The following is a 252,246-nucleotide window of genomic DNA, read 5'->3' on the forward strand; positions in this document are numbered from 1 at the left end:
GACGGCCAAGTGCTGGGTCCCTGCACCCACGTGGGAGACCTGAATGGAGTTCCCGGCTCCTGGCTTGGGCCTGGCCCAGTGCTGGCCACTGTGCTCATTTGGGGAGTGACCCAGCAGACAGAAGTCCGCTGTCCCCCCACCCGGCCCCAACATTCTGCCTTTCAAAGAAATAAATAATCTTTTTTTAAAAAAAGGTTTATTTATTTGAAAGGCAGACTTACAAGTTACAGAGAGAGGGAGAGGGAGAGGGAGAGAGGGAGAAGAAGAGAGGGAGACAGGGAAAGGGAGAGGGGGAGAGGGAGGGGGAGAGGGGGAGGAGGGAGGGAGAGGGAGAGAGGGCTTCTATCCACTGGTTCACTCCCCAAATGGCCACAATGGCTGGAGCTGAGCTGATCCGAAGCCAGGAACCAGGAGCTTCTCCCGGTTCTCCCACGTGGGTGCAGGGCCCAGGACTTGGGCCATCTTCTACTGCTTTCCCAGGCCACAGCAGAGAGCTGGATCAGAAGTGGAGCAGCCGGGACTCGAACCGGCGCCCACATGGGATGTCAGCACTGTAGGCAACGGCTTTACCCGCTACACCACAGCGCCAGCCCCGCTCTTTACCTGCTACGCCACAGTGCTGGCCCCAACAAATAATCTTTAAAAAAAAATGAAGTGCTCAGCTGTGTCCAAGAACAAGGCACAAAGACACACTCTGCTCTCCACAGCACCCAGCCTCAGCACGGGTGGGAAGGTGCTCGGAGTGCCCCCACCCGGGAGCTGCAGCCGCCGATGGAGCCAACTGCTGGGCATAGCTGCCCCCGTGTGTGCCGGGAAGGGGGGCTGGGTAGCGCCTCCAGCCTGGACGCGCTGTGCCCGCCGACTGCCGCAGCTCCTCTCCGAGCGCGGGCTTCTCTTCTGATGGGACACAGGTGCATGCGAGGAGCAAGAACGCAAGCTGGGGGACAACTGACGCTTCGCTGAAGACAGGCAGCACCGCATCCCACGGGGGCACCGGTCACACCCCGGCTGCTCCACTTCCGATCCAGCTCTCTGCTGAGCCTGGGAAAGCAGTGGAGGATGGCCCACGTCCTGGGGCCCCTGCGCCCGCGTGGGAGACCCGGAGGAAGCTCCTGGCTCCTGGCTTCAGATTGGCTCAGCTCTGGCTGTTGAAGCCACCTCTCTGTCTTTCTCTTTCTGCCTCTGTAATTCTGCCTTTCTTCTTTTTCTTTTTTTAATATTTATTTATTTGAAAGGCAGAGTTAGAGAGAGAGAGAGAGGTCTTCCATCCGCTGGTTCACTCCCCAGATGGCCACAACAGCTGGAGCTGCACTGATCCGGAGCCTGGAGCCAGGAGCTTCCTCCAGGTCTCCCACGCGGGTGCAGGGGCCCCAGCACTTGGGCCATCCTCTACTGCCTTCCCAGGCCACAGCAGAGAGCTGGATCAGAAGAGGAGCAGCCGGGACTCAAACTGGCGCCCCTATGGGATGCCAGCACTGCAGGCAGCAGCTTTGCCCACTACACCATAGAGCCGGCCCCTGTAACTCTGCCTTTCAAATAAATAAATCTTTAAAAAAATGTGAATTCCTGGGTCACCATAATTTAGCCAAGGAAGGGCACCCCTTTCCCACTTCCTCCACTCCTGCAGACTCCACCTGCCCAAAGGACCCAGGCTGCCCAGTGCCCAGACCTGCCCCCTTCTCTGCAGGCCGCCACCCCTGCCCACAGCAAACTTGACGCAGGTCTGCAGTGCGGGTCCCATGAGTGCCAGGCGCAGCCACACACACCCCCCCCCAGCAACACCGCTCAGCGCTCCCTAGGGCTCCCCCGGCGAGGCAGAGCCTGGCCACCGGCCTTCTGCGTTCTTCCCTCAAGCCCGTCTCTCCCCTGCCCTCCCCTCTCTCCCCCCTCGCCCCTCCCACCTTTTCTAAGTTCTTTCCACCACAGTAAATTTTTAAAAATTCTTTTAAAGAATGGCAGCTTTATTGAGAGTGATTCACGAAGACCTGAATTCCTGCACTCACGGTGCAGTCCTGTGGCTTCCAGCGCATCCACCGCTGTGCAACCCTCTGGGCTTCAGAATGTCCCCCAGGCCCCGAACGGTAACCCATGTCCGTCAGTTAGCACCTTCCTGGGCCTGGCCATGAAGCCACGGGCCCGTGCTCGGCGCGACTGGCACACAATCCTCCAGGCTCCTCCGAGTCACAGCGGCGCCCATCACTGCCTCCTGCCTCCCGCGTGTGGACGGGCCACAGGCAGTGCACCACAGCGGCTGGCGCCTGAGGGATGGGACCATCCGCACGGGACCTGGCGTGGACGGGCGGCTCTGGGGTCCAGCCTGGGAGTGGCCCTGTCAGTCACGCGCTCACGGTGCTGATGCAGCCCCTAGTGATGGCCAGCAAGCACGGGGAAAGGTGGTCAGGTCATCAGCCGAAGGGAAATTCAAACCCAGGCCAGCTGAGGCACGCACACCAGGGTGGCCATCTTCAAAAAGGCAGTCAGGGGGCCTGAGCTGCGGGCGGTGGTTCTGTCACTACCAGAGCGCCAGCACCCGGATCAGTGCTGGTTTGAGCCCCAGCTACTCCACTTCCAGTCCAGCTCCCAGCCGACGCGCCCGGGGAGCAGGAATGACAGCCCAGGTACCCGAGGTCCTGCCACCACGCACGGGACCTGGAGTCCCTGGCCTGGCCCCGGCTGCTACTGGTATTTGTGGAGTGAATCAGAAGATAGAAGACTGATCCCTCTCTCTGCCTTTCAAATAAAAAATAATATATATATTTGCAAACGGCACACCAGACCAAGGGCCAGCGTCGGTGCACCCAGGTACTTCCTTCGGCCCACGCAGGGCCTAAGTCACACCCACAGGTCCACAGTCCAACATGACTGACGGGGGTGGGGGCGGACTCCTGATGCCACGGCAAGGAATGTCGGACACACAGCCCCCCCGCCCCCTCCCGCCCCGGGAACAAACAACCGGAGTTCCCTCTGCGTGGCCCAGACGTGAGGCACTCGGAGCGCAACACCCGCCCGCCCCGAGCGCTCTGCCCGGGTCCGGCTCCGACACTCAGTGACGGGCGCGCGCAGCCACAGGCGTGCCAGCCCTGTTCTATTTTAATTTACGAACACTTCCTCAAGGACTGCAGGGCCCCCACCTGCGGTTAGCAGGCCTGTCGCCGGGGCTTGTGTGGCAGACACCACGCCTGAGTCCAATCCAGACGGGTGTCCCGTAGAGGGGGCGGCAGCCTGACTCACTGCTGCCACGAATCCCATCTCATTTTTACGGCCATCGGTCACCGTGACGGCCAGCACCCGGCCTCAGGATGCCCAGGGCCTGAAGCCCTCCGCTCGGCTGCTTAGAAGCCCGGGGTCCCTTGCTCCCTGGCAGTCAACAGAAGGCGCAGTTCCCCCACTGGGTGCTACAAGGAACCAGGCACACAACCTCCGGCCACCAGACCAAACGACCCAGAAGCTGGGCCAGTGGCCTCGGGCCCCGCCTCCGTCCCCACAGCCACAAGCGTTCCTCCAACAAGGACGCAGCCGGGAGAGAAAAGACACGTCACCACAGTTAACGTAACACCATCAATATTCTAGGGACACCCTGCGGCTTTAACACGGGGGACCGAGTTCTAGTTTTGTGTGGGGGTCTCTGACAGTGACGCGTAAGCAGCTCCCTGAGGTCGGCCACGTGGCCACACCCGACCCTGCTCCCCAGACTCCCTGCACAGCCCTTCCTCGCTGCCTCCTCCTTGCAGAACACCAGGCACTTCACTGGGGACAGAAGCTCCTCGCTCTCAGGACCCGAGGCTGTGGCACGGCAGGTTGGGCCGCTGTCTGCGCACCAGCCGCCCACAGCAGACTGCTCTGTCTTTACATTTTTCAAAGATTTATTTACTTATTTGAAAGGCAGAGTTAGGGGGAGGGAGGGAGAGGGAGGGGGAGGGGGAGAGGGAGAGAGAGAGAGAGAGAGAGAGAGCAAGAGAGAGTGAGAGAGAGCGAGAGAGAGCGAGAGAGAGCGAGAGAGAGAGAGACTTCCACCTCCCCAAATGGCTGCAATGGCTGAAGCTCGGCCGGAACTTGAACCGGCGCCCACGTGGGACGCCAGTGTCGCAGGCAGCAGCTTGACCACTAGCCCACGGCACGGCGCCAGTGCCCTTTCAGGCGCCGCTGCCCACTTCCAATCCAGCTCCCTGCCAACGCACCTGGAACAGCAGCAGACGATGGCCCGAGTGCTTGGACCCCTGTAACCCATATCCACATGGGAGACCCAGGTGGGACCCCCATCACCCGTACCCATGTGGGAGACCCATCACCTGTACCCATGTGGGAGACCCAGGTGGGACCCCCATCACCTGTACCATGTGGGAGACCCATCACCTGTACCCATGTGGGAGACCCAGGTGGGACCCCCATCACCTGTACCATGTGGGAGACCCAGGTGGGACCCCCCATCACCTGTACCCATGTGGGAGACCCAGGTGGGACCCCCCATCACCTGTACCATGTGGGAGACCCAGGTGGGACCCCCATCACCTGTACCATGTGGGAGACCCAGGTGGGACCCCCCATCACCTGTACCATGTGGGAGACCCAGGTGGGACCCCCCATCACCTGTACCATGTGGGAGACCCAGGTGGGACCCCCATCACCTGTACCATGTGGGAGACCCAGGTGGGACCCCCCATCACCTGTACCATGTGGGAGACCCATCACCTGTACCCATGTGGGAGACCCAGGTGGGACCCCCATCACCCGTACCCATGTGGGAGACCCAGGTGGGACCCCCATCACCTGTACCATGTGGGAGACCCAGGTGGGACCCCCCATCACCTGTACCATGTGGGAGACCCAGGTGGGACCCCCATCTCACCCGTACCCATGTGGGAGACCCAGGTGGGACCCCCATCACCTGTACCATGTGGGAGACCCAGGTGGGACCCCCCATCACCTGTACCCAGGTGGGACCCCCATCACCTGTACCCATGTGGCTCCCAGCTTCACCCACTCGCATCATTTTGAGGGGCTAACCAGCAGATGGAAGATCTCTGTATCACTTTGCCTTTCAAATAAATCTTTAAAAAAATAGATACATAGGGACCGGTGCTGTGGCATAGCGGGTAAAGCCACCGCCTACGGTGCCGGCATCTCATATGGACACCAGTTCGAGTCCTGGCTGCTCCACTTCTGATCCAGCTCTCTGCTGTGGCCTGGGAAAGCAGTGGGGGATGGCCCGAGTCCTTGGGCCCCTGCATCCGCGTGGGAGACCTGGAGGAAGCTCCTGGCTCCTGACTTCAGATTGTGCAGCTCCAGCCATTGCGGCCATCTGGGGAGTGAACCAGCGGATAGAAGACCTCTCTCTCTCTCTCTCTCTGTGTCTTTCAAACAAATAAATAAATCTTTTTTAAAAAAATTAAATAAACAAAACGGCTGGTCAGAGCTATCCCTTCAGCCCAAGGGTCCTCTCCTGTGCTAGTCTTCTGGGTGTTGGCATCTCCTACAATCCCTAAACAGCAGCAGGCTGTCCAGCAGCTAAACCCGAGGAGCCACGTGCCCACGCTGTCACGGCCTGGACACGGGAGCAGAACCTTACAAGCCGCAGCCTTGGCGTGGGCCTCACCCATCGGCGGCAGAACTGCGAGAACACAGCCACCTCGCCGCACCCTGGCGCCGGCGCCTCCTGCACCTGCTCCGCTCTCCCTCCTCCGTCTTCCGGAGGGTCGTGGGAGCCACACAGATGTCTGGAGCCAGGGGTGGCCTGTCCACACCTGGTGAGGACTGGCAGGGCACTAGCGTTGCCGCCACAGCGGGGCCAGGTCCAGGGCAGGCTGCAGTATCTGGGAGTGGTCCAGGTGGCTAATCCTCCCCTGTGCACTTACGGGCAACGCACACGCCTCCCCGCAGCCGTTGGGGGGCGTCCCCCCCTCACGCAGCCTTCCAGTGTGGAGGCCAGCCCGCGCCACGCCTTCAGTCTGGCCTCCTGCCGTGCCCAGCGGTGGGGCACAGCCCGTAACGCCTGTCTCCTCTGCTCCCCGACCTGAGCAAACGTGAAGAAGGGAGCTCCACACAAGACCTGGGATGGGGCGGCGGGTCAGGCAGCTTCTTGCGATGCCAGTAGCCCCCGTCGGAGCGCCACTTCAAGACCCTGCTGCTCCTTTCTGGATCCAGCCCCACGCCAATGCACCTGGGCAGGCAGCGGAGCGGCCCACGAGGGAGGCTGGGAGGCAGCTCCTGGCTCCGGCCTGGCCCACACCTGCCAGCCGCAGTCACTTGGGAGTGAACCAGCAGATGGAAGATCTCCCCCTCTCTGCTGCTGTCTTGCAAATAAATATTTCCAGAAAAAAATAAATAAAAGAGCTGGAAGAGGCGTGCGGTGTGGTCGTTGGGTCCCTACAGCCGCATCAGTGCCTGGGTTCAACCCTGGCTCCCCCGCTGCCGATCCAGCTCCCTGCTAACGCACACACTGGGAGGCAGCAGATGACGGCTCCCACGTGTGACCTGGATGGCGTTCCCGGCTCCCGGCTCCAGCCTGGCCCAGCCCCAGCTGTTGCAGGCATTTGCAGGAGGAACCAGCAGATGGGAGACGTGTTTCTCTCTGTTCTCTACAGGACAGTGGAAGAGGCGGGGTTAGCCTTGTCCAAGCTACGAGGGAGCTGGGGCTGGGACCCGGCTTACAACATCCAGTACAGCGCTCCAGGGGCAGCCCCGCGGGCCTGGCGCTGGGCTGTCCCACGCGGCAGGAAGCCCAGGGGCAGCCCCGTGGGCCTGGCGCTGGGCTGTCCCACGCGGCATGAAGTCCAGAGGCAGCCCCGCGGGCCTGGTGCTGGGCTGTCCCACGCGGCAGGAAGTCCAGGGGCAGCCCCGCGGGCCTGGCGCTGGGCTGTCCCACATGGCACTGTCTCCTGACAGCATTTGCACTTGGTGTCCTGGGTCTCCAGATGATGTCGCTGTTGCTTAGCCTTCGCCGTCTGCCTCCCTCGTGGTCATCCTTGACCTCTCTCTGCCTCGCCCACTGCAGCCCAGGTCCCAGCCACACCCGTCCCTTCTGTGGGTGATTCCAACAGCTGCTTCCACTCAGCCATCAGGGACGCGGAGACGCCGAGCAAGCCCTGACCCGACACACACACCCAGCTCCAAACCCGCCGCGGCTCCCGACTCCCTCGGCGTCCTACCTGTAGCCCAGAAGGCCCAGAAGACCCCTTCTCCCACCCTGTTGCAGTCGCACACGCCACCAGCTCACACCTCAGCCCAGCTGTCCTGAGACCACTCCGCCCTTCTGATAAGCACAGCTGACCCCCTGCGAGCCGGAGCTGACACCAGTGCCCGGGAGGCCTCCCTGACCACACGCCCTGCCCCCGCCCCTGCCGTCCACCGCACGGATGGACTACTTCCTGACACACTGCTCCTGTCTGCCCCACCACAGCCAGCCCTGCGGCGTCCATGTGCTGTCTGGCGTACCCCAAGCACCAGGTCACCGCCCGGCACGGCGTCACCGCCGGTGCTAAGGGCCTGCTGAAAGAACACCTCCATCTGCTGGATCCTGAGGGCTGCGACACCTGCCCTCCGCCCCCATCTTCTAGGCAGGGAGGCAAAGGTCAAAGAACAGAACGTGGGAAAGGAGGCGAGGGGAATGGCTTTGTCGGGAGGGACCTCGGAGGAGGACGAGGGCGGAACACAGCCAGGCCCAGGGACCCCACGCTCCACGTCGTCAGGCGAGGGACAGGCTGAGACCAGCAGCACGGGGACGGGTGCCCAGGGCACACCCAAGAGATGATCCAAGGCTTCCAGGCCTTGGGGATTTGGGACTCATTTTCAAAAATGCAGTGGGGAGGAGCCAGCGCTGTGGTACAGCCGGTAAAGCTGCCGCCTGCAGTGCAGGCATCCCACATGGACACCAGTTCAGGTCCCGGCTGCTCCACTTCGATCCAGCTCTCTGCTATGCCCTGGGAAGGCAGTGGAGGATGGCCCAAGACTGGGCCCTGCACCCGCGAGGGAGACCTGGAAGAAGCTCCTGGCTCCTGGCTTCGGATTGGCCATTGCGGCCAATTGGGGAGTGAGCCAGCAGATGGAAGACCTCTCTCTCTGCCTCTCTGTAACTCTGCCTTTCAAATAATTAAATCTTAAAAAAATAAAAAAGCAGTGGGGGCGTAGGGCTCGTGAAGGGATCTGAGCGGGTGGGGCCTGTGAGATTTGTCCTTCAAAGCAGGGAGCCTCCTCGGAAGCTGCAGCAGAGCTGACTGCGCGGGCGGGCAGAGGCGGGCAGAGGCGGGGATGCAGAGTCGGAGACCGCGGGGGCGGGAGCGGAAGTGCACAGCCCGGATTCAGGGTGCGAGTGACCCCTCCCTCCCCAGGCCCAACCTACACCTGCTCCTGCGCCCTCACCCGCACTGCCGCTGAAGTAGGCTGGAATACAGATAAGATCGATTAGGTTTGTGGGCTGGAAGACCACGCCTTCACCACGCCCCTGTGTGACCTCACGCCCCTACCTGGCCACACCTGGTGCCCATAGCCCATCAGGTGAATTAACCACTCCCCTTTGGAAGTGGGTTAAAAGCCCGGGACATGGTGTGTCCTGCTCTTCTCTTCTGCCCTGGCCTCTGGCCAGGAGGGCGCTGGCTGCAGCCCTGCGTGTCCAGGGTGCGTGGCCTTCGGCCGCCCGGCCTAGGCTTGCTGGCCTAGGTGCTCCTCCACGTGGACGGCTCCTGGTGCTCGTATGAACCCAGATTTGCCCCTCTCTCTCAGATAACGCTCTCTCTCCTATGCATCTTTCTCACTAAATAAAAGCCTGAGATGTGCCGTGCTGCCTCGTTTACCCGTGCCGGTACTTAGGACTCCTTTCTAAATACTAGGCAGGAACCCTCTCGGGCTTATTAATATTGGGGATTTATTAATAAGCATGTGGTGATATCCTATGGCACCCCAAATTCCGGTAACATGTGACATCCCAGATGGCATTCTGGGGAACTCTAAGGGGCCCCACTTTGGTATAGATTTTAGGGGCTCATCTCCCATACCACCAGGCCTGCTTCACCCACAGAACACACCGCTCACCACATCCAGGGGCCCCGCCACGACCCCAGACCCCAGCCTCCTCAGGGTTCCGGGGTGGCCCTGGGACCCCCTCCCCCGGTCTTTCCCAAAATGCTTTTCCCGCGGCTCCTTAGAGGCCAGGGCACGCCGGCGACCCCTCCCCACTCCCACCGGGGCGAGGGTGTGAGCGCCCGCAGAGCGTGGTCATCCCCGCGGAACGCCCGCAGCACGGTGCGTGCACATGGCAGGTGCAGCAGGTGTCCGCCGGCCCACCGGGCGCTCCCGCCCCGGCCCGCTGTGCTCCGGTGGGTTCCTGAGGGGGTCCAGTTTAACGGCCAGCTCCGCCTCTCCGGGCCGGACCTCCGGCTTCCTCGCCTGTCAGACGGGCTAACCCGACAGCCGGGCCCCGCCAACCTCGACCCGCTGCCCCCACGAGCGCACGGGGCCACGCGGGGCCTCAAGGCCGCCCCCTCGCCTGGCGTCTCCGGCCACGGACACCCGCGTCCGCACACGACGCCCTTCCCAGACTCCTGACCGGGAAGGGGCGTCCCGGAAGAGGCCGGGAGCCGCCTGTCCGTCACAGGTAGAGCCACGCCCCGCGCCTCCCTTCCTTCCCGGGCATCCCCAGGGCTCCCCGGCCGCACGCGCAAGCAGGCCCCGCGTCCTCGCCGAGGCCAGGCGAGGGTCAGGGGCCACACCCCAGAGGGCCGGCCGGCGAAGCACGTCTTCCACGCCACGCCGGCGAGGCTCTGAGCCTCGGGGACCTGGGCATGTCCGGCACAAAATGGCGCCTCCGAGAAAAACGAAGCGGGATTTCCCGCGCCCGCCCCCGGCCCAGGGAGAGGGGGCTCGGCGGGCACTGCACGCCTCATTTGCATATACAAAAAATCAAGACATTTCGTTGGCTGGAAGCACTTTGGCCCGCGCTCTTCTGGGTAGTCATTGGTCGCGCTCCTTTCTTGCCCGCCCCCCAGCCTCGGCACCGCCTTCTCCGTCAGGGATTGGTCCGCGCGAGCCTCGTGACTCCCCCATCGCTAGTGCGCGTCCGTTCGGCCCGAGCGCCTTCCGTCACCCGTTTAAAACCCACGAGTCCCGCCCCCTCTCGCCCCTCCCCGCGCCTCAGGGCGACCGTTAGTCGCGTGCGCGTCGTTCTCGGCGTCGGGGCACGCGCGCGTAACTCGGGCGTCCGATTCAAACGGCCCAATCAACGGCCGCAGCATCTCCCGCGCCCCCTTCCTCGCTGCTCCGCGCCCTCAACCGCCGCCCTCTCCCGGCGCGCTTCCCGGCTCCTGCGCGCCCCCGCGGGCCGGCCCGCCGCTCAGCCCCCGTCCCAGCCTCTCTCGCTTCTACCTGAGCTGCGCGGAGGGGGCGCCAGCGCGTGAGCGCGGAGGCGCGTGCGTGCTGACGTCACGAGCCGGGCGCGGCGCGGCGCGGCCTGCGGGGGGCGTGGCCTGCGGGGGGCTACAAAAGGGCGGCGGGGCGCGCACGGCGAGTTCAGTCCGGCTCGGCTCCCGCGGCGGGCGGAGCGGCGTGCGGTGTGCGCGGCGGCGGCGGCGGCGGCGGCGGCGGCGGAGGGGCGCGGAGTGGAGCTGCGGGTCCGCGCCAGGACCGCGGCGGCGGCTGTTGACCCCTTCCCCGCGCCCCGGTTGGCTTCCCCGGAGATCGCAAGAAGGGGGCCGGGGGGACCCGCCCCCGGCCGGCCGCAGTCATGGTGAGCGCGGGGGTCGGGCCGGGCAGGGCCGCCGAGGGGCTGTCCTGGAAGAGCGGGCGGGCGGGCGGGCGGGCGGCCTCCGGGGTGGGCGCAGGCCGGGGCGGGGACTCCGGGCCTCCCGCAGGCGGGGCCGGAGCCTGGTTGTGCGGCAGGTGTCCCGGCGCGGGAGGCCCGGCGGGGCCGCGGGGAGGGCTCCGGGCGCCTGGTGGTCCGCCCGCGGCTGTCAGCGGGAGCGAGGACGTCCCGCCGCCATTTCCAGGCCTCGGCCGAGATCGGTGGGGTAGGGATGGCAGGCCCCGGGCGCGGCTGGCAGGCGGCCTGGGCTGCAGGGTCGAGCGCAGGGCGGCCCCCAGCTGTGGGCGGCTCACGCTGCCTCCCGTCCGTGCCCAGAATTCCAATGTGGAGAACCTGCCTCCGCACATCGTCCGCCTGGTGTACAAGGAGGTGGCGATGCTCACGGCCGACCCGCCCGACGGCATCAAGGTCTTCCCCAACGAGGAGGACCTCACCGACCTGCAGGTCACCATCGAGGGCCCGGGTGAGTGCGGGGCCGCGCGGGGCAGCGACGGGCGGGCCCTGTTCCGGAAGTGTTGGGAGCCCGCGCGCCCGGGCTCAGGACGGGGCTGTGAGCGAGGGGACCCGCGGAGGGGGCGGGAGCCTGCCGGCCGCAGGTGCGCCAGAGGGTCCCGCACTCCATCCTGCAGCCAGCGGCCGGGGCCGCCTGGCGGGAGCCGGGGCCGGGCACACCGTCCCTGCTCGCCCCTGGGTTCCCACAAAGCCAGCGAGGTGCGAACAGGAGCTCCTGAAGGGGCACTAGCCCTGGTGGCCAGCTGGAACGGGGCTCTGTGGGACAGAGAGGAAAGTCGGTGGGGAGGCACCGGCTCTTAGGTCTGCTAGGCCTCTGGTCTGGGAGGAGAGCTGGAGTCGGTACTGTGGTTAGCCCGCACAGGGCCCCCAGACCCACAGGCCAGGCTGTGATACCCGCACAGGGCCCCCAGACCCGCAGGGCAGGCTGTGATGGCTACACAGTGCCCCCAGACCCGCAGGCCAGGCTGTGATACCTGCACAGGACCCCCAGACCCGCAGGCCGAGCTGTGATGGCCGCACAGGGCCCCCAGACCCACAGGGCAGGCTGTGATGGCCACACAGGATCCCCCAGACCCGCAGGCCAGGCTGTGATACCTGCACAGGACCCCCAGACCCGCAGGCCGAGCTGTGATGGCCGCACAGGGCCCCCAGACCCGCAGGCCGGGCTGTGATGGCCTACACAGGGTCCCCCAGACCCACAGGCCAGGCTGTGATGGTCACACAGGGTCCCCAGACCCACAGGCCAGGCTGTGATACCCACACAGGGCCCCCAGACCCGCAGGCCGGGCTGTGATACCCACACAGGGCCCCCAGACCCACAGGCCAGGCTGTGATACCTGCACAGGGTCCCCAGACCCACAGGCCAGGCTGTGATACCCGCACAGGGTCCCCCAGACCCACAGGCCAGGCTGTGATGGCCGCACAGGGCCCCCAGACCCACAGGCCAGGCTGTGATACCTGCACAGGGTCCCCAGACCCACAGGCCAGGCTGTGATACCCGCACAGGGTCCCCCAGACCCACAGGCCAGGCTGTGATGGCCACACAGGATCCCCCAGACCCGCAGGCCAGGCTGTGATACCTGCACAGGACCCCCAGACCCGCAGGCCGAGCTGTGATGGCCGCACAGGGCCCCCAGACCCGCAGGCCGGGCTGTGATGGCCTACACAGGGTCCCCCAGACCCACAGGCCAGGCTGTGATGGTCACACAGGGTCCCCAGACCCACAGGCCAGGCTGTGATACCCACACAGGGCCCCCAGACCCGCAGGCCGGGCTGTGATACCCACACAGGGCCCCCAGACCCGCAGGCCGGGCTGTGATGGCCCACACAGGGCCCCCAGACCCGCAGGCCAGGCTGTGATGGCCGCACAGGGCCCCCAGACCCACAGGCCAGGCTGTGATACCCACACAGGGCCCCCAGACCCACAGGCCAGGCTGTGATACCTGCACAGGGTCCCCAGACCCACAGGCCAGGCTGTGATACCCGCACAGGGTCCCCCAGACCCACAGGCCAGGCTGTGATGGCCGCACAGGGCCCCCAGACCCACAGGCCAGGCTGTGATACCCACACAGGGCCCCCAGACCCGCAGGCCGGGCTGTGATACCCACACAGGGCCCCCAGACCCGCAGGCCGGGCTGTGATGGCCCACACAGGGCCCCCAGACCCGCAGGCCAGGCTGTGATACCCACACAGGGCCCCCAGACCCGCAGGCCGGGCTGTGATACCCACACAGGGCCCCCAGACCCGCAGGCCGGGCTGTGATGGCCCACACAGGGCCCCCAGACCCGCAGGCCAGGCTGTGATGGCCGCACAGGACCCCCAGACCCGCAGGCCGAGCTGTGATGGCCGCACAGGGCCCCCAGACCCGCAGGCCGGGCTGTGATGGCCTACACAGGGTCCCCCAGACCCACAGGCCAGGCTGTGATGGTCACACAGGGTCCCCAGACCCACAGGCCAGGCTGTGATACCCACACAGGGCCCCCAGACCCGCAGGCCGGGCTGTGATACCCACACAGGGCCCCCAGACCCGCAGGCCGGGCTGTGATGGCCCACACAGGGCCCCCAGACCCGCAGGCCAGGCTGTGATGGCCGCACAGGGCCCCCAGACCCACAGGCCAGGCTGTGATACCCACACAGGGCCCCCAGACCCACAGGCCAGGCTGTGATACCTGCACAGGGTCCCCAGACCCACAGGCCAGGCTGTGATACCCGCACAGGGTCCCCCAGACCCACAGGCCAGGCTGTGATGGCCGCACAGGGCCCCCAGACCCACAGGCCAGGCTGTGATACCCACACAGGGCCCCCAGACCCGCAGGCCAGGCTGTGATGGCCATACAGGGTCCCCAGACCCACAGGCCAGGCTGTGATACCCGCACAGGGTCCCCAGACCTGCAGGCCAGGCTGTGATGGCTCACACAGGGCCCCCAGACCCGCAGGCCAGGCAGGAAGCCCGCGGCGTGTGGCCGCGGGGGCAGGAGGACAGCACAGTTCCCACGGTGGCCGTGGCCCGTGGGCACATGCAAGGTCTGCCCTGGATCTCTGGGCCCCCTGCCCGGGAGGCTGCACGGAGGAGCTCTGCCCAGGAAGCCAAGAGGGTGCTGGGGTCTCGGGGGACAAGAAAGCCCATCCCCCAGGTCTCGCCCGGGCCCTGGGGAGTGGGCTCGGAGCTGGGCGTCCCGAGCCTCTGCCGCTGACCGCCCCGCGCCCGCCCGCAGAGGGGACGCCCTACGCTGGCGGCGTGTTCCGCATGAAGCTCCTGCTGGGGAAGGACTTCCCCGCCGCCCCCCCCAAGGGCTACTTCCTGACCAAGATCTTCCACCCCAACGTGGGCGCCAACGGCGAGATCTGCGTCAACGTGCTCAAGAGGGACTGGACGGCCGAGCTGGGCATCCGGCACGTGCTGCTGGTGAGTGGCCGGCGCCCGCGGCGTGCGCGCTTCCCACGGAGCTGCGGAGGCCGGCCCAGGCTCCGTGCTCGCAGTGGTGCCGCCGTCGGCCGGCTGTAACTCGCCAAGGACCCTCTGCAGTGTCGCCGCAGCCTGGGGCGCAGCTGCTGCCGCGTAGCGCATTCGGGTCACCTGGGGCCACCCTAGGAGGACAGGGAATTGGGGCTTCCCCGGGCACGGGGAGGGGTTGTGCTTCCCGCCTGCCGCCTCGGCGCAGCTGCAGGGCTGGGCCCACTGGCTGGGCCGCTGGGGGCTGGGGGCTGGCGGCCCTGCCTCCCGTGTGCAGGTGCAGGGAGAATTCGGTGGTCGGAGCAGCACTGGGCAGCGCCTATCACGGAAGGCAGCGCCCCGTCTGCCGTTCAGTGCCCACACGGCCCCCAGCAGGGGCCACAGCCAGCACGGGAACTCAGTCCAGGTCTCCCACGTGTGTGGCCGGAGCCGGAGCCGGAGCCGGCTGCTGACCCCCGCCTGCTCACAAGGAGCACAGGCGGCTTCCCGGCGGGGCTCCGTCCTGGAACTGGCGGTGGGGGAGGCCCCGCCAGCCGGCCCCACCTCATCACGCTACCCCGTTTGGGTGGCTGATGGGCTGTTGAGTTCCCACCCCTTCCCGGACCGCCCTCAGGACCCCTCCTGGGCACGTGAGACCCCACACTGGAGTGCCTGTTCCAGCCCCGGCTGCTCCACGTCCCACAATGGCCCGAGCTCTTGGGTCCCCGTCACCCATGTGGGAGACCTGGATTGACATTCTGGGCTCCTGGCTTTGACCTGGCCCAGCCCTTGCTGCAGAGTGAGCCAGTGAGCTCTCTGTGGAAGGCCCAGCCCCCCTCAGCAGCCACTGGGCCTCTGAGCCACACGGGGGCAAGGTCACAGCCACAGGTGGTCTCGCGGGCCCGGCTCCCTGGGGTGGCCCTGCCTGTGAGTTAGGGGAGGGTCCCGCGAGGCCTCCCTGACCAGGCCCTCTCCCCACAGACCATCAAGTGCCTGCTGATCCACCCCAACCCCGAGTCTGCGCTCAACGAGGAGGCGGGCCGCCTGCTGCTGGAGAACTATGAGGAGTACGCGGCGCGGGCCCGGCTGCTCACCGAGATCCACGGCGGCGCCCGGGCCCCGGCCACCGGGGCCGCCGCCTCCCAGGACCCCGGGGCCCCGGGAGGGGCCGAGGGCCCCACGGCCAAGAAGCACGCGGGCGAGCGCGACAAGAAGCTGGCGGCCAAGAGAAAGACGGACAAGAAGCGGGCGCTGCGGCGGCTGTAGTGGGCCCCCTCCCCTCCCTCCTACTCTGTCTCTAAGTTATTTAAGTTATGGCTGGGTGGGGGAGGGTGGGGGGGCACTGGGACCTGGATTTGTTTTTCTAAATAAAGTTGGAAAAGCAATGTGGTGGATGAGCCAGGCTGGGGACGGGCCGCGGGCGTCCATGGAGGGCTCTCACGGCCGCACGGGGGCCTCGTGTGTGTCGCCTTTGTGACAGTGGGTGCTCAGGTGACAGTGGGTGGCCCAGGACGGCTGGGTGAGGGGGGCGCCCTCTGCCCCCAGCTCTGCCTGTTGGCGGCCGTGTGCCCCCACTGGAGTGTTGCCGTCTGCCCGGGGTTCCAGGCTCCCGTGGCGGGTGGTTTTGGGGCTGCGAGGCCAGGATAGGCTGGGTGCCCGCTGTGGGTGCCACCTGCGCACAGCAGTGCCGCCCTGTGGCTCTCGGCCTTGTCCAACAGAAGGCCCAGCGCTTAAGCTGCCGACAAACCATACAAAGGGCTTTCTGCCCTGTGGGAGGAGTTGGGACTGGGCCCCTCCCCCCTGCTCCAGGTGTCCCAGGACAGAAACAAGCTCGCTTTATTTTGAAGGCAAAGCATCGGAGAGAGCTCTTCCATCTGCAGGTTCACTCCCCACGTGGCCACAACAGCCAGGGCTGGGCCAGGAGCCTGGAGCTCCATCCTGCATCTGGGCGCCTGCCTGTGGCGCCGGGGGCCCAGGCACATTAGCAGGAGGCTGGACTGGAAGCCGAGCACTGCAGGCTGCCGCGTCATCTGCCGCACAACAGGAGCCCCCACCCCCACCCCTAGTTAGCAAGGACAGAAAGCTGCAGGAAACACCCAAACCTGGCCTCGGCCCCTGGGTCCCGGGGGCTTCCTGGGCAGGGGGCAGCCTGCGACCCAGCTCGTCCTTGCTGGGCCCGGGCAGCATCAGGAAGGGGGCCGCGAAGTGAGGCCCCCAGCACCCCAGACGCAGCCCTGCCGGTGCTGTCTCCAGGGCTCCTTCGCAGCAGAGGAAAGCGGCCTGCTGAGTTCTGTGAACCTGCCGCGGGGGCAGTCCTGGGGGAGCCAGCCCGCGCCCCTTACAGCTGTGCCAACTCTGGCCGGTGAAGTGCCGGACTCAGCTGGCGGGTCCAGAGATGGGCGTCACAGGCATCAGCGCTGCGGCCGCTGCTCCCACGACCACCTCCCATTCCAGAGTGCCGGTTCCGGTTCCGGTTCCAGTCCCGGCTAGCGCGCCGGGGAAGGCAGTGGGAGGTGGCCCGGGTGCACAGGCCCCTGCCCCCGGCCTGGCCTCCGGGCCTTGCGGCCACCTAGGGAATGAAGCGGAGGACCGAGGACTCGCTCCCTCTGCTACTCTGCCTGTCAGATAAATACACAGATCTTTAAAGACCGACTGCCAACAGTTGACGTCTGTGGCAGTGGGGACCTAGAACGGCGCCCACACTTTGGAAAAGAGTTGGGTCATTTCTCATCAGACACACACTGCCCGTGTGACCCAGCGTTCCATTCCCCGTTAGCCGAGAGGGAAACGTGTCTACACAGTGGCTTACAGTTTTCATGGCGCCTTTAAGATTTGCTTATCCACCTGCTGGTTCACTCCCCACATGGCAACAATGGCCGGGGCCCTGCCGAGCAAAGCCAGGAGCAGGCGCTCCACCCAGGTCTCCACGCGGGCGGCAGGGCCCTCACTTGCTGCTTCCCGGGCGCGTTGTGAGAGCTGGCTGGGCAGTGGAGCAGCCGGCCTCCCCAGCACCTCGACATCCAGCAAGGTCACGGGCCGCGGCTTAACAACCCCTCGTGCCACAATGCCAGCCGCTATTTTTGTTTTTTAAGTTTTCTTTTTACTTATTTGAAGGCAGAGATGGACACCATCTGCCTACTGTTCACTCCCCAAACACCCGCAACACTGGGCCAGGCCAAGGGCAGGCGCTTGGAACCCAGGCCAGATCCCCCCACAGGAGCACGGAGCCTCAGCCGCTGCCCCCAGGGTTCACGTCAGCAAGAAGGTGGGACGGCGGCGCCGCGGCTCACTAGGCTAATCCTCCACCTTGCGGCGCCGGCACACCGGGGTCTAGTCCCAGTCGGGGCACCAGATTCTGTCCCGGTTGCCCCTCTTCCAGGCCAGCTCTCTGCTGTGGCCCGGGAGGGCAGTGGAGGATGGCCCAAGTGCTTGGGCCCTGCACCCCATGGGAGACCAGAAGCACCTGGCTCCTGCCTTCGGATCAGTGCGACACACCGGCCGCAGCGCGCTGGCTGCGGCGGCCATTGGAGGGTGAACCAACGGCAAAGGAAGACCTTTCTCTCTGTCTCTCTCACTGTCCACTCTGCCTGTCAAAAAAAAAAAAAAAAAAAAAAAAAAAAAAAAAGTGGGACCAGAAGTAAGGTCAGGGCCAGTGCCGGGCGGAGCGGACGATGCCACCACCTGTCACACAGCATCCCATGGGGTGCCGGCTCCAGCCCCGGCTGCCCCACTTCCGATCCAGCTCCCTGCTTCATGGCCTGGGAAAGCAGTGGAGGATGGTGCAAGTGCTTGGGCCCCTGCACCCGTGTGGGGAACCTGGAGGAGGCTCCCAGATTCAGCCCGGCCCTGCCCCGGCCGCTGCTGCCACCTGGGGAGTGAACCAGCAGATGGAAGATCTCTCTGTATATGTCTGTCTGTTAACTCTGACTTTCAGATAATTTTTTTTTTTTTTTTTGACAGGCAGAGTGGACAGTGAGAGAGAGAGACAGAGAGAAGAGAGAAAGGTCTTCCTTTGCCGTTGGTTCACCCTCCAATGGCCACCGCGGCCTGCGCACTGCGGCCGGCGCACTGCGCTGATCCGATGGCAGGAGCCAGGTACTTATCCCGGTCTCCCATGGGGTGCAGGGCCCAAGCACTTGGACCATCCTCCACTGCACTCCCTGGCCACAGCAGAGAGCTGGCCTGGAAGAGGTGCAACCGGGACATGATCCGGCGCCCCGACCGGGACTAGAACCCGGTGTGCCAGCGCCGCAAGGTGGAGGATTAGCGGCGCCGGCCCAGAAAAATTTTTAAAACTAAAGGACTGACTCAGGCACTCTGATATGGGATGTGGGAACAGATCAAACTGTGGCTATTGACAGTTAATCAGGAAGAATTTTCCTGAAGTCATACGATGGAATACTACTTGGCAAAATATTGACACAACATGAATGCATCCCAAAAAATTTTTTAGAGATTTATTTGAAAGGCAAATATAGAGAGGTAGAGACAGAAAGAAGTCTTCCATCCGCTGGTTCACTCCCCAAGTGGCCGCAACAGCCAGGGTTCGGCCAAGCCAAAGAGAGGAGCCAGGAGCTTCCTCCGGGTCTCCCACCCAGGTGCAGGGGCCCAAGGACTTGGGCCATCTTCCGCTGCTTTCCCAGGCCATAGCAAAGAGCTGGATTGGAAGTGGAGCAGCAGGGACTCGAACCAGTGCCATATGGGATACCACTACACCATGGTGCTGGCCCCTGCCCCAAATATTCTTAAACTTTTCGTTTATGGCTTTGCTTAGGATATAAATGCTCTGCGGCATAGAGGGCTAAATCTCCACCTGCACTGCCGGCATCCCATATGGCGCTGGTTCGAGTCCCAGCTGCTCCACTTCTGATCCAGCTCTCTGCTATGGCCTGAGAAAGCAGTGGAAGATGGCCCAAGTGCTTGGTTATTGTACCCACATAGGAAAAAGAAGCTCCTGGCTCCTGGCTTCAGATCAGCCCAGCTCTGCCCTTTATGGCAATTTGGGGAGTGAACCAGCAGATGGGGGACCTCTCTGCCTCTGTAGCTCTACCTCTCAAATCTTTTATAAAAAAATGTTGGATGCCCTTACTTGGATTCTGCAGGTGAGAGGGAGTGGCCCCAAATAAAGACCCTGGACAGAGCCCCCCGCCACCGCCAGGAGACTCTGGTCTGAAACCATGGCCTAACTCAGACACAGCAGCCCCTCATCACAGCTGGCAAAGCAAGGACCCCTAGCAGGATCGCCCAAGCCTGAAGGCAGGCTGCACCTGGGTTAATGATAAGCCTGCAATTTGTCTCTGTCCCGCATGACTGAGGCCAGTGCCTGGAAAATGTCCATTATAACCGAGATTGTTAAGACTGTAACTGGCATTGTTAGGATCATACTTGGTATCAGTTTCACATAGGCTTTAGGTCAGCTTGACCCCAGTAACCATGCATCCCCCCGATCCTAGCACAATACTTTTTTTTGACAGGCAGAGTGGACAGTGAGAGAGAGAGAAAGGTCTTCCTTTTGCCGTTGGTTCACCCTCCAATGGCCGGCGCACTGCGCCGATCCGATGGCAGGAGCCAGGAGCCAGGTGCTTTTCCTGGTCTCCCATGGGGTGCAGGGCCCAAGCACCTGGGCCATCCTCCACTGCACTCCCTGGCCACAGCAGAGAGCTGGCCTGGAAGAGGGGCAACCGGGACAGAATCCGGCGCCCCGACCGGGACTAGAACTTGGTGTGCCGGCGCCGCTAGGCGGAGGATTAGCCTAGTGAGCCGCAGCGCTGGCCTATTTTTTTTTTTAAATTTATTTGAAAGTCAGCATTACACAGAGAGGAGAGGCAGAGAGAGGTCTTCCATCTGCTGGTTCACTCCCCAAGTGGCCACAACGGCCAGAATGTGCCAATCCGAAGCCAGGAGCTTCTTCCGGGTCTCCCACGCAGGTTCAGGGCCCCAGGACTTGGGCCATCTACCACTTTCCCAGGCCACAGCAGAGAGCTGGATCAGAAGAGGAGCAGCTGGGTCTTGAAACGGCGCCCATATGGGATGCCGGCACTTCAGGCCAGGGCACTAACCCACTATACCACATTTTTATTTACTTACTTGAGAGGTAGAGTTACAGAGAGGGAAAGACAGAAAGGCCCTCCATCCAATGGTTCACTCCCAGGATGGCTGCAAGGGCTGGAGCTGAGCCAATCTGAAGCCAGGAGCCAGGAGCTTCCTCCAGGTCTCCCACGCGGGTGCAGGGGCCCAAGCACTTGGGCCATCTTCACTGCTTTCCCAGGCCATAGCAGAGAGCTGGATGGGAAGTGGCATAGCTGGGACTAGAACCAGTGCCCATATGGGATGCCAGCACTGCTTCAACCTACTATGCCACAGCACCCGTCAAAAGATCATTTTTAAAACTTTGTATGTAATCAGATTTACTGATCTTGTCTTCACTATTTGCTGGGTTTCAGGCCCTACTTAGCACGCCCACCCCTGCGCCTGGGAGGGCCCACGTGGGAGACCTGGATGGAGTTTCTGCCTGCTGGCTCCAGCCGGGCCCAGCCCGGGTGAGGCATTTGGGGAGTGACCCAGTAATGGAAGACCTCTTCCTGCTTCTCCTTCTCCATCACTCTCCTTCCAAATAAATGACATTAAAAAAATGAGCCCTGGGTGCGGTGTGATGTGCTCCTACCTTGTGTAAGGAAACGTCTACAACTGGACAAGAAGAGATTTTTCCACCTCTCAGCTCAACAAAGGTCTAAAAACTTAAAAATGCGGGACTGGTATTGCGGTGCAAGGGGCTAAGCCACTACCTCCAACACTAGCATCCCATATGGGCCTGTATCCCAGCTGCCCCACTTCTGATCCAGCTCCCTGCTGTGGCCTGGGCCCTGCACCCGCGTGGGAGACCTGGAAGAAGCTCCTGGCTCCTGGCTGCGGCCCGGCCCAGGCCAGGCTGTTGTCACCGTCTGGGGAGTGAACCAGCGGATGAAGACCCACCTGAAACACAGGTCCCGCCAGCTCTTCACACGGCCACACTGGGGACCACGCTCCCAGCGCAGGGACCCACGGGGACAAGGCACGGCCAAACCAGAGCAGCTGGTGGGAATGCAGAGCCATGCTCCTCTGGTCACACTTGCAGCTCCTCGGCTGAGGCCTACCCTGCCGTGGTGTGTGAGCCACACACAGGGACTGTCCACGCATCCCCGGGCACCTGTGCTGAGCTCTGGGTGCAGGAAAACGAGAAGGTTCCTGCTGGCCAGGTGAGCTGAGTGAGGCAGGCACTGAACAAGGCAGCCGCTAGTCCCCAAGGTGAGCCCGAGGCCTCTGCGCCCCGATGGAGCAGGGTCACCCCGCGAGCATTCCTGAGCCAGGAGGCAGGACAGGGCTGAGGCGGGAGCAGCAGCCACAGCAGGTCACGCCCACAGCCCCAGGGACGTGGCACCTCCAGACCACAGAGTGGACTACTGGCCACAGGGCTGGGGGCAGGGCACAGCGCTCCCTCCCTGGATGATAGAAACGCTGGAACTTTGGGGCAGACTGAAAGTTACTGGATTTTTCGATTAAACGGTGCCATCGTGTGGCACAGTGACTAGGACGCTGCCCAGGGTCCCTGGGTCTAAGTCCTGGCTCTGCTGGGACTCCAGCCTCCTGCCGAGGCACACCCTGGGAGGAGGAGTGGGCTGCTACCACTCTCAGCTTTGGCCAGCTGCTGAGGGCACCTGGGGAGTGAACCAGCAGATGGGAGACCTGTCTGTGAGAAGGGGTGGGCGTTTGTGTCTAGATTCAGACACCGCAGTCCCCTAGGGGGTACCTGGAGGTACCTGTGCCGGCTGCCTGGCTCCAGCTCCTGCCAGAACAGACATGGGGGCAGCGCTGGCGGCTCAAGGGGCTGCGTTCCCACCACCCATCAACCTGGGAAGGAACCAGGCCCTGGCCGGCCACCGAGGCATCTGGGGAGTGACCCAGCGCTGCAGCTCTGCCACCCTGGGCTCGCGGGCGGCTGCCGGGCCCCAGCTCCCAGGAGGCGGCTGTCGCTCACACGGGGCAGCAGGAGCAGGTACTTGGGAAGGCCCTGAAGCACGGCGAGGGGCCGGGCCAGCTCACCTCACTGCCGGATGCTGGTCCCGTTGGCCCCGCTGTGCAGGAGCAGGAACACAGCAGGGAGACCAGCAGCCCAGTCCTACACAGGGCTCCTGGCCCCACGCCCCACAGGGAGCCCAGGCCCAGGAGTCCCCTTGCTCTTGAGCACTCGGCTGGACTTGGCCCCTGGCAGTGTCTGGCACGCAGACCTGTCACAGTGACCCTTCCCCCTCCAACCCTGTTCTGACACCCGTGACAGGGAGCACACGCCTGCCCGTGTGGCTGTGGGGGGACTTGCACGCAGAGGCCACCCCACAACCTGACGCGCACGAGAAACGGGACTGCAAGACCAGCTAGGACGGCACCCAGGGCACGAGCTAACAGCTCCCACTCACGCCCACCCTGGGCCAGGCACCCTGCTCATCCGGATGCCACGGCAGCCAGCGCGCCCGCTGACTGACGTGCACAGACCTGGGAGCCTCGTGGGCAGGTTCCATGGCTGTGCCCAAACTCCAGGAGCAGCGGTCAGAGCCCAGTGTTCTACAGGAGGGGCCTCCACAGGACCCAACCCACTGCAGGGCCGAGGGGCAAGCGCCCACGGCTGACTGCTGGCCGCCACAGACAGAGCCCCTCGGGGTCCCAGCAGCCCACCTGAGGCTCTGGCCGGTCCTGGGACCTGGCTGTCTGCTCCGGCTCAGCCTTGGCTCCTCCTCACACAGCACCCACAGCTGGGACGGACGGGCATCTTCTACCCAGCTGTGGCCCTCACGTCCCGCTTGTTCAGTGGGACCAGTGCTGTCCCCGGGGCCAGCGTCCTGGCTGTCTGCTTCCTACCCAGCTCCCTCCTGCACCTGGGAGGCAGCCGATGGCCAAGTACGATTCCTGGGTGTGGCCGGGCCCAGCCCACTGCCCAGGGCACCTGAGGAGCGGAGCCAACCAGCAGGTGAGGGATCGACCACCTCCTTCCCAGACGCCTTTTAAGGTTTGACAGCGAGAGAGAGGGAGAGGCACCTGGTGGTCCACTCCCCACCTGGCTGCAACACCTGTGACCGGGCAGGCCGCCAGCAGCTTCCTCCAGTCTCCTACCACGGGGTGCAGTGCCCACACCCCAGCCCACCTGCTCTTTAGTAGCCGCGATTCAAACCAGCACGCACATGGGCTGCGGCACCGCAGAGGTGTGTGACCCACTGTGCCCAACACCAGCACCTAAGTAAGCCTGCACGGGAGTGCCCGCACGCAGGGCCGGCGCCCGGAGCCACACCAGAGGCCGGTGCGACAGGTCTGACTGTTTATTGTGGGCAGGGGCTCAGGAGCTCTTGGTGGGGCGGGTGCGCTTCCTCTTCACCATCACGGGCTTCTGGCTGCGCAGGATGGCGCTGGCTCTGCGGATGGCGGCCTGAGGGCGGGCAGGGCAGGGTCAGCTCAGCGCAACCCAGCAAGGACCCCAGTCCTGGCCAGAACCCCGCCCCCGCAAGCTGTCTCCCCTGGTCCTGGATCAGCGCACCCCGCCCCCACAAGCTGTCTGCCCCCCAGTCCTGGCGAGGACCCCACCCCCCAGCTGCCCCCAGTCCTGGCGAGGACCCCGCCCCCGAATGCCCCCAGTCTGGCCGGCCCCCGCGCCCGCTCACCATGCGCAGGTCAGGACGGTACTTGTTCTTGCGAATCATGTGCCGGATGCTGCTGAGCGTGGCCCGGGCGTTCTTGTTGATGGTGGTGCGCACGTACGAGGTGGCCGGCTTCCGCTGGCCTGGTTGGGCAGAGTCCAGGGCTCAGCCCTCCCAGCCGCATCTCAGTGCCCTGGACCAGGTCAGGCTCCTCCCAGGGCCCCCGACGCCGGGCTCCCCACACACAGGCCTGGGAGCGGAGGCGACCGGCCGAGGACATCTCCCACCCCCTGAACGACACAGGGCCAGAGCTGGCCAGGGGAGGCTAAAGGCCCAGCTGCAGCCCTGCCCCTGACGTGCAGGCACCAGGGGGACCATGAGGGCCCCGCCGCCCAGGGTCGCAGACAACGTCCAGCTAGCAAGGCCTGGGGGGAGGGGGCCTCCTGGGGCCCCAGGCGGAAGGCGGGGCCCAGCCCTGAGCCCCCAGCCGGCCTCCTTCCCGCACCTGGGAGAGGAGACGGCACCCACCGCAGGTGCAGAAGTACTTAATCCGGAAAAGCAGCGCGCTGGGGTGGTGCAGTCCTGGCGCGGCCCCCACGCCGGCAGCGCGCCCCCGGCCCCGCCCGCACCCCGCTCACCGGATCTGCGCTTCATGACCACCACGACGCCCTTGCCGTCGGCCGCCGGCTCCACGCCCACGGTCTTGCGGTGGATAAGCCCGTTGTAGCGGAACGAGTTGCGGGCCTTCAGGTTGTTGGGCTCCTGGCGCGGGGGCGGCGCGGGGCGAGGTGAGGGGCGAGGCCCGCGCGGGGGTGCCCCGGCCCCCGCCCCGGCCCCGCGGCCCGGCCCCGCTCGCTCACCGTGCTGTACGTCTGCTTGTTCCTCTTGATCAGGAAGCTGGAGCAGTTGCGCACGACCATCCACTGCAGGTGCGCGGACATGGCGGCGGCTGCGGAGAAACGGGGCGCGCACAGCTGTCAGCGACCGGGCCTACGGCGGCAGCGCCCGACGCGACGGGACCCGAAAGGGAGGACGCGGGCGCTCTCGCGTGCCCGGAGAGGGCAGAGAACGCGGGAGCCGGCCGCCATGCTGGCCAGGCGGAGGGACCACGCTCACCTCCTCGCGCCGAGGCTGCCGGAGACGGAAAGAGGCACGCCGGGGGCGGGGCGACGCCTTTAATACCGCGCACGCACTTCCGCTTCCGCCCTGGGCCCGCCTCGGAAGCCGGCGGGTGGGCTCGGCTATTTCCGTCGGCCCGTCACGCACCCCTCGGGAGCCTTCGGAGCTCTTCGGCTGGAGAGGCGGAGGCGCGTTGTGTGGTGGCGAACTCCCGCCGCCGGGCTCCCACGGAGGACTTGTCACTCAGAGCTCGGCGTGGGGCTTCATACGCGATGGGCGCTCATAAACATCTGTCTTATGAATGGACGTGTGAATGTGGGAACTACTTCAGCCCAGACTTAACGGCGGCTTCTGGTGTTTCCGGTCCCTGCTAGCCCTCGGCTGTCTCCGCCCCCCGTTCGGCCATTTTCGGAGCCTCCGGAAACTCCCGAGGGGCGGCTCCTCCCCCCTCTTTGCCCCGCCCCATGCCCACCAGCCCACTTCGGGCCTGCTCGGAGACACTCGGAAGGAGTTCGGCCGCGTTCGGAACCCTTCGGCTCATGCCGGCAGTCTCCCCGGGGTCTGACCGTTTTAGGAGTCCGAGGAGAGCCGGGAATGGAAGCGCCTGGCGGCTCTCTCCTCCCCGGGGGCGTGGGTTTCTCCTGAGGGAAAGTCGCCGTAGGAAGAGAGGTTTGCGCGCGGCCGTCCTGGTTCTCTTTAGGGGTTCCACTCGGCTCTGCCCAGCCTCTCCCCCGGGGCCTCGCTGCCCCCTTCTTTTTATAACATTTTTATTTCATTTTATTTGAAAGACAGAGATCTCCCGCCCACACAAAAAAATGTTCACAAACAGGCGCCGGAACTCCAGCGGGGTAGCCCACTTTGGGGAGCAGGGTCCCCCGCACCTGCTTTCCAGGGCGTGCACTGGCTGGACGCTGGGCCAGAGCTGGCGCTGGCCCCGGACACTCCCCTGCAAGGTGCCCACCCCCCTACCTGCACCTCCTCTGCCTGTCCATTGTGCAACGCCCACCGCCCTGGCTTCTGCACCCAGGGTCCTGACGTCCCCTGCCGTCGGTTGGGGGAGCAGAAGTCACGCGCGCAGGCTGGAGCTGGGGCGGCCTAAAGGGGGGACAGTGCCGGTGTCCCGTCCACTTGTGCACCTTGCCTCGCAGCTGCTCCCCGCACTCCCTGAGGGCAGGGCCTGTGTCGGGTCCCTGCCTGTGCCCTTGGGCTGGCCCCGCGGTGGGCACGCTGCCGGTGCGCTGGGGGCCTCTGTGCCCTGCGGCTCACTGGATGGAGCCCCCACTCTGGGGACGGGGCTCCCACAGTGCCCGCTGGTTCCTCCCTCAGCAGCCAGACACTTCGTTCTCTGCTCTCCACGAGGCCTCGTCCGTCCGGTATTGCTTCTGAGCCCCCCTGTTCGCGCTAAGCGGCCTGTTGCGCACGCCGGAGCGCCAGGCGCCTCCATTACGCACCGGGAAGTTTTGGCCACGTGTTCCCCCACTCCCCGGCTCCTTGAAGGGTAGGGGTCCCGGGCCACCCCCACCTGTGCGGCACAGGCCTCTCAGCGACCGCCTCTGTCCTAGACGCCACCCCCGGGGGCTCCCCCCACCGAGCCTGGGCAGCCCGCTCCCAGCTCGGCTCAGGTAACCAGGCGGGCGCTGGGCACACCTGGCGCCGTCCCCAGACCCCGCCCCGCCCGGGCCGGGCCGGGCCGCACCCCGGAACGCTCTCTGCCAGCGCAGGGGCAGGGGCAGGGGCAGGGCCATGGCGGCGGTGGCGGCGGTGTGCGCCTCGCAGGGGCTCCCGCCGGGAGCACCGTCCGCACCGGCGCCCGCGCCCGCGCCCGCGCCCGCGGCCGGCCTGGGCCGCTGCCGGATGGCGCTGCTGCTGGCCGTGGCGCTGGACGTGGCGGGCATGGCGGCGCTGCTGACCGGCGTGTTCGCGCAGCTGCAGGTGCGCGGCCGCGACTTCGGCGACTTGCTCATCTACTCGGGCGCGCTGCTCGTCTTCCTGAGCCTGCTCGGCTGGATCCTCTGGTACACGGGCAACATCGAGATCTCGCGCCAGGAGCTGGAGCGCGACTACGGCCTGCGGCCCACGGCGCTCGCCCGCCTCGCGCGCAAGCTCTCCCGCCGCTGGTCGGCGCCCGCCGCCGGCCCGCGCGCCGCGCCCGGCTCCCGGGGGGCGCGCCGAGCCGCCCGCGCGCCCCCGCCGCCCGCCGCCGCCGCCCGCCGCGTGCGCCTGCAGCTCGCCACGCTCGAGGCCGGCCCCGGGGCGGCGGGCGCGGGCAGCGAGTGAGCCCCCAGGTGAGCTGGCGAACCCCGGAGAGACCAGCAGAGACCGAGTTGGAGAGGCCGGGGAAGGGGCGGGGCGAGGTGGAGACCGCAGGCCCACGGAGGCAGAGAGTGGAGGCCGTGGCTCGGGGGGCGCAGGCTTAGAGGGAAGCCCTGGCCGCAGGTAGGAAGAGTCGGGGTTGCCCACATCTGGAGGCTCCCCTCTCCCTCCAGGCGCGAGGCGCCCAAGGCCTGTTGGAATCTTCCGGTGTGACTGGGTCCCCGTCCCGCGGCGCGGCGCGGGAGACAGGCCCGGAGAGGCGCCACCCTTGCCCGGGTTCTCTGAGAAGGGCAGAGCGGGAGGAGACAGGACTGCTGGGTCCCTCGCCCCTCTCGTAGCCCTCCTGCTCTCCACCTGGCCTGGTGTTGCCTTCTGGTCCACACCACGCCGCTCACTGCTGCGTGAGTACCTAGTGCGTCCCTGCGTCACAGATGGGTAGGGGTCCCTACCCATCAGATGGCCTGAATCCTTTAGAAAAAAAAAAAATTACTTACTTGAAAGGCAGTTAGAGAGGGAGAGGGGGAGAGGGGCCGGCGCTGTGGTGTGGCAGGTAAAGCCTCCAGCTGCAGTGCCGGCATCCCATATGGGCGCCGATTTGAGTCCCCGATGCTCCACTTCTGACCCAGCTCCCTGCCAATGGCCTGGGAAGGCAGTGGGAAATGGCCTAAATGCTCAGACCCCTGCACCCACGTGGGAGACCCAGAGGAAGCTCCTGGTTCCTGGCTTCGGATCGGCCCAGCTCTGGCCGTTGCGGCCATTTGGGGAGTGAACCGGTGGATGAAGACCTCTCTCTCTCTCTCTCTTTCTCTCTCTCTATAACTCTGCCTCTCAAATAAATAAATAAATCTTTAAAAACAAGAGATGGGGCATGGGGGGGGTGGATCTTACATCTGCTGCTCATTCCCTAAATGGCCACAACATCCAGGCTGGGGCTGGGCCAGACCAAAGCCAGGAGCCTGGAGCTCCATCCGGGTCTCCCTCATGGGTGCAGGGGCCCAAGCACTCGGGCCATGTTCTGCGGCCTCCCCAGGCCATCAGCAGGGAGCTGGATGGGACATGGAGCAGCCAGGACCCCTAAACATTTTATTTATTTATTTATTATTTATTTATTTATTTTGACAGGCAGAGTGGACAGTGAGAGAGAGAGACAGAGAGAAAGGTCTTCCTTTGCCGCTGGTTCAGCCTCCAATGGCCGCCACGGCTGGCGCGCTGCAGCCGGCACACCACGCTGATCCGAAGGCAGGAGCCAGGTGCTTCTCCTGGTCTCCCATGCGGGTGCAGGGCCCAAGCACTTGGGCCATCCTCCACTGCACTCCCTGGCCACAGCAGAGGGCTGGCCTGGAAGAGGGGCAACCGGGACAGAATCCGGCGCCCCGACCGGGACTAGAACCCGGTGTGCCGGCACCGCAAGGTGGAGGATTAGCCTAGTGAGCCGCGGCGCCGGCCAGGACCCCTAAACATTAGCCTGCTGCGGACGCATTGCGCTCCGAGTCCTGCCCGTGGTTTCTTGGCCTGACTCTCACCATGGGCCCCTGCCTGTGCCGCGCTCCACACCAAGAGCGCCCGCCCTTGCTGTCTCCACAGCACCCGGAAACTTCTCCCGAGTGTCCTTTAAGAACCAACTCGGGGCCAGCGCTGTGGCACAGTGGGTGCAGCCGCCGCCTGCAACGCTGACATCCCGTAGGAGGGGTGGGTGGAGGAGTCCCGGCTGCTCCACTTCCCATCCAGCTCCCTGCCAGTGCGCCCAGGAGGGCAGCAGAGGGTGGTTCCCGCCGCCCACGTGGTGCAGGGGTCTCCCACACTGGTGCAGGGGCCCAAGCACTTGGGCCATCTTCCACTGCTTTTCCAGGCCACTGCAGAGAGCTGGATCGAAAGAGGAGCAGCTGGGACTAGAACCGGTGCCCGTATAGGATGCCGGGGCTTCAAGCCAGGGCGTTAACCTGCTGCACCACAGCGCCGGCACCTGTAACATGTATTTTAAAAAGAACAAACGAACTCGACTTCTCTGCTCTTCCGTGAGCGGAAGGCTGCGGCTGCTTGGATGACCCAGTGCTGTGCGTGTGTGTGCGTGTGCGTGCGTGTGTGTGCCCACGTGTGGTTGTTGCTGCTGCCGTCTCTCCCACCACACAGGAAGTGCCCTGGTTTGGTGTCTGCTCCTGGCATTTTTCCAGGGAAGTGGGAACCCAGGCAAAGCTGATGCCTGCATAGGTCAGTGTGTGTGTGCGGGGTGGGGGTGAGCTGGTGGATGGATGGACTGGTGATGGATTGCTGAGTGGGTGGGTGAGTTGGTTGATAGTAGATGTGGTGGGCGGTGGATTGGTCAGCACATCAGCTGATGGATGGCTGCGGTTGCATTGGTTGTTCAGGTGGCTGAAATGATGGTGTGCACTGATGGACAGGTGGACAGGTGCATGGGTGGGTGGCTGGGCTGAGGGGCTGAGGGGGGACAGCGGCCAGACCACTGAATCCATTCCCAGAGGGCTCGGTGGTGCCCGTGAGGGAACTGAACTCCCCGGGGCTGGCACGCGTGCCGTCGGAGGGGTGTCGTGCTGTCCCGGTGAGGCCGGCGCGGAGCGCTCGGAGTGGCCACACGTCCTGTAGTGCAGACGAGGACACTGATCTCACGGAGGACGAGCGCTCTGCCCAGAGGCGAAGCGCGGGCCGAGGCCGCCTTTGCCGTCGAAGGCGAGCGCCATCTCCTGGGGCCAAAGTCACCCTGGAGGACCCTTCAGAGTGCCCAGACCCTGCACGTCCTAGAGCGAGGCTCAGGCCGAGCTGACTAGCGCGACGGCCCCTCTCAGAGGACGCCGGGTCCTGTCCGACACAGGGCCTGTCCCGTGTGCAGGCGAGGTGCCGCCAGCATACCAAGCACACGGGACTTGGGTGAACAGAGACCCACACGTTCCAGCTCTGCGGTCTCCCGCTCCCTGCGAAGCAAAGCTAGCTGAGAAGAGGGGCAGAGCCTCCCTCACCCACTTCTCTTCCTCCATCTCTGCCTGGGTCCCCGTCTCCCCGGGTCTCGTCTCTGCCCGGGTCCCCGTCTCTCCGGGTCTCGTCTCTGCCCGGGTCCCCGTCTCTCCGGGTCTCGTCTCTGCCCGGGTCCCCGTCTCTCCGGGTCTCGTCTCTGCCCGGGTCCCCGTCTCTCCGGGTCTCGTCTCTGCCCGGGTCCCCGTCTCTCCGGGTCTCGTCTCTGCCCGGGTCCCCGTCTCTCCGGGTCTCGTCTCTGCCCGGGTCCCCGTCTCTCCGGGTCTCGTCTCTGCCCGGGTCCCCGTCTCTCCGGGTCTCGTCTCTGCCCGGGTCCCCGTCTCTCCGGGTCTCGTCTCTGCCCGGGTCCCCGTCTCTCCGGGTCTCGTCTCTGCCGGCGTCCCCGTCTCTCCGGGTCTCGTCTCTGCCTGCGTCCCCGTCTCTCCGGGTCTCGTCTCTGCCTGGGTCCCCGTCTCTCCGGGTCTCGTCTCTGCCTGGGTCTCCGTCTCTCCGGGTCTCGCTCCCTCCCTCTGCCTTTCCCCGCTTCTCTGCCTCTCTTCCTGTCTTGCTGCAGTGGATCCCACTGAGTTAAAGGCACTCCCACATGTGGCGGGGGGGTTGGCATCAAACGGGGCAGCAGGAATGCAGGGGCCACAAGCAAGCCTGAGTCCAGGCAGGGGGCTGGGAAGACAGGCACGGGGGAGGGGGTCCTGCAGGAGCGGTCACTGACGCCACCCTCTCTCCTGCAGACCACCCCACGCCCCATCCATGAGGAGCGGACTGAGCTGTGCACCTGCCCTCACCCAGCCGGCTGCTGGGACGCCCGCCTGCCCGGCATATCCACGCTCGGATAAAGGCCTCTGCCTCCAGCCTGCTTGTCTGTCTGGGAGAGGGACTGCGCTGGTGTTGGGCCAGGGCAGGGGCCCGCGGGAATGTGGCCACCCCTTGGGGGACCCACAGCCCCTGGGGACACGGGAGCCAGCATCATGCTAGCCTTTCGGAGGGGACCTGGAAGCCGGAGCCGCCCACTCAGCCTGTGTTGATTTGGGTCTTCAGAAAAGCAGACGCAGGGACAAACCAGACTGGCGAGATATTTATTTGGGGGCGCATTTCCTGGGGGTGGGGAGGGGGGAGGCGGTCAGCCGGGATGAGTCTTGGGGTGGAAGCAGTCTTCCAAGATTCCGGCCGGGCAGCGGGCAGTCTGGGAGCCGAGTCCGTGGCTAGGGGAGGCCCAGGCGTCCAGGACGGGGACCTGTGGGTCGGCGGAGGAGCTTCCGGCAGACAGGTGCAGCAAGTCCCGGTTTGACGCGCTGGGCGTAGCCTGGCCCCTCCCCAGTGCTCGGCCCCCACCCCACCTAGCCCCAGCTCGCTTGTCGGAGGCTCAGCTCCCCCGGGACCACAGCCGGAGTCCTCTTCAGCCCAGGTCCTACTCAGCTCGCACCACACAGGACCACTGCCCAGCCCAGGTCCCCCTCCACTCTGACCCCGCACACACCAAAGCCACGCACACGTCCCCTGCCCGGGCTGCCCCTGTGGCTCTCAGAGAAGAAAACGTCTGACTACACATTCTATCTTTATTGAGGGGTCCCCCAGGGACGCCCCTAATCCTCTTCCTCGCCCCCCTCTGTTTCCTCGCCTCCTTCCGTGCCTTCCCCCTCCGTGCCCCCGGTTTCCGCCGCCTCGGTGGGCAGGGAGGCCGGCACGCTGCCGACGGACGGCGTCTTTTTCTCGCTGGCCCGGTCCTTGGACAGCAGCGAGACCGTCCTGGACAAGTCACATTTGCCCTGCAGGAACACCGGCAGGTGCAGCATGTCCTGGCGCTTGGCCCACCTGTTGGGGGTGGGGCACACGCTCAGCCTGGGGCCCGTCTGCCGGCCCCTGGGGGCCCTGCCCCCCCCCCAGGCCGCCCCGCTCACCAAAACAGGCAGATGCTGGAGATCAGGAAGAGGAGGCCTCCGCACGTCCAGCCCAGGGCCCACATGTGCTTCCTACGCATGTTCTCTGCGCAAAGTGGGCGGCTTGAGGACCCGAGCCGCCCCGCTGCCAGCCCCGGCCCCGGCCCCGGCCCCGGCCCCGGCTCTCACCGTCCGGCCGTTGGTGGTAGCAGACCCCGTCGCGGTAGCAGCAGCGCAGGCGCAGGCACAGGTTGGGGTTCTCAATGGCCGCCTGGCCCCCGCAGCTCTCCCGGTCCCACACGTCCCCCTCGCAGCCTGGGGGCCAGGCACCGTGGGCAGCCTCAGGCACCGGGGCCCCAAAGCCAGGCTGGCCTGCCTGCTTACTCTTTTTTTTTTTTTTTTTTTTTTTTTTTTTTGACAGGCAGAGTGGACAGTGAGAGAGAGAGAAACAGAGAGAAAGGCCTTCCTTTGCCGTTGGTTCACCCTCCAATGGCCGCCACGGCTGGCGCGCTGCGGCCGGCGCACCGCGCTGATCCGATGGCAGGAGCCAGGAGCCAGGTGCTTTTCCTGGTCTCCCATGGGGTGCAGGGCCCAAGCACCTGGGCCATCCTCCACTGCACTCCCGGGCCACAGCAGAGAGCTGGCCTGGAAGAGGGGCAACCGGGACAGAATCCGGCGCCCCGACCGGGACTAGAACCCGGTGTGCCGGCGCCGCTAGGCGGAGGATTAGCCTAGTGAGCCACGGCGCCGGCCTTGCCTGCTTACTCTTGATCCCTCCGGGCTCCCAGCCCCTCCTCCCCCAGACCCAGGGCCTCCTCCCTCAGACCCAAAGAGTTCAAGTCCCAGCCCCTCCTCCCTCAGACCCAGGGCCTCTTCCCTCAGACCCAAAGAGTTCAAGTCCCAGCCCCTCCTCCCTCAGACCCAGGCCCTCCTCCCTCAGACCCAGGCCCCAGAGCCCTCCTCCCTCAGACCCAAAGAGTTCAAGTCCCAGGCCCTCCTCCCTCAGACCCAAGAGTTTAGGCCCCAGCCCCTCCTCCCTCAGACCCAGGCCCTCCTCCCTCAGTCCCAGGAGTTCAAATCCCAGCCCCTCCTCCCTCAGACCCAAGAGTTCAAGTCCCAGCCCCTCCTCCCTCAGACCCAAGAGTTTAGGCCCCAGCCCCTCCTCCCCCAGACCCAGGGCCTCCTCCCTCAGACCCAAAGAGTTTAAGTCCCAGCCCCTCCTCCCTCAGACCCAGGGCCTCTTCCCTCAGACCCAAAGAGTTCAAGTCCCAGCCCCTCCTCCCTCAGACCCAGGCCCTCCTCCCTCAGACCCAGGCCCCAGAGCCCTCCTCCCTCAGACCCAAAGAGTTCAAGTCCCAGGCCCTCCTCCCTCAGACCCAAGAGTTTAGGCCCCAGCCCCTCCTCCCTCAGACCCAGGCCCTCCTCCCTCAGACCCAGGAGTTCAAGTCCCAGCCCCTCCTCCCTCAGACCCAAGAGTTCAAGTCCCAGCCCCTCCTCCCTCAGACCCAAGAGTTTAGGCCCCAGCCTCTCCTCCCTCAGACCCAGGGCCTCCTCCCTCAGACCCAAGAGTTCAAGTCCCAGGCCCTCCTCCCTCAGACCCAGGAGTTCAAGTCCCAGCCCCTCCCTCAGACCCAGGAGTCAGCCCCGGGCTCCCCTCCCTGGGGCCCCAGGATCGCGGCCTCTGCTCACTCCACGGATAGAAGAATCCCTGGATTCCATTCCCATCTGTCAGAGAAAAGCCGTGGTGTTGCGGAGCTGTGGCTGGGCTGGGCCCCTCCGCAGCTCCCCGGCCCTCTCCCGGCCCCTCACCTACGGAGCCCTGCACCAGCAGGAGAAGCCCTAGCACCGGGATCCCAGAGCCCACCATGTCGCCTCCCCAGACCCCTGGGGCCTCTGTGGGGAGAGCCCTGGAGGACATCGCCCCAGCAACAGCCCGGCCCCGCCCGCCTGCCCTGCCCCAGGATTCCAAGTTCCGTTGCTAAGGGTCCCCTTGTGGGGAGGCTGCAGGGGCAGGCGGGGCTCCCACCGGCCTGAGCTAGCCAGGGTTGGGGCGCGGGGCTCCCACCGGCCTGAGCTAGCCAGGGTTGGGGCACGGGGCTCCGGTGGGGGTCTCGGGCGCGGGGAGAGTCTGTCCAGCAGCCTGGGCAGCAGGAGGTGCCCAGCAAGGGGCTGGGGCCGGGCAGCTCGCCCTCGTTCACCGGGACACCGGGGAGGTGGGAGGCTCTGGGAGCACTCCGGCCCGGGCGCCCCTTCCCTGGGGGATCTGATGGCGGCGGCAGGTGGCCGCCACCTTCTCAGGAAACTCCGTTGCTAGGGAGTGTTTCCCCTTGGCAACCAGGGGAGGGGGCTGCAGAGCGAAGCCTCACTGAGCCCCATTGTTAGGGAAGGGTCCCCCCAGCAACCAGGGGGCCTGGGGAGGGGAGACAATGGGCACTGGAGCCCCAGGCCCGCACCTGGCCGGGAGTCCCCTGGTGCCACCAAGCCGCCTTCTAGGGACCTGATGGCACAGGGACGGGGCTGGCCAGTGGGGGCAACTGCTGGGCACGACCCCCATTTCTCACCTCCAACTGTTTCCCCAGCTATGAGCTGGTGGGGGAGGGGCCAATCCTCCCATGAGGGAGCTCCGTTAGGACCATGAGCCCGTCTGCCGGCCTGACATCCACTCAGCATTAGGGTGCAACACAGACGGCTCTCAGATCCCCCGCTTGGGCCGGGGCCCCTGAGTCTGGCAGGAGAGAGGGCTGGAGGCCTGGACCCCTGGGTCTGAGGGAGGAGGACCTGAGACCTGGACTCCTGGGTCTGAGGGAGGAGACCTGGGACCTGGACTCCTGGGTCTGAGGGAGGAGGGCTGGGACCTGGACTCCTGGGTCTGAGGGAGGAGGGCCTGAGACCTGGACTCCTGTGTCTGAGGGAGGAGGGCCTGGTCCCTGAGACTCCTGGGTCTGAGGGAGGAGGGCCTGGGCCCTGAGACCCCTGGGTCTGAGGGAGGAGGACCTGGGACCTGGACTCCTGGGTCTGAGGGAGGAGGACCTGAGACCTGGACCCCTGGGTCTGAGGGAGGAGGACCTGAGACCTGGACTCCTGGGTCTGAGGGAGGAGGGCCTGAGACCTGGACTCCTGTGTCTGAGGGAGGAGGGACTGGGGACCTGGGACCCCTGGGTCTGAGGGAGGAGGGCCTGGGCCCTGAGACCCCTGGGTCTGAGGGAGGAGGACCTGGGACCTGGACTCCTGGGTCTGAGGGAAGAGGGCCTGGTCCCTGAGACTCCTGGGTCTGAGGGAGGAGACCTGGACCTGGGACCCCTGGGTCTGAGGGAGGAGGACCTGGGACCTGGACTCCTGGGTCTGAGGGAGGAGGGCCTGAGACCTGGACTCCTGGGTCTGAGGGAGGAGGGCCTGGTCCCTGAGACTCCTGGGTCTGAGGGAGGAGGGCCTGGGCCCTGAGACCCCTGGGTCTGAGGGAGGAGGACCTGGGACCTGGACTCCTGGGTCTGAGGGAAGAGGGCCTGGTCCCTGAGACTCCTGGGTCTGAGGGAGGAGGGGCTGGGGGGGACCTGGACTCCTGGGTCTGAGGGAGGAGGACCTGGGACCTGGGACCCCTGGGTCTGAGAGAGGAAGGCTGGAGGCCTGGACCCCTGGGTCTGAGGGAGGAGGGCTGGAGGCCTGGACCCCTGGGTCTGAGGGAGGAGGGCCTGGGCCCTGAGACTCCTGGGTCTGAGGGAGGAGGGCCTGGGCCCTGAGACTCCTGGGTCTGAGGGAGGAGGGGCTGGGCCCTGAGACTCCTGGGTCTGAGGGAGGAGACCTGGGCCCTGGGACCCCTGGGTCTGAGGGAAGAGGACCTGAGACCTGGACTCCTGGGTCTGAGGGAGGAGGGCCTGGGCCGAGACTCCTGTGTCTGAGGGAGAAGGACTTGGGACCCGGGACCCCTGGGTCTGAGGGAGGAGGGCCTGGCCCTGGGACCCCTGGTCTGAGGGAGGAGGACCTGGGCCCTGGGACCCCTGGTCTGAGGGAGGAGGGGCTGGCTGGGGCCTGGACCCCTGGGTCTGAGGGAGAAGGACTTGGGACCTGGGACCCCTGGGTCTGAGGGAGGAGGGCCTGGCCCTGGGACCCCTGGTCTGAGGGAGGAGGGACTGGGGACCTGGGACCCCTGGGTCTGAGGGAGGAGGGGCTGGCTGGGGCCTGGACCCCTGGGTCTGAGGGAGCCCCAGTCTCCGGGAACCATGAGTCTGACCCCCGTCATTGCACCCCCTCCCGTAAACATCCTGGAGGGTGCTGAGTGGGCCCGGGCTGCCTCCGTCAGAGATGACACAGGTCCGAGGGGGCTCGGCAGGGGGCCGGGGGTGGGGGTCAGGGGGCTACAGGGCTGAGGCTGGGCAGCTGCTGACTGTTTCCTGTGTCAACATCATCTGGACCCACTTCCCAATTCCCGGGATTCCTCAGGGATCAAGGAGGGGGTGGGGGGGCGGGGCTGCCGGGCCCTGGACCGCGGCTCGGACCGGGGAGGCCCCCCGCCGCACGGCTCCCACCGCTAATGACAGGTTTGAGCTGCCTCTGTGGCCAGCCTGCCCCGTCACCCCCCAGAGGCCAGACGGGACCCCCCAGGGACAGACAGACGGACACACACAGCCTCCCCGGACCTGCTGACCTCACACCCAGCCAGCCCCTCCTGGCCCGGGGGCCGGCACATCAGCGAGGACCCCCCTGGGAAAGCCCCCCAGGTCCCAGGGACCTCTCCCGCAGCGGCTGTGACGGGTCTCCCAGCCTGCCCCCACCCCCACCCCCCCTGTTTGTTTCCAAGGCTCCGCGCCGGTCTCTGGCCCCGGCTTTATTTGCGGCTCTGTCTTCTCATTCTGGGTCTTTGTGGTCCTGTCCCTATTTCGGTTTCTCCTCTGTCATCTGTCTTTCTCGGGATTCCCCAGCCCCGTCCCTGGCTGGCTGGCTTGCTCGCTCTCTTGTCCTGGCTGCCATGGAAGTGGCCCAAAGCATCCTCACCCAGCCCAGGGGAGACCCAGGAGCCCAGATCAGTGCCCCCCGCCTTCTGCAGCCCCCACCCCCACCCCCGGGAGGGGGAAGTCTGTCCCCACGCCACCCAGTGGAGGACCCAGACAAGAAACCAACCCCTGATTTGTCCCAGACTCAGACTGTCCACACACAACACTCCTTCCACCACTCTCCCATAAGGAAGGCTCAGGCCCCCGAGGCTGGGGCAGGAGGGGCCGGGGGCCTGGACCCCAGGGTCTCAGGGAAGAGGGGCCGGGGGCCTGGACCCCTGTGTCTGAGATGAGGGAAAGGGGGCTAGGGGCTGGCCCCCCATCTCTGTAGGTGGCGGCGGCTGGCATTCCGGATCCCTGCTTTTGCCCCCAAGCTGGCCCCAGGCCCAGTGCCCCATCCCCTCGGGCCGGTCCATCCCCCGGGCCAGTGGCCTGAGTCACCTTGGCTGGCCCCGCCGGTCTGGGGTGGGGGTACGTCAGCTCTCCTTTCACTGACGCAGCCTTGGGCCCCCCACGCTGACTCAGCCGGAAACAGGCCCCCTGAGGGGCGGAGACCCAGTGGTCAGAGGCCTGGGTCCCTGCGGGAGCCAGCCGGGCTGCGGAGGGCCCCTGGGGGGCCCTAGAGGGGGCAGCCGTGAGAGATGCAGCAGAGCAAGCTCTCACCTGAGGCAGTGAGGTCATGTCCCACCCTGGGGGGGCTGTGACCTCACCTCCTCGGGGACCTCAGCCGTCGCTCCCCCAGCAGTGGCAGATGGGGAGGGGAGGCCTGCTGCTGTCCTGCACCCCCAGAGCCACCTGGCCAGCCCAGCACAGTCCTAGGGGGCCTCGCAGGGGTCCCACTCAGTCCAGCCCCATCTTCCTCTGATGGGGGAGGCCCTGGGCGACCTGGGGTGGCGTCCCTGTCCCTCTCCTGCCGGGCTGTGGATACCGGCCACCTGCACCCCTACATGCCTGTGTGGGCATTGCTGCCTCCCCCTCCCCCTCTGGGTCCCCTCCTACCTACCTGGCGGCTCCCCTGTCTCCATCCCCCCCTGCCTGGCCTGGTCCAGGTCTCTGGCTCCTGCTGCCAGCCCTGGGCCCTGGGCGGCTGCCCCGGTGCCCGCACCCCGCTCACCACCCTTGCCCGTCCATCACTCCCACCCCCTTCCAGTCTCTCCCAGGGGCTACATCTTTCTCTGTCTCCTTGGACGTGGTGGTAATAAAATTTAATGGTGAAACTAGCAATGGTTAACATTTATTGAGTGCTGACTTGATGCTTCACATGAGTGAGCTCAGTGCATCCTCGCCCCGGCGTTAGGGGGTGGGGGCTGCCCTCTCTGTCCCCACTTCACAGATGAGGAAGCTGAGGCTCCAGGCGGAGACCGCACCCCCCTCCCCGAGCATCTCTCCTCGCCGCCGTCCCTGGGTCCCTGGCATCTGGATCCGGTCCTCTCCCACCTTCACCTCTGCCTCTCCTGCGCCCACTGCCAAGTCCCGACATCCTGGTGTCTCCACGGCTCAGGGCCTCGTCACTGGCCTGGTGTCTGCTCTGGGCATTCTTCTGTCACCTGTCCACCCCCCACCCCGCCCCGTCTGAGCCTGGACGCCTCCATCCCTTCCCGCCAGAGCCTCTCTGTCGGCTCCCACCCCCAGGACCACTCCCCAAGCCTGCCCAGCGAACTCCGTGCCCCGCTTCTCCCCTGCGTCTCCCCGGCTGCCCCCACCCAACTCTCTGGGTCTCTGTTCCTCTCGCTGAACCACTCTCTTCACCGATGTCTCAGTCTCTCCATCTCTCCCTCGCGCCTCTGCCTCCCCCCCCCCCCGCCCCGCATGCCTCTCTTCTGCCTCCCCATCTCCCTCTCCGCCCGTCCTGGTCCAGCCAGACCCCCCACCCACAGCGAGGCCCCAGCTCCAGAGCCATGTGTGTGTCTGCCCCGACCGTGGAGGTGGAGGGAGGGGACGCCAATGACCTCACCAGCCTCTCTCCGACCACCCCCCCTCCCTTTTCAACTTTTCCAACTTTTTCTTCCGTGCCCTCCTCCGAGCGGCGGCGTGAGCCCTGCGAGAGCCGGCTGGGTCTGAATGGAAAAGGCAGGCAGGGAGGGTGAGTCAGGATGTGTCAGGCCGCCCTCCCCTGCCGCCTGCCCCCCGCCCGCCGCCCCGGCCCCCTATATAACCCCCCAGGCACACACACTCCCTCACTGCCGCGGCCCTCCTGCCGCAGCTCATGCCTCCCCTCCCCAGGCCGCGGACAGGGAAGGGTTAAAGGCCCCCAGCTCCCTGCCCCTGCCCTAGGAACCCCTGGCCCTGTGGGGACATGAACTGTAAGTTGGTTCAAGTTCATGGGGTGGGAGGAGGAGGAGGAGGAAGGCGGGGAGCAGACACCGCGGGGGGGATCCAGGAGAGCCAGGCACAGGCAAGGGGAGAAGCCGGCAAGGTGGGGGCCGAGAGGAGAGGGGCGAGGGGACAGGGCCCGCCGGGGGACGGGCAGAGGCTGGCGGCGAACCCCAGAGGGCGCCGGGCGAAGCAGACCCCCGGGACGGGGAAACTGAGGCACAGAGCCCAGAGGCGCTGCGAGCAAGCCCGGGAGCGAGCGCGGCCCGCCGCCAGCGAGGGCTGAGAGACAGGGACGCGGACCCGGCGCTCCCGAGAACCGGACGGCTGCGGCAGGCGGACGGACGGACGGACGGCGGCGGACCAGGGGGCGGGCTGGGGGTGTGATAAGAGCGGGGCGGCCCGGGGGGCGCTGATTGGCTGGCGGCCGCCGGGGTGGGCGGGGCAGCGGGGGATGGGCGGCCGGGCAGGGGGCGGGCCGCAGCCCCCGCGCCCCGAGCTCGCGTCCCGGCTCGGCGGCTCCGGCTGTGCGCGGGGCCCCGGCCTCCCCGCCCAGGTGCGCCCGGCCGCCTTCGCCGGGAGGGGCCGGCTCGGGGGCTCGGCCCCGCGGAGGCGGGCCGCAGTCTCCGGGCCGCGGCCCCCGGCCCCTGGCTCCTTCCCCGCGCCCAGCCCGGCTCCGGCTCCGGGGCCCGGGGAGGGGGCAGGTTCTGGCCTGTGCCTCCCCCCTCGTGCCCCGCCCCGGGGCCCAGATTCCGGCGTCCGGGGGCGGACGGGAGACGCCCGGCCCGTCTACCCGCCCCGGGCCGCGTCTGCTCCGACGGGCGGGGCGGCCAGAGCCTGGGAGGGAGAGGGCAGCCCGCCTGGCCCTCGACCTGCCCGGGGGAGCTCCACCCTGGGACTCAGGACCTCCAGCCACTCCTGTCTCAGGCTCCCCCTGGCTCAGACCGGGGAGTCTGGGCCCCCAGCCCTGCTGCCCGGACCCGGGAGTCAGTCCTGACAGCTCCCTGCTCCTCCTGCCCCAGGTGTTGGCCGCCTGGTCCTGGTCGTGCTGAGCCTGTGGCCACACAGAGCTGTTGCCCCGGGCCCACCTCCTGGCCCTCCCCGAGCATCCCCAGACCCTCGGGCGGAGCTGGACAGCACGGTGCTCCTGACCCGCTCGCTCCTGGCGGATACCCGGCAGCTCACGGCGCAGCTGGTAGGAGACTGGAGGCGTGGGCCTGGGGCAGAGCCGGAATGACTGCGCGGGGGGGGGGTGGGGGGTGGGGGGTGTGGGGGGGTGGGTTCTGGCAGGTTCTGGGCTCCGGGAGTGGCAGGGGATGGAGGGAGCCTGAGGGCGGGCACGGTCCCCTCACCGCTTCTCCCCCCCCCCCCCCCGCCCTGCAGAAAGACAAGTTCCCCGCCGAAGGGGACCACAACCTGGATTCCCTGCCCACCCTGGCCATGAGCGCAGGGGCACTGGGAGCCTTGCAGGTAAGGGCAGGGGTGGAGGTGGGGGGCAGGCGGTGGAGGGGTGAGGTCACCGGGGAGGAGGGGGAACAAGCAGGCCTCCAGCAGGCACCCTGACACCGCCGCGTCCCGGTCCCCAGCTCCCAGGGGTGCTGACCAGGCTGCGAGCCGATCTGCTTTCCTACTTGCGGCACGTGCAGTGGCTGCGCAGGGCAGGGGGCACCTCCCTGAAGACCCTGGAGCCGGAGCTGGGCGCCCTGCAGGCCCGGCTGGACCGGCTGCTGCGCCGGCTGCAGCTGCTGGTAGGTCCCGACCCCAACCCTCACCCCAGGCCTAGAAACCCCAGGCCCCCCACCTCGACACCTGAGACCCAGACCCTAGACCCAGCTGGACCACCCCATGTCACCAAGATCCTGTGGCCCCGAGGCCCCAGGCCCTAACCTCCCAGCCTCCACCGGAGACCTGAGACCCCACAGTCCGTCCTCTCGTGGTCCCCAAATCCCAGCTCCGGAGACTCTGAGGCCAAAGCTGCCCATCCTGAAGCCACAGGCTTGCACCCCAGCTCCCTGGAGGCCCTAAGTCCCAGCAATCCAAACCCTTGCCCCCAGACTTGGCCCTGAGACATCGAAACCCTTGGTGCTGACCCCAGCCCTGGGATCCTGACGCCTCAAGGGCCCAGACTCAGACGGCGAGGGCCTGGCCCCGCTCCACAGACCCCGGGCCCTCAGAGCCAAGACTCCCAGGCCCCGAGCCCCTGTCTTGCTCCCAACATCTGAAACCCTGAGGCCCCAGATCCCAAACTGTGAGTCTGTAAGACCCCACACCCTTCGGAGACGGAAAATCCGTAGATTCCCAGCGCCTGGGCCTGACCCCAGGGGCCCTGGGCCTCAGATGCCAGCTCCGGCTCTGAGGCCTTGGCCGTGAGTCCAGTGCCTGCTCCTCGAGACGCCAGCCCTGAGATCCAGGGCCTGACCCCAGGCACTCCCTGAAATCCAGCACCAGGGCCCAGTGACTCTGCAGCCCCAGCCCCAGCCCCGGATGTCCACCTGCAATACCGCACCCCCACGCCAGACACGGGCCCCTTGTCCTTGGCTGACCTCCTGTCCCCTCCTCCTGACAGATGTCCCGCCTGGCCCTGCCCCAGGCACCGCCAGACCCGCCGGCGCCCCCCCTGGCTCCGCCCGCCTCGGCCTGGGGCGGCATCAGGGCGGCCCATGCCATCCTCGGAGGGCTGCACCTGACCCTGGACTGGGCCGTGCGAGGGCTGCTGCTGCTGAAGACCCGGCTGTGACTGGGCCCGGGGCCGCATCGTGCTTCGAAGCCAGATCTTATTTATTTATTTATTTTGGCACTGGGCGGGGGGGTGATGGCTGGGGTCGCCCCTCCCCCATTACCTCTCCCCAGTTAGAGTCCCTGCGGGAGACCTGGGCAAGGGGACATCTGTGCCTTATTTATACTTATTTATTGAAGGGGAATGGGGTGGGAGGAGGAGGCCCCGGGATCCTAGGATCTTGGGTCTCCGATAGTTTGTCCACAGTTATCTTCCTGGCCCCCACCCCTCTGGGCCTGGGGGTGGGGCGTGGGGAAGCATATTTTATTTATTAAACAATTACTTTTCCATGTTGGGGTGGGGAGGGAAGGGCAAAGCAAGCCTGGGTGTTGTACGTGTGTGGGAGGGAATTAAATTTGTCTGACACGTCGTCCACCTGCAGGCGGCTTCTCCAAGGCAGAGGAGACTGGCTGGGGGCCAGCGAGCTCTGCGTGGCTGTCAGAGTCGCCGGTCAGCGCTTAGAGGTCCCAGGTGGTCACCGCTGACCAAAGCTCCTCTGTGGGGCAGAGCTGCCGGCTCACGCTCGCGATGACCGCGCACGGGAAGCAGCCTCCGGCCAGCCAGAGGGGAGGCCGCTGGGGACGCACAGGTGTCCGCTGAGAGCCGCCCCTGGGCTCCTGCTCCTGCGACGCGGGCCGGGAGGAGGCGCCCTCGGGGAGCGGGGTCGGGGCTGACTGCTGTCGCGTGTGCTTGTCTGTATTTCCCAGCATTCCCACCACTGTGTACTTTGCATGACACTTACCAAAAAAAATAAATAAATAAACACTATTTTTAGAACGATGATACCGGCCTCCCTCAACAACCCCCCCCAGAAACCCTCAGAAGGGCCGAGGGCCCCCCCACCCCATCTGGGGATGGACAGAACCGACCCTGTACTGGCGCCTGGCTGCCCCCGCCCGGGCCCCGCTCCCATCAGACCCGGGGTCTCGGCATCTTGGGGAAGGTTTGGGTCTCAGGCAGGGTTGAGACTGCCCTGCAGACCCGGCTGGCTAGTCACAGCAGCCCAGACTCTGCCAGGACCCTGCGCTGTCATGAGTTGAGGCCTGGGGGCGGGGGTGCCCAGCCGGGCGCCCGGTTCTGATTCACCCACTCCAGCCCTCAAGACTCCAGGCCAAGCCCCGGGGGGAGGGAGGAGGGAGCCCCCGGCCCCCCAGAGAGTCCCCAGGAACTGTCCCCTGTGTGTCCGATGAGGTCACAAAGCCCCCTACCAGGGGCTCCTCCCCCAGGCCAGTGCTGTCCACCCCCGCAGGGCCATGGCTTCGTCCCGAGTCTCCCAGCCCTGGGGAAGTCCCACTGTCTGTGTCCGCAGAGCTCCTGACACCCCTGAAACCCAGGCTTGTGGGCTGGGGTAGGGCCGGGAGAAGGGTGGGAGCACCCCGGGATCCCAGGTCCGGAAATCTGGGCCCCCACGCTCCCCCCACCAGCATGAAGCGGCTGCGGAACATCCAGCGCCTTGAGCTGCCCCAGGGCCCCCCGAAGTGGGTCCCCATTCTGGGCGAGCTGCAGAAGACCCTCCAGAGGGGCGAGTACCTGCCCCTGCGCCCGCTGCCCATGTTCGAGAGTAACTTTGTGCAGGTCCCCAGCTCCCTGTGCCCCGGGGGCTGAGGGGGCAGGGGCGGGGCAGCGAGAAGCCCGCCATGGGGGTGGCCGTTGGGGGCGGAGGCTTTAAGAAGGCCTGGGAGGGGTCTTGGCAGCAGGGGGCACAGCGGGGAGCAGTGGAGGGGTGCTGGAGAAATGCGTGGTCCCAGCCACTCTCCCCCGCCTCCCCAGGTGACCAACCGCGGGGGTCCCGTGTTCCTGCATCACAGAACCAACAGGCTGACCATGGGCGTGGCCGCCTCGCTGCCCGGCCTGGTGCTGCCGGACATCCTGCTGATCGCTCAGCCCTCCCAGGGCAGGGACAGCTCCAACCTCGTGCTGACCAGGTGCCAGGCGGCCCCCGCGCCCCGCCCGCCCCCTCCCCTGCCGGCTGCTCTAGCCACCCGTCTCCCGCCTCCCCCAGGATGATCCCACTCGACCTGGTGCACCTCTACGTCCACGACCTGTCCACCTGGCGCCTGAAGCTGCGGCTGGTCACTGGCCGCTACTACTACCTGGAGCTGGACGCCCCTGGCCACGAGGTGGGCTTCCTGTTTGACCGCTGGATCCGCCTGATCAACCTGCTTCGGGAGCCTGCCACCACCTGGGCCCCCAGGACCCTGCACACGCCCCCCCTGGACCTGTCCCTGGCCTCAGCGCCTGCCTCCACCTGGCACCTCCAGGTGGGGCACCCCCTCCACAGAGCCCAGAGGCGGCAGGGCCTGGAGACCCCCAGATTAGGTTGCACGGGGAAGGGGGAGCAGGAGTGTCCCCAGGAACGGGGCGGGGGTCTGAGGGAGGAGGGGCTGGGGTCTGAAGGAGTCAGGGGAGGGGCTGGGTCTGCAGACTGATGGCTGGGTAGGTAATGGCGAGGGCAGACCCCTCCTGACCTCCCGCCTGCTTCTCCACAGAACCAGTGCTACAGCGGACACACAGGTGAGCCCCCCGGGGGCTGTCCCAGAGCCCCGCCCACCCCACCCCTCCAGGGCCCTGACCTGCCGCCTCGCTCTCCCTTCCCAGAAACAGTCACCGGGCCCACCTTCCCTTACAAGACGGTGACATCTCAGAAACAGAAGAAGGCCAAGGTGGGCTGCCCCTCCTCGCTGGTCCCGGGGGGGGGGGAGCAGGAGGGGTCCAGGCCACCTTCTCTGACGCCCTCTTGCTGCGCCCGCTGCCAGGCGCTGAAGCGCAGGTTCAAGTCGCAGGCCGTGGGCGACTCTGTGCCCCTCATCTGGTCGCAGCTGGAGCACGCCGACTTTCAGAAAAAATCCGTGGAGAAGAGGTGGGCTGCCACGCGGGGGCGGGGCTGGGGAGGGGGCTGGGGCCGCTGGCCCACACTGCTGTCCCCACAGGTCCCTCCCGGACGCCCGGGAAGACAGGTCTCAGACCCAGATCCACGTGTCCGGTGAGACCAACCCCCTTCCCCCGCCATGTGGCTCGGGCCGTGGGGTCCCGGGGCGAAGGGCTCAGACGGCGCCCCCTCCCCGCCCCCCAGAAAAGGCCAGCATCACCATCCGCACCATCTTCAGCATCATCTCCAACACCGTGAACCCGGCTCAGTCCTCGCAGAAGGCCAGCTGCAGATGGGGGCTGGGGGCCCGGGGAGGAGGGGCTGGGGCTGGGGGCCGCCCGCGCTGACCCTGGGTCCCTGGCAGGCTGGCAGTCCTGACTCCCAGAGAGCGTCCAAGCAGCAGCGGCTCCTGGACACGCCTTCGCGTTGCGTCCTGGGGGACAGCACCGTCTTCCCCTTCCCGGGCTCCTACGACCACCTGGACATGCTGCTGTGGCAGCAGGACATCGGGGAGCTCATGGACCCCGAGTCCAGCACGCTGTCCTCTTCCTCCCTGGGCACGGCTCCCGGCCCCCCTGCCACGCACCTCTGTCCGTCCTACTCCCCGTTCCCCAGGCCCAGCGGCAAGGCCAGGCCGGCCAGCTCCCGGAAGGCCCCCTCTGCCCCTGTCACGCCTTGGAAGACGCCGTTCATCGTGGACCAGTCCCAGAGGGTCCCGGTCCTGCCCGCTGCACCCCGGAAGGCCCCCGCCCCGCATGCTCCATTCCGGAAGGTCTCAGCGGCGCCCGCTCTGTCCCAGAAGGCCTCCATGGCACCAACTGTCTCCCAGAGAGCGGCTGCTGTCCCTGCGCCACGCCGGAAGACCCCCCTTGGGTGTCTTCCCCACAGAGCCCCAGCCATCCGCCGCGGCATGTCGCCCAAGAAGGCCCTGGCCGTGCCTGCCCCACCTGCGCAGCAGGCCCCGTCGTCGTCGTTGGCACCTGCCGTCCCCCAGAGGGCCGGCACCCCCCCTCCCCCAGCAAGAGAAGCGTCACCCCAGAAGGCTGTGTCCGCACCTCCCCAGGACCAGGGCGCTCCCGACGCCCACGCGGCGTGGGGGGCGCCCCCCGAGGATGCTGCCCTGCTGCCCACGGGGGTCCCCGGGCAGGCGCTGCAGGAGGGAGCGCAGCCGGCGGTGCTGGTCGGGGCCCAGGTGACCGACGTGGTGGAGATGAGGGCCCAGGCGACCACCCTGGAGCTGCCCTTCACCACCACCAAGAAGCAGTCCAAGGAGTTCCTGGTCACCAAAACCCGGGAGGTCGCCCTGGAGGGCTTGCGGGGCCGGGGCAAGTTCGAGGACAGGGCCCACCAGGCGAAGGAAGAGACCGTCGTGGAGCTGCCCGGCCTGAAGTCCAAGGAGGTGGAGCAGCACAAGAAGTGGGTCAAGACCAGGGAGCTGGCCGTCGAGGGGCCCCGCCAGGAGCACAACCGCCCCTTCTCCGTGGAGGGGCTCGCCCTGGCCAAGCTGATGATCATGGCCAGCTCCAAGGAGCAGCACCTGCGGCCCGCCGTGGCCTCCATGCCCTCCTGGCTCTCCGTGACCTCCCAGGCGTCCGCCCTGCCCTTCAGCTCCAGCCAGCTGTCCTTGCTGGAGAGGACGCCCGTGGTGGTCAGGGAGCAGGTGGAGGTGCACGCCTGGGGGAGGGAGTGCATGCCGCGGGGGGCCGACAGGGCCGAGCCCTCCAAGGGCCCCCCCCAGCCCGCCTCCACCCCCAACAGCCCCAGGATGACCGCCTCCTCCCAGATTCCAATCCCTCTGCCCGCCACGCGCTGGGAGGACTTGCCGCAGCCGCCCCTCCTCGCGCCGCCCCCCACCAGGGCGGACACCATGTCCGAGGCGCCCCAGCATCGCCCGCGGAAACCCCATGATCCCAGGAGGGCGCCGAAGCCACCCCCGCTGGCCAAGATGGGGTCGTCCTCCAAAATCCTCCTGCCTGTGCTCTTGGAGATGGAGAGGATGAGGGAGAAGGAGGCCAAAAAAGGGGCGGTACCCAAGGAAGATCTCCGCCCTTCAGCCAGGTACTGCACGCTCCGTCGTCTGGGCGAGGCGGAGGGGCTGGGCCCCTCCGGCCCCTCTGCTGTATGCCATGGGCCAGAGGGTAGCACCGGGCAGCAGGGGTGTGGCTGCGACCGTGGAGGCAGGGGCGGTGGGGGACAGAGACATCCTGCCTTGCACAGGGGGTCTAGGAACACCTGACAGAGGGGAGGGGGAAACCAGGAGATCATCCGGACAGGGGAGGGGGAGCAGCCCTGCAGGACACGGGGGCTAGGGGTGAGCGCCTGGGGTCCTGGTGCAGTCACAGGAGCCGCCAGGTGGCTCCGTCGTGTGGGACGCGGTAGGACGGCCTCCGACTGAGCAAGCTGGGGGGTGCAGGGCAGAATGGGGGGACTTAGTTTATGTGGCGGACAGGAAGGGGGAGGCTGTTGCCACACCCTGGGTGGGAGATGACGGTGGCTTGGGCATAGGGAGGTGGTGGAGGCATCGGGACGCTGAGGGTGGCCGGAGCCCCGGGGGATGCGGCCACCACTGGCAGCAGTGGGGGACACACACAGGTCACTGCCCAGCTGGCCATAACAGCCAGGTTTGGGCCAGGTGGAAGCCGGAGTCAGGAACTCCTTCAGGGTCTCCCAGGTGCGTGGTAGTAAGCCAGGTCCTCGGGCCATCTGCTGCTGCCCTTTCCCAGGTAGACGCATTAGTAGGGAACTGGAGAGGAAACAGTGCACCTGGGACTGGAAGCCACACGCTGGGGGGGAGGGGGGGTTAACCACTGCGCCTCAACGCTGCCCCCTAGGGGAGCAGTTCCCGAAGGATCCGGACCTCTGCGCAGGCTGTTTGCCCCTGGGAGTTCCGGGCAGGGATCTGGGATGCCCTCGGTCTCTGCTTGGGTCCCCTGCAGGCCGGTGGAGGCAAAGACAGACAGGGGTCAAGGTGTCCAGGGAAAGAGGGCCAGAGTGGGAGGCGCGGCAGGACGGCAGGCAGCAGGGAGCCCGGTGCTCCCCGAGGAAGGCGGTGAGGACGAGGAGGGGCCTGTGGATGTATCGGCACGGAGGTGGTGTGGTAAGGATGGAGAGGCCAGTGCCCTGTGCCAGCGTTAGGATCCAGATGGGGCAGGCGTTACCCCCCAGGGGCTAAGGTGCCCCTGGGGACCTCTGCGCCCCATATCCGGCCTCTGCTTCCAGTTCCCACGTCCTGCTAAAGCACACCCTGGGAGGCAGCGGGTGATGGCGTCAGGGACTTGGGTGCCACCCACCCCAGGAGGTGGGGGGACGCGGATCGGGTTCTGGCTCCTGGCTTCAGCGCTGGCCCAGCCCTGGCTGTTGCTGATGTCTCTCTCTGTCTCCTTTGAAATAAAAATAAAGAACATTTAAAAAGAAAAGGAACGGAGCCAGGCAGAGATGTCCAGGCAGGGCAGGGCGGGGGGTGGAGGAGGAGTTGGGGGAGCGGCTGCGAGCGGGTTGGGGCGTTCTTAGGGCGATGAGACCCTCCTGGAGGCAGCGCGAGCCGGCTGCCACTCAGCCTTGGGAATGCACTCGGGGCCCCCGTGAGAGCAGTGACGGCGCCCGGGCGACAGGGGGCGGCCCCGCTCCTCCCAAGCCCTCAGCTGTGCAGGGAGGACAGGCCGGGGGCCCAGAGCCACGCGCCCAGGTTCCAGCCCTTGCTTGCTCTTGTCCAGAGCCCGCCCTCGTTCATGGCGCTCGGGGCTCTGCACCCAGCAAACGCACACGCACACGCACGCAGCCGGCCGGCCCGCAGCTGCGGCCCCCTCTGGCTTCTCTCTCCCGCAGCACCAAGCGGTCTCTGCGCTTTGAGTAGCAGGATGCAGGGGCTCAACCTCAGCCGGCAAACTGACCAGCAGAGCTCAGCTTGGTCAGGTACCCCTCCCCCGCCCCGAGACCCTGGAGGCCGGGCGATGTAGGGCTGGGGGTGTCCTAGGAGCCCCGATGCACCCCCTCCCCACTCTCTCCTCCTCCCCACAGGTCCCCAGGGGGCTGTGCACCCCGGCTGGAAGCCGAGCGCTGCGAGCGCCGGGCGGGGGCGCTGTCCACCCGGCAGAGGCCAGAGCTGTCAGTGCGCACATTTGTACATTGGGGGGCGGGGGCGGGGCGGGAGAGCCGGCGGGGCCGCCAGCTTCGCGCAGATTAAAAGCCCGAATCTGAGACTCGGCCGAAGCCCCGCCTCCGTGCCTGTGTGTGGGCGCGCGCGGGGCCCCGAGGGGGCGTCACCACGCGCGGCGGGGGGCGCGAGGGGGCGCGTTCCAGCCGTTCCAGCGAGGGTCGCGGTCCACGGCCTCCCCTGCGCCGCCACTCGCGTCCCGGGAGCCAGAAGCTCCGCCGCCCTGCTGTCAGTCTGGTGAGGGGAGGGCAGCACGCCGGGGGCCGGGGCCAGGGCGAGAGGGGCGGTCCGGAGCCGGGCGGGTGGGTGGTCGGAGCGGGGCGGGCGCCCCCTAGGCCCCACGGAGCCCCCTCCCGCCCCGCAGGAGCTGCCGCCTCCGTGGATGGTGAACGAGAGCGCCCCGAAGGTGCCCAGGGGGAAATGGACAACGCCGCCCTTCGACCCGCGCTTCCCCAACCAGAACCAGACCCGTAACTGCTACCAGAACTTTCTGGGTGAGGCCTGGCGCGCTGGGCTGGGGGGAGCCCCACCTGGAGGCCCGGGGAGACGGTTGGGGCGCGCGGCCCGGGGGCGTGTCCACCCGGAGTGGGCGTGGCTGGCTGTGACCGCGGCCCCCGCAGACTTCCACCGCTGTGTCAAGAACGCGCACCGCCGCGGCAAGAGCCCGCAGCCCTGCGAGTACTACTACCGCGTGTACCATTCGCTGTGCCCCATGAGCTGGGTGAGCGGGCGCGGGCAGCGCCGGGCCGGGGGCGGGCGCGGGAGGGGGCTCGGGCCCAGGCTGAGCCCGCGCCCCCCCGCTCGCCGCCTCGGCAGGTGCAGCGCTGGAACGAGCAGCTCAGAAACGGGACGTTCGCCGGCAAAATCTGACTGCGGAGCGCGGCTTCCTCCGGGGCACCGGCCCCGGAGACACCCCCCCCCGCCCCCGGCCGCGGTGACCTACCTCACCCCGCTCCCCAACCTCCAAACCGCAAATAAAGTTACGTTGCTGCTGATGGCTCTTAATGCGTGCCCTGGCTGCCCCTGCTGTCGTCCGTTATGGGGCGCCGGGCATGCGGCAGGCGCGTGCAGACCCAGCAGGTGGGGGCCCCAACACTGGCCCACCCACTGGCACCCAGTGTCCCCAGTAGGCCCGCCACTCAGCCCCTCCCCGCAGCCAGCCCAGCCCTCCCAGGGTCCAGGGCCGGGGAGGGTCTTCTTTGACCACTGCTGCCTCCCTAGCTGTGCGTCCTGCCCGCTGCCCGTTGGGCTCCGTGGCCCCCTCACCTGCCGCCCCTGCGCCCCAGTGCCCCCCCAACGCAGGTCCCTTGGGTTCTGCGGCTGAGTGGCTGCAGGATGACCCGAGGCCTGGCCCTTCATCCCGGCAGGCACAGCAGGGCCAGGTCCTGCCGCAGGCGCCCCTTGCAACGCTGCCTCTCCCGGTCCAGGAGTGGACCCTGGCCTGGTCCTGCCTCCCACCTGGGGCGGGGGAGGGGCTCCTGGAAGATGCTCTTCAACCCCAGGGTTCAGCCGTGACCATGACTAACCCTGTTTCCCCAGCTGTAACCTGAGTCCGCTTATCAGGAGACTGGGGCAGAGGGCGGGAGCTCAGATGACAGGCTTCGCCCCTGCCCCCCACCTGCCCGCTGCCCACCCCCACAGGCCGTGCTGGGGTCAGGGCCTGTGTGACACAGGGCTGCTCTAGGCTGTGGCTATCCACAGAGGGAGCGGCAAGGGCTGAGTCACACGGGGAGGCTGATGGCCCAGGGCTGGGACGGGCACCCAGGCACTGTCCAGCCAGGGCCACACACCTGGGCAGGGCCCGGGCCCACTTCCTCCCCACGGGGGCCAGCCTCCTCCTTTCCCTCCCGGGCCCACTAGCCCCTCCTCCACCACCACCAGGTCTCCTCCCAGCACCTGCTGCTCCTGAACACCCCCCCACACACATACATACACACATACACATTTGCGCACACACACACACACACACACACACAGCCAAGGGCTGGGCCCCAGCCACCTCACTTCCTGCTCCGTGGTTGTCACCACCTCTCCCATATCACCTCCCCCCACCTGCATTGCAGTGGCCACCTCCTGAGACCCCAGTGTCGCTCAGAGCAGCTGCCGGGTCAGCAGCTGGGGCTCCCCCTACTCCCACTCCCCTACCCAGCCCCTCGGGCAGAGCCACACGGGCTGCACCGCCATTCACCCTGTGCTCAAACCCCAGGCCGGGCTTCCGCTCCTCCCCCTCCCCACGCAGCCCCCGCTGTCCCGTCCCGCAGCTCCCAGGCGCTGCAGCCGCGGCCTCCTGGATCCCATGAGTCTGGGCCACTTCTGAGAAGGGTTCACGTCTGTTCGCAGAGCCGCGTGGCTGGGACGAGTTCTCTAACCGCTGCACGGGGCTGTGTCCAGAGAGACAATTGCAGTCCTGAAGTCAGCGTGTTGGACACCCGGAGGCCCTGGACGGGCAGCCCCGGGATGACCTCATCTACCAGTCCGGGAGCGCTCCGCCCCTGTCCAAGTCTGAGAGCATGCCACACCCCCGCGGGCTCAGCCGCCTTTCTCGCCTGACTTCCGGTTTCTTTTCCACTCCCTTTGCCTGTGGCCACCGCCCTCTCCCCCCCCCCCCCGCCCCCAGGCAGGATAGGTGCCTGAGCCCCATGCACTGCCCCTCTCTGAGCCGCTGTGGTGAGTCCATGACGCCGAGCCCAGTTGCACAGACATCCTCTGGGCACCACTACCTGGTGGGTGCCGCCCTGAGCTCCTGCACTTCCTGTGGTACCCAGGGGTCAAGGTGGGCTCTGCAGATGCAGCGGAGGCCTGGGGCAGGTGCACCCGCCCCTCCTGGACTGTCCTCGATCTACGCACCGTGTGGCTCCCTCCCTATAACCCTGAATCATTCTAGCCAGTGGCTCCCCCCCCCCCCCCCTCGCTAAGGGCAGCTCTGGCCCCAAGCGGGACTTCAGGCAGTATCTATTATTATTATTATTTCAAGTCATAAAGAGAGAAACGGATAGGTCATCTATCCGCTGCCTCACTCTACAAATGTCTCTGACAGCTGGAACTGGGCCAGGCTGAAGCCAGGAGCCAGGAGCTGCAGTCTCCCACGTGGGTGGCAGGGGCCCAAGCACTTGGGCCATCACTGGCTGCTTTCCCAGGAGCATTGGCAGGCAGCTGGACAGAAAGCAGAGGAGCCGGGACGCACAGCGGCACTGCCACCTGGGATGCTGGCATCACAGCGGTGACTCCACCTCTGCCACACAGCCCAGCCCCATGTAAATGAACTTAATGGAAAAAAGTTCCTATGCTCAACTGTGGCCCAACTCCCCGTTCCCATGAGCACTGCCATGTCTCGCCTCCACCAGCTCCAGGAAGGGGTCCCAACACAGGGCCCGGGGGAAGAGGGGAAACCCCATAGGCTGCGTGAGCTGCTCAGGTCCAGGCGGCCTCAGTGAACAGTCTGCGAGATACCCAGGGGCGGAGAAGGCGGCCGCAGGACCCAGAACACGCCCACTGACCGTCCACAGAGCGAGCGGCTTCATCAAACACAGCTTCGAGTCAGGAGACACTGCGCCAGAGCCGGACAGCGGTGAGGGTTCACGGCCTCCATCGGCTGGCACAGGGCACAGGCCTGCACCTGTGCAGGCCGGGGCCCCCCTACCTGTCCCCACTGGGCCCTGTGGGGGTGGGGCCTTTGTCTCCACGAGGCCTTGGGCAAGTCTGTGCTTCTGCGTCACCTCACCTGGAAAACAGGGGATCCTCTCCACCACAATCTACTGCCCCGGCACCCTCCCTAGACCCCGCACCTCCCCGTCCCCTCGAGCCCAGCACCCTCCCAAGACCCTGCACCTCTCCTTCCCAAGACCCCGGCACCCTCCCTAGACCCTGCACCTCCCCGTCCCTCAAGCCCAGCACCCTCCCAAGACCCCGCACCTCCCCGACCCCTCGAGCCTTGGCACCCTCCCAAGACCCCGGCACCCTCCTAAGACCCTGCACCTCCCTGTGTCTCGAGCCCCAGCACCCTCCCAAGACCCCGCACCTCCGGGTCCCCCATCCCACCGCAACATAAGACCAGAGACCTCCGAGGGGGTTGCTTATAACAAGGCTTTAATAAAATAAAAAGTTCAAGTGCTTCCAATCCCCCAACATACCCCGTTCTGGTGTGGGGGAGGGGAGGCAGCCCCCACACCCCAGTAGCACCAGGGATAGCACCATGAGAAAGATGAGGTCGCACCCGGCCTCCCTGAGACCCACGGGGGGCAGCGAGGAAGACGTGCCCCCCCAGACACCCCTCCCCACACCGTCCCCCCAACCTCAGACAGCTGCAGAGCAAACCCACTCCCCGTGGGGGCACCCAAAAAATCAGTCCCACCTCCCCTCGGGGCCTGGGCCAGGAGACGCCACGGGTGGCCCCCACCCCTTATGGCTTTGCTCCCCGGGGAAGAAGGGGCTCAAGGGGGGGGTGGCTCCTGCAGTCCTGAGGTGGGGGCGGGGGAGGGAGGGCAGCAAGCGGCCAGGGCTCCCCGCAGGGTGGGGGCGGCTCAGGGGTCAGCAGTGACAAAGGGTCAGGGACCAGATCCCTGGGTGGGAGGGCGTCCAGAGGAGCCCCCTCCAGGCCGGAGCTCTGCCGGGCCCAGGGGGGTCAGCTCCTTCACAGAGGCTCAGGGCTCCTGCTGGAGGACCCCGGGAGACCCCTCCCTCCGCCTGTCTCGGGCCTCTTGCTCCGCCCATCAGGACGCGTCTCCGTTGACGTCCAAGTTGATGGAGCCATGGCTGACCACCAGCCGCAGGCGCTTGGGTGGGGAGAAGCGGGCAAAGGCCAGGGCCTGCTTGGGGATGGGGGTGGGGCCCGGCGTCTCCGCGGGGACACGGGTGGCCGGCGCGGCCGGGGCCAGGCGGCTGAGATCCACGCGCACCACGGAGGGCAGCCCGTAGCGCCGGGCCCAGTGCCAGTCCTGCCGGGGGCCCCAGCAGGCTCGGGCAGGGGGCCCCAGAGCCACCAGGGCTTCGGCTCGCAGGCGGCAGCGAGGGCCACAGCCCCCCCAGCGGTGCAGGGAGACGCAGGCGGCAGGGAGCGGGGGCGCCACGGGGGGCCGCCGGGGCCGCGGCCGGCGGCGCTTCCGCGGGCGGGCCCGGGGCTGGAGCTGCGGCAGCCAGTGCAGCCAGAGGGGCGAGGCGTCCCGGCGCGGGCTGTGCAGACGCAGGGGCTGGCAGGCGGCTGCAGGGACAGGGACAGGCGCATCAGCAGGGCCCGGCGGGCTGCCGCGGGGGCGGGGCGGGGCGGGGGCGGGGCCGCTCACCGCAGAGGGGGTCCCGGCGGCGGCGCAGCGGGGCCGCGTGCGCGCAGGCCCCGGGGCCGCTCTCCAGGCCTCGCTGCAGCTGCAGCCGCCGCTTGGTCTCCCGGAGCTCGTACTTGTCCGGGGGGTGTGGGGGCGGCTCCGGCTCCCTGGGCCGCAGCCGGAAGGCTCCTTCGCCTCTCCTGGGGGGCGGGAAGCGGGCGGAGAGGACCACGGGAGCGGCTGGGGCGGGGCCCCAGCAGGCTCGGCCTGGCCCGTCCGCAGCTCCGGGACCCCAGCCCCCACCCCGCGCACCTCTCGCAGGTGTAGCATTCACAGTGCTCATTCTTCTCGCCGAAGAAGCCGTCGCCGTAGAAGCAGGTCACCTCGTCCCCCGGCTCGATGTCCCTCAGCACCTTCACGCAGGCCGCGTTCCCGTCTGCAGGCACAAACTGGGGGGCCGCCCCTCGGCGCTGAGCTGCCCTGAACTCCTGGCGGCCGGCGGAGTGACCGCTCCCTGGGCCAGGCTCCGCCCCCTCGTCCACCCAGTCTCCGCCCCTTCCCTGAGGCCGGGGCCTTTGGGAACCACTCTCCCCACTTGGAAGGGGTCGGGGCCGTTCACACCCCCGTCCTCTTGTTGCCGGGGCCCTGCCTGGGGTCAGACCCTCCCCCCCCTCGCGCCCGGCCACGCCGTGGCCTCCTGCCCTGCACCGAGCGCTTCCCAGGAACCTGCTGGGCCCAGCAGCCCGCAGCGCCTGTCCGCTGCTGCCTTCGGCCACTCGAGACCCTCGGACACCCGGCCCCAGGCTGCCACGCTGGTCCGCTGCACTTAGTGCTCCCGGGCGTGGACCCCTTTCTGTCTGCGGCTCGGCCGGCCCTGACCCTCCCGCAGCCCAGCGAAGCCCCCGCCGCCTCGGACGGCCTCGGGACAGCCTCAGACGGCTCCGGCAGGCCACGGCGCTCACCTTGCAGTTGGGTTTGCAGTCTGCAGCCAGGCGGGGGCGGAGGAAGAGAAAAGAGAGGCCGGTGAGCGAGGGGAGGGCAGGGCCGCGGCCGGGACGCCGGCCCCGCAGGCCCGCCTCACCACCTCACCGTGGTTGATGAAGGCGGCCGGGCCCAGCCACAGCTGCGTGCTGCGCTTGCGGGTGGAGTACATGATGCTGAAGTCGTTCTCGCCGGCGCGCAGCAGCCCCTCGTCGGCCTCCCGCAGCTCGGCCACGCAGCCCACCAGCAGCTCCAGCTTCTCGTTCTTCTTCCTGCGGGGCCGGGGCCGGGCCGTGAGCCGGGGCTGGGGCCAGGGGCTGGCCGTGAGCGGGGGCCGTGAGCAGGGTCTGGGGCCGGGGCCAGGGGCCGGGCCGTGAGCCGAGGCTGGGGCTGGGCCGTGAGCCGGGGCCGTGAGCAGGGTCTGGGGCCGGGGCCAGGGGCCGGGCCGTGAGCCGAGGCTGGGGCTGGGCCGTGAGCCGGGGCCGTGAGCCGGGGGCCGGGGCTGTGAGCGGGGGCCGGGGGCCGGGGGCCGGGGGCCGGGAGCCGGGAGCCGGGGGCCGGGGCTGGGGTGGGCCGCAGGCGGAGTCCGCTGCCCGGCCCCGCGGGCTGTGCACTCACCAGGCCCGAGTGGACACGATCTTGGCCCCGTTGGTCTCCATGGAGTAGCGCGAGCAGGGCAGGATGGTGAAGCCGCTCTCGGGCAGGAAGGCGCGCAGGTACCGGTACACCTGGGGGGTGAGGGGCAGGGGCTGACGGGCCGCCCCGGCTCTGCTTCAGCTGTCAAGGGAACAGGCCCCCCACTCCTTCCCAGGATGCTCCAGGCTCGCCTCGGGCGGTCCCAAGGGGCTAGGGAGTCAGGGCCCCCCCGGGGGGGGGGTGGACACGGGGTGGGGGTGGGGAGGGCTCCCTCACGTGGGTCTTGAGGGCAGCCTCCTGCCGCGGGCCCCGGCTCTGGAAGTAGTGGGCCATCCAGCCTCCCACCGTTAGGGCCCGGTACGCAGCCTCCAGGTCGCGCTGCCTCAGGAAGGCCTCCAGCGCCGAGCGCAGGTAGTGCTGTCGCCGCAGGGGGGGCACAGGGCTGGGGGAGAGGGCACGCCTGGGTCCCAGGGCCTTCCGGGCCCGGGGCGAGGGGCGGGGCGCCCGCCCGGCCGCCGGCCTCACCTGACGTTCATCTTGTGGGTGCGGAAGCCGAGGTAGGGGTCGAGAACGAGGCTGGTGGCCAGGTCGTCATTCTCGCACAGTTCCCGGGCTGTCACTCTGTCGGGCCCCATGGTGCCCAGGGACCATGCTGTCCCAGGCGGAGAGCAGGGACCCCGGGGGCCGGGCCTGCCGCCGCTCGGGGCCGCTCAGGAGCCGGGCGCCACTCTGGCGGGCCCTGGGTCTCCTCATCTGCACACGGGGAGAAAAGCGAGGCTGAGCGCGGGCTCCCCCGGCTCCCGGCGGGGAGAAGCAACAAGTGCAGAGGCGGGCGGGCCCGGGGGAGGCGGGCGCCGCGAGCGCCTCCGGCCCCCCAGCTCGGCGGCCGGCGCGCGCGCACACGCACGCACACGCAGCAGCCAGTCCCCGCGGGCCAGGGGCAGTCGGGAGGACTCTAAAGGCTGGGCCGGCAGCAGGTCCGAGTCAGCGGGAGTCCAGCTTCCGGCCTGTCGCGCCCCCACCCCACTCTCCCGGTCCCGGTCCCGCCCCCTCCCCGCAGGAGCCCTTGGGGAGTGGTCGCCGAGGGTCCCGGTGAAGCCCCAGGCGGCCAGGAGCCGGGGGAGGAGGGAAGGATTCCAGCACCTGCTCCGGCTGCAAGGATGGGGGGGGGGGGCTCACAGGACAAAAGCGGCCGGGCCGGGGGTGGGTGGGGGACGGAACAGGTCAAAAAAACAAAACAGCGAGCAGAGACAAATGGAGTTGAAACAAACAACCAGCCCCACACGGCCTCCGGCTGTGCACCCACGCCGGGGCCTCGGGCCCCCTGGGCCCTGCCGTCCGGGTGGACCGGAACAAGGGGGGAGCGGCCAGAAATGGCGGGGAGAGAGCCCGGGGGCCACAGGCGGAGTCGGGGTGAACCTGCGGCGAGGCGGGAGCCGGAGGGAGGCAGTGGGTCCAGACAAGAACTAGACAGGCGCGGGGGCCGGGGCAGGCGGCGAGGGGCCAGGCAGAGGCCCGGGGTGCAGGAGAGGCGGGCGAGCGGGCTCAGGGTGTGCAGAGGGCCCCGAGGGAGCGGGGAGGCCTGCTCTGTCCGCAAGGCCAGGGCCTGCGTGCGGGCAGCCGTGTGAGGGGTCGGCTCGGGCGCTGGGGCTGCAGGTGGGACTCGGGGGGCGCACGGGGAGCAGCGGGGGGTGAGCGCGGTGTCCGGGAGAGGCCTCCGTGGGAGACCACAGGGCAAAGCCCTCCGGGGGGACAGGAGACGTGGGCGCCTGGACACGAGGAGGGGCCGGGCGGGACGGGGGGCAGTCGGGGTGGGGGCGACTGGGAGCCAGGCGGCGCGGGGCGGGGGCCGTGAGGGGGCTCGGAGGTCGGGCCCCGCGCCGCCCCTCACCCGCTTCTCCTCCTCCTCCTCCTCCTCAGGCGCCCGCGCTGCAGCCGCCACCACCTCCCACTGCCTCCTCCAAGCTCTCGTCAGACACGGTCACCGCGCCTCCAGTCGGCCCCGCCGGGACCGCCCCGCACAGCCACTGCGGCCTCACACTGGCCGAGCTCACCGTCACTCCTGCGTTGCTATGGAGCTTGCGCCGCTTCCATTGGCCGAGTCTCACTTCGCCCCACCCCGCGCGGCCCCCTTCAGTGCCCCGACAAAACCCCACCACACCCGCGCTCCGGACGGGCGCCGCCAACTGCTGCCAGTGGCTCACGCTGCTGTCCTTCAGCCGCTGCCGTGGAGACCTGAGTCTCCGCCCCCTCCTCGACTGCCAGAAGCCGATGCCCTCATTGGCCGAAAGTGCCGTCGCTCTGGGCGGAACTCACACGGGGTCGGGTTATTCAGGTTCAAGAGGAAAGAGGGCGGGCTCTGCCCGCTCCAGAAGTCGCGTCGGATTGGCTGGTCCTGGGACACCGCATCCTTCCATTGGCTAAGCTCTCCGCTCGTCACCACAGAGTCGCGGCCCCCTCCCCCCCCACCCCGGTCCCGTCCTCTGTCTCCGGTGAAACCTTCAGCCACCGGAGCAAGAAAGCCGGGACGGCTTGGCGAAGGGGCGGGAAGGCAGCGAATGCGCGCGCACTTCCATAGGCCCCGCCCCGCGAGGCCTGCGGTTGCCAGGGCGACAAAACTTTATTGACAGTTCTGCGAATTACAAAGAACTCCCTCGCCGTCTTGCCGCTGGTCACCCCTCTGGGCTCCGAGAGCCCGGCTAGCGCTCCCTGGGGCTTTCCCGCGCCCGGAGACGGGGGCGGGGGGCGCTCCCGCGGGGATCACCGCCCGGCCTGCACCCCGGGGGCGCCGAGGTTATCGATCGGTCCCTTTGTTTCCACTCCAGCCTCCTCGGTCGTGCGCCCGGAACAATGCGGGGCGCAGAGCACGCGCTTGGGGGTGCGTCGGGGGCTGCGCGCGCGACCACCCTGGGGAGGGGCCGCGGCTTCCGGGCGCTCCGCTGGGTGGGCCTCAGAGAACCCGCGAGCTCGGCGCCCAGCTGCCCTCCCTTTTGTCCCCACCCCCCCCCCCCCGCTTCGCCTCCCAAATCGAACCCGAGCCCCGACCTAGGCCCCTCCGGCTGAGGGCGGCCACACCTCCCACCCTGGCCAGGGCCTGCGCTGGCAGCCGGCAAGGGACCTGGCCACCTGACTTCTTGCAGCCCTGGGTCCGAAGAGCAGACAGACGGAGCAGGGTGGTCGCGGCTGCACCTCACTGGGCCATCAGCTGGGGGGCGGGGGGAGAGGCAGCCTTCCGCGGGAAGGGCAGGGGGCCTCCCAGAGGGTGGCACTGTCCAGGAGAGTCCCCCCCCCCGTCGGTAGGACAGCCCCTCGGGCCACCTGCATCCCCCCATCAGGCTGCCAAGGTGGGGCACCCACTCCGCTCCCCCGGAGGCTCCCTGCTAATGCACACCCCAGGGGCAGCAGGGAGGGCGCCTACCACCCGAGCGGAGCCCTGGAGGGAGGCCCCGGATCTTGGCCTGGCCTGGCCCAGCCCTGGCCGTTGCAGCCATTTGGCGGGTGAGCCAGTGGAGGAGTCTCTCTCTGTCTCTCTCTCTGTCTGTCTCTCTCTCCCTCTCTCTCTCTCCCTCTCTCTGTCTCTCTCTCTCTCCTCTCTCCCTCTCTCTCTCCTCTCTCCCTCTCTCTGTCTCTCTCTGTCTCTCTCCCCCCTCCTCTGTCTCTGTCTCAATCTCTCTCTGTCTCAATCTCTCTCTGTGTCTCTCTCCCTCTCTCTCTCTCTCCTCTCTCTCTCTGTCTCAATCTCTCTCTGTGTCTCTCTCCCTCTCTGTCTCTCTCCTCTCTGTCTCTGCCTCGATCTCTCGTTCTCTCTCTCCCTCTCTCTCTCTTTCTCTGTCTCTCTCCCTCTCTGTCTCTCTCTCTCCCTCTCTGTCTCTCTCTGTCTCTCCCTCTCTCTCTCTCTCTGTCTCAATCTCTCTCTCTGTCTCTCTCCCTCTCTCTCTGTCTCTGTCTCAATCTCTCTCTGTGTCTCTTTCTCTGTCTCTCTCTCCTCTCTGTCTCTGCCTCGATCTCTCTCTGTCTCTCTCTCCCTCTCTGTCTCTCTCTGTCTCCCCCCGTCTCGATCTCTCTCTCTGTCTCTGTCTCAATCTCTGTGTCTCTCCCCCCCGTCTCTCTCCTCTCTGTCTCTGTCTCAATCTCTCTCTGTGTGTCTCTCTCCCTCTCTCTCTCTCTTTCTCTGTCTCTGTCTCTCCCTCTCTCTCTCTCTCTCTCCCCCCCCCGTCTCTGCCCCGATCTCTCTGTGTCTCTTTCTCTGTCTCAATCTCTCTCCCTCTCTGTCTCTGTGTCTCCCTCTCTCTCCCTCTCTGTCTCTCCCCCCCCTCCTCTCTCTCTGTCTCTGTCTCTCCCTCTCTGTCTCTCTCTCCCTCTCTGTCTCTCTCCCCCCTCCTCTCTCTCTGTCTCGATCTCTCTGTCTCTGTCTCAATCTCTCTCTGTGTCTCTCTCCCCCCCCCTCTGTGTCTCTCTCTCCTTCTCTCTCTGTCTCTCTCTCCCTCTCTGTCTTGATCTGTCTCTCTCTGTCCCTCTCTGTCTCTATCTCTGGACACGAGACACAAGCCATGCTGGAAATCGGCACACTGACTCACTCGCTCAGGGCCTGATCCTTGTCTGAAATCCTCCCTTGCAGAGGCTGGGATTCCTTCCTGGTCGCTCACGGAGCCTGAGGAGGCCTGACACCCACCCTCACTGTGCAGGTCCTGCTGTGGGGGAGGGGCGGGCGCTGGGCCCCCTCTGCAGAGGAGCTAAGTGAGGCTCACAGAGGCCACAGAACCGGCCCAGAGTCCACACCGCGCCGTGGGACTGCAAGCCTGCACTCCAAATCTCCGCACTGCGCAGCTGGAAGCCAGCGACGGGCACCCCCACCTCCCCAAGCACTGAGTGACCTGGAGACCATGCAGCCGGCGCAGGCCAGAGGCGCGGGCAGCGACCGCTCCCTTTCAGGGGCGTGAACCGCCGGACTGCACACTTCAGAGGCATCCAGTGTCGTGTGTGTTTTGCCACGAGGGAAAAGCGGAGGAAAAAGAAAGGGATCTCAGGAATATAATTAAAATCCAGATTCAGGGCCGGGCACTGTGGCGCAGTAGGCTAAGCCTCTGCCTGCAGTGCCGGCATCCAAATGGTTGCTGGTTCGAGTCCCAGCTGCTCCACTTCCAATCCGGCTCTCTGCTGTGGCCTGGGAAAGCAGTGGAAGATGGCCCAAGTGCTTGGGACCCTGCACCCACGTGGGAGACCTGGAGGAAGCTCCTGGCTCCTGGCTTCAGATCAGCTCAGCTCTGGCCATTATAGTCATTTGGGGAGTGAACCAGCAGTTGAAAGACCTCTCGCTCTCGCTCTCTCTGCCTCTGTCTCTCTGTAACTCTGCCTTTCAAGCAAATAAATAAATCTTTAAATAAAGACATAAATGGTAAGCCACTGCTTGTGATGACGGCAGCCCACATCAGGTGCTGGTTCAAGCCCCAGCGGCTCTGCTTCTGACCCAGCTTCCTGTCGACGTGACCAGGAAGGCAGCAGATGGCTCAAGTACTTGGGCCCGCCACTCGCGTGGTAGATCTGGAGGGAGCTCTTGGCTCCTGGCTTGAGCCTGGCCCAGCCATTTGGGGAGTGCACCAGCAGATGGAAGATTCTCTCTCTCTCTCTCTCTCTCTCTCTCCCTCTCTCGTCTTTTATTTTGCAAGGTCACATACGGCAATTGATCAGCTTCTTTCAGTTATTTATTTATTTATTTATTTATTTTTGACAGGTAGAGTAGACAGTGAGAGAGAGAGACAGAGAGAAAGGTCTTCCTTTTGCCGTTGGTTCACCCTCCAATGGCCGCCGCGGCCGGCGCGCTGCAGCCGGCGCACTGCGCTGATCCAAAGCCAGGAACCAGGTGCTTCTCCTGGTCTCCCATGGGGTGCAGGACCCAAGCACTTTGGCCATCCTCCACTGCCCTCCCGGGCCACAGCAGAGAGCTGGCCTGGAAGAGGGACAACCGGGACAGAATCTGGCGCCCCGACCGGGACTAGAACCTGGTGTGCTGGCGCCGCTAGGTGGAGGATTAGCCTAGTGAGCCGCGGCGCTGGCCTTCTTTCAGTTCTACGTGACAGAAAGGAGACACTATTGGCTTCTGTAATCTCAAAGTCCCACAGTAGATCTTGGGGTGGGGTTTCAGGTGTGGCTTGGTGCAGGGGTCAAACGACCCTCAAATGACTCCCTGCCCTGTGCGCATCCCAACAGCAACCTAACAGCCAACAACCAACAGCCGTCCAACGAGCAACCCTGTAGGTGACCGCCCCTCACTGCTGCCTGCTGTTGCGACGGTTAATTAGCACACAGCTGGATTAACACCTGTCTTCCAGTGGCCTGCTGGGCCCTGAGCTGTTCCCTAAGCGTTCTCCCCAGGCTCAGCCCCTGCCCAAAGCCCTGCCTTCCACACTTCCGGAGCTCTGGGCAGCTCCTTGAGGCCTCGCCCACCCTGCCCTGGCCAACACAGACGTCCTTGTTTAAAGAAATCGCAGAGAGCTTTGAGAAGGCGACAGGTCCTTCCAAGCTGGGCCCCGGGCACTCATGGCTGTCTCAGCGTCCACACAGCTACAGCATTTCTTTTTATCTGTGGGTTGGGGGTCCCAAGCCCGCCTCAGTATCTGGAAACGCGCTAGGACCCAGCACAGACTCTGTTCCCAGGCCCGCAAAGGACCCAGCGCAGGCAGCGACTCTCGGCCTCCTAGGGGGAGGGGTCTCACCCAGCCCACGGCCCCCCAGGAACAAGGGTGCAGCCAACAGGTGTGTGCGCTTCTGCCCTGGGGGCCCGTTAGATACCCAGCAGTCCAGGCATTTGTTGGGGGCTCCTCAGGCAGGCACTCTGGGCCCCTTCCACAGTTCCAGACTCCCAGACATGAATGCCGCATACACCATGTCCCCACGACCGCGCGAGCAACCCAGCACAGCAAACCACCTCACCAGCCAGAGAGCAGCTGAAGGCCGACTCGGCAGGCGGCAGCACAGCTTTGGTCTGCTGTACTTTGTTTTGTTTTTTAAGAGATTCATTTATTTATTTGAAAGTCAGAGTTGCAGAGAGAGAGAGAGAGAGAGAGAGAGAGAGAGAGTCAGTCTATCTGCTGCTTCACTCCCCAGATAGCCACAATGGCTAGGGCTGGGCTGGGCAGAAGCCAGGAGTCAGGGGCTTCACCTGGATCTCCCACGTGGGTGCAGGGCCCCAAGCACTTAGGCCATCTACTGCTGCTTTCCCAGGCCACAGCAGGGAGCTGGATTGGAAGAGGAGCAGCCGGGACTTGAACCAGTGCCCATATGGGATGCTGGTGCTGCAGGCACTGGCTTTACCCGCTACGCCACAGTGCTGTCCCTTCAGGTCTCTGTGTTAACTGTTTTCTGTGCAATCACACAACTGAAAATGGAAAAAAAAAGTATAAAATAAAAATGCAATCAAATAGAATATTGACAAATGTCCAGCCCTAAGGAATAAATGTAACAAAGATCAGCAAGATCTCTTTAAGAAAATCTGGGTCTCTCTGTCTCTCCCTCTCTCTGTAACTCTGTCTTGCAAATAAATAAAAATAAATCTAAAAAAAAAAAAGAGAGAGAGAGAGAGAGAGAAAGAGAAAAGAAAAGAAAAAAGGTAAAATCTGGAAGACCTCAAGATTCTTTTTTTTTTATTATTTTTATTTTTTTTGACAGGCAGTGTGGCAGAAAAGAGGGCCTGGGGCCGGCCCTGTGAGTAGTGGGTTAAGCCAATGCCTGGGATTCCAGAATCCATTATGGGCACCTGTTTTGAAGTAGGCAGGAATACAGATAAAATCGATTAGGTTTGTGGGCTGGAAGACCACGCCTTCACCACGCCCCTGTGTGACCTCACACCCCTACCTGGCCACACCTGGTGCCCACCAGCCCATCAGGTGAATTAACCACTCCCCTTTGGAAGTGGGTTAAAAGCCTGGGACACCGTGTAGCCCGGCCCCCTCGCTCTTCTCTTCCGCCCTGGCCTCTTGCCAGGAGGGCGCTGGCTGCAGCCCTGCGCGTCCAGGGTGCGTGGCCTTCGGCCGCCCGGCCTAGGCTTGCTGGCCTAGATGCTCCTCCACGTGGACGGCTCCTGGTGCTCGTATGAACCCAGATTTGCCCCTCTCTCTCACATAACGCTCTCTCTCCTATGCATCTTTCTCACTAAATAAAAGCCTGAGATGTGCCATGCTGCCTCGTTTACCCGTGCCGGTACTTAGGACTCCTTTCTAAATACTAGGCAGGAACCCTCTCGGGCTTATTAATATTGGGGATCTATTAATAAGCATATGGTGATATCCTATGGCACCCCAAATTCCGGTAACATGTGACATCCCAGATGGCATTCTGGGGAACTCTAAGGGGCCCCATTTTGGTATAGATTTTAGGGGGTCATCTCCAATATCAGTTTGAGTCCCGGCTGCTCCACATCTGATCCAGCTCCCTGCTAATGCGCCTGGAGATGGCCAAGTCCTTGGGCCCCTGCACCCAGGAGAGACCTAGAAGGAGCTCCTGGCTCCTGGCTTCAGATCAGCCCAGCTCCGGCCAGCGCACACTGACAGAGCCTGCGGACTGTAGGAAGAGGAAATGGGTAGGACAGATTATAGAAAGAAAATGCATACACAGTGGGCAGGCAGGCAGCTCGGTGGTGGGGGGATTTCTGGAGATGAGAAGGGTAGAGGGCCCAAGAACACGGGTGGTCCTGTTACTGCAGGGAAGGCTGTGGGAGCCGTGGGGTTCTTGTCTCACACAAAGAACTCAGGCGTGAGACAGTGGAGTGATGAGGCTTTACTGGGGACAGGGCATCGGTCAGGACAGAAGGGACAGAGAGAATCACTCCCACGGGGGGAGAGCGAGGTTCCATGGTTGAGTGGAGAGAACACACCTGGGCAGGCCAGCGGGTGGCTCAGCTGAGGGGCAGAGGGCTGGACTCCCTGGGTTTTTAAGGGAGTCTGCTTACCCACCTCCCCCCTCCTCCAGGACAAAGGATGGGGAGCCAGGGGAAGGGTTTGTTGGGTGAAAGTTAGCAAATTCCTCCCCAGGGTTGCTGGGGGGGCGAGTAGGGGGCCTTCCCCTAGGGCGTCTGTTATCGGGTAACCTTGTTATCAGGTAACCCATTTGGTCCTGAGGAGAGAGAATTCTCCCGGGAGCTTTCCCCGGGCCACCTGGGGTTCTCAGGGTCTGGGCAGGACTTTGAAGTGCAGATGCTGGGCTTCTGGGGCTTGCGCAGCAGGTGCTGGTCCTCAGGCCCTTCTCACACACACGTGGGCTCAATTTCTGACTTCCCACCTAACAGCTGGATGGGGCGGGCATGGGCTTGCAGGCTAGACGTCAGGATGCCCCTTGGCTGTTGTGGGCATCTGGGGGAGTGAACTTCCAGCCAAACCATGGCTTGGCTTGGTGCCCACACCCACGCGGGCTATGGGCGTGTCTGGGTTGGATTCCAGCTGCACTCCCACTTCTAGCTTCCTGCTGAGGTATATCCCGGGAGACAGCAGGCCCACGCAGCTGGGGCACCTTGGGAAGAACCCGATTTCAGAATCAGACTGTCGCCTGCTCGGCAGCTGAGGAGGGGCAGGCGTGGCAGCCTTGGAGGGTCTCCCTTGGTGGAGATGTCTGCCCCAGGAGTCAGGGGGCTCCAGCCCCAGCTCACAGAGTTTTGGTGGGAGCACATTCTCTAAAGGCAGTGCCACACAGTGACTGGGATCCAGCTATCAGAGGGAGAGGGAGGGGGGAGGGGAGGGAGAGGGAGAGGGAGGAGAGGGAGAGGGAGGGAAAGGGAGGAGAGGGAGGAGAGGGAGGGAAAGGGAGGAGAGGGGAGAGGGAGAGGGAGAGGGAGGGAGAGGGGAGAGGGGAGAGGGAGAGGGAGGGAGAGGGGAGAGGGAGGAGAGGGAGAGGGAGGAGAGGGAGAGGGAGGAGAGGGAGAGGGAGAGGGAGGAGAGGGGAGAGGGAGAGGGAGGGAGAGGGGAGAGGGAGGAGAGGGAGAGGGAGGAGAGGGAGAGGGAGAGGGAGGAGAGGGAGAGGGAGAGGGAGGAGAGGGAGAGGGAGAGGGAGGAGAGGGGAGAGGGAGAGGGAGGAGAGGGGAGAGGGAGAGGGAGAGAGGGAGAGGGAGGGAAAGGGAGGAGAGGGAGAGGGAGAGGGAGGAGAGGGGAGAGGGAGAGGGAGGAGAGGGGAGGGGGAGAGGGAGGAGAGGGAGAGGGAGAGGGAGAGGGAGGAGAGGGAGAGGGAGGGAAAGGGAGGAGAGGGAGAGGGAGGAGAGGGAGGGAAAGGGAGGAGAGGGAGAGGGAGGGAAAGGGAGGAGAGGGAGAGGGAGAGGGAGAGGGAGAGGGAGAGGGAGAGGGAGAGGGAGAGGGAGAGGGAGAGGGAGAGGGAGAGGGAGAGGGAGAGGGAGAGGGAGGGAGAGGGAGGAGAGGGGAGAGGGAGAGGCCCGTTCCCAAAAGCCCAGGAGTCAGGATCTCAGTCCAGACTTCCCAGGTCTCCCATGTGCATGGCAGAGATCCAAGTCCTAGTCACCAGCCAGTGCCTCCAGGGTACACATTAGCAGGAACCTGGAACCTGGAGACTCACCAGACGCATTCCCACAGCGGGTGTGGCCATCCCCAGCGGGGGTTTAACCGGAAGTTCACGCCCCCAAGTGCCCACCACAGCCAGCGCTGGGCCTGGCTGAACTCAGGCGCTAGGGACTCCCCCGGGTCTCCCACGTGGGTGGCAGAGGCCCAGGTACCTGGCCATCTTCTGCTGTCTTCCTAGGCGCCTTAGCAGGGAGCTGGATCAGAGGCTGGGACTAAAACTCAGCAAGTGGACATGAGCGGCGGCTCAACACCAGCCCTCCTGGAGGGAGGCACGGGTCCATTCCCAGCCATCACCTCCATCCAGCTCCCCATTCCCTCCTCCTGCCACGCCCTTCCCCCACCACCTAGCCTCCAGCCTATGGATTCCTCTTAGGGAAATCCGCGGTTGCCGAATAGCCCAGGGCGCCGGCCGTGGTGTCCGCCGAGAGCCCGGCCCTTCCCAGGCCCCTCCCGGGGGTGTTGGGCCCGCCCACCGCCACCGCGCGGCGGGCGGCTCTGCCAGGGTCTGGCCTCGCCCACAATAAATCCCCGGGATTTCTAACCCTGCCTTCCTGGGTCTCCTCCGTCGCGGGGAGCCGCGGCCGGCCCCGCGTCCCTGCGCGCTCGCTCTTGGCGTCCCGCGCGGAGACGCACAGGGCACCCGGGACCCCCGGCGTGCAGAGCTCCGTCCCCCGCCTGCGGAAGGCGCCCCGTTAGCGAACCCAGCTCGCTTTCCTTCCGAACAGTGCTGTGCATTCAGCCGAGGTGTTTTGGGGGCTCCTGGCGTCTCCCGCACACTTCTCGGGAACAAGACGTCGGGCCCCGGAGCACCCGCCCTGGCTGGCGCGTGCAACCGCAGGGCCTGCGAGACGCGGCGCTCAGCTGGAGCTCCCACAGCCAGACACCCCGAACCCAGAAGCGCGTGCTGCTCCCACTAAGCCGCTCCCCTCTCCCCAGCCCCTCCTCCCCTGCCCTCGCCAGCCTGGGTCGGGGCTCCGACAGCAGCCACCGGCGAGGAATCCGTACAGGGCCCGCCGGAGCCCTGGCAGGGGTGAGGTTCAAACCGGAGCCTCGAGTCGCTCTCGCGGGAGTGACACCCGGGATGTGTCCAAGAGCTGGGAGCGTGAGGTGTAACGGGGTGGGTCCACAAACCGGGAATGCTGTTTCCATAAAGGCCGCCGATGACACCTCAGGCTGCGAGCCCACCCCACCAGCCCACCGGAGAGTCCATGAGGGAACCCATGGGGAACACGGGGACCCACGCCGGGCACTATGGAGGCGTCCTGGGCATCGTCATCACATCTCTTTCCTGCTGTGTCATCTCTCACTCTTCCGTGCCAGGGTCGGCACTGTGGTGTAGCGGGTAAAGCCTCTGCCTGCAACACCCGCATCTCATATGGGTGCTGGTTCAAGTCCCGGCTGCTCCTCTTCTGATCCAGCTCCCTACTGCTGGCCTGGGAAAAGCCTTCTGATCCAGCTCCCTACTGCTGGCCTGGGAAAAGCAGCGACGATGGCCCAGGTGCTTGGGCCCCTGCAGCCACGTGGGAGACCGGAAGAGGCTCCTGGCTCCAGCCTGGCCCAGCCCCGTTTGCAGCCATCTTGGAGTGAACCAGCGGATGCAAGACCTCCCTGTCTCTCCCTCCCTCTTCCTGTGTAACTCTGCTTTTCAGACATCAGTCGGGAAGGGAAAGGAGGGGTTTTCCAGCCGCAGTACCTTCAGGGCAACGGCCACGTCCGCTATGGCGTTTGAGAGCTTTGGATCCTGACTCACCTCTCGGAGCGGGCGCCGTACTCCACACTCGGGCGTACAGAGGCGCTCGGATTCCCGTGAGCCGGGTTTCAGGGACACCCTGGGCTCTCGGAGTCTGTCCTTCTGCGGGTTCTGGAAGATGTTCCCGCCGGACGCGCACTGGACACCCTGCCCGCCTTGTGCACCGGCAGTGCCGTGGCCAGTGAGACCCAGCCGCGGTGGGACTGCTGCTCGCTGGACCCACTGCTGGTCTGCAGCTTCCTCCTCGGGGCCACTGCCCGCGGGGTGCCCGGCCCTCGTGGGGAGCAGGGGAGTGCTTACTCTTGCTCGCTGGCGGGGTCCCGGGTCTCGGTGTCTGTGGTGTCTACTCTGCCTCTCTCCCTTTCTCCTCTTCCTACTCCAGGAATTGAGGAGCCTGAGGTCTAATTGCCGGGGCACTGGAAACCCCACAGCCCATAGAACCCCCAGAGAGTGGGGGCAGTGGAATACTATTCAGCCACGAAAAAGAACCAAAGCACTGACATCCATCACACGTGTCTTGATCCGTTTTCTGTTCCTCGTAACACCACACCGCAGGCCGGGTGCGTTATAAGGAAACAGGTTTACTTTGGCTCATGGTTCCGGTCCAGATCCAGGAGCGGCGCTGGACAATGGCCTTTTTGCTGGCAGAATCCCAGGCCGGTGGAGGCCGGTGCATGGGGGAGAGGCAGCTCCCTGGGACCCAGGAGTTAGGCCCCAGTCTCTCCTCCTCAGATCTCAACACATCACGAAGGGGACAAAGCACCTTCAAACCAGGGCGCATGGGTGCACCTGGGGACATCGCCAGCAGCCCGCAGGCTTCCCTTGGAGGCAGGCCCAGAGACAGCCATTTAGTGGTTGCAAGGAGACGGGGCGGGGGGGGGGATGTGGAGTGACTGCCTAATGGGCTGGGGGTCTCCTGGGGTTGATGGAAATCTCAGAACAACACTAGGCTAATCCTCCGCCTAGCGGCGCCAGCACACCGGGTTCTAGTCCCAGTCAGGGCGCCGGATTCTGTCCCGGTTGCCCCTCTTCCAGGCCAGCTCTCTGCTGTGGCCAGGGAGTGCAGTGGAGGATGGCCCAGGTGCTTGGGCCCTGCACCCCATGGGAGACCAGGATAAGTACCTGGCTCCTGCCATCGGATCAGTGCGGTGCGCCGGCCGCAGCGCGCCGGCCACGGCAGCCATTGGAGGGTGAACCAATAGCAAAGGAAGACCTTTCTCTCTCTCTCTCTCACTATCCACTCTGCCTGTCAAAAAAAAAAAAAAATCTCAGAACAAAATGGGTGATGGCAGCACATTCTGAATGGAGTAAACCTCACTGGGGCGTGGGTGCCGTGGTGCAGCAGGTAAAGCCACCACCCGTGACGCCGGCCTCCCCTGTGGGAGCTGGTTCAGTCCCGGCTGTTCTACTTCCAATCCAGCTCCCTGGGAAAGCAGCACACGATGGCCCAAGTGCTAGGGCCCCTGCCACCCACCTGGGGGGCCTGGGCGGAGCTCCAGGCTCCTGGCTCAGCCCCACCATTGTGGCCATTTAGGGAATGAACCAGCGGATGGAAGACCTCTTTTTCCCTGTCACTTTGCCTTTCAAATGAATAAAATAAATCTTAAGAATATCACTGAACTGTGTAATTTAAAATGGTGAATTTTACCATAATTTAGATACAACCAGTGTGCAGTGGGTTGCTGAGGCAAGTCTGGGCCCCCGGGTCTGAGGGCGGAAGGCCTGGGGCCTGGCTCCCTCCTCTGCCTAGGAAGCAGGGGTGGTGACCCTAAGGCCCAGGTACCGAGTGGGGGGAGCCGAACAGTGGAGAAGGAAGTGACCGGGGAGAGGACCAAGGGTTTCGGGTGGCGATTTCTTCACCAAGGTCTCTGCTGTGGCAGAGGGAGGAGGCCGGGCCCCCAGGGCCCCACACAGCCCCCCAAGGCCAGAGATCGCACAGGGGAGGCCGCAGCCTGGGCTCTGGGTAGGGGAGAGCGAGCCAGGAGCTTCAAGCCCAGGAGCCACGCGCCTGTGTCGGGGCCCCAGGGGCCCCGAGGGAGATGAGCTCAGGGCCCCAGAGTTCTGAGCCCCAGGCCGGGAGTGTGGACGTTTGACCTACAGACTGTGGGTGCCGAGTTCTGTTATGAAGTTACAGGAAGTGGCGGTTGAGGGGTGAGGTCCCCAGTGAAGTGAGCATCAGACCCAAAGCCACTCCCAGCCATCGGTGCGTCACAGCCTGGACTTTGTTTCTGCGAGGCATGGCTGCCGGCACCGCCGGGCCCCTTCCCGGCCCCAGCCTTTCGTCCCCAAACCCGTCTCCCGTGCTATGCAGAGGCAGCAGGGTTTGGAGGTGAGGGCCCTGGCGCGCTGGGAAGGGGAAGCCAATCTGGGAGATTGGAAGAGCCGGATGAGAGCCCTGGGCAAGGGCGGCTGATCCTATCACACTCTGCCCTTTGCTTGTGCCTGGGAGCCAATGGGGCCGGGGAGGTAGCGCTGATCTGATACAGCTGGACCCACCCTCAGGGCTGGTCCTGCACCTGAGACAGGGAGCTGAAGTGGGAGAGGACCAGACGGAGGAGCTGGAGAGAGCGAGCGAGCACGCGTCTGCACCTCCTGCCCCGGCCCAGCCCAGCATGTGGAGCTCCCTGTCCGTGCTGCCTGTCTTCCTGGCCCTGTGGGGTACCCTCGGCATCTGGATCGTGTGAGTGTCCCAGGCTAGACCACCGCTTGTGCTTGGGTCGGGGGAGCGGGCTGTGGTTAGGAGGAGGGAAAGGTGTCGGGAATTCCTGCTCACCACGCGTCTGTCTGGCCTGTGCCCCCCACCCCACCCCGGCCCCCAGGTTTGCGATCGCCGTGAACAACCACACCGTGGACCTCGCCCAGGGCTTCCCCTACATCAGGTAGCTCGCGGCGCGGCTGCTGTCTCGGGCGGGCGGAGGGCCCGGCTGGCTGGGAGGCTGCCCCTGACTCTCTGGTCTTTCCCAGCCTCTGCGGATCCTTCCCGCCTCAGAGCTGCATCTTCAGCCAGTTCCTCAACATGGGCGCCGCCATGGGTAAAGCTCCTCTCCCAGCCCAGCCCAGCCCAGCCCCAGCGCTCGGCTTCCCGCCTCGGCGCCGGGGCTGGGCCTGGGTCTCCAGCGCACTGCTCTCTCCCCCAGCCGCCTGCATCTGCGTCCTGCGTCACCACCAGCTCCGGGACTGGGGAGCGCGGACGTGGCTCAACCGCCTCATCCTGTGGACCGGCCTCCTCTGTGCCCTGGGCACCTCCATGGTCGCCAACTTCCAGGTGAGCGGCGGTCGGCGCCCTGCAGCCCCCGGGCCCGGCGCGGAGGCGTCGGCGCGGCCTGCTGGGAAGCGCGGTCTCCCGCCCTCGTGGTGGGGCGCGAGGCGCGAGGCGCGGGCGCGGGTGCGGGCGCGAGGCGCGGGGCGCGGGGCGCGGGGCGCGGGGTTGGCTGTGTGGCGGCTCCTGGGCCGCCTGGTTGGACGCCGGGGTGACGGAGATGCAGCCATTCGCGGGGGGCGCAGAGCGGTTCCGTGAGCCGAGGTCCCGCCAGGGGACCCGAGAGGCCGCCCCTCCGTTCCCGCGTCCCCACCTTGTGCTAACGGTGCCCCCTCCCCTGCCCGCAGAGGTCGCCGATCGATTTTCTTACGGTCCCTGTATTTTTATTCAATATAGAGCCATTTAGGGATTCAGGCCATGGATAGCCAGCGTCATTGATCCCTGAATTTTAGTTACTGTTATTTTTTAAGAGCAGAAAATTGACAGACATCTGTAAACAACAGAAGCCACTGTGATACCGGAGACTCGTTCTCCCCTACACGGGCAGGGGTTCAGGAATGCGCCGAGCCCTTCCCGGGAGCCCAGCGTGGCCAGGGGGCCTGATGCCTGGCGCTCAGCATCCCAAGGCCCCAGCCACGCGGGGTAAGGGCGTGACCCCCGCCCCTGCAGGGCATGACACTTGCCCATCCAGGGGGTGACACTCGCCCATCTAGGGCGTGACACTCTCCCATCCAGGGTGTGACCCCCAACCATCCAGGGCGTGACACTCGCCCATCCAGGGCATGACCCCCGCCCATCCAGGGTGTGACACTCGCCCATCCAGGGCGTGACCCCCAACCATCCAGGGCATGACCCCCGCCCATCCAGGGTGTGACCCCCAACCATCCAGGATGTGACCCTCAACCATCCAGGGCATGACACTCGCCCATCCAGGGCGTGACACTCGCCCATCCAGGGGGTGACACTTGCCCATCCAGGGCGTGACCCCCGCCCATCCAGGGCGTGACACTCGCCCATCCAGGGCGTGACACTCGCCCATCCAGGGGGTGACACTTGCCCATCCAGGGCGTGACCCCCGCCCATCTAGGGCGTGACACTCGCCCATCCAGGGCGTGACCCCCGCCCATCCAGGGCGTGACCCCCGCCCATCCAGGCGTGACACTTCTCAGGCCCTCTCCTGTAGCTCCTCACTCAACTCTCCTCCGTTCTCCTCCCAGGAAAAGAACCAGCGGCCCACCCATCTGGTGGGGGCCTTCCTGGCCTTCATCGGGGGCAACCTCTACTTCTGGCTGCAGCTGTACCTGTCCTGCTCCACGAAGGGCCTGCCCCGGCCTGGGGCCCCCTGGCTGCAGCCGCTGCGCCTGGGCCTCTGCAGCCTCTGCACCTCGCTCATCGTGGCCAGTATCCTTGGCAGGTGGGTCCCTCAGCCCTACTAGGGGCCCAGTATCCTTGGCAGGTGGGTCCCTCAGCCCTGCTAGGGCCCCAGTATCCTTGTCAGGTGGGTCCCTCAGCCCCGGCTAGGGGCCCAGTATCCTTGGCAGGTGGGTCCCTCAGCCCCGGCTAGGGGCCCAGTATCCTTGGCAGGTGGGTCCCTCGGCCCCGGCTAGGGGCCAGTATCCTTGGCAGGTGGGTCCCTCGGCCCCGGCTAGGGGCCCAGTATCCTTGGCAGGTGGGTCCCTCGGCCCCGGCTAGGGGCCCAGTATCCTTGGCAGGTGGGTCCCTCAGCCCTACTAGGGGCCCAGTATCCTTGGCAGGTGGGTCCCTCAGCCCTGCTAGGGCCCCAGTATCCTTGGCAGGTGGGTCCCTCAGCCCCGGCTAGGGGCCAGTATCCTTGGCAGGTGGGTCCCTCAGCCCCGGCTAGGGGCCCAGTATCCTTGGCAGGTGGGTCCCTCAGCCCCGGCTAGGGGGCCCAGTATCCTTGGCAGGTGGGTCCCTCAGCCCCGGCTAGGGGCCAGTATCCTTGGCAGGTGGGTCCCTCAGCCCCGGCTAGGGGCCCAGTATCCTTGGCAGGTGGGTCCCTCAGCCCCGGCTAGGGGGCCAGTGTCCTTGGCAGGTGGGTCCCTCGGCCCCGGCTAGGGGGGGCCCTGTGCTCCCCAGTTCATCTCCACACAGGCCTCTTGCCATCCCAGGCAGGAGTCTCCTTGGCGCCTTAAGTTCCCAGGTGTCTGAGGGCGCCCCCTGGGGTTGTGCGGAGAGAAGTGAACAGGACAATGCGGCGTGCCAAGGCGTGTAGCACGTGAGCGGTGAATATGGCAGGGTGGTCTGTGGGTATCAGCAGTCAGTTTGGGGTATCACCCAAGGCCGGGTGTCAGATGCTGTGGGGACGGCTTCAGGCAGGGCGAGACTTGACAAGAGGCCCATGGTGCCCTTGGTTCTGTTCCTACTCAGAAGCTCGAAATGGTCCCCAGGGGAGGATTTAACCCCAACTTCCCTGGCAAGCCACCAAAGCCCGCGGTTAAACATTCACCAGCAGCATTGGGTGGAGATGCGGCCGCGTCAGGATGAACGGTTGTGACAGGTGCTCAGAGGCAGGAGGGGCTGCGGCCTGCGCCTGTCTCATTTGTGGGGAGGCCAAGAGGGCGCCAGCGTTCAGAGGAGCGTGTCTGCCTGCAATAGTGGGCCAGTTTGCTTGGAATTCCTCCCCCAACATGGAGTCGCCTCTCTGATGGCCCACAGACTGGGAGGCGCAGAGTAGGGGGAAGGGCCGGCCCCTGGGCCAGGGCCTCCAGCACCTCTGGCCTGTGGCACCTGGCCGTGTCCCTGGGGGCCTGCAAAGACTCCTGGCCTTGCTGGGAGGTCAGCAGGATGGGGGGCACCGAGGGTACCCCCTCCAGGGAGCAAGTGAGGCTGGGCACTGCGGAGGGGCCGACAGCTCAGACGCCCGCATGCAGGCGACAGGGAGCCGGAGGGAGGGCGGCACCCCATCCTGGCACCCAAGGAGCGGGTGAAGGATGTCTGAGAGGACCTGGGAGGGCCCGGATGCAGCCCAAGAGGGGCAGGGAGGAGGCAGAGGCGCAGAGGAGGGGCGGAGGGAGACGTCTCTGTCAGGGCTGCAGGCGACAGGCCGGCCGGCGGAGGGACTGCAGACGGGGCCAGATTTAGGGGAAAGGTTCCGTCTGTGAGTGTGGGGGGGCGCCCCACGCTGTGTGGGTGTGGAGGCATGGGGGGGCACCCCAGGGCACTGTGTTGGTGGGAGGCGGTGCTGGCTGGGCGTCCCCTGCGGGCAGGCAGGGGAACCCAGCGCCTTCTCAGTGAGCAGCAGGCAAGGCAGCAAGGCCATTCTGGGATGTCAGGGAGTGGTCCCCTAACGGAGGGGCCAGCGGTCCCCGCAGCCTCCCCCCGGAGCCCCCCACCCCTTCCTGGCTGTGACCCTTGACCCTGCGTGCAGTGATCGTCCTCTACACCTGGCCGCTGCGCTCGGCCTCTGCCGCCTGCGAGTGGGCGGCCGCCATGCTGCTGTTCCTGCTTTTCGGCCTCTTCGCCGTGGACTTCTCGGGCCTGGAGCGCTGCCGCCTGTGCCTCCAGCCGGGGCCCAGCCTCGGGCCCCCGCCGCCCTCCCCCGCCTCCTTGCAGGCCCACGCGCTGCCACAGGCGCTCTGACGACGGAGGCTGCGGCCCTGAGATGAACCCTGGGGCTCTCCGGGCCGGCTGGAGGGGGCGCACCGCTGACCATTGCACTCTGGGGCCCGGTACCCTGTGTGTGGGGCGGCCTGGGACAACTGGCCAGAGCCGGCACCGTGGTGTCGCCGGCCCCGCCATCTGGCCCTGCCCCTGTGGTCAGAGGCGCCCGGCGAGCACGAGGCCAAGGCCAGCTGTCCCTGGTGGAGCTATTTATTATTGTGGCGGAATCAGAGACACGGACGCAGGCAGGATCACGCGAAACCAGAATTCCTTCCAGGAGAGCAAATCCGTACAGAAGGTCGTGGGGGAGGGGCGGGGAGGACAGGGGGCGGGCCCGGGAAGGGGGAGTTGGGGATGACAGGGACAGAGGGCCCTGTCCGGATCTGCTAAGCCACCCCAACCAGCTCCCGTCCCTCCCCCACCCCACCCCACCCCGTAGAGAGATCAATAAATAAAATAATAAATTAATCAATAAATAAAATAGAAACGACTCCCCCGCCCCTGTTCCCCCAGAACCTCCCCCCACTGGGCACGGCCCCTGGAGCCCCATCCCTGCAGGGCAAGGCCGGTGTGTGTCCCCCCTCCCGTCATACTCCTTGGGCCTTATTTACAGATTCACAGTTGGGGGGCAGGGAAGGGGGAGGAGGGGCCCCCTCCCTCCCCGGCCCCCTGGGGTCAGGGCAGAGGGGTCCCGTTGGTGGCCAGGAGCTTCTTGTCCTTAGGTGGGCCTCGGCGGGGAGAGCTGCTCAGCTCGGGGTCTGGGCGGCCGGGCGGGGGCTGCAGGCTTCGGGGTGGGGTGCCGGCAGGCCGGGTCTGAGCCCCGTTCTTCTCGTCTGCAGGGAGAGGGAGGTATCCTCGCCCTGGCCGGGAGTCAGTAGCCCCGGGATGGCGGCCGTCCCCTTCTCCTTATCCCAGCTCCTTATCGCTGGCTCCCGGAGTCCCACAAGTCCGGGGACACACCCTGGCTCCCGGAGTCCCACAGTCCCGGGGACACACCCTGGCTCCTTATCATGGGCTCCAGAGTCCATCCAGGCACAGGCTAGGTGTCCCCAGCTGGGGGGCAGAGGGGCCTCGCTGCCATAGCAACGTCTGTTTTCAGCACACTCTGAGGCCGGCCCCCAGGCCTCTGCAGACTGAACTGGGGGACGCAAGATCACCTCCATCGTTAGCTCCCTTGCTGTTAACTCTGACTTTCAAATAAGTAAATAAATCTTAAAATAAATAAAGACTGGTGCGTAATGGTGCGGCCCGTTGGGGGGCCCTGGTTGCTAAGGTCAGCTTTCCTTGGTAACAGGGTCCAGTGGGCCTAATTTGCTGTCTGGTTGCCCCTAGCAACCAGAACAGAACGCGGGTTTCTCCCACCTGGGCACTGTGGATAACCCCGTCGGGGCGCCCTGAGCACTGCACAGCAGCCCTCGCCCCTCGCCCTCCCCAGCCTGGGCGGGCCAGGTGGCCCCAGGGCCCTGACCCTGGAGGCGCTGAGGTCTGCAGCCGGGGTAGGGTCAGAGGGGGCGTGGCCTTGCTGGCACCAATGGGGGAGGAGCCCTGGGGCACAGCAGCCTGGAGCCAGGAAAGACCAGACACAGCATAGCCCTGGGGACACCTGACGTCAGGCCAGTGGGAGCTGTGGCCTGCTGGTCATAGAGCTGCATTGTTCCGGCCACCAGAAACCAACACGGGGCGGTACCGTGGCTCACTAGGCTAATCCTCCGCCTGTGGCGCCAGCACCCCGGGTTCTAGTCCTGGTCGGGGCGCCGGATTCTGTCCTGGTTGCCCCTCTTCCAGGCCAGCTCTCTGCTGTGGCCTGGGAAGGCAGTGGAGGATGGCCCAAGTGCTTGGGCCCCGCACCCCATGGGAGACCAGGAGAAGCACCTGGCTCCTGCCATCGGATCAGCGCAGCGCTGGCCATGACAGCCATTTGGGGGGTGAACCAACAGAAGGAATACCTTTCTCTCTGTCTCTCTCTCTCACTGTCCACTCTGCCTGTCAAAAAAAACTCTGCCAGTTAAAAAAACCAACACGGCCAAGACTGGCCCTGTCAGGGGTCACCGCGCCCAAGCACAGGACCTGACTCCGGGGCTCCGTTCTCCGGCTGCTGGTCAGAGGGGACCGGCCCTGGGAGGCTGTGGCGCCCTCCGCCCCTCCCCTCGCTGTTGCCGGTTGCTGGGGCAGCACCTGCTGTTTTCAGTGTCCCTGTTTCCGGCCCGGAAATCACGGGGCCGCGCCGCGAGGGGGCAGCCCTCCTGGATGTCACTGGTGCCCTTTCAGAGGCCCCAGGGAGCTCCCTCACCTCTGCCACCACGGGAGGGTGAGAGGGCGCCATCCACCAATGGGAAAGTAGGGCCGGGCCAGGCACGGGTGGCGGCCCCTCCCTCGCATCCAGGGCTCCAGGCCCAACCCTGCCTGTCAGTCATCTCCAACCACCTGGCCCGTGGTATTTTCTTCTCACAGCCGAACAGGCCAAGACGCTTTAGCCACAAACCCCAGCTGGAGCTCGGCCTCTCCCCGGCCCCCGGTTGCTAGGGAATTCCACTCCTTGGCAACTAGGGCTTAGCCCCCCCAACCGAGCTTCCCACTGCCCTGGTTGCTAAGGACCACTGGGCCCGGGTGACCCGGCCAGTGCACAGGACTCCTGCAGATGGCGCCACCTGCTGATCCCCACCGCAGACGGAAGGCGGCACGCAGAACCCCGGGGGTGGCTGGGGTCCTGAGCCCTCGGGCCTAGACGCCCCCTTCCCCCCCAGCACGGGCTCCCGTCCTGGCGAAGCTGCTCACAGCTCTGCAGGTCGAGGCCTCAGCAAGACAGCCGCCCCTCCCCGACGCCCACCTGCCAGGGCCTGCACGGAGGGCTGGTCGTGCGTGCTGAGCAGCTGAGCCTGGATGGTCTCCACCACGCGTTTGAAGCGGCGGCTGGGGCCTGCGGGACAGAGGGGTGGGACACGCACAGGGCTGGGGCAGGGACGGACCCCCAGCCGCAGATCCAGCCCCTCCTCCCGGCCGCCACTTCCCACCCGGTCCTGCAAGTGGGTCTGTGCAGCTTCGTAAGGAACAATGTCGACCCCGGGCAACTGATCTCTGAAGCCTATTTCAGGGCGCGTTCCCGTGCACGGGCCCACTCCCTGAACGTGCACAGCGGCCGGGGACCAAGGCTGGAGCCGGAACTCAATGGAGGTCTGGCACGCGGGTGCTGGGGCCCAGCTTCGTGAGCCATGCCTGCTGCCCCCAGGGTGCGCATCTGCAGGGAGTGGGAGTGGGAGGGGACCCGGGCTCAGTGGGCCACGTGGAGGTGAGACCGGTGCCCCGAAGCCGCGCCTCAACCCTTCACAAATGCCTACCCCTGGGTTCTATTTAAATAGGTGCTGGCGCTTGTTAGTGTCTCATCCAGGCCCTGGAGATCCAGAAATGTAGGAAACGTAAATGAGAGAGGGGAAAAAACCCTTAAAATTCAGAAATGTCTGCTTATTAGCAGAAGCGGGGGATGAAAGCCACCACTTGTTCTGGGGATGGACCCCGGGCATGACGCGAAGGCTGGGGACAAGGAGAGGACAAGGCTGGGGACAAGTCATTCAAGCTCACTGTCAGACTCGGGACTGCGCCGAAACGGAGGCGAGGCATTTCTGCGGTCTCATCTCTTGTGGCAACTTTTTTTTTTAAGCCATTTTTTGCTTTCCAATTTGAGAGACAGAGCGACAGGCAGATCTTCCCTCTGCCGGTCCACTCCCCCAAATGCCCACACACGGCCACGACTGGGCTGGGTTGATGCCAAGAGCAGGGAACTCAACCCAGGTCTCTGATGTGGGTGGCAGGAGCCCAGGCACTGGAGCCATCAGCACCGTCCAGGTCTCTGCCGGCAGGAGGCTGGACAGGGGGCTGAAGCCAGGCCCAGACTGGCACTCTGGAGTTAAAGTTCCGGAGGCTAAAGCTGAACTCCAGGAGGAAGTGCTGAGATTGATTGGTGATGTCTACCCCGGGGGCAGGACTGGTGTCTCGAGCAGCATGCCACGACTCTGCCCTTCTGATTTACAAGCTTAAAGTAGTGGCAAGAGGGCCGGCACTGTGGCACAGCGGGTTAACACCTTGGCCTTAAGCACTGGCATCCCATATGGGCGCCGGCTCAAGACCCGGCTGCTCCTCTTCTGATCCAGCTCTCTGCTATGGCCTGGGAAAGCAGTAGCAGATGGCCCAAGTGCTGGGGCCCCTGCACCCACGTGGGAGACCCAGAAGAAGCTCCTGGCTCCTGGCTTCGGATTGGTGCAGCTCCGGCCGTTGCAGCCATCTGAGGAGTGAACCAGCAGATGGAAGACCTCTCCCTCTCTCTGTCCCTCCTCTCTCTGTGTAACTCTGACTTTCAAATACAATAAAAATAAATAAATCTTAAAAAAAAAAAAAAGTAGTGGCAAGAGGTCTGCTCTCTTGCGCGATCAGGAGTGCGGTTATGTCTCCAGGACTCGATTCCGGCTCCGTAACCTGGGCGCTCACTGACACGGCTGAGGCTGCTTGGCAGTTTCCGTGGAAACAGGCGTTCATCACTTACCGCCTAAACACCCATTAAATGTTGCCGGAACGGCCAAGGGACGGGTGTGGGGGTCTGCGGGAGGTGGGCACTCATGGAGTCAACAGCCAAGCCCTCACTGCTCCCCTGCCCTGGGCCACGCTCCTCGCTCAGGGTCGGAGACGGGGACTCACCAGAGATGAGAGTGAAAGTGACCGAGTAGATGCCGCCGCCGCCGCCGTCCCGTCGGGGGGAGGGCTCCGGGCCCTCGGAGGAGCTGATGTCCACCTGGAAGCGGACGGGCTTCTGGAAGACGGAGGGGCCGCCGCTGGCCTTGTACTCGGCCCTGAAGCTGGTCTGGGACAGCACACTGTGACTCAGGCTGGGGATCTGCGGAAGGTTGGGACACGGGGCAGGCTGAGCCCAAGCAGGCCAGACCATCCTGCAGCCGGCTCTGCCCCAGGAACTACAAGTCCCAGCAGCCACGTCGCGGGAAGAGTGACAGAAAAGGCCTTGGGGGGCCCCACTGCCTGCTGGGACTTGTAGTATTCTCGATGCTGGTATCTCAGGGAGGACAAGCCCTCTTGCCCCCCAGCTCTGGCTGGAAAGCTGCAGTCCCACCAGCCCGGGGAAGCCAGGCCGTGTTGAGGCTGTGAGCCCCGGGGCCGCCGGGCGGCGGCGGCCAGGGACGCAGGCCCTCACCGACAGGAAGGCGTGGACGATGTCCGCTTTGATGCTGCTGAGAGGTTTGTCCTTCAGCACGAGGAAGATCTGCTCTTCTTTGTCCAGGGAGATGAAGTTCCCGAACCAGGACCGCTTGGCCAGCCTGGCGGGAGGAGAGGGTCAGCGGGGCTCTGGGGTCAGCCTCCCCGGCCCTGGCCGCCCCTCGCGCCACACTCACTCCGGAGAGGACTCTGGCGTCAAGCTGGACATCTCCTCCGCGGTAGGGACTGGATGGGGCGGGGGAAACGTGGTCAACGCCTGCCCCGCCTCCGGAGCCAGCCCTCACCTCCTCCTGGCTCCCAGACCCCCGAGCCTGTTCACCTGAACCCCACCTGGCTCGGAGCCTGTTCACCTGAACCCCACCTGGCTCTGTGCTTGTTCATTTCCGGGTGGCCGAACCCCCCCCCCCCCCGCCGCCTCCTGTTTCTCCTAGGGAGGGCCAACTGGTTAGGCCACGCCCCTTGAGGCGGGGCTCGTGAAGCCATGGACCAATGGGAAGGTGATGCAGCCCACAGCAGGGCACGCCCGGAAGCGGCCCCTCCTCTCTCCCCAGCATGGATTTCTGCTCTGACACTTCTTTCCACACCCTCCTCTCCAGGAACGCGAGGCCCCAGCGCGGTCGTCCCCAGAAGCCCCTGCGTCCTGCAGAGACCCCGTACCCTGCATCTTGCGCCGATGGAAACGCGGGGAGCCCAGGAAGCTGTTCCGGATGGAGTTGAGACGACTCCTCCAGGCGGCTCCCCCGACGCCGCCGCCTGGGCTGGGGGGCGGTGTTGTCCCGGGGGTCCCGGTTGGACTGGCTCGGGGCGTGTGCAGAGGCGAGTGCAAGGGGGTGCCCCCCGAGGAGCGCGGGGAGCCTGGAGGGCCGGGCAGGGGTGTGGAGCGGGCGCTTGGGGGCGGGGGCTGCTCCCCGGCGCCCCCACCCCTGGGGCCCCGAGAAGGCAGCGTCTGCGTTTTGGAAGTCGGAGAGCCCCCGCCTCGGGCCTCGTCTCCAGCCCCGGGTTCCGGCGAGAAGGAAAAGACAGGACTCTGTGGAGAGGCGCGGACAGGTGAGGACTACAATGCCCAGGAGACTCTGGGAGCCCCACTCGCCCGCCTTCGCAGAGCCTGGCCCCGAGGCTTGCTGGAACTTGTAGTACAAGTAGGCCCCACGGCCAGCCCCACGGCTAACAGGGCTGGGCCTCTTCCCGGGATGCTCAGCGCCCAGCAGAGGGACCGGTACACAGCAGGTGCTCAATTAAATGAATGGGCCACCTGAGGGTGTGGTTCCTCGGGCTCACTTCTGGGGCAGCGATAGGGCACCCCGTACCCCTCCAGCTCGCAGGGTCCCGCCCTTACCCTTGGGCTGCTCAGAGGGCTGGAGGACAGGCCGGTGGACGCCCCACTGACGCTGCGGGACCTGCTCGCAGGACGGAGGGAGAGACAGGCGTCAGGGGTGCGGGTCCGAGCCGCAGCCCCCTCGGTCCCGCAGGCCGTGCAGGCGGAGGCGGGGCGGGGCCGGAACCTCAACTGTGGCCCGCCCGGGCCGGGCTCCCACCTCTGGCTGTGCTGAGCCATCTCCAGGGCCCGGCGCGTGGGCACCGGGGAGCCGCCACCGCCCGCGTCCGTGACGCTCAGGACCTCCATGGACTTGCGTTCTGGCCGCCGCTTCCCGTGCCGGCTGAGCATGGGGGAGTCCACGCGCTTCCGGGGCGGGTCTGAGGACGACAGTGTCCACGCTGGGCCCCCCGGACGCCGCTGTGCGACCGCACACAGGCGGGGAGACGGGGCCCGAGCGTGCAGGGGTCGCCCTGGACGCCGGCGCTCGCGGCCCCTCCTCCCTCGGGAGCCCCAGGGGTCGACCCCCAGCCTCGCCTGCGCACCAATATCGTTCCGGGGAGGCAGATCCTGGTCCTCGCAGCTGGGATACCGCTCCTTCCGGTCCAAAAGCAGGTAATAGATCATCTTCTCTTGGTTTTCCCTAAGTGCGGGTTTGGGGAGGCAGGAGGGGGCTGCCGTCAGCACCCGCAGGAGACACGAGTCCGGCCCCGCGGCTGCGGCTGGCTGCCCGGCTGTCGGCGTGGCCGGGCACCCAGCCGCTTTCACTCGGTAACACCCATGCCACCCGGGCGCCCTGCTTGGCGGTGCTACCAAGGTGGTCTGTCAGCCTCTCTCAGCGCGGGCGGAAGCCACGCCCCCTCGGGCTGCGCCGGCGCGCCCCCTGCCGGCTGCCGGGGGAGCTGCGGGGCCCGCTCCCGGGGCCGCGGGGATGGGGGGGCGGGGGGCTTACTCCTCGCTGCGCAGCTCGCGGTGCAGCCGCTCGCGGTCCCGGAAGCAGCCCAGCGACGCCATGCTCTCCAGCACGTCCGGGTCCAGCTCCCCGTTGGACGGCAGACTCCGCATGGCCACCCGGCGGCCGGGGGCTGGCTCCAGGCACGGGTCCGGCTCGTGTTTCCCGCCCCTGCGGACCGGGAGAAGGACTTCGGAACCGGGCCTCCTCCTCCCTCAGACCAGGGGTCCCGCCCGGCCCTGACTCCTCCCTCAGACCCAGGGGTCCCGGCCCCACCTCCTCTCTCAGACCCAGGGGTCCAGGTCCCAGCCCCTCCTCCCTCAGACCCAGGGGTCCAGGCCCAGCCCTCCTCCCTCAGACCCAGGGGTCCCGGCCCCACCTCCTCCCTCAGACCCAGGGGTCCAGGCCCCACCTCCTCCCTCAGACCCAGCGGTCCCGGCCCCGGCCTCCTCCCTCAGACCAGGGGCCCCGGCCCCAGCCTTCTTCAGACCCGGGGTCCCGGTCCTGGTCTCCTCCCTCAGACCCAGCGGTCCGGGCCCCGGCCTCCTCCCTCAGACCCGGGGTCCCGGCCCCGTCCTCCTCCCTCAGACCAGGGCCCCTCGTCATTCAGAGCCCCGGCCTCCTCCCTCAGACCAGGGCCCCGGCCATTCAGAGCCCCGGCGTCCCGCCCAGCCTCCTCTCCTGCCCCTCCTCCCCAGGGTGCAGTCCCCATACTCACAGGTACCACGGATGTTTCTGAATTTGCTCCAGCTGTGAGGGGCGGGTTGTAGAGAGGCACAAGTGAGGCCGAACGCAGTATGCACCAGTGGACGCGCGATTCAAGTCCAGGGGGCTGCTGCTGCTGGGGTCCCTAAAGTCCCCCCACAGCCACCGCAGGGGCAGGCTGTCGGGTCATGGCTCCCCCTAGCGGCGGCCAAGCGCGTGGCCCCGCTCATGCGCAGTCCAACAACTTGGCACCGGGCGCCCCGGCTTCCCGCATGCGCACTGTCTCCCTGCTCCCTTCGCGCGCGCCGCGGAGTCGGCGTGCGCATGCGCCCTCCCGGCTCGGGGCCGCGCCGCGCGGGTGGACGGCAGGGGCGGTGGCGCCTGCCCAGCCCCCGACTCACGCTGAGCCTCTTCTCGGGCTCCACCTCGATCATGCCGCGCAGCAGGCTCTGGCAGTCGGGCGGGATGAAGTGCGGCATGTGGAACACGCCGCGCTTCACCTTCTCCAGCAGCTGCCGCAGGTTGTCGTCGTCGAAGGGCAGCGCCCCCTGCAGGCGGGAGAAACCAGGACGCCTCAGGCGGCGCCGGCGCCGGAGAGGGAGTGCGAGCCCGAGCTGAAGCCTGGACCCGAACCCGCACCCGAGCCGGAGCGGGAGCCCGAGCCTGAGCCTGGCCCTGACGGTGCGCCCTGCCCCCGGAGCGGGAGATGGAGCGGGAGCCCGAGCTGAAGCCTGGACCCGAACCCGCACCGGAGCGGGAGCCCGAGCCTGAGCCTGGCCCTGACGGTGCGCCCTGCCCCCGGAGCGGGAGCCCGAGCTGAAGCCTGGACCCGAACCCGCACCGGAGCGGGAGATGGAGCGGGAGCCCGAACTGAGCCCGAGCCGGAACCCAAGCCCAGAGCCCGAACCCGAGCCTGGCCCTGACGGTGCGCCCTGCCCCCGGAGCGGGAGATGGAGCGGGAGCCCAAGCCGGAGCCCGAACCCAAACCCAAGCCCAGAGCCCGAGCCCAAGCCGGAGCCCGAACCTGGCCCTGACGGTGCGCCCTGCCCCCGCAGCGGGAGATGGAGCGGGAGCGGGAGCCGGAGCCCGGAGCCCGAACCCGCACCGGAGTGGGAGATGGAGCGGGAGCCCGAACCCGAACCTGAGCCCAAAGCCGGAGCCCGAACCCGAGCCCAGAGCCGGAGCCCGAACCTGAACCCAAGCCCAGAGCCCGAGCCTGGCCCTGACGGTGCGCGCTGCCCCCAGAGCGGGAGCCTGAACCCGAACCCGAACCGGAGCGGGAGCCCGAACCTGAACCCAAGCCCAGAGCCTGGCCCTGACGGTGCGCACTGCCCCCGGAGCGGGAGGCGGGAAACTGAGGCACCGAGCGGCTGGGCAGGGCCCGGCAGGGCTGTGGTGGCAGCCTGGAGGCTGCTCCTAAGGAAAAGGAGAGGTTTGCCCTCCGTGCATCGGTCATTCATTCATTCAACATGAGGAGCGCGCCGCGTGTGGGCCTCTGCCCTGCCCGCCGGCTCCGAGGATGCAGACGGGCAGCGAGCACTGTCGCCGGACCCTGGAGGGAAGCTGGAAGAGGCCTCTGGCGGGGCAGGGCCCTGCCCACCCCGGGCTGTGGCCTCCCGTGGCGGCAGAGGCCGCCTGCCCCTACAGGAAGGAACCTGTGGTGATAAACCGCCGCCGCCAGGAACAGCGGGCGGGGCGCCAGCACCCAGCGCGGGCCTTGGGCTGCCTCCTGCTCTGCCGCCGCGGCGGGGCGAGCGCCGGCAGGTGGCGCGGCCGCTGCTCTGAGGGCGGCCCTGGTAGTACCGACGCCAGGATCGCGTGGGACTCCTGAAATCGGAAAAGACCCCCTAAAATCTACACTAAATTGTGGCCCCTTAAAGTTCCCTAGAAATGCTAACCGGGGTGCCACATGCGCCACCGGAATTTGGGGTGCCTTACGATTTCGCCACAGGCTTGTTACCACGCTAGCTGCTGTGACCCATGCGACAGCTGACTGCGCCCTCTGCACCCCAGGTTCTGATCAAGCCACGCGAGCGGGCAGGGAGCAGGCCACGTCCCTGCCCCCGTGCGGCCCCGGCCAGCAGGCCAGCAGGGGGCTGGATGAGTGTCAGTCACGCCCTGGAGGGAGAGGCACACACATCAGACAGGCAGGGGGCGGGCTCATGAAGAGCAGCCAAGGCCTGGAGCCCGGCTTTAGCTAGGAAGTCAGAGAGGGCCTCCCGGAGGAGGTGGCCGTGTGACCCTCTGAGGGCCTCTCCGGGTATCCGAGGCCTGCGGACGCGGACCTCGGCGGCAGGAAGCCTGGGTGTGACTGCGGATGCCTGAGGCGCTCGCCCCAGCCTCGATTTCCCCTTCTCTGCAAATGGACAGAATGAGCCCCCCAGGGAGGGCGACAGGGTACGAGGACAGCGCAGGGTTTCTGTCAACCCTTTGTGTGACACCTGTGACACAGCTTCCTGCCGCCCCACTCACGGCCCACGGCGCTGGAAGCCGCCCAGGACCCGCGCCTCCGCACCGCGGGTTACCGCCACGCTTGGGCGGGATCGACAACAGAAAGGACCAGCACGCACAAGAACCGAGGCGCTGGACTGCACAGCGCGCTTGCGGGACCAGAGCTTCCGTGGGCGGGCGGAGGCGGCCGCGCTCAACCCCGGCGGAGGGCAGGCGACCCGGCTCTGCCCGGCCGCGGCCACGGCGGGCGGGGAGAGCGCCTGGAGAAGGCACTGTGGGCTACAGATGAGAGCCCTGATTTGCAAATACAGAAACCGCGGATGCCGAGGACTGGCTGTGAGATAATAGCTACTCCTGTCACGCGGGCTCCCGGAGCTGCTGAGCACCGCGACTTGAGCCTTGGAACCGCAGGTCCTGTGGGCCCCCAGCGCGCACAGGACGGTATGGAGGCCTGCAGGCTGAAGGGAGTCGCATGCTGAGGGTGGGGCGTCAGGGACGTGGATTCAGCTGGGCGGGCGCCAGGACTGGGCTTTAACCCCCTGCTGAATGGGGGCAGAGGCCCGGAGGGCTCTTGGCTACCCCCCCCCCCAGACCCGTGTTGCTCTCCTGTGGGGTTCTGGGCCCCCGGAAGGGAGTGCTGGGTGCCCCTGGTGGCTATCACACAGCCCAGGGGCTGAGACACCTGCCCCTGACCAGCCGTGTGCCCATGGCCAGTCCCCCCCAACACCCAGGCTGGCTGAGCGAGTGATATAAAATGATGTGCTGCGAACAGCCACCACTTCTCTGCTCGTCACCCCATGTGTTCATGGGGGCTCACGACGTGCCACGCCTGGGGTGACAGAGGCGAGCCAACCAAATGAAGCAGAAGAAAAGCCCGGACACGGTCTCCGATCGCATGGAGCTCACCACAGAGAAGGGAAGGCAGCTGCCACTCAGGAGCCATGCACGGTGACAACCCTCCGGGCTGCCAGGGAGAGGAGGGGGCCTGACCTCGTCGGGGGGGGGGAGAAGGAGGCCAGGGGAGGCTTTCTGGAGACGTGACCTTTGAACTGAGAGCTGAAGGAAGTCCTCCAGCTGTTCACTAGGTGAGCAATGGAGCTAGTTGAGGTGGAAGAATGTTTTAGCCCGAAGAGGCAGTGCAAAGGCCCTGTGGCAGGAGCTGGGCTGACCGCCCCTAGCCTGCTTGTAGAGCTACTGCAGTATTGCCAGTTTGTCCCCAGGACCAGGTGGCGTGCACCCTACACCTTCCCAGGGACAGTCCCGCAGTTTTACGACTGAAAGAGCAGGTGCCCCAGGATCTTTGTTGGCTGATGCAAGACCTCCAACATGGGTTAAATATTGAGGGGTGGTGCGGGGGTGGGCGGGGCTGGACATGGCACTCTGCGCTCCCACCACGAGGGATTGTTCTAGAAGCAGGAGCAGACCAGCAAGGGTGTCTCACCACGAGCAGGGCGAAGAGGATGACCCCACAGCTCCACATGTCTGCCCGGCGCCCGTCGTACTTCTCGCCCTGGCCGGGAGAGGGGGTGGTCAGCCGCAACCTCCTCCCGCTGCCGCCTCCACTGCTCGCTCCCTCCACCTGCCCATCGCTCACCTTGATCACCTCTGGGCACGCATAATGGGGCGACCTGAGACACAGAGACAGGCGCGTGAGCCCCCGCGGGCTCGCCCCCACCCTGCCCCGCTCGGGCGGCCACCGCACTCACCCGCAGCTCGTCTCCAGGAGGCTGTCCCCCACCTGCAGGGACGCCATGCCGAAGTCGGCAATGCGGATGTTGTTCTTCTCATCCAGGAGCAGGTTCTCGGGCTTCAGGTCTCTGTGGCTGAGACAGGTGGGGCAGGGCGGGGCGGTCACACCTGCCTCCTGGGAGGCCCCCCACCGCTCCCGGCTCGGCTCACAGTGCGGGGCATTTCTGGGGACATCAGTGACTGCCGGTCAACAGCAGGGCTCACGGTGAGAGGAGAGTGTGAGGAAGCCCGGCGCCCTCACCCTGGCTCCCCCAGGATCACTCAGGGCAGGGCCCCCGCTTCTTCCTCCAAGCCTGGGTTATGTCCTACAAGATCCCAGACACTGGCCATTGCGTAGCTCAGACGTTGGAGCATTGCATGTGCAAACGTGGATAAGGGAGGTAGCCGGTTCTTACAATCTCAGAATATTTCCACGCAGAATAATACAAAAGTGTTTCCACCCCAGGCCGGCTACTGGTTCCTGCCCCGCGACCCTGTCCTCCCTGGGCTCCTCAAGGTTTAAGGGTTAATGCCTGGTGGGGGGGTGGACTCCACAACTCTCCCCGCTAGGCTTGGCCGCGGTAACTGGGTCATAGCTGTTGTGAACTGTGTTGAATATCGCCCCCTAGCGGTCAGACCTCCCAACGACGGGGCTGCGACAGTCCGTCAACAGCAGCTTCTTCCCGCTGCCGGACTCCACCCCAAGTCCCAGCCCCTCCCCCCTGCATCCCCTCCCCATCTCCAAAATGCGTCCCCGAGGGAGGGGGCAAAGGAGGCTGCAAGCTGGAGGATGATCCGTTTGGCGCCTCCACAGGCAGAGATGCTGCCTACTGATTTACTGGCTTTTCCTCCCGCGAGAGTGGCAGGGGCCCAAGCACTTGGGCCATCAAGTGCTGCTTTCCCCGGCACCTTAACAGGGAGCTGGACCGGAAGCGGGGCGCTGGGACTCGGACCAGCGCTCTGATGCAGGAGGGTTAACCGGTTTCACCACGACGCCAACGCCAGCCCCAAATACTGCCTATTTAATGTCTTGAAGACAGTCCAAGGGAGAAAATATAAGTGATTCACGGGAACGCTCGTCCACAAAGAACAGGCCTCAGTTCTTCCCGAACGCCACAGAGAAAAGCGAACTTGAAGTGCATCCACGGCTATGTGCAAGAACGATTCCCACTTCTAGAAGAAAAGACCGGACACCTCGGGCCTTGAGTTGGGCCAAGATTTCTTTCTCTTTCCTTTTTTTTTTTCTTTCAAGATTCAGTTGTTTATTTTAAAGTCAGAGAGGAAGAGACAAGCAAGAGAGAAAGCGTCCATCCACTGGTTCATTCCCCGTGGTTCTCTGAAGCCAGGAGCGTCTCCCAGGACTCCCACTGGGTGCGGGCCGTCTTCCGCTGCTTTCCCAGGTGCATTAGCAGGGAGCGGCATCGGAAATGGAGGAACTTGGACATGAACTAGTGCCCATATAGTGTGCTGGTGTCACGGGCGGTGGCTTAACCTGTTATGCTACAGCACCGGCCCTGGCAAAGATTTCTTAAATAAGATACAAAAATCATGAACTATGCAAGAAAAAAAAATCAAGTGGACCTCATCGACATCATATGCTTTTTCATTTTTGTAAGACATTGTTACAAACATGTATATGTGAGACTGGCGTCCTCGCGGCACACCACCACCTGTGCTGCTGCATCTCACGTAGGGGCAGGTCCAGCCCAGCTAGTTTGCTTTGGAGCCAGCTCCCTGCTTATGCACCTGGGAAAGCAGTGGATGGGGCCCACTTGGTTCCTGACACCCACCTGGGAGACCAGGATGGCGTTCCAGGGTCCTGGCTTCAGCCTGGCCCAGCCCTGACCACTGCTGCCGTGTGGGGAGAGAACAGTGGGTGGAAGATCTCTCTCTGTAACTCTGCCTTTCAAATAAATAAGTCTTTAAAAGTTTAGGGGACCAGCACTGTTTCGTAGTGGGTAAAGCTGCCAGCTACGATGCCGGCGTCCCATATGGGTGCCAGTTCAAGTCCCACTTCCAATCCAGCTCTCTGCTATGGCCTGGCAAAGCAGTAGAAGATGACCCAAGTCCTTGGGCCCCTGCACCCATGTGGGAGACCTGAAGAAGCTCCTGGCTCCTGGCTTCAGATTGGCACAGTTCTGGCCGTTGCCGCCAACTGGGGAGTGAACCAGCAGATGGAAGACCTCTCTGTCTGTCTCTCTCTTGACTCTCCTTCTCTCTCTGTGTAACTCTGCCTTTAAAATAAATCTTTTTTTTTTTTTTTTTTTTTTTTGACAGGCAGAGTGGACAGTGAGAGAGAGAGACAGAGAGAGAAAGGTCTTCCTTTGCCATTGGTTCACCCTCCAATGGCCACCGCGGCTGGTGCGCTGCGGCCAGCGCACCGCGCTGATCCGAAGGCAGGAGCCAGGTGCTTCTCCTGGTCTCCCATGGGGTGCAGGACCCAAGCACTTGGGTCATCCTTCACTGCACTCCCGGGCCACAGCAGAGAGCTGGCCTGGAAGAGGGGCAACCGGGACAGAATCTGGTGCCCCGACCGGGACTAGAATCCGGTGTGCCGGCGCCGCAAGGCGGAGGATTAGCCTAGTGAGCCGCGGCGCTGGCCAATAAATAAATCTTAAAAATATAAAATATATAAATGGCCAATAAGCACCTGGAAAGATGCTCAACATAACAAATCATTGGGGGAGGGGCTGGCGCTGTGGATAGAGCCGCTGCCTGCAGTGCCGGCATCCCATATGGGCACTGGTTTGAGTCCTGGCTGCTCCACTTCCGATCCAGCTCTCTGCTGTGGCCTGGGAGAGCAGTAGATGATAGTCCAAGCGCATGGGCCCCTGCACATGTGTGGGAGACCTGGAAGAAGCTCCTGGCTCCTGGCTTGAGATTGGCAGAGCTCTGGCCATTGCGGCCATCTGGGGAGTGAACCAGCAGATGGAAGACCTCTCCCTCTCTCTCTCTCTCTCTGCCTTTCAAATAAACCTTCAAAAAATCATCAGGGAACTCAAAACCACGAGCTAGCACTTCACACCTGCTAGAATGGCTATCATCCAAAAGAAAATAACAGAGTTGGTGAGGACCGGCAGTGATGGGAACCTTCATATATGGCTGTCAGGAATGCAAAATGCTGAAGCCACTTTGAAAAACAGCCAAAGACAGAGCGACCCTCTGACTTAGTAATTCCAGTCACACATGTATACCTGAGAGAACCAGAAGCACAGGTACTCAAAAAACTCACCCGTGAGTGTCCCTGTGTACGTGTCCAAACTAGTCATAATAGCCTAGAAGGTGACGCAACCAAAGTGGATGTACAGATAAACAACACGGGGTCTGGCGCAAGTGGAATAATAGCTGGCCATGAAAAATAACAGAGCACTGACGCATGGGACCGCATGGATGAGCCTTGAAGATATTTTGTTGAGGGAAAGCAAGCAGGCCCGCAGGCCCCCACACAGGACCAGTGGTATGAAATTCCAGAAGTGGTGAAGCAGGGACAAAAAGCAGATTAGTGCTTGCCAGGGGACTGTGGGCAGGGGAGAATGAGGAGTGACCGCTTCATGGGCACACGATGACGACAATGCCATAAAATTACAGTAGGGACGCACAACACCGGCCTATCTGAAAAACCACTGAATTGTATGCTTCCAAAGGGTGGGAGGCTGGCCTGTGAGCTGTAGCTCAACATGTCTTCAACGAGGATGAAAGCTTCGTTTTGGGGCTGACCACACCGGCGTCAACTCAGCCTTCCACGCCTGCCCGTGGGCGGCCCCCGCTCACCTCCCCGTCGGCTGTGCTCTCACCAGATGGAGTAGCTGTGGCAGAAGTCCAGAGCTGACACGATCTGTCGGAAGAACTTCCGGGCCTCCTTGGGTGTCAGTCTCCCCTTCTTCACCAGGTAGTCGAAGAGCTCACCTCCAGAGACGTGCTCCAGGACCAGGTACCTGGGGACAGAGCGGCAGAGGGCTGGAAGGCACCAAAGGGGCTGCTGGGAGACTCCACTTCCCATCAGTCTCCAGGAGGAAGAGACTCCAGTTCCCATGAGTCCTTGGGAGGACGAGACCAGCCCCCCACACCCCAGTCCTCAAGGGTCCCCGAGAGACAGGGACCCCAATTCCCATGAGTTCCTGGGAGAGACTCCCAGTCGAATTCAGAGGCAGTAGCACTCTAACTTTAAAAAAGAAACTCCTCTGGAGGTCAGAGACCGCAAGTCTCATAGGAGCCTGAGAAATGAAGACCCTCCTATTTTCATAACCCCTGGAAAGCCAAGCCTCTAATTCCCATAAACCTCTTGGATGCAGAACCTCAAATTCCCACATATTCTCGAATAATAACAATCACAGTGAGCATCAATCCAAGTCAGCTTCTGGGAGGTAAGACTACAACTCCCATCATCCCGTGAGAGGTTAAAAACTTCCAACTCCCATGAGCCCCTGGGACAGACTCCCAATTCCCATCAGCCATCTGGATCCTAAAGACTGCAAGTCCCATCAGACTCTCGGAGGTTAAAACTCTAATTCCTATCAACTCATGGGGACACAAAGGCTCCATTTCTATGAGATCTTGGATGGCTGAGACTACATGTGAGGCACAGACTCCCACGTGCCCTCTGGACACTGACAGTGGAGTAGGAGCGCTAACTGTTCCTGTCCTAACACCGGCCCCTCCCTGCGGCCACACCTGACAAAGCCGGAGAACTACAATTCCCATGAGCACCCGGGGCCTGGGCCGCTTCTGCAGGGGGAAGCCTGCGCCAGCATCTGATGAATGTTGGAGCCAGTTCATCTTGGGGACTGAGTGGACGGGGCAGGAGGGCTGTCCCCTTTCCCAGCCCAGCTGTCCTTTGGGTCACCAGAGTTGGACAAAGCCTCATTCTCTGAGCTTGGACAGCTGGATCCCCCCCTCCTGGCTCTGAGACACTGATTCAGAATGGCGAGGCGGTCCATTGTAGGGGTGTCCAGCTATGGCACCCGGATGAGGGTACAGGAGGACCCCTCGGGCTTCCCCGGGCATCCAGGTGGTCTGGGGTAGAGTGTCTTGTAGTGCTGTAGTCTCAGGGGCTGGGGCTGCGTTGCCAAGGGGGCCCTGGCCCCAGGCCAGCGTGGGAACAAGGAGGGGGTACCTGTGTGTACCAGGGGCATCCTGGGCACCAGGAAAGCGACTGAGCCCTGGAGAGCCCAGAGGCCCCCCGGCCCTTGCTCCTGGAAGGCTCTCACCCTAGTGCCCGGGGGAGGGAGGGAGGCTGGGGGAGGGCTGGGTGTCTATAAATACCTACAAATATTTCTTGTTCTCGTAGACGTCGTGCAGCTTGAGAACGTGCGGGTGTTCGATGAGTTTCAGAATAGCGATCTCCCGCTCCACCTGAGGGGCGGGGCACACAGGGGTGCGGCTCAGCACGGCCCCTCCCGCCGCCTGCCCTCGCCCCCCGGCCCCCAGGACTCCCGCCCCGCCACCCCAGCACCTTCATCAGCACCGACTCCGACAGCTTCTCCCGGTTCACGATCTTGATGGCGACCTTCTGACCAGTGATGCAGTGGACCCCAAGTTTGACCAGCCCTGGGGGCGCAGGTTGGGGATGAAGGGTGTTCTCCCAGAGTCCGCCGTCGCCCCCCAGCTTCCCCCGCGTTCCCCTCCCTGCCCTCCCTGGCCACTCACCTGTGCTTCTCCCAGCACTCCTAGTTCAACCCATCGCTCCCCTGAGCCCTGAAGACCCCCGCATCTCCCCCCCCCCCACAACAGGCATCTGCCCCTCCCCAAGCCACGCTCCACTTCCTGCCAAGCACAGAAGCCTCCTCCCCTTTTCTGATGCTTCACTGGCAGCCCTAGCATGTGCTGGCCCCAGAGCCTGCTCCTCTCCTTAGGACCTGAGACCCCCGCCCACCCAAGCCACGGACCCAGCCCCTCCTCCCCCGGGCGTGGGGTCCAGGCCTCTGACCCGCTTCTGCCCCGTAACCCAGGAGTTCAGGTCAGCAGCATCGTCCCTCTCTTACCACCAGGATGTGGGCCTCTGACCTTCGCGCCTCCCTGTCTCAGGCCCAGGACCCACAGCCAGGGACACCCGGGGTCAGCTGCCCCCTCACCTCCACCCAGCACCCCCCTGGCAGGAAGGAAGTCACAGCCCCCCCCCCCAGCCTGTGTTAGCATGGGTCCAGGATGACCCCTCCGGGGGCCACTCCTCGAAGAAGGGCCACCCACGGTGGTACCCCACGCTGGCCGGCATGCCAGGGAAGGTGGACCATGACCTGGTGGCCCTGTCATCCGCACTCACTGTCTCCCAGGCCAAGGAGGCCAGGCGCCTCAGAGTGGACGCACCTCCACCCCAGCCTGCGGCGGTACTGCAGTACCACCTCGGCTCTGCAGCCCGGCCTCCCTCCCCGCCCTGGCCCTGGAGCCCTCCAGCCCCTGCCCCATGGGGCTGGGCACTTGGGTCACCAACCCCCCCCCCAGCCAGATGCAGGGGTCCAGACTCAAGCCCCTTCCTCCCCCAGACCGCGGAGTCCAGACCCCAGCCTCCTCCTCCCTCGGACCCAGGGGTCCAGGCCCCAGCCCCTCCTCCCTCGGACCCAGGGGTCCAGGCCCCAGCCCCTCCTCCCTCAGACCTAGGGGTCCAGATCCCCAGCCCCTCCTCCCTCAGACCCAGGGGTCCCGGCCCCCAGCCCCTCTTCCCTCAGGTCCTAGAGTCCAGGCCCCCAGCCCCCTCTCCTCTAGGGCCCCAGAGTCTGCACCGTACCCCTTCCTGGAGACCCAGGAATCTGGACGCCAACTCCTCCATGAGGGGCCCTCTGGCCCCCCAGGCATGCCCCTCCCCCAGGCTCACCTGTCTGTCCTTTGCCCAGCGTCTTCTCCAGCCGATAGGGGCCCACATATTGGGCGTGCTGGGGTGGGTGTGGGTGTGGGTGGGGGAGGTGGTAGGCAGGGGAGCCCCCGCCCCCCTCCTTGGCCCCGGACGACATGGTGCCCTTGGTCCCGGCCCGACCGGTCCCCCGGCCGCCCCCCCTGCGGCCGGTCGCCCCGTCCCTCCGGTGGGGGCCGGCGACCGCTCCGTTCCGGCCCCCCCGGCTGCCCCCCACCTCTCCGGGGGTCCCCAGGGGGCTGGGCTGGGCCCCCCCAGTCGGCGGGCCGCGGCGCTGGGGGAGGGGGGGCTGGCCCGGGGCGGGGGGGTCAGGCCCCGGGAGTCAGCATGGCCGGGGGGGCTGCGCGGCCCCCCCTCCCCAGCCCGAGCCTGGCCGGGCCCCCCTTCCTGCGCCTCCCCCCTCCGGGGGGGGGTCTGAGGTGCGGGCCGGCGGATGCTGCAGGCCGAGGTCCCCCCCGCCCCCCCACGCGCCCTCTCTCCTCCGCCTCCTCCTCCTCTCCGCCTCCCCCCGCCACCTCGTCCTTTCTCTCCGGCAGGCTGACATCACCATCCGGGGACTCCGGGCCCTTCCCCAAAGTTAACCCTTTCGGAGGGGGGAGGGGGAGCGGGCGGGGGGAAGGGGCGGGCCTGGGAGCTGGAGGGATGCAGGGGAGGTGGGAAGATGCCGGCAGGGCTGGAGGGATGCTGGCGGAGGATGGAGGGCAGGGTGCGGAGAGACACCGCCGGCGGGGACGCGGCCGCCGGAGCAGCCGGCGGGAGAGGGGCTGAGCCCAGAGACCCCGAGAGACCGAAGCGGAGGCGGGGACCCCAGCGGCAGAAAGCCAGAGTCAGGGAGATGGGGACCGCGTGGTGGAGCAGCAGGCGGAGGGACAGACACGGCAGGCGCTCCAGGGCACCAGGGGTGCAGCCGGGCGGGGGTCGGAGGCAGAGAAGGGAGGGGGCCTGGGGAGCTGCTGACCCAGACTCATCACCGGTTCCGCAGCCCCCAGCCCCCCAGCCCGGGCCCAGCTCCTACAGAGCTTCCTGAACTCCCCAAGGTGTTTTTTTTTTTTTCCCTGACCTGTTTGTTTTCTGTACTTGGTTGGGTTTCCTTAGACCTCCCCGGGGACCCCAGCACAGTCTGTAGACCCCCACTGTGCATTGCCTGATTGCCTGTGGTCACCCACCAGCCCCCCCCCCCCGTGAGGTTCTTGGGTCATCGAAGACCCCTCTGTGTCAGGTCCCCAGAGGTGGCAGGCACCCGTCTTCCCCCAAGCCCCATAGAGGCTGTTCTCTGAGCCTGCAGGCTCCTCCCTCCCTCACTGGCCACCAGTCTCTGCTGAGTGCCCAGTCTGAGCCAGGCGGCGTCCCTGTTGTAAGGGGCTGGCAGGGAGCAGTGCCAGCCAAAGCCCCTGCCATGGGGGCTTCTGTGTCAGCAGAGAGGCAGGTGGGCCAGCAGGTGGACAGCGGGATGATTCTGCAGGAAGGGGCGTGGTGGGGCCCACGTGGGACAAGGCGAGGGCGCCCTGGGCTGGGGCCTGGGGCAGCGCAGGGGCGTGGTGAGGCCCACGTGGGACAAGGCGAGGGTGCCCTGGGCTCTGGGCTCGGGGCCTGGGGTAGTGCAGGGGCGCGGTGGGGCCCACTTGGGACAAGGCGAGGGCGCCCTGGGCTCGGGGCCTGGGGCAGTGCAGGGGCACGGTGGGGCCCACGTGGGACAAGGCGAGGGCGCCCTGGGCTCGGGGCCTGGGGCAGTGCAGGGGCACGGTGGGGCCCACGTGGCTACAGGAGCGTGAACAGGTCAGCAGGGTCTTGGGAGCAGCTGGTGCAGGTCCTGCTGTTCCGTAATTTTTAAAAAATATTTCTCTTGGCCGGTGCCGCGGCTCACTAGGCACACCGGGTTCTAGTCCTGGTTGGGGCACTGGTTCTGTCCTGGTTGCTCCTCTTCCAGGCCAGCTCTCTGCTGTGGCCTGGGGAGTGCAGTGGAGGATGGCCCAAGTGCTTGGGCCCTGCACCTGCATGGGAGACCAGCAGGAAGCACCTGGCTCTTGGCTTCGGATCAGCGCGGTGCACCAGCTGCAGCGGCCACTTGGCGGGTGAACCAATGGAAAAGGGAAGATCTTTCTCTCCATCTCTCTTTTTCTCACTGTCTAACTCTGCCTGTCAAAAAAAAAAAAATTTCTCTTATTTGAAAGGCAGAGTTAGAGAGAGAGAGAGAGAGAGAGAGAGAGAGAGAGAATCTTCTGTCTGACGATTTACTGTCAAACAGCCACAACAGCCGGAGCTGGGACAGGCCTAAGTCAGGAGCCTGGAATCCCAGCTGGGTCTCCCACATGGGCGCAGGGCCCCCAGCACTCGGCGTCCTGTGCTGCTTCCCAGCAGAGAGCTGGATCAGAAGTGGAGCCGCCAGGGCTCTTACGGGATGTGGGGGCTTAGCCCGCTGCTAACATCGGCCCCTATGTCCTGTATTTATTAAGAGGGCTCCTTTTCACTCTCTGGGGTCTGACTACAGATGGAAAAATTATAGTCACCCTCCTTAGAGGTCATTGTCAAGCCGATGGTTTCTGCAGGCGTGTGGGAGCTTCCATCGAGGCCACCAGCATGTTATCCGTATTCACTGTGCACAGTTACATGTTCTGTGTATATACTCACATTAGGCCACACGGCACCACGCTCACACATGGACTTGTGTACACACACCTGCGTACTCAAAGGGAGTCGACCTGTACACATATGTCCACATCCTGTTCCCAGGACCTCACACGGCAAGAAGGACTGCACAGATGTGATCAAGGGTTTCTTTTTAAAGATTTATTTATTTATTTGAAAGGCAGAGTTAAGCTGGCGCCGCGGCTCACTAGGCTAATCCTCCGCCTTGCAGCGCTGGCATACCGGGTTCTAGTCCTGGTGGGGGCGCTGGATTCTGTCCCGGTTGCCCCTCTTCCAGGCCAGCTCTCTGCTGTGGCCAGGGAGTGCAGTGGAGGATGGCCCAAGTGCTTGGGCCCTGCACCCCATGGGAGACCAGGAGAAGCACCTGGCTCCTGCCATCGGATCAGCGTAGTGCGCCGGCCGCAGCGCAGCAGCCATTGGAGGGTGAACCAACAGTAAAGGAAGACCTTTCTCTCTCTCTCTCTCTCTCTCACTGTCCACTCTGCCTGTCAAAAAATTAAAAGAGCCGGCGCCGTGGCTCAATAGGCTAATCCTCCACCTTGCGGCGCCGGCACACCGGGTTCTAGTCCCGGTCGGGGCACCGGATTCTGTCCCGGTTGCCCCTCTTCCAGGCCAGCTCTCTGCTATGGCCAGGGAGTGCAGTGGAGGATGGCCCAGGTGCTTGGGCCCTGTACCCCATGGGAGACCAGGAAAAGCACCTGGATCCTGGCTCCTGCCATCGGATCAGCGCGGTGCGCCGGCTGCAGCGGCGGCCATTGGAGGGTGAACCAACGGCAAAGGAAGACCTTTCTCTCTCTGTCTCTCTCTCTCACTGTCCACTCTGCCTGTCAAAAAAAAAATAAAAAAAAAATAAAAAAAAAGGCAGAGTTACAGAGAGAAGGAGAGAGATCTTACTTTTTTAAAAAAGGATTTATTTATTTACTTATCAGAGCTACAAAGAGAGAGAGGTGGGGGGGAGAGAGATCTTCTTTTTTTTAAAAAAGATTTATTTATTTACTTGACAGAGCTACAAAGAGAGAAAGGCAGAGAGAGAGAGAGCCTCCATCCACCAGCTCACTCCCAAGATGGCCGCAACAGCCAGGGCTAAGCCAGGCTGAAGCCAAGAGCCAGGAGCTTCATCAGGGTCTCCCACGCGGTGCAGGAACCCAAGCACTTGGGCCATCCTCTGCTGCTTTCCCAGGAGCATTAGCAGAGAGCTGGATTGGATGTGGAACAGCTGGGTGCCCATTTAGGATGCCAGTGCTGCAGGCAGTGGTATAACCCACTGCACCACAGGGCCGGCCACAGATTTTTACTATTTATTTATTTGAAAGGCAGTGTAGGCCGGCACTGCAGCTCACTAGGCTAATCCTCCGCCTGCGGCGCCAGCACCCCAGGTTCTAGTCCCGGTTGCTCCTCTTCCAGGCCAGCTCTCTGCTGTGGCCTGGGTGTGCAGTGGAGGATGGCCCAAGGGCTTGGGCCCCTGCACTTGCATGGGAGACCAGAAGAAGCACCTGGCTCCTGGCTTTGGATCGGCACAGTGCGCCGGGTATAGCAGCCATTTGGGGGGTGAACCAATGGAAGGAAGACCTTTTTCTCTCTCTCTCACTTTCCACTCTGCCTGTCCAAAAAAAAAAAAAAAAAAAAAAAAAAGGCAGTGTAGCAGAGAGAGAGGGGGAGACAGAGATCTTCCATCTGGTGGTTCACTCCCCAAATGGCTGCAACAGCCAGGGCCAGGCCAGGCCGAAACCCAGAACATGGAGCTCCATCTAGGGCAGGCCAGAGCCCAAGCACTCAGGCTGTCTTCTGTTGCCTTCCCAGGCCCAATGGCAGCGAGCTGGATCGGAGGTGGCACGGGCAGGAATTGACCCAGCACTGAGGTGGGACCGGCGGCTTAAGCTGCGGTTAAGGGCATTGAAATGGGGGAGGTTTTCCTGGTGATCTGAGTGAGTCCAGTGTGATCACAGGGTCGTTCTGTGTAAGAGGGGTGCTGGGGAGGACAGGAGATGGGAGCAGTGCTGGCGCCACGTGGCCAGGAGCGGGAGCAGCTTCCGGAAGGAATCCCATGCTGCCCACGCCTTGGTTTTAGCCCAGTGAACCTTATCCGACTTCTGCCTTCAGAAATGCGTGGTGTGTGCCGTGTTAAGCCACCGACAGCAACAGGAAAACACCGTATGGGTACTGCCAGGGCCAGACGCCTGGCTGACAAAGCTCCCTGGTGTGCCCAGGCGGCCCAGCTGTCTGTCGCCCCATCTCTGCCTGAGATACCCCGCTGAGGGCCCGGCAGGAGATGGATACCTGCGGCCGAGCGCGGTGCCTGGAGGAGCCGAGCCGGGGTTTCTCTGAGCCCGACCCGGCCCAGCCCAGCCCCTGGCCCCGGCTGGGTGCACAGAATCGTCACTTGCGATTCCCTCCCAGCACCTGGCACTCTGTAAGGGAGAAGCGAGGGGAGAACAGGGGGCCCCAGGGCAACCACCATTTGACAAATGGAGAAACTGAGGCAGAAGGTGAGGCGGTGGGCTGGGCCCAAGGCGGCATCGGAGGTTGAATACAAGGTGCAAGACCCCTAGGGCTCCAGCAGAAGGCAAAGTGGATGCCCAGGCGGAAGAGAAAATGAGATTTGGGGTTGATGCCCAAACCGACCTAGGGCGCAGCACCTGCAGGAAAGGGGCGTGGCCTGGGGAGGGGCGTGGCTTAGCGGTCGCGGGAGGCCTAGAACAGAGGCACAGGGGCGGGGACGTGGATGCAGGCGGGGGCCCCGGGTCGGAGCCAGGCTTGGGGGGCCCACACCGGGGCTGCAGTGAGGGTGATGGGGCGGGGCTTATCCCGAGGCACGGCGTGGGGGCGGGGCCTGGCTGGGAGGGGTAGGATGGAGGGCTCCGGAGACCTGCCAGCTGCCTCGGGCCGCTCAGCCACCCGAGGTCGGCTGGGTCCGCCCAACACTTCCGGGTTAGAGCGCGCGTACTTCCTGTCAAGATGGCGGCGCCCAGCAGAGTCAGGTGCGGGCGGCTCTGAGTCTCTGAGCGGCCGCAGCCCGAGGTCCTGGAGGTGAGGTCTGTCCCGCTGCGCCGCCCCCTTCGGAGAGGAGGGCGGAGACCCTTTGCGAAGGAGGCCGAGGGGCGGGCGGGCCTGCCGCTACGGGGGTTGGGCCGTGGGGCTCGCCCGGCGCGGAGATGGGGCTGTTGCTAGGGAGGGTGGGTGGGGCCTGTTGCCAGGGGGCAGGGGGTGCCTGCGGCTCTGGGGCGCTGCGTGGATGGGGGTCGTGCGGGGGCTCCAAGCGTCACCTTCTCGGCAGATCCCCGGGAGCCGACCCCTCAGGACGCCGGGGCTGCCCCAGCAGCGACCCCTTCTCCCTCGCAGCACAGCGTTCTCCTGCACACACGGCCCATGGCGGACGAAGGCTCGGGGGGCAGCCGCCTGCCCCTGGCGCTGCCCCCAGCCTCCCAGGGTTGCTCCTCGGGGGGCAGCGGCTCCGCGGCGGGGGGCTCGGGCAACTCGCGGCCCCCGCGCAGCCTGCCGGGCCTGCTGCAGATGGCGATCGCGGCGGGCTCGGAGGAGCCGGACCCCCCTCCGGAGCCCATGAGTGAGGAGGTAAGGAAGGGGGACGCCGGGCGGGGGTGCGGGACCGGAGGCCGCGGTCTTGGGAGGGGGCGGCAGTCCTGGCGCGTCAGGCCCCAGAAGCGTCTGGGAGGACAGGTGCTCGCACCCCAGAACTTTTCCGGGAGGTGCAATAGCCCGGTGGGGGGTGGCCAGGGACTCCGCAGAGCTAGGCAGGCCTGGGTTCGGCTGGATCGGCGCCGTGACCTTGGATGTAGGAACGGTACTTAACTCAGAGCCTCAGGTTTGTCGCTTGTAGACCGGCGATGATTGACAGTACTTGAGCGGGCACTTGGGAGGTTCCAGTTCAGGAAGGGCGGGCAGCAGCCAGGTCGCCCCCAGGGCACAGGCTCCGCTCTGTCCGGCTTCAGGCCTTGCCGACTGCTGACCGCGGGACCCTGGGGCGGTGGTAGCCTTCCCGTGCCTCGGTGCTCTCTCCGTGAGTCGGGGATGATGGTGATAGCTCACAGAGCTGTTGGAAAAGCCAGAGTCACAGAGAGAGAGGCAGAAGGGTCTTCCATCCGTTGGTTCACTCCCCAGATAGCCGCAACGGCCAGGGATGGGCCAAGCGGAAGCCAGGAGCCAGGAGCTTGACCGGGGTCTCCCACCTGGGTGGCAGGGGCCCAAGCACTTGTGGCATCCTCCGCTGCTTTTCCCAGACCATGGCCGGGACACAAACCGACGTCTTTGTCGGATGCCGGCGCCAGCTACACCACGACACAGGCCCCTCCTGGAGTTGTTCTGAAGATTGGTAGCAATATTATGCTACCAATAATATTATACATTTTGTTATTACAATGTATACCATATTATATATTGTTATGTAGTCGTTATGTAGTCGTGCATAATGTTTAATCGCCGGTCACCGAATGGGAAGCGTTTGCTAATCCGCTCTGTGCGTCCTGTTTTGAACCTGTGCCACAGGGAGGAAGCCAGATTTGTCCCGGCCCGAGCAGAGCCCTTTGTGAGGCCTTCGCACGGGGCCCTGGGAGGGACCCACACTGGCCAGTGCTCGGCTTTCACCCCGACCCGATGGCGGCCTCCCGTCATTCCCTCCCCTTGGAGCTCTTCCTTTGTTTGTTTTGCTTTCTTTTTCTTTTTTTAAGATTTTGCTTATTTGAAAGAGATCCTCCATCTGCGGATTCACTCCCCCGATGGCCGGGGCTGGGTCAGGTGGAAGCAGGGACCCAGGAGCATCATCTGAGGCTTCTCCACGTGTGCAGGGGCCCCAGCACCTGGGCCGCCCTCGCTGCTTTTCCCCGGGAGCATTCGCAGGGAGCTGGATGGGAAGTGGAGCACTGGGACTCAAACCGGCGCCCATACGGGATGCCAGCACTGCAGGCGGCGGCTTTACCAGCCATGTCCCAGCCCCTAACCTCTCCCTGACCCCTGCCTGGTGGCAGCCCCGCCTCAGCGCCGTGGGGCCCGCTGGCACCTGTCCTATCTCCCCTGGCACACTCACTCTGCCCGTTTTCTGCAATATCTGCTCCGGGACCAGACGCGACTGCCCTCAGAGCAGGGGTTTCTGCTGGCCCAGGGCTGCGTCCCCAGTGGCCGCCGCCGGCCCTCAGGTGCTGGGCATCCTGGGTAACGGCCGCTCCTCCTTGATGAATTACCGACAGGTGTGTGCTTTGCTCCCCCGCAGAGGCGTCAGTGGCTGCAGGAGGCCATGTCGGCCGCCTTCCGGGGCCAGCGGGAGGAGGTGGAGCAGATGAAGAGCTGCCTCCGCGTGCTGTCGCAGCCTGTGCCCTCTGCAGCCGCCGAGGCCGAGCTGGCCAGCGACCAGCAGGAGCGCGAGGGCGCCCTGGAGCTGCTGTCCGACCTGTGTGAGAACATGGACAATGCCGCAGGTACCCCGGCCTGCCAGGGCGCCCCGCCCCGCTGTCCTCTCTCAGCTCCGTCACGTGAGGGATCGGTCTCACAGGCCCTGTGCTGGTGGGCGCTCGGCCCCTCCCCCCTGCCCCCGTGGCTGCGTGACAGGCGTGTACCCCTGTCTGTTTCTGGAAGTTGGAGGAACTCGGTGGGGCGCGGGCTGTGTTCCCCCCAGGGGGTGGTCACCGAGATGGGAGGTCAGAGGGGGCACCCCAGTCGCTGGTGGTGTTGAGACGCACCGGCCTCGGAGGGACCCTGGAGGTGAGCCCCGTGGGAGCCCACTGCCTCTCGAGCTCACTGCTAGGGCCACCGTAGCAGAGTGCCGCAGACCCTGGCTGAGTGACAGACGCGTCTTCTGGCAGTGCCGGAGGCGGGGAGCCCGTGAGCAAGGTGTTGGCGGAGCTGGGTCTCCGAGGCCTCACCTCGGCTTGCAGACGCCGCCTTCCCCATGGTCTGTGTCGAACCTGTTCCTCTTCTTTTCACGTGTGTTTATTGTCGTGTGCTTGACAGGCAGAGCAACAGAGCGGGCGAGCGCTTCCACCTGTTGATTTGCTCTCCAGATGCCCTCAATAGCCAGGCTGGGCCAGGCTGAAACCAGGAGCCCGGAGCTGCCTCTCGACTTCCCGTATGGGAGGCCAGGGCCAAGCCCTTGGGCCGTCGTCTGCTCGGTAGCAAGGAGCTGGCCTGACGTGGGGCAGCCAGGACTCCAGTCGGCTCTGCCACATGAGGCTGCAGGGGTCCCAAGCGTTGGCTTACCCCACTCGGCCACCACGCTGGCCCTCGGCCGCCTGAGGACACACTGGTCATCCTGGCTTAGGGTCCCTGCCTCCAAATGCAGTCCCACCCGAGGTCCTGGGGGTTGGGGCGTGAGCCTCTGAGTTTTGGTGGAGGCCGCCGTGCGGCCGCTAACACCGGCCTCTCTCCATTCTCTCTGCCAGACTTCTGCCAGCTGTCGGGCATGCACCTGCTGGTGGGCCGGTACCTGGAGGCGGGGGCGGCGGGGCTGCGGTGGCGCGCGGCGCAGCTCATCGGCACGTGCAGCCAGAACGTGGCGGCCATCCAGGAGCAGGTGCTGGGCCTCGGCGCCCTGCGCAAGCTGCTGCGGCTGCTCGACCGGGACTCCTGCGACACCGTGCGCGTCAAGGCCCTCTTCGCCATCTCCTGTGAGTGCCCTCCCTGGGGCAGAGGGACGGGCGCCGGGCGCTGGGGGCGGCAGTCTTCCGTCTGAAGCCCTGGCGACAGGTGGCAGAGGCCGCACCCACGGCTCAGCCCCGGCGCCCTGTCCACGCCCGGCTCAGCCTCGGCACTGGCGAAGTCCCGGGCTGGCCTGTGGGCTGTGGGCTGCAGAGCGGCCTCCAGCCGTGCCCACAGGCGTTGTGAAGAGAGCCACGCTGGACACGGACAAAGGGCCTCTGGAGCAAGGCTGATGTCATCCCCCTGCGTGGCAGAGGGACTGGGCCAGGGCCGTGTGGCTCCCGGCAGAACTGTGGCGGGGGCAGGAGGGGACAGGAGACGGCACCTGGGCTGGCCGTCCTGCTGGGGTTGATTTGCTGAGTGGTCTGCGCCCGCTGAGGTGGGGACGCCGTATCCCCGCCACACGGAGGAGGGGCTGGCCGAGGGGCCGGGCCCGGGCTCTGTCCTCACTTGTTGGATGTCTGTGCGACGGATTGCCTTTTTATTTTTAAGCCTTTATTGAGATATAATTCACAGGCTACAGAATTCTTTATTTTTTTTAAAGACTTGTTTATTGTCTGAAAGGTAGAGTTACATAAAGAGAGGAAGAGGAGGGGAGAGATCTTCCATGGCTGGTTCACCCTCCAATGGCTGCAGTGGCTGGGGCTGGGCAGGCCTAAGCCAGGAGCCTGGAGCTCCGTCCGGGTCTCCGTGTGGGTGACAGAGGCGCAGGCGCTGGGCCGTCTTCCACTGCTTTCCCTGGTGCATGGGCAGGGAGCTGGATCAGACGCTGAGCAGCTGGGACTGCACCCACTGCTCGTGGGGTGCTGGCGTCGCAGGGAGGGGTCCTAACCTGCTGTGCCACAGCCCCCGAACAGGAGTGCATGTCAGTCCATGCACAGGGCTGCCCCGCGTCGGAGCCCTGCGTCCCTCCAGACAGAAACCCCTCGCCCAGTAAGTGCGCCGCCTGCTGCCTCTGAGGGTTTGCTGGAAAGCAGCCCGGTGTGACCGCCCCAGGCCGGACCGCCCCAGGCCGGACCACCCCAGGCCGGACCACCCCAGGCTCACCCGCCTTGGGCAGGACCGCCCTCCCCTCCTGGGTGGGCGTCTGTCCTCGCTGCCCGGGGTGTGCGCTGACCGGTGCACTTGCTGGGCCACAGGTCTCTTTGTCCCTCACTTCTGGACACCAGCAGCCTCCTCCTGGTCCACGCAGCCTCTTTCTGCCATACAGGCAGATGGCAGCCCTAGGTGCAGGGGCTGGGAGGGGGTGGGCAGGGCTGGCGGGGGCCCCACAGGGGACGGGAAGGACAAGGCGGGGAGGCAGTATTTGGGAATTCACAACCAAACCAGGGAGACCAATCGGCTGAAGACCCAGGCAGCTCAGCTACCCCTGTCAAGGGGTGACCAGAGCTGGGAGAGCTTTTTCTAGCAGCTTTTGTTAACATCACGGGAGACAGACCTTAGATCCACTGGTTTGGTCCCCGAATGGTTGCCATAGCCAGGCCAAAGCCAGGAGTCAGGAGTCAGGAGTCAGGAACACTGTTCAGGTCTCGCGCGTGGGTGGCAGCAGCCCAGGCATTTGAGATACCACCTGCCGTCTCAGGAGGTGCATCAGCAGGAAGTTGGATTGCAAGCAGAATCAAGACTTGAACCAGGGGCCGGCGCTGTGGCGTAGCGGGTAAAGCCACTGCCTGCAGTGCCGGCATCCCATATGGGCACCAGTTCAAGTCCTGGCTACTCCACTTCCAACCCAGCTCTCTGCTATGGCCTGGGAGTACAGTGGAGGATGGCCCAAGTCCTTGGGCTCCTGTACCTGCATGGGCGACCTGGAAGAAGCTCCTGGCTCCTGGCTTCAGATCAGCACAACTCTAGCCGTTGTGGCCATTTGGGGAGTGAACCAGCAGGTGGAAGATCTCTGTCTCTCTCTCTCTCTCCCTCTCCTCTCCCTGTGTAACTCTGCCTTTCAAATAATTAAATCTTAAAAAAAAGACGAACCAGCACTCTGATACGGGATGCGGCTGTCCTGAGTGCTGAGCCAAACACCCTATAACTAATTTCTGCCTGCAATTCATATAGATTATTAATGAGCAGCTTTGTGTCTCTGTCATACTAAGTCTTTTTTTGTTGTTAAAATTATTTTATTTGAAAGAGTTACATAGAGAGAGAGAGAGAGAGGTCTTCCATCCGCTGGTTCACTCCCCAGCTGGCCGCAATGGCCTGAGCTATGCTGATCTGGAGCCAGAAGCCAGGAGCTTCTTCCGAGTCTTCCCATGCGGGGGCAGGGGCCCAAGGACTTGGGCCATCTCCCGCTGCTTTTCCAGGCCATAGCAGAGAGCTGGCTCGGAAGTGGAGCAGCCGGGACTCGAACCAGCGCCCACGTGGGATGCCGGCACTGCAGGCCAGGCCGTTAACCCGCTGTGCCACAGGGCCGGGCCCAAGCTAAGTCTTCAAACCTGGTGTGCATTTCCCACATGAAGCGCAGCTCAGGTCAGACTTCAGAGGCCGGCTGGCCTGCGGTCTAGTCGCACCAAGGCGACAGAAGCTGTGTTTACCGGAGAACGTTTTGCACTGCTGGGTTTCTTTACGTTTGCATGAATCGAACAGCTCGCCACGTGTGAAGTGCTCAGTGGCCAAAAGCTGCTGTTGGCTGCTGTCCACGGTGAGGGTGCTGGTGGCGGTGAAGACAGGAGCGGCCATGACTGACTGTGACCTCGGACCCCGCCCTTCCCACAGGCCTGGTCCGAGAGCAGGAGGCGGGGCTGCTGCAGTTCCTGCGTCTGGATGGCTTCTCTGTGCTGATGCGGGCCATGCAGCAGCAGGTGCAGAAGCTCAAGGTCAAGTCTGCCTTCCTGCTGCAGAACCTGCTGGTGGGCCACCCTGAGCACAGAGGTGGGTGGTCCTGAGGGGGGGAGGGGGAGGGGCTGCCTGGGGGGGGATGGTGGGGCGGGGAGGGGCTGCCTCTGGGGGGGGTGGGTAGGGGCTGCCTCTCGACCTGGGCTGTTCTCCAGGAACCCTGTGCTCCATGGGGATGGTGCAGCAGCTGGTGGCCCTCGTGCGGACAGAACACAGCCCCTTCCACGAGCATGTGCTGGGAGCCCTGTGCAGGTGCGTGGTCCCCGTGGTGGGAGTGGCCCGGAGCCCAGGTCCCGTGGTGGGAATGGCCTGGAGCCCGCCCGTCTGCTCGCAGGGTGTCCTAGGGGCTGCTCCTGTGTCCCCACAGCCTGGTGACGGACTTCCCCCAGGGCGTGCGCGAGTGCCGGGAGCCGGAGCTGGGCCTGGAGGAGCTCCTGCGCCACCGCTGCCAGCTGCTGCAGCAGCACGAGGAGTACCAGGTGTGCGGGCAGGGCTCGGCTTCGTGCAGGCTTCACCCCTGTGTGCAGCCAGGAGTACCAGGTCTGCGGGCTTCACCCCCATGTGCAGGCAGGAGTACCAGGTGTGCGGGCAGGGCTCGGCTTCGTGCGGGCTTCACCCCCGTGTGCAGCCAGGAGTACCAGGTCTGCGGGGCTCTGGGCTGGGGCTCGGCTTCGTGTGGGCTTCACCCTTGTGTGCAGGCAGGAGTACCAGGTGTGCAGGCTGGGGCTCGGCTTTGTGCGGGCTTCACCCCGTGTGCAGCCGGGAGCTCTTCGTTGGCCCCCCAGGGGTGTGCGCTAGCAGGAAGTCTGAACCCAGGCACTTGGGTGTGGGACGCGGATGTCCCGGGCCGCTTGCCTGCCCCCAGACGCCTGCTCAGGGCTGGGCTGATTCCGTTAGCTGTTGCAAGTTGCTCTCCGTAGAAGGTGAACCCTCCACACGCGGTTCACCTTGGCACCAGCAGCCCGGATCCTGGCCGGGACAGCCGGCCTCACACACACGTTGTCATGCTAATTGCTGGAAAGTCTTCTGACCAGGGTACAGAAGGCGGCCGTCTTCCCTGTCCCGTGGGCTGTTCACGCATATCTTTTGCCCATTTATCTGCTGGGTGCTTACAAAAGTAATTTATCTGAGCAGCACACCGGTTCTCATCTGCCTGCTCACTCCCCAGATGCCTGCAGAGCAGGGTGGGGCAAGAACACAATCCCACGTGGGTGGCGGGAGCCGTCACCAGCGCTTCCCAGGAAGCTGGAGCCGGGAGCTGGCGTTAGGATCAGACGCGGGAGCTCCCGCGTGGGACGCCCCAGCTCATCCACTGGGCTGGACACGGCTCCGTGGTGGGTCTTCCAGGGAAAGCTCTTAAGCATCAGGTATGTCAGCACCTTGCGAAACAGGTCACAGACCTCTCCCCGCAAATGGCTGATCGCCACTCTCGTTTCTGGGATTTTTTCCTTATCACGGAGGTATCTTTTATATTTATGTGGTTCGGCCTGTCAGTGCTTCTTGCTTGGTGTGGGGTTTTGAGCAGGGAGCGATAAGGATCATCTTGCAGTAGGAAGAGCCCCAGGGGGCTGACGTGGGGTGACGCCTGGTGACGCTGGCAAGCAGTCGGAGAAGCCTGTTGGTTTCTGGGGTTGGCAGGTGCTGGCCGAGAGGGAAGAGGAGCTGCTCCCGGGGCTGGGCCCCGCACTCAGGGCTCCTGCTCTTGCCCCCAACCCAGGAGGAGCTGGAGTTCTGCGAAAAGCTGCTGCAGACCTGTTTCTCCAGCCCTACGGACGACAGCATGGACCGATGAAGCGGGCGGCATCCTGGCCTCTCCGACGAACCCAGGCCTCTGCGCCCCTCCCTGTCCACGGGGCCCTCTCTGGAGTGACTGCAGGGCCTCCTTGGTGCCTGGGCCGGGCGGGCCGGGCGTGCCGGCACGTCTGCGTAGGTCCCAGGAGGAGGTGTGGCTGCGTGGACTCCACCTCCCATGCTGTCCCCCGTCTCCCTCTCTCGTCCACGTCTCCCAATAAAGATGTTTCCCCTGCTCCTCTGCTGTCTGTCCCCTCCTGGCATGGAGAGGACAGGAGGGCACAAACTGGGGACTTGGGAGCCACTGCGGGAATAAAGTGTTGCTCTTCAGATCCACAGAGCATTTGTCTCATTTTCCCATGAGCTATTTTTAAAAAATATTTGAAAGGCAGAGTTACAGAGAGAGATCCTCCACTCATTGGTTCACTCCCCAGATGGTCGCATCATCTGGAGTTGCGCCAACCCGGAGCCAGGAGCTTCCTCCAGGTCTCCCACACTGGTGCAGGGCCCAAGGACTTGGGCCATCCTCACTGCCTTCCCAGGCCACAGCAGAGAGCTGGACTGGGACTCGAACTGGTGCCCACATGGGATGCCGGCACTGCAGGTGGCGGCTGTACCCACTACGCCAGAAGACCAGCCCCTGCCCATGATCTCTTGAAATGGGAGGGGAGACTCCCTTTTTTTTTTGTTTTTTTTTTGTTTTTTTTTGTTTTTTTTTTTTTTTTCTTTCAGATGTATTTGAAAGGAAGAGTTAGAGAAGGAGAGACAGAGAGCTTCCATCCACTGATTCACCCCCAGAATGGCTGCTACAACCAGGCTGGGCCAGACTGAAGCCAGGAGCCAGGAGTGTCCTCTGGGTCTCCCACTTGGGTGCAGGGGCCCAAGGACTTAGGCCATCCTCCACTGCTTTTCCAGGCACATTAGCAAGGAGTTGGATCAAAAGTAGAGCAGCTGGGACCTGGACCAGCACCCATATGGGTAGCATGCCGGCACTGCAGGCCACGGCTTTAACTTCCAGACTAAAGCGCCAAGTCTGATTCCACAGCCTTCTCAGGCATCTGAGGGGACCATCTCACCACCCACCTTTCGTAAATTCCTCGTGTGTGGCTGAAGGAGGTTCTTGTCAGTGGCTACGAGAGCCCTGGCTGATGCTGTTTTTCAAGAGAGGTGGCTCTTCCCTTGAACCCCTGGGTGGGAGAGTTCTCGCTGCCTCTCGAAGTAAAAAAAGTTCCTAGTCCACTAAAAGGGGGTGAGCAGCACCCCCTGTGCCTTCTAGCGGTGGACACTCACACTTCCAGCCCTCGAAGGCCCGCACCCTCCTGCATCTCGGGTTCCAGCCCTGGTGGGACACAGCCACACCCTTGCCCCTCCGTTTAAACGGTGGTGGCAAAGGAGGCCAAACGCCGAGGGAAAGACCACAGATCCTGACTTGGGCGGGAAGGGGGAAGTGCCTCCATGTGACGGTTCACGCCGCAAGTCCTGAGAACGTGGGTACTTCCGACACGATGAGCATCGCACCAGTGATCCGAGTCTTCCCTCCACGGATCGGCTGGACAGCACGCAGTCCCCTGAGAGCCCACGCGACAGAAAGGCGGAGTCGCCGCCCTCTGGGCTGGGCCGCTGCAGGTTCTCACGTGGGCGTTAACACCATGGCATTGACACGGACGGGCAGGAGAGGCTATGGGAGCCAATCCCGAAGAAATAAATCACTTTCTACACATATCCTGGGGCCGGTGCTGTGGCCCAGCGGCTTAACACCCTGGCCTGAAGCGCCGGCATCCCAAATGGGCACCAGTTCAAGTCCCAGCTGCTCCTCTTCCAACCCAGCTCTCTGCTGTGGCCTAAGCAGTGAAGATGGCCCAAGTCCTTGGGCCCCTGCACCTGCGTGGGAGACCTGGAAGAAGCTCCTGGCCCCCGGCTTCGGATCCGCCCAGCTCCGGCCATTGTGGCCATCTGGGGAGTGAAGCAGCACATGGAAGACCTCTCTCTGTCTCTACCGCTCTCTCTAACTCTGTCAAATAAATAAAATAAACACATATCCTACAGCTCTGCTTCCTCTGGGGAGACATCACCTGCTCCAAGCTGCAAACAACAGGTACCCAAGTCCACTTTTTTAAAGATTTAATTATTTACTTGAAGGTCAGAGTTACAGAGAGAGAAGAGGCAGAGAGACAGAGAGGTCTTCCATCCATTGGTTCACTCCCCAGATGGCCACAATGGCCGGAGCTGCGCCGATCTGAAGCCAGGAGCCAGGAGCTTCCTCCAGGTCTCCCACGCTGGTGCAGGGGCCCAAGCACTTGGGCCATCCTCCACTGCTTTCCCAGGCCACAGCAGAGAGCTGGATGGGAACAGGAGCAGCCGGGATTCGAACCGGCGTCCATATGGGATGCTGGCGCTGCAGGCCAGGGCGTTAACCCTCTGCGACACAGCCCCGGCCCCGAGTCCACTTTCTAGGAAAACCTCCAGGGGCCAGCTTTGTGGCGCAGCCGGTTAGGCTGCCGCCTGCGGCGCCCGCATCCCATCCGGGCCCTGCACCCGCGTGGGAGACTGGAGGCTCCTGATTCCTGGCTTCGGCTCGGTCCGGCCCGGCCGTCAGGGCCATCTGGGGAGCGAACCACCGATGGATGGAAGACCTCCCTCCCTCTAACTCTTTCAAATAAGGTTTATTTATTCGAAAGGCATGGTGACCGAGAGACAGGTCTTCCGTCCGCTGGTTCACTCCCCTAATGGCCGCGACACAAGGTCAAAAGAGCCCTTGCAGACCGCGGTCTTCGAGGACGCGGGGACAGGGCCTGGGGAACGCCCGGGCACGGGTCAGCCGCAGCAGGAACCGGCTGTCGCCCGAGACCCGGGCAGCAGCGACGCGCCAGGGCTTGCGGGCACCGAAGACCCCGGAGGCAGCGCGAACAAGATGTCCGTGGGCCTGCGGTGGGGACTCCGGGACGCCGCCGGCCGGGCGCGCAGCGGCGCCTGCGCACTGGCGCGTCCGCGGTCACGCCGGAGGCCGTTGGCACCAACGGGCGCAGGCGCACCTGCGGCGGTGTTCCGGGGTGGGCGGGGCTCGGGCGGGGCGGGGGAGGGCGCCGGGGCCCGGGCGCACGCGCACTCGGGGCCCAGGCGCCATGTCCCCGGCGCACCTGCGCAGCGCGACGAGCGCGGGAGGGCGGGGCCTGTGCGTCTCCTGCGCTACGGGGATTGTGGGATAGTGGCGGAGGGAGGAGGGCGTCGGAGGCCCCGAGCGGGCTGCGGGAGCCGGGGAGACCCGCGGGTGTGCGGAAGCGGGTACTGAGAGAAGCGGGGCTCGGCTTCAACACTGCGGGCCCCTCGGACGGCGGCCGAAGCCGTTACCGCCTCCAGCAGCGCGCTGGGTTGGGCGGACGAAACCGGGGCGACTTCCTCCGTCTTCCCCTGCCGAGGCGCCTGCGCGGCCCGCGCGGCCCAGCTGACCCCCGCCGCCTCGCCCGTGGGCCGCGGAGGCCCCCGCGTCCTCCTCGCGAGCCGTCCGGACCCTCCTCGGCGCTGACCGCGAACTCCGCGGGACTCGACGCTTGAGGCCGCCCGCCCCGAGGGCGCGTGCGCGGGCCCCGCCGCCCCAGCCCCGGCGCCTGCGCGCGACCCCGCCGCCGCCCCCGCCCCCACACCCCGGGCCCCGGAGCAGGGACCGGAGCCTCGGGCGGCGGGGCGGCGGGGGCGCCCCGATGAGCCCCGAGTGCGAGGAGCCGCCGCCCCCCCGCGCAGGTGAGCGCCCCGGCTCCGAGTCTGCGTCCCCGGGTCCCCTCAGCCCCTGTCGCCGCTGGCTGTCCCAGGCCGCCGCCTGTCCCGCGCGCTGTCTGCTCCCCCTCGGGCCCCAGGTCGCCGGCTCTCCCCTCAGTTCTCCCAAGCGTTTTACTCTCTCTGGCTCCCAAGTCTCTCAGCCTCTCCTCGCGGTCCCCCAAGTCTCTTAGCCGCAGTCCCCCAAGTCGCCGGCTCTCCCCTCGGCCCCCCAGGTCTCAGCCTCTCCCTCGGTCCCCCCAAGCCTCTGGGTCCTGCTCACTTTCCCGCCATCCCCTTGGTCTCTCCTCTCGGTCCCCCCAGGTCTCAGCCTCTCCCCTCGGCCCCCCAGGTCTCAGCCTCTCCCCTCGGTCCCCCCAAGTCGCCGGCCCTCCTCTCGGCCCCCCAGGTCTCAGCCTCTCCCCTCGGTCCCCCCAAGCCTCTGGGTCCTGTTCACTTTCCCGCCATCCCCTTGGTCTCTCCCCTCGGTCCCCCCAAGTCGCCGGCCCTCCTCTCGGCCCCCCAGGTCTCAGCCTCTCCCCTCGATCCCCCCTGGTCTCAGCCTCTCCCCTCGGTCCCCCCTGGTCTCTGGCCCTCCCCTCGGCCCCCCCTGGTCTCTGGCCCTCCCCTCGGCCCCCCCAAGCCTCTGGGTCTTGTTCTCTTTCCCGCCGTCCCCTTGGTCTCTCCCCTCAGTCCCCCCAGGTCTCAGCCTTTCCCCTCGGTCCCCCCAAGTTCAGCCTCTCCCCTCGGCCCCCCAGGCCTCTGGGTCCTGTTCTCTTTCCCGCCATCCCCTGGGTCTCTCCCCTCGGCCCCCCCAAGCCTCTGGGTCCTGTCCTTCCCGCCATCCTCTGGGTCTCTCCCCTCAGTCCCCCCAAGTTCAGCCTCTCCCCTCGGCCCCCCAGGCCTCTGGGTCCTGTTCTCTTTCCCGCCATCCCCTGGGTCTCTCCCCTCGGCCCCCCCAAGCCTCTGGGTCCTGTCCTTCCCGCCATCCTCTGGGTCTCTCCCCTCAGTCCCCCCAAGTTCAGCCTCTGCCCTCAGCCCCCCAAGCCTCTGGATCTTGTTCTCTTTCCTGCCGTCCCCTGGGTCTCTCCCCTCAGTCCCCCCAGGTCTCAGCCTCTCCCCTCAGTCCCCCCAGGTCTCAGCCTCTCCCCTCGGTCCCCCCAGGTCTCAGCCTTTCCCCTCGGTCCCCCCAAGTTCAGCCTCTCCCCTCAGCCCCCCAAGCCTCTGGGTCCTGTTCTCTTTCCCGCCATCACCTGGGTCTCTCCCCTCTGTCCCCCCAAGTCGCCGGCCCTCGCCTCGGTCCCCCCAAGCCTCTGGGTCCTGCTCTCTTTCCCGCCATCCCCTGGGTCTCTCCCCTCGGTCCCCCCAGGTCTCAGCCTCTCCCCTCGGTCCCTCCAAGCCTCTGGGTCCTGTCCTCCTTCCCGCCATCCTCTGGGTCTCTCCCCTCAGTCCCCCCAAGTTCAGCCTCTGCCATCGGCCCCCCCCCAGGCCTCGGGTCCTGCTCGCTCTCCTGCCGCCCCCTGGGTCTCCCCCGTCTGCCCACACTTCCCCCAGGTCCGTCTGCTCAGTCATCCACGCCGGCTCCCTGCAGCCCTGCCCGGGCCCTGCCGCCGGGGCTGCCACCTCCCCGTTCACGCCTGGTCCTTTGCCCTCCGCCCCCGCCCGACCCCACCGCTGAGGCTTAGCCCCCGCCTGGAGCCTGCCTCTGCCCGGCTGTCTCGCTTCTCACGAGGAGGGACTTGGCTCCGGGCCTGTGAGCTGTGGCGTGGGCAGGCAGCCTGTCCCGGGCTCCCAAGAGGAAGGTGTCCCCAGGCCCTGCCCTGGGGAGACAGGTGTAGCGGGACTGTCACAATTGCTGTGTTGTGATGGGTGACGCAGCGCGCAGGACTGGTGAGACTGGCCGGATGGGAGGCTGAGCGGGGGCTGACACATGGAGGGCGGCAGGAGGCTCAGCCTTCCCCCCGGGAGGAGCGGCGCGTGCAGATACGTGAAGGTGACGGCCGCCGTGTGGCGGTGCTGCCCGGGCCCTTGCCAGCCCACCGGCGCGCGCACCTGCCCGGAAGGAGGAAGGTTCTGGAAGGGAAGCCGCGTTGTCTGTCCCGTCGGTGCTGGGCTCAGAGCCGTGAGATGCTGACCACGACGGGGAGAGGTGGACGTGGCGAGGAGTAGCCGGGGGCAGGTAGCTGGGTGCTGAGCGGACAGCGCGGTGGACATGTGCGCTGCCTGCCGGCAGTGACAGCCCCGCGCAGCCGCCGTGCGCGCTGGCTCGCCCCGCGTGGGTCCTTTTGTGGAAGTAAGCGGGGCCACGCGGCTCTGCTTCTGGGACTGGCGCCGTGAGGAGGCAGCGAGGGCTTCCTGTCAAGAGCGGGACCTCTGGCAGACGCCGCGCCGGATTCCCTTCCTCTGCTGGGAGTGGGAGTAAGAGGCGTGCTGTCCGCACAGGGTGGGTCGTGGGTGCCTTGAGCGGCGCAGACCCGAGGCGCCCGAAGGCTACAGAAGCCGCTGTGCCCCTGGCTGAAGATGCGTTCGGTTATCTGGAGCTGGTGCCGCCCATGCCCAGTGCGCGGAGGCCGGGGACGCTGCTCGTGGCCCGACAGGCAGAGCCCCGGATGGCAGTGGGGCGGAGGGCGGAGCCCAGCTCTGCAGCCGGGTGTCAGGCGCTGGCTTTCCTGACTGTCGGGACCTGTCAGCTGCGTGTACTGTGTGCATTGCCGTGACTTGGACATTCGTCCATCTTTTCGGCTGCGTCTGGTGGATCCCCCGTTTGTTTGCATTACCGTCTCCCACCCCTCACTTGTTCAGGCTCTGTGGCCAGGTGAGCTCAGCGGATGACCCCTGGACTTCACGTTCCCGTGGTTTCGGCGCTGTGGACCTGGCCTGCTCGGTCCTGGGGATTTGGTGCCTCCTCGGGGGGCAGAGTTGAGGCTCAGTGCCGTCGTAGGGTGACCACAGGGCGCTGTAGAAGCAGCGTGCAGTGGACGCCTTGTGCAGCGAGGGAGGCTTCCTGGAGGAAGTGGTATCTGTGCAGATGTCTCTAGGACCCAGCAGGAGCTAGCCAGGCTCAAGAGCTGTGAGGGAAAGTGGATGGAGCCGAGAGCAGTCACGTGTGGCCTGTCGAGGCCAGAGACGAGGTACAGGGAGAGACCCGCCCCGGATCACCCAGCTCCGGCCTGGTGGGACCTGCTGCCCTGGCCGTGCCCGACCATGGTTTTCCCTGCCTTTGAGAATTACGTGAAGGGCAGAGTGACAGGCACCCTTGGTCTGCTGGCTCACTGCCTGGATGCCTATGACAGTGGGGGCTGGAACTCTGGCCGGGTCTCCCACGTGGGCGGCAGGGCCCCCACCTGCTGCCTCCCGGGCGCGTCAGCAGGAAGCCGCGTTGGAGGCAGAGCAGCTGGGACTGGCCCCCAGCTCCCCGGCATGGCTGCGGGGGTCCCGCGGGGCGCCCTCAGCGGCTGCACCACGTGCCAGCTGCCTCGGTTTGCCCTTTGCATGCCTGTTCCAGGGGTTCTCCTCCAGAGGTGCTGCCCTTCGGTGACCCCGTTGGGGAGGTGTTTCCCATGGGGCCAGGTCCTTGGTCTGTGCCACACAGATTTCTGCTCGATGAGGTCAGGCCAGGCCCAGCCTTTCTGACCTCTGACCCCCGTGGGACGCTCTGTTCCCTGCCTTTCCAGGGCTGTTTCAAAACTATTTGCTGGTCTTATCTTTCCCTTTTTTTTTTTTTTTTAAGATTTATTTATTTTGAAAGAGTTGCAAGGAGAGGGAGAGACAGATCTTCCATCCGCTGGTTCACTCCCCAGATGTCCCCAGTTGCCCGTGCTGGGCCAGGCTGGGGCCAGTGGCCTCACCCGTCTCCAGCATGGGTGCAGGGACCCAACACTTGAGCCGTCTGCTGCTTTCCCAGGGCATTAGCAGGCAGCCAGGACTTGAACCAGCACCCGTGTGGTCGGGCGTTGTAGGCGGCAGCACTGCTGCTGGGCCCCCCGCCCCCGCAGTCTGAGAGACCGATCCTAATGTCGGCATTGAAGCCTTCTTCCCAGTCCTTGGCCAAATGTCCCGAAACTCCCATTTCTGGATCGTGGCGCTTCCTGGGGTGGGGCCGGAGCTGCTGCCCGCCCTGGGTTCTGGGGTCTGAGCAAGGTGTCCTCTGTGAGGTTCCCTGACGCCTCCCTTGCTGGGCGGCGTCGCGCTCGGCCTGCTTAGAAGCGGTGGGGTCACTGTTAGATGTACCCTGTCCTGGCAAGTGAGGTCCCCAGCCATCTTGGCAGAGTCAGCCAGGAGCTGACCGGGTCGGGCACGTCAGAGGGACGTGGTCCCGCCTTTCTCTGAACTGCCAGGCCCGTTAGGGCGCTGGGAGCCGGCCAGTCTGATGGTTAGGGTAGGTGCTGTCCCCAAGGGTGCTGGCCGGCCTGGGGTCGTCCTGATGCTGGAACCTTCACTGACCCTCCAGGCCGTGCGTGTCCCGGTGCTGGGGGCTCGGGGCAGGTGAGGGAGGGTTGGCAGGCGAGGGCTGGGCCTGTGGTTCCGAGGCAGGCGGCGTGAGGCTTGGACGGGTGGTGGCAGCAACCGTGGGGCTGCGGTTTGTCGCTGTCTAAGCTGGGGAAGGGGCGGGCAGGCTCCTGAGGGGCCCGGGAGAGAACCGGGGTCGGAGGCCCGGACCAGCCGGCGGAGCAGAGCTGGCAGACGGAGCGCGGAGGCAGTGTTCGTTTTTCATGGCTTCCTTTTGTCGAGTTCAGTTTCCTCTTCCTTTTGCAGCTGGAGTCCTGGTTTTCAAACGGCACTAAAACCAGCAGTAGTCACTTCCGTTTTCTTGAAGTTGCTGAAGGTTGCGGGGTGGGGGGGGTGGGGGGGTGGCAGGGAGGAAAGCAGATGAGGAGTGTCCTGCTCTCGCCCTTGGGGGCGGGGCCCGGCCCCCTGCTGTGTCAGGACCACCTGTGTTCCCGCCTCAGGGTCACCCAGGTAGAGAAGGAGCAAGACCCACCTCTAAGTTCCGTGGGATTGCAGACGGGAGCCGAGTCAGGGCTCGAGGCCGGGCGGTTGGGAGTGGATTGAGGGTTTTTCCCGGTTCATCTGTATTTGCGCCTGCTCTGTTGCGAGCCCGAGAGCTGGTGTCTGCTGTGTGTACAGGCTGTGGATAACCACCAGCAGCTGCAGCCTGTCCTCCCAGCCTGCCCGCGATAGAGAGTTTAGGTGCTGCCCAGGTCCTTGGGCCATGGCTCGGGGAAGTAGCCCCACGATTGACTGTAGAGCTTATGTGTTATCACACCAGAAGGAAACCCTGTGTCCATCACCAGGCACTCGAGCTCACGGACATTTCTGATCCGCTTCCTGTCTCTGGAGTGGCCTGTGCTGGACGTTTTACGTGAGTGACCAACAGCAAGCATGGCTCTCAGCGTTCTGGCCTGCCTGCCGCGGTGTAGGCCTCTTCCACGCGGGCAGAGGCTGCTGCTCACCACGCCGCGCACTGCACCGGCCCTGGCCGGAAGGTGGCAGCCACGACGCGCTTGGCGGTTGCCCCTCAGATTATTCTGGCCCCAGTACACCCAGAGCAGGAAATCCCCCCCACCCTGCCGGGTCCGGCCGTGGGTGCCCCCGGGAGGCGGGGAGTGGCTCTGGCCGGAGTGCCCCAGGAGGCGGGGAGGGGCTGTGGCCCGAGTGCGCCTGGAGGTTCCCCTCAGGGACGGGCTGTGGGAGCAGCCCCACACTGTCTGGGTGATGGGGGGCGGCGGGGTGCGCACCTGGTGAAGGCGGGCTGGTTCTGTGCTGGCTGCTTGGAGTGAGAGAAGCGCGTGAGAGCTGCTGTGCGTGCTGGGAGCAGACGGATTGCACGTCCTGGGGGACCCCGGGGCTGCTGTGGCTTGACTGGTCGGGAGCCCCAGGGTGGTAGGCGAGCAGCTCCTGGGGTGCTGCCGCCAAGGTTCTGGACACGTGAAGTGAGCACGTGTGCTCTGTCGGGGCCAGGCCAGGGCTTGGGGGGATGTGGGGGAGCAGAGAGGCCGGCGGGGACAGGCCCGAGGGCGGCTGAGCCTGGTGCCGGTGGGGAGGGGGAGGCTGATCCTGCTCGGGTTCTGGAGAACGGCTTGCAGTGCCCGTTTTTCTTTCTTTTTTCTCTCTATAGAGAGTTTTCTTTTTTTTTTTTTTTAAAGATTTATCTATTTTATTTGAAAGTCAGAGTTACACAGAGAAGAGGCAGAGAGAGAGGGAGGAGGGAGGGAGGTCTTCCATCTGCTGGTTCGCTCCCCAGATGGCCTCAGTGGCTGGAGCTGCGCCAGTCCGGAGCCAGGAGCCAGGAGCTTCTTCCAGGTCTCCCACGTGGGTGCAGGGGCCCAAGCACTTGGGCCATCTTCCACTGCTTTCCCAGGCCACAGCAGAGAGCGGGATCAGAAGTGGAGCAGCCGGGACTTGAACTGGTGCCCCTATGGGAGGCCAGCACTGCAGGCAGTGGCTTTACCTGCTACGCCACAGCGCCGGCCCCAGAAGTTTTTTAAAATGTTTATTTTCACCTGCTTGCAAGGCAGAGTGAGAGAGGAAGATGCCTTCCATCCATCAATTCTCTGTCCAAATGCCTGCCACAGCCAGGGCTGAGCCAGGCGGAAGCCAGGAGACAGGAGCTCCACCCACCTGGTGGCAGGGGCCCAGGCACTGTAGCCCTCACCCGTGCCTCCCAGGATGCCGTAACGGAAAGCTGAGTCGGAGTGCAGGCGAGGACATGAGCGGACCCGCCTTTCCTTGGAAGGTGCCTGCGAGTGCCGGTGCCGCTGTCACGCCATGGAGGCCTTAGCAGCAGTCCCCACGGCCGACCTCGTCATCGAGGGGGACGCCCCATCCGCACAGACCCGGGGCCTTCCGGACTCCCAGCACTGTCGGGCATTTCCTTGGGACCCTGGGCTGTGACAGGACCGCCCCAGGACCGGGAGCGGAGAGGAGGGAGGGGCCTGGGCCTCCCTGTCCCCAGGGAGGCAGGCTGAGCTGGGCGTTGGCGCCTGCTGGAAGGGACGGGCTCAGGAGGCCCTCAACCTGCCGAGGCCATGACGGAGCTGACCCCCCCAGCACGCACGTTCTCTTCTCCGGCGCCAGGGTCAGCTGGACCTGGAGGATGCGTGGTGGACGAGGTGTGGGGATGGACGAGGGGGAGAAGCAGCGACCGTGGCCGTGACTTGGGGCGGTCGTGACGGGGCCTTTGCAGAGTGGGGTCTGCCATCTGCGCGGGGCCTCGTGGGGTTCCTCGCGGGGGCTCAGGACAGTGCCGCCTGGCGCCCGCTTGGTGCCCCGTTGTTGCTGCTGCTGCCTGTTAGTGCCTGTGGAGCCAGGTGTCCCCGGGTGGGAGGACTAAGCCGTGTGTTGAGCTCGCTTTGTTCTCGCCTCACCGCGGCTGTTGATCCTGCCCTGCTTTATCCTCTACTGGGAACTCCCCCTGCTTCTCCTCTTCCTCGTCCCCGGCCTGGGCACCGGGCGGTGAGAGGATGATCCGGGTGTTTGTGTGCTGTGTGGTGCGGTGTCCAGGCAACCGCCACAGCCTGCAGGCTGCGCACACTTCCTCTCCGCCCCTGCCACCACCCTGCACCGCACATGGGCCCCAGGGGGTTTGCTGGGCCAGACGGCAGCCACGTGCTGGATGCCATGGGCCTTTGGATTTGATCAGCAAGTAGAGCCTGGAGTGACTGCAGTCGGAGGATCAGGCCCGTCCCTGGAGCCCCTGCCCAGATGGGGGACGGGGCCCGGGAAACTGCACAGTGTTTGGTTCTCCTCTAGCCCTGTGTGGTCCACACCGAGGGCTTCACCAGGCCTGGGCCGAGAGGTGGGCCAGACAGCGGGTCTTGGATATAAAGGGACCCTTTGGGCGGTGGGGGGGGGGGTGTCCTGGCAGCAGGGCCTGGTGCTCAGTGGGAGTGTCATGGGGTGGGGTGCTGAGCTAGCAGGGGGCTCCCCCAGCGTGTGGCGTGCTCAGGGTGCCCCCTGTCTGCAGGGCGCCATGTTTTGGAAGTTTGACCTGCACACGAGCTCGCACCTGGACACGCTGCTGGAGCGGGAGGACCTGAGTCTGCCCGAGCTGCTGGACGAGGAGGACGTGCTGCAGGAGTGCAAGGTCGTCAACCGCAAGCTGCTGGACTTCCTGCTGCAGCCGCCCCACCTGCAGGCCATGGTGGCCTGGGTCACCCAGGAGCCGCCGGCCAGCGGCGAGGAGCGACTGCGCTACAAGTGAGCCCCTGGCCGCGCCTGGGTCTGTCCCTGCAAGGACTGACGGGAAAGGCAGAGCGGCAGAGCGGTCCTCCGCTGGCTCACTCCTCCGGTGTCCGCAGCGAAGCCAGGAGCCCGGCCCTCCGTCGGTCTCCCGTGTTGGTGGCAGACGCCCAAGGACGTGGGTGATTTTCCAGTGCTTTCCACTGCATTCGCAGGGAGCTGGATCAGAAGTGGAGCAGCCAGGCCTTGAGCTAGTGCTCTGATACGGGACGCTGTGTCACGGGCCAACTTTTGTTTAAAGATTTATTTACTGGGGCTGGTGTTGCAGCGTACTGGGTAAAGCCGCCCCCTGCCGTGCCGGTTTGAGTCCTGGCTGCTCTACTTCTAATATAGCTCTCTGCTAATGCACCTGGGAAAGCAGTGGAAGATGGCCCAAGTGCTTGGGCCCCTGTACTTACACGAGAGATCCTGAAGAAGCTCTAGGCTCCTGGCTTTGGCCTGGCCCAGCTCCAGCTGTGGGGGCCATTTGGGGAGTGAACCAGCAGATGGAAGATCTACCTCTCTGTCTCCTCTCTGTATGTAACTCTCACTTTCAAATAAATCTTTAAAGAAAAGTTTTTTAAATATTTGGAAGGCAGGGTTATACACCGAGGAGAAAGAGGGGCCTTGCTAGCGAGCCGGGACTCGAACCGATGCCCTTGTGGGATGCTGGCGCAGGAGGCTGCTCGGCCCTCTGCCACAGCTGACCCAGGCCGGCTGTTCTCAGCAAGCCTCTCTGGTGAGTCCGCTAGTCTCTGTGGGAGCAGATCACTGCTTCCCTGCCACGGGAGTCGGCGTTCAGGTCCCGCCAGGGCGGCAGCTCCGCGTCGGCCTCTGTCCGCTGTGGACCGCCGGCAGGCTGCCCCTCTGGGGACTCTGAATGTGCCTCGGCTCTGAGCCGCTCGGACAGCGCTGGCCTGGGTTGCAGGCAGCTCTGCGTGGAACAGGCGTGTCTTCTGCTCGCCTGCCCCGCTGTGGGGATGAGGCGGGCCTCCTTCCCACCTGGCACTCGCCTCCCAGGTACCCCAGCGTGGCCTGTGAGATCCTGACCTCGGACGTGCCCCAGATCAACGACGCCCTGGGCGCCGACGAGTCCCTCCTGAACCGGCTCTACGGCTTCCTGCAGAGCGGCAGCAGTCTCAACCCGCTGCTGGCCAGCTTCTTCAGCAAGGTCATGGGCATCCTCATCAACCGCAAGACCGACCAGGTGCCTGCCCCCCTCGCACCCCGGCGGGCGGTGCGGGCTGGCCCGGCCCTGTGACAGGCCCCGTGTCCCCCTCGGCACCCCAGCGGGCGGTGCGGGCTGGTCTGGAGCCGTGACAGGCCCCGTGTCCCCCTCGGCACCCCGGCGGGCGGTGCGGGCTGGTCTGGAGCCGTGACAGGCCCCGTGTCCCCCTCGGCACCCTGGTGGGTGGTGCGGGCTGGTCTGGAGCCGTGACAGGCCCCGTGTCCCCCTCGGCACCCTGGTGGGTGGTGCGGGCTGGTCTGGAGCCGTGACAGGCCCCGTGTCCCCCTCGGCACCCTGGTGGGTGGTGCGGGCTGGTCTGGAGCCGTGACAGGCCCCGTGTCCCCCTCGGCACCCTGGTGGGTGGTGCGGGCTGGTCTGGAGCCGTGACAGGCCCCGTGTCCCCCTCGGCACCCTGGTGGGTGGTGCGGGCTGGTCTGGAGCCATGACAGGCCCCGTGTCCGTAGCTGGCACCCCGACGGGCGGTGTGGGCTGGCCCGGTGCCGTGGCATGGCCCGTGTCCTCCTCGGCACCCCGATGGGCGGTGCGGGCTGGCCCGGCCCCGTGACAGGCCCCGTGTTCCCCTCGCACCCTGATGGGCGATGCGGGCTGGCCTGGCCCCGTGACAGGCCCCGTGTCCCCCTCGGCACCCCGGTGGGCGGTGCGGGCTGGCCCGGCCCCGTGACAGGCCCCGTGTCCCCCTCGGCACCCCGGTGGGCGGTGCGGGCTGGCCCGGCCCCGTGACAGGCCCCGTGTCCCCCTCACACCCCGGCGGGCAGTGCGGGCTGGCCTGGTGCCGTGACACAGCCCCATGTCCGCAGCTGGTGTCTTTCCTGCGCAAGAAAGACGACTTCGTGGACCTGCTGCTGCGGCACATCGGCACCTCCGCCATCATGGACCTCCTGCTGCGCCTGCTCACCTGCGTGGAGCGGCCCCAGCTGCGGCAGGACGTCGTCAACGTGAGGGGCTGGCCGCAGGGCGGGGTGGGGTGGGGCGGGGCGCGGCGCACAGGAGGAGCCTCACGCAGCCTCTCGTCCCCAGTGGCTCAACGAGGAGAAGATTGTCCAGCGGCTCATCGATCAGATCCACCCATCGAAGGATGACAATGTGAGCGTGGGCCTTGCTGCTCTCCGCTGAACTGGTTGTGCACACGCACGCTTGCCCTTGGGGGATGCATGGGTGGGAAAGGGGCACCAAGGGCAACCCCTGACCCTGGCGTCTCCCCCGGGGATCTGGAGGGCCTTCCCAGGCTCCTCCTTCCTGCCACTTAGCTTTGTCCTTGTACTTGTCCTCCGGACTCCATTCCGCAGTCCCCCGAGGCCCCACTTCCTACCCCACACTCGCGTTTCCCCCGCCTTGGGTCCCAGCCGCCTCCACCCCTGTGCCAAGAGCGTCAGCCTCCGGGGTCCCTGGAAGCATTGTGTCTCGGGCTGGCAGAGCAGGACGCGGCTCAGAGGCCGGCCCAGCCCTGGCCCGTGCCCAGGGGGGTCGCAGAGCAGGGACGTGGCTCAGAGGCTGGCCCAGCCCTGGCCCGTGCCCAGGGGGGTCGCAGAGCAGGGACGTGGCTCAGAGGCTGGCCCAGCCCTGGCCCGTGCCCAGGGGAGGGGGGTCGCAGCTCTTGAGGCCGGTGAGGCTGAGGCCCGGGCGTCTGCTGTGAGCCATGGGGCAGGCACCAGGAGGCTCGGTCCTGACTGCTGCTGTTGGGCAGATTCTGAGCTCTGCCTGTGCTTCCGTGCCTCCCCTTAGTCCTGTGACATCTTCTGTGACTACTTGGAGAAGTAAATAAGGCACCGTGGGCTCCTCCACTTGGTTGTAGTCAGTGGCTTTAGTGGATTGCTGTCGGCACAGCAGGTGCAGAACGTGTGATTGCTCCAGAGAGAAACTGCCCACCAGCAGGCCCTCCCGTCTCCCTCCCTCAGCTCTGTGTGTGGCCATCGCTCATAAGTGGGTCCCCGCTCACCACCTTGTGAGCAGGGCTGCTGGGCGGCCCGTGTGCCTCCTGTGCTGGGAGCTTCGATGCCCGGGGCTCCCTCTGCGACACGTGCCCCTGCCCCTGCCCCGTCCTTCCTGGTGCCTGGGGGACCAGAGAGTGGCTGCTGGGGGGTCCCGGCGCCAGGCTGTGGGGGGCCAGCAGCTGACTGGACCCCGCCCTCTCGCCCTGCCCAGCAACATTCCAACGCGTCCCAGTCCCTGTGCGACATCATCCGCCTGAGCCGGGAGCAGATGATCCAAGGCCAGGATGGCCCGGAGCCCGACCAGCTGTTGGCCACCCTGGAGAAGTGGGTTTGCCAAACAGTGCCGAGGGCTGGGAGGGGAGCTCAGGCCCCTGGCCTCCTCCCTGACCCCACCCTCCCTGACCCCCCAGGCAGGAGACGATGGAGCAGCTACTGAGCAACATGCTGGAGGGGGAGCAGAGCCCCTCTGTCGTCGTCAGCGGGGTCCAGGTGCTGCTGACCCTGCTCGAGCCCAGGAGGCCTAGGTGAGGGGCTGGGGCGCCCCGGGTCTCCCCAGGGCCTTGGACGGGAGGTTGCAGCGTGCACTGTGCAAAGCCTGGCACACAGCGCCTCACACGCGGCGAGTACCTGTGCTCCCGGTCGCGGTGGTCAGGATCATACCGGGGGCACGTGTGCACCTTGGGGCCCAAGCCTCGCCTGCTCGCAAGAGTAGAGGGGCTGGGGTCGAGCCTGTGTGGTGCAGGGCCTGGCCCTCCACGTGGGCGAAGCTCTGTCGCAGCCCTGCACCCCGCTTGCTCACGCAGGTCCCCCTGCTACGTGCACCGTGGGCTCCCTGTTCCCTTCCTGCTGGCCCGCCTTCCTCACTGCCACTCCTGAGCAGGGCTCAGAGGAGAGCAGCCCTGACCACACCCCGCCCCGTGCACACGTGTGGGCCTTCACTCCCTCTGCCCTGTCCCTGCCGCAGGTCTGAGTCGGTGACCATGAACAACTTCTTCAGCAGCGTGGACGGGCAGCTGGAGCTGCTGGCCCAGGGCGCCCTGGAGAGTGCGGCGTCCAGCACGGGGGCCTTGCACGCTCTGCGCCCACGGCTTGCCCACTTCCACCAGCTCCTGCTGGAGCCACCCAAGGTCCGGGGCACGGGGATTCATGGTCCCAGCGGGAGGTGTGAGGGGTTAGGGAGGGCTGCTGTGGGAACTGAGCCCGCCCTGGACCTGCAGCTGGAGCCACTGCGGATGACATGGGGCAGCCTGGCCCCGCCCCTGGGCAACACACGGCTGCACGTGGTCAAGCTCCTGGCCAGCGCCCTGAGTGCCAATGACATGGCCCTGACGCAGGAGCTCCTGGCACTGGATGTGCCCAACACCCTGCTGGTGTGTGACGGGCAGGGGCGGGCTGCGGGAGGGGGGAGCCAGGGCTGGGGCCTCTGACGCTGGCGGGTCGTCCCCAGGACCTCTTCTTCCACTATGTCTTCAACAACTTCCTGCACACCCAAGTGGAAATGTGTGTGAGCGCCATGCTGAGCTCAGGGCCCCCTCCCGACAGCAGCCCCGAGACACCGGTCTCCAACCCTGTAGTGAAACACGTGAGCTGCACCCCACCCCGTTCCTACCCTCCACTGTGGGGGGTGGGAGGGGGAGACCCCTGGGCACTGCCCCCTCCCCAGGCCTGCTCCCTCCCCTGTCGGGGTATGGGGGGGTCTTCCCCCCTGGGCACTGCCCCCTCCCCAGGCCTGCTCCCTGCACTGTGGGGGGTGGGGAAGTCTTCCCCCCTGGGCACTGCCCCCTCCCCAGGCCTGCTCCCTGCACTGTAGGGGTATGGGGGGGTCTTCCACCCTGGGAAGTGCCCGCCTCCCCAGGCCTGCTCCCTCCCCTGTGGAGCCTGGTCCCCCTTGGGTGCCCTCCCCCAGGCCCTCCCCTCGCCCCTCCCTTCTGCTGGGATTTGTTGGGCAGCCTCTGCTGGCGCCGGAACGGGGGTAGGGAGCAAGTGGAGCGTGCAGGTGGACAGGTGGAGGGGAGACGGGGAGGGCACCCAAGGCCTCACAGGCAGGGAAGGGCAGGGTGCTGGAGAGTTGAGGGCTGGCCTGGAGCAGGGGGAGCGCCCGGGATCCGAGGGTGGGGCTCAGTCCGTTCCCCAGCACACAGGGGCCTGCAGAATGGGCTCCCCCCTGTGCTCAGCCCCCCACGCGTGTGTGCTCCCTCGCAGCTGCTGCAGCGCTGCCGCCTGGTGGAGCGGATCCTGACGTCCTGGGAGGAGAACGACCGTGTGCAGTGGGTGTCCGGGGCCTTGTGCGGGGCAGCGGGGGCCCGGGCCGGGGCCGTGCATCCTCTGAGCATCCAGCACGGCCTCTCCTCCGTTCCAGGTCTGCAGGCGGTCCCCGGAAAGGCTACATGGGCCACCTGACGCGAGTGGCCAACGCCCTGGTGCAGAACACGGAGAAGGGGCCCAACGCTGAGCAGCTGGGGCGGCTGCTGAAGGGTGAGGGTCCTGGCTGGGGTCTGCCGGAGGGTGGGGGTCAGGGCTGGAGGCGGAGAAGGCAGTTTGTCCTCAGCACGTGCCCACGTGTGCAGAGCTCCCGGCTGAGCAGCAGGAGCGGTGGGAGGCATTCGTGTCGGGACCCCTGGCAGAGACCAACAAGAAGAACACAGTGGATCTGGTGAGCCGGCGCCCGGGTCGCGTAGCCACCTGCCACCTGTCTGTGGGCCCTGGCAGGCCCTGAGCCCCTCCCGCCCCTCCCCAGGTGAACACCCACCACCTGCACTCCTCCAGTGATGACGAGGACGACCGGCTCAAGGAGTTCAACTTCCCTGAGGAGGCCGTGCTGCAGCAGGTGGGCCTGGGGCTGCGGGGGCGGGGGCGGGGGAGGCCGCCCGCCCTGCCTAGGTCCAGGCCAGCCCGGCTCCCGCCCACCTCTCACCTCACCCCCGCCTCCCGCAGGCCTTCATGGACTTCCAGATGCAGCGCATGACCTCAGCCTTCATTGACCATTTTGGCTTCAATGACGAGGAATTCGGGGAGCAGGAGGAAAGCGTGAAGTAGGTGTCCCCTGTGTGGGGCTGGGGTTTCTCTGTCGCGTGTGTGTGTGTGTGTGTGTGTGTGTGCTGCCTGTACCTGTGTGGGGCTGGGGTTTCACCCTGTCGTGTGTGTGTGTGTGTAGGTGTGTCTGCCTTCCGCCTGTACCTGTGTGGGGCTGGGGTTTCACCCTGTCGTGTGTGTGTGTGTGTAGGTGTGTCTGCCTTCCGCCTGTACCTGTGTGGGGCTGGGGTTTCACCCTGTCGTGTGTGTGTGTGTAGGTGTGTCTGCCTTCCGCCTGTACCTGTGTGGGGCTGGGGTTTCACCCTGTCGTGTGTGCCTGTGCGTCCTTCCCCACACAGCCTGTGGTGGCTGCCAGTTCTGGGTGTGCCCTGGCTGTGACCTTGTGTGCGCGCCTCGTCTTGGAGATCTGGCTTTGCACCTGCCTTCCCTGGGGTGCAGGCCTGCAGAGGGAGGCACACAGGTGTCCACTGGAGCTCAGCCTTGGGGGCTCTGTGCCAGGAGCTGGGCAGGGTGGCGGCAGCCAGGCTGGGTTCCCCTCCTCCCTTCCAGTGACTGATTCTGCTTTGTGTTTGCTGGGCTGCTGCCCTTTTGTGTGTGTGTTTTTTTTTTTTTTTAATATTATTTATTTGAGAGATAGAGACAGTGCGAGGGAGAGAGAGAAAAAGGTCTTCCGTCTGTTGGTTCACTTCCAAAATGGCTGCAACGGCTGGACCTACGCTGATCTGAAGCCAGGAGCCAGGAACTTTTTCCTGGTCTCCCGCATGGGTGCAGGGGCCCAAGCACTTGGGCCATCCTCTACTGCTTTCACAGCAGAGAGCTGGATCGGAAGAGGAGCAGCCAGGACTTGAACTGACGCCCATATGGGATGCCGGCACTGCAGGCGGAGGATTAACCTGTGCCATGTCGCCAGCCCCCCCTTTATTTTTTTTTTTTAAGATTTGTTTTAGTTATTTGATTTAATTTATTCATATATTTTTATTTATTTATTTATTTATTTTTTGACAGGCAGAGTGGACACAGAGAGAGAGAGAGAAAGGTCTTCCTTTGCCGTTGGTTCACCCTCTAATGGCCGCCACAGCCGGTGCACCGCGCTGAACCAATGGCAGGAGCCAGGTACTTATCCTGGTCTCCCATGGGGTGCAGGGCCCAAGCACTTGGGCCATCCTCCACTGCACACCCTGGCCACAGCAGAGAGCTGGCCTGGAAGAGGGGCAACCGGGACAGAATCCGGCGCCCCGACCGGGACTAGAACCCGGTGTGCCAGCGCCGCAAGACGGAGGATTAGCCTAGTGAGCTGTGGCGCCGGCCCTGTTTTAGTTATTTGAAAGAATTAGAGAGAGAGGTAGAGACAGAGAGAGGTCTTCTATCTGCTAGTTCACTCCCCAAATGGCGGCGATGGCCACTGAGCAGATCTGAAACCAGGAGCTTTTTTTTTTTTTTTTTTGGACAGGCAGAGTGGACAGAGAGAGAGAGAGACAGAGAGAAAGGTCTTCCTTTGCCGTTGGTTCACCCTCCAATGGCCGCCATGGCCGGTGTGCTGCGGCCAGCGCACCACGCTGATCCAATGGCAGGAGCCAGGTACTTCTCCTGGTCTCCCATGGGGTGCAGGGCCCAAGGATTTGGGCCATCCTCCACTGCACTCCTGGGCCACAGCAGAGAGCTGGCCTGGAAGAGGGGCAACCGGGACAGAATCCGGCGCCCCGACTGGGACTAGAACCCAGTGTGCCGGCGCCGGAAGGCGGAGGATTAGCCTAGTGAGCCGCGGCGCCAGCGCCAGGAGCTTCTTTCGGGTCTCCCACGTGGGTGCAGGGGCCCAAGGACTTTTACTGCTTTCCCAGGCCATAGCAGAGATCTGGATGGGAAGTGGAGCAGCTGGGACTCGAACCAGCACCCAGATGGGATGCCGGCACTGCAGGTTGGGGCTTTAACCTGCTGTGTCACAGCGCCGGCCCCAGTTTTAACATTGAACTCCCTCTCAGTGTTAGGAATATGAGTTTTTTCCTGTTTCCCAGATTTCCTGCCATAAGCAGTCTGACCAAAAAAATTTAACATCCATTAACTTTTTGTGAACTAAGTACTAAGCTGTCATGTGGTAGAGACAGGCAGTGAAGAAGGAATGGCCACTGGGGTCTGGGTGGGTTGTGGCCGGGGGCTCCGAGTTCAGCTCGGGCCCGGGTCACAACTTTGCTGGACCTGGTGCACGGGTCAGTGCCCTGTGGGGTCGTGCTGTTCGCTTTGCAGAAGTGCAGCCCCTGTCCAGTCTGCACCGGCATTGCAAATCCCCGCTAAAGACAAAAGGCGGAGCCAGGAGAGCGAGACACAGCCTGGCGTCAGCGAGTTTGGAAGGGTTTTACTTGCCTTTTTTTTTTTTTTTTTTTTTTTTTTTTGACAGGCAGAGTGGACAGTGAGAGAGAGAGACAGAGAGAAAGGTCTTCCTTTTGCCGTTGGTTCACCCTCCAATGGCCGCCACACCGCACTGATCCGATGGCAGGAGCCAGGAGCCAGGTGCTTTTCCTGGTCTCCCATGGGGTGCAGGGCCCAAGCACCTGGGCCATCCTCCACTGCACTCCCTGGCCACAGCAGAGAGCTGGCCTGGAAGAGGGGCAACTGGAACAGAATCCAGCGCCCCGACCGGGACTAGAACCCGGTGTGCCGGCGCCACTAGGCGGAGGATTAGCCTAGTGAGCCGCGGCGCCGGCCGCCTTTTTCTTTGATTTCTGTTCCAGTTGCCCTTGGGCAAGACTTAATTACCAATGTAAATGGACAGATAGATGGAGAACAGGTACACGTTTGGTTGTTTCCAGTGACTTACATTGCCTAAAGTGACCACAAACACTGAACTGGCACAGCCTGCACCCTGTTCCCTGGGGAAATTTCTGGAAGTATGTAGAATGGTGCAGACCGTTCATGGAAGTGGATACTGCGACTCTGGCTTGGCGTGTTAGCACCCTGCCCGAGGATGCCCACAGCCTGGTGCCAGCATGGGATGCCAGCTCAGCAGGGCTAGCCCGAGCCGGGGCTTCTTGTGTGGCCATCCCTGTTGTCCCCATGCTCTGGACACCTGTAGCTAAGTGTGTATCAGGCAGCTCTGCAGACGGCCGGTGCTGCAGGTATGACGTGTGGGATTCCAAATGCATTGCAGGGAATAGTGGGATTCCCAGCTAGTGGGGTTGGCTGTGTGTTGGCTGCTGCACTTTGGTCACAGTGCGTCTCCACCTGTTCTCCTAGCGCACCTTTCGACAAGACTGCCAACATCACCTTCTCTCTCAACGCTGACGATGAGAACGTGAGTGCCGCCTGTCCCTGGCCGGGCGGGGAGGGGTGCAGGGGCTGCAGGTGATGTAGCCCTTCCTTCACCCTGTACCTGTAGCCCAACACCAACCTGCTTGAGATCTGCTACAAAGACCGCATCCAGCAGTTCGATGACGAGGAGGAGGAGGAGGAGGAGGAGGGCCAGGGCTCGGGGGAGTCGGATGGAGAGTACGGTGCCTGGCGGGGCAGCCAGCTGGCACGGGGGCCCCGTGGGGGCCAGCCCCCTGGTGTTCGGTGAGTACCCTCCAGACAAGCCTGGACCAAGATGGAGTGGACGAGAAAGAGAAGATGCATTGGTGTGTGTGTGAGAAGTGCTTTTGATTTTGAGTGACAGAAACCAGTTCCAATGAGAAAGGGGCCGGAGGAGCGGAGTGGTCCCTGGGAAAGCAGGCGGGCCCTGCAGCTGCAGCCCGTCCGGCCGCGCCCTGCCTCTGGCTCCCCAGGGCAGCTCTCACGTTTTCCCATGAGCAGCACCTCTTTCCCTGCTTCCCTCTGCAGTCAGGGTGTCGGTTGTCTGTGCAGACTGACTGGCCCTGGAGTCATTGTGAGTAGGGGGTTCATGCCACGTCTGCTTGCTGGCGGGAACCAGCTCACAGCCTGCGGTTCCGCCTCTGCCTTGTGACTTCTGGGTGGGGAATTAGGGAATTTTAGCTTTCTTACTGAAGTGCAGCGTGTACAGGCAAGTGCGCGAGTTCTGAGTGTCCAGCCGGATGGACGCCTCTGTTACCACCGTGATCCTGCAGTGGGACCATCCCAGCACCCGCTGTACCCCAGCTGGCCCCGTCCTCCACCCTGGGGTAGTGCTGTCCTGACTTCTGGGTCTGGCTCTTTCTCCGCACTCCGTGCAGGAGGCCCAGCCTTCTAACTGGCGTGCTGGCGTCTTGCTCACTCGCAGCCGCAGCCGGAGGCGCTGTGCCGGCACGTGGCCGGGCAGGTTCTGTGGTTTCACGCTGAGAGTGGAGCTGCAGTGAATGCCCTCACACATGTGTGCACAGATGTGTGTCATTCCAGATCCGACACAGTGTCTTACTCCTATGTTTTCTGTCAGAAATTTTTTAAAAGATTTGTTTATTTTACTTGAAAGAGTTAGAGAGAGGCAGAGGCACAGAGAGAGAGGGCTTCCATCTGCTGGTTCACTACCCAGATGGCTGCAATGGCTGGAGCTGGGCTGAAACAAAGCCAGTAGCTTCCTCCAGGTCTCCCATGTGGGTGCAGGGTCCAAGGGCTTGGGCTAGCTTCTTTTTCTTTTTTTAAATGTGCTTGGTCTTATTTTATTTTTAAATCTTAGCTTCTTTTTTGTTAAGATTTTGTTCATTTATTTGAAAGGTAGTTACAGTCAGAGAGACAGAGAAGTCTTCTATCCACTGGTTAAACTCCCCAGATGGCCACAACAGCTGGAGCTGGGCCAGTCTGAACCCAGGAGCCAGGAGCTTCTTCTGGGTCCCCTACACAGGTTCAGGGGCCAAAGCACTTGGGCCATCTTCTACTGCTTTCCCAGGCCACAGCAGAGCTGGATTGGAAGTGGAGCCGCTGGGACTTGAACCGGCACCCATATGGGATGCCGGCACTGCAGTTGTCAGCTTTATCCACTACGCCACAGCGCCGGCCCCTGGTTTTTTGTTTTTTTTTGTTTGTTTGTTTTTGTTTTTTTTTTTTTGTTTTTTTTTTTTTTTTTAAGATTTATTTACTTGAAAGGCAGGGTTACAGTTACAGGGCGAGAGAAAGAGAGCAAGGTCTTCCATCTGCTGGTTCACTCCCCAAATGCCACAATGGCCTAGGCTGGGCCAGGCTGGAGCCAGGAGCTTCTTTTGGGTTCCCAATGTGAGTACAGGGGCCCAAGTACTCAGGCCATCGTCTACAGCTTTCCCAGGTACATTAGCAGGGAGCCGGATCAGAAGTGTAGCAGCCAGAACTCTTAGCTGGTGTCTGCATGGGATGCTGGCGCTGCAGGCGGCAGCTTTACTCGCTACGCCACAGCGTTGGCCCCTCCTTCTTTTTAAGATTTATTTGTTTTGAAAGAGTTAGATAGAGGGAGAGACAGACAGCGAGAGCTCTTCCATGTGCTGGTTTACTCCGCAGTGCTGAGGCAGACCGAAGCCAGAAGCCATGAGATTATTCTCTGGGTTATCTTCCACTGTTTCTCCCAGGCCATTAGCAAGCAGAGAGCAGACAGGAAGTGGAGCAGCCAGGGCTGGAAGCGGCGCCCACATGGGATGCCGGCACTGCAGGTGGTGGCTTCCCCTGTGAAACCATAGCACCGGCCCCCAGCATGTCACTTTCATCAAAGAAGCCACCTGGGGTTCTGGTGGGGATTGCATGGCATCTGTAGGTCAATTTGGAGAGTGTTTTTTTTTTTTAAGATTTATTTATATATTCGAAAGACAGAGTTACAGAGGTAGTAGCAGAGAAAGAGAGCTCTTCCCTCTGCTGGTTCACTTCCACACTGGCCGGAGCTGGGCCCATCTGAAGCCAGGAGCCAGGAGCTTCCTCCGTGTCTCCCACGCGGTGCAGGGCCCAAGCACTTGGGCCATCCTCCACTGCCTTCCCAGGCCACAGCAGAGAGCTGGATCGGAAGTGGAGCAGCCGGGTCTCGAACTGACACTCATATGAAATGCCAGGGGCACTGCAGGTGGCGGCTTTACCCGCCACGCCCCAGGGACGGCCCCTGGATGCCTTTTTTTTTTTTTTTAAGATTTATTATTTTTTTTATTTGAACAAGTTAGGTAGAGACAGAGAGGGAGAGAGGTCTTCCATCTGCCAGCTCACACCTCAAATGGCTGTAATGGCTGGAGCTGAGCTGATTTAAGCCAGCAGCCAAGAGCTTCCGGGTCTCCCACGCGGGTGCAGGGCCCAAGGACTTGGGCCACCTTCCGCTGCTTTCCCAGGCCATAGCAGAGAGCTGGATCGGAAGTGGAGCAGCCGGGACTTGAACCGGTGCCCAAATGGGATGCCGGTGCTGCAGGCTGGGGCTTTAACCTGCTATGCTGGCTGGAACCTCCAGTGCAGTGCAGGACAGAAGTGCGACAGCAGACTTCGAGTCTTCCTGGTCTTGCTCCTGTGGTCGGACTGAACTGGTCTCGTGTGGAGCTGAGGGTGCAGACGCACAGCTGTGTGACTGCGGTCAGCCTTGCGGGTGCACTGCTGCAGCGGGGCTTGCTCAGCCCTTCCCGAGGAGTCCAGGGTCCTTCGGGGTCTGAGTTGTGCGGCAGCAACGTCCAGCCAGTGGTTAGGAGCCGCTGCGTGTGCCAGGCGCTGTGCTCGGCTGAAGACACGGCACTGTCTCTGCCTTCCAGGAGTTTGTAGCTAGAGGAGGAGGGCAGCGTCAGCCCTCTGATGGGGTGGTGGTGCAGGGAGGGAGATGACCCCGGGCTGGCAGCCTGCCCGTGCGTGCTCACTGCCCTGGCTGTGTCGGTGTGGCCTGTGCCGAGGGCACTCTAGGGGCCACCGCAGCCCCTCCCAGCATTCCCACCCCGACCCTCCTCCCCTCCTGGCATTCCCACCCCGCACCCCCTCCCCTCCTGGCATTCCCACCCCGACCCTCCTCTCCCCTCCCAGCATTCCCACCCCGCACCCTCCTCCCCTCCCGGCGTTCCCACCCCGACCCTCCTCTCCCCTTCCAGCGTTCCCACCCCGCACCCTCCTCCCTTCCTGTGTTCCCACCCTGACCCTCCTCTCCTGTCCCTTTTGTCCCTGGCTGCTCCACCCCCTGCAGTCTGCCCGGTGGCCGTGGGTTGCAGAGGGAGGAGGGGGGAAGCAGTCCACGCAGCTGGCTAACAGGGCGGTTTCTGGGACAGGAGTGGAGGCAGCACAGACAGTGAGGACGAGGAGGAGGAGGAGGAGGAGGAGGAAGAGGAGGGCGACAGCCGGGCTGCCCGAGGAGGGGCTGGACGCCCCTCCTACCCCAGCCCCAGCCCCCGGCCTCCTGGTGAGTTGTGGGCAGCTTATGGGCAGACACGTGAGGGGGTGTCTGCCTGCTGCTGAACTCACTGTCTTCCTGCCCCCACCAGGCCCCAGCTGGACAGCCACCTTTGACCCAGTGCCTACGGACGCCCCAACCCCTCCCCAAGTCTCCGGGGAGGAGGAGCTGTGCTCTGGGCCCCCAGCCCCGCAGGGGCCCCGTGACGAGCCCCATGGCCTCCCCACACCGAGCCTGGCCACCCCTCCTGCCTGCAATGCCCTGCAGCTCAGGTGGGCACCGGCTGGGGGCAGGCGGGGTGGGGGGTGCTGTGTCCTCTCTTAGGCTTAGCACTGACTGCCATGTGCCCTTGGGTGCTCTTGCCTCCCAGGTCTCAGGCCCCCGGACCCCCCTCAGCACCTCAGGAAGCCGCAGATGGCAGCAAAGCTGTGGAGCCCTCGGGTGAGCCCCTCCCATGCCCCCACCCTGCAGGCGGCCCAGCCCCCAGGTCAGCTGACCGTGTCTCTCCCTCCAGCCCCCTGCCAGGCCTTGGTCAGTGTGGGGGGGCTCCAGGCCACCCTCCACGAGATGTGCTCCACGCCCAGCTCCTTGGACAGGTGAGCAGGGGGCAAGCAGTGGCTGCTGGCCCTCGGGTGGGACTTGGGGAGCCCTCCCGTCCTCGGCGCTGTCCCACTGTGCCCCGGCTCACCCAGCCTCACCTGCATCCCGGGGGCCGTTCTTGGTTTCGCTGACTACACGGGGGCAGCAGGTGCAGACCAGTCGCGACCCGGGGTCGGCCGGCAGAGTGTGGGCCGTGCGGCCAGTGGCTCCGAGTCTGGTTCCCCTGGGGTGGCCAGCCAGCGTGGTCTTGCCCCAGGGCTGTGCAGTGTGCACCCTCCCAGGTCTGGGGGGGGGCACAGAGCGCACACTCTGCCCTTGCACCAGCGGGAGGGCCCCCTGGGAGGGGGTGCTGGCTGCTGAGCAGTGGGGTGGTGCCAACAGCCACACTGCCTCTCGCCCACAGTGCAACCAGAGACCCCTCTACCTCTGTCCCAGCCTCCGGGGCCCACCAGCCCCCCCAGACCACAGAGGGGGAAAAGAGCCCAGAGCCCGCGGGGCTTCCCCAAAGCCAGAGGTGAGGCGTGGCGCGGTGTGGCGCCTGCTTGTGGGGCGTGGGGCTGGGCGGGTGGGCAGGAAGTGACCTCTGGTGCCCTCCTCCCGGCAGTGCCCAGGCCCCGGAGCCGCCTCAGATGCCCAGCAGCTCAGCTGCAGGAGGGCCCATGGCCGTGGGCTCCCAGTGAGTGACCGCGCGCGGCCTGGGGCGGGCGGGGCTGGGGCGGGGCCAGCTGCCGGACCCTCACACGCCTTCGCCTCTGTTCCCAGGTAGCTGCCTGGTCTTGATGGTGGCCAAACCCTCCGTCCTCCCCGCCGTGGACCCCTGGGCAGGGGCGGATCAGGTCTACAGATCGGCCTCCTGCCTCCACCCCCGCCCCACGCGTCCTCTCTGGTCTCCCAGGAGGCTGGTGCCAGGGAGTTAGGCCCCTCCTTACCCACCCCGTTTGCACTGAGAAGAGAAATTACAGAGCTTGCCTCCTGGAATAAAGATATAGAGAGAGGAGAGAGACGTCTATTATATATTATATATATGTATCGAGGGAGGAGGGCAGAGAGGAAGCAGGACGCGCGGGCCACCCGGGGGGGTCGGCCTGGGGGTCCCGAGGCTGCCGCCCACGCGCCCGTCCTGTGCTCTGGTGCAGACGCCCACACCCACACCCAGCCTTTGAGCTCAGGTCTACCTTGGGGGCGGCTGGCGAGGGCGGGGCGTTGGGGCCCGAGGAGGGGGCAGTGCCTTCACCCAGACCCTGCACTTCCACCCAGGGACCCGGCCTTGGGGAGCAGGGGCCTCCCCGGCAGCATCCCCAGAGGCCCTGACTCTGGACTGGGCCGCCCTGCGCCCTGAGGGTCTGGGGTCGCAGCCCCGCTGCCAAGTGGCCTTGTCCCACTCCCTGCCCCGGGCTGGCGTGAGTGTGCGTGTGCGTGTGTCCGTGCTGAGCTTCTGTTTCATATTGCAAATATAAATAAAGGAAGACGGTTTACGACTCCTGCTCGTCAGACCTCACGTTCTGGGGTGTGTGGGGGGCTGAGCCGCTCCGTGGGCCTGTGACCCCTGAGGGACTGTGTCCTGGGGAGGGGCTCTCTGGGAGGCAGGGACGTGGTCCCGGTGGGCTGGCCGGGCCCTGCCCAGGTGCCCATGGGACTGCACTGGCGCGCTCGGCAGTTTCCTGAGCCTGTCTGGTGGGAAGCGGTGGGCATCCACCATGACCGCAGCCAGCTGTGCGGCCGGGCACCCCGGGACGGTTGGAGGACAGGTGGCGCGCCCCGCTCCAGTGTTCCGGGACAGCTTGGTCTCGGCCACGTCTGAGCAGGTGGACGGGGCACCCATGGGAGGCCGCCTCTGCAGCCTGGCTACAGCGTTCGTGTGCCCTTGCACGTAACCATTGCTGGTGGTAGAGGTTCGAGAAGGGGGCCTGGGATAGCAGGTGGAGGAAGGAATTGCCCTTCTGTCCCTCCAGGGCTGGCCTGGGCAGTCAGGAGGCCTCTGTTCGGAATCCTGCAGTTGCTCCCTTCTGATTGGCTGGGCACAGGACAATGGGAGGGGCGGGCACTTAACTGTGGCCAGGGGCTGTGGGGGGGAGGAACCCCTGGGTCCCAGTGGGCACCTACTTATCAGCAGGTGGCAGGCTCGGGGGACATCTGCCCGGGCGTGTTATCAGTCCCAGAGTCCACAGGACGCTCCTGTGGTTAACATGTAACCACCCTCTGGAGCCTCCAGCTTCTGGGTGCCGCAGGCAGCATGGACGCTGGGGAAGGCGGGCTGCTCCTGAACACGCTCTCCTCAGTGCAGGTGAGGGCCTGTGGCGGCGCTGGGGGGGAGCCCCGCCACTGGTCCTGACAGGCCCAGGCTGGGCGTTTGGGTCTGGGGCCTGGGCGGGGGGCGGTCCTGACCTCCAGCGGGACAGGGCTGAGCTGGTGGCTCAGGGCCCCTCCCTGCCCTCGGCCGCCTCAGGTCCGCAGGTGGCTGAGCCCCTTCATCTTCACCTGCTCCATCTACTTCCTCGTCTGGCTCCCCGAGGACCAGCCGTCCTGGCTCAGCGCCCTCATCAAGTGCCTGCCGGTGCTGTGCTTGGCCGTGTTCCTGGGCGCCGCAGCCTCGGGGGGCAGCTACACGCGGCTCCTCCAGGTGGCCCTGCTGTGCTCGGCCCTGGGCGACGTCTTCCTCATCTGGCCCGAGACCTTCCTCTATGGTGAGGGGAGGCCTCGGGGGCAGGGCCGGGATGCACTCTGGGTGTCCGTGCGGGGTCGGGCACGAGCCATGGGCTGAGGAGAGCGGGGGGCACGGAGGACAGGGCGTGGTGGGCGTTTCAGGGCCCCGCCGAGAGCTGACCTGGAGGCCCCTGGGGTGCAGGTGCCACCATTGCAGCTGGATGTGGCGGGGTGGGCGCCGGTGCGCGGGGCAGAGGCGACAGGGCCGCGGCGAGGACTGCCCGCCGTCCCTGGCACACGCCCTCTCTCCCCAGGCATGGCCGCCTTCTCCGTGGCCCACCTCCTGTACCTGGTGGCCTTCGGCCTGTCCCCACTGCGGCCGGGGCTGCTGCTGCTGACCACGCCGGCCTTGGTCGTGTTCTGCGGCCTGCTGCTGCTGCACGTGGAGCAGGACATGGTCCTGCCCGTGGTGGGCTACACGCTGGTGCTGAGCGCCATGCTCTGGCGCGGCCTGGCGCGGGGCGGGGGCGCCGGCTGGGGCGCCGCGCTCTTCGCGCTCTCTGACGGCGTGCTGGCCTGGGACATCTTCGTCCAGTCTGTGTCCAACGCCCGCCTGCTGACCATGGCCACCTACTACGCGGCCCAGGCCCTCATCGCCCTGTCAGCCCTCAGGAGCGCGGCGGGGCTCAAGACCAACTGACCGACCACTGCCCCAGCCCGTCCCCGACTCGGGCCCGCGGATGAGCGCAGCCCGAGAGACGCCCGTGCAGCGAAGCTTCCCGACCAGCGCCCCAGCCGCCTTTCCTGGTTCTGATGTGGATTCCGGGCCCCTCGACCAGGCTCGCGCTTGGCCTCCCAGGCGTCCCCGTCCCCTTCCCCGCCGCTCCAAGTCTATTTTCTCGTTGCCTAAGTAAAGTGGGTGTTGAAACGTCCAAGTCATGGTTATTTCGGGAGGGCGGCCATGATTCAGAAGAGCTGTCCCTGGGGGGTCCTCTGGGGGGGTCGTCACCTCCTTTCATGGCCCGGCTGCGGTCGTCAACGCCACGCACCAGGTGCCTGCTCAGGCTTCCCAGAGGCCAAGTTCAGAACGAAGCCGTCGGTCCTCCAGCGTCTCGGCACAGGGGTGCTTCCGGGCCTCTCCTGGTGACTGGAGCCCTCAGCGTTCCTCATGCCGCCTCCGCCCCGTCATCGTGTGGCCGCCTGGCGCTGTGTCTGCCCTTGGATGAAACTCAGGATGAACGCGTCGAGTCCCTCAGCCGCATCTGCAAAGCTCCTGTTTCCACGTAGCCTCTCGGCACCCGTACGTACGAGGAGGCAGGACTCAGACGCCTGTCTTTCGGGGTCACAGATGGTGCCGTGGGAGGAGCTAGGAGGTGGGAGGGTCTCAAGGAGGGGAGGGAAACTAGGGATGGGGACAGAGGCAAGAAAGGAAGGGTCGGGGTGGGGGTGGGGGTGGCCCTCGTCCTGGCCGTGTGGCCTCCTATGTGTGGGCGTCAGAGCTGCCCGACAGCTGTGCCTGGGGATGCCAGGAGGCACAGAGGGGCGGGGCGGGAGGGCACCAGCAGAGCGGCTTCCTGGAGGCTGGATTCTCAGGCCTGCAGGCTGCACTGCCGGGACGGAGCAGACTGGGGGGAGGGAGGGGGGCGGGGCGGGGCCTGTAGATGGGGGGGGGGCCTGGGGCGTGGAAGGGAAGGGAAGGTTGGAAGAGGGTTCTGGTGTCCGGCCTGGCTCTGGGGGGTTGCCTGGGGGAGTGGACATGGCGCTGCTGTCCCTCTGCTTCCCTGAGCCTGGCCTCCCCGTGACCCCCGGCCTGTCTGCTCATCAGGTTTCTCACACACAGAGCCCCCTGCCCGATAGAGGCTGGGGGCCGTGCCCCTCCTTCCAGACCCGGGGGAGGGAGCAGACCTCGGGTCCCTTTCCTGGGTCAGGCGGGGACGGGGCAGCTGCAGTCCTGGTCCTGGAGCCTGGAGCGCTTCCACGTCTGGTGCCCCACCTGGACCCTCCCAGACCGTGTGCCCCGGGGAGAGCTGCGGCAGCGGTCAGCGCCCCGCCGTCCTCCTCTCCTGGGCACCCGGTCCCGTTAGACACCTGAGCACGGGGGCTGGGAACGCAGTTCCGTCGCCCTGAGCGCGGGTGTGCGTGCTGGTCCCCGCTCCAGGCAGGCCTGCGTGAGGCAGAAAGATGGCGTCCTTTCCAGTCGTCCAATCTGGGATGGGCGGGGTCCGGCCTGCTCCTCGGAGGTCACGCACACGGTGTGCCCCTGCTGGGCCCCGGCTGGCCGGACAGTGCTCGCCTCCGGATTCTCACTCCCGCCACCCCCAAGGGCTCGAGAGTGAACGGGAAAATGGGGGCGGGGGTAACGTCCTGGCTGCAGCGAGGCGAGCCTTCTACCGCACGATCGCGCCCAAAAGGAAAACTTGGGTTCTCTCGTTCCAGGCTCCCGGCCGGGCCCACGCTCCGCCCCACCCTGAGGCGGGTGGCCCCCCGCAGGCCCAGACCCCACTGCTCCCCTGCACCTGCACAGGTGTCCCGGGAGGCAGGGGAGGGCCTGGCGGCAGGGACCCGTTGTGCCTTCACCACGTGGGCCCGTCCACTGGCAGCACCTGCCGGACACAGGTGAGAGGTGCGCACATCTGGGCTGGCAGGAAAAGGACGAGGAATGGGGGGCCTGCGGGGACTTGGGCTTGGGGAGCCGTGTCCGGCTGCTAGGCCCCCTGGCTTGGAGTGGTCCCCATTAGTAGCCAGGGGTGCGGAGAAGGGCCCTGGCTGTGGGCTGCGCGGCAGGTTCACGGTGCCAGGTGAGAGACGGTGACACACAGGGGTTTGTTACCTGCAGCCGGGCAGCGAGGGGCAGCGAGGGGCGGCGGGGGCCTGGGACTCCCCCGGGGCTGGGGACAGCCGCCGGGGCAGCTAACATCTGTCTGCTCCTGTGCCTGGCTCGCGCTGCGGCTGGAGGATCCAGCGGTGCAGCCTGGCCTGGGTCTCGGGGCCCGGTGGGCACGGAACCCGCTGAGCTAAAGCACCACAGGCTGCCCCGTTGGTACAGGCGCTGGGACAGCCCAGGCTGTCGTCTGAGCAGCATCCCTGCCAGCCCAGGTACGTGTCCCGCCCGGGCCTCCCTCTGCCGCGGGTGGCCTGGGTAGCTCTCCAAAAACCCATTTTTTTGCTTTATTTTATTTTGAAAGATAGAGAGTGAGTGAGCCGGAAGCCAGGAGCTCCATCAGGTCTCCTGCGTGGGGGAGGGACCCACCTACTTGAGGCCGCGCCCAGCTGCCTCCCAGCGTGCACAGTGGCAGGAAGCTGGAGCGGAGAGTGGAGCTGGGCCTCGGGCTTCCAGCGCGGGCTTCCCGAGTGGTGGCCCAACCACAGTGCCACACAGCCCTTGAGGATCTCCCAGGCTGTTCCCCGCGCCTCCAGCAGTACGTCCCGCGAGCAGCAGGGGGGCCCGGTCTCTGTGTCCTCACCCCTGACCCCTTCTGTTTGCGGCTGAGAATCTGGCCGCTGCCGATGTGCGCAGCAGAGCCTGGTCGTGGTCGCGGTCACGGTTTGTATGTGTGCATCACTGCCCATGGGACTCGGTGCTGCTGAGACCAAGGAGATCCAGAGTGCTCATCCTTTTTTCCCCCCAAATTTTATTTTATTTCTTTGAATGAGTGACAGAGAGGGAGACACACACATACGCACGCACGCACACACACACAGCTTCCATCTGCAAGTTCCCTCCCCAAAGTCTGCAGTGGCTTGCGCTGGGCCAGGCGCCTAGAAGCCCACTTGGGTCTTCCATCATAGGTGGCAGGGGCCCAGGCACTCGGGCGTCCTCTGCTGTTTCCCAGGTGCATTAGCAGGGAGCTGGACCGGAAGTGGAGCAGTCGGGACTAAATCTGGCCATCCAGTATGGCACGCTGGTGTTGCAAGTGGTGTCAGCCCGCAGCAACACAACACCAGCTTCTCAACTGTTAAAAGATTTTTTTATTTACTTAAAAGAGTTAGGGAGAGACAGAGAGTTTCCATCCACTGGTTCACTCCCCCTATGGCTACAAATGACTGCAGCTGCGCTGATCGGAAACCAGGAGCCGGGAGCTTCCTCTGGGTCTCCCACGAGGGTGCAGGGGCCCAAGTCTTGGGCCCATCTTCTACTGCTTTCCCATAGCAGAGAGCTGGATCAGAAGTGGAGCAGCCGGGACTTAAACCGGCCCTCCTGGGATGTTGGCATCTCAAGCAGTGGCTTAACCTGCTGCACTACAACGCTGGCCTCCAATTCTCTTAAAAATCTTCTGAAACTAAAATTCCGAGGCGAGCATTGCGATGCAGTGACATAGCTGCCGTTTGCGACGCACGCATCCCACGGTTTGGGTCCCGGCTACTCCGTGTTTCCTCTCTAGCTTCCTGCTAACTCATCTCAGAGGCAGCCTGTGATGGCTCCGGTGCTTGGCTGCCTGCCACACCCATACCCGGCCCGGATGGAGTTCTGAGCTCGGGCTCCAGCCTGCACAGCCCTGGCTCATCGTGGGCCTCTGCGGGTCAGTCAGTGGCGGGCAGGAGCGTGTGTGTCACTCGGATGGAGTTCTGAGCTCGGGCTCCAGCCTGCACGGCCCTGGCTCGTCGTGGGCCTCTCAGGGTCAGTCAGTGGCAGGCAGGAGCATGTGTGTCACTCGGCCTGCCAGGTAGAGGAAAGCAAGCAAACGTACAGAAAAGCCGGAGCCAGTTGCTTCGCGTCCCCGTCGCACTGCGTGCATGTGCGTCTGTCCGCTGTGGCTACCCGAGTCCTGGGGTCCTGGTCCGTCTCCGTGACCGGCTCGTTGCGGTGACCTGCGGTTCTCGGGGTTTATTCGGGGCAAGCAAGCTGCCTTCCTGCCGAGCTCCTCTGTCACCCCCTGCCCTCCCTGCGCCTCCCCATGCTCGGCGCCTCCCCTCAGACAGGTGCCCTGGCATTGCCAACCCACCCGCGGGAGGGGGTCAGTGTGCGGTCAGCGTGTGCGGGAGCCGCCCTGGTGACGGGCTGGGCCCATGGGATGGAGCTCAGCCTTGCGGGCTGGGGGTTCTTGTCACCCACGTCGGAAGTGGGGGGGTGGATTTGTGACTCGGAGCGCGTGTCACTGGCCCCGAGGCCTCTTAACCAGCAGGCCACACCCCCCGAGGAGCTCACCCACGTCCTGTGCTCGTGGGGACATAGGAAGTGGGCAGATAGCTTCCCCACAGAGGTCACGGGAAGAAAGGAGATCTGTGTACAGATGCAGGTACACACACGTGCAAATGTGTCCACGTGTGTGCTCCGAACACTCATGTATATTGTGTGTCCTTGTCTGTTACCCATCTGTGCTTTTTCCTCTGTGTGCGGAACCCCACAGACACCAGAGTCCCCGTGGCCGCGCAGTTCCCCGGGGTGAAAGGGTGTAGTGTTTGCGTCGTCCCGTGTACTTTATTCTATTTTTTTTAAGATTGATTGATTTATCTGAGAGGCAGAGGCAGAGAGGTCTGCCACCCGCTGGTTCACCCCGGAGATGGGGCCACTGGGCCATCTTCCACTGCTTTCCCAGGCACGGTAGCAGAGAGCTGGATCGGAAGTGGAGCGGCCGGGACATGAACTGGCGCCCATACGGGATGCTGGCACCGCAGGCAGTGGCTTTACCCGCTGTGCCACGGCGCCGGCCCCGGCCCATTCACTTTAAATCATCTGTCTGTGACTTCATGTAAGTGCTGTGTAGGTCCTGGCCTCCCTGTCCTGGCTGTTGCTGAGTATTTTTGACCTGCAGTTGGTTGGTCTGGGTGTGGAATCCACCGGTCTGGAGGGTGGACTGTGTGTACACTCATCCTAGGGTTCTTGAAAAAGCTTGTCGGGGGGCACAGCGGGTTAAAACCCTGGCCTGCAGTGCCGGCATCCCATGTGGGCGCCAGTTCTAGTCCCGGCTGCTCCTCTTCCCATCCAGCTCTCTGCTATGGCCTGGAAAAGCAGCAGAAGATGGCCCAAGTCCTTGGGCCCCTGCACCCGCGTGGGAGACCAGGAGGAAGCTCCTGGCTCCTGGCTTCTGATTGGCCCAGCTCTGGCCATTGTGGCCATTTAGGGAGTGAACCAGCGGATAGAAGACTTCTCTCTCTCTCTCCCTGTTTCTACCTCTCTCTGTAACTCTCTTTCAAATAAAGAAAAGAAATCTTTAAAAAGCTTGTGGGAAATGGAATTGAAAGATAAGTTAGGGGTGGGAGTTTGGCACAGCAGTGACGACACCGCCTGGGACACCAGCGTGCTTGGAAGACACCAAGCACGCTGGAATAAAAGTTATTCATTTATTTGAAAGGCACAGAGAGGTCTTCCATCTGCTGGTTTACTCCCCCATTGGCCGCAACGGCCGGAGCTGTGCCAATCTGGAGCCAGGAGCTTATTCCAGGTCTCCCACACAGGTGCAGGGGCCCAAGGACCTGGGCCATCCTCCACTGCTTTTCCAGGCCACAGCAGAGAGCTGGACTGGAAGAGGAGCAGCCGGGACTAGAACCAGCACCCACATGGGATGCTGTCACTGCAGGTAGAGGCTTAACCTGCTGTGCCACCGCGCAGTAAATCATTAAATAAATAAAAGGAAGACTGCCATGCCTGGCCCCCAGCCAGGTGCCCTCGTGGGCTTGGTGGTCTGGACCCCAGCTGGCCACCTTCCTCTGCACTGTCCCTTGTCGTTCCGGGACACAGGCCAGGTTCACACGGCCCAGAGTTCCCCATGGATGCCCGCGGGGCTCCTGGGAGCCACGGGGCTCTTTGTGCCTCCCCGCTTGTGTCTGGGAACACAGACAGGCTGAGAGCACCCCTGGCTCCCTGAAGGACGCGGGACAGGAGCTCCACCGTCCCCCTGAGCCGCCAACGCGCTCTCCACACACGGTCTCCACACGCGCTTTCCCACAGCGTCTCCGCACACGGGGTCTCCACACGGGGTCTCTGCACGCGCTCTCCACAGGGGTCTCCACACACGGGTCTCCACACAGGGTCTCTGCATGCGCTCCCCGCACGGGGTCTCTGCGCACGCCCTCTCCACAGGGGTCTCCCCACACAGGGTCTCCACACGGGGTCTCTGCACGCGCTCTCCCCACACGGGGTCTCTGCACGCGCTCTCCACACGGGGTCTCCACACACAGGGTCTCCACACGGGGTCTCTGCACACGCTCTCCACACGGGGTCTCCACGCACACCCTCCCCACACGGGGTCTCTGCACGCATTCTCCACACGGGGTTTCCGCACGCGGTCTCCCCACACGGGGTCTCCGCGCACACCCTCTCCACAGGGGTCTCCACACACAGGGTCTCCACACGGGGTCTCCACACACAGGGTCTCCACACGGGGTCTCTGCACACGCCCTCTCCACACGGGGTCTCCCGCGGTCTCCCCATGTGCTCTCCCCACGCGCTCTTCGCACACAGTCTCCGCACGGGGTCTCCCCACACGGGGTCTCTGCAAGCGCTCTCCGCACGGGGTCTCCACACGTGGTCTCCCCACACGGGGTCTCCCCACACAGGGTCTCCACACAGGGTCTCTGCGCACGCGCTCTCCACACACGGGGTCTCCGCACGCGCTCTCCACACGGGGTTTCCGCACGCGCTCTCCCCACACGGGGTCTCTGCACACGCTCTCCACACGCCACCCCTCCCCGTGCCCCGTCCCCAGCCTGCAGGGATTCGGGGGTGGAGCGGAGAGAACGCATTCTGGGTGTGGAAGAAGGAATCTGCCGGACAGCCAGCACCCAAGGCGGGCTGTGAGCCCGTCCCAGGTCAGCCCGCGCGGCCGGCCTGCCTCCCACCTGCGCGGGACGCCGTCAGCATGACCCGAGCCTGTGCTGTAGCAAAGCACTGAGCAGCCCAGGGCCCCGCGGCAGGAGCTCCCCGGGTGACCGGGCTGGGCTCGCGGCCACTGCCCGGCGTCCTTACGGGGTCCTCGCCCTTTCAGGGCCACGTGCTGCCCGAGGACAGCACCGGGGAGACAGGGTTGCCGGCATCCAGTCTCGGCTGTGGCTGGAGAGAGAGGTGGGGCTGGCTTGTGCCCTTGTCCTCCAGGTAATGCCAGCTTCCTAACCCCCAAGTGGTGACCCGGGGCGCGCTGCGGGGAGGAGGTGAGCGCAGGAGCCTCGGGAATCTTGGGTCGTCTCCTGTTCACCCCTGCACGCACGCCTGTCCTGGCCACCAGGGGGCTCCCTTCCCCGGCTCCCCGGAGTTGGCTTAGCTGCCCAGAGAAGGAAGCCGGGGGAGCCCGGGTCCCCTGCTAGGATGTGGTGCCTGCGAGGGAGGAGAACGTGGGTGGCCTGGGGTGGGGCGGGGAGTGAGACGCCAGCAGCCTGGGCGCCTTCCCCCGTGCCGAGCGGTGGGACCCTGGGGAGGGGACAGCAGCGCTGACAGCGTCGGGCGCCCCAGTGAGAGAGCTGGGGCTCGCTCGGACGCCGGGGAGGCAGGCGTTGGGGGTGAGAGAGGAGATTCTGGGCAGAGGACCCTGCGGTTTGGAGCCTGGGGCGCTGGGCAGGGGGCAGAGGCAGAGGGAGCCCAGAAGTGGGAGTCAGGACTTGACAAACGCCTGCCGAGACACCGGGACGCTCCTGCATCGCTGTCCCGGCGGTGGGTGCTGAGCACGGGCCAGAGGGGACCTGCACGCGCCAGGGTGTGCGTCTGGCCCTGTCCCGTGGAATAAGGCTCCCCGTTCTTTCAGGGTAACCGTGCAGAGGGGAAGGCTCGGCCTCAGAGGCCGGGGGCTGTGCTAACTGGCTAAGGGAGGCCCCTGGGGGAGCAGTAGCCCTGCACACCTCGCCCAGGGCCGGGTTCAACAGCGCCCAGTCCCACGCCCCAGGGCCCGTGGGCTCCTAGACTGAGAACCACAGGAACCCCGCCCTGCCCCACCCCCTCTTCCCGGGTCCTCTGGGGCGCCCGTCTGTTGTTTTCCCGGGAAGGCTGGGCAAGCCCTAGTGGCTCCTCCCTCCGTCCTGCCATCAGCGCCCTTGCCAAACAGCGAGGTCTCCCAAGCAGGCGTCTGCCTCTCTGGGTCTGTTCCAGGCGAGGGACCGCCCACTCAGCCCGTGTTTGGGAGCCCAGGGCCGCCCTCCCTCTGGGACCTGACCCTGCCCCCCCCCAGGCCCGGTCAGACCCCAGCCCTCGCTGACCGTTGGTGTCCTGATGGCTACAGTGACTCAGAGCCAGGGTCTGCCAAAGCCCCAGGCCTTTCACTGAGCCCCCAGAGGCCCTGGGAGCTGCCGGCAGGGGGAGCCCCGAGGAAGGCTGGCAGCTCTGACTCACGACATTTAAGGGAACGAGTGAGAGGGAGCAGGCACAGAAGTGAGTGAGAGGGAGCAGGCACAGAAGTGCAGACGCGGGCTGTGGGGCCGATGGCTTGGTAGCGCGCAGTGCAGAGAATGCTCTGTGCAAATCTCATACCAGGTTCAAAGACCAGGCGTTCCCAGAGCAGGCTGAAGACCAGTGTGGGAACTGGAGTTGGGGCTGCAGTCCGGGCTTCTGGTGGGTCGCTGGATTTGTGGCAGAATCTGTGGTTTTTGAAAAAAAAAAAAAAAAGATTTATTCTACTTATTTGAAAGGCAGGGTTACACAGAGAGACGGAGGCGGGTGGGAGTCGTCCATCCTGGGCCGGGCTGAAGCCAGGAGCTCCATCCTAGGCTCCCACGTGGGTGCAGGGGCCCAAGCACTTGGGTCACCTGCTGCTGCCTTCCTGGGTGCTTCAGCAGGGAGCTGGATCGGAAGTGGAGCAGCCGGGATGTGAACCCCGGGCTTCTACGGGGTGCCAGCATCGCCAGCAGCTGCTTTACCTGCTGCCACATGGCACCAGCCCTATCAGACCCCACCCCGTCCACCTCCTTTTTTTTTTTTTTAAGATTTATTTGAGAGGCAGAGTTACAGACAGAGAGAGAGAAGGAGAGACAGAGAGAGAGGTCTTCCATCCACTGGTTCACTCCCCAAATGGCCGCCATGACCAGAGCTGGGTCTGTCGGGAGCCAGAAGCTTCTTCCAGGTCTCCCATGCAGGTGCAGGGCCCCAAGCACTTGGGCCATCTTCCACTGCTTTCCCAGGCCACAGCAGAGAGCTGGATGGGAAGTGGAGCAGCTGGGATTTGAACCGGTGCCTATGTTAGATGCCGGCACTGCAGGCGGCAGCTCTTCCCGCTCCACCACAGCGCCGGCCCCCAGACTCCTTCTCTGTGCCCTGCTTCTCCAGTGCCTTGCCGTTGTACACAGTCCTGTGGAGCTGGAGCCAGAGGGCAACTGGACCGGCCAGCTGCGAGAGGCGCTGGCCCCGCGGGGGCCCAGTGAGGGACCACCATGTCGCCGCTGAGTCCACGGCACGGGCGTTGGTTGGCATCGGTGAGTCCCTCCGTTGGGAAAGACCTCGTGCATGAGAGCAGGTGGGCAGGTGGGGTGCTGGTGCCACAGCCCACCCCTGGGACTTCCGAAACCAGCGGCTGGAGGCCGGGGTGCAGAGGCTGGGGTTTGAGGAGGCAGGATGGGAGGGCGAGCTGGTGGGCGTGGTGTCGCCACGGGCTGCGATGTGAAGACTGGGAAGGCGGGCGTGTTTCCAAGACGGAAAATGCAGACAGGATGGAGGAGGAGGAGGAGGAAGAGTGAGCAGAGACCTGGTGCCGGGGCGGGGCGGGGGGGGGGGTGGCGTTGCATCCTGGGTGGGCGCTGGTGTGAGTCCCGGCTGCTCCACTTCAGATCCAGCTCCGTGCTCATGCTCCTGGGAAAGCAGCAGAAGACGGCCCGAGTGCTTGGGCCCCCGCACCCACGTGGGAGACCCGGATGGCGCTCCAGGCTCCTGGCTCTGGCCTGGCCCAGCCTTGGCTGTTGCAATCATTTGGGGAGTGAACCAGTGGATGGAAGACCTCTCTGTCTTTCTCTCTCCCTCTGTCTCTAACTGTGCCTTTCAAATAAATAAGTAAGTCTTCAAAGAAAGAAAGAAAGAAAGAAAGAAAGAAACGGAACGCCACAGCTCACGTAAAAACCAGGGACCCTCCGAGTAGGGCTGTCGCTGGGAGAGCTGCAAGGGCTTGTGGGAGGCAGGAAGAGGGGGAAGGGGCCAGAACCTGGGTCTGTGGGACGCCAGGTCTGAATCCCAGGCTCCCGCGTGCCATCCTCCAGCCGAGACCCAGGGCGGTGACTCCGGAGCAGGCGGCACCCGGGCGCCCGGCCTTCCTCCACCTGAGTGGGCGGGACCTCATGGCATGAAGGGGGAGCCGACGGCCCTGCTGAGGGCACGAGGCTGAGGCCAGGCAGGTGGCAGGGGACAGGGCTGGGCCGGGCGCCTCCACTTCCTCCTCCTCCCCTTCCGAGACCGGGAAAGGGGAGCGCCTCCAGTTGAAAGTCCAGCAGGTGCAAGAACCAGGCCCGGGACTCCTGGGTCCCTCAGCACAGTGGAGACATGGCCAGGGCTGGCGGGGGCCTCGGGGCCTGGGGGCCCCTCATGCTGCTGGTAAGTGTCCCCCGCCCCTGGGGGCAGAGGTGGGTGCCCAGGGAGGGGCTGGGCCAGGGTAGTCCTGGATCTTGGCGGGGGGGACTGGGGACCAGGGCCTGGGGAAGCAGGGGCTTCTGCTGTGGGCAGACGAGGGGAGCCTCACCCCTGCACTCTCCAATGTGACTGTGTCTGCTGCCAGAGCGAGCCTGGCCTCAGACAAACACAGCTGTGCCCACACAGAGCCAGCATCAGACAGCCCCTCCTCCCAGACCCAGGGTGCTGGGCCCCAGCCCTCCTCCCTCAGACCAGGGGTCCAGCTCAGCCCCTCCTCCCTCAGACCAGGGGCCCAGCCCAGCCCCTCCTCCCTCAGACCAGGGGTCCAGGCCCAGCCCCTCCTCCCTCAGACCAGGGGTCCAGCCCAGCCCCTCCTCCCTCAGACCAGGGGTCCAGCTCAGCCCCTCCTCCCTCAGACCAGGGGCCCAGCCCAGCCCCTCCTCCCTCAGACCAGGGGTCCATCCCAGCCCCTCCTCCCTCAGACCCAGGAGTCCAGGCCCCCAGCCCCTCCTCCCTCAGACCAGGGGTCCAGGACCCCAGCCCCTCCTCCCTCAGACCAGGGGTCCAGCTCAGCCCCTCCTCCCTCAGACCATGGGTCCAGCCCAGCCCTCCTCCCTCAGACCAGGGGTCCAGCCCAGCCCCTCCTCCCTCAGACCCAGGGGTCCAGGACCCCGGCCCCTCCTCCCTCAGACCAGGGGTCCAGCCCAGCCCCTCCTCCCTCAGACCCAGGGGTCCAGGACCCCAGCCCCTCCTCCCTCAGACCAGGGGTCCAGCCCAGCCCCTCCTCCCTCAGACCCAGGAGTCCAGCCCCAGCCCCTCCTCCCTCAGACCCAGGAGTCCAGCCCCAGCCCCTCCTCCCTCAGACCAGGGGTCCAGCCCAGCCCCTCCTCCCTCAGACCAGGGGTCCAGCTCAGCCCCTCCTCCCTCAGACCAGGGGCCCAGCCCAGCCCCTCCTCCCTCAGACCAGGGGTCCATCCCAGCCCCTCCTCCCTCAGACCCAGGAGTCCAGGCCCCCAGCCCCTCCTCCCTCAGACCAGGGGTCCAGGACCCCAGCCCCTCCTCCCTCAGACCAGGGGTCCAGCTCAGCCCCTCCTCCCTCAGACCATGGGTCCAGCCCAGCCCTCCTCCCTCAGACCAGGGGTCCAGCCCAGCCCCTCCTCCCTCAGACCCAGGGGTCCAGGACCCCGGCCCCTCCTCCCTCAGACCAGGGGTCCAGCCCAGCCCCTCCTCCCTCAGACCCAGGGGTCCAGGACCCCAGCCCCTCCTCCCTCAGACCAGGGGTCCAGCCCAGCCCCTCCTCCCTCAGACCCAGGAGTCCAGCCCCAGCCCCTCCTCCCTCAGACCCAGGAGTCCAGCCCCAGCCCCTCCTCCCTCAGACCAGGGGTCCAGCCCAGCCCCTCCTCCCTCAGACCCAGGGGTCCAGGACCCCAGCCCCTCCTCCCTCAGACCAGGGGTCCAGCCCAGCCCCTCCTCCCTCAGACCCAGGAGTCCAGGACCCCAGCCCCTCCTCCCTCAGACCCAGGAGTCCAGCCCTAGCCCCTCCTCCCTCAGACCAAGAAGTCCAGCCCTAGCCCCTCCTCCCTCAGACTCAGAAGTCCAGGCCCTGGCCCCTCCTCCCTCAGACCAGGGGTCCAGGACCCCAGCCCCTCCTCCCTCAGACCCAGGAGTCCAGACCCCCAGCCCCTCCTCCCTCAGACCAGGGGTCCAGGACCCCAGCCCCTCCTCCCTCAGACCCAGGAGTCCAGACCCCCAGCCCCTCCTCCCTCAGACCTAGGAGTCCAGGCCTCCAGCCCCTCCTCCCTCAGACCCAGGGGTCCAGGCCCCTCCCTCCTCCCTCAGACCCAGGGGTCCAGGCCCCAACCCCTCCTCCCTCAGACCAGGGGTCCAGCCCAGCCCCTCCTCCCTCAGACCCAGGAGTCCGGGCCCTAGCCCCTCCTCCCTCAGACCCAGAAGTCCAGCCCTAACCCCTCCTCCCTCAGACCCAGGGGTCTGGGCCCCAGCCCCTCCTCCCTCAGACGCAGAAGTCCAGCCCCAGCCCCTCTTCCCTCAGACCCAGGAGTCCAGGCCCCAGCCCCTCCTCCCTCAGACCCAGGGGTCCGGGCCCCAGCCCCTCCTCCCTCAGACTCAGGAGTCCGGGCCCCAGCCCCTCCTCCCTCAGACCCAGGAGTCCGGGCCCTAGCCCCTCCTCCCTCAGACCCAGAAGTCCAGTCCTAGCCCCTCCTCCCTCAGACCCAGGGGTCCGGGCCCCAGCCCCTCCTCCCTCAGACCCAGGGGTCCGGGCCCCAGCCCCTCCTCCCTCAGACTCAGGAGTCCGGGCCCCAGCCCCTCCTCCCTCAGACCCAGGAGTCCGGGCCCTAGCCCCTCCTCCCTCAGACCCAGAAGTCCAGTCCTAGCCCCTCCTCCCTCAGACCCAGGGGTCTGGGCCCCAGCCCCTCCTCCCTCAGACCCAGGAGTCCAGGACCCCCGCCCCTCCTCCCTCAGACCCAGGGGTCTGGGCCCCAGTCCCTCCTCCCTCAGACCCAGGAGTCCAGGACCCCCGCCCCTCCTCCCTCAGACCCAGGGATCTGGGCCCCAGCCCCTCCTCCCTCAGACCCAGGGACCTGGGCCCCAGCCACCCCCACGCCCCCACCAGACCCTCTGGTCCTGCCCTGCTTCCCAGGGTGTTGACTGCTTCCCTGTCTCCCAAGGCCATATTTTCTGGAGAGTGAAACCATTAGGTTTATCTCCGAAGCTTATCGGGCAGAGGCAGTGGCAGCCCTGGGTCCCCGCCCACCCCGCCCCGCCCCTCCTGCTGCCCAGGGAAGACCTACCTTGGGGTGACCTCTATCACTGCCCTCCTGTCTCAGGCAGCAGTGACTCATGGGGCGGGAGCAGGCTCTGGGGGCCCTGACCAGCCCCGCCCTGATTCCGCTCATCTGGGTGGCTCATGGGGCGGGTGGGCTCCGCTGGCGCTGACCAGCCCCGCCCTGCCTCCACTCACCTGTGTCCCGGCGGGGGGGCTCTGCCCGATTCCTTTGTCCCTGGCTCCCTACAGGTCCTGTGCAGCCGGACATGGGACAGGGCGGCCGGTGAGTGACCCTGATGAACCCACTGCCCAGGGGCTCCTGGGGGCTTCTCCTTGGCCCAGGTGGTGTCTGGCAGGGGCTTGTGGAAGCCGGGGCTTGTGGACCTCTGGGAGGGCTGATACTGAAGCTGTCCTTGACCCTTTCTTAGCCCTCGGCCCAGTGAGAAACCTGACGGTGGGGGCTCAGACCAACAACTCCATCACCCTGGTCTGGGAGGCCCCCGAGGGCCCCGACTCCCAGGACCTCACCTACTGGGTGCAGTGCACGGGAGATGGTGGCAGCACCGAGACCCAGAACACAACAAGCACCAGCGCCACGGTGGACGGGCTGGACGCGGCCACTCCCTATGCGTGTTCCGTGTGGGCAGAACAGGATGGGGCCAGCGGCACCAAGGAGGACCTCACCGTGAGCACAGGTGAGGGGGCCAGCCGGTCCCTCCTGCACAGGGAGGAGGTGGGGCCGGCGGGGGGCGGGCGCTGTGTCCCCCACAGGCGAGTTTCAGTTTCTGTCTGCCATCAGGGCACACACACAGGCAGGTGAAGGGAGTCATGGGAGATTATTCATGTCCCGTGAGACCCAACCCAGCCTGCGTCAGTGTGGGTGACCATGGCAGGTCATGTGACCCACAGGAAGGCGGAGCCACTTCCCTTCTCACACCTACTCCTCCGCCCTGGGTGTGTGCTAGCCCTGGGCCCCTCTGAGGTCAAGGTCGGCACATTCCTTCCTGTCTCTCTTCCTCTATCTGTGACTCTGCCTCTCTAATAAATAAATAAAATCTCAAAAAAAAAAGCCACATTCGAGCACTTGGTAGCCGCTTGGGACTTGGGCCACCTTACAGGACAGCGCAGGTCTGGGCCAAGCTGCCTACAGCAGTGGCCGGAAACTTTGGGGCCAGGAGCTACGCTGATTCTGCCTTCTCCTGCGATTCAGCCCCCAATGCAGTGAGAAACCTGACGGTGGGGGCTCAGACCAACAACTCCATCACCCTGGTCTGGGAGGCCCCCGAGGGCCCCGACTCCCAGGACCTCACCTACTGGGTGCAGTGCACGGGAGATGGTGGCAGCACCGAGACCCAGAACACGACAAGCACCAGCGCCACGGTGGACGGGCTGGACGCTGGATCCACGTATGAATTGCGTGTGTGGGTCAAGCAGAACGGGGTCAGCGGCTCCCAGGAGACTAGGAACGTGAGCACAGGTGAGCAGCAGCGCGTCCCGTCCTCTTAGGGGCAGTGGTAGCCGAGGGAGGGCTGAGCAGCGGCCGGGAACCTGCGGTGGTCCAGTACTCGTCCTGGGGGCCACGTCGCGCCCGACACCCCCTGGGATCCTGGGAGGAAACCGCCCCGTGCCCAAGCAGCCTCAGCCCGAGATGAGGGAGGGTTGTCTTCAGCCCCCAGCCCCGCCCTGGGGCTGGCTGGGGTGCAGGGCGCTCCGGGACCAGTGTGCGCGGACATAGGGGCCAGGGCGTGCGCCCAGGAGTGGCCCCTGTGATGGAGACGGTCCGACTCTGCCCGGTTCTCTCCTCCGTCTGCGTCACGTGCGGCGGGCGGGTGCTCTGGGTTCCGCTCCTGCCCCTGGGGTGGACAGCCCCCGATCGCCGTGTCCCGTGGGGCGCGCTGGCCTCGTGTGCCTGTTAAAATTCGAGCTGGATGAAGCTGCGCGCTGAGCCCCGCATCCGCTGTGCTCAGGAGCCCTGTGGAAGGCTGCCTGCCCGTCTCCCTCCCGCCCTCCGCTGGGCTTGTGCCGGCCGGGGCGGGGGGGGGGGGGGGGCACCGGGAGATGGCGTCCGTCAGCACAGAGAGGGCTCTTGGGCCCTTCCATGGTGAGGGCCCCACCCGTGACCCGGTCCCCTCGCCGAGACCTCCTCTCTCAGGGCTGTTGTGCAGGATTAGAGTTCATCTCGCAAATGTGGGACAAACGTAAGGTCAGGCCTTGCTGGACCTCAGAGCACGCGTGGGGTCTGGGCCGCAGAGCGTCCCCTGGAGCTGCCGTAAACGCAGGGTCTAGCTCCACCCCAGCCCCGCTGACGGAACCTGCCTCCCGCCACGTGCCCCGGCGCATGCACACACGCTGAGGTTCGGCAGCGCTGGGCTGGCCGGGCTGGCCCACGCCGTCCGCCTCTCCTGGGGGCACCAGTTGCCTGGGAACCGTGAGGGCCCCGAGGGCCCTCCTGTGGGTCCAGAGCACAGAGGAGACAGTGGCAAAATAGGAGACCCAGGCCGCGACACCCCCACTGTCACAGCTGGGGGTCTTGAATCTGGGGCCTTGAGCGGGTGTTGTGTGGGCAGGATGTCCGCGTCCCCACCCCTGAGTGACCTCAGTGCCCACTCCCTCCCTGCTCTGATGGGCTTCCAAGGCCAGCCGAGATGGGGGTCCCTCCGCTGGCCTCTGCACCGGCACTGGACCCCACTCCCCACCCCCGCTCGCAGGAGAGAGGGGCCGCGCTGGACAGGGCACGTCCCTGTCGGCCGGGCCTGTCTCAGGTCAGTAGAGCTATCTATCGGCGGGGGGCGCATCTTTGCTGCGTGGGGCAGGCGAGCAGGCCGAGAGAGCCTGGAGGGTGGGTGGCCTTGAGAGTGGGCCCCGCCCCCGCCCCCACCCCCACCCTTAGGGGTCCGGCTCTGCCTTCAGCGCCCAGTGAGGTCGTGGATCTGCACAACATGACTCAGACCAACAGCTCAGTCACCCTGCGGTGGACAGCCCCCACAGACCCCCACGCTCAGCTCTACACGTACTGGGTCCGGTGGGCCAGCGAGGGGCTCCCTCAGAGGCAGCAAGATCCTCAGGTGGACTGGGCCAACCAGACGAACAGTACCTCTGAGACCTCGTACGAGGTGCAGGCCCTTGTACCCGGCACTTGGTACAACTTCAGCGTGTGGGCAGAGAGGAATGACGTGGCCAGTTCCATGCAGAGCCTCCAAGCGACCACAGGTGAGATGTCCCGCCCTCCCTCTACCCCTGGACCACAGGGACGTGAGGTGAGTGGACTACAAATCCCATCAGGCCAAGGGGCCATGAGCTTCTCAACTGCAGTGATACGGGGCCCGGGGGTCATGGGAGTTGTAGTTTGAGGGGTGTGGTCATGGGAGTTGTAGTTTGAGGGGGTGTGTGTAGGAGCGGGGGCGGGGAGAAGGGAGAGTGGGATGAGGTGTGTGGGTGCTGGGAAGAGAATCGGCCTGATTGGTGGGCGGAGGGGAAGGCACCCTGCATGGCTCCTGCTGATTCCTGTCCCCTCTCCCAGTCCCAGGCTCCATCACCATCCAGTCCTGTGTCAGCACTTCAGGGGGCTATGGCGTCACCCTGACCTGGTCCTGCCCCCTGGGGGGCTACGAGGCCTTCGAGTTGCAGGTGGGCGGGCAGCAGCTCCCGCCGGACAGATTGGCCTGCAACAAGGGCGTGTCTGTGTCGGGACTCCAGCCGGCTCGGTCCTACAGAGCCAGCGTCACCACCCTCTGGGACGGACTGAGGGCCGTGTCCACCCCCACGACCTGCCACACTGAGAGTGGAGGTGAGCCGGAGGGTCCGGGGAGACTGGCTCACACGCCGGAGTTCCTGGGGCAGAGCTCACGCAGCCTGCAGTCGCCTTAGCAGCGCCCGGCTTTGTGCAGCCGTCGCCACCGGCCGAGTGTCTAGGTTACCCCAGGGCGGAGGCCCAGTCTCCTTAGCTGGCACTCCCAAACCCTCCATTGCCCCAGTATCACTCTCCATAGATTAATGTCTTTTTTTAAGAAAAGGTTTTATTTATTTGAAAGTCAGAGTTACACAGAGAGAAAAGGAGAGGGAGAGAGGGAGAGGGAGAGAAAGAGAGAGGTCTTCCATCCGCTGGTTCACTCCCCAGATGGCTGCAACAGTGAGCTGCGCTGATCTGAAACCAGGAGCCAGGAGCTTCTTCTGGGTCTCCCATGCGGATGCAGGGGCCCATCTTCTACTGCTTTCCCAGGCCACAGCAGAGAGCTGGATGGGAAGTGGAGCAGCCAGGACTTGAACCGGTGCCCACATGGGAGGCCAACACTGCAGGCGGCGGCTTTACCTGCTATGCCACAGCACTGGCCCCTCTCCATAGATTGTGTCTCTCGTTTGCTTGCTGCCTCTAGAGAGTTGCCTGCTCTGGACAGTTCACAAAAGTGCGAGCACACGTTACGTGGCACGGTGTGTCCCGTGGCATGATCTTTCAGGGTGGAGGCACATGACAGAGTGAGCGGCACTTGGCTTCTTCCTGCTGAGTGATACGGGAGGTCCGGCGGCCACCCTCGATTCGCCTGCTCCTCGGGGGTAGGCAGTGGGCGTTTCCAGCCTCGGGCTGTCACAAGGACGGCCGCTGTGAGCGTCCATGTTGGAGTCTTCTCCAGGAGTGGGCCCGCGAGTCCCGAGGTAGCTCTGCCCATAACTGCACGATTTTTGCTGCCCGTGGCAGAAGAAGCCCAGTGCGTAGATTCTGGAAAGTTCCACCCATGTACAGTGACCACGGCTGTGGACCCCACTTTGCCCCGTCGGTCACTCCCTAGGAATCGAGGCCTCTTAGAATTTGGGGTCTCCAGTCTGGAGAGATACCAGAGGTGGACACAGGAGATGGACCGGTGCTGCTCCAGGCTGGGCCCAGGAGTGCGTCTCCCCTAACATCCAGGGCCCCCCAGGGGACACACTGTCTTGTCCAGCTCTGCAAGGCCAGTGAGTCCCCTGCACGCCCCCACGAGCGCCTGTCGGCCAGCACTCTCCCCTGGCCGCAGGGGAGGCTGAGAAGCCACAGCCCCAGCTCAGCAGTGAGGGGCCGCCCTGGCATCAGGGGTGAGCAGCACCCCTGCCTCCACGTGTGACAGTTCCGAAGGTGTGCCCTTGCTGAAGATCACTGGTCCGCCAAGGAAGGGGACGCCCACACCTTAGCACCCGCGTCCCCTGGGGGAGTGACGCACCTGGGCCAGGCTCCGGGAGCCCAGAGAGCAAGAGGGGTGGAGGGTTCTGCCCCTCCGCCCCGCCTCAGTGTCTGTGCTGCCCATTGGCTGCCCTGCTGGGTGGAGACGGAGATGGGGCTCAGTGGGTCCAGCAGCTTCCTGTGCTCCCTCCCCCAGGGGTCATTGCCGGCGCCATCGTGGGCGTCCTCCTGCTCCTCGTCCTGGTGGGCCTGCTGGTTTTCTTCCTGAGGAGGAGGTGAGCCCACGTGAGCAGACCCCGAGGGTGGGCGGGACACGGGAGGAGGAGGAGGTGAGCCCACGTGAGCAGACCCCGAGGGTGGGCCGGGACACAGGAGGAGGAGGAGGTGAGCCCACGTGAGCAGACCTGAGGGTGGGACACAGGAGGAGGAGGAGGTGGGCCCACGTGAGCAGACCCCGAGGGTGGGACACAGGAGGAGGAGGAGGTGAGCCCACGTGAGCAGACCTGAGGGTGGGACACAGGAGGAGGAGGAGGTGAGCAGACCCCGAGGGTGGGACACAGGAGGAGGAGAGGTGAGCCCACGTGAGCAGACCCTGAGGGTGGGCGGGACACAGGAGGAGGAGGAGGTGGGCCCACGTGAGCAGACCCCGAGGGTGGGACACAGGAGGAGGAGGAGGTGGGCCCACGTGAGCAGACCCCGAGGGTGGGACACAGGAGGAGGAGGAGGTGAGCCCACGTGAGCAGACCCTGAGGGTGGGCGGGACACAGGAGGAGGAGGAGGTGGGCCCACGTGAGCAGACCCCGAGGGTGGGACACAGGAGGAGGAGGAGGTGGGCCCACGTGAGCAGACCTGAGGTGGGACACAGGAGGGGGCCCTGGGTCCAGCCTCACCCTCTGAACCTCTTCCCCACCTCCTTTCCCAGGAAGAGGAAGAGCCAGGAAAAGGCAGTGCCCAAGGACCTGGTGTTCAGGTGAGCAGAGGGCTTGGGGAGCAGGGCTGGCGGGTCCAGCAAGGGGCATCTGCTGGTCGCAGGGCAGGTCAGGGTGCAGGCTCAGCAGGGGGCCAGGCTCTGCCCCAAGCTGCCTGGGCCAGTGACCCTGGACTGAGTTCCTGCCAGTGCTCGGGCATCATCCATCCATCCGTCCATCTGTCCACCCACCCATCCACCCACCCACGCACCCATCCATCCGTCCATCCATCTATCCATCCATCTATTCATCCGTCCACCCATCCGCCCATCTGCCCATCCATCCGTCCATCCACCTACCCACCCACCCACCCTCCGTCCGTCCATCTGTCCACTTGTTTGTCCATCCATTCAGTCAACGAGACCGTATCAGGGCCCCTGCTGGGTGTGGAGCAGACGGGGCGAGGGGAGGCCCTGCCCTGTGGGCGTCCGCCCTAGCACAAGCTGGCATCAGGAACGGACGTGAGAAAGACTGTGATGTGTGCTTGGAGAGGAGCAGACCAGCGGGGGTCCAGGCAGGCGCGGGACTGGAGGATTTGAGGTGGGGTCTCCTGCGGAAGCCTGCTGAGCTGAGGAAGGAAAGTGAGGCATGCGTGTGGGGCCGGCACTCCGGGCAGAGGGACCAGTGCGTGCAAGGCCCTGGGGCAGGGGGACGCTTGGGTGTTAAGCGAACAGTATTGTGGGTCTCTGAGCAGAGTGAATGGGGGGGGGCAGGAGCAGATGAGGTGGGAGGTGCCAGGTGGGACAAGAAGGTGGAGCCAGGCAGGCAAAAGTAGGGGCTTGGCGCGGGGCGGAGGTAGGGAGGCCCGGGGAGAGGTTTGTCAGAGTGCAGACAAGAGGTGACTGCAGATGAGAGAGAGGTGGCCTGACGGAGCTGGGTCAAGGGCGAGAGGGCGGGGAGGCAGCGTCGCTTCCCTGATGGGGAGGGCCTGAGGGGAGCAGGTTTGGAGCCGTGGCGGAAGCGTGGAGTCCGAGGGGCACGCTGGGCACCCACGCGGAGCTGCCGCCCCCCGGGCAGGTGGCTGCAGAGTTGTGCGGACGCTCCTCCCGGGCTCGGCCGTAGCCTCTGCGTTAGGAGGACGGCCTGGGGTTGCTCGAGGGAAGACAAGCCGGAGACGGGCTGTGGCGGCTTGGGCACAAGGGAAGCTGCACCTGTCGGCTGAGGCAGAGGCCGCCCGAGGCAGACGCGCGGTGCGAGGGAGAGGGCCGTCCAGCTTCTTCAGCCCGCGCGTCCGCAGGAGTGGACCCCTTCCCCGGGCCGCGCCGCACCGCTCCGCGCATGCGCAGCCAACACCTGCGCCGACCTGACCCTGGGTGGGGGGTGACCATGCTGAAAGCGTGGTTTGTGGCTCTCACCCAGGAGAGGGAGGACCTGTGCCGACACACGGTGGAGGGAGGAGCCGGGGCACGCGCGGTGGAATGCCGCCTCGAGCACTTCCCGGGCTCCAGGGCGGAGCTCTGTGCCTGGCGCCTGGTGCCTGGCTCTGGGGTGGTGACGCGGTGGGCGGCGGCCCTGGGCGACGTGAAGGAGCCCCCACCCTCACCCCCTCCCCCCCGCGAGGGGAGCTAGCAGAGCTCAACTCCAGTGAAGGGGGGGCGGTTACCCAGCTCTCACCAGGGCGGGAGCGAGGAGGGGCTGGAATTACATGACACGGCTGTTTGTTTTTTAAGATTTATTTCTTATTTAATTGAAATGCAAAGTTACAGGGAGGAGAGAGAGGTCTTCCATCTGCTGGTTCACTCCCCAAATGGCCGCAGGGCAATGCCAGGGGTTTCATCCGGGTCTCCCACGCGGCTGCAGGGGCCCAAGCACTCTGGCCGTCCTCCACTGCTTTCCCAGTGCTTCAGCAGGGAGCTGGATCGGAAGTGGAGCAGCCGGGGCTTGAACCGGTGTCTGTATGGGATGCCGGCACTGCAGGTGGCAGCTTTGCCCACTGCCTCACAGCACAGGCCCCCCCCCCTTTTTTGACAGGCAGAGTGGACAGTGAGAGAGAGAGAGACAGAGAGAAAGGTCTTCCTTTGCCGTTGGTTCACCCTCCAATGGCCGCCGCAGCCAGCGCACCGCACTGATCCAATGGCAGGAGCCAGGTGCTTCTCCTGGTCTCCCATGGGGTGCAGGGCCCAAGCACCTGGGCCATCCTCCACTGCACTCCCTGGCCACAGCAGAGAGCTGGCCTGGAAGAGGGGCAACCGGGACAGAATCCGGCGCCCCGACCAGGACTAGAACCCGGTGTGCCAGCGCCGCAAGGTGGAGGATTAGCCTAGTGAGCCGCGGCGCCGGCCCCCAGGGTTTTGTTTTAAATGTAGAAAAGGGATCTGCGTGTTCCAAGTTGAAAGGGAGGGGGCGTGCAGACACAGAGGAGGGGGAGCAGAGCCGGCTGCAGGCCGCTGGGGAGGGTCAGGGGTCAGACAGGCGGCGCCCCAGATGGGAGACAGCGCCTCCCCGTGAAACCAAGTTCCTTTACACATCTAATCACGGCAAATGACACGGTGTAACTCACTTTTTTTTTTTTTTTAAGATTTATTTCTTTATTTGAAAGAGTTACAGAGAGGGAGGGAGGGAGAGATAGAGAGAGAGAGAGAGAGAGAAAGATCTCTCTCAGAGGTCGGTCTTCCATCCACTGTTCACTCCCTAGATGGTACAATGGCCAGAGCTGAGCCAGGCCAAAGCCAGGAGCCTGGAGCTCCATCCTGGTCTCTGACGGGGTGCAGGGGCCCAAGCACGCCGGCCGTCCTCTGCTGTTTCCCAGGCGCCTTAGCAGGGAGCCGCATCAGAAGTAGAGCAACCGGGATACGGACAGGGCCTGTCTAGACGCCAGTGTCACAGGGTGTGGCCTCACCGGCTTCAGCACAGCGCTGGCCCCTGATTCGTCTTAGCCACCCCCGAGTGTGCAGTTCAGGGCCGTTGGGACCCCCACATTGCTGGGCAAACACCGGCACCGTCATTGCCAGGACCGTTCATCTGCCAGCACCGAACCTCTGTCCCCAGTACACACTGGCCGCCCCGCCCCGCCCCACTTCCCGTCACTGCGCACCTGAGAACCCCAGGTGCCGCCTGGCTGGGCGGCCTTCTTGCTCAGGGTGTGCCCTGGCCGCGGGCAGCGTGTGTCACGATCCTTTCTCAGGCGGGGCGCCGTCGTGTGGCCGCGAGGATGGACCACGCTGGGTTACCTGTCCCCTGGGCCGCTGGGGACAGGCTGCAGCCCCTGCTTTGGTTTCCCGTCTGCTCGTGGGCGTGGGAACGCCCCTCCTGTTACCCCAGGGACACGGGTTAAGGGGGGCTGACACATTCCCCCTCTGCACCCCACCCCCAGCTTCCCAGGGGACATCCCGGCCGAGGACTTCGCCCACCACGTCTGGAGGCAGGGCAAGGACAGCAACTGTGGTTTTGCTGAGGAGTACCAGGTGCGTGGCCACACGAGCGCCTCGTCCCGTCACGGGGGCCGGGCCCAGCTGGAGCGCAGTGGTGGGCGTGTGGGCCCACCCCAGGGGTGCTCCCGGGGACGTCCCCTGTGCCTGCAGGGTGTGGGGCACAGGAGGAGGGCTTCCCTCACTGCTGGGAGCTGAAGGCAGGGGAAAGCCAGCATCCTCTGCTCCCCCCTCAGCAACTGGCCCTGGAGGGCCGAGGCCAGGCCCAGACGGTGGCCTCAGCTCCCGAGAACGCCACCAAGAACCGCTACAGGAACGTGCTGCCCTGTGAGTCCACACACCGCCCCAGGCCTGCCCACGCCCCTGCCCCTGCCCCCGCCCCCCTCCCAGCCCACGCCCACTGCCCACCCTCCCAGCCCATGACCCCCGTCCCACCCCTCCCAGCCCACGCCCCTGTCACCCTCCCAGCCCATGACCCCCGCCCCACCCCTCCCAGCCCACGCCCCTGCCCCCCTCCCAGCTCTCACCCCTGCCCCACCCTCCCAGCCCACGCCCCTGCCCCCCTCCCAGCCCACGCCCCCCTCCCAGCCCATGACCCCCGCCCCCCCTCCCAGCTCTCATCCCTGCCCCACCCTCCCAGCCCATGCCCCCTGCCCCCCTCCCAGCCCATGACCCCCGCCCCACCCCTCCCAGCCCACGCCCCTGCCACCCTCCCAGCCCATGACCCCCGCCCCACCCCTCCCAGCCCACGCCCCTGCCTGCCCCCGCAGCCCACTCCCCCCGGGTATCCCCAGACCTCGGCTGACTCCATCCCTGGTCTGTCTCTCGCCATCCTCTCGGCTCGCTCATGCCGGCCTTCCTCCTAGACGACTGGTCCCGGGTGCCCCTGACGCCCCTCCACGGGGAGCCAGGCTCTGACTACATCAACGCCAGCTTCCTGCCTGTAAGGTTGGGGTGCGGCCTGCTGAGGTCCAGAGGGGCTCCTGTGACGGCCCCGCCCCCGACATGCCGGCCTCCCTCCGCCAGGGTCTCTGCAGCCCCAGGGAGTTCATAGCAGCCCAGGGCCCCCTGCCGCACACCGTGGGCGACTTCTGGCGTCTGGTGTGGGAGCAGCAGAGCCACACCCTGGTCATGCTGACCAACTGCATGGAGTCCGGCCGGGTGAGCGCAGCCGTCTGCCCTGGGCCCCAGCCTGGTTCTGCCCCCTGGGGAGGGTCTGGCCGTCACGGTGGCACAGAGCAAGGCTGCCGGTCCCTCACCTGCCCTCCCCTCACCTCCGGGAGGCACCAGCTCCCGACAGCACTGGCGAGCGGGCGGGGGGTGGGGGGAGACGGGTCCGGGCGTGGCCTCTGGCCCCAGGGAAGGAGAGCGGGGCGTCCCCCCCCCACAGAGGAGCCGCGTGCAGAAGGGCCTCCGTCCACAGGTGAAGTGCGAGCACTACTGGCCTCTGGACGCGCAGCCCTGCACCCACGGGCGCCTGCGGGTGGCGCTGGTGGCCGAGGAGGTGGCAGAGAACTGGGCGGTGCGAGACCTGGAGCTCCTCCAGGTAAGCCCCCAACCCCCATGGAGCCGGGGAGCCTCCGCCCACCCCCCCGCCCCCCCTGGCGTCCCGGGGGGCTGCGAGCTCCCTCCCCAGCACGCGGTCCTTGCAGCTGGACGAGCAGAAGACGCTGTCCGTGCGCCAGTTCCACTACCTGGCCTGGCCAGACCACGGCGTCCCCCACTCCCCGGACCCCTTGCTGGATTTCTGGAGGATGCTCCGGCAGTGGCTGGACCAGGCCGGGGGCGGAGGCCCCCCCATCGTGCACTGCAGGTGAGGACCACCGGCCAGCCCGAGCGCGCGTTAGGTGGGGGCCAGAGGAGAGTGCAGGCAACAGGGCAGGAGGGGCAGGAGGGGGAGTGAGACAGAGAGTGTGTGGGCGGGGCGGGGGCGCCGTCATCTCCCGGGGCTTAGGGGCTGGGCTGCGTGTGCTGAATCCCAGGGGTCAGCCCGCGCTGGGGATGAGGCCAGGGGCTTGCTCCCGGGACCCTGGGACAGCTGACCTCCGGGGGCTCACAGCCACACCCCCGCCGGTGGCCAGTGCAGGGAGGCGAGCCAGCAGGCTCACGGCCAGCGGAGCGCTCAGAATCCCACCCGGAATCCAGCACCCACTGCTGGCCGTGTCCCCAGGGTCACGCACTTCCTCCTGCGGGTGGGGGGAGCCTGCCACCATGGGTGGTGAGCTGGAGCCACAGGGAGGCATGAGCCCTGGCCCCTGCCACAACACAGGGGGACTTTGGAACCCTGACGCTCAGCCGGCGCGGGGGGGGGGGGGGGAGGAGCCGGGAGCGGGGGCCTCCTGGGGGATGAGTGTTTGCGAGTGGATAGAGGCGGCGGTTGTACATCGTGAGTGACCCAGATATTACCGGACTGTTCACCTTAGAGCAGCTCATTTTATTCATGTTTTTAAAGATTTTTTCATTTATCTGGGAGACAGAGTTACCGACAGAGGGGGAGAGACAGAGGACAGAGGTGTTCCATCCGCTGGTTCACTCCCCAAGTGGCTGCAATGGCCAGCGCTGGGCCAATCCGAAGCCAGGAGCCAGGAGCTCCATCCTGGTCTCCCATGTGGGTGCAGGGGCCCAAGCACCTGGGCCATCTTCCATTGCCTTCTTAGGCCATAGCAGAGAGCCGGATCGGAAGTGGAGCGGGTAAAGCTGCTGCCTGCAGTGCTGACATCCCATGTGGGTGCCGGTTCGAGTCCCGGCTGCTCCACTTCCGATCCGGCTCTCTGCTATGGCCTGGGAAAGCAGTGGAAGATGGCCCAAGTCCTGGGGACCCTGCACCCACATGGGAGACCTGGAAGAAGCTCCTGGCTCCCGGCTTCGGATCGGCGCAGCTCCGGCCATTGAGGCCAGTTGGGGAGTGAACCAGCAGATGGAAGACCTCTCTCTCTCTGTCTCTCACTCCTTCACCCCCGTCTGTAACTCTGACTTTCAAATAAATAATAAATAAATAAATCTTAAAAAAAAAAAAAAAAAAGAAGTGGAGCAGCCAGGACTCAAACCAGTGCCCACATGGGATGCTGGCACTGCAGGCCACTACGCCACAGCGCCGGCCCCAGCAGCTAATCTTATCATAAAGAAATTTAAGAGTGATTTGCTCGTGAGTTCATGGTGCCGAGTGGAGCCCCAGCTGGGTTACGGATCAGCCGAGTGACTGAGACACACAACTTCCCCCTGGTTCCGCCCGCACCTCCCCATCTGTGCAGTGGGCACGCCAGCGGCCCCTGCCTCCTGGGCCTGGGCAGACACCTGCCAGCAGGTTACACTCAGACTGGCTGGCTGCCTCCCACCCCTGGGGGCCGGCCAGGACCCCACCCTGCCCTCCTGTGGCCTGACCCTTCCCTGTCCCTACGTAGTGCCGGCGTGGGCCGCACGGGCACCCTCATCGCCCTGGACGTCCTGCTGCGGCAGCTGGAGAGTGAGGGGCTGCTGGGGCCCTTCCGCTACGTGCGGAAGATGAGAGAGAGCCGGCCGCTGATGGTGCAGACTGAGGTGTGGCCCGGGCAGGCGGGCGGCGGGGCGGGCGGCGGGGCAGGCTGCCACGGCTGGCTCACGCCCCGCGCTGCCCCCCCCCCCCCAGGCCCAGTACGTCTTCCTGCACCAGTGCATCCTGCGGTTCCTGCAGCGGTCAGCCCAGGAGGAGGCCACGGATGACCACGTGCCAGACCCCACCTATGAGAACGTGGCTGCCCTCCAGGACCTGGAGGTGGAGGCCTAGGCGGGGGAGGGGGAGGGCTGAGCCCGCAACCCGGCTGTACTCACGCCCTGGATTCCTGGACCCCTGGGAGAGCGGAGGGCTGGGGTCCCAGATTACGGGCCTTGTGGGTGGTGGGGGCTCCGGAGCCCTGCCGCAGGGCCCCCAGGAAACAGGCTGGACCCGGACGCCCAGGAAGGAAGGACCCGAGTCTGCGGTCTGCGCCTCTGGCCGCCTGAGGAGCACGGGCAGGCAGGACCCTGCCCCGCCTCCCTCGGTGCTGTGACCCGGGGCCGGGGGCTGTCCCCGGCTGCCCTCCCGTCCCGTAACTTATTAAATCTCTGTTCCCTGCAGCGGCTTCCTGGGCCTGAGCGTGTACTGGGGTGGGAATGGCGGGCGCAGGCTCCGGCACCCAGGCCCCAGGGAGGGAATTTGCCCGGGAGAAGCGCGGTGTGGTGCCGAGTCTGGCAGAGAAGGCTGGGCCCAGACATCCTTGTGGGGCTCCTGGGGCACTCACGCTGGGTCCCTCGAGTCCCTGGGGAAGGCCGGCGCCCAGGTCTGGGTTGTACCGGGTGCGTGGTGCAGTGGTTGGCTCACTGCTGGGGCAGGGGCACAGGGCAAACATTGGCAGGCGCCAGGAGGCGCTGGGGTGGTGGGGCGGGGCGGGGGTGGCACCAGGGCAGGCAGGGCTCTCAGCGGGCACAGGGCAGAATACTGAGATGGGCGATCCTCACTAACTCACATACACAGCACACGCTTACACGGGCACACTCGCAGCCAGTCACAGCCACACATGCACACACACTCAACCACGCACGAACACACGCACTCACACAGGAACACACAACCACACAGGAACACATGCAATCACGCACAACTACATGTGAACACAACCACACGTGGCCACACACAACCACAATATGCAGCACACACATGAACACATGTAATCCCACACAGCCACACATGAACCCATCCATGAACACACACAATCACATAGTTGCACATGAGCGTGCTCCCCGTGTCACACAGTCACAACCACACACAGGCAGACAGCACACACACGCCTCAGTCCCAATCACACGAGAACACACACGCACACATGGCGCACTCCTGATGACACACGGTCAGCCGCACAGGCACAGCACACGCACGCACAAGCACACACATGCAGACAGCACACGCACACATGGCGCACTCCCGATGACACACGGCCAGCCGCACACGCACAGGCACACAGTGCCTCGCACAGCCTCAGTCTCTCACAGTCACACAGACACAGCCCGGCCCCGCCGGCCGCGCCCGGCCCCGCGATCAGCACCCGGGACAGCGCCGCCGCCCACGTGCGGGGGCGGGGTCCGTGCGGGCGGGGCCTCCGCGTCGCGGCAGGGTCCTGTCCGGCCGCCGAGCAGGTAGGAGCCGCTGGGACCCTCCCTGAGCCCCGTCCTCGTTGCCACCCTCGAGGCACGGGGTGGCCGACGGAGGACGTGGGGGCTGACCGGAAGCCCGGGCAGGTGTGCAGACGCGGGGGTCCAGAGGGGGCCGCGGGCGGGGGAGGCGCGTGGAGGCCGGCCGGATGGGGAGGGGGCGCCCGTTTGTGGAGAGGCCGGAGGCGGGCGCGGGGACAGGCATGGAGACAGAGCTGGGGGAGCGCGCGAGGGTCCCGCACGCTGCCAAGGCGGTGGGCAGCCCCTCCTCCCCAGCCGGAGCGCGGGAGGGAGGGAGCTCCGGTCCCTCAGCGAAGGCAGAGTCCGCGGCGGGGTTCGGGCCTCGGGCCGCCCCTTCCCCATTCTCGCTGGGCGGGGGTCCCAGGCGCCCTCCCGGCTGCAGCGAGCCCGCCCCACCCGTCTGCAGGTCCGTGCGTCAGCCCGCCCCGTCGTCCTGGCAACAGGGCGTTGCCCGGCAACCAGCCCTGCTCCCGCCCCGCCCGGGCGCAGCCGGCGGTTGCTCTGGCAACGCTGGTCTGGACCCCCCCCCCCTTCCCTGTTCGCCTTCGCCCACCTCCAGTGTGGGTCCTGGGGAGGGGCAAGGAAGGAGCGGAAGTCAGAGAGACGCCTGGGGGTGCCCGGGGGGGCGGGTAGGGTGGGGGTGCTCCTGTGGGATGGAGCTAGAGCGTGAATCCCCTTCACGAAGGGCCCGCCCCACGCCGCGAGGAGGCCAAGACTACAACTCCCAGCATGCCCTGCGGCGGCTGGCCGTCTTCTGTGCGGCCGCTCGCCCAGCGGCCTGCTGGGAATTGTAGTTCTTTGTTGCTCGGAGCACTCAAAGGATGCCTGCGGTGGGCGTGGGAGGGCTGGGGCGCTTGGGTGCCTCTGCAGCCAGGGCCGTAGGACCCCGCAGCCATGTTCCCGGAGCCCCCAACGCGGGGGCCTCCAGCGCCCGACGCGCCCCCGGATTCCAGCCGCCTGAGCCACGGCCCAGGTGAGCAACAGCTGGGGGCCAGGGCGGGACTCGGACGCTGTGCTGAGGCCGGCGGGCGGGAAAACCAGGCTGGGATTTAGGGTCGGTATCCTGGACTGGAGTCTGGGTGAAGTGGCACGGAGCGGGTGGGGGGTGGGGCTGGGCTGGTGGATGGGAAACGGGACCAGGGGCGGGGGCGGGGGGCGTCTAAAAGCACCAGAGATGAGCAAAATCAGGAGAGTGAGATCAACAGGCGAGCAAATCCGGGGTTGTGAGCCTGGGTTCGTGCGCCCAAGCGCTTGGGCGCCCAGGGACGCGGTGACGTGGGAGCGGCTGGACGGGTGGCCGGCCAGGCTGCCTGTCGGCACCTCCACGCTGCGCGCTCTCGCCCCTCTGCAGTGCCGCCCTGGGCCCTGGCCGCCGTCGTGCTGGTCTCGGGCCTCCTCCTCTCCGGCTGCTGTTTCTGCCTCTACCGGAAGCGCTGTCGGAGGCGGATGGGCAAGAAGAGCCAGGCCCACGCCCAGGTCCACTTCCAGGAAGTGAGGGAGCTGGGCCGCAGTTACATAGACAAGGTGTGGCCCCGGGCCCCGCCCTCTCCGTCTCCCCAGTAGCCCCAGCCCCGTCCAGGCCCCCCTCTCCTGTGTCTGGCCCCCACTCGACTCTGGGGACCTAGAGCTGCGTTGGGCCCAGCCGCTGGTCACAGGGGCTGTCCAGCGTGGTGGGGGAGCCCGGCACGGACACAGCCACCGTTCAGGGAGATGGATGTGTGTCGGACCGGGCCCCCGGCGTGGGTGGCTTCGGTGCCGAGACCCACGGGGAGCCCCGAGGCCCAGCTGGCTGAGGGAGGGGTCTCGTGGAGGCGCGGCGCCCAGGTTCCCAGGAGGAGGTTTGGGAAGGGCTGGGGCCGAGCACGGATAGAGCTCAGCGCTAGGGCAGCGAGAGCTCTGGGAGAGGGGCGGGGTCAGGGCGGGTCTGCGAACCCTGTGAAATGGGTGGGGAGGGCAGGTTGGGGGCGGGGGGGGGGGCAGGGGTAGCAGCCTGCGAGGACCGGAAGACAGGGCTGGGAGGAGGCCCTGGAACGAAGGATCTGGAACTCCCGAGCTGGGGAGTCCGGGCTTCCAACCCAGAGAGGCCATTTCCGGGCCGTGGGACCCCGCGTCCCGGCTGGAACTTTTTCCTCTCCGCTGTTGGAATTATTACTGCTGAGGGCTGTTCTTAGAGTCCAGGGGTCCAGCCCTTAAACCAGTGACGGGCAAAGCCCAGGAGGTCAGAATCAGCTCGGGTGCCTCCAGCTGTCGCGCTCGCCCCAGGCCCCTGCAGCGACCCCGGGAATTCCGGTGCTCGGTGAATTTTGACGACCACTGGCCTGGGTTAAGGAGCTTGCTGCCCCATCACTGGTTTTGCTGTGGCAAGACCACCAGCCAGTGTGGCACTTGGGAGACACCCCCCGCCCCCCAGTACATCCATGATGGTGGGAAATAAAATCTTCATCCTTCCTGGCCCTGGTATAGACACCATGTGAATCCGCCTGTCCATTCCCCGCCCATGGCAGACATCACTAATCAAACACTGACAAACCTACCGCCTCTGGGTCCTGCCAAACCCTGCCAAGGGCTCAGGTGTGGCCTCCCTGGGTCTGGAGGGTACCACTCACCACCTGCCCTTGCCCCCGGCTCCCTAAGGTGCAGCCGGAGGTGGAGGAGCTGGAGCCAGCGCCGCCCTGTCCCGGGCAGCAGGCGGCAGAGAAACGTAATCTGGGCCGGCTGCAGTACTCGCTGGACTACGACTTCCAGAGCGGCCAGGTGCGGGTGGGGGAGGGGTGCTGGGGGGCCCGGGTCCCCGGGCCCGGGGGTGCTGGGGTGTGTCTCGGGGTCCCCGGGCCCTGGGGTGCTGGGGTGTGTCTCGGGGTCCCCCAGGCAGGGGTGCTTGAGGGGCCTCGGGGTCCCCCAGGCCAGGGGGTGCTTGAGGGGCCTCGGGGTCCCGGGCCCTCCTCGGGACTGGTTCTGGAGGGAGGCTGAGGCGAGTGCCCCTGCAGCTGCTCGTGGGCATCCTGCAAGCGGAAGGCCTGGCAGCCCTGGACCTGGGCGGCTCCTCCGACCCCTACGTGCGGGTCTACCTGCTGCCAGACAAGCGCCGGCGGCACGAGACCAAGGTGCACCGGCAGGCGCTGAGCCCACACTTCGGGGAGACCTTTGCCTTCAAGGTGAGCCCCTGCCCTCAGCGCCCCGACCGCTTTCCAGGGAGGCAGTCCCGGCCCTGGCCCTGGGCAGCTGCTCGGCTGGCCCCTTGGGGCACTGTGGTCCCCTGGGCCCCCCAGCTGTCCCCTGGGCCACGCCGCCCCAGCTGTCCCCTGGCCCCCCCAGCTGTCCCCTGGGCCCCTCCAGCTGTCCCCTGGACCCGCCAGCTGTCCCCTGGGCCCCGCCCCAGCTGCCCCCTGGGCCCTCCAGCTGTCCCCTGGGCCCCCTAGCTGTCCCCTGGACCCGCCAGCTGTCCCCTGGGACCTGCCCCAGCTGCCCCCTGGGACCCACCAGCTGTCCCCTGGGCCCTGCACCGCCCCAGCGACGCTGTCCACCACCCCTCTCCCCCGTGCTGCACCCCTCCTGCTCTCTCCCCCACTGGCCGCTCCACCTCGTCTCCCTCCGTGCCCGCCGCGCCCAGGTGCCCTACGTGGAGCTGGGGGGCAGGGTGCTGGTCATGGCCGTGTATGACTTCGACCGGTTTTCCCGCAATGACGCCATCGGAGAGGTGCGGGTCCCCATGAGCTCCGTGGACTTGGGGCGGCCGGTGCAGGCCTGGCAGGAGCTGCAGGCGGCTCCCCGGGAAGAGGTGAGCGTGCGCGGGCAATCAGAGGGCAGGCCCTCGCGCCTGCGTCCCGATGGGGGGCGGGGCGCATTGACGTCGCCCCGCTGGGCGGCACCTGCGGGCGCTCAGCCCCGGGCCGTGCGTTCCACGGAGTGGCGATGTGGCACAGCCGGGGCTCTGGCGAGGGTGCCTTGCCTCGTAGCCGGAGAGACTCGGGGACATCTGCTTCTCGCTCCGCTACGTCCCCACGGCCGGGAAGCTCACCGTCGTCGTCTTGGAGGCCAAGAACCTGAAGAAGATGGACGTGGCAGGGCTGTCAGGTGCGCGGGGTCGCGGGCTCGGGGCGCCGGGCCGGCTCCGGTCCGGTCCCGGCACGCATTCTCCCGCCCCCAGATCCGTACGTCAAGGTCCACCTGCTGTTGGGCGGTAGGAAGGTGCGGAAGAAGAAGACGACCATCAAGAAGAACACGCTGAGTCCCTACTACAACGAGGCCTTCAGCTTCGAGGTGCCCTGTGACCAGGTGCAGGTGCGCCCAGGCCCCGCCCCGCCCCGCAAGTCCCGCCCCCTGCTCGCCCAAGGTGCTCAAGCGCTGCCTCTCTCCTAGGCCGAGCAGCACGACCCGCGCCCCAGCCGGGCCGGGCCGGGACGCCCCGCCCCTCGGCCCCGCCCCCAGGCCATGATGCCCCGCCCCCCAGCCCGGCCAGGCCAAGACGCCCCGCCCCCAGACCGCGACACCCCGCCACTCAGCCTGGCCAGGCCAGGAGCCCCGCCCCTCAGTCCCGGCGCCGCGCCCCTCGGCCCCACCCCTCGGGCCAGGCTCGGGGCCCACACCCCCCTGCCAGACCTGGCCGGGAGCCCCGCCCCTCAGCCCCGCCCCCAGGCCATGATGCCCCGCCCCCAGCCCGGCCAGGCCAAGACGCCCCGCCCCCAGACCACGACACCCCGCCACTCAGCCTGGCCAGGCCAGGAGCCACGCCCCTCAGTCCCGGCGCCGCGCCCCTCGGCCCCACCCCTCGGGCCAGGCTCGGGGCCCACGCCGGCCTCGGCGCAGCCCGCGCTGCGGGGGAGAGGGCGCCCGCCCCTCAGCCTCCTCTCCGCCTCCCTCGCCCCGCAGAACGCGCAGGTGGAGCTGACCGTGCTGGACTACGACAAGCTGGGCAGGAACGAGGCCATCGGGCGGGTGGCGGTGGGCGCGGCCGCGGGCGGCGCGGGCCTGCGGCACTGGGCGGACATGCTGGCCAACCCGCGGCGGCCCGTGGCCCAGTGGCACTCCCTGCGGCCCCCCGACCGCGCGCGGCAGCCGCCTGCGCCCTGAGCCTCTGCACCCTTCGCCGGCGCCCCTCGCCTCCCCCCACCCCTCCGGCCAGGGTACTCGGCCCGGGGAGGCGCAGGCAGTGTGCGCCGCTGACCCCCACCCCTGAGGACAAATAAAGGCTCCGCAGTTCTGGTGGCCCCGGGCGTGCTCCTTGGCGGGGGGCAGGGACGGGGAGGGGCTCGCCACCCCCCCACACCGCTCCCCCACTTCTTCACTGGCCACTCAGACCTGAGCCTGGCTGGTCCCGTGGAGAGAACGCCCGAACGCGTGTGCCACGAGGGGCCATGGGGGCGGCCTTGCTGGTGCAGGAGCCCTGTCCCCCGCCCATGACACCCGCAGGCTATGGTCACCCTCCTCCTCCCCCAGGCGCCCTCTGCGCCCCCTTCCATCCCACCCCACCCCCCACCCCTGGGCTGCTGAGCAGGTCTACCTGGAGACTGGGCCCCACCTGACCGGCTCCGCCCACGGGGAGCACCGAGGGCCACCTCCAGGCCCACAGTCCAGCAGTCCCCCCCCCACCTCCCTCCCTCCTGGGCCCCTCTGCGCCCGCTTCCATCCCCCGCTGGGGGCTGTGCCCCACCTGGCTGGCTCTGCCCACGGAGAGCACCGAGGGCCACCTCCAGGTCCCAGGAGACCAGCAGTCCCCCCCCCCCCACCTCCTCCTGCTCTCACCAAATGCCCCTCCTGGTCTGTTTGTAGGGAGACGTCTGGGGCCGGGCAGGATCTGGGGTGCAGAAAGATCCGGGAGTTGGGGACTTAGAGCAGCCGGTCAGTGAACAAGGAGACCAAGGTGCCCTCTTGTGCTAAGGACAGGAGCAGAGTGCCTGGTAGCCAGTGGGAAAGGGACATGAGGTCAGCTGCGCAGTTAGGGTGTGGGGACCGGTCTCTGTGAAGCCAGCACTGTTACCACGCTGCTGCTCCTACTGCCGACAAGCCTCGGCAGCCCGTAAACGTGGTGGTTACTACCGGCTGGGGAACGCGGCCGCCCAGGGCCCCGCAGTCTGTCTCGGAGGCCAGGGGCCCACCTGTTGTGGCTCACACGGTGACACCGGAGCAGATCGGTAAAGCCATGGCCATGGGGCCGGCGTGGGCGCAGTGGGTCAGGACACCACCTGCCACGCCGGTTCCATTCCCGCTGCACTCCTGCCTGACCTGAGGCCTGGGGCTGGGGCCCTGCACCTGCCTGGGAGACCCGGCTGAAGCTCCTGGTGCCTGGCTTTGGCCTGGCCCTGTGCCAGCCGTTGTGGCCGTTTTGGCCAAGTGAATGAGCACATGGAAGGCCGACCTCCCCCCCCCCCCATCTCTGGCTTTCAAATAAATACAATAAATCACACACACACACACACACACACACACACCTCAGCCACTACAAATGGTGCAGGCTGGGTGGCACTGGGGCTGAGAGAATGGGGGCGGTGGGGGGGAGGTGTGGGCGGTGTTTGAGATGCAGTTAGGGGAGGGGGCGCTGGGAACATTACACAGCCATGAAAAGGGATGGACTGTTGAGTCAGGCTGCAGCAGGGGGAACTTGGGAAACATCAGCCTGGGCGAGATGCCAGCTGACAGACCCCCCCGTGGAGTGAGTCCAGGACTGACCCGTCCACACCTGGTGGAGGTGACTGGGTCCGTGGGTGGGGCTGGGAGGGTGTGCAGGAGATCCAGGGTCTCCTTTTGGGGTGAGAGAAGGTTCTGGAACGAGACAGCTGGGCTGGGTGCACAGCTCTGTGACTGTACCACCTGTCAGTCACTCGTGGTGGGGGCGGGGGCTGGGTGTTCTTGCAGGGCGGGGACGCCAGGTCACAGGCAGGGAGGCTGGGTCACAGGTGTTGCCCATATTTCACTGTCTGGATTTATTAAGAAGCAGCTTCCCGGGGCCCCTGGAGGACTGAATGTGGTTGTTACCTGTGGTGGAATGAGAAGGCCATGCCAAGATGGCCACTGGCAACAGAAACTGCCTGGCAACAGGCTGTGATTGGTTAGGGCATAGACCGCCCCTTGACCGGATTGGCTGCCTTGGCTATATAAGCTGCTGTACCAACTGAAATAAATGAGTCTGCAGGCTGCTTGTCTCTGGTCCACTTTCACCCGACTCCCGGGGTCTGTGTGGTGACTCCACACCTCTCGCCCCCACCACGCTCCTCCTCTCAGGAACGATCCTACCGCAACACTGGAGGACTGAATGGTTGGTACCCATTTAACCCAAAATGTGAGGGCCGTTTGTTTTAGTCATTGCTAGTGGGCGCTTTTTTTTTTCCCTTTGCGCATTTTGCCAAGAAAAATTCCCCAGCGGGTTAAGCGCTTTGGCTTGCGGCTGGGGGGGTGGAACCCCGCTCACACATGCAGGGCCCCCCAGCCCTGGCTGCAATGCCAGCGGCAACTTCTTGCTGAGCGCCCGGCCTCGTTCTCTGCGTGTAGCCAGGGCAGGCGGCTGTGGCCATGCCGCGGGCTGGGCACGCGTGGAGCAGAGCTCGGAGGTTGGGGAGCGGGCAGGGGACAGCGTGAGGCCCCCCGAGCCGACCAGGAGCCGCTGGCCGCGGGCCTGAGCGTTCCTCTCACGCCCCAGGGCTGGTGTCCAGCTGTCTCCAAGCCGCTGCATGCCTGGGGCGGAGCTGCCGCCTCCTGCTCCGTCACACGTGGTCCCCAGCCCTGGACCACAGCCCCAGACTCAGTAACCAGGATACTCTGATTTTTTTTTTTTTTTTGACAGGCAGAGTTAGACAGTGAGAGAGAGACAGAGAGAAAGGTCTTCCTTCCGTTGGTTCACCCCCAAATGGCCACCAGGGCCGGCGCTGCACCGATCCGAAGCCAGGAGCTAGGTGCTTCTTCCTGGTCTCCCATGTGGGTGCAGGGCCCAAGCACTTGGGCCATCCTCCACTGCCTTCCCGGGCCATAGCAGAGAGCTGGACTGGAAGTTGGGCAACTGGGAGAGATTCTGGTGCCCCAAATGGGGCTAGAACCCGGAGTACCGGCGCAACAAGTGGAGGATGTGGTATTTTTTAAAATGAAAATCAGGGGTCGGTGCTGGGGCGCCAGCATCCCGCCTGAGCACCGGCTCCACTTGCGATCCAGCTCTCAGCTTAACGCGCCTGGGAAGGCAGCGGAGGACAGCCAGGTGCTGGCCCTGCACCCGTGCAGGTGGCCAGAGAGAAGCTCCTGGCTCCTGGCTTCGGTCTGGCCCAGCCCAGGCCATTGCAGCCATCTGGGGAGTGAACCAGCGGATGGAAGACCTCTCTCTCCCTGCCTCTCCTCTCTCTGTGTAACTCTGACTTTCAAATAAATAAATAAAAAAACAAAATGAATGGATAAATATTATTAAAAAATGCACTGGCCTTCAAAGAAGAAAGCGAAAAGGAGATAGCGTTTCCTCCCTTCAGGTGCACTGGCCCGAGAAATGCAGGAGCCGGCGAGCGCTGCTTCGAGCCCGGTTCGCCTTCCCGGGCCTGTGTTCAGGGAGCTTAACTCCAACGGCGCCTGCGCGCGGCGGGAACCGACCGACAGGTGCCGGGTCTGCAGCCTAGGGCACCGCGCAGCCTGGGCGCCCCGCCGTTGTCATGACAACCGCGTCCAACGTTTTCCCGCCCCCCAGCGCATCCATTGGCCCAAAGTTCCTAGAGGGGCGGGCCCCCTCACGCTCATTGGTCAGTTGATCGCAGCAAGGCAATCTCTCGTGCTGTCATTGGTCGATTGTTCGAAAAGCCCCGGGACGCCCGGGGCGGCGGTTGCGGAGGGCGCTGGGCGGCCGCGCAGCACCTAGCAGGGAGGTACGGGCGTCTCGGGATATTTGGAAGGAAAGGTGCGGGAGGGGTCACGTGGGGGCGCAGGGGCGAGATGTGAGCGTGGGTGTCTGCCTCGCAGGACGATGACCACAGTGGCGGGCTCCGGCGTGGGCTTTGGCTCGGTGTCCTGGTGGGGCCTGTCCCCGGCGCTGGACCTGCAGGCCGAGCGTGAGTCCCCCGCCCCAGGTTCCCTTCACCTGTCCTGTAGGACTTGTACTCTCCGCGTCGACGCCAGGGGGCGCGCTCACGTTGCCCGAGGCGCCTCCGTCGGCGGGAGCTGAGGACTACGAGTCCCAGCATGCTTAGAGACATAACTCCCTTTGAAAGCTGGGCCCTGGGCGCGAAGCCTTCTGGGATTTGTAGTCAATGTTCTAGGGGGCTTTGCAGGGGACACTCCGAGGGCCACCAGCCCCAACCCGCTGTCGTTCTTCCAGCTCCTCGTGTGGACCCCAGCTTGCAGGCGGACACTGAGCCCAGCAGCCCTGACCTAGATGTGCTGCTGCTGGGCTCTGTGGACGGGCGGCACCTGCTTCGGACTTTGGCGCGGGCCGCCCTCTGGCCTCCCAGGAGACTGAATGTGAGCCGGGGCTCTGGGTTGGTGGTAGAGGAGGGCTAGGAAGATGAGAGGCCAGCTTCCAGAGTCCTCGAGGGAAGGAGAGGGGATTGGGATCAAAAAAAAAAAAAAAAAAAAAAAAAGGAATTCTGGGTCCAAGGAGGCAAAGGCTGGGTCCGGCGCCCTGGTGAAACCTGGGGCTGGGGTGGGACTTGGAGTCCCGGGAGTCCAAGGACGAGATCTGACTTGAGGTGAGGAGGCGGGTTCTGGGGTGCAGAGGCGAGTGCGTGGAGGAAGGGGCCCTGGGGTCCCTCCCCCGGGAAGAGTGGCGTCCCGCGCCCACCTCCGTGCCCCCTGCAGTTCTATGTGCTGGAGAACAACCTGGAGGCAGTGGCCCGGCACATGCTGCTCTTCAGCCTGGCCCTGGAGGAACCCGAGAAGATGGGGCTGCAAGGTCAGTCGCCAGGCCCCAGAGCACCCCCCCCCCCAAGAATCCTGGCCTGTCAGTGGCTAAAAATAGCCCTCGGCCATGGTCGTCTGTCTCATCGTTAGCAAATACACAGCCTGGCTTTTCCCACTTGTAAAATGGGAGCTCGAAATAGCTACCCCGCCCCCCACCCCAGCCACAGAGAAATGCGGGAAGCTGTGGCCCCAAAGTCCTCCGCGGGGTCAGCAGGGTCCCCGCGGGGAGGGGGTGCCCAGCGTGGGCGGGCAGTGGTCCTTTCCTGCTGGCGACCCCCGCTCAGCGCCCGGAGCAGCCCTGACTCAGGCTGTGTTCAGATGCCCGCTCGGCTTTGCCGCGTGGTCCCAGACCAGAGTCCACTCTCCCCGGGAGCCATTGCCACGCTGAGGGGCGGGGGTCGCAGAGCCTCCCCACGGGAGTCAGTGTAGACAGAGAGGTCTTCCCTCCACTGGTTCACTCTCCAAATGGCCGAAATGGCCAGAGCTGTGCCAATCTGAAGCCAGGAGCTTCTTCCAGGTCTCCCACGTGGGCCCAAGGACTTGGGCCATCTTCCACTGCTTTCCCAGGCCACAGCAGAGAGCTGGATGGGAAGTGGAGCAGCCGGGACTCGAACCGGAGTCCATGCAGGATGCCGGCACTGCAGGCAGCGGCTTTACCCACTGTGCCACAGCGCTGGCCCCCACCTTTTTATTTTTGAAGGCAGGGGAATCTAGACAGGAGATTGTGGTGATGTGGGGGTGGGTTGGGGAGGTGGAGTCAGGAGCCCTGGGCTGTCACCCGCTCACCCCAGGATGGGCGAGGCACGGGATGGCTCCTTAAGCTCCTGGCCAAGAATAACGTCCCCATTCCTCCCCACCACCCAGAGAAGAGCGAGACCTTCCTGGAGGTGTGGGGGAACACACTGCTGCGCCCCTCGGTGGCCGCCTTTGTGCGCACCCAGGCCCAGCGCCTGGCGCACCTGGTGCCGGAGCCCGACCTCCTGGCGGAGCAGCTGCCGTGGCTCTCCCTGGGCGCCCTCAAGGTGCGGGGCCGGCCTCCGCCCATCTCCCCGCCTGGAGCCCGCGGGGATTCGGGAGTCTGAACCCTGGCTTCCCAAGCCCCTGGCCTGGGGGAGGGGTGGCTCCCGCGGGGACCCTCCCCGAGCCCCCTCTCGACCCTGGCCGCGCAGTTCCGCGAGCGAGACATGCTGGAGGCCGTGTTCCGCTTCTGGGCGGGCCGAGAGAAGGGGCCCCAGGCCTTCCCCGTGAGGCGGCTCTGGGACTCGCGGCTGCGCCACTACCTGGGCTCCCGCTACGACGCGCGGCACGGGGTCAGTGACTGGGACCTGCGCATGAAGCTGCACGACCGCGGGGTAAGGGGTCGGGGCGGTGACCCCGGGGGTCGAGGGCGGAGGCTGCGAGGCGGGGGGGGGGGGGGGGGGGGCTACTCCAGCATCTCCCAGACCTCCCTCCTCGCCTTCCCCGACGCCAGGCCCAGGTCATCCACACGCAGGAGTTCCGACGCTGGCGGGACACCGGGGTGGCCTTTGAGCTCCGAGACTCCAGCGCCTACAGAGTGCCCAACCGAACCCTGGCGTCCGGCCAACTCCTGCTCCACGTGAGCGCCCACTGCCTGCCCCGACCCGGGAATCAGGGCGCCCAACACCGCGTCACCTGGCTCTCCCCTCCCTGCCTTTGCAGCGCGGGGAGCGCGTGGTGGCGCGCGGGTACTGGGGGGACATCGCCACGGGGCCCTTCGTGGGCTTTGGCATCGAAGCCGACGACAAGGAGCTCCTGCGGACCAGCAATGGACAGCCGGTCAAGGTATGCGGCGGGAGCCCCAAACCCCGGCCCCGGAATCCGGCTGCGGTAAGTCCGGGTGCCCTAAGCGCCGCGCTGTCCCGCACACAGACCGCGGGCGAGATCACGCAGCACAACGTGACGGAGCTGTTACGGGAGATGGCCGCCTGGGGGCGCCCGAGAGCCGCCGAGGGCCAGGAGCGAAGCCCCCTGCGGCCGCCCGCAGGTGAGCCGGGGGCGCCAGCGGCCGGTGTCCGGGCTCGGTCAGCAGTGCCCGCACCCGGGACCCCTCCTCCTCGATGGCTGCTCCTTTCCTAAATGATTCCCGCGGTCCTGCCTGCAGGGGCCTGGGAGGGCGGCGCCGGGCCCTGGCTCCTGCTGGGCACGCCCCCACCCCGGGGCTGACCCCCTGTCGTCACCTGTAGCCCCCCCACGCTTCTCCGTCCACTTCCTGCCCTTGGGCTCTGCCCAGGCCCTGCACCGCAAAGGCTGCTACAGAGGCCGCTTCCAGCTGCTCTACGTGGCCTGCGGGTAAGAGGGGCGCCGCCCCCAGCCCCGGGGCCCGGCCTTGTCCGCTCCGGGCCGCATCCAGTCCACCGCAGCCTCTCCCCGCCCCTCTGCAGGATGGTCCAGCAGCTCAGCCCCGAGCTGGGCGCCTGCGTGGCTCCCGGAGGCAGCCTGGTTGTGGAACTGGCCCGGTGAGCCGCCGGCAGAGGCAGCGGGCTGGGGGGGGGGGTCTGGGCTGGGGACCCCTGACGCGTCCCTGTCGCCCCCAGGTACCTGGTGGACCTGCGGCAGCAGCAGCTGCAGGGGTTCTGCTCCCGCGTTGGCCAGCAGGCCCTGGCGGCGGGATTCACAGCCCAGTGCCAGGCCGGCCCCTCGGACACCTTCGCGCGCTTCTGCAAGCCCCGGGAGTCCGGGGCCCCGCCCTCGGAGCACCTGGCCACGCCCCCCGGAGCCCCGACCCCGCCTCCTGAGGCGGAGAGCCTGCCCACTGAGGACCTGGTCACTTCCCCTGAAGTCCAGGCTCCACCTCCCAAGGCAGAGAGCCCGCCCCTTGAGCACCTGGCCCTGCCCCCAGAATGCCCGGCCCCGCCTCCAGAGGCAGAGAGCCTGCCCCATGATGACCTGGCCCCGCCTCCGGAAGGCCAGGCCCCGCCCCATGGAGCCCTGGCTCTGCCTCCTAAGGCAGAGAGCCTGCCCATTGAGGACCTGGTCACACCCCCTGAAGGCCAGGCTCCACCTCCTGAGGCAGATCGCCCACCCCCTGAGCACCTGGCCACGCCCCCAGAGACCTCCCCGCCGCGCTCCGAGGCCCCGGAAGCGCCGGCGCCGCCTGAGGCAGCCCCCCGCGGCAGTGTACCCCAACTCCGACTGGAGGGGTCTGCCCCGGAATTAGTCACCGCGTAGTCCAGCTCTTGGTTTTACCCTCAGCAGCCTCCCCGCAGGAATTTCGAGTTCCCTGTCTGGGATTCTCATGTGCGCCCCTGGCGTTCTGGAATGTTCTCTGGGATTGCAGGTTCCACCTCGGAGCCCCCAGCTGGCGCCGGCCACCTCCTCGCAGGGGTGGGGCGGGCTCGGGCGGGCCCGCTGGCACCCACATGATGAGAATAAAGAGTCCAGTACTTGGCACGCCGCGTCCTGTGTCCCTGTGTCCTGGGGTCGGGGTCTGGGATGGGGCTGGGTTAGGGGTCAGAGGGAGGAGGGGCTGGGGCCTGGGCTCTGTGAGTCCGAGGGAGGAGGGCTGGGGCCTGGGCTCTGTGAGTCCGAGGGAGGAGGGCTGGGGCCTGGGCTCTTTGTGAGTCTGAGGGAGGAGAGATGGGCCTGGGCTCTGTGAGTCTGAGGGAGGCGGGTTGGGGCCTGGGCTCTGTGAGTCTGAGGGAGGAGGGTCTGGGGCCTGGGCTCTGTGAGTCTGAGGGAGGAGAGATGGGCCTGGGCTCTGTGAGTCTGAGGGAGGCGGGTTGGGGCCTGGGCTCTGTGAGTCTGAGGGAGGAGGGTCTGGGGCCTGGGCTCTGTGAGTCTGAGGGAGGAGGATCTGGGGCCTGGGCTCTGTGAGTCTGAGGGAGGAGGGCTGGGGCCTGGGCTCTGTGAGTCTGAGGGAGGAGGGATGGGCCTGGGCTCTGTGAGTCTGAGGGAGGAGGGCTGGGGCCTGGGCTCTTTGTGAGTCTGAGGGAGGAGGGATGGGACTGGGCTCTCTTGAGTCTGAGGGAGGAGGGCTGGGCCTGGGCTCTGTGAGTCTGAGGGAGGAGGGATGGGCCTGGGCTCTGTGAGTCTGAGGGAGGGGGGCTGGGGCCTGGGCTCTGTGAGTCTGAGGGAGGAGGGTCTGGGGCCTGGGCTCTGTGAGTCTGAGGGAGGAGGGCTGGGGCCTGGGCTCTGTGAGTCTGAGGGAGGAGGGTCTGGGGCCTGGGCTCTGTGAGTCTGAGGGAGGAGGATCTGGGGCCTGGGCTCTGTGAGTCTGAGGGAGGAGGGCTGGGGCCTGGGCTCTGTGAGTCTGAGGGAGGGGGTCTGGGGCCTGGGATCTGTGAGTCTGAGGGAGGAGGGCTGGGGCCTGGGCTCTTTGTGAGTCTGAGGGAGGAGGGCTGGGCCTGGGCTCTGTGAGTCTGAGGGAGGAGGGTTGGGGCCTGGGTGAGATGGAGGTCTGGGGGGCCGAGCAGAGGGGTCCAGTTTCTGTCCCTGGGTGGCGCTGGCCCTGCTGCACACGGCCCGCCTGCCCCTCGTGTGCGCTCACGCGCCCCGTTATCTGCCCCAGCGGAGGAGGGGCGGGGAGGTATATTTAGTCGGCCCTCGCCCTTCAGCTCAGTGTCCTTGGTGAGCCCTGTGCAGCCCGGAGGAGCCCCTACGGCCAGGGGGCTCCAAGGTCACCCGGACGCCCACTCCTGAGTCAGCATGGCAGACGAGTGCGTGAGGCTGGGCCACCGGACCCCCGAGGTCTCGAGGGCGTGGGGGGTGGGGGCGTGTGCCTGGGCTCTCCAGGGGGAACCCGGGACCTGGGACGGAGTCAGGGGTGGGACCCCGGGCTGGGAAGTGTGAGAGTGTGGGGATCCCTCCTGGGACGTGACCTCCGGGCCAGGGAGGCCTCTGGGGTCCCCCAGGAGCTGGAGCGGCACAGGCCCCACCCTGATCCCGCCTCTGTTCTTCCCCTGCAGGAGCCGGGATGCGGTGAGCGCCCCGGGTAGAGGCTGGGTGGAGACCCCGAGGCTGGGCGGGGACCCCTGAGACTCTGAGTGGGGACCCCCAGGCTCTAGGTGGGCGGGTGGGCAGGGGGCAGGGCCAGGGTCTTGGTGATGATGGGCCCCTCCACGCCAGGCAGGGGAAGCGCGCCCCGCGCCAGCCCCGGTGCGACGCCGCTCCTCCGCCAACTACCGCGCCTACGCCACGGAGCCGCACGCCAAGGTGGGCGGGCTGCGGGGCCTCGCGGGACCCAGGAGGGACCACGGAGGGAAGGGCAGAGCCAAGGCCTAGGATGAGGAAGATGTGGTCGTGGGTGGGGCCGAGGAGGTGGTGGGCGGGGCTTGGGAGAAGCCGGGCTCGGATTGGTGGGAACGGCCTGTGGGCGGAGCCAGGGCCTAGGATAAGAGGGAACATGGTCGTGGGCGGGGCCGAGGAGCTGGTGGGCGGGGCTTGGGAGGAGCCGGGCTCGGATTGGTGGGAGCAGCCTGTAGGCGGAGCTCCGTTGCCCATGACGTTGCTTAGGAGGTGGGTAGGCGGTGCCTAGCCAGAGTCTGAGCCCAGATTGGTGGGCGGGGACGAGGGGCGTGGCTTCCTCTGGACGCGGGCTTCAAGTTGGAGGCGGGCGCACATCTGGACGGGCCTGAAGGGATGGTGACGCCCCTCGGAGGGTCTCAGTCCTCCATCCAACCGTGTCACTCCGGCAGAAAAAGTCTAAGATCTCGGCCTCAAGGAAACTGCAGCTGAAGGTGAGGGTCGACCGGGGGTGGGGGTGGGGGGCAGGCTAACCAGGGGGCGGGGCTTGCATAAATTAGGGCTGGGCTTGGGTAGGTGGGGCGGGGCCTTGGACGTGTCCTTGCGGAGAGGGCGGGGCCTAGGGTTAAAGGGGTACCCGCTCATCCTGAGACCCCGGGGTGGGCTGCCGCCCGCCCACCCCTGCAGACCCTGATGCTGCAGAGTGCCAGGGCGCTGTCTTTATCCCGAGACGCCGCCCCGCCCACGTCTGCAGACCCTGATGCTGCAGATCGCCAAGCAGGAGCTGGAGCGGGAGGCGGAGGAGCGACGCGGAGAGAAGGGGCGCGCTCTGAGCACCCGGTGCCAGCCCTTGGAGCTGGCGGGGCTGGGCTTCGCCGAGCTGCAGGTACCCGCGCCCACCTTCCGTTCAGGACCGGGGGTCCAGTGTCGTAGCCTGTCCCCTCAGGGAAGCAGAATCTGGCCTGCAACCACGCACAGCCACAAAGCCCAGGGCCGGCTCCCCGCAGCCCAAGCCCGTCAGTCTCCGGCTCCCATACAACCTCTGCGTGCCTGTCCCTGGAGCCGCAGCTCCAGCGTCGCCCCCTTCAAGGCCACTTCCGGCCCCTCCTCCCTCAGACCAGGATTTCAAGGGTCCTCTGGCCTGCCCCCCACAACACACTCGGAATTCCTCCGCCAGGACTTGTGCAGACAGCTCCACGCCCGCGTGGACAAGGTGGACGAAGAGAGATACGACGTAGAGGCAAAGGTTACCAAGAACATCACCGAGGTGCGGGCGCCTGGGGCTGTGGTCTCAGCCCTCAGTCGCAGACCCCAGGGGACGGGGACAAGTCCATGAGCCTGGCAGGGTGGCAGCGGGATACGGGCAGGGAAGGCCGTTCCAGGCAGGATCGGCATATGCGAAGCTGGGGAGGGATGTGAGTGGGGGGTGGGGCATAAGGAAGTGAGCTCAGGTGGAGCTGAGCAGGTGGTCTTGCGAACGAGGCTGGGTTGCAGGAGAGGGGTTCAGTTTCCCAGGGTTGGAAGCTTGGTCTGGGAGCTGGAGCTGGGGAGAGGCTGGGTGAGGCCGAGATGCTGGAAGGGGGCGCCGCAGGAGGGAGGGGTCCCCACTTCCAGTGTGGCCGCCCCCAGATTGCAGACCTGACCCAGAAGATCTTTGACCTGCGGGGCAAGTTTAAGCGACCCACCCTGCGGAGGGTGCGGATCTCTGCAGACGCCATGATGCAGGCGCTGCTGGGGACCCGGGCTAAGGAGACCTTGGACCTGCGGGCCCACCTGAAGCAGGTGAAGAAGGAGGACACGGAGAAGGTGAGCGCGGGCCAGGGCCAGGGAAGGGGTACCGAGGTGAGGGGCCGCTGCGGCAGCAGCCCCAGGGTCTGGCCCCTGGGCAGATGCTTCCTGGAGCTGAGGGGACAGGCAGCTGGTGAGGGGTCCTCAGCAGGAAGTATGGGAGGGCCGCAGGAAGTGCAAGAGAAAGACAGGAAGTAGGAAGGAGGACAGGAAGTGCATTGGCAAGAGTAGGTAGGGAGGACAGGAAGTGCATGAGGGAGAGAGAAGGATGCTGGGAGGAGACAAAGGAAGGGGGACAGGAAGTGCATGACAGACAGGAAGTGATGAGGAGACAGGAAGTGATGGGGGAGACACACAGGAAGTGCATGAGGGGACACAGACAGGAAGTGCATGAGGGGGACAGGAAGTGCATGACAGACAGGAAGTGATGAGGAGACAGGAAGTGATGGGGGAGACACGCAGGAAGTGCATGAGGGGACAGACAGGAAGTGCATGAGGGGGACAGGAAGTGCATGACAGAGACAGGAAGTACATGAGGAGGAGAGGGGGACAGGAAGTGATGAGGGGACAGGAAGTGCATGAGGAGGGCACACAGGAAGTGCATGATACAGGAAGTGCATTGGGGACAGGAAGTGCATAATGGACATAGGAAGTGATGAGGGGACAGGAAGTGCAGGAGGGGGACAGGAAGTGCATGAGGAGGATACACAGGAAGTGCATGAGGGAACAGGAAGTGCATGAGGGGACAGACAGGAAATGCATGAGGGGTCAGACAGGAAGTGCATGAGGGGACAGGCAGTGCATGACACAGGAAGTACATAAGGGGTCAGACAGGAAGTGCATGAGGGGAGGCAGGAAGTGCATGAGGGGACAGACATGAAGTGCATGACACAGGAAGTGTGTGACTGGGACAAGAGGCAGTTAAGAGAACTCGGCCGACTGTAGGGGACAGGCAGCGTGGAGCGGTCCTGCCCGCAGCGGCTTAGGGAGAGGGGACCAGGAGGAGACCCTAACCTCTGACCGCACCCCCAGGAGAACCGGGAGGTGGGAGACTGGCGCAAGAACATCGACCTGCTGAGCGGCATGGAGGGTCGCAAGAAGAAGTTCGAGGGCTGAGCCCCGCACGGCCCGGCCCGCCCTGCTGAATAAAGCTGCTCCGAACTGCAGTGGCCGCGTCCTGGTGTGCTGGACACTGGGGGGAACGGGGGCGGGGCCGCCCTGCGCCTCCGACAGGGGCGCTCATGGCTGCACGTGGGGTGCACGCAGAGGCCAAGGACAAGGCCGACGGGGAGCACCCACGGAGACGCCCACGGGAGAGGGACTGAGCCAAAGACGCAAAGGAGGAGAGAGAGAGACGGAAGACAGCGGGCACAGACTCCCAGGGAACCTGTGACCGACAGGAGCTAGAAAGACACACGAGGACATGGACAGCCACAGACTCGCCCAGGGACCCCGAGCACCAGACAGAGGCCCGCCCGGAAGTGCCATCGACAGGACACACACCCAGGGGCCAGAGGGGGACAAGGACAGAGCCCTGGGAGACCCTGAGAAGGGCAGCCAGGTCCCCGGGGGGAGGAAGCCTGCTGTCCAGGGCTCTCTCAAGGTCATGGCTGGACTGGGGGGAGGGCTTGCCAGCCTCATTGTCACCCCATCCTCTCCCCCCCCCCACACCTGCCTCCCGGTTTTAGAGCCTTTTGTCACCAGAGCGGAATCCTGGTGGCAGACAAAGGGGTGGGGGCGGGGACAGGGACACACACAGGACAGACAGAGGCTCAGAGACCACCCATGGGGAGGCCTGGGCCCTGGAGCAGCCAGGAGATGCCTGGACCCTGACTCTGGAGCCAGAAGGGGCTGGGCCTCCTCTGAGCTCAGGAATTCCCCCCCACCCCGCGCCCCAGGGGCGGGGCTCAGCCTGCAGCTATAAACCCCTATAAACGCGGGGTGCGTCAGAGCCCTCAGCGAGGCCAGGCCAGGCAAGGCTCAGCCTGCGGATCCAGCGTCTGCATCCCCAGCCTTAGGTAACGGGGCTCTGCCGTCCCCACGGAGTGCCCTGGACGGAGCGCGAGAGCTGGGGTCTGGGAGGAGCAGGCTCAGAGCACAGGGCGCCTGGGTGCCGAATGCGGGGTGTCTTCCGGAGTCTGCAGGGACCTCAGGAGGGGTGTTCTGGGCTCGGCTGTCAGATAGTCTGAGTGGCAGGTTTGGGGGTCTCCAGCTCTGGGGGTATCAGGACCGGGGAGGGGTCTGAGTGTGGGATTTTGGGAATCGGGTCTCAGCATTTGTAGCGCCATAGCTCGGGGTGTGGTGCTGAGCCCTGAGCTTGGGCCCCAGGGTGCCCATCCTGACGGTGTGGGGCCGTGGGGTAGCCGGGCCCACAAGTGGGTTATCCAGGGGGTGGGACTGGAAGGGCTCTGAGCCTGGGCCAGGAGGGTCTCAGGGACGCGGGGTGTGCGTGTGTGTGTGTGTGTGTAGGGTCTCAGGGACGCGGGGTGTGTGTGTGTGTGTGTGGTGTGGAGGGTCTCAGGGACGCGGGGTGTGTGTGTGTGTAGTTTCAGGGACACGGTGTGTGTGTGTGTGTGCATGTGTGTGTGTGGAGGGTCTCAGGGACACGGGGTGTGTGTGTGTGTGTGTGTGTGTGTAGGGTCTCAGGGACGCGGGGTGTGTGTGTGTGTGGTGTGAAGGGTCTCAGGGACGCGGGGTGTGTGTGTGTGTGTGTGGTGTGGAGGGTCTCAGGGACGCGGGGTGTGTGTGTGTGTGTGTGTGTGTGGTGTGGAGGGTCTCAGGGACGCGGGGTGTGTGTGTGTGTGTGTGTGTGGTGTGGAGGGTCTCAGGGACGCGGGGTGTGTGTGTGTGTGGTGTGGAGGGTCTCAGGGACGCGGGGTGTGTGTGTGTGTGTGTGGTGTGAAGGGTCTCAGGGACGCGGGGTGTGTGTGTGTGTGTGTGGTGTGGAGGGTCTCAGGGACGCGGGGTGTGTGTGTGTGTGTGTGTGTGTAGGGTCTCAGGGACGCGGGGTGTGTGTGTGTGTGTGTGTGGTGTGGAGGGTCTCAGGGACGCGGTGTGTGTGTGTGTGTGTGTGTGTGTGTGGAGGGTCTCAGGGACGCGGGGTGTGTGTGTGTGTGTGTGTGGTGTGGAGGGTCTCAGGGACACGGGGTGTGTGTGTGTGTGTGTGTAGTCTCAGGGACGCGGTGTGTGTGTGTGTGTGTGTGTGTGTGCATGTGGAGGTGAGTGGAGGAGACAGGTGGTGACTCATTGTCCCAGAAGGCCCCCCCAGTCCTTCTTAGGAAATGTCCTCTGTGGACATCCCCCCAAAATAGCTGCCGGGGTGGGGCTGCTATTGTCTGCAGGCCCTGTCTCAGATCCCCTCCTAATCCAGGGGGATCAGGTTCCTGTCCTCAGACAAAGGGGACAGCTGTGCTGGGGGGCGGGGGCTGCCGCTCTGCCAGGCCCACAGCTCCAGGCCCTGCTGTCCCCAGCGCTTAGGCTCTGGGGGCCAGGCCCTCCTCCCTCTGACATGGGGGTCCCCCAGCTCCCTCCTCCCTCAGACATGGGGGTACCCCCAGCCCTCCTCCCTCAGACACGGGGGTCCCCCCTGTTCCCTCCTCCTTCAGACACGGGGGTCCCCCAGCCCTCCTCCTTCAGACACAGGGATCCCCCCAGGCCCCTCCTCCCTCAGACATGGGGGTCCCCCAGAAACTCCTCCCTCAGACACAGGGGTTCCCCCAGGCCCTCCTCCCTCAGACATGGGAGTCCCCCAGCCCTCCTCCCTCAGACACGGGGGTCCCCCCAGGCCCTCCTCCCTCAGACATGGGAGTCCCCCAGCCCTCCTCCCTCAGACACGGGGGTCCCCCCAGGCCCTCCTCCCTCAGACATGGAGTCCCCCAGCCCTCCTCCCTGACACGGGGGTCCCCCCAGGCCCTCCTCCATTAGACATGGGAGTCCCCCAGCCCTCCTCCCTCAGACCAGGGGTCCACGCCCCTCCCTCCTCCCTCAGACCCAGGGATCCCCCCCAGTCCGGTCCTCCTCCCTCAAACACGGGGATCCCCCAGCCCTCTACCCTCAGACACAGGAGTGCCCCAGGCCCTCCTCCCTAAGACCCGGGGGCCCCAGGCCTTCTCCCTCAGACCCAGGGGTGCAGGCCCCACCTCCTCCCTCAGAACCAGGGGTCCCTGGGCCTCCCCCTTCAGACCCCACAGCCGTCACCTCTTCTCTCTGGCGCAGGTCACAGCAGGATGTCGGACACCGAGGAGCAGGAATATGAGGAGTGAGTGACAATGGCAGGAGGGAGGGGCTTGGAGAAGCCCCCTCCCCGCCCCAGACTCTCTGACCCCCATCTCTCCCCAGGGAGCAGCCAGAGGGTGCGCAGAGAGGAAGCCGCCCGGGGACAGAGCCGCTGGCCCACCCCAGCCATCGCCCATCACCCACCCCAGCCATCGTCCACCCCAGCCATCGCCCATCACCCACCCCAGCCATCGCCCATCATCCACCCCAGCCATCGCCCATCATCCACCCCAGCCATCGTCCACCCCAGCCATCGCCCACCCCAGCCATCGCCCACCCCAGCCATGGCCCACCCCAGCCATCGCCCACCCCAGCCATCGCCCATCACCCACCTCAGCCATGGGCCTACCCCACCCATCACCCACCCTGGCCAACGGGCCACCCCACCCATCGCCCACCCCGGCCATCGGCCTATCCCTCCCATCGCCCACCCTGGCCAACGGGCCACCCCAGCCAACGGGCCACCCCACCCATCGCCCACCTCGGCCATGGGCCTACCCCACCCATCGCCCACCCTGGCCATCGGCCTATCCCTCCCATCGCCCACCCTGGCCAACGGGCCACCCCACCCATCGCCCACCCCAGCCATGGGCCTAACCCACCCATCGCCCACCCCGGCCATCGCCCACCCTGGCCAATGGCGGGCTGAGGACTGCGGCAACTCCGGGGTGCCGGGGCGGTGGGGGATCCCCGCGCCCTAGCAGCTGCGGCCGTGGGGGGAGGGGCGTCCCAGGGCTCGGGCTGCCCCTGCCCACGACCCCCTAACGCCCTCTCTCCTGCGCCCCACCCGCTTCCAGAGGAGGAGGCTGCAGAGGAGGAGGAAGGTGAGACCCCGGCCCCCCGCAGGGCTGGAGCTGCTCGCGGGCCCGGGGCGGAGGGGGGCGCCCGGGGCGCCTGGGCTCCAGTTCCTCTAACAGCCTCTGCCGTCTCTCCCCCTCCCCTCTCTCCCGCCTCCCCCCCCCCCCCCCCCCCCCCGCCTGGCCGCTCCCCTCCCTGCTGCCCCAAACCCTGGCTTCTCCTCCCGCCCCCTCCCCAGCCCCCGAGGAGCCGGAGCCGGTGGCAGAGCCAGGTAACCGCGGCTGCTTCGCTTCCCGAGCCCGATTTCGGGGGCCGGGGGACCCTGACCTCCTTGGTGACGCCCCCTCCCCTCCCCACTCCCGCCGCAACCCGCCCCAGCGCGGTCCTTTAAGCCCCAGAGAGCCTCGCGCCCTCTGGCGGCAGTGAAGGGAAATGGCCTCGCAGCGCCTTTAACCCTTTCCCTTCCTTCTTAAAGGGACCGACACCCAAACCTTCTTTTCCCCGCCCTGGGGGAACATTTAAAGAAGGGTTGGATGTTTGCAGAGAGCCCCTCGTCTCCCCTGCCCCTGTCAATCTTCCTCCCCCCATATACATTCAAAGCTTGGGACCCGGAGTTTAGAGTTGTCAGAACTGGCAGTGGGGGGCCCCACTGCGGCGGGGACGCGGACAGAACTCGGGGGGGGGGGGGGTCGGGACTGGGCTCCCTGCGTGTTGGGTTCTGATGAGGGAAGACTGCAGCTATGGGCTTGTAAGTGCGGCGGGCCTGGGGGAGGGGTCGGGTTCTCAGAAAGCTTGGGGGCGGGGGCGCCCCCACTCGGGTTCTGAATGTATATGTGATGCGTGTGAGCCTCCTCCCCCTTCGCGGCCACCCCACTTCCCTGCTCCCCACACCCCTCCCCCAGAACTGGACGCCAGGCCCTGCCCTGGGCTCCGGGGACGTCCCCTCCCCCCAGGGTAACCCAGGCCGGGCCCCCTCCCCAGAGCGCTCACTAACTGTCTCTTTCTATCTCCACCACCGCAGAAGAGGAGCGCCCCAAGCCCAGGTGAGACCCCAGCGGGCGGGGGCCCCATCACCTCCTGCTAAGCCCTCCCTGCTGCTCCACTGGTGGGTGGTGGGCCGCGGGGCAGGCAGAGAGGGAGACCTGCTGGGCCGGGCTGGCCCCGTGCCCTGCCCTGTGATGGCCCCTGCCTTGGCCCTGGGCATCTCGGAAGGCGTCCTGGGGGAGGGGTTGCCCGAGCCCTGCAGAGAGCCTCCCCTGTGTGCAGGTCTGCTAGCACCAGGACAGTGGGGGACTCTGATGTCCAGGCTGGGAGAGGCAGACGGCCCCGGTGCGCGGGCGGGCCTGAGGGCGAGTGCGCGTATGCAGCCTGTCGGGGCAGGGGCGGCTGCCTGGGGGCGAGGCTTGTCCTGTAAGGGGCCTGGGCGCGGACGCGCGCGGCGTGGCGCGCTCACGCCCCGTGTACAGCACGGTGCATGCGCTCAGCAGGCCCGTGGTGCCCCCGCTGATGCCGCCCAAGATCCCGGAAGGCGAGCGCGTGGACTTCGATGTGAGTAGCCGCTGCCCTGGGGGGCCGCGCCGCGAGGGGGTCCTGGGTCCCGCCCTGGGGGGCGCGCCGCGAGGGGGTCCTGGGTCCCGCCCTGGGGGGCCGCGCCGCGAGGGGGCCCTGGCCCCGCCCTGGGGGGGCGCGCCGCGAGGGGGTCCTGGGTCCCGCCCTGGGGGGCCGCGCCGCGAGGGGGTCCTGGCCCCGCCCTGGGGGGCCGCGCCGCGAGGGGGTCCTGGGTCCCGCCCTGGGGGGCCGCGCCGCCAGGGGTTCCTGGGTCCCTGCCCTCCGCCCTGGAAGGCCGCGCCGCGAGGGGGTCCTGGGTCCCTGCCCTGGAGGGGCGCCTCGCGGAGTCCCGGCCCCGCCCTGGGGGGGCGCGCCGCGAGGGGGTCCTGGGTCCCGCCCTGGAGGGGCGCCCCGCCGGGGTCCTGGCCTCGCCCTGGAGGGCCGCGCCGCGAGGGGGTCCTGGGTCCCTGCTCCGCCCAGGGGGGGCGCGCCGCGAGGGGGTCCTGGGTCCCACCCTCCGCCCTGGAGGGCCGTGCCACGAGGGGGTCCTGGGTCCCGCCCTCCGCCCTGGAGGAGGCCCGCTGCGAGGGGGGTCCTGGGTCCATGCTCTCCGCCCTGGAGGGCCGCGCCGCGAGGGGGTCCTGGGTCCCCGCCCTCCGCCCTGGGGGGCCGCGCCGCGAGGGGGTCCTGGGTCCCGCCCTCCGCCCTGGGGGGCCGCGCGCCTCGCGGGGTCCCGGCCCCGCCCCAGGCCGTCCGTCCCGCCGCAGGACATCCACCGCAAGCGCATGGAGAAAGACCTGCTGGAGCTGCAGACGCTCATCGACGTGCACTTCGAGCAGCGCAAGAAGGAGGAGGAGGAGCTGGTGGCGCTGAAGGAGCGCATCGTGAGTGCGGGCGGGGTGCGGGGCACTGCGAGTGCGGCCCGGAGTGAGTGTGGGGCCGCCTCGCCCCCGCCCCCACGCCCCTCAGCCTCCCCCTCCTCCAGGAGCGGCGCCGGGCCGAGAGAGCCGAGCAGCAGCGCTTCCGAACCGAGAAGGAGCGGGAGCGGCAGGCCAAGCTGGCGGTGCGTGTCCCCCCGCCCCCCCGCCCCGCGTCCGTGCCCCGCCCCGCGCCGCCCCGCGTTCAGCATGGGCTTCGCTGAGCCCCGGGCCTGGCAGGGGCCTGGATCCGCCGGTGGGGGGGGCACGCGGAGGCGTCCCGCTGTCCCGCACGGAGCAGGGCGGGGCGGCCCGGGGTCCCGCTGTCCCGCTGTCCCGCACGGAGCAGGGCGGGGAGGCACGGGGTCCCGCTGTCCCACTGGGAGCAGGACGGGGAGGCCCGGGGTCCCCTCTGTCCCTCACGGAGCAGGGCGGGGAGGCCCGGGGTCCCGCTGTCCTGCACGGAGCAGGGCGGGGAGGCCCGGGGTCCCGCTGTCTGGCACGGAGCAGGGCGGGGCGGCCCGGGGTCCCGCTGTCCCGCTGTCTGGCACGGAGCAGGGCGGGGCGGCCCGGGGTCCCGCTGTCCCGCTGTCCCGCACGGAGCAGGGCCGGGGAGGCCCGGGGTCCCGTTTTCCCACACGGAGCAGGGCGGGGCGGCCCGGGGTCCCGCTGTCCCGCACGGAGCAGGGCGGGGAGGCCCGGGGTCCCGCTGTCCCGCACGGAGCAGGGCGGGGAGGCCCGGGGTCCCGCTGTCCCACTGGGAGCAGGACGGGGAGGCCCGGGGTCCCCTCTGTCCCGCACGGAGCAGGGCGGGGCGGCCCGGGGTCCCCGCTGTCTGGCACGGAGCAGGGCGGGGCGGCCCGGGGTCCCGCTGTCCCGCTGTCCCGCACGGAGCAGGGCGGGGCGTGCCGGTGTCCCGCTGTCCCGCACGGAGCAGGGCGGGGCGTGCCGGTGTCCCGCTGTCCCCGCCCCCGCAGCGTCCGCGCCCCGGGCCCGCGGTCACCCCAGGCTCCCGCAGGAGGAGAAGATGCGTAAGGAGGAGGAGGAGGCCAAGAAGCGGGCGGAGGACGACGCCAAGAAGAAGAAGGTCCTGTCCAACATGGGCGCCCATTTCGGTGGCTACCTGGTGAAGGTGGGCGCGGCCGCGGGGGGCGCGGGGGCGGACCCCGGGGGTGGGCGGGGCGCGGGGGGCCGGCGGCTCTGCGGGCAGATCCGGGGGTGGGCGGGGGCGCGGGGGGTGGACCCCGGGGGTGGGCGGGGGCGTGGCCGCGGGCCCGCAGCCTCAGGGGCGCCCCCACCCCGCAGGCCGAGCAGAAGCGGGGCAAGCGGCAGACGGGGCGCGAGACGAAGCTGCGGATCCTGTCCGAGCGCAAGAAGCCACTCAACATCGACCACATGGGGGAGGAGCAGCTGCGGTAGGCGGAGGAGCTGGGGGGGTGGAGGGGGAGCTGGGAGGGGGCGGAGCTGGGGGCGGAGGAGCTGGGGGGGCGGTGGAGGAGCTGGGGGCGGTGGAGTTGGGGGAAGACGGAGGTGGGGAGGGGCAGAGGAGCTGGGAGAGGGTGGCGGCCTCCGCGGGGGGGCTAGCCCTGGAGGGGCGTGCTGCTAGTACCCTAGCACACTCCCCCCCACCCCCCCCACCCCGTGTTCCCCTGGCCCGCGAGCGCCTGCAGAGCTGGGAGTGGCCCGGGCCGTGTGGTGCAGCGCGGGGGCTGTCGGAGCTGGGGAGGGGGCGGCGGAGGAGCTGGGGAAGGGGCTAGCCCTGGGGGGCGTGCTGCTAGTACCCCGCCCGTGTTCCCCGGCCCGCGAGCGCCCCCAGAGCTGGGAGTGGCCCGGGCCCTGTGGTGCCGTTCAGGGGCTGCCGGAGCCGGGGAGGGGGCAGTGCCTGGTGCGGGGGGGGGGGGGGTCGCCTCCCCAGCCCCGCCCCCCGCCCCCGACGGCTCTGCGCTGCCTGCCAGGGAGAAGGCCCAGGAGCTGTCGGACTGGATCCACCAGCTGGAGTCAGAGAAGTTCGACCTCACCGAGAAGCTGAAGCAGCAGAAATACGAGGTGGGGCGGGGGGCGGGGCTGCCGGAGTGGGCGGGGCCGGTGGTGGGCGGGGCCAGTGAGAGTGGGCAGGGCTGGTGGTCGGTGGAGCTGGCCAGGGTGGGAGGGGCTGGTGAGGGAGGGCGGGGCCAGCAATGTGGGCGGGGCTGGCAATGGGTGGAACCAGCGCTGTGGGCGGGGCCTGGCCGAGTGGGCGGGGCGGGCCGGGGCTATTCACCCCAGCGCTGCCTGCTGCCCCCCCCCCCCGCAGATCAACGTGCTGTACAACCGCATCAGCCACGCCCAGAAGTTGTGAGTGACACCCCGCGTCCCCCTTTCTAGCTCCCTCTCAATGCGGGGCAGGGGGTTGGCGGGGTTCCAGGCCGCCCCCACGCAGCCCCCCACGCGGCTTCTGTCTCCCCGGGGTCCCTGCTACGTGACGCCCCCTCCCCGGGCCATCCCCCATCCTCCCCCGGCCACCTGCTGTCCTCGGGCTGGGAGACCGCGGGGTGCGGGGGCGTGCGGGGACCCCCGCCCCGGCCTCACACGGCCGCCTGGCCTCTCTCGTCTCTCGCAGCCGGAAGGGGGCAGGGAAGGGACGCGTGGGCGGCCGCTGGAAGTGAGGCCCCGCACAGCCCGCACAGGCCCCGCACGGCCTCGGAGCGCCCCCCATCCCGTGTTGGAAATACTGGAAATAAACGCTCCCTGACCACGTGCTCTGTCGTTCTTGGCAAGGGTGGGGAATGCTAGTGTCCACCTCCCCACCCCGACCCCCGCCCCAGAGCCGGGCCCAGGAATGTGGGAATGCCACCGTGGCTCCCGGAGTCAGGGAGGGGACGGTGGGGGACAGCAGGGACAGGGGGGACTGCCTCTCCCCCTGCTTCTGGGCTCCTGGGCCCCCAGGCTGAGTCCACCCCCAGTGGCTCTGCCCGGCAGGGACTCCTTCACGGCCGGGACAGGGCTCAGCCAGGCGGTTCTTCTCGGGCTGGTTCCCACGAGTGGGCAGGTCCTTCCGGCTGTCACGGTGTCCCCCGACCCCCTGCTCGGGTCTGTCTGGCTGTCACGGTCCCTCCAGCTGTCACCGTGTCCCCTGACCTGCTAGAGTCTCTCTAGCTGTCACGGTGTCCCCTGACCTCCTGCGCGGGTCTCTCCGGCTGTCACGGTGTCCCCCGTCCCCCGCTCGGGTCTCTCCAGCTGTCATGGTGTCCCCTGACCTGCTCGGGTGTCTCTGGCTGTCATGGTGTCCCCCGACCTCCTGCTTGGGTCTCTCCAGCTGTCATGGTGTCCCCCGACCCCCCGCTCGGGTCTGTCAGTCATGGTGTCCCCCGACTCCCCGCTCGGGTCTCTCTGGCTGTCACAGTGTCCCCTGACCTCCTGCTCGGGTCTGTCCGGCTGTCATGGTGTCCCCCGACCCCCCACTCGGGTCTCTCCAGCTGTCACGGTGTCCCCTGACCCCCCGCTCGGGTCTCTCCGGCTGTCATGGTGTCCCCCGACCTCCTGCTCAGGTCCCTCTGGCTATCATGGTGTCCCCTGACCTGCTCGAGTCTCTCTGGCTGTCACGGTGTCCCCTGACCTCCTGCTCGGGTCTGTCCGGCTGTCATGGTGTCCCCCGACCCCCCACTCGGGTCTCTCCAGCTGTCACGGTGTCCCCTGACCCCCCGCTCGGGTCTCTCCGGCTGTCATGGTGTCCCCCGACCTCCTGCTCAGGTCCCTCTGGCTATCATGGTGTCCCCTGACCTGCTCGGGTGTCTCTGGCTGTCACGGTGTCCCCTGACCTCCTGCTCGGGTCTCTCTGGCTGTCACGGTGTCACCTGACCTCCTGCGCGGGTCTCTCCGGCTGTCATGGTGTCCCCCGACCCCCCGCTCGGGTCTGTCCGGCTGTCATGGTGTCCCCTGACCTGCTCGGGTGTCTGGCTGTCATGGTGTCCCCCGACCTCCTGCTTGGGTCTCTCCGGCTGTCACGGTGTCCCCCGACCCCCAGCTCGGGTCTGTCAGTCATGGTGTCCCCCGACCCCCCGCTCGGGTGTCTCTGGCTGTCACGGTGTCCCCTGACCTCCTGCTCGGGTCTGTCCGGCTGTCATGGTGTCCCCCGACCCCCCACTCGGGTCTCTCCAGCTGTCACGGTGTCCCCTGACCCCCCGCTCGGGTCTCTCCGGCTGTCATGGTGTCCCCCGACCTCCTGCTCAGGTCCCTCTGGCTATCATGGTGTCCCCTGACCTGCTCGAGTCTCTCTGGCTGTCACGGTGTCCCCTGACCTCCTGCTCGGGTCTCTCCGGCTGTCACGGTGTCCCCCGACCCCCTGCTCGGGTCTGTCCGGCTGTCATGGTGTCCCTTGACCTGCTCGGGTGTCTCTGGCTGTCAGGGTGTCCCCTGACCTCCTGCTCGGGTCTCTCTGGCTGTCACGGTGTCACCTGACCTCCTGCTCGGGTCTGTCCGGCTGTCATGGTGTCCCCCGATCCCCCGCTCAGGTCTGTCCGGCTGTCATGGTGTCCCCTGACCTGCTCGGGTGTCTGGCTGTCATGGTGTCCCCCGACCTCCTGCTTGGGTCTCTCCGGCTGTCACGGTGTCCCCCGACCCCCAGCTCGGGTCTGTCAGTCATGGTGTCCCCCGACCCCCCGCTCGGGTGTCTCTGGCTGTCACGGTGTCCCCTGACCTCCTGCTCGGGTCTGTCCGGCTGTCATGGTGTCCCCCGACCTCCTGCTCAGGTCCCTCTGGCTATCATGGTGTCCCCTGACCTGCTCGAGTCTCTCTGGCTGTCACGGTGTCCCCTGACCTCCTGCTCGGGTCTCTCCGGCTGTCACGGTGTCCCCCGACCCCCCGCTCGGGTCTGTCCGGCTGTCATGGTGTCCCTTGACCTGCTCGGGTCTCTGGCTGTCACGGTGTCCCCTGACCTCCTGCTCGGGTCTCTCTGGCTGTCATGGTGTCCCCCGACCCCCCGCTCGGGTCTGTCCGGCTGTCATGGTGTCCCCTGACCTGCTCGGGTGTCTGGCTGTCATGGTGTCCCCCGACCTCCTGCTCGGGTCTCTCTGGCTGTCACGGTGTCCCCCGACCTCCTGCTCGGGTCCCTCCGGCTGTCATGGTGTCCCCTGACCTGCTCGAGTCTCTCTGTCATGGTGTCCCCTGACCTCCTGCTCGGGTCTCTCCGGCTGTCACGGTGTCCCCCGACCCCCCGCTCGGGTCTGTCCGGCTGTCATGGTGTCCCCTGACCTGCTCGGGTGTCTCTGGCTGTCATGGTGTCCCCCGACCTCCTGCTTGGGTCTCTCCAGCTGTCATGGTGTCCCCCGACCCCCCGCTCGGGTCTGTCAGTCATGGTGTCCCCCGACTCCCCGCTCGGGTCTCTCCGGCTGTCACGGTGTCCCCTGACCTCCTGCTGGGGTCTCGGTCTCTCCGGCTGTCAGGGTGTCCATCTTGGCCAGGGTACCTCCCCTTAGATTGTCAAGCCCATGTTTGGGGAGACAGGAAGACAGCTGGGGGCTGCGTCCGCCTGTTACTCGGCCCAAGTGCCTCCCTCCCCAGGTCCTGGGGGGGTCACAGCAACCACGAGAAAAGGGCAGCTGGGGCAGTCCCTGGCGAGAAGACCCCCCACCCCGCGGCCCTGGGCCCCTGCCTTTGGGGGACGGTTCTCTCCCACCATTATTTGGAAGAGAGAGAGAGAGAGAGAGATAGGTCGTCCATCCGCCAGTGTAGTCCCCAATGCCAGCAACGCCCAGGGCTGGGCCAGGCCCAAGTGGAGCAGCCGGGACTCGAACCCGCGCCCATACAGATGCCGACGGCGGCTTAGCTCGCTGCGCCGGAATTCCTAACCGTTAGTGCAGCAGAATTCTAAACATAGAGGCTCAAGTCTAAATGCAGCGAGCGCGAAGGCGGCTGACGGAGCTTGCGCAGGACGCGAGCCCCCGAGCCCCCCAGGCCTGCCGAGCGCCGGCCGCAGGCGCCAGGACGCCTGGCCCGAGAGCGGATGGAGGCCGCCTGCCACCTTCCCGCGCCGGACTCGGAGCGCGGTACCGGCGGGGAGGCGCCATGAAGCCGTCCGTCACCACCCCAACGCTCGGGACTACAAGCCCCAAGATGCCTTGCGAAGCGAGAGCGGGGACTACATCTCCCAGCGTCACCCCGGAAACTTGGAAGCGGGTGGTCTTGCTGCTGGTACGGGACCCGACTTCCCATGGTGCCCCGGTGTTTCCCACGACCTGTTAATTCATTCAAGCGGTATTTTCGGATCGCCCGCTCCCAGGCGGCTCCAGGCACTGAGAAAAAGTAGGGCGCACGGAAAACAAACATCTCTGCCCTCGGGGAACTTATTTTAGTGGAAGGGAAAAGATAAAAAATTATGTAGTATGTCGGAAGTTGATAAGGCGTGTGGAAAAAGTTCTTTATCTTTTTCTTTAGGGAAAAGCAACTTCTTAATTTTGGGCTGTTGCGCGAGCCCCTGCCCCATTTATACTGTGCACTACAATTCCCAGTATGCCTTGGGACACGCTCGCGTCGACCCACTCTATTTCCCAGCGTGCCCCGGGGCTGCGGACTACCCACCGTGCCTTGGGGCACAGACTCCGGAAAGCGGCCGGCGGCGACTTCGCTGACGGACTCGGTTTCCCAGCACGCCCCGCGGCCCAAGGCCAGTCCCCGCCCCTCAGCCGGCCAAGGGCGAGTCGCGGACTCCATTTCCCAGCGTGCCACTGCGCGGCGCCGTGACGCCAGCGAGCCGCGCGTGCGCCCAGGGCACCGGAGCGCCGCGGGGCGTTGCGGGCCGGCCGGCCGTTCCCGGCAGTTCCCGGCGGCCCCCGGGGCGGGCGGCGGGCGAGGGCTGCGGCGCCGGGCTCGCTCGCTGCCTGGCCGGCGGGCGGCGGCGCGATGTCGGGGGAGGATGGCCCGGCGGCGGGCCCGGGGGCGGCGGCGGCGGCGGCGCGCGAGCGGCGGCAGGAGCAGCTGCGGCAGTGGGGCGCGCGGGCGGGCGCCGAGCCGGGCCCCGCGGCGCGGCGCGCCCGCACCGTGCGCTTCGAGCGCGCCGCCGAGTTCCTGGCGGCCTGCGCGGGCGGCGACCTGGACGAGGCGCGCCTGATGCTGCGCGCGGCGGAGCCCGGCCCCGGCGCCCCCTCGGACCCCGCGGCGCCGCCGCCCGCCCGCGCCGTGCTGGACTCCACCAACGCCGACGGCATCAGCGCGCTGCACCAGGTGAGCGCCCGCTCCGCTCCGCTCCTGGGGCCGGGACCCCTCCCCGGGCCGCGTCCTGGCCGGGGCCGCCCGCTGCCCAGCCGGGTCCCCTCTCTGGGCGCGCTCACTCGGCTGGCTCGCCCCCGGGGGCCGCGTGGACCCTCTCCTGGGGTGCTGGCCGCCGCGCCCGGACACGGCCCTGCTTGGGTTCGGGTGGCCGAGTCGCCTCGGGGGCTTCTGCAGCCCTGTCCGGTGGCGGCCTCCGGCGGTCTTGTGTCCGGAACCAAGGCCAGCGCAGGTCCCCAGGGCGCTGGTGTGGCCTCCCCCTCGCGCCGGACCATGCAGCCCGGAGCCCGGGGCCCCGGCCTCCTCCGATAACGGCCGGGACCCCCTCCCCTTGCCCCGGGCCCCCACGGCGGGGCGCGGCGCACCTGCGGACGGAGCGTTGGCTGGTGGGGGCCCGGGCAGGGAGGGGGAAGGGCGGCTCGCCCTGCGCCCGTGGCGCGCCTCGGTGCCTCGCGATTCTCGCCCGTGCAGTGGGGCCCGCGGCCCTCCGGGGGTCGCTCCCCTCACACGGCGGCAGGGGGCGCTCTAGGGTGCTGTGCAGGGGTGGCGCCTCCCCGAGGGTCTCCCCTGGTCTCCGCTGCCCCTTCCTGCCCCGCACCCCCCAGCACGATGAGGCTCCGCCGGGGGCCGCAGGATTAGGGCCTGTGAGGGTCAGGTCACGCGGCCGCAAGCTGGGAGCCGGGTTCGGCCCGGCTCTGGGTGTGGGGTCAGCTTAGGCTTCGGCAGAGACTGGCCTGGGGTTAACTCTGGAAGTCCCCGGCCACAGGAGCAGGGGCCGGCTGGTCAGCCTGCCTGGTGTCCCTGAGACCCGGCGCTCTCTGCATCCGGGGCGCCTGCCTCGGTGGGCCCATGTGGCCGGGGAGTGCCCCCCCCCCCCCCAAGCTGCTGTGTGCAGCCGCGGCTGGTTCTGGAGCAGGAGGGGCTGGGCTGCTGGGTCTGAGGGTGGAGGCGTCTCCACCTCTCCCTGTGCTGGGCCAGGTCCATGAAAGGGAAAGGCCCGGCTCCGGCCTCGCCCCCCCCGTCGCCATGGCAACGGCGTGGAAATAAACGCAGCCCGGAGCTCGTGCCGTTCCCAGGCCGCGGCCCCCGGCCGCAGTTTCCATGACCTCATGCGCTCGGGCCTCCCCGCCTCCGTGGGGATACCGCGCCGAGTCCCCCAACTCTGATGCAGGCTCCATGGCCCCCTTCCCCCGTGCCCCCCAGAGGGGCAGCCTGCTGCCAGGGGGTGTGGGGTTACCGCGCCGAGTCCCCCCCCCTTGCTGGCTCACCGCATCCCCCTTCCCCGCCTCTCTCAGGGGGGCGGCTTGCAGCCAGGGAGGTGGGGATACCGTGCCGAGGCCCCCGCCCCCCCGCTGGCTCCCCGTGCCCCCTCACTGAGGCGGGAGTTCAGGAGAGAGTCTCGGTGAGCCGTGTGCCTGAGACCCTCGGGAGTCCTGCCCACGCCGGGGTCTCCGCTCCTGCCCTGGGAAGCCGGCCCCAGGGAGGAGGACTGGGCCTGGTCGTCGGCCAGCAGGTGGCGCCTGTGGGCTGGGCCGACCCCACACTTGGGCAGAGGCTCCCGCGGGGCCGGCTGCCTCCTGGCCCTGGTGTCTCGGCGTCTGCGCTTCTCTGCCCGGGCCCCGCAGGCTGAGGTCCAGGGCCCTGTCCCCGCCCCAGGCCTGCATCGACGAGAACCTGGAGGTGGTGCGCTTCCTGGTGGAGCAGGGGGCCACCGTGAACCAGGCAGACAACGAGGGCTGGACGCCTCTGCACGTGGCCGCCTCCTGCGGCTACCTGGACATCGCCAGGTGAGGCTGGGCAGGCCGGCGGGCTGCTGGGGCCAGGCCGGGACCCGCTGCCCTGCCCTGACCTGCCCCGCCCCCAGGTACCTGCTGAGCCACGGGGCCGACATCGCCGCCGTCAACAGTGACGGGGACCTGCCCCTGGACCTGGCCGAGTCGGACGCCATGGAGGGGCTGCTCAAGGCGGAGGTCGCCCGCCGAGGTGCGCGGGCCTGGGGGGCAGGGGCGCCCTGCAGGGGTGGTGGGGGGCAGGGGCTGGTCCCGGTCCTGAGCCCGGCCCTGGCAGCCAAGCTTCCATGCCGCAAGCCACTCGCTGCTGGGGTGTGAGTGTGGTGTGTGCACACGCGTGTGTCAGTGTGCATGTGTGGTGTATGTGTGCATCGTGTGACGTGCACGTGTGTGGTGTTTGTGTGAGCGTGTAGGGTGTCTGCGTGCTGTCTGCGTGTGTGTGAGTGTGGAGTCCTTTGTGCCGTGGTCTGTTGGAAGGCGTCTGGCTGCCCTGGGGGCTCCCGCCTCTCGGCCAGCGTGGCCGTGTCTGGGGGCTCCCGCCTCTGGGCCAGCGTGGCCGTGTCTGGGGGCTCCTGCCTCTGGGCCAGCGTGGCCGTGTCTGGGGGCTCCCACTCTCGGCCAGTGTGGCCGTGTCTGGGGGCTCCTGCCTCTGGGCCAGTGTGGCCGTGTCTGGGGGCTCCTGCCTCTGGGCCAGCGTGGCCGTGTCTGGGGGCTCCCGCCTCTGGGCCAGCGTGGCCGTGTCTGGGGGCTCCTGCCTCTGGGCCAGCGTGGCCGTGTCTGGGGGCTCCCACTCTCGGCCAGTGTGGCCGTGTCTGGGGGCTCCCGCCTCTGGGCCAGTGTGGCCGTGTCTGGGGGCTCCTGCCTCTGGGCCAGCGTGGCCGTGTCTGGGGGCTCCCACTTCTTGGCCAGCGTGGCCGTGTCTGGGGGCCCTCGCCTCTTGGCCAGCGTGGCCGTGTCTGGGGGCTCCCACTTCTTGGCCAGTGTGGCCGTGTCTGGGGGCTCCTGCCTCTGGGCCAGCGTGGCCGTGTCTGGGGGCTCCCGCCTCTGGGCCAGTGTGGCCGTGGCGTGTCGGGGCTCCCACTCTGGGCCAGCGTGGCCGTGGCATGTCTGGGGGCTCCCACTCTGGGCCAGCGTGGCCGTGTCTGGCTGTGTCCCCGAGGCTGGAAGACGTGAGCTGTGCTGCTAGAGTTCAGCTGTCATTTATGTCAGAAAAGCCAGGGAGACGGAGCTCCCGGGTGCCCCAGCTGCCAGGGCCCTGCAGGGTCTCCACGCGTGTTGTGAGACAGCTCCCCATGCCTCAGCTCAGTGAGGACCCTGGGGGTGGGGCTGTCAGTGTGGACCCTGGGGGCGGGGCTGTCAGTGTGAGCCCTGGGGGCGGGGCTGTCAGTGTGAGCCCTGGGGGCGGGGCTGTCAGTGTGGACCCTGGGGGCGGGGCTGTCAGTGAGGACCCTGGGGGCGGGCTGTCAGTGTGAGCCCTGGGGGCGGGGCTGTCAGTGTGAGCCCTGGGGGTGGGGCTGTCAGTGTGAGCCCTGGGGGCGGGGCTGTCAGTGTGGACCCTGGGGGCGGGGCTGTCAGTGTGGACCCTGGGGGCGGGGCTGTCAGTGAGGACCCTGGGGGCGGGGCTGTCAGTGAGGACCCTGGGGGCGGGGCTGTCAGTGTGAGCCCTGGGGGTGGGGCTGTCAGTGTGAGCCCTGGAGGTGGGGCTGTCAGTGTGGACCCTGGGGGCGGGGCTGTCAGTGTGAGCCCTGGGGGTGGGGCTGTCAGTGTGGACCCTGGGGGCGGGGCTGTCAGTGAGGACCCTGGGGGCGGGGCTGTCAGTGAGGACCCTGGGGGCGGGGCTGTCAGTGTGAGCCCTGGGGGTGGGGCTGTCAGTGTGAGCCCTGGGGGCGGGGCTGTCAGTGTGGACCCTGGGGGCGGGGCTGTCAGTGTGAGCCCTGGGGGCGGGGCTGTCAGTGTGAGCCCTGGGGGCGGGGCTGTCAGTGTGGACCCTGGGGGCGGGGCTGTCAGTGAGGACCCTGGGGGCGGGCTGTCAGTGTGAGCCCTGGGGGCGGGGCTGTCAGTGTGAGCCCTGGGGGTGGGGCTGTCAGTGTGAGCCCTGGGGGCGGGGCTGTCAGTGTGAGCCCTGGGGGTGGGGCTGTCAGTGTGGACCCTGGGGGCGGGGCTGTCAGTGAGGACCCTGGGGGCGGGGCTGTCAGTGAGGACCCTGGGGGCGGGGCTGTCAGTGTGAGCCCTGGGGGTGGGGCTGTCAGTGTGAGCCCTGGAGGTGGGGCTGTCAGTGTGAGCCCTGAGGGAGGGGCTGTCAGTGTGGACCCTGGGGGCGGGCTGTCAGTGTGAGCCCTGGGGGCGGGGCTGTCAGTGTGAGCCCTGGGAGCGGGCTGTCAGTGTGAGCCCTGGGGGTGGGGCTGTCAGTGAGGACCCTGGGGGCGGGGCTGTCAGTGTGAGCCCTGGGGGTGGGGCTGTCAGTGTGAGCCCTGAGGGAGGGGCTGTCAGTGTGGACCCTGGAGGCCGGCTGTCAGTGTGGACCCTGGACCCTGGGGGCGGGGCTGTCAGTGTGAGCCCTGGGGGCGGGGCTGTCAGTGTGAGCCCTGGGGGCGGGGCTGTCAGTGTGGACCCTGGATCCTGGGGATGGGGCTGTCAGTGTGAGCCCTGGGGGCGGGGCTGTCAGTGTGAGCCCTGGGGGCGGGGCTGTCAGTGAGGACCCTGGATCCTGGGGATGGGGCTGTCAGTGTGAGCCCTGGAGGCGGGGCTGTCAGTGTGGACCCTGGGGGCCGGGCTGTCAGTCCTTGGTGCTGCTGACCTTGGCTTGGCTCAGGGTGGCCTGGGGGCTGCACTGAAGTTCCTCCTCTCCAGCGGCCTTGTGGGCTGGGGGCGGGGCCTGGTGGCTGGATGCCAGGCGGAGACAGGAGCTGCCCAGTGTCTGAAGGGTGATGGGTCCAGTGGCAGGTGGAATGTTACTCAGCCTTGAAAGGGGTGGGCCTGGGGCATCGGGCTCAGTGGAACAGGCCGGTCCCGCTCCGGGTTCTGCAGCACCAGGCCCTGGAGCCGCCGCCCCCATGGGACAGAGCGGAGCGCTGGGGAGGGGCCTGGCAGTTGAGCAGATTCCAGCTTCCAGGAGGAAAAGGATCTGGAGATGGGGGACAGCAGTGAGACCGCCGGGTGCCGCTGCACCTGAAGTGTTGTGATGGGAGCGTTCCTGTGTGCGTCTGTAGGAGCGCAGAGAGGGGAGAGAGAGCGCCCTCCGTGCGCGGTGCACTTCCCCACATGGCTGCGGGTGCCCTGGCTGGAGCCCGGCGTCCCCCACGCGGGACATCGCCTGCCGCTTCCCAGGGTGCGCCTGAGCGGAAGCTGTGTCGGACGCGGGGCACGGCTTGAACCCAGCATGGGGCTGTGGGCCACGGCCGCGGCCTGAACCCAGCATGGGGCTGTGGGCCACAGCCTGAACCCAGCACGGGGCTGTGGGCCATGGGCCACGGCCTGAACCCAGCACGGGGCTGTAGGCCGTGGGCCACGGCCTGAACCCAGCACGGGGCTGTGGGCCGTGGGCCACGGGCTGAACCCAGCACGGGGCTGTGGGCCGTGGGCCACAGCCTGAACCCAGCACGGGGCTGTGGGCCGTGGGCCACGGCCTGAACCCAGCACGGGGCTGTGGGCCACGGCCTGAACCCAGCACGGGGCTGTGGGCCGTGGGCCACGGCCTGAACCCAGCACGGGGCTGTGGGCCGTGGGCCACGGGCTGAACCCAGCACGGGGCTGTGGGCCGTGGGCCACGGGCTGAACCCAGCACGGGGCTGTGGGCCGTGGGCCGTGGGCCGTGGGCCGTGGGCTGTGGGCCACGGGCCACGGGCCACGGCCACTCCCTGACGTGCAGCCCGGCGGGGCTCCGGCAGGAACAGGCGCCCTGCAGACTGAACCGTGGCCGGCTCCTGGCGTGGGCTGGTCCAGGGTTGGGCCCTAGAACGAGAGCCCAGGGGCCCCAGCCGCGGTCGCTGGTGTCCGCTGGTCTCCCGTCCGTCCTGAATGTCGGGGTTCTGGGTTCCCCCAGATGTGTCAGGGTCACTTCCCAGTCCCTCCTGCCCAGCCCCATGGTCCCAGCAGGCCAGAGAGGGTGGTGAGCCCTGGACTGGGTGTCCCTGGGACCTCCGTAACCACTCCGTCGCCTGGCGTGCTTGTAGAGGGACTGGCCCACAGCCTGGCTCCGGGGACAGCCTGTGCCACAGGTTCAGCCGAGCTCCTCCCCGAGAACCTGCCTGAGAGGAGGAACCTGGGGCGAGATGGGCTGGAGCCAGCGTCCTGCAGGGTCTGTTCCGGGAGCCGCAGCCAGCTGTGGCGTAGCACCTGTGACGCCGGCACCCGGGGGGGCAGCAGCGCAAGTCCCGGCTGCCCACTTCCCAACCAGCTTCCTGCTCGTGCTCCTGGGGAGGAGGGGGGGTGGCCCAGCTGCTTGGGCTCCTGCACCCATGTGGGAGACCGGATTTGGGTCCTGGCTCCAGCCTGGCCCAGCCCTGGCCGTCCTGGGCGCTTGGGGATGAACCAGTGAGCAGTAGATTTCTGTCTCAGCCTTTGAGATAAGAATGGAGAGAAAATGCTGCTGCTGGCCTCAGCCTTCCAGGATTGCACGCCGACAGGATGCGGGTGGTGGGGACAGTCAGAGTGCCTGCTCCCTGGGCTCCGGCTCCGTACCTGATCACCGTGCGCTTAGCTGAGCTGTGGCACCAGCGCCTGGAGCACTGAGCGGTGCTGACCTCTGAGGTGGCGGAGGGGTGGGTCCCGGGTCCCCAGTCCCCAGTATTGTCCCCACTGTCGCTGGGACTGCTGCAGCCTGGGCCTGGGACACCCAGAGACACAGAGTGCCCTGTGGCCACCAGGTGGCGCCAAACACAAGGCCAGGAGTGCTCCGTTGTTCCAAGCCTGTTCTCGGCTCCCGCCGTGCTGAGGGCTGAAGCTGTGTGCGCAGGGGTGCGTGACGGCGGAGGGCTGAAGCTGTGTGTGTGCAGGGGTGCCTGACGGCGGAGGGCTGAAGCTGTGTGCGCAGGGGTGTGTGACGGCGGAGGGCTGAAGCTGTGTGCACAGGGGTGCCTGACGGCGGAGGGCTGAAGCTGTGTGTGTGCAGGGGTGCCTGACGGCGGAGGGCTGAAGCTGTGTGTGTGCAGGGGTGCATGACGGCGGAGGGCTGAAGCTGTGTGCGCAGGGGTGTGTGACGGCAGAGGGCTGAAGCTGTGTGTGTGAGGGGTGCGTGATGCAGGGCCGTGACCGGTGGCCTGGGTGGGAGGGGCACACGCGGGCCTTGTGCTGGCTCCAGTGTGTTTTTGTTTTGCCTTTTTTTTTTTTTTGCTTTTTCTTTCAGGGTTTTTTTTTTTTTTTTAATTTAGTAAATATAAATTTCCAAAGTACAGTCTATGGATTACAGTGGCTTCCCTCCCCCCCTCATTTTGCTTTTAATTAAAACATTTTTTAAAAATATTTACTTATTTGGGGTTAGCACTGTGGCACAGCGGGTTAACACCCTGGCCTGAAGCGCTGGTATCCCATATGGGCACCGGTTCTAGTCCTGGCTGCTCCACTTCCCATCCAGCTCTCTGCTATGGCCTGGGAAAGCAGTGGAAGATGGTCCAAGTCCTTGGGCCCCTGCACCCGCGTGGGAGACCCAGAAGAAACTCCTGGCTCCCGGCTTCGGATCAGTGCTGCTTCAGACGTTGAGGCCAATTGGGGAGTGAACCATCGGATGGAAGACCTCTCTCTCTCTCTCTCTCTCTGCCTCTCCTCTCTCTGTGTAACTCTCACTTTCAAATAAATAAATAAATCTTTAAAAAAAGGAAGAAGTTAAAGTGAGGGCACTAGATGGGTCCTAATCTAATCTAAAAATATTTACTTATTAGAAAGGCAGAGTTACAGAGAGAGAGAGCGAGGGAGAGAGGTCTTCCATCCGCTGGTTCACTCCTCGAGTGGCCGCAATGGCTGGAGCTGTGCTGATCCGAAGCCTGGAGCCAGGAGCTTCTTCCAGGTCTCCCATGTGGGCCTTCCCAGGCCATAGCAGGGAGCTGGATGGGAAGTGGAGCAGCTGGGACTCGAACCAGTGCCCATATGGGATGCCGGCCTTGCAGGCGGTGGCTTTATCTGCTACGCCACAGCGCCGGCCCAAAAACATTCTTTATGTACTTAAAACGGCAGAGACAGAGGTGGGTGGGAAGGGATTTCCCGCGTTCTGGCTCACTCCCCAGATCCTGCGGCAGCCAGGGCTGGGCCGGCTGAGGGCAGGAGCCTGGCGCTCCGTCCAGGTCTCCCCCGTGTCAGGTCTGGCGCCTGGGCTGCTCCACTCCTACCCCAGGCGCACTGGCAGGGGGCTGGGTGGAACTGGCGCTCGTAGGCGTGAGTGCTGCTCCGTCCGGCCCCGAGTCTGACTCTGCCCGAGTGTGGGCCCGGGGTTCCTCGCCCACAGCCCCAGTGGTGCAGCAGTGTGCATTCTGAGAAGTGCAAATCAACAGGTAACCCAATGTATCAAAAATATCATCTTTTTGGTGTGTAATTAGCGCAAATAAACAAACAATTCGGGGCATTGCACCTTCTTGTGTTCCGGGTTTGAAACCCCAGGTGCATTTCCCCTTACAACAGCTGCAGGTCAGGTGCGTAGCAGGTGCACGTGGCTGCTGGCTGATGTGTCAGGCAGGTCTAGACAGCACTGGGGTGCGCGTGAGAACCGTCCCCGGGGAGCACGAAGCGGCTCGAGAAGGCCAGTGCCCCTACCTGGGAGCTGAGAGCACACCGGGGCACAGGCGTCCCGGGCCAGCGCTGTGCCGGCGCGGTGAAGTCCCCCACAGGCCCCGGCCTGCGTCCCTGCTGCTCATGTCCAGCTGTTGGCTGGCCGCCTGGGAAAGCAGCAGGAGCTGGCCCTAGTGCTGGGCCTTGCACCCCGTGGGAGACCGGGATGGGACCCCTGCTTCTGCCTGGCCTGGCGCTGGCTGTTGTGGCCGCCTGCGGAGCGAACCAGCAGATGGCAGCTCTCCCCCTACTTCCTCCCTCGTTAACTCTTTCCAAATAAAGAAATAAACCTTCAAAAGCGCAGTGACAGCCATTTGTGGGGGGGCTCCTGGCCCCGTGCGCCCGTCACCCGTCAGTCACCGCAGCACATCCGTTGGGTCATGTGGGGGGCGGGCTGGGCGCCTGTGACAGTGACGTTGGGGAGTGGCGAGTCCCTGGCAGAAATGGACGGACGGCTCCATTTCTTCCGCCCCCAGCGATGACGGACACTTGGGGGAGAGGGGCTGGGCTGCAGCCACGGCAGGCGGCGCCCTGGGTGTTCCAGGCCGTGGGTGGGAGCCGACCCTGGCCCCTTTGCTCTGCTGCCCCCAGGAGTGGACGTGGAGGCGGCCAAGCGGGCCGAGGAGGAGCTGCTGCTGCGGGACACGAGGTGCTGGCTGGACGGGGGCGCCATGCCCGAGGCCCGGCATCCCCGCACCGGGGCCTCCGCCCTGCACGTGGCAGCCGCCAAGGGCTACATCGAGGTGATGAGGTGAGCGCTCCCTCCTCGCCTCACGGGGGATAGCGCTTCCTGCACCCGCGCCGCGTCTTACCCGGGAGTTGTCTAAACTGCAGCCGCAGTTCACAACAGGATTCTCTTTGTTGCTGTATTTGATTTATTTAAAGGCACAGTAACAGAGAGGGACAGAGCTGTGTGCATTCCATCTGCCGGTCACTCCCCAGATGGCTGCCCTGGCCAGCCTGGAGCCTGGAGCTCCCTCCCGGTCTCCCACGTGGGTGCAGGGCCCAACCAGGGCCGTTGGCGGGCAGGCGCTCAGGTCGGAAGCAGAGCAGCCGGGGCTGGGACTGTGGCAGGCGGTGCTGGCCCCAGTGGGGTTCTCTGGTCACGGCCACACTGTGGCGTGCGTGGGTCCTGCTCCTGGTGTTTGCGGAGGTCACCTTGTGCCCGGCGCAGGGCCCCGGTCCCCCGATGCTCCCGTGGTCCGTGGGTCGCCGTGAGAGGTGTGCTGCCCCCACCCGGCAGCTCTGAGTTTGTCACGCATGCAGAGGCCAGCAGCCCTTGTTGAGGCATCGTGCTGCGTGCTCCCCTCCCGTCTGGCCGGTTCCCATCCTTTGCCCGTGCGGTCACACTGTCCAGCAGGTGTCCTCGGTGAGGTCCCCAGATGGCCGGGTGGGGCGCTAGCTGCCCTGCGCCTCGTCCCCCAGCCCAGCTTGGTCCTGCGTCTTGCCCACTGGGCCTCGTTGGTCACCAGGCGTGGCTGCTTCACCTCCTGCTTGGCCAGGGCGAGGGCCCGGTGCAGCCGGCCACGCCTCGGCAGCGAAGGCCCTGGCCACCTGGGAGGGGCTGCAGTTCAGGGAGGGCGGCCTCCCTCCGCTGCTGCGTTCCCGGCAGCCTGCGTGGCGGGGAGGCCTCGGCGAGCTCTGGCAACCAGGGCAGGGCGGGCACGAGCAGGCACATGGGGTCAGGTGGCTGTGAGGAGCCCTGGGGGAGGCCATGTCCCCCCAAGCTGGGCTGGGAGACTTGTGTCTCAGAGCGGTGAGTGGGCGGCTCTGCCCTCGGGGCCGGCGTTTGGAGTCCTTATCCTGCGCTGGGGGCATCTGCCTACTGCCCCACGCCACCCACGCAGTGCCGAGTGCAGCCCCCGGCTCTGACCACTGGGATGCTGGTGATGTCCTGGGTGACCTGCTGCTGAGGGGCGCCTTGGGCCCCTGCCAGGCTGGGGGGCAGCCCCAGAGGGGACGGGGGGGGCTGGGCAGTGTCCGTGCCCGCGGTGACAAGCGGCGCCTCGGCCGATACTGACCACTGACCCCGAGCCTTCCCGGCCCCCAGGTTGCTCCTCCAGGCTGGCTATGACCCAGAGCTCCGGGACGGCGATGGCTGGACCCCCCTGCACGCCGCGGCCCACTGGGGCGTGGAGGACGCGTGCCGCCTGCTGGCGGAGCACGGCGGGGGCATGGACTCGCTGACCCATGCGGTGAGGGCACTGACTCGCTGACCCACATTGGGGGGGAGGGTGGCGGGGGCACAGACTCGCTGACCCTCGCGGGGAGGGCGTGGCCCCCACACTCCCCTCATCTGCTACTCCCACCCCAGGGGCAGCGGCCCTGTGACCTGGCTGATGAGGACGTGCTGAGCCTGTTGGAGGAGCTGGCCCGGAAGCAGGAGGATGTGAGTCGGGCCCAGCCCCAGCCCCACTGGAGAGCTGTGGGCGGGGCACGTGGCGGGTGCCACGGGTGTCTGCTCCCCAGCCCAGGCAGGGCCAGGACATACCTTGCTGGGACAGGGCCCAGCCCCAGCCCCACTGGAGAGCCGTGGGCGGGGCACGTGGCGGGTGCCACGGGTGTCTGCTCCCCAGCCCAGGCAGGGCCAGGACATACCTTGCTGGGACAGGGCCCAGCCCCAGCCCCACTGGAGAGCCGTGGGTGGGGCACGTGGTGGGGGTGACAGGTGCCACAGGTGTCTGCTCCCCCCCAGGACACACCTTGCTGGGGAGTCAGCGCAGGGGTGAGGGTGTGGGCTCCGGCCAGATGCCAGGCAGGGAGGGTGGCCTCAGTCCTGTCGGGGCTCCGCCGTGCTCGGGAAGCTGCACCCAGCCCCACGTGGCGCGGGCTGTGCCTCAGTGGGTGCCGGAGAGGAGCCAGCAGGAGGCTGGGAGGGGCCAGGGCCTGTGAGACCAACGCCCCTGGGCGGCGGAAAGGCCCCGGGTGAGGCCAGAGGCTTCTCAGGTGTGCGGGGCTGCACATGGCCACTCGGGGGCGTTGGAGGAGCCCACACGGGCGTCGGGGGCCCGGCGTGGGGCAGTTGAGGCGCCCGCACCTGTGCTGACCGCGCCCATCTGGCCCCTCTTTGCAGCTTCGGAACCAAAAGGAGGCCTCTCAGGGCCGGGGCCAAGAGCCGCAGGTGCCGTCCGGCGGCAAGCACAGAAGGTAGGGGGCCCGCGGCTGGGGGGCGCCGTCTCCCCGGGCCTGGACCCAGCACCCCCTCCCTCACAGGAGCTCCGTGTGCCGTCTGAGCAGCCGGGAGAAAACCTCTCTGCAGGACCTGTCCAAGGAGCGCAGGCCCGGCGCGGCGGGCACGCGCCCCCTGCGGGACGAGGAGGAGGGAGAGGAGGAGGGAGAGGAGGGCCCCGCAGGTGAGGGCGGGTGCGGGGCTGGGCTGCGCCGCGCGCTGTGGGAGGCAGCATGCGTGTTCTGACCGCCGACCCCTGCCGCAGAGCCCAGAGCCCTGAACGGAGTGTCCTCGCCGCCGCCCTGCAGCCCCCGGAGCCGCGCGGTGAGTGTGGGGCCTGCGGGGCCCCAGGGTGGGCTCGGCTGCCCTTCCGTGTCCCCCGGGGCTGAGGCTTTCTGCTCCCCAGGCTCCCGAGGACACCCCCTTCTCCCGGCGCTTTGGCCTCCAGAAGACAGAGAGCTCGGGGGCCCTGGGCCCCCCAGAACGGCGTGGGGCTGGGGAAGCCCCCGGAGCCGGGCTGCGGCGCTCGGCCTCCTCCTCGGGGCTGGAGGCGGCGTGCATGCGGGTGAGTGGGTGAGTGGGTGAGTGGGTGTGTGGGTGTGGGTGAGGCCGAGCCGGCGGTGCCGCCCAGCCCCCGGCGGCCGGGCTGACAACCCTCCCTGTGCTCTCCCTGCAGGCCAGCCCGCCCCCTCGGGCCAGGGTCACCCCGAACGCCTCCCGGGCGGAGCCGGAGCCCGCTGCGCCGTGAGTACCCCTGACTGCTCCCCTCTGGTCCCCTCTGTCACAAGCGGACGCTGGGTGAAGCCCAGCCGCCCGCTGCCCTCTGCTGTCCCGCATGGGCTTTGTTCCTCCTCCGGGCTCCCAGGCCCACCCCCACCCTGTCTCCTCGCAGCGCTGCCCCGCGCCCCGTTCCTTAACGAACGAACTCGCGCAGGTCTGAGGTCGCCAAGCCGCCCCCTCCCTCGGATGACGCCGCTGCCCCCCCCAGGACGCAGGAGCCCGGGGCTCCTGCAGCGCCCACGGCCGACCCCAGGGACCGGCGGAGGTGAGGCCAGGTGGGAAGCTGCCGGCTCCCCCACGGGAAGGGGCTGCGAGCCTGGCCCGGACGGGACGGGCCGGGGTCCGGGTCTGGAGCCTGAGGCTGGCGCCTCCCTCAGGTCCTACCAGATGCCGGTGCGGGACGAGGAGTCCGAGTCCCAGCGGAAAGCGCGCTCCCGCCTCATGCGCCAGTCCCGGAGGTCCACGCAGGTGTGCGGGGTGGGCTGGGCCGAGGGGCTGCGCCCGGGCCCTGCGCGCACGTCCCCCCCTGACCGCCCTTCCCCGCCAGGGCGTGACGCTGACCGACTTGAAGGAGGCCGAGAAGGTGGCGGGGAGGACCCCGGAGCCCGGGCAGCCGGCCCCGCAGAGCCTGGTGAGAGGGTCAGGAGGGGCGGCGGGCGGCGCATGGCTCCGGGCCCCCTGACGCCCCGCCCCTCCCCACAGGACCCTTCCCGGAGGCCCCGGGTCCCCGGCCTGGAGAACTCGGAGGGCCCTGCCCAGAGAGGTGAGGGCCGCCACGGGTGTCCTGGGTGCCGGGGGTCCCTTCCCGGGTGTCTGGGCTGACCCCTGCCCCTCCCCCAGCAGAGGCGCCCGACGGGCAGGGACAGGGGCCCCGGGCGGCCAGGGAGCACCGCAGGGTCGCCAAGGAGCGGCGGGGCCCGGCCGAGGTGAGGCGCTCCGGGGGTCCGGGCTGGTGCCGGGGTGGGCCTCACGGGCGGGCAGGCCGCACCCCCTCCCACCCAGCTGAAGCCCCCTCTGCCTGCAGGGAGAGGAGGCGGAGCCCACTGACAGCCCCGGGTGCAGGTACGAGGCGGCTCCGGGGCGCCGGGCGGGGGTCGGGCCTTTCGGTGGGGCGGCACCCGCGCAGTGCACCGACGCGTGCCGGCCCCCACGCAGCTCCCCTGACGGCGGTCCTGCAGCTCGCAGTCCGCCCCCGCAGCCAGACCTCAGCCCGGGCCCGCAGCCGGAGGCGGAGCCTCGCGAGTCGGACGTGGGCTTTCGGAAGGTGCGGCCCCCGGCGCGGCCCCCCGCCCCGCCCCCGCGGGCCTCGGGCTGGCCTGACCCTGTGCCCCGCTCGTGCCCTAGCTGTACGCGGCGCTGCGCAGGGAGAACGAGCGGCTCCGCGAGGCCCTCACCGAGACCACGCTGCGGCTGGCGCAGCTCAAGGTGGAGCTGGAGCGGGCCACGCAGGTGTGGCGGCGGGGCCGGGGCCGGGGCCGGGGGCGGGGCTCCGGGCGAGCCGGCAGCCGGGGCCAAGCGCGCTCTGCTCTGCCCTCCCCAGAGACAGGAGCGCTTTGCCGAGAGGCCTGCCCTCGTGGAGCTGGAGAGATTCGTGAGTAGGGCGGCCGCGTCCCTGGGGGCTGGGCCGGGGGCCCCTGACCTGCCCTCCCCTCGGTCTCACCGTGCCCCGTGCCCGCAGGAGCGCAGGGCCCTGGAGCGCAAGGCCGCCGAGCTGGAGGAGGAGCTGAAGGTGGGCGCTCCGGCGCTGGGGGATGCCGGGTGGCCGGGGCTCGGCCTGCCCAGGCCCGCCCGGCTGACCTGTGCGTCCCCCCAGGCCCTGTCCGACCTCCGGGCTGACAACCAGCGGCTCAAAGACGAGAACGCGGCGCTGATCCGCGTCATCAGCAAGCTCTCCAAGTGACTCGGGAGGACTCGCCACGCCCGTATTATACAGCTGCTTCTGCCACACGCACCCTCCCCGCGTGAGCACGAGTGACAGGGCTCCGGGGACGCGGAAAGCCATAGCCTCGCCTCGGGACCTGTGGGCTGGGCAGGGGTGTCCGAGCGGGGCCCCAGCTGGACTTGGGACCAGGAAGGGCGGGGCTCAGTCCTCAGGACCAGAGGGGCTGCCCCGGGGCCCCCACCTCACGTGTGCCGGCACCGGCGCCCCTCCCCCAGCAGGGATCCAGAATGTGCCAAGAGCCCTGGCCGCGGCCGGGGCTGTATATGGGGTCCATGTGCAATAGGGAGGGCCGTCTTCTATTTTTGCTGCCCCCTCCCCGCTCTCGCCTGGGGCAGGGGGAGAAGGTATTTTCGAGACAAAGCACAGGCACCACAAATAAAAGTCGTGAAGTTGCCACTCAGACTGCACAGGTGCGGGGGCGGGGCCAAGGCCACAGGCCACGCCCACAGGGTCCCAGGCCGGGGAGGGGAGGGCCTACGGGGCCAGTTTCAGGCTGGGGAGACTTGGGGTGACACGTGGCAGGCCGCTCCAGCCCCACTGGTGGCAGTGAGGGGGCTGGGCAGGAGCTGTGTCTCGATGGCATTTGTTCATTCATTCACTGATTCATCATGGCTGGGCCTGGCCTCCTGGACAGGTTCTGGCTGCCTGCTGGTCTCCCAGGAGAGGACCATGGGGGAGGCGCAGTCCAGCTGTAGCGCTGGGGGGGAGGGGGAGGGGGGAGGGGAGGCTCTGGAGGGGAGCGCCCTGGGCAGGTGAGGCGGGTGCTGGCGGCGGCGGATGTGAAACGAGACCACGGACGGTTTCAGCGCTGTATTGAGCGGATGGGGCAGGGGGTGGGGGACGGGGCACCGCCGTGGAGGTGGTGAGAGGGGTCGGGTCTGGAACTGCAGCCGTGGCCAGCCGCCAGGGTGCAGGCCGAGACCACGGGCATTCCCGTGTGCAGCCCGGGTAGTGGAGGTTTCTGGTTCCTGTGTTGAGAACGAGGGGTGGGAGAGCAGCCGGCCCTTCCCTGGAGTCCCCAGGCGGGGGCTTGCCTGTTTACCCCGAGGGCCCTGGGGACCAGGAAGTCTTTGGAGGCATAAGGCCTGGTTCCTGAGGGTGGGCAGGGGCACCCCTGGGGGCGGAGCTGTGCCTGCCCGGACTCAGCCTGAGGGGTGGGGCTGCGAGGGCAGGTGCCCCAGCTGGCACCCTCGCAGCCCCAGGGGATACGTGGGGGGCTTGCGGGAGGGAGGAGGGGCTTCGTGGATTTCTAGCCGGGGCGGCTCACAAAGGGAGCAGCAGGTGCCGGCAGAGCAGCCTGGGGCTGGGCGGGAGAGGTGGGTGGGGGGCTTCACGGGGAAGGGAAGGGAAGCCCCGGGCTGGAGGACACTGCTGGCCGGCTCAGGGGGCCCCGCAGCGTGGAGGAGGCGGCAGGGGAGACCACAGCGGCCCCCTCCGAGAGGGCGGGCAGGGGGCAAAGACGTCGCGCCGCCGCCGAGGAGCTGTCCATAGCGCGCCCTGTCACTCCCACCCGCGCGAGGGCGCGGCGGCCAGGACTGTCCGTCCGGTCTGCCCCCAGGGTGGGGAGGCCCGGGCCTCCGACCTTCGACAGGGATCCTGCAGTCCGCGCTCCCCGGGCTTGCGTGGTCACCTCTCGCAGCGCGGGCTGAGAAAGCTCAAATGACCTCCGAGTCCACCTCGCCATCCACCTTCTTTTTTTGCTTCTGCATCACTGCTTCCAGCTCCGACGGCTTCGCCCTGTCCTGAAGGGGGGACGGCGGTCAGCCCGCCGGGTCCGGCCCCGTGCGGTCGGGCGGGGGGGCGAGGAGCAGCCCGGGCTCACCTCGAGCAGCGCGCGCTGCACCGTGACCTGGCTGTACACGCGCACCCCCTCCTCGGGGCTCGCGGCCCGCAGCTCCTCCTTCTGCAGCGAGAAAAGCTGCGCGCCGGTCAGCGTCCCCAGCGCTTCCACGGTCCTGGGCGAGGGCGGCAGGGAGGGGGTGCTCAGGCCTGTCCGCGGGTCCGCGCTCCAGAGCGCCCGCCCTCCAGGGAGTAGGGCCGCATCCCGCTGTGGGGGCGGGGCTTTCCGGGGCCCCAGCCAGTGGCTGGGACAGCATGCCAATCAGTTTTGGGCAAATCCCAGCCCTGCGGTGACTGTCCCACTCACCCCGCGCTGAAGCCCTTGGCCTGCAACCAGGCGCGGACCTCGGCGGCGTCCGACCGCGGGCTGAGCTGCTGCTCGGCGGCGCGGGGCCCCGGGGCGGTGCGGCTGGGGCCCGGGCGGCCCTGGGCCAGGCGCGCCTGCAGCTCCTCGTGGACGCTGAGCATCTGGGAGAACCTCTCTGCGGGCGGGAGGCGCGCGCGCTCAGGCCCGGCGGGTGCTCAGGCCAGGGGGCTCCCCGGGGGAGGTGTCCACTCACCCTTCTCGCTGGCGTCCAAGTTGTCCAGGCTGTCGCAGCTGTTCCAGCGCGGGCGGGCAGGAGCCGGGGCCCGCGGGGCGGGGGGCGCGCTGTCCTGTGGGGGCCAATCTTGAGTCCTGGCCCTCACACCTCCCACCCACCCATACCCCAGACCTCCGAGCTGCAGACCCCCAGGCCCTGCCTGGCTCACCAGGGGCGGGGCCGGGGGCTGGCCGCTGTCCCCGCCCGGCCCGGGGTGGGGGGTCAGGATGTTATAAGGCACGTATCCCTCCTGCCCCCGGGGGTCCCGGACCTTCCACCACTTGCGCCGGTCATCCAGGACCTGGATGTGGAGTGGAGCGGGCTGAGAGGCGGGGTCTGCGGTGGGGGCTGGCCGGCTGCGGCCCCTCCCCCTCCCCGCCCGGCTGACCTGGAGCACGTCCCCCTGCTGGATGGACAGCTCGCTGCCATTGCGGGCCTGGAAGTCGTAGGCACACAGGACCCACCGCCCCGCGGGCTCGGCTTCCTGCTCGGGATCCTGGTGGCTGGGGTGGGGGGAGGGGAAGTGGCAGGTGAGGGGTGGGGCGGCCCGGCTGCTGTCCCTGCAGCTGGGGCGGCTTCTGTGAGCTGGGGTTACGGCGGAGCGGGCGGAGCGGGGGCCGGGTTAATAGTGTTAACAGGGTCTGAGATCTGAGCAGCACCACCGCGCCTGCGAGGAGAAGACATGGCCACTTCCCCTTGGAGAGAGGAGGAAGGCCCCTGCCCCAGAGTGGAGAGGGAGAGAGAGGGAGAGAGGCCGTGTGCAGGGCTGGGCCGGGAGGCGGGTGTGCCTGTGCCCTGACTGCTCCCCGTGAGGGCTGCTGCAGAGCCCTGAGCTCCGAGGCTCCCCACCCCGCCCCCCAAAGACCCCCGCCCGTCTCCATTCCTGCAGCCTGGGGAGCCGAGGGAGGGGGACAGGGACAGGCTTGGCCACACCGGGCCCCAGGCAGCCTGAGCAGGGAGCTGCTCCCACCGCAGGCCACTGGGCCGAGCAGAAGCCGGGAGCCTGGCGCCCAGTGTCGGGGAGCGCAGAGGAGCAGGCTGGGCCTTCCACGGCACCAGGCAGCAGGCCAAAGCCCTGCCCCCAACAAGAGGGACCTCAGCCCGGTCAGGCCTACCTGCGCAGGAGAGAGGGGGGGTCTTCAGGGCCGCGGCGCCCCCTGTGTGGGGCCGGCAGCTCCCTGCACGCTGTCCCTGCTGAGATGCCTACCCAGGCCCCTGGGTCTCCCTAAGCCTGGCTGCTCTGTGGCCTTCTCACCCCCCTTGCTTCCCACCTCTCTGCCCTGCTAGTCCGAGGACCCCAGAGCTCGCGACCCAGCCGGCCCACAGCCTGGGAGCGCTGGGGATGTGGGGCCCGGTCCCTGCCTCCGCCGGAGCCCCAGCAGCCGGGTCTCGACCCTCTGCAGCCTCCCAGTGGCCTCCCGGCCTCGCCTCCGCCTGTGCTCACCCTCCCGAAGCTTGACCCCCGCCCCCACCCCAGTGAGCTGTCCTTTAAAACCCACCCCTGCCCCTGTCCTGCGACCCCCTGAGCTCCGTCCTCTCAGACTACCCAACCCCAGCCCCTTCCTCCTGGGCCCCCCATAAGTTGGGGCCCCGCTCCCACCCTCCCGACCCCGCCCCCCGCCCCTGGCCCCGGCCCCGCCCCAGTTCCTCACCACCTCACCCACCTGAGCCGGGCCGCGCGGACCGAAGGGAAAGAGAGGGAGGAGGGGGCGGCGTGAGCACCGGCCCTCCCCCCGACGCCCCCCTCCCGCCTGCCCGGGCACTCACCCGTTGACAGCGGCCCTGGGGGCGCTTTGCTGCGGGGAGCGAGAGGGGCGCGGGTCAGGCGGGGAGACAGCCCGCTGGCCGCGCGCCCGGGAGCCCCGGCCTCACCTGCCGGCGCCGCCGCTCGTGCCGCAGCTGCCTCTCCACCGGGTCCTCCCAGGCGCGGCCCTGCGGGTCGGCGGCCGGGGGCTCCCAGCCGCTGCAGAACTCGGGGCTGTACGGGGGTCCCTCCTCCGGGGGCAGCTCCAGCCTGCGCCGGGGCGGGGGCGCTCAGGGCCGCGGCCCCCCCTTCGCAAGCTCCGCCCCGGCCCCTGGCTCCGCCCATTCCGTCGAGCCCCGCCTCTTACCCGAGGCAGCGGGTTCGGTCTGAAGCCTCCCCTTTCTACCTCTGCTTTCCCTGCGGTCGGATCTCAGTGCTGGTGCCGAGTCCGGGGCGCTCCGGCTTTCCTTAGCCACGCCCTCCCGGCAAGCTCGCCTCTGCCGCTCCCGCCCGGGCCCCGCCTGCTCCCAGTCACCACGCCCCTCGTCCCCTGCTCCTCCAATCACCGCGCCCCGCCTGCTCCCCAGTCGCCACGCCTCCCGCCTCCCCGCCCCTCCTACCCCCAGTCACCACGCCCCCCGCCTCCCCGCCCCTCCTGCTCCCCAGTCACTACGCCCCGCCTCTCGGCCCGCCTACCTCCCTGTCACCACGCCCCCCGCCTCCCCGCCCCTCCTACCCCCAGTCACCATGCCCCCCGCCTCTCCTACCCCCAGTCACCACGCCCCCCGCCTCCCCGCCCCTCTTACCCCCAATCACCATGCCCCCCCGCCTCTCCTACCCCCAGTCACCATGCCCCCCGCCTCCCCGCCCCTCCTACCCCCAGTCACCACGCCCCCCGCCTCTCCTACCCCCAGTCACCATGCCCCCTGCCTCCCCACCCCTCCTACCCCCAGTCACCACGCCCCCCCGCCTCCCCACCCCCAGTCACCACGCCCCCCGCCTCCCCGCCCCTCCTGCTCCCAGTCACTACGCCCCGCCTCTCGGCCCCGCCTGCCTCCCTGTCACCACGCCACACCTCCAGGCCGACCCTCACCCCGGGCGGGTCCACGCGTCCCCGAGCGAGGTCCAGAGCGCGTGTTCACGCGGAGTGACGTTGTCGCGCAGCAGCGCCACCGCCTCGGACGTCAGGTGCGGCCTGCGCACGCCGCTCGCGAGCTCGGGGCCGCCCGACGTGTCTACGATCTGCCGGGGCACAGCGGTCAGCCCCCTCCTCGCCGGCGCTTGCCGCAGGGCCCCGGGGCGCCCGGGCCGGGCTCACCATCTGCAGCGGCCCGAACAGGAAGTGCAGCAGCTCCGCCGAGGACGGGTTGGCGATGTGGCCGCGCAGCCGGGCCTGGGGAGGGGGTCCGGTCAGCGCCGCGCGCGCCAGCCCGCGCCCCTGCCCCGCGATCCCGGTCCCCCAGCCCCGCGCCCCTGCCCCTAATCCCCGCCCCCGCTCACCAGCAGGCTGAAGGCGTACTTGATCTTCTGCAGCACCGCCGCGTACTCGGCCTCCGTGGGCGGCCTGGCCCGCAGCGTCAGCAGGCCCTCTGCGCGGGGACCGGGGTCAGCGCGGGCCGGCCGCAGAGGCCCCGCGGGGAGGGGACCCGGCGGGGGCGCCCCTTACCCCCGGACGCGCGCCGCCGGGTCCTGCGGCCGCGCTCGCGGTGCTCCAGCACGCGGGCCGCCTCGGCGGACTTCTGCAGCCGCGCCACAAAGCTCTCCACGTCGTCGAACACGTGGTTGAGGATGTCCTGGGAGGCGGCGGCGGCCTGAGTCCCGACCCCGGCCGCCGACCCCAGAGAGGCCAGCCTGGGGCTCCCCTGCCCGCCGGCCGGACAAGGCCCCGCCCCCAGAACGAAGCTCCACCCCGCAGCCGGAGTCCGGCCCCGCCCCTCCCTCGACAGCCGTCTGGCCCCTCCCCTCGGCGGCAGGCCCCGCCCCTCACCACTTCGCGCTCGGCCTGCAGAGACGCCAGGTCGGGACCCCTGGGGTGGTCAGTGGGGCCGGGTGCCTGCGCCTCCTCCGCCTCGGGGATGGGCCCCTCCCGGGGTCGCGCGCGCTCCACGGCCGGCCCCGCCGCGCTGACCACGGCGCGCACCGACGGGCGGCGCTGCAGGGGCGGGGTCTCGGCGGCGGGCGCGGGTCCGCGCTGCAGCTCCTCCTGGGTGGCCCTGCGGAGGGCAGTGGGGAGGCTGAGGCTGCGACCCGGGGCGCTCCGTGAGACCCCGGCCACGCTCTGCCCGCCCCTGCCCACGGCGCGGACCCTCACCTGAGCGCCGCCGCCCTGCGCTCCCCGCGGCCCGAGCGGAAATTCTGCAGAGCGCCCTGGATGTCCTCTCGGATCAGCTCCGCCTGCCAATCACGCCGTCAGGCCCCGCCCCAGCCCCGCCCTATCCACCCCTGCTGGATAGCCCGAGGCCCTGGACCCCGGAAGGCCCTAGCCCCAGGACTCACGCCCCCCACTCTCCATGGGTGCCAGGACCCCACCACGGACCCCCAGTGCGGCCGCCTCCCCCGCCCTCCCTCGCCCCAGGACTCACGCCCCCCGCCCACCACGCAGGCCCCGCCCGTCGCGGGAGGCCCCGCCCCGCAGGCCGCTCACCCCGAGGCGCAGGCCCTGGAAGAAGTGCACGTCGGGCTGCGCGCGCTCGGGCTCCTGGCACACCAGCAGCAGCAGCGCGCGGCCGCGGCCCGGCGGCGTCACGGCGTCGCAGCGCAGCACGGCGCCCAGCGGGTACGACTCCAGCTCCTCCTGCGGGGCAGCGCGACTCAGCCCCGGCCGGCCCCGGGGTCCCCCCGCCCCTGGCGCTCCCCGCGCGGCACCTTGGAGACCGGGTCGAGCAGCGCCACGTGGCCGGGGGACACCCGCAGCAGCATCTCCTGCGCCCAGACGCGGCCCTGGCTGTCCATGGCGGCCAGCTTCCTCGCGGCGTCCTCCACCGTGTGCACGCCGTCCTCCTCCCCCAGGCAGAAGGTCACCAGGTGCTGGAACCAGAGAGCGCCGTGCCTCCTCCAGGAAGGCCTCCGACGGCCAGCGCGCATCCGAGTCCCGCAAGCACGGCCACGTGCCGTCGGGGCAGAGCAAGCGCTGTGTGCGGCCGGGGTATCCCCACTCCCCCAGGGCAGTCCCCCGGGGCACGGACTCACATTGACCAGGTACTGGGACACGTCGGCCATGACCACCGTGGAGTACCGCTTCCTCTGCTCTGTGGGGAGACGCGGTGAACCCCGGAGTGCAGCCCCACCTCCTCCCTCAGACCGGAGTGCAGCCCCACCTCCTCCCTCAGACCGGGGTGCAGGCCCCACCACCTCCCTCAGACCCAGGGATCCAGGCCCCCAGCCCCTCCTCCCTCAGACCCAGGGGTCCAGGCCCCAGCCCCTCCTCCCTCAGACCAGGAGTCCAGGCCCCAGCCCCTCCTCCCTCAGACCCAGGGGTCCAGGCCCAGCCCCTCCTCCCTCAGACCAGGAGTCCAGGCCCAGCCCCTCCTCCCTCAGACCCAGGGGTCTAGGCCCCTCCCTCCTCCCTCAGACCCAGGGTTCAGCCCCAGCCCCCTCCCCCAGCCCTGAATTCTAGTCGGGGGCCTGGGGCTCCCTCCGCTCCACTCACCATAGATGGACTTGGCACTCGGCTTGGGGGCGGCCTCTGGGCTGGGGAAGGGGGAGAGGGGGGAGGGGGCTGTGGGCGCCTCAGAGAGCGGCCGCGCCTGCGTGGTGGGGGCAGTGGGCGGCGCGGAGCGCAGGGCCAGAGCAGGGTTTTGAGAAGACAGGTGCGGTGGGTGCTGCGTGGTGCCAGGGGGCAAGGGCTCCGCTGTCGCACTGACCTGGGCGGGGCCCCGGGGCTGCCCCGCCCACCTGCGTGAACCCCGGGGGCCGCCCCCTCCTCGCCTGCGTGGATCCCGGGGCCGCCCCCGCCCCGCCCTCACTGGTCCCCGGGGCTGCCCTGCCTCGTCCATGCTGGACCCCAGGGCTGCCCCTGCCCGGTCCTTGCTGACCCCAGCTGCCCCTTGCCCCACCCTGGCAGCAGACTTTGTCTCTCCTCTGGGAGCTGGCACCCCCAGATGGGTTAGGGGCCAGGTGCACCTGCGACCCAGGGGAGGCGTTCTCTGGGGTCTCTGTCCCCCTCCTCCCGGCCATGCGAGGGCCAGCACACGGTGGGCACTGAATGACTGTGAATGCGACAGGGCCTGTCAGGGGCCTCTCCTCCCACCCTAAAGGCCAGGGTCTCCCAGACAGATCTTTCTGTGGTCCCCCCTTCCCCAGCGGCCCAGAGCTCAGGCACGGGCAGCGGCTCCGTGCCTGGGAAGCCCTTTTAGCCCAACTCCTCTCCCAGCCCTGGTCCTGCCCGGCAGGATTTGACCGTGGTGGGGCTGGCGCTCTCCCGTGAGCTGCGTGCACAAGACCAGGCTCGCTAGAAACAATCCCGAAAAAAAAAATACCAGGGAACTTCAAAAGCTGCTTGGATTTCGAAACATTTCGCACCCAAGGAAGCTCATCTTGTCATTCCATTTTTCCATGCGCTCTTCCGCGTGCCCTGGTGTTTGGTAACCAGGGGACAACAGCCGCGGCTGCAGTGCCCCTGAGCCCGGCACCTGCCGCCTGGGAGAACTGACGGCTGCACGGGCAGGACCCTGGCAAGCTCTGGAGGCTGCCCCTGGTTCACAGGGTGGGGGGACCGGCAGAGGTCAGCCCCCTGCTGACCACCAGCCCCCTAATTTGCTGCCAGGTCTGTCTGTCTGCTCCGGAGCCAGAGCTCCTGGCCACGGGTGCTGGGCGAGCAGGGAGGTGGCCCGGCTTCCTCCTCGGTGTCCACACTCCCTCAGCCAGGGCCACAGCCCGGCTGCCCTGAACAGGATCTGCGGAGTGGGGGAGGGGAGGTGGCAGGGGGCACTTACCCAGTAGGGGTGCTCATGGCGCTGAGAGGGGGGGGCTCCTGCCACCTGCAGACGCTCTGGGAACTGGCAAGGATGTGAGGACCGGACCTGGGGGCGGGGGCCAGTGAGCCTCGGCCGGGCCCCTCCACCCTCAGACCCAGGAATCTGGACCCCAGCCCCTCCTCCCTCAGACCCAGGGGTTCAGGCCCTAGACCCAGGAATCTGGACCCCAGCCCCTCCTCCCCCAGGCCCAGGGGCCCAGCCAGCCCCCAGCCCCCTCCTCTCCTGGCCGACCTCCTCACCGGCCCCGTCAGGCTCTGTGCTCACCTGTTCCCAGCTCTCGGGTCCCTTCCAGGCCGCCGGCCCCTCCTTCCAGCTCCCTCCCTGGGCGGCCGCCTCCGCATACCTGAGCGCTCACCTGGCCTGGGGGCGGGGCCGGGAGAGACCCAGGAGAGGGCTGGGGCAGCCGGAAAGCTTAATGGAAAGCTTAATGGACTCCGGTGTGACAACAATGGGTGGGGAACACAGCCGTCGCGGGGCGGGACACCCCTGATCCCACATGGGGTCCCCCTGGGGGAGGCGGGGTTCCTCTCCATGGTGTGTGTGTGTGGGGGGTGGTCCCATTTCACAGATGAGGCCCAGGAGGGTTTGGGAATTTACCCAGGGTCGCCCCCTCCCCGCCTGTCCTCTGCCCAGCTCCGGCCACCCCCGACTGACCTGGAGCCCACCTGGCCTCCTCAGTGGCCTCCCCGCCCCTCCCCCCTCTCCAGTCTCAGCATGGGACCCTGAGCTCAGACCTCCAGGTGAAGCCGTGGGCGGGCGTCTGGCACAGCTGCCCCCTCCCCGCCCCAGGGCCTTTGCACTGCCGTGGTCTCTGCTGACAGTGGTGCTCCCGCTGATGGCCCCCTGGCTTCCCCCAGCCGGTGGACACCTAAACGCCGGCTTCTCGGAGCGGCTCTGGCACGTGGTGCCGGCATGCGTGTGACTGCTCCATTGCTTCACCTGACCCACGTCAACTCCACGGACTGGGCTGAGTGAGCCTGGACCCGGGTCGGTGAGAGCAGGACAGGGCCACCGCCCGGCAGGTGCGGCTTGGAGTCCTGGCTTTGCCGCTTCGCGACTCTGGCGCTGCTTACTGAGTGACTGCGTCTTCTTAGGTTTTACGTATGTGTTTACTGAGACATTGGTGTGAAAGGCAGTTAGAGAGAGAGAGGTCTTCCATCTGCTGGTTCACTCCCCAAATGGCTGCAACAGCCTGGGCTGGGCGGATCCAAAGCCAGGAGCCAGGGGCTTCCTCCAGGTCTCCTATGCAGGTGCAGGGGCCCAAGGACCTGGGCCATCTTCCACTGCTTTCCCAGGCCACAGCAGAGAGCTGGATCGGAAGTGGAGCAGCTGGGACTAGAACCCATGTCCCAGTACTAACGTCACAGGGAGGGGCTTAACTCGCCACTCCGCAACGCCAGCTTCTGTTGTATCTTCTTGTATCCTGCTTGGTTACTCTTGCCAGTGCATTGTAAGTGTGTGTGTGTGTGTGTGTGTGTGTGTGTGAGAGAGAGAGAGAGAGAGAGAGAGAGCGAGCGCACTGACATTCTACGAAGCGGGTCCAGTTACCCCCAGTTATCACAGATGGGAGACTGAGGCACCTACAGGCTAAGTAGTTCGTGCACAGCTACAGAGCCAGCATCTGTAGGGTCTGGGCGCCCCTGCGCCACACCACCCACGCCCTGGCTGCTCCGACCCCGACGCTGTCCCTACCCGGCTGTGTGGCCCTGGGCAACTTACTGAACCCCTCTGTGCTGCAGGTCCCCAGAGGGGGACGACGCTGGGAGGGTGGGGTCTTGGGAGCGTCTAGGACACAGCCTGGCAGAGAGCAAAGTGAGGACAGAGCCCCGAGCGGGACACTGAGGGCCCTGCGGAAGCCCCCAGCAAGCTGCGGAGCGGGCAGGGCAGGCTTCCTGGAGGAGGAGGGTAGGCTCGGCCCAACCTGAAGGGCAGGTCGGACAGCCCAAGTGGCCTAAGGAGGAGCCAGGTTCTGGGGAGGGCGCCGCCCAGCGGGGGAGTGGGCTGCGGGCTGGGGTGGCCTCTGGGGAGCAGCACGCAGGCAGGGGCCGCCCCGCGCTGCCCTCTCCTGTCCTGGACAGTTTGTGAGCTTGGCTGGGCCGGAGCTCGAGGGGGGAGCCCATCCCCCTTGCCTCACTGACCCTGCGGAGGCCGGTCACCATGGTCTGGGCTGTGACCTGGACACAGACTGGGAAGGGCCCAGACCCCTTAGTCAGCAGAGGGCGTGGACAAGGCAGCCGTGTGTGTGTGTGTGTGTGTGTGTGTGTGTGTGTGTGAGGGGGCTGCACTCTGCTCTGAGAGAGGAGGGGCCCTGGGTCTGAGCCAGGAGGGCTGGCCCTGGACCCCTGGGTCTGAGGGAGGAGGGGCTGGGGCCCAGGTCCCTGGGTCTGAGGGAGGAGGGGCTGGGGCCCAGGTCCCTGGGTCTGAGGGAGGAGGGGCAGGGGCCCAAGTCCCTGGGTCTGAGGGAGGAGGGGCAGGGTCCCAGGTCCCTGGGTCTGAGGGAGGAGGGTCTGAGGGAGGAGGGGCTGGGGCCCAGGTCCCTGGGTCTGAGGGAGGAGGGGCAGGGGCCCAAGTCCCTGGGTCTGAGGGAGGAGGGGCTGGGGCCCACGTCCCTGGGTCTGAGGGAGGAGGGTCTGAGGGAGGAGGGGCAGGGTCCCAGGTCCCTGGGTCTGAGGGAGGAGGGTCTGAGGGAGGAGGGGCAGGGTCCCAGGTCCCTGGGTCTGAGGGAGGAGGGGCTGGGGCCCAGGTCCCTGGGTCTGAGGGAGGAGGGGCAGGGGCCCAAGTCCCTGGGTCTGAGGGAGGAGGGGCAGGGTCCCAGGTCCCTGGGTCTGAGGGAGGAGGGTCTGAGGGAGGAGGGGCAGGGTCCCAGGTCCCTGGGTCTGAGGGAGGAGGGTCTGAGGGAGGAGGGGCAGGGTCCCAGGTCCCTGGGTCTGAGGGAGGAGGGGCTGGTTCCCAGGTCCCTGGGTCTGAGGGAGGAGGGGCAGGGTCCCAGGTCCCTGGGTCTGAGGGAGGAGGGGCTGGGGCCCATGTCGCTGGGTCTGAGGGAGGAGGGGCTGGGGCCCATGTCGCTGGGTCTGAGGGAGGAGGGGCTGGTTTCCAGGTCCCTGGGTCTGAGGGAGGAGGGGCTGGGGCCCGGGTCCCTGGGTCTGGGGGCGAAGGGTGGGGCCTGGGTCTCGATGTGGACTGTGCAGGTGCCCGGCCCCGCCGACCCCACAGCCTGGCGGGCATCGGGAGCCGCAGGGGAGACCGAAACTGGAGCCTCCGCCCCGGTTCCAGGGTTTCCTCCTTCACTGGCCGCTGGCCGCAAAGGAGGCCGCGCCCTGGCCCCGCCAGCCCTCGCCCGCAGTCCCCCGGGCTGAGGGGGAGGCTGAAGTCCCAGGACAGGGAGAGGGGGTGGGAGCTGCAGCTGGCTGAGGGGCGGGGGCAGGGACGCTGGGGCCCCTGGAGATCTGCCTCTCCGCCCAGACCCCTCGTCTTTCAAGAAGGGAACTAGGTTGAAGGGAGCTGGACCTGCTGGCGTGCGGTGTCCTGGAGCAGCCCAGGGCCTGGTGTGGCCCGCAGACAAAGCCCTTCCTGCAGCCTCTGGGGTTTTGAAGGATGAATAGGAGTTTGCCAAGGAAGAAGAGGCAAGGAAGGCCATGCTAAGGCATATGCACCTGCTGTGGGAGGGGGAGGGGAGAGGGTGGGAGAGGGGAGAACATCCCAGCGCTTGGGGAGACAGAAGACGGGGGGGGGAGGGTAGAAACACAAGGGGGGCCGGTGCTGCGGCTCACTAGGCTAATCCTCCACCTTGCGGCGCCGGCACACCGGGTTCTAGTCCCAGTCATGGCGCCGGATTCTGTCCCGGTTGCCCCTCTTCCAGGCCAGCTCTCTGCTGTGGCCCGGGAGTGCAGTGGAGGATGGTCCAAGTGCTTGGGCCCTGCACCCCATGGGAGACCAGGAGAGGCACCTGGCTCCTGCCATCGGATCAGCGCAGTGCGCCGGCCGCAGCGCACCGGCCCTGGCGGCCATTGGAGGGTGAACCAACGGCAAAGGAAGACCTTTCTCTCTATCTCTCTCTCTCTCACTGTCCACTCTGCCTGTCAAAAAAAAAAAAAGCACAAGGGACGGCTTCCAGGGACCGCAGCAGAGGTGAAGGGGCGGGCAGACCTGGGACAGCAGGAGTGGCCTCCCCGGGGGGCGGTGGGGAGGACCACAGGCCAGGGGCACCTCAGGGAGGCTGGCGGGTGCACGCAGAGGAGTGGGGTGCAGGTGACTGACACAGGGGGACTGTGCTGTGCTCGGTCCAGGGCTCAGTCTCAAGGAGTCCCCAGGTGGGCGGGGCGGGGGCAAACTGGGGGGCAGGACCCAGGGGGCTGCCCTGGACCCAGCCAGGGCCCTGTGTTTCCCTGGGAGCTCCTCTCCGGCCCGCCAGCCCTGGGCAGGGGCAGGGAAAGGCTCCTGGCTGGGAGGGGTGGGTGCGGGAACCGCCGGGCGGAGGAGGAGGGAAGGAGGCCGGCGCTGTTTGCTCTCTGGGCGGGCCGGAGGGTGGGGCGGGCTGGGCTGTGGGTCCTGAAACTGGAGGAGCCTGGCTCTGGCTCCTGCCTGGGGCCCCAGGGGCTGGGCCGAGGGGCAGAGGAGGGGTTGGGTCCCAGGCAGACTTGAGGTTGGGTGCTGGGTTGGGGCCGGCCTGAGCTTCCTCTGTAAGGTGGGCGATGAGACGCAGAAGGCGCTGAGACCTGGCTGTGTGCGAGCTCTACCTTTACTTCCGTCCTCGGAGGCCCCCACGTGGCCGAGGGACCCAGGATGCCGCGGGTGAGGGCAGCTCTGCACAGGCTCGCGTCCCCCTCCCCCGCGCTGCCCTTCTGTGGCCGCGCCCTCACGCTGTGCGTCCACGCGCTGGTTCCGCAGGTGCTTATGAAACATCTACCCTCCCCGGCACGGCTCCTGGTACCAGGGAGACAGACAGACATCAGTGGACCGCTCCAGTCCTGGTTCTGGAGGAAGGCATGGCTGACGTGTATACAGTGGGAAACAGGACAGAAACCACCCGGCCAGTTTTGCTTCTCTCTCGCCCTCTCTCCCTCTCTCCCTCTCCCCTCCATCCCCACATCCTATCCCTCTGAAAGATTTATTTTATTTTATTTTATTTTATTTTATTTTATTTTTGACAGGCAGAGTGGACAGTGAGAGAGAGACAGAGAGAAAGGTCTTCCTTTGCCGTTGGTTCACCCTCCAATGGCCGCCGCTGCAGCCGGCGCACCGCGCTGATCCAATGGCAGGAGCCAGGATCCAGGTGCTTTTCCTGGTCTCCCATGCGGGTGCAGGGCCCAAGGACTTGGGCCATCCTCCACTGCACTCCCTGGCCATAGCAGAGAGCTGGCCTGGAAGAGGGGCAACCAGGACAGAATCCGGCGCCCCAACCGGGACTAGAACCCGGTGTGCCGGCGCCGCAAGGCGGAGGATTAGCCTACTGAGCCACGGCGCCGGCCTTATTTTATTTGAAAGCCAGAAGTAGACAGAGAGCTCTTCTACCTCCTGGTTCAATCCCCAAGTGGTTGCAATACCCAAGCCTGGAGCCAGGAGCTTCTTCTGGGTCTTCCACATGGGTGCAGGGACCCAAGCTCCTGGGTCATTTTTTGCTGCCTTCCCAGAGAACTGGATTGGAGGTGGAGCAGCTGGGACTTGAACCAGCGCCTATATGGGATACCGACACTGCAGGCGGTGGCTTTACCTGCTGTGCCACAACCCTGGCCACCATGGGTTTGCTTCTCTTGGCTTTAGTTACCTGTGGCCAGCCTAGGTTTGAAAGCATTAAACCATTTGTATTAAGGTTTTAAAAAAGATTTATTTATTTGAAATGCAGAGCTACAGATGGAGAGGGAGAGGCAGAGAGAGAGAGCGAGCGAGCGAGCTCTTCATCTGCTGGTTCACTCCCCAAATGGCTGCGATGGCTGGAGCTGGGCCAATCCGAAGCCAGGAGCCAGGAGCTTCTTCCAGGTCTCCCACGTGGGTGCAGGGGCCCAAGCACTTGGGACAACTTCCACTGCTTTCCCAGGCTGTAGCAGAGAGCTGGATCAGAAGTGGAGCAGTCAGGACTCGAACCAGCGTCCATATGGGATGCCGGCACTGCAGGCGGCAGCTTTACCTGCTACACCACAGCGCCAGCCCTCCCCCCCCCTTTTTTTTTGGACAGACAGAGTGGAGAGTGAGAGAGAGAGACAGAGAGAAAAGTCTTCCTTTTTGCCGTTGGTTCACCCTCCAATGGCCGCCGCAGCTGGGGCCGCACCGATCTGAAGGCAGGAGCCAGGTGCTTCTCCTGGTCTCCCATGCGGGTGCAGGGCCCAAGCACTTGGGCCATCTTCCACTGCACTCCCGGGCCACAGCAGAGAGCTGGCCTGGAAGAGGGGCAACCGGGACAGAATCTGGCGCCCCGACCAGGACTAGAACCCGGTGTGCCGGCACCGCAGGCGGAGGATTAGCCTATTGAGCCGGCCAGCCAGCCTCTATTTTATTTTTAACTTTCACCTTTAAAAAATATTATTTATTCTCCCTTGATTTGTTTTGTTTTACAGACATTTCTATTTGAAAGGCAGACTTACAGAGTGGGGGGGGGGGGAGCAGAGAGAGAGAGAGAGCACTCTTCCATCCGCTGGTTCACTCCCCAAATGACCACACGGCCAGGGCTGGGCCGGGCTGAAGCCAGGAGGCAGGAGCCCCACCCAGGTCCACGTGGGGGCAGGGACCCAGTACGTGAGCCTTGGCTGCTGCCCCCAGGGAGCGGGATGGGAAATGAGGCGGGACTAAAGCCAGGTCCTTGTGTGGGGTGTGGAGCCCCTGCCTGCTTCCCGCCCCATCCAAGAGCCAGGAGAAGATGCGGATGGAAACAGGACAGAAGGGCCGAAGTCCTGGCCCGCTGCCCGGTGGGGCCCCATGCAGGGTGCGCTTATCCGTTCCTCACACCCTAGGCACATACAAGTGTGTACACGCTTAGAGACCTGGGGCTGGCGCTGTGGTGCAGCGGGTAGTGCCTCCGTCCACAGTGCCGGCATCCCATACGGGCGCCGGTTCTAGTCCCAGCTGCTCCTCTTCCAACCCAGCTCTCTGCTGTGGCCTGGAAAAGCAGTGGAAGATGGCCCAAGTGCTCGGGTCCCTGCACCCACCTGGGAGACCCAGAAGAAGCTCCTGGCTCTGGCTTTGGCCTGGCCCAGCCCTGGGTATCACAGCCATCTGGGGCGTGGGCCAGCGGGTGGAGTACCCCTCTCTCTGCCTCTCTCTGTCTCTAACCCTGCCTTTGCTTGCTTTCCACAGCCGCCCCCCCCTCCGTGCTCTGGTGGGGATGAAGGGACTCTCGGATACCCTCGGACGTCTGAGTCTGGTGAAGCCGCAGAGTCTGTGCGGATCCCAGGCGGACCTGTCAGCCCCTGTCAGGGCGGGGCCCCTCTGCCTCCGGGACGTGGTGGGGGAGAAGGCGTGAGCGGCCACCGCTGGGCCCCGGGGGGTGTCCTTTGCTTTTAGAATCTCGCTGCTGCAGAGACCAGGTCACGAGGGACGCTGTCCCGCGGCCGATGTTTCCGATCGGCCACTTCCTCCCCCGCCGGGAGTGCTCGCCAGGGGAAGGACCGGGCCGGAGCCGGGCAGGGTTTTGCCACGCGGTGTAGAACAGCCCCTGGGAGGGACGGCAGCACGATCCGGCACTGCCACCGCGGGACGCCGGGAGGCGTCGCTGGCACCGTTGCCACCACTGGCTGTCGTCATGGCTCCCACTCTCCTGCCTGGAAGCAGCCCACTGCTGGCCTCCCTGGTTCCCCGCCCCTGGAAACAGCCCACCGCTGCCCTCCCTGGTTCCCCGCCCCTGGAAACAGCCCACCGCTGCCCTCCCTGGTTCCCCGCCCCTGGAAACAGCCCACCGCTGGCCTCCCTGGTTCTCCGTCCCTGGAAGCAGCCCACTGCTGTCCTCCCTGGTTCCCCGCGAGGCTGGGGGCACATGTGTGCCCTGAGTTTCCTACTTTGGAAACTGCCTAGTGTGTCTTTGCTTCAGCGAGATGGGCCCTCTTTCTTTTCCTTATTGATTCAAGAATGCTCTTTCCATATTAAGGATACCAACAGGCTGGCACCACGGCTCACTAGGCTAATCCTCCGCCTTGCGGCGCCGGCACACCGGGTTCTAGTCCCGGTCGGGGCGCCGGATTCTGTCCCGGTTGCTCCTCTTCCAGGCCAGCTCTCTGCTGTGGCCCGGGAGGGCAGTGGAGGATGGCCCAAGTCCTTGGGCCCTGCACCCGCATGGGAGATCAGGAGAAGCACCTGGTTCCTGGCTTCGGATCAGCGCTGTGTGCTGGCCATGCGGCCATTGGAGGGTGAACCAACGGCAAAGGAAGACCTTTCTCTCTGTCTCTCTCTCACACTGTCCACTCTGCCTGTAAAAAATTAAAAAAAAAAAAAGTAAACCAACACTTTGTGATTCGGGTGCCCAAGCGGAGTCGGGGTGGGTGGGGGGGCGAGGTACACATCTAGGAAGAGGTGGGGGGGGCGTGAAGGCAGACTGGCCCCACCCTCAGACCCGGCCACCCCTGCTGCCTCCCCACCAGCGCACCTTTCGTGCGGTTTGCTGTGGATTAAACGCTATGTTCGGTCTCTGCTCTGTGCAACAGGGACCGTGGGGGAAAAGTTAAGAAAAATATCACATGGTACAACAGCAGGTGCATCCAGGTCGCTGGTCAATTGTTTGCTTTTATTCTCTCCTCTCGGCCACATCTCTAACCAGCTGCGCCCCGTTAAAGCTGCCGGCTGCATCCCCGAGCCACCGGCCCCTGGAAATGCTGCCACATCTCCCAGAACTCCTACCCATCCATCAAAACCCTACTCAGGTGTGCCTTGTCCTGGGAAGTCTGCTGGTCCTCGGGCTGGGTCTCCACTCATGGCCCCGACCCGGGCCGAGTGGCGCCTTTGCCTCCCCGGTCCTCGGCTTCGGAGCCCTGCAGATCGAGACGCAGCTCTCCTGGGAGAAGGGGGTCACAGCCCCGGAGGGTGAGAGCCACAGAGCCAGGGCGCCCACCGTCCTCCCGCCCCGGAGCAGGCCACACGGCGACGTCCATGGGTCGTGGAAGCCGCGACACACGGCACCTGTACGGCAGCTGGCTCTCGCTGCCTGGGAGCCCTCGGGTCTGCCGACAAACCGGGCCCAGGCACAGCAGACGCGGCCTCCCGGCAGAATCTCCAAGCGAAACGAGAGTCTGTTGGGTGCTTTCTTCTGGGTGTGTTTGCTTTACCGCAGTGTGACGTCCATGCGGAGACTTCTGTGTCCCGGAGTGAGTGAGGACCACGCTGCTCCTCCTCGAGGGCCCCGCCCTCCTCCCTCAGACCAGCGGTGCAGCCCTAGCCCCGCCTCCCTCAGACCAGGGGTCCAGGCCCAGCCCCTCCTCCCTCAGACCAGGAGTCCAGACCCCAGCCTCTCCTCCATTGTCCCCCAGGCCGCTAGGTCCTAGATTCTAGTACGGGAAGTGTCAAGTTCTCCTGGTCTACACAGAAGGTGCTGTGGTGACCACAGATCTTTAGATGCGGAAAAGAGGCTAATAGGTTTGACAGACACCTGGAGTCTGGGTGCAGCGGCGGCGGGAATCGAACCCGGATCTCTCCTCAGACCGGCACTGCGCCTAAGCGCGGGGTGAGTGTGACGTCATCCGAACGGGCTGCTAGGCCCCGCCCCCCGCTTCCGAGACTACCACTCCCAGCTGTACCTGCGCTCGGGGCCCATCCCCATAGGTCCCGGCCCTGGAAGCCCCGCCCCGGCCACGCCCCCAGGCCCTCCCGGAAGCCGCGGGCCGCACGCCAGAGCTCCCGACCGGGTCGTGGGCCGCACACGCGCGCTGCAGACCCCGCGGCGGCCCGGCTGCCCGAGTCCCGCTCCCGGGCCGGCATGAGCCGCTACGTGCTGCCGCTGTCCGTGCTGGGCACGGCGATGGGCGGCGCCGTGCTGCTCAAGTGAGTACGCGCCGCGGCGGGAGCGCAAGGCCGGGGACAGCGGGCCGGCTCGCGGCCGGCAGCGCGCTCCCGGGCCGGGAGGGCGGCCAGGCGCGGGGACGCAGGGTCACGGCCGGGGTCACCCCAAGCGCGGGGACGCGGGGTCACAGCCAGGGTCACCCCAGGTGCGGGGACGCGGGGTCACCCCAGGCGCGGGGACGCGGGGTCACGGCCGAGGTCACCCCAGGCGCGGGGACGCGGGGTCACGGCTGGGGTCACCCCAGGCTGGAGTGGGCAGGTCACGGCCCAGGGTCACCCCAGGTGCGGGGACGCGGGGTCACAGTCAGGGTCACCCCAGGTGCGGGGACGCGGGGTCACAGCCGGGGTCACCCCAGTCTGGAGTGGGCAGGTCACGGCCCAGGTCACCCCAGGTGCGGGGACACGGGGTCACGGCCCAGGGGCACCCCAGGTGTGGGGACGCGGGGTCACGGCCGGGGTCTCCCCAGTCTGGAGTGGGCAGGTCACGGCCCAGGTCACCCCAGGTGCGGGGACGTGGGGTCACGGCTGGGGTCTCCCCAGGCTGGAGTGGGCAGGTCACGGCCCAGGGGCACCCCAGCTCCTGGCTTTTGCCTCGGCCTAGCCCTCTGCCCAGCCTGGCTGTCTGGGGAGAGGCCCAGGGACGGGAGCGCTCTCTGTTTTTCTGAAATCAGGTTGCAGACATGCAGAAGCCGTGGTGCGGCCCTGTAGCTGTGTCCCCAGGGCGGCTCCCCGGGCGCCGGCCCAGCCGGACACGGAGCCCCGGACACGGTGAGCCCTGGCGCCTGCGGGGTGCCACGCACGGAGCTGACCGCGGCTCCTCCCCTCCAGGGACCACGTCGCCGGTGGGGCCTGCCCCAGCAAGGCCACCATCCCCGGGAAGACGGCCATCGTGACGGGGGCCAACACGGGCATCGGGAAGCAGACGGCCCTGGAGCTGGCCAGGAGAGGTACGGCCGCCTGCCCTTGGGTCCGCAGAGAGAGCTGTGCCCGCGCGCACAGGCAGGCGCACGCGGGACGGGGCCCCGCCTCGCTGACCAGCGGTCCCGCCTGCCTGGACTAAGCCGGACGCCCTAGGACGCCACGGACCCGGGGAGCCGGGTTCACAGAGGCGGGAAGCGGCGGCCAGGGCCCGGGAGGGAGGAGCGAGGAGCGGGAGCTGGCGCTCAGCGGGCAGGGCGGGCGGCGCCCGGTGCGCGTGCGCGCTCCCGTGTCCTGCTGCGGTTCTCTGATGAGCAGACGACTGGGGTGACCACACAGCTCGCCCTGCACGCGCACAGCCCCGTGAGCTGGGGACAGCCGCAGAGTGGCGGGGCCACCATCACGGCCGCCCCCCCTCCCCAGGGCACCTCCGTGGGGCTCGCCTGTCCCGCGTCTTCCCACGGGTTTTGGGGTCAGAGCTCGCACCAGGCCTTTTCCTGGCTGCGTAGTGCTCCGCGGCGGGGCTGCGGCCGGCGGGTGCGCGTTTGGCTCTGACTCGGCCGCGCGCATGGCCGTGCGGACTCAGGTCTTCCGGTCTGGGCTTGCAGGGGCCAGGGTCATCCTGGCATGTCGTGACATGGGCAAGTGCGAGGCGGCGGCCAAGGACATCCGCGGGGAGACCCTCAACCACCACGTCAGCGCCCGGCACCTGGACCTGGCCTCCCTGAAGTCCGTCCGCGAGTTTGCCGCGAGGATCATTGCAGGTAGGGGCCGGGCGGCCGAGCCCAGGGAGCCCCGGGGAGCCTGGCCCCTTCGGAAAACGTTTGCTGCCTCTCCCTGGCCGCCAAGGGTGGGCGTCGGGCACAGCGCCGAAGCCGGAGGAGCTGCATGGGACCCGGTACCGGTCCCTCCTCTCTGACCCGCTCCCTGCTGCGGCCCCTGGCCGGCCGCCCCTGCGCCCGGGGGGACACGGCTAGAGATGCGTCGGGCCACCCTCAGGTGGGAGGGGCGATAAGGGCAGGGCGCGGAGCTGCTGTGGTCAGGGTGAGAGGACGCAGGGTCAAGTCCGTGCTTCCCGGCGCTGGCGGGAGTGTCTCGCGGGCCTGCACCGCCAGCCCACAGCACCCGCTCTCCCCTGGGAGCCTGGAGTGAGGGACTGGTGCCACAGCTGGGCTGACTTGAAAACAGTAGGCGTCTGTGTCTGGCAGTCCTGCAGGCTGTGGTATACAGTAGGCATCTGTCTCACAGTCCTCAGGCTCTGGTATACAGTGGGTATCTATGTATTGCAGTTTTTCAGATGGAGTATACAGTAGGGGCCTATGTCTCACAGTCCTCAGACCATGGTATACAGCAGGCGTCTGTCTCACAGTCCTCAGGCCGTGGTATACAGCAGGCGTCTGTCTCAGTCCTCAGGCCGTGGTATACAGCAGGTGTCTGTCTCAGTCCTCAGGCCGTGGTATACAGCCGGCGTCTGTCTCACGGTGCTCAGGCCGTGGTATACAGCAGGTGTCTGTCTCAGTCCTCAGGCTGTGGTATACAGCAGGCGTCTGTCTCACGGTGCTCAGGCCGTGGTATACAGCAGGTGTCTGTCTCAGTCCTCAGGCTGTGGTATACAGCAGGCGTCTGTCTCACGGTGCTCAGGCCGTGGTATACAGCAGGCGTCTGTCTCACGGTGCTCAGGCCGTGGTATACAGCAGGCGTCTGTCTCACGGTGCTCAAGCCGTGGTACACAGCAGGTGTCTGTCTCAGTCCTCAGGCCGTGGTATTCAGCAGGCGTCTGTCTCAGTCCTCAGGCCGTGGTATAGAGCAGGCGTCGGTCTCAGTCCTCAGGCTGTGGTATACAGCAGGCGTCTGTCTCAGTCTCAGGCCGTGGTATACAGCAGGTGTCTGTCTCAGTCCTCAGGCCGTGGTATACAGCAGGTGTCTGTCTCACAGTCCTTAGGCCGTGGTATACAGCAGGCGTCTGTCTCAGTCCTCAGGCCGTGGTATACAGCAGGCGTCTGTCTCAGTCCTCAGGCCGTGGTATTCAGCAGGTGTCTGTCTCAGTCCTCAGGCCGTGGTATACAGCAGGCGTCTGTCTCAGTCCTCAGGCCGTGGTATTCAGCAGGCGTCTGTCTCAGTCCTCAGGCCGTGGTATAGAGCAGGCGTCGGTCTCAGTCCTCAGGCCGTGGTATACAGCAGGGGTCTGTCTCACGGTGCTCAGGCTGTGGTATACAGCAGGCGTCTGTCTCAGTCCTCAGGCCGTGGTATACAGCAGGCGTCTGTCTCAGTGTCAGGCCGTGGTATACAGCAGGGGTCTGTCCTAGTCCTCAGGCCGTGGTATACAGCAGGCGTCTGTCTCAGTCTCAGGCCGTGGTATACAGCAGGCGTCTGTCTCAGTCCTCAGGCCGTGGTACACAGCAGGTGTCTGTCTCAGTCCTCAGGCCGTGGTACACAGCAGGGGTCTGTCTCAGTGTCAGGCCGTGGTATACAGCAGGCGTCTGTCTCAGTCCTCAGGCCGTGGTATACAGCAGGCGTCTGTCTCAGTCCTCAGGCCGTGGTATTCAGCAGGCGTCTGTCTCAGTCCTCAGGCCGTGGTATACAGCAGGCGTCTGTCTCAGTCTCAGGCCGTGGTATACAGCAGGGGTCTGTCTCAGTGTCAGGCCGTGGTACACAGCAGGGGTCTGTCTCAGTCTCAGGCCCTGGTATACAGCAGGGTCTGTCTCAGTCTCAGGCCGTGGTATACAGCAGGCGTCTGTCTCAGTCTCAGGCCGTGGTATACAGCAGGGTCTGTCTCAGTCTCAGGCCCTGGTATACAGCAGGGTCTGTCTCAGTCTCAGGCCGTGGTATACAGCAGGCGTCTGTCTCAGTCTCAGGCCGTGGTATACAGCAGGGGTCTCTCAGTCCTCAGGCCGTGGTACACAGCAGGCGTCTGTCTCAGTCTCAGGCTGTGGTATACGGCAGGCGTCTGTCTCAGTCTCAGGCCGTGGTATACAGCAGGGGTCTGTCCTAGTCCTCAGGCTGTGGTATACAGCAGGCGTCTGTCTCAGTTCTCAGGCCGTGGTATACAGCAGGGTCTGTCTCACAGTCCAGTCTCGGGGTTGCCGCCCTCTCTGTGTCTCCGCGGTGGGCACAGCCAGGTCTCTGCTGGGACACCGATCCTGGTGGGGGCCCCGCCCTGTGCCGTCGCCGTTGGAGCCGGGGTCCCGCGGGGCCTGGGGTGAGGACAGGCCCCTCCCTCGCGCGGCCACGGGCCTCCCCTCCCCTGTGGGTCTCGGGCTGTGCCCGGCCCACGCCCTGGTCCTGCTCGTTCCTGGCTGGGCCCGGCCCGGGCGGGGTGGACAGCGGCGGCGGGGACGCCGGTCCTGGTGTTCTCGGTGGCCGCCTCCTGGGCCCCGGTGCCTGGTTGTCTTTCCGGGCCAGCGTGTCCATCACAGCACGCTGACGCTGGGCTGTCCCGGCCTGTCCCGTGTTGAGTGCGTCTCTGGCCTCCACCGTCTGAATTCCAGGAGCAGCGCGCCCTGGCGTGGCCACCAGAGCCGTCCCCACGTTGGGTGCGGAGCCGCCGAGTCCAGCCCTGGGGGCTGTGCTGCCTGTCGCCCGTGCGGCGGCCCCCTCGTCCGCCCTCGGTGAGAACACACCCAGGTGGCTCTTGCTGTGAGACCCTGAGTTTGTCCCTTGGGGCGGCTGTGACCAGCCCCCCAATCCTGGGGGCTGCAGGTCCACTGGCAGGGCGTGGGCGCCCCCTGTGACCCCACTGTGGAGGCCGGGCGGGGGCTGCGGGCACCTTGGACGCCTGCTGCTCCGGTCTCTGCCGCTGTGTTCACGTGGTCCCGCCCGCAGGTCCCTCTTGGGGACACAGAGGGCACCGGTCACGGGCTTCGGGGCCCTCCTTGGCCCCCAGAGCAGCCAGACCCCACGCGGGAGCATAGAGCCCGCGTGTGCCTCTGCCTCTCCGCGCGTGCAGGGGGCGGGTTCTGTAGAACACCGCTCTGCGTACACGTGTGGATTCCGGGTGTCGGCCGACACGGCCGTGAGCCCACGGGTGCTTCCAGCCGGGGGCCGGCAGGGCCAGGTTGCAGGAGGCGCCACCAGGTCAGGCCTCCCCCGACGGGGCGAGACCCCCACGCCGGGTCCCCCGTGGGTCCCTGTGTTGAGGACTAGGGTCTGGGCTGCAGACCCTTCCCCTCAAAGCACTCACGAGGGGTTAGGACCCCAGCATTCACCTGCCACATGCGGTGGGGTGCCCCCCTGGTCGGGGGGGGGGGACCGCGGGGGTGGGGAGGGAGGGCGGTGACGCTGACTCATCGCCGTGTCCTGCTCGGCAGACTCGGGTGACGCCGGGGACACCGGTGAGTCAGGTGTGGGCTCTGAGTTCATTTAAAAAAAGTAGGAAACTGTTACGTGGAAAGTTCTGGAAATAATTCCTGAACTTGTTGCTCTGGCGTGCTTCCGTGCCGTCCTGTTTCTTTCATCCCGGTTGCTCTCGCGCTGGGCCCGATTGGGAATCACACTTCGCGACAGGTGCGCGCGTGCAGGAAGAGACAGCACGTGGAGTGCCCGGCTTCCGCGGGGGTCCCGGAGCGTGGCCCTGTGGGTCGGGGGTGGTGCGGAGCCCTCACCGCCCGTCCTGCTCCTCGTGCAGCCTGTTGGGAGCTGTGTCACGTGTTTGTTTATTTTAAAGGTTTTATTTACGCATTTGAAAGGCAGCGGTACAGAGCGAGGAGAGACACTCCCCAAGGACAAAATGGCCAGGTATGGGCCAGGCTAAAGATTTGTTTACTTATTTGAAAGTTAGAGTTACACAGAGAGAGGAGAGGTAGAGAGAGAGAGAGAGAGAGAGGTCTTCCATGCACTGGTTCACTCCCCAGTTGGCCACAACAGCCAGAGCTGCACCGATCTGAAGTCAGGAGGCAGGAGCTTCTTCCAGGTCTCCCACGTGGGTGCAGGGGCCCAAGGACTTGGGCATCTTCTACTGCTTTCCCAGGCCATAGCAGAGAGCTGGATGGGAAGTGGAGCAGCCGGGACTGGAACTGGCGCCCATATGGTGGCGGCTTTACCCGCTGCGCCACAGCACTGGCCCCCATCTAGGTCTCCTACATGGGTGAAGATTTGGGCCTTCCTCTGCTGCTTTCCCAGGCATTGGCAGGGAGCTAGATTGGAAGTGGAGCGGCCGGGACTGGATCCAGTACCCTTGTGGGATGCTGGTGTCGCAGGCGGAGGCTTAACCTGCTGGCCGGTTGTATGCATATATACAGCAAGTGGCAAATGTAAGTGCACCACCCCTTACACAGAGCAGAGCCATGACACACCCAGTGCTGCCCCCACTGCCCCTCCCCCCATCTGGTGCTGCCCCCACTGCCCCCCCACCCGGTGCTGCCCCCACTGCCCCCCCCACCCGGTGCTGCCCCCACTGCCCCCCCACCCGGTGCTGCCCCCACTGCCCCTCCACCCGGTGCTGCCCCCACTGCCCCCCCACCTGGTGCTGCCCCCACTGCCCCCCCACCCGGTGCTGCCCCCACTGCCCCCCCACCCGGTGCTGCCCCCACTGCCCCCCCACACCCGGTGCTGCCCCCACTGCCCCCCCACCTGGTGCTGCCCCCACCGCCCCCCCCACCCGGTGCTGCCCCTGCTGCCCCCCCACACCCAGTGCTGCCCCCGCTGCCCCCACCCTCTCAGGACGCCATGCTCCCAGCGTCCCGCTGTGTCGTGCAGCCCCGCTGGCCCTGAGCTCCGACGGCCGAGCTCACTGCCCCTCTGCGTGGGCGCTTGGCTCCCGGGCGTTCGTGATCGCGGCGTGCTGCTGTGGGCGTCCTCGTGCCCTTCTGCGGTTTCCCTCCGGGAGGGCGTCCGCGTCTCTGAGGCGGCCTCTCTCCCTCGGCCCGCCGGCCGGGTCGCAGGCGGTGGTGGGCGCTTGCGGGAGGAATGCACGGTGGCTTTGTACAGAGTTTATAGGGGGCTGGGCCGTGCAGCCCCGCAGATGCCCGCATAGCCAGGCGGCCCCAGGCAGAGGCTGGGAGCCCGGAAGTCAGCGGGGGTCTCCCGTGGGAGGGGACGGCACTGTGTATGCAGCGCCCCGCCTCTCAGCCTTCTTCCTCTTCTTCCTCCTGCAGGAAACGCCTTGTCTGCAGTGGGCTTTGGGGGAGCGGGGGGAGCCGTGTCAGGGTGGAGGGCCGGCCTCTCGTGTTTTCCTGAGGCCGGCATCCAGAGCGGAGACCTCAGGGCACCTCTTGCACTCTGCGTGTTTTATCGCAGTTAACACGCAAGGAAAATCAAAGGTATCCCGGTGGAGCAAAACAGGAAGTGAGTGGGAGCGCCACGGGTGCCCCACGACCCCAGGGCCTTTGCTCTGCTGGCTCGGACCTCGCCTCTTGCCCCCCAGCGCCCCCGGGGTTCCCTGGAGCAGCCCTGTTCTCTCCAGTGCGAGCCTGTGTCGCCGGTCCCCGGACGTGTGCCTTGTGTCTCGTGGCGCCGGCGTGTCCGTCCCGCGAAGGCAGGGCCTTGGCTGTCTTGTCCACCCTGTATTTCCAGTGCCCGGAAATAAGTAGGTGTTAGCAAGTGCTCGCTCGGTGAATGATGATTGCAGGTCTCCCCGGGCAGGCGGGTCTGTACTGTTGTCTCTTTTGCAAAGGGGGCATTGAGTCACAGGGCCACGTGATTGGCTGGGGCTTGGGGAGGGCTGGGTCTTGGCTGGCCCGCCCCACCCCTCCTCCCCACGTGAAGAGCGAGATCAAGGTCCCGGTGTTGGGTGTGGGTCCCCTGACTGGTTATCTGCCGAAAACCCTAGGGCTCACCGTGGCTCTGCAGGGGGCCTTGTTTGGAGGCAGGGTCTTCACCGAGGTGGTCCAGGAAGGGTGGCCGTAACCCCGTGAGGCTCGCGTCCCGCCGTCCACAGCCAGGGAGAGCGAGCGGCCGGGGCCGTGCCGATGCCTTCACGTGGCCCCTGCGGCCTCTGGGAGAGGGGACATGCACCCTGCTGTCTCGGCCCCCGGGCCTGGGCCTGGCTGCGGAGCCTGAGACCCGTGTGATGGTGGGGGTGGTCTCCCTTGCTCAGCCTGTCTTACAGAAGAGGAGACAGGCTGCAGCCTGTGTGTCCTCCCCGCTGTGCGGGCCGGGTGTTGGGCTGGGACTAAGAGGCGCCTGTCGGCTACAGCTCCTCCCCACTGCGCCAGCTGGGTGTCGGGCTGGGACTGAGATGCACCTGTCGGCCGCGCTCCCCGGCTCCCTGCTTGAGGCCCAGGGAGCCTGCAGGGGAGGGCTCTAAGGCTTCAGTGGGGGAGGGGGTCCTGGGGTCACGGGGCCACAAACTGGAAGAGAGAGAGAGGGAGGGAGGGAGGGGGGAGACGGAGAAGGAGATCCACCTGTTTTCCACCTGTTGGTTCACTCCCCAAATGCCCGCAGTAGCCAGGGCTGCACCAAGCTGAAGCCGGGAGCCAGGAGCTGCCACTGGGTCTCCCAGGTGGGTGGCAGGGACCCAAGTACTTGGTGCACATTAGCACGGAGCTGAAATCGGAGACGGAGGCAGAGTGGGGTCCAGGCGCCCTGGTGTGGGATGTGGGGTTCACACACTGCTGCGGGGCGGGTGTCGGGGACACCGCTGCACCCTGATGCGCGTGCCCGTCTTGCAGAGGAGGAGCGAGTGGACATTCTCATCAACAACGCGGCCGTGATGCGGTGCCCGCACTGGACCACCGAGGACGGCTTCGAGATGCAGTTCGGTGTCAACTACCTGGGTGAGGCCTGGGCCGGGGGCGGTCCCACTCCATTTCTGGGACGGGCAGGTGGCCCAGCGGTCACTCGTCGGGGCCTGGGCTGGGGGTGGTCCCGCTCCATTTCTGGGACAGGCAGGTGGCCCGGTGGTCACTCGTCCAGGCCTGGGCCAGGGGCGGTCCCACTCCATTTCTGGGATGGGCAGGTGGCCCGGCGGTCACTCGTCGAGGCCCGGGCCAGGGGCGGTCCCACTCCATTTCTGGGACGGGCAGGTGGCCCCACGGTCACTCGTCAGCCCCTGGTCCAGAGAAGTCTTGGCTGCTGTGCCTCTCCTGTCGCTCTGGGTGAGGCAGGGGCTCGCTGGGAGAGCCACCCGGGCCCTGGTGTGGGCTCCTCACGTGGGCGTGGCCGGCCTGCCGGTGTGTCCGACTCCTTCACTGTCACTGTCACTTGTTGCTTTGTGTTCTTGTTCGTGGTCTGCCCGCCCGGCCACGACGCAGGTCCCTTAGAACAGAGAGCTGTCCTGCTCCCGGCTCAGTGTCCAGGGCCAGCGTGCTGCCCGTGCACAGCAGGTGCCGGGAGCTGTCCCACCTAGTGGCCTGGGAAGGCAGTGGAGGATGGCCCGTCACCCATGTGGGAGACCCGGAAGAAGCTCCTGGCTTTGACCTGGATCAGCTCTGGCTATCGTGGCGTGAACCAGAGGATGGAAGCTCGCTTGCTCCCTCTCTCTCTTCTCTCTCTCTCTCTCTCTGCCTTTACTACAAGACGAAGTTCTTTTGTCCCCCGCACCCAGGTCACTTCCTGTTGACCAACTTGCTGCTGGACAAGCTGAAGGCCTCGGCGCCCTCCCGCATCGTCAACCTCTCGTCCTTGGCCCACGTGGCCGGCCACATAGACTTCGACGACCTGAACTGGCAGACGCGGCGCTACGACACCAAGGCCGCCTACTGTCAGAGCAAGCTGGCTGTCGTCCTCTTCACCAAGGAGCTGAGCCGGCGGCTGCAAGGTGCGAGTGGCGGGCCCCGCCGGACCCCTCTTCCCTCCCCTCTGAGCCTGGGAGGACAGAGGCCAGGCTCTGCCTCCACAACACAGTGCCTGGCTCCCTCCTGGTGCCCGGGGCAGACATCGCTAATCGATCCCTGTCCTAACCAGGCGTCCTTGCTGATCTCAGACAGGCACCTGGGGCTGTAGGCAGTGGCTCTCAACTAGGGGTGATTTCGGTTGCCATTGTCTGGAGATGTGAGCACAGCTGCTGGCGGAGGGGTGCTCCTGGCGCCTGCGGGGTGAAGACCCGCACTGCTGCTCAGCTGCCCCCATGCCCTCGGCCCTCACGGCCCGGAACGTTGGCAGTGCCGAGGCCGAGACGTCTGCCCTGGGCCCCGTTCTCGGAGGTGGTCTGGTCCCGCCCGCCCCACTGCCGCAGACCCCTGGGAGGGGAGCGGAACCCAGCGGCGTGTCCAGAAAAGCTCCGCTCGGGACGGCTGACCCGATGCCGAGTCTCCCAGCGAGGACGGTGGGGTCCGGACGGGGAGGCCGCGGAGCTGAGGGCGGCAGCGTCGGGGAAGGGCGGGCGCCCGGCCCTGCCCGCCGGCCTTCCTCATCCTCCCGTCTTCCCAGGCGCCGGTGTGACCGCCAACGCGCTGCACCCCGGCGTGGCCCGGACGGAGCTGGGCAGACACACCGGCATGCGCGGCTCCACCTTCTCCAGCCTCACCCTCGGTGAGTCCCCGGGGCGCCCCGGGCCTGCTGCTGCCCGCCCTCCCCTGCGTCTCTTCTGTGCCCGAGCCCGGGGCCTCATGGGAAAGCCAGGCGCCACCCAAACCACTGGTCCGGCCAGGAAACCGTCACCCCCGAGCCTCAGCTCCCCATTTTTCCAGTGAGGGGCACAGGGGCACAGTGGATGCGGCCTCCCCCAGAGGGGCCAGCCCGGCACCGGGCCCGGTGTAGTCTGACAACCTGGCCATTGTAGCCCACATTTAGTGGGCAGTTGCTCTGCACAGAGAATCTTGGTGAGGCTGCAGTGGGTGCATTCCCTAAGTAAGAATTATTGTAAGGGCGGAGGGCTAGGGGGAGGGCTCGGGGCCTCCATCTTCCTGGGAAAAGCCAGGGAGGCTTCCTGGGGGAGGCAGCAAGTGGGCTGGGAAGCACATGGGCACAGGTGGGGGTGGGCTCCCTGCGGGCCCCTCCCTCAGCGTGTGCACCGATTGCAGGACCGATCTTCTGGCTGCTGGTCAAGAGCCCCCAGCTGGCGGCCCAGCCCAGCGTCTACCTGGCCGTGGCAGAGCAGGTGGAGGGCGTTTCTGGAAGGTACTTCCATGGGCTCAAAGAGAAGGCGGTGGCCCCTGAGGCTGAGGACGAGCAGGTCGCCCGGAGGCTGTGGGATGAAAGCGCCCGTCTGGTGGGCTTGGAGGTGCCCCGTGAGTCCTCTGTCCCCAAGTAGCCTCTGGAGCAGAGAGCCACCCGGGTCTGCCTGGGGAGAGGCCAGGTGAAGATGGACTGCTGCTGGCCGTGCCCTTGTCGTCCACCAGGGGGCGGTGCTGACGCCACGAGAGCCTCAAGACCCAGGCCTGCGGGCTGCCATGCCTGTGGCACCCTCTAGGGGGCAGTGCCGACACCACCTGTGCCTCGAGATGAACCGCTGGCTCCTGTGCCCGCGGCGCTCTCTAGCGGGACAGAGCTGGCACCACATGAACCCAAGGACGGCTGGCTGCCATGCCCACAGCGCTCCCTAGGGGGCAGGGCTGGTGCCGTGTGTCTGTCGGCCTCAGCGCCCTGGACGGCGGGTGGGTTGCCTGGCGCCGGGTCTCTGCCTCCCCGCAGGTGACTCCTTTGGGAATCTGCGCTGGGAGTGGCTGGGAGCGGTCAGTTCCCCCCGGCTGGGGTGGGGTGGGGCGGGGGTGCCGGAAGCCCTCGCTGGCGGCAGCGGCCTGTGTGGGGTTGTGTTAACAGCGAGCTGTCTGACAGACCCCGTGGAGTTCCTGGTGCCCCCCGGCACCTTGTGTGTGTCCGTCCCTGTCTGAGTTTTCCCAGCCGGGGGACTGGCAGTCACTCCCACCTCGCAGGAGGCTGTGGGTCCCAGGCTGGACCCTGTGCACGGGGCACAGGCAGACGCACACCTGGCCTTGTCGCTGGGTCGCCTCGGGACACCAGCTGCCGACTGCCTGGCCGTGAGGAAGTGGCTGTGGGCTGGACCAGCCCCACGTCTGTTCCGTCTAGGAAATTAAACAATTGTCAAACCCCCACCTTGAAAGGAAAGGGTTATTCATCTGAAGGGTAGAGAGAGAGAAAGAGCATGCTTCCACCCGCTGTTCACTCCCACATGGCCACAACAGCCAGGCCCGGGCCAGGCTGAAGCCAGGAGCCAGGAGCTCCATCCGCGTCTCCCACGTGGGCACAGGGGCCCAAGCACTTGGCCGTCCTCCACTGCTTTCCCAGGAGCATGAGCAGGGAGCTGGATCGGAAGTGGAGCAGCCGGGACTTGAACCGGCACCCATGTGGGATGCCAGCATCCCTGTTTAGGGAATTTCTTTTTTTTTTTTTTTTAATTTTGCATGTTTTATTTATTTATTTATTATTTTGACAGAGTGGACAGTGAGAGAGAGAGAGAGAAAGGTCTTTCTTTGCCGTTGGTTCACCCTCCAATGGCTGCTGTGGCCGGCGCACCGTGCTGATCCGAAGGCAGGAGCCAGGTGCTTCTCCTGGTCTTCCATGGGGTGCAGGGCCCAAGCACTTGGGCCATCCTCCACTGCACTCCCGGGCCACAGCAGAGAGCTGGCCTGGAAGAGGGGCAACCGGGACAGAATCCAGTGCCCCGACCGGGACTAGAACCCGGTGTGCCGGCGCCGCTAGGCGGAGGATTAGCCTAGTGAGCCACGGTGCTGGCTGGGAATTTCATTCTGAGTGTTACCAGGGCGGCAAGCTGGGTGGTGGCCAGAGGCTCCGCCCACCTCGTGGCCGTAGTTGTTGATGTCGGGGTGCCCTCGAGGTGCCTGTGTAAGGGACGCGGGGTTCGGGTGAGAACGGGCGCTGGGCTGGGTGCAGAGTTGAAGGGGAGATGACAGCGGTGCGGGCCGGGGCTGAGTCAGCGTCCGCCGTGGCGCCAGCTCGGCGCTTCCCCCGCCTGGGCACCGCCCTCTCTGTTTGAGGGTGGCCTGCGCCTCTTGGCTCACGGCCGACAACGGAAGCCTCGTGGCTCCAGGCGGCCCCGTAGCTCAGCCCCGGCCCTCTGCCCCCTGCCCCCTGCCCCCTGCTGCATGACCCGGGGTCCCGGCCCTGCTTTGAAGCCGGCCAGTGAGCGATGCCCCTCCCGCCACCCCGGCCCCGGGGATCAGACGTGGACGTCTCGGCACTCTGTGGAGTCGCCCTGAGTTCTCCCGCTGCCCCTCGGCTCCGCTCTGTCGCGACCAGGCTGGCCCAGCTCCACGGGCTCTGCGAGGCTCAGACTGACCGCGGTGGAGGGTTGTCCTCGCCGGCCGGCCGCGCCTCGCCCTTCTCCTCCCGATTCTTCGCGGTTTTCTGACGGAGAATGCGGCCGTTGGTTTACTCTTACCTTTCTCGTGGCACCCTGGGGACGGAAGGTGGACCCGGTGTCCACTCTCTAGGGCGTCCCGTGTCCGGATTGGAGGGGCAGAGCCCAGCGCAGGTGGCCGGCCTCCGGGTGCCCTGCGGCTCAGGGGCTCAGCCTCCTCCACCCCCCGCGGTGTGGAGACATCGGCTCACGAGTGAGGTGGCTGGTGGACCCTGCTGTGACCTCCAGAGAGCCGGAGGTGACACCGTCTACCCCAGGAGACCGCAGACTTGCTCAGGGCAGAAGGAGGCGGTCTGGGGTGTGTCCCAAAGCCCAGCCGTCTGTGAGAACCCCAGGGAGCGCTCAGGGCTGTGACAGGGCTGGCGCACTAGTTGTAGAAAATGTCACATGTCGTCAGCCACTGAGCTGAGCCCCGGGACCCCTCCCTCCATGCCCCCTGGCTCCTCCGTGGTCCTGCAGCTCAAGGGTTCGTGCCCGGCTCCTGCGGGGCCCCAGGACATGTGGTCGGGGTCCTTGTCCCTCCAGTTGTTGAACAGCAAACATCAGCCTGTGTGAGAGCAAGATGCTGCATGGGAAACGGCCAAGGGAGGACGAGGGGCAGTTTGGGGAATTCAAGAAAACGGGAAACGAAACCAAGGACGCTGCTCCTCTCCTGTGCCCCAGCCACCCTCCCGCCAGAGCGCTGGCTAGCACAAAACCGTAGTCCACCACACTGGGCAGAAGAGGGCGCTGTCGAGTCAGAACCTTCACCAGCGGCCGCCAGAGGGCGCAGTGCCCGGTAGGTGTGGACTATCGAATGCCGCGTGAACCCAGGGTTGAGTTGGCGCGCACGTGCCTGGAATCGGGGCAGGTGTTCGCAGTGGTGGAGACAAGCTGTGACGCCCACGTCCCGTTCGGGGCTCTGCTTCTGATCCAGCTCCCTGCTGTTGAGTACCCGGGGGCCCAGCAGACAACCGCCCAAGTGCCTGGGCCCCTGCCGCCCACGTGGGAGACCTGCAGGGGGTTCTAGCTGCTGGCTTCAGCTGCTGCAGGCATTGGGGGAAGGAACGGAACTCTCTTTGCCTTCAAATAAAATGAAATAAAACATACTTAAAACATGTAAGTGTGGGGCTGGGTGGGAGGTCCTTCGGCACTGTCCGTGTACGGGGATCACTGGGGCCCCTCCTGTCTCCCGGGCCCCCAGCACACAGCTTCCCCCAGACACCCTCACCGGAGCAGAATCAAGGGAGTCGCCTCCAAGGCTGGGGCTGGTGTTGTGCAGTGGGCGAAGCTGCCTCCTGCAGCGCCGGCGTCCCATATGGGCACCGGCTTCAATCCTGGCCGCTCCACTTCCGACCCAGCTCCTGCTAACGCACCTGGGAAAGCGGTGGAGGATGGCCCAAGTGCTTGGGCCCCTGCCCCAACGTGGGAGACCGGATGAAGCTCCTGGCTCCAGGCTTCAGCCTGGCCCAGCCCTGGCTCTTGTGGACATTTAGGGAGTGAACCAGCAGATGGAAGATCTCTTTGTCTCTGCCTCTCCCTCTCTCCCTGCAACTCTGCCTTTCCAATGAATAAATAAAATCTTTGACAGCTACCCTGTGAGCTAAGCAAGCCCCCTTTCTCTGGAAGTGCCCAGCCTCGTTGCTGGAGTCACGGGAAGCACTTGCAGTCGCTGTCTGCTCAGCTCCAGCAGGCGGCAGCACCGCCCTCCCGGCGTGCTCCGGGCTGGGGTGTCGTGGCGGGACGTCCACTGGGTCTCCACGCCCTGCCTGGCTTGGGTCTCAGGCTGCAGAGGTCTCCAGGTACCTGGCAGACACCGGAGAAATAAACAGGCCCCGAGACCAGCGGCTTCTGTGCAGTCACTCGGGCGCCTTAGGCCCCGTGCCGTGGGGGCGGGCAGTGCCCCCTCCCCAGGAGGGGCCAGCCCAGCGGCTTCTCCCCGGTCATGGGGCTGTGGGGCAGCGGGGGTCTCGTTGGTGCTCCTGCTTCTCCTCTTCCTCTGAAGATTTAATTATTTCTTTGAAAGGCAGAATGACAAAAGCAGACACACACACACACACACACACACACACACACACACACACGGAGCTTTTCATCTGCTGGTTCACTCCTCAGATGGCCCCAGCTGCCAGGGTTGGGCCAGGCCAGGGCCAGGAGCCAGGAGCCCCATCTGGGTCTCCCATGTGGGTGGCAGGGCCCAAGCACCGCTGCTTTCCCATGCGTCTCGGCAGGAGCTGGATCGGAAGCAGAGCAGTCGGGGCCCGTTCTCGTGGATGACGCCAGTGCTGCAGGCGGTGGCGTCGCCGGCTGCACCGCCACGCCGGCCCCTGGGGTGTCCTCTCCGGGCTCTAAGTTGCTCTTACGGGAAAAATGTAAGCTCTTCCGCCTGCTGGTTCACTCCCCAAATGGCCGAAACACCCAGAGCTGGGCTGACCCAGGAGCCTGGAACTCAGCACTGCCCAGGGCCACACGTCCCTTGTTCCTCACTGTGGGGGTCTCCTGGGCGGTGCAGGGTGTGAGCAGGACCCTAGCCCCACCCACCGAGTGCCGGGAGTACTGATTCCAGTACTAAAGATTTATTTTGTTTGAAAGGCAGAGATAGAGACAGAGAGAGAGAGGTCTTCCATCTATTGGTTCTCTCCCCAGATGGCCACAATGGCTGGAGCTGCGCCGATCCGAAGCCAGGAGCCAGGAGCTTCTTCCAGGTCTCCCACACAGGTGCAGGGGCCCAAGCACTTGGGCCATCTTCTGCTTTCCCAGGCCACAGCAGAGAGCTGGATCGGAAGAGGAGCAGCCGGGACTAGTGGCCTCGTGGCCACTGTGGTGGACAGCTCCAGGCTCACGGGGTGGCTGTTGTGAGTGAGCTGATGCCGGCCATTGTCTGAGCTGACACTGGTCATTGTCTGAGTTGACACCAGCTGTTGTCTGACACCAGCTGCTGTCTGAGCTGACACAGGCTGTAATGTCAAAGCTGCCACCGGCTGTTGTCTGAGCTGACAAACAGCTCAGAGAGAGAGAGAGGGAGGGAGGGAAAGGGAGGGAGAGAGGGGGGAAATAGAGAGGGAAATAGAGAGGGAGAGGGAGAGAGAGAGCAGGAGAGGGGGGAAATAGGGAGAGAGAGAGAGGGAGGGAGAGAGGGAGAAGGAGTGGGAGAGAGAGGAAGGGAGGATATAGAGGGAGAGGGAGGGAGAGAGGAGAGACAGAGAGAGAGGGAGAGAGGGGGGAAATAGAGAGGGAAATAGAGAGGGAGAGGGAGGGAAGGAGAGAGAGGGAGAGAGACCCCCAACCCTCGGGAAGGAGGGGAGAGGAAGCTACAGGCTGAGGTCAGTAGGACCCCAGCCTCTCCATGAGCGCCCGGGGCCACGGCCCCTCCGCAGCCTCTCTGCTGCTCCCAGCGGCACGCGTGGTCGCCATGAGGGGATCTGTGGGTGCCGTGCTCCGGGACAGCGGGGCCAGGTGCACTGCCTGTGGCCTCCTCTGTCAGCACCAGTGGAGGGGACAGCTCCAGGCCAGCACATGCGGACACGGGCGCTGGCCGAGGTCCCCTCGGATGATCCCCGCTCAGAGACGCCGTCCATGAGCAGGCACAGCTGGGCGTGGCTGTGAGAACGTTCCCGTGAGCACACGTCTGGGGCAGTTGCCGGCCGTGGCTGTCTCCTGCGTGTTCTCTGGCAGCTGGGGGAGGGGGGCCGTGCTGTGTGTGTGTCCTCTTTCTGTGCTGTTTTGTTGAGATGCAAGGTCAGTCCTGAGTGGTGGTCGAGGCCAGCAGGAGTCTCAGGCGCCTGTTAATACCAGCCTGGAGCCCGATCGTGGCTCTGTGCCACCTGTCGGTGCCTGCGGCCCTCGTCTGCACACGGGGGCGTGGGTCTCGGAGCGCGGCTGTTCTCGGCACGCAGAGGCCTCTCAAGTAGATGAATTAGAGTGGGGGGCTGAGCCTTTAAGAATCCCAGGCCTCACATCGGAGTGCCTGGGCTCGGGTCTTGCCTCTGGATCCCGACTCCAGCTTCCGGCTAACGCAGACGCTGGGGGCAGCGGGTAGCAGGCAGCACCCGGGTAGAGTAGCAGGCTGTGACTGAGTTGCTGGCTCCCAGCTTTGACCTGGCCCAGCCCTGGCTGCTGTGGGGAGTGAACCAGTGGAGCAGGAATTCTCTCTGCCTGCCTGTCTGTCCCTCCTGGCTCTCAAGTAAGTAAAAAGAATTATAAAAAGAATTACAAAGGAGAACACAGGGGTCTCATTGTTAGGGAATAGGTCGTGGTTCGGTGTAGAAATTTGAAATTTATAAAATTAATCACAGGCATGAAAAACCTCTTGAATCTTCTATTATGACCAATTAAGTTGCACATTTTTCTGAGGGTGTATTTATTTGAGAGAGAGAGAGAGAGGTCTTCCACAGATGGCCACAATGGCTAGGGCTGGGCCAGGCTGAAGCCAGGAGCCAGGAGCCTCTTCTGGGTCTCTCATGCAGGTGCAGGGGCCCAAGCACTTGGCCATCTTCTCCTGCTTTCTCAGGGCACAGCAGAGAGCTGGATCGGAAGCGGAGCAGCAGGGACTCGAACCAGGGCTCAGAGGGGATGCAGGCGCTGCAGTAGCTGAGCTCACGGGCTGCCCACAGGGTCCAGCCAGGTCCACCGCTGCCAGTGCGGGCACCCTCAGACTGCGCAACCCTGGGCGGCCCCAAATCCCCTCCCCCAGCTCGCAGCCCCGCCCACAGCAGCCTCCCTGTCTGGGTGCGGGATTCCTCCTCCTTCCCACCTGTGGGGAGAAGCCTCACCTCTCCTAGGCGGACGTGGCGCTCTGGGCCGTGCGCTGCTTGGTGCCTGCCCGCAAGAAACGCGCGCGCAGCCGGGGTTTCCGGGGCGGGGTGCGGTGAGCGTGCCCCTTCCTGTGCTGGCGGGGCTGTCATGCTCCCCCTACAGGGCTGGGGAGCTGGGCAGGGCCCGGGGTCGTGTTCCTGTCTTGGTGAGTGCGCGGGGTGGGGGGTGGGGGGTGTTCTGTGGCCCCCCCGAGCTGCGCACCCCGCGCCTCTCCTGGGGCCTGGGGGACCCCCCATGACCCCCGTTGTCAGCTGCGACCCGGGTCTGGGGCCCTGAGCACGAGGAATTGGGGAACGGCTGTCTCTGGACCGGAGGATTCGGGCACACGAGGTTTTTTTTTTTTTTTTTTTTTTTTTTTTTAATCTGAGGTGGCCCAGTGGGCCCTGCTCCCCGTCCACACCCGACCTCTCCTTGTTGCTTTAATCCTCAGCCCGGCACCAGCAGGCCAGCGTGGGGCGGGCAGGGGCAGAGGACTGGGACATCAGCACAGGGTCTGGGCCCCCTCCGTCTGCTGGCAGCTCCCTCCTTTGCAGAGGGGTGGGCGGTTCGGCGGCGGGGGCGGGTAAGATTCGGACCTCAGCCGTTTCCTGCGTGGGCCCCAGGTTTCTCCTTTGTGAAGTGGCCCAGTGACAGGCCCACGGGGGTGCCCGCCGCTGGTGGCGCAGGCAGCTCAGGCCTGCGTGGTGACGTCGGCTGCGGCTTCCGCGTGGCCAGGCTCTCTGCTCTCAGCTCACTGCACACACACTGCTCCAAGCCAGCGCCTTGAGCCCACGCTGTGGTCCCAGGCTGTCCTGTGTGCTGGGGCTTTGAACCCGCCTCCTACATGAGTGACAGCAGTGTGGACCGAACACATGGCTTCGAACGTGGGGCACTGAGGAGCAGCAGACGGATGGTGGGTGTGGGAGGCTGTGGGAGGGGTTTGCAGGGAGTCTTTGAGAGACAGAGGGCTCCTGTCTGCCCCGTCATCCCCCAGACCCTGCGACAGCTGCGGCTGAAGCCGGAGCCAGGCCTCCCCCGTGGGGGACAGAAGCCGTTTGAGCCAGCACGGCTGCCCACGAGGGTCTGCCCTGCATCACCCACAGTCCTTCTGGGTGAGCCTGGGACCACGGAGGCGCCGCCTCTGAGCACCAGTGCCATGGAGCAGCCGGGGGTGGTGGTGTCCAGATCCCGCGGCATCAAACATGGGCGTGGGGGCAGTTGCAGCCGTCTGGGTGGACGTGAGTCGGGCTCTGCACTGGCCATGGCCCTCCCGCTGCCCTCTGGACTCTCAGCATTGTGTGTCCGGTGGAGGGTTTGACGGCCGCTCAGGGCAGCCGTTAAGAACCTCGGGAGAGCTGAGCATTGGCGAATGGCCTGAGGACCCCTCCCACCCTCGGCATCCACCTACGCCATCGCCGAGTGCTCATCACCCCCCCCCCCAAACCGTCATCACTGCCCCGCGCAGAGCCCTCAGCAGCACCCAGAGGCTGCGGCACGGCCTCCGCCACCCCTTCTCTTACTCCCATTTGAAAATCCCGGTTCCTAGCGCAGCACAGAGCCCACTGTGGCCGGTTTGGCATTCGCAGTTCCCTCCAGGCCCTGCTGCCTCTCCCCGCCCCCCACACACCACTGGCCTCTCTGTGCGTGGGTCGCCCAGGCCGCCCTCTGCCCTCTGCCCTCTGCCCTCTGCCCTTGGTGCATCCTGCTCCTGCTGCCGGGAAGGGTGGTTCTCCTGCACTCGGGTCCCCTGAGCTCATCTCAAAGAGCCCCCCACCCGAATGTGTGCACCCAGCTTGGTCACAGATCCAGCTCTGCCTGTTCTAACACTTCCCCTTGTGGTCTGGACCCTCCTGTTGAGTGGGATCCTCACGGTTTCCTTAGCACCCAACAATTTGCCCTGTATACAGCAGGCACTCAATCAGTGTTCCCCAGCACCCGGAGACTTGTCCTGTATACAGCAGGCACTCAATCAGTGTCCCCCAGCACCCAGTGACTTGCCCTGTATACAGCAGGCACTCAATCAGTGTTCCCCAGCACCCGGTGACTTGTCCTGTATACAGCAGGCACTCAATCAGTGTTCCCCAGCACCCGGTGACTTGCCCTGTATACAGCAGGCACTCAGTGTCCCCCAGCACCCAGTGACTTGCCCTGTATACAGCAGGCACTCAATCAGTGTTCCCCAGCACCCGGTGACTTGTCCTGTATACAGCAGGCACTCAATCAGTGTTCCCCAGCATGCGGTGACTTGCCCTGTATACAGCAGGCACTCAGTGTCCCCCAGCACCCAGTGACTTGCCCTGTATACAGCAGGCACTCAATCAGTGTTCCCCAGCACCTGGTGACTTGCCTTGTATACAGCAGGCACTCAATCAGTGTTCCCCAGCACCCGGTGACTTGCCCTGTATACAGCAGGCACTCAATTAGTGTTCCCCAGCACCCGGTGACTTGCCCTGTATACAGCAGGCACTCAATCAGTGTTCCCCAGCACCCGGTGACTTGCCCTGTATACAGCAGGCACTCAATAGTGTTCCCCAGCATGCGGTGACTTGCCCTGTATGCAGCAGGCACTCAGCCAGTGTCCCCCAGCACCTGGAGACTTGCTCTGCACACAGCAGGCATTCAGTCAGTGTTCCCCAGCACCTGGAGACTTGCCCTGTATACAGCAAGCACTCAATCAGTGTCCCCCAGCACCTGGAGACTTGCCCTGCACCAGCAGGCACTCAGTGTGTCGCTCAGAGGTGAAGATGTCACAGGGACGCCTGCGTCCCATACCAGCGTCCTGGGTTTGAGTCCCGGCTCTGCGCCAGCCCGGCCTCCCGCCCTCTGGACTCTGGGGTGCGCAGGCCGTGACTCGGGCACTTGGGCCCTGGCGTCGGCCTGGCCCCGTCTCGGCTGTTGCAGGCATTTGGGGAAGGAACCCTGGACGGCAGACGCCGCGCTCTTCCTCTCTGTCTGTCTGTCTCTCCCCTTCTGTCTCTCTGCCTTTCACGTGAAATAAATGATAAGGGTGCAGCAGCAGCCCTTAAACTGCATGAATTAGTGGTTTTGTGGGGCAGGGGTTGGGACCCAGCGGGAAGTCAGCCGATCCCCAGGTCCGCCCAGCCCCC

The 252,246-nt window shown here is 66.2% G+C and overlaps 22 protein-coding genes across 103 annotated transcripts; 16 read left to right on the forward strand and 6 right to left on the reverse strand.

Annotated features, from left to right (window-relative positions):
- The first annotated feature begins 10,513 nt into the window (after nucleotides 1-10,513).
- UBE2S (ubiquitin conjugating enzyme E2 S) lies at nucleotides 10,514-15,623 on the forward strand. The gene is made up of 4 exons (XM_008253775.4): nucleotides 10,514-10,714; nucleotides 11,105-11,252; nucleotides 14,017-14,207; nucleotides 15,216-15,623. The coding sequence occupies exons 1-4, from the start codon at nucleotides 10,712-10,714 to the stop codon at nucleotides 15,498-15,500; spliced, it is 627 nt and encodes a 208-aa protein (XP_008251997.1). The 5' UTR covers nucleotides 10,514-10,711; the 3' UTR covers nucleotides 15,501-15,623.
- A 7,932-nt stretch (nucleotides 15,624-23,555) lies between these two features.
- Nucleotides 23,556-25,482, reverse strand: RPL28 (ribosomal protein L28). The gene is made up of 5 exons (XM_051842214.2): nucleotides 25,010-25,482; nucleotides 24,754-24,842; nucleotides 24,532-24,655; nucleotides 23,918-24,036; nucleotides 23,556-23,685 (listed from the first exon to the last, which is right to left on the reverse strand). The coding sequence occupies exons 2-5, from the start codon at nucleotides 24,832-24,834 to the stop codon at nucleotides 23,596-23,598; spliced, it is 414 nt and encodes a 137-aa protein (XP_051698174.1). The 5' UTR covers nucleotides 24,835-24,842; nucleotides 25,010-25,482; the 3' UTR covers nucleotides 23,556-23,595.
- Nucleotides 25,483-26,703: 1,221 nt separating this feature from the next.
- TMEM238 (transmembrane protein 238) lies at nucleotides 26,704-32,120 on the forward strand. Its single transcript, XM_051831110.2, has 2 exons — nucleotides 26,704-27,297; nucleotides 31,039-32,120. The coding sequence occupies exon 1, from the start codon at nucleotides 26,756-26,758 to the stop codon at nucleotides 27,287-27,289; it is 534 nt and encodes a 177-aa protein (XP_051687070.2). The 5' UTR covers nucleotides 26,704-26,755; the 3' UTR covers nucleotides 27,290-27,297; nucleotides 31,039-32,120.
- TMEM190 (transmembrane protein 190) lies at nucleotides 31,850-34,432 on the reverse strand. The gene is made up of 5 exons (XM_051831109.2): nucleotides 33,994-34,432; nucleotides 33,874-33,909; nucleotides 32,374-32,499; nucleotides 32,206-32,290; nucleotides 31,850-32,119 (listed from the first exon to the last, which is right to left on the reverse strand). The coding sequence occupies exons 1-5, from the start codon at nucleotides 34,100-34,102 to the stop codon at nucleotides 31,891-31,893; spliced, it is 585 nt and encodes a 194-aa protein (XP_051687069.1). The 5' UTR covers nucleotides 34,103-34,432; the 3' UTR covers nucleotides 31,850-31,890.
- Nucleotides 34,433-34,546: 114 nt separating this feature from the next.
- On the reverse strand, nucleotides 34,547-36,539 carry LOC138846775 (basic proline-rich protein-like). The gene is made up of 2 exons (XM_070063474.1): nucleotides 35,222-36,539; nucleotides 34,547-34,594 (listed from the first exon to the last, which is right to left on the reverse strand). The coding sequence occupies exons 1-2, from the start codon at nucleotides 36,440-36,442 to the stop codon at nucleotides 34,547-34,549; spliced, it is 1,269 nt and encodes a 422-aa protein (XP_069919575.1). The 5' UTR covers nucleotides 36,443-36,539.
- A 2,805-nt stretch (nucleotides 36,540-39,344) lies between these two features.
- IL11 (interleukin 11) lies at nucleotides 39,345-43,044 on the forward strand. Its single transcript, XM_051831108.1, has 5 exons — nucleotides 39,345-39,475; nucleotides 40,508-40,680; nucleotides 40,869-40,955; nucleotides 41,072-41,233; nucleotides 42,052-43,044. The coding sequence occupies exons 1-5, from the start codon at nucleotides 39,469-39,471 to the stop codon at nucleotides 42,220-42,222; spliced, it is 600 nt and encodes a 199-aa protein (XP_051687068.1). The 5' UTR covers nucleotides 39,345-39,468; the 3' UTR covers nucleotides 42,223-43,044.
- A 419-nt stretch (nucleotides 43,045-43,463) lies between these two features.
- On the forward strand, nucleotides 43,464-49,278 carry GARIN5B (golgi associated RAB2 interactor family member 5B). 2 transcript variants are annotated; one of them, XM_070063629.1, is made up of 11 exons: nucleotides 43,464-43,836; nucleotides 44,032-44,186; nucleotides 44,264-44,381; nucleotides 44,751-44,775; nucleotides 44,860-44,924; nucleotides 45,018-45,121; nucleotides 45,192-45,244; nucleotides 45,335-45,411; nucleotides 45,495-47,188; nucleotides 48,956-49,042; nucleotides 49,148-49,278. In XM_070063629.1, the coding sequence occupies exons 1-10, from the start codon at nucleotides 43,687-43,689 to the stop codon at nucleotides 48,981-48,983; spliced, it is 2,469 nt and encodes an 822-aa protein (XP_069919730.1). In that variant the 5' UTR covers nucleotides 43,464-43,686; the 3' UTR covers nucleotides 48,984-49,042; nucleotides 49,148-49,278. The 2 variants fall into 2 exon arrangements, with proteins under 2 accessions (XP_069919730.1, XP_069919729.1); XM_070063628.1 differs by having other exon boundaries at nucleotides 43,466-43,836; nucleotides 44,264-44,522.
- A 63-nt stretch (nucleotides 49,279-49,341) lies between these two features.
- Nucleotides 49,342-50,278, forward strand: COX6B2 (cytochrome c oxidase subunit 6B2). Of its 2 annotated transcripts, none has more exons than XM_070063632.1 (4): nucleotides 49,342-49,511; nucleotides 49,648-49,777; nucleotides 49,904-50,004; nucleotides 50,100-50,278. In XM_070063632.1, exons 2-4 carry the CDS (start codon nucleotides 49,666-49,668, stop codon nucleotides 50,151-50,153), a joined length of 267 nt encoding a protein of 88 aa, XP_069919733.1. In that variant the 5' UTR covers nucleotides 49,342-49,511; nucleotides 49,648-49,665; the 3' UTR covers nucleotides 50,154-50,278. The 2 variants fall into 2 exon arrangements, with proteins under 2 accessions (XP_069919733.1, XP_069919732.1); XM_070063631.1 differs by having other exon boundaries at nucleotides 49,391-49,520.
- A 3,074-nt stretch (nucleotides 50,279-53,352) lies between these two features.
- KMT5C (lysine methyltransferase 5C) lies at nucleotides 53,353-58,347 on the reverse strand. Of its 4 annotated transcripts, XM_070063635.1 has the most exons (9): nucleotides 58,050-58,191; nucleotides 56,684-56,911; nucleotides 56,435-56,600; nucleotides 56,141-56,250; nucleotides 55,631-55,794; nucleotides 55,504-55,523; nucleotides 54,854-54,990; nucleotides 54,563-54,741; nucleotides 53,353-54,480 (listed from the first exon to the last, which is right to left on the reverse strand). In XM_070063635.1, the coding sequence occupies exons 2-9, from the start codon at nucleotides 56,791-56,793 to the stop codon at nucleotides 53,993-53,995; spliced, it is 1,374 nt and encodes a 457-aa protein (XP_069919736.1). In that variant the 5' UTR covers nucleotides 56,794-56,911; nucleotides 58,050-58,191; the 3' UTR covers nucleotides 53,353-53,992. The 4 variants fall into 4 exon arrangements, with proteins under 4 accessions (XP_069919736.1, XP_069919735.1, XP_069919734.1 ...); XM_070063634.1 differs by lacking the exon at nucleotides 58,050-58,191 and adding an exon at nucleotides 58,213-58,347 and having other exon boundaries at nucleotides 54,563-54,990; XM_070063633.1 differs by having other exon boundaries at nucleotides 54,563-54,990; nucleotides 58,050-58,192.
- Nucleotides 58,348-70,687: 12,340 nt separating this feature from the next.
- On the forward strand, nucleotides 70,688-75,402 carry TMEM150B (transmembrane protein 150B). Of its 2 annotated transcripts, none has more exons than XM_070063640.1 (7): nucleotides 70,688-70,793; nucleotides 70,967-71,144; nucleotides 71,284-71,343; nucleotides 71,429-71,496; nucleotides 71,602-71,729; nucleotides 72,941-73,124; nucleotides 75,112-75,402. In XM_070063640.1, exons 2-7 carry the CDS (start codon nucleotides 71,077-71,079, stop codon nucleotides 75,321-75,323), a joined length of 720 nt encoding a protein of 239 aa, XP_069919741.1. In that variant the 5' UTR covers nucleotides 70,688-70,793; nucleotides 70,967-71,076; the 3' UTR covers nucleotides 75,324-75,402. The 2 variants fall into 2 exon arrangements, with proteins under 2 accessions (XP_069919741.1, XP_069919740.1); XM_070063639.1 differs by having other exon boundaries at nucleotides 70,691-70,793; nucleotides 70,990-71,144.
- Nucleotides 75,403-75,538: 136 nt separating this feature from the next.
- On the reverse strand, nucleotides 75,539-94,857 carry BRSK1 (BR serine/threonine kinase 1). Its single transcript, XM_070063637.1, has 19 exons — nucleotides 94,521-94,857; nucleotides 93,165-93,259; nucleotides 92,979-93,064; nucleotides 91,507-91,647; nucleotides 87,691-87,807; nucleotides 87,579-87,612; nucleotides 87,426-87,494; nucleotides 83,935-84,081; nucleotides 83,547-83,578; nucleotides 82,829-82,999; nucleotides 82,422-82,519; nucleotides 82,097-82,256; nucleotides 81,898-81,958; nucleotides 81,219-81,588; nucleotides 80,738-80,786; nucleotides 80,539-80,662; nucleotides 80,031-80,226; nucleotides 78,172-78,261; nucleotides 75,539-76,177 (listed from the first exon to the last, which is right to left on the reverse strand). Exons 1-19 carry the CDS (start codon nucleotides 94,654-94,656, stop codon nucleotides 76,020-76,022), a joined length of 2,334 nt encoding a protein of 777 aa, XP_069919738.1. The 5' UTR covers nucleotides 94,657-94,857; the 3' UTR covers nucleotides 75,539-76,019.
- A 5,214-nt stretch (nucleotides 94,858-100,071) lies between these two features.
- On the forward strand, nucleotides 100,072-108,799 carry HSPBP1 (HSPA (Hsp70) binding protein 1). Of its 2 annotated transcripts, none has more exons than XM_008253388.4 (8): nucleotides 100,072-100,229; nucleotides 100,477-100,772; nucleotides 102,424-102,628; nucleotides 103,589-103,813; nucleotides 106,557-106,712; nucleotides 106,832-106,928; nucleotides 107,044-107,155; nucleotides 108,394-108,799. In XM_008253388.4, the coding sequence occupies exons 2-8, from the start codon at nucleotides 100,569-100,571 to the stop codon at nucleotides 108,466-108,468; spliced, it is 1,074 nt and encodes a 357-aa protein (XP_008251610.2). In that variant the 5' UTR covers nucleotides 100,072-100,229; nucleotides 100,477-100,568; the 3' UTR covers nucleotides 108,469-108,799. The 2 variants fall into 2 exon arrangements, with proteins under 2 accessions (XP_008251610.2, XP_069919745.1); XM_070063644.1 differs by having other exon boundaries at nucleotides 100,098-100,234.
- Nucleotides 108,800-111,637: 2,838 nt separating this feature from the next.
- On the forward strand, nucleotides 111,638-135,956 carry PPP6R1 (protein phosphatase 6 regulatory subunit 1). Of its 5 annotated transcripts, none has more exons than XM_051827933.2 (24): nucleotides 111,638-112,205; nucleotides 120,184-120,416; nucleotides 121,458-121,644; nucleotides 122,484-122,621; nucleotides 122,704-122,769; nucleotides 123,829-123,941; nucleotides 124,028-124,141; nucleotides 124,582-124,744; nucleotides 124,835-124,987; nucleotides 125,065-125,199; nucleotides 125,820-125,884; nucleotides 125,977-126,092; nucleotides 126,185-126,270; nucleotides 126,355-126,444; nucleotides 126,552-126,649; nucleotides 129,879-129,936; nucleotides 130,021-130,196; nucleotides 133,757-133,887; nucleotides 133,970-134,150; nucleotides 134,249-134,319; nucleotides 134,393-134,474; nucleotides 134,882-134,992; nucleotides 135,083-135,154; nucleotides 135,241-135,956. In XM_051827933.2, the coding sequence occupies exons 2-24, from the start codon at nucleotides 120,190-120,192 to the stop codon at nucleotides 135,242-135,244; spliced, it is 2,637 nt and encodes an 878-aa protein (XP_051683893.2). In that variant the 5' UTR covers nucleotides 111,638-112,205; nucleotides 120,184-120,189; the 3' UTR covers nucleotides 135,245-135,956. The 5 variants fall into 5 exon arrangements, with proteins under 5 accessions (XP_051683893.2, XP_051683892.2, XP_051683894.2 ...); XM_051827932.2 differs by lacking the exon at nucleotides 111,638-112,205 and adding an exon at nucleotides 114,189-114,210; XM_051827934.2 differs by lacking the exon at nucleotides 111,638-112,205 and adding an exon at nucleotides 114,253-114,396.
- A 547-nt stretch (nucleotides 135,957-136,503) lies between these two features.
- On the forward strand, nucleotides 136,504-138,049 carry TMEM86B (transmembrane protein 86B). The gene is made up of 3 exons (XM_008253391.4): nucleotides 136,504-136,762; nucleotides 136,925-137,162; nucleotides 137,436-138,049. Exons 1-3 carry the CDS (start codon nucleotides 136,712-136,714, stop codon nucleotides 137,819-137,821), a joined length of 675 nt encoding a protein of 224 aa, XP_008251613.3. The 5' UTR covers nucleotides 136,504-136,711; the 3' UTR covers nucleotides 137,822-138,049.
- A 10,316-nt stretch (nucleotides 138,050-148,365) lies between these two features.
- Nucleotides 148,366-164,954, forward strand: PTPRH (protein tyrosine phosphatase receptor type H). Its single transcript, XM_070063641.1, has 16 exons — nucleotides 148,366-148,558; nucleotides 151,629-151,662; nucleotides 151,808-152,074; nucleotides 152,590-152,856; nucleotides 154,290-154,589; nucleotides 154,900-155,166; nucleotides 156,725-156,803; nucleotides 157,451-157,498; nucleotides 160,810-160,900; nucleotides 161,101-161,191; nucleotides 161,731-161,807; nucleotides 161,891-162,025; nucleotides 162,288-162,410; nucleotides 162,517-162,677; nucleotides 164,266-164,401; nucleotides 164,490-164,954. Exons 1-16 carry the CDS (start codon nucleotides 148,508-148,510, stop codon nucleotides 164,625-164,627), a joined length of 2,265 nt encoding a protein of 754 aa, XP_069919742.1. The 5' UTR covers nucleotides 148,366-148,507; the 3' UTR covers nucleotides 164,628-164,954.
- Nucleotides 164,955-165,293: 339 nt separating this feature from the next.
- On the forward strand, nucleotides 165,294-171,253 carry SYT5 (synaptotagmin 5). Of its 2 annotated transcripts, none has more exons than XM_070063642.1 (9): nucleotides 165,294-166,114; nucleotides 166,892-167,021; nucleotides 167,400-167,572; nucleotides 168,683-168,802; nucleotides 169,036-169,203; nucleotides 169,659-169,826; nucleotides 170,005-170,122; nucleotides 170,196-170,329; nucleotides 170,918-171,253. In XM_070063642.1, exons 2-9 carry the CDS (start codon nucleotides 166,943-166,945, stop codon nucleotides 171,116-171,118), a joined length of 1,161 nt encoding a protein of 386 aa, XP_069919743.1. In that variant the 5' UTR covers nucleotides 165,294-166,114; nucleotides 166,892-166,942; the 3' UTR covers nucleotides 171,119-171,253. The 2 variants fall into 2 exon arrangements, with proteins under 2 accessions (XP_069919743.1, XP_069919744.1); XM_070063643.1 differs by having other exon boundaries at nucleotides 165,294-166,012.
- A 3,511-nt stretch (nucleotides 171,254-174,764) lies between these two features.
- On the forward strand, nucleotides 174,765-179,320 carry DNAAF3 (dynein axonemal assembly factor 3). 4 transcript variants are annotated; one of them, XM_070063648.1, is made up of 13 exons: nucleotides 174,765-174,879; nucleotides 174,974-175,062; nucleotides 175,329-175,471; nucleotides 175,808-175,901; nucleotides 176,774-176,931; nucleotides 177,079-177,261; nucleotides 177,381-177,506; nucleotides 177,590-177,712; nucleotides 177,800-177,914; nucleotides 178,114-178,219; nucleotides 178,312-178,386; nucleotides 178,465-178,675; nucleotides 178,802-179,320. In XM_070063648.1, the coding sequence occupies exons 2-13, from the start codon at nucleotides 174,978-174,980 to the stop codon at nucleotides 179,096-179,098; spliced, it is 1,716 nt and encodes a 571-aa protein (XP_069919749.1). In that variant the 5' UTR covers nucleotides 174,765-174,879; nucleotides 174,974-174,977; the 3' UTR covers nucleotides 179,099-179,320. The 4 variants fall into 4 exon arrangements, with proteins under 4 accessions (XP_069919749.1, XP_069919747.1, XP_069919750.1 ...); XM_070063646.1 differs by having other exon boundaries at nucleotides 178,465-179,320; XM_070063649.1 differs by lacking the exon at nucleotides 178,114-178,219.
- A 1,156-nt stretch (nucleotides 179,321-180,476) lies between these two features.
- TNNI3 (troponin I3, cardiac type) lies at nucleotides 180,477-184,065 on the forward strand. Its single transcript, XM_070063702.1, has 7 exons — nucleotides 180,477-180,616; nucleotides 180,995-181,081; nucleotides 181,564-181,605; nucleotides 181,866-181,997; nucleotides 182,289-182,378; nucleotides 182,741-182,917; nucleotides 183,932-184,065. Exons 1-7 carry the CDS (start codon nucleotides 180,575-180,577, stop codon nucleotides 184,013-184,015), a joined length of 654 nt encoding a protein of 217 aa, XP_069919803.1. The 5' UTR covers nucleotides 180,477-180,574; the 3' UTR covers nucleotides 184,016-184,065.
- Nucleotides 184,066-184,608: 543 nt separating this feature from the next.
- Nucleotides 184,609-193,171, forward strand: TNNT1 (troponin T1, slow skeletal type). Of its 50 annotated transcripts, none has more exons than XM_070063650.1 (14): nucleotides 184,613-184,917; nucleotides 187,115-187,157; nucleotides 187,238-187,251; nucleotides 187,972-187,998; nucleotides 188,211-188,243; nucleotides 188,994-189,015; nucleotides 189,460-189,520; nucleotides 190,288-190,404; nucleotides 190,506-190,583; nucleotides 191,456-191,569; nucleotides 191,743-191,852; nucleotides 192,393-192,483; nucleotides 192,731-192,771; nucleotides 193,037-193,171. In XM_070063650.1, exons 2-14 carry the CDS (start codon nucleotides 187,126-187,128, stop codon nucleotides 193,080-193,082), a joined length of 786 nt encoding a protein of 261 aa, XP_069919751.1. In that variant the 5' UTR covers nucleotides 184,613-184,917; nucleotides 187,115-187,125; the 3' UTR covers nucleotides 193,083-193,171. The 50 variants fall into 50 exon arrangements, with proteins under 50 accessions (XP_069919773.1, XP_069919793.1, XP_069919768.1 ...); XM_070063652.1 differs by having other exon boundaries at nucleotides 191,459-191,569; XM_070063651.1 differs by lacking the exon at nucleotides 184,613-184,917 and adding an exon at nucleotides 186,345-186,747 and having other exon boundaries at nucleotides 186,809-187,157.
- Nucleotides 193,172-197,228: 4,057 nt separating this feature from the next.
- Nucleotides 197,229-212,516, forward strand: PPP1R12C (protein phosphatase 1 regulatory subunit 12C). 16 transcript variants are annotated; one of them, XM_070062763.1, is made up of 22 exons: nucleotides 197,231-197,634; nucleotides 199,336-199,466; nucleotides 199,544-199,662; nucleotides 206,817-206,976; nucleotides 208,276-208,420; nucleotides 208,540-208,614; nucleotides 209,299-209,372; nucleotides 209,463-209,578; nucleotides 209,660-209,718; nucleotides 209,801-209,959; nucleotides 210,071-210,138; nucleotides 210,329-210,439; nucleotides 210,552-210,642; nucleotides 210,722-210,805; nucleotides 210,877-210,937; nucleotides 211,015-211,100; nucleotides 211,199-211,236; nucleotides 211,330-211,438; nucleotides 211,519-211,623; nucleotides 211,715-211,765; nucleotides 211,853-211,903; nucleotides 211,988-212,516. In XM_070062763.1, exons 1-22 carry the CDS (start codon nucleotides 197,314-197,316, stop codon nucleotides 212,072-212,074), a joined length of 2,301 nt encoding a protein of 766 aa, XP_069918864.1. In that variant the 5' UTR covers nucleotides 197,231-197,313; the 3' UTR covers nucleotides 212,075-212,516. The 16 variants fall into 16 exon arrangements, with proteins under 16 accessions (XP_069918872.1, XP_069918874.1, XP_069918875.1 ...); XM_070062761.1 differs by having other exon boundaries at nucleotides 197,232-197,634; nucleotides 209,439-209,578; XM_070062762.1 differs by having other exon boundaries at nucleotides 197,233-197,634; nucleotides 209,439-209,578; nucleotides 211,018-211,100.
- Nucleotides 212,517-212,911: 395 nt separating this feature from the next.
- On the reverse strand, nucleotides 212,912-221,667 carry EPS8L1 (EPS8 signaling adaptor L1). 3 transcript variants are annotated; one of them, XM_070062777.1, is made up of 20 exons: nucleotides 221,521-221,667; nucleotides 221,215-221,301; nucleotides 219,930-219,970; nucleotides 219,470-219,528; nucleotides 219,146-219,307; nucleotides 218,925-219,074; nucleotides 218,592-218,674; nucleotides 218,268-218,493; nucleotides 217,947-218,073; nucleotides 217,781-217,869; nucleotides 217,599-217,673; nucleotides 217,374-217,522; nucleotides 216,409-216,550; nucleotides 216,304-216,332; nucleotides 214,925-215,039; nucleotides 214,706-214,837; nucleotides 214,516-214,609; nucleotides 214,263-214,437; nucleotides 213,939-214,071; nucleotides 212,912-213,853 (listed from the first exon to the last, which is right to left on the reverse strand). In XM_070062777.1, exons 1-20 carry the CDS (start codon nucleotides 221,595-221,597, stop codon nucleotides 213,743-213,745), a joined length of 2,256 nt encoding a protein of 751 aa, XP_069918878.1. In that variant the 5' UTR covers nucleotides 221,598-221,667; the 3' UTR covers nucleotides 212,912-213,742. The 3 variants fall into 3 exon arrangements, with proteins under 3 accessions (XP_069918878.1, XP_069918879.1, XP_069918880.1); XM_070062778.1 differs by having other exon boundaries at nucleotides 212,912-213,858; nucleotides 221,521-221,666; XM_070062779.1 differs by having other exon boundaries at nucleotides 221,488-221,572.
- Nucleotides 221,668-231,040: 9,373 nt separating this feature from the next.
- Nucleotides 231,041-243,080, forward strand: RDH13 (retinol dehydrogenase 13). The gene is made up of 7 exons (XM_070063152.1): nucleotides 231,041-231,213; nucleotides 232,060-232,178; nucleotides 232,758-232,913; nucleotides 239,757-239,861; nucleotides 240,632-240,844; nucleotides 241,456-241,557; nucleotides 242,049-243,080. The coding sequence occupies exons 1-7, from the start codon at nucleotides 231,149-231,151 to the stop codon at nucleotides 242,276-242,278; spliced, it is 990 nt and encodes a 329-aa protein (XP_069919253.1). The 5' UTR covers nucleotides 231,041-231,148; the 3' UTR covers nucleotides 242,279-243,080.
- The last annotated feature ends 9,166 nt before the right edge of the window (nucleotides 243,081-252,246 follow it).

The sequence above is a fragment of the Oryctolagus cuniculus genome, chromosome 18 (assembly GCF_964237555.1).
Source record: "Oryctolagus cuniculus chromosome 18, mOryCun1.1, whole genome shotgun sequence".
In the NCBI taxonomy this organism is placed as follows: Eukaryota; Metazoa; Chordata; class Mammalia; order Lagomorpha; family Leporidae; genus Oryctolagus; species Oryctolagus cuniculus.

Excerpts from the sequence above, each read along its gene's own strand:
- UBE2S (XM_008253775.4), top strand. Across the intron at positions 11,253-14,016 it reads GGTCACCATCGAGGGCCCGG|AGGGGACGCCCTACGCTGGC; the intron begins GTGAGTGCGGGG and ends GCCCGCCCGCAG. Across the intron at positions 14,208-15,215 it reads GCATCCGGCACGTGCTGCTG|ACCATCAAGTGCCTGCTGAT; the intron begins GTGAGTGGCCGG and ends CTCTCCCCACAG.
- RPL28 (XM_051842214.2), bottom strand. The coding sequence starts at position 24,834 with ATGTCCGCGCACCTGCAGTGGATGGTCGTGCGCAACTGCTCCAGCTTC. Across the intron at positions 24,656-24,753 it reads ACAAGCAGACGTACAGCACG|GAGCCCAACAACCTGAAGGC; the intron begins GTGAGCGAGCGG and ends CCCCCGCGCCAG. Across the intron at positions 24,037-24,531 it reads GGTCATGAAGCGCAGATCCG|GCCAGCGGAAGCCGGCCACC; the intron begins GTGAGCGGGGTG and ends CTGCCCAACCAG.
- TMEM238 (XM_051831110.2), top strand. The coding sequence starts at position 26,756 with ATGGCGGCGGTGGCGGCGGTGTGCGCCTCGCAGGGGCTCCCGCCGGGA.
- TMEM190 (XM_051831109.2), bottom strand. The coding sequence starts at position 34,102 with ATGTCCTCCAGGGCTCTCCCCACAGAGGCCCCAGGGGTCTGGGGAGGC. Across the intron at positions 32,500-33,873 it reads GGGATTCTTCTATCCGTGGA|GCTGCGAGGGGGACGTGTGG; the intron begins GTGAGCAGAGGC and ends CCTGGCCCCCAG. Across the intron at positions 32,291-32,373 it reads CTACCACCAACGGCCGGACG|AGAACATGCGTAGGAAGCAC; the intron begins GTGAGAGCCGGG and ends CACTTTGCGCAG.
- LOC138846775 (XM_070063474.1), bottom strand. The coding sequence starts at position 36,442 with ATGTTTACGGGAGGGGGTGCAATGACGGGGGTCAGACTCATGGTTCCC. Across the intron at positions 34,595-35,221 it reads CCTCAGACCCAGGGGTCCAG|GCCCCCTGGTTGCTGGGGGG; the intron begins GTCTCAGGTCCT and ends TCCCCTCCCCAG.
- IL11 (XM_051831108.1), top strand. Across the intron at positions 40,681-40,868 it reads GGCAGCTCACGGCGCAGCTG|AAAGACAAGTTCCCCGCCGA; the intron begins GTAGGAGACTGG and ends CCCGCCCTGCAG. Across the intron at positions 40,956-41,071 it reads GGGCACTGGGAGCCTTGCAG|CTCCCAGGGGTGCTGACCAG; the intron begins GTAAGGGCAGGG and ends CCCGGTCCCCAG.
- GARIN5B (XM_070063628.1), top strand. The coding sequence starts at position 43,687 with ATGAAGCGGCTGCGGAACATCCAGCGCCTTGAGCTGCCCCAGGGCCCC. Across the intron at positions 44,776-44,859 it reads GTGCTACAGCGGACACACAG|AAACAGTCACCGGGCCCACC; the intron begins GTGAGCCCCCCG and ends CTCCCTTCCCAG. Across the intron at positions 44,925-45,017 it reads AGAAACAGAAGAAGGCCAAG|GCGCTGAAGCGCAGGTTCAA; the intron begins GTGGGCTGCCCC and ends GCCCGCTGCCAG.
- COX6B2 (XM_070063632.1), top strand. The coding sequence starts at position 49,666 with ATGGTGAACGAGAGCGCCCCGAAGGTGCCCAGGGGGAAATGGACAACG. Across the intron at positions 49,778-49,903 it reads CTGCTACCAGAACTTTCTGG|ACTTCCACCGCTGTGTCAAG; the intron begins GTGAGGCCTGGC and ends CGGCCCCCGCAG. Across the intron at positions 50,005-50,099 it reads CGCTGTGCCCCATGAGCTGG|GTGCAGCGCTGGAACGAGCA; the intron begins GTGAGCGGGCGC and ends CCGCCTCGGCAG.
- KMT5C (XM_070063634.1), bottom strand. The coding sequence starts at position 56,793 with ATGGGGCCCGACAGAGTGACAGCCCGGGAACTGTGCGAGAATGACGAC. Across the intron at positions 55,524-55,630 it reads GGCCGCCTTCATCAACCACG|ACTGCAAACCCAACTGCAAG; the intron begins GTGAGGTGGTGA and ends GCCTGGCTGCAG. Across the intron at positions 54,991-55,503 it reads ACTGCAAACCCAACTGCAAG|TTTGTGCCTGCAGACGGGAA; the intron begins GTGAGCGCCGTG and ends GCGGCCCCCCAG.
- TMEM150B (XM_070063639.1), top strand. The coding sequence starts at position 70,770 with ATGCAGAGGCAGCAGGGTTTGGAG. Across the intron at positions 71,497-71,601 it reads CAACATGGGCGCCGCCATGG|CCGCCTGCATCTGCGTCCTG; the intron begins GTAAAGCTCCTC and ends TCTCTCCCCCAG. Across the intron at positions 73,125-75,111 it reads CACCTCGCTCATCGTGGCCA|TGATCGTCCTCTACACCTGG; the intron begins GTATCCTTGGCA and ends CCCTGCGTGCAG.
- BRSK1 (XM_070063637.1), bottom strand. The coding sequence starts at position 94,656 with ATGTCGTCCGGGGCCAAGGAGGGGGGCGGGGGCTCCCCTGCCTACCAC. Across the intron at positions 87,495-87,578 it reads CGTGCCCAGAGGTGATCAAG|GGCGAGAAGTACGACGGGCG; the intron begins GTGAGCGATGGG and ends TCTCCCGGCCAG. Across the intron at positions 81,959-82,096 it reads ATGGCTCAGCACAGCCAGAG|GTCCCGCAGCGTCAGTGGGG; the intron begins GTGGGAGCCCGG and ends TCCTGCGAGCAG.
- HSPBP1 (XM_008253388.4), top strand. The coding sequence starts at position 100,569 with ATGGCGGACGAAGGCTCGGGGGGCAGCCGCCTGCCCCTGGCGCTGCCC. Across the intron at positions 103,814-106,556 it reads GGCCCTCTTCGCCATCTCCT|GCCTGGTCCGAGAGCAGGAG; the intron begins GTGAGTGCCCTC and ends CCCTTCCCACAG. Across the intron at positions 106,929-107,043 it reads GTGCTGGGAGCCCTGTGCAG|CCTGGTGACGGACTTCCCCC; the intron begins GTGCGTGGTCCC and ends GTGTCCCCACAG.
- PPP6R1 (XM_051827933.2), top strand. The coding sequence starts at position 120,190 with ATGTTTTGGAAGTTTGACCTGCACACGAGCTCGCACCTGGACACGCTG. Across the intron at positions 124,745-124,834 it reads TCCTGCTGGAGCCACCCAAG|CTGGAGCCACTGCGGATGAC; the intron begins GTCCGGGGCACG and ends CTGGACCTGCAG. Across the intron at positions 125,885-125,976 it reads GAGGAGAACGACCGTGTGCA|GTCTGCAGGCGGTCCCCGGA; the intron begins GTGGGTGTCCGG and ends CCTCCGTTCCAG.
- TMEM86B (XM_008253391.4), top strand. The coding sequence starts at position 136,712 with ATGGACGCTGGGGAAGGCGGGCTGCTCCTGAACACGCTCTCCTCAGTG. Across the intron at positions 136,763-136,924 it reads ACACGCTCTCCTCAGTGCAG|GTCCGCAGGTGGCTGAGCCC; the intron begins GTGAGGGCCTGT and ends CGGCCGCCTCAG. Across the intron at positions 137,163-137,435 it reads GCCCGAGACCTTCCTCTATG|GCATGGCCGCCTTCTCCGTG; the intron begins GTGAGGGGAGGC and ends CTCTCTCCCCAG.
- PTPRH (XM_070063641.1), top strand. The coding sequence starts at position 148,508 with ATGGCCAGGGCTGGCGGGGGCCTCGGGGCCTGGGGGCCCCTCATGCTG. Across the intron at positions 155,167-156,724 it reads CTGCCACACTGAGAGTGGAG|GGGTCATTGCCGGCGCCATC; the intron begins GTGAGCCGGAGG and ends TCCCTCCCCCAG. Across the intron at positions 157,499-160,809 it reads CCCAAGGACCTGGTGTTCAG|CTTCCCAGGGGACATCCCGG; the intron begins GTGAGCAGAGGG and ends CCCCACCCCCAG.
- SYT5 (XM_070063642.1), top strand. The coding sequence starts at position 166,943 with ATGTTCCCGGAGCCCCCAACGCGGGGGCCTCCAGCGCCCGACGCGCCC. Across the intron at positions 167,022-167,399 it reads CCGCCTGAGCCACGGCCCAG|TGCCGCCCTGGGCCCTGGCC; the intron begins GTGAGCAACAGC and ends GCCCCTCTGCAG. Across the intron at positions 169,204-169,658 it reads GGGAGACCTTTGCCTTCAAG|GTGCCCTACGTGGAGCTGGG; the intron begins GTGAGCCCCTGC and ends CGCCGCGCCCAG.
- DNAAF3 (XM_070063646.1), top strand. The coding sequence starts at position 174,978 with ATGACCACAGTGGCGGGCTCCGGCGTGGGCTTTGGCTCGGTGTCCTGG. Across the intron at positions 176,932-177,078 it reads TCTCCCTGGGCGCCCTCAAG|TTCCGCGAGCGAGACATGCT; the intron begins GTGCGGGGCCGG and ends CTGGCCGCGCAG. Across the intron at positions 178,387-178,464 it reads CTGGTTGTGGAACTGGCCCG|GTACCTGGTGGACCTGCGGC; the intron begins GTGAGCCGCCGG and ends TGTCGCCCCCAG.
- TNNI3 (XM_070063702.1), top strand. The coding sequence starts at position 180,575 with ATGGCAGACGAGTGCGTGAGGCTGGGCCACCGGACCCCCGAG. Across the intron at positions 181,606-181,865 it reads CAAGGAAACTGCAGCTGAAG|ACCCTGATGCTGCAGATCGC; the intron begins GTGAGGGTCGAC and ends CCACGTCTGCAG. Across the intron at positions 181,998-182,288 it reads TGGGCTTCGCCGAGCTGCAG|GACTTGTGCAGACAGCTCCA; the intron begins GTACCCGCGCCC and ends TTCCTCCGCCAG.
- TNNT1 (XM_070063650.1), top strand. The coding sequence starts at position 187,126 with ATGTCGGACACCGAGGAGCAGGAATATGAGGA. Across the intron at positions 190,584-191,455 it reads AGCGGCAGGCCAAGCTGGCG|GAGGAGAAGATGCGTAAGGA; the intron begins GTGCGTGTCCCC and ends AGGCTCCCGCAG. Across the intron at positions 192,772-193,036 it reads ATCAGCCACGCCCAGAAGTT|CCGGAAGGGGGCAGGGAAGG; the intron begins GTGAGTGACACC and ends CGTCTCTCGCAG.
- PPP1R12C (XM_070062761.1), top strand. The coding sequence starts at position 197,314 with ATGTCGGGGGAGGATGGCCCGGCGGCGGGCCCGGGGGCGGCGGCGGCG. Across the intron at positions 209,719-209,800 it reads GCAGCCCCCGGAGCCGCGCG|GCTCCCGAGGACACCCCCTT; the intron begins GTGAGTGTGGGG and ends TCTGCTCCCCAG. Across the intron at positions 211,101-211,198 it reads AGCGGCGGGGCCCGGCCGAG|GGAGAGGAGGCGGAGCCCAC; the intron begins GTGAGGCGCTCC and ends CTCTGCCTGCAG.
- EPS8L1 (XM_070062777.1), bottom strand. The coding sequence starts at position 221,597 with ATGCGGAGGCGGCCGCCCAGGGAGGGAGCTGGAAGGAGGGGCCGGCGG. Across the intron at positions 214,838-214,924 it reads AGCAGGGGGACGTGCTCCAG|GTCCTGGATGACCGGCGCAA; the intron begins GTCAGCCGGGCG and ends CTCCACATCCAG. Across the intron at positions 214,438-214,515 it reads CTTGGACGCCAGCGAGAAGG|AGAGGTTCTCCCAGATGCTC; the intron begins GTGAGTGGACAC and ends TCCCGCCCGCAG.
- RDH13 (XM_070063152.1), top strand. The coding sequence starts at position 231,149 with ATGAGCCGCTACGTGCTGCCGCTGTCCGTGCTGGGCACGGCGATGGGC. Across the intron at positions 231,214-232,059 it reads GGCGGCGCCGTGCTGCTCAA|GGACCACGTCGCCGGTGGGG; the intron begins GTGAGTACGCGC and ends CCTCCCCTCCAG. Across the intron at positions 240,845-241,455 it reads GCTGAGCCGGCGGCTGCAAG|GCGCCGGTGTGACCGCCAAC; the intron begins GTGCGAGTGGCG and ends CCGTCTTCCCAG.